The sequence below is a fragment of the Phasianus colchicus genome, chromosome Z (genome assembly GCF_987193195.1).
Source record: "Phasianus colchicus chromosome Z, bPhaCol1.hap1.1, whole genome shotgun sequence".
Taxonomy (NCBI): Eukaryota; Metazoa; Chordata; class Aves; order Galliformes; family Phasianidae; genus Phasianus; species Phasianus colchicus.
The window spans coordinates 44782881-45064476 of record NC_143476.1 but is presented as its reverse complement, the minus strand read 5'-3'; the positions used below and the strand labels follow the sequence as shown (position 1 = coordinate 45064476).

At 47.1% G+C, this 281596-nt stretch overlaps 8 protein-coding genes, 1 long non-coding RNA gene and 1 other non-coding gene across 25 annotated transcripts; 8 read left to right on the top strand and 2 right to left on the bottom strand.

Annotated features, from left to right (window-relative positions):
- Positions 1-32432: 32432 nt before the first annotated feature.
- Positions 32433-32614, bottom strand: LOC116226077 (U2 spliceosomal RNA). Its single transcript, XR_004166229.1, has one exon. It is a non-coding gene; the product is annotated as a U2 spliceosomal RNA (small nuclear RNA).
- Positions 32615-61570: 28956 nt separating this feature from the next.
- Positions 61571-74133, top strand: CCDC112 (coiled-coil domain containing 112). Its single transcript, XM_031588762.2, is given in 8 exon segments — positions 61571-64592; positions 65325-65440; positions 67527-67648; positions 69431-69520; positions 70827-70902; positions 71479-71869; positions 72704-72930; positions 72932-74133. Coding segments are annotated over 8 exon segments (1230 nt in total). The 5' UTR covers positions 61571-64541; the 3' UTR covers positions 73089-74133.
- A 63-nt stretch (positions 74134-74196) lies between these two features.
- On the top strand, positions 74197-103587 carry PGGT1B (protein geranylgeranyltransferase type I subunit beta). Its single transcript, XM_031588763.2, is given in 10 exon segments — positions 74197-74361; positions 79405-79523; positions 86343-86410; positions 90866-91017; positions 93447-93579; positions 95702-95747; positions 97266-97450; positions 98025-98133; positions 101680-101811; positions 101814-103587. Coding segments are annotated over 10 exon segments (1122 nt in total). The 5' UTR covers positions 74197-74239; the 3' UTR covers positions 101870-103587.
- Positions 103588-109602: 6015 nt separating this feature from the next.
- On the top strand, positions 109603-137720 carry TRIM36 (tripartite motif containing 36). 4 transcript variants are annotated; one of them, XM_031588761.2, is made up of 11 exons: positions 114792-114969; positions 115453-115781; positions 115897-116131; positions 124306-124631; positions 127782-127928; positions 130078-130173; positions 131715-131968; positions 132581-132705; positions 133254-133547; positions 133817-134114; positions 135266-137720. In XM_031588761.2, exons 2-11 carry the CDS (start codon positions 115617-115619, stop codon positions 135636-135638), a joined length of 2313 nt encoding a protein of 770 aa, XP_031444621.2. In that variant the 5' UTR covers positions 114792-114969; positions 115453-115616; the 3' UTR covers positions 135639-137720. The 4 variants fall into 4 exon arrangements, with proteins under 4 accessions (XP_089987336.1, XP_031444621.2, XP_089987334.1 ...); XM_090131210.1 differs by lacking the exons at positions 114792-114969; positions 115453-115781 and adding an exon at positions 109603-110088; XM_090131208.1 differs by lacking the exon at positions 115453-115781.
- A 16463-nt stretch (positions 137721-154183) lies between these two features.
- On the bottom strand, positions 154184-258876 carry LOC149912930 (uncharacterized). The gene is made up of 5 exons (XR_016462284.1): positions 258177-258876; positions 231828-234069; positions 205480-207719; positions 179112-181354; positions 154184-154403 (listed from the first exon to the last, which is right to left on the bottom strand). It is a non-coding gene; the product is annotated as an uncharacterized LOC149912930 (long non-coding RNA).
- LOC149912934 (adenylate cyclase type 10-like) lies at positions 154402-167849 on the top strand. 3 transcript variants are annotated; one of them, XM_090132519.1, is made up of 23 exons: positions 154402-155333; positions 155585-155689; positions 155782-155820; positions 156296-156439; positions 157028-157233; positions 157488-157581; positions 157739-157827; positions 158335-158526; positions 158732-158853; positions 159455-159531; positions 159789-159975; positions 160916-160968; positions 161175-161328; positions 161939-162131; positions 162409-162495; positions 162832-163115; positions 163521-163654; positions 164316-164438; positions 165053-165307; positions 165553-166088; positions 166310-166417; positions 166584-166762; positions 167187-167849. In XM_090132519.1, the coding sequence occupies exons 1-23, from the start codon at positions 155183-155185 to the stop codon at positions 167371-167373; spliced, it is 3699 nt and encodes a 1232-aa protein (XP_089988645.1). In that variant the 5' UTR covers positions 154402-155182; the 3' UTR covers positions 167374-167849. The 3 variants fall into 3 exon arrangements, with proteins under 3 accessions (XP_089988645.1, XP_089988644.1, XP_089988646.1); XM_090132518.1 differs by having other exon boundaries at positions 166310-166762; XM_090132520.1 differs by lacking the exons at positions 154402-155333; positions 155585-155689; positions 155782-155820; positions 156296-156439; positions 157488-157581 and having other exon boundaries at positions 157146-157233; positions 166310-166762.
- On the top strand, positions 181353-194795 carry LOC149912933 (adenylate cyclase type 10-like). 3 transcript variants are annotated; one of them, XM_090132516.1, is made up of 23 exons: positions 181353-182284; positions 182536-182640; positions 182733-182771; positions 183246-183389; positions 183978-184183; positions 184438-184531; positions 184689-184777; positions 185285-185476; positions 185682-185803; positions 186405-186481; positions 186739-186925; positions 187866-187918; positions 188125-188278; positions 188889-189081; positions 189355-189441; positions 189778-190061; positions 190467-190600; positions 191262-191384; positions 191999-192253; positions 192499-193034; positions 193256-193363; positions 193530-193708; positions 194133-194795. In XM_090132516.1, the coding sequence occupies exons 1-23, from the start codon at positions 182134-182136 to the stop codon at positions 194317-194319; spliced, it is 3699 nt and encodes a 1232-aa protein (XP_089988642.1). In that variant the 5' UTR covers positions 181353-182133; the 3' UTR covers positions 194320-194795. The 3 variants fall into 3 exon arrangements, with proteins under 3 accessions (XP_089988642.1, XP_089988641.1, XP_089988643.1); XM_090132515.1 differs by having other exon boundaries at positions 193256-193708; XM_090132517.1 differs by lacking the exons at positions 181353-182284; positions 182536-182640; positions 182733-182771; positions 183246-183389; positions 184438-184531 and having other exon boundaries at positions 184096-184183; positions 193256-193708.
- Positions 197519-221117, top strand: LOC149912932 (adenylate cyclase type 10-like). 4 transcript variants are annotated; one of them, XM_090132522.1, is made up of 23 exons: positions 207718-208649; positions 208900-209004; positions 209097-209135; positions 209611-209754; positions 210343-210548; positions 210803-210896; positions 211054-211142; positions 211650-211841; positions 212047-212168; positions 212770-212846; positions 213104-213290; positions 214231-214283; positions 214490-214643; positions 215254-215446; positions 215677-215763; positions 216100-216383; positions 216789-216922; positions 217584-217706; positions 218321-218575; positions 218821-219356; positions 219578-219685; positions 219852-220030; positions 220455-221117. In XM_090132522.1, the coding sequence occupies exons 1-23, from the start codon at positions 208499-208501 to the stop codon at positions 220639-220641; spliced, it is 3699 nt and encodes a 1232-aa protein (XP_089988648.1). In that variant the 5' UTR covers positions 207718-208498; the 3' UTR covers positions 220642-221117. The 4 variants fall into 4 exon arrangements, with proteins under 4 accessions (XP_089988649.1, XP_089988648.1, XP_089988647.1 ...); XM_090132521.1 differs by having other exon boundaries at positions 219578-220030; XM_090132523.1 differs by lacking the exon at positions 207718-208649 and adding an exon at positions 197519-197652 and having other exon boundaries at positions 208900-209754; positions 219578-220030.
- Positions 223804-247468, top strand: LOC149912931 (adenylate cyclase type 10-like). Of its 4 annotated transcripts, XM_090132512.1 has the most exons (23): positions 234068-234999; positions 235251-235355; positions 235448-235486; positions 235962-236105; positions 236694-236899; positions 237154-237247; positions 237405-237493; positions 238001-238192; positions 238398-238519; positions 239121-239197; positions 239455-239641; positions 240582-240634; positions 240841-240994; positions 241605-241797; positions 242028-242114; positions 242451-242734; positions 243140-243273; positions 243935-244057; positions 244672-244926; positions 245172-245707; positions 245929-246036; positions 246203-246381; positions 246806-247468. In XM_090132512.1, exons 1-23 carry the CDS (start codon positions 234849-234851, stop codon positions 246990-246992), a joined length of 3699 nt encoding a protein of 1232 aa, XP_089988638.1. In that variant the 5' UTR covers positions 234068-234848; the 3' UTR covers positions 246993-247468. The 4 variants fall into 4 exon arrangements, with proteins under 4 accessions (XP_089988639.1, XP_089988638.1, XP_089988637.1 ...); XM_090132511.1 differs by having other exon boundaries at positions 234429-234999; positions 245929-246381; XM_090132513.1 differs by lacking the exon at positions 234068-234999 and adding an exon at positions 223804-223995 and having other exon boundaries at positions 235251-236105; positions 245929-246381.
- Positions 258877-259028: 152 nt separating the features above from the next.
- LOC149912929 (adenylate cyclase type 10-like) lies at positions 259029-273929 on the top strand. Of its 3 annotated transcripts, XM_090132533.1 has the most exons (23): positions 259029-261348; positions 261600-261704; positions 261797-261835; positions 262311-262454; positions 263043-263248; positions 263503-263596; positions 263754-263842; positions 264350-264541; positions 264747-264868; positions 265470-265546; positions 265804-265990; positions 266931-266983; positions 267190-267343; positions 268019-268211; positions 268489-268575; positions 268912-269195; positions 269601-269734; positions 270396-270518; positions 271133-271387; positions 271633-272168; positions 272390-272497; positions 272664-272842; positions 273267-273929. In XM_090132533.1, the coding sequence occupies exons 1-23, from the start codon at positions 261198-261200 to the stop codon at positions 273451-273453; spliced, it is 3699 nt and encodes a 1232-aa protein (XP_089988659.1). In that variant the 5' UTR covers positions 259029-261197; the 3' UTR covers positions 273454-273929. The 3 variants fall into 3 exon arrangements, with proteins under 3 accessions (XP_089988659.1, XP_089988658.1, XP_089988660.1); XM_090132532.1 differs by having other exon boundaries at positions 272390-272842; XM_090132534.1 differs by lacking the exons at positions 259029-261348; positions 261600-261704; positions 261797-261835; positions 262311-262454; positions 263503-263596 and having other exon boundaries at positions 263161-263248; positions 272390-272842.
- The last annotated feature ends 7667 nt before the right edge of the window (positions 273930-281596 follow it).

Sequence of the window (281596 nt, the reverse complement as noted above, 5' to 3'; positions counted from 1 at the left end):
TATGTTCTCTGGAAGATGATTTATGGTGCTTCTTCCAGGATTCCAGTACTTCTCACGTCCCTGTGCCTTGCATCCCTAAACCTCTAGGTGGGGACCGGGGTGGTAAATCCCCCTCCACTGTGAGGACAGAGCAGGTCCGAGACCGCCTCATGAGACTGAATGTGTACAAGTCTATGGAGCCACATGATGTGCATTCAGGGTTCTGAAGGAGCTGGCTGAGGCGGTTGCCGAGCCGCTCTCCATCATATTTGGAAAAGTCATGGCTGTCAGGTGAGGTCCCAGATGACTGGAGGAAGGGTCACGTCACTGCCATTTACAAGAAAGGGAGCAAGGAGGATGCTGGGAACTACAGGCCGGTGAGTCTCACCTCTGTGCCTGGGAAGATCATGGAACAGATCTTCCTGGATGACATGCTTGATCACATGAGGAAAGGTGTGTGATCTGTGACAGCCAGCATGGCTTCACCAGAGGAAGGTCATGCTTGACCAATCTGGTGGCTTCTATGATGGAGTGACGGCATCAGTGGACAAGGGAAAGGCAACTGATGTCATTTACCTGGACTTGAGCAAGGCCTTTGACACAGTTCCCCACCACATTCTTATCTCCAAATTGGAATGGTGTGGATTTGATGAGTTGACCACTCGTTGGATAAGAAACTGGTTGAAAGGCCGCAGACAGAGGGTGGTCATCGATGGCTCTATGTCCAGGTGGAGGCCGGTAAGGAGCGGCATCCCCAGGGGTCTGTCTTGGGACCGGTGCTCTTTAACATCTTTATCAATGACATCGATGATGGAATTGAGTGCACCCTCAGCAAGTTTGCTGACGACACCAAGCTGAGTGGTGCGGTCAGCACCACAGGTAGAAGGTAGAAGGAAAGGATGCCATTCAGAGGGACCTCGAGCAGCTAGAAAGGTGGGCCCGGGTGAACCTGATGAGGTTCAACACGGCAAAGTGCAGAGTTTTGCACTTGGGCCAGAGGAATCCCAGGCATCCATACTGACTGGAAGGAGCGGTCCTTGAGAGCAGCCCTGCAGAGAAGGACCTGGGGGTCTGGATAGATGAAAAACTTAATATGAGCCAGCAGTGTGCTCTTGCAGCTTGGAAAGCAAATGGTATCCTGGGCTCCATCAGAAGAGGGGTGGCCAGAGAGACAGGGAGGTGATTGTCCCTCTCTACTCTGCTCTTGTGAGGCCCCATCTGGAGTACTGTGTCCAGGTCTGAAGCCCACAGTACAAGAAAGACAGGGAGCTGTTGGAGAGGGTCCAGAGGAGGGCCATGAAGATGATCAGGGGACTGGAGCACCTCCCCTACGGAGACAGGCTAAGGGAGCTGGGCTTGTTCAGCCTGGAGGAAAGAAGACTGTGGAGTGACCTCATTGCAGCCTTTCAGTACCTAAAGGGAGCCTACAAACAGGAGGGGAGTCAACTCTTTGAAAGGGTAGATAACAGCAGGACAAGAGGAAATGGTTTGAAGTTGAGGGAGGGGAGATTTAGGTTGGAATTGTCCTAATGCAAGTGCAGGATCCTGCACCTGGCCGTGCTGAACTTCATGAGGTTGGCATGGTCCCACCTCTCAAGCCTGTCAAGGTCCCTCTGCATGCTATCCCTTCCCTCTAGCATGTCAGCTGCTCCACTCAGCTTGGTGTCATCTGCAAAGATGCTGAGGGTACACTCGATTCCACTGTCTGTGCATCTGCAGCAAAGCATCTAATAGAAACTAATGAAAACAAATGGAGCTCAGTGTAAAGTCCACTCTCACATCTTAACTCATGCAGCTGTTTTCAAAATCATGACTTTTTCTCTGTAAGTACTCTTACTCTTAGATTATGAGCTAAGATAAGCTTTCCTAAAAAAAAACCAAACTCCTGGCACTGATGTTCCATATTGAAGAAAAGTCTAGAAGTTGTAGAATCGCAGGTTTGGTTCTGTTTTCCACTGGTTCAGGTACAGCCAACTTTTTCAGTGCCTCTGTTTCTTGAACCTTGCTCTCTGTCCTACTGCCTTAGGGAATGTCTTTTACAACACTGTCTCCTCACAAGCTTTACTTTCTCTTCCACACTTTGGTATCTAGAGCGCAGTAATTCCCCACTGTGCTTAATGAAAAGTGGTAGCAGAGAGAGAGAGTGGTTTAGTTAGGACTCACCTCAGTACACAATTACTGTTATTCAGATATGTTCCTAGCTGTCTTTTATGCTGCAGAACTTGTGCTGGTAAGAGACACCTCTGAAACAAGGCAAATTAAACGTGGGAGTTAGCAGTGGGAAGCTTTCAGAACAAACATCTCTCTCTCATGCCTGATCCCTAATTTTAGACTTTTGTTTTATAAAATTGGATAAAGATATTAATGTTTATGACTGTGACACTTGCATTCAGAAGTGAACCAGCACTACACTACAGATCTCGTGTTTGCAGACAGTCTAGAGCTTCAGCATTCGGAATTGAGTTGTTTTTCAGCCATCCCTCAAGTGTGACAATTGTGAAAGCTCACAGCAATATTATATTTACCTAGTTTTCATGTTAAATGCTAGCAGTTATAAAAGGCAAAGAAACATCAGGATTATTAATACTCTTGGCTTCCAGCAGTAAGTCAAGATTAGCAGAGCACTATCATCGTTCTTATCTTGCCTAATTCCTGCTGTCCTGATGCTGTGGACATGTTCCAAAGGGGGTCTCCCAAAAGTCTCATTTGGGTGACGTGCATTCCCTGGAGGCTTGTTTCTGCTTGCTCTGAGAGGGTAACATCCCTTGGAAAGACATATGTGCTGTGTGCTACTTTCCAACACAGACATCACTGATTGCTTGCTGACAATGTGCAGTGCTCTCTAAAGTCACTTCTTCACTGTCATCTGAGGTCAAGGCTGTTGTAAAAGAACATCTACATTGTGTAAGGGCTTGCCAGCAAAGGGAAGTTAGTGCCATCAAAACACTCAGTACTTCAGCAGCAGGCTGCAGGCACATTCCCTGTCCTCAAGGAGTTCTGGTTATTTCTTACTGCTTCAGAATATTCTGGAGACAAATTACAGAATCGTAGATTGGCCTGGGTTGAAAAGGATCACAATGACCACCTAGTTTCAAACTCCCTGCTACATGCAGGGTCACCAACCACAGACCAGGCTGCCCAGAGCCACATCCAGCCTGGCCTTGAATGCCTCCAGGGATGGGGCATCCACAACCTCCTTGGGCAACCTGTTCCAGTGTGTCACCAGCCTCTGGGTGAAAAACTTCCTCCTAATATCTAACCCGAACCTCCCCTGTCTCAACTTAAAACAATTCCCCTTTGTCCTATCACTACCTTGTAACCACCCTTGTAAACAGTTTTTCCCCCTTCTGTTTATATACTCCCTTCAAGTATTGGAAGGCCACAATGAGGTCTCCCTGAAGCCTTCACATTCCCAAGCCAAACAATCCCAGTTCCCTCAACCTTTCCTCATAGGAGAGGTGCACCAGCCCTCTGAATATCTTAGCGGCCTTCCTCTGAACCTGCTCTAAGAGCTCCATGTCCTTCCCGTGCTCCAGATGGTGCCTCACAAGAGCTGAGTAGAGCAGGACAATCACCGCTCTATCCCTGCTGGGCACTAGATTTTGCCAAGGAGAGTAAACACACAAGACAATAACAACACAGTGAAGTTGGTGAAGGAATAGGATGTGGCAGCTCTGCAGCAGTGTCCCTCTCTTCCACTGGTGGGTTTAAGGCTTCATAAACCATGGGGGAACCCTTGTGCTTAGCAGTTTGGCACAGCTCCCTTGCAAGGTTAATAAGTCAAAAAGGCCAGAAGAGGCTGAATTGCTTTTTTCTGATTACATTCCTGTACTTGATGTGGGAGAGAGCAGATGCACAGCAAAATGGGGAGTCTGGAACAGCATGCCAGATGTCATGGGGGAGACGTTTCTGAGGAGGATGCTTCCTATAACGGCTCACGTGATCCCTCCAAGGCGCCTGTAAGATAGGCAGGGGAAAGGCCAAGGGATCACCTTGCTCTCCTCTCACCCCTGCAGCTGCAACGGGTGAGGCAGCTGTTGGTGTGCACAATCCTTATCAGGGCACTCATCAATCCTTCAAAACAGGATTAAACTGTTCATACAGAGATAGGAATACACTGAGTAAAGCACTGTACAAAGCTGAATTTTTCCAGGCACTGGCATGATCAGCCTTTTAATAGCATAAAATCTGTGTTGTCAAAGAGGACGTGGAATGTCTAATAAAGCTAATGGTAGTTGTGTTTTCAAGCACACAAAAACCTTTCAAAATGTGTTTGCAGAATAAACATTCTTATCTTTCCTTGGCAGATTCCTGTCTTTGATGGCCTCGTTGATAACTTTCATCCTTGTAATACTGTTGGAAGCTTAGAGATTGGAGTAGCCTGGGGATAGTGTTTTTTACATTACTACAGCCCATCCAGTCCTGTCTGTACCAGGCTGACAGCTGAGTGTGATTCTGCTCAGCTTTTTCCTGTGAGTAGCCCCACTGCTGCCAAGGAGACTGGAGATGTACGTTATGTTTGACTCTCATCCAGATGCTAAATTCATCAGACACTGCATGTTTTCCAGCTGCTGGTTCCATTCGGAGTCTTTTCTGGGATAGCCCAGCTTGGAAGGGAGCTTGAGATCTTTCTTGTTCAACCTCTAACTGAAAGCATGGTCGGCTATCAAGTCAGGCCAGGTTGCCTCAGGCTGCACCCAGTTGGGTCCTGAAAATTTGGGTGGTATGTGATTCTTACATCTTAACCCTCTGCTGAGTGTTTGGTGAAAAAAAAAACCTCCTCAGCTCTGATCTTAGTGTAGTCATGTATGTGTTTCACCAAAGTCAGGATGTGGTATGTGGAATTCTGCTTTGTCTTGGCTGGCTCAGTGCAGTGGCCTCTGCAGAATAAGCTCCAAGAATGCACAAAATGGGAGCTGTGTACATTATCTGAGCTGAATTTGTCCCCTTGGATTTGTGCATTGAGCAGGATGTGATTCTGAATATGAGTCAGGGTAGAGTATTGAAAAATGTGACTGCTGTTATGTGTGGGAACTGTTGGTGCTGTAGTACCCTCAATGCTTGCCTCCAGGGTCAGTCTTCCTTTCTGCCCTTCTGCTTCTCACTTTCCATGTCTAAACCAGAGGAATCATTTTCGTAGCCCCAGTCTTTCAGCAGAAGTGGTCATCACCTGTGTTTCCATCAAGTGCATAATCAGAAGAGCTGAAGTAAGGTTTCCTGTGAGGCTTTTGATTTTGGAATTGGAATCTTCTGCTTCTGGAGTTTGCATTGGCTGCCCCATACCTTCAGGATCCCAGTTCATCCCTTTGATCTGTCACTTAATTTCCATCTACAGTACATGAGATGAGGCCTTTATGGGGCAGAGAGCACACAGAGCAGGTTGGGGAATTCAGCTGTCAGCTCTATCACTAGTATTTGGAGTGATTTGATGCTGCAGTACAATTTCTGCCCATTTTGGTAGAAAATGTTCTCCCTCAGATACTGCAAACAGGACAAACATTTTTCCTGCTACTGAACAGTGCATTTTGATAGGAAGCATGCAGCTCACTTTCAGTTTCCATCAAGCACTGAGAAATACAAACAGGTGCATAAACTGCCATGCATTTGGGAAGTGACAGACTGCTCCTGCAACCCATTTGGTAATGTGCACATTGAGATCTGACTTAAGTAACAGCGGTGTATTACAGGTCAGGGTGGACTGTACACATCTTGCACGATCTCCTTATAAAAAGCACTAACTAGCTAGAGCGTGATATTGAGCCTGTCAGTTCAGGGCAGAAATTTCAAGCATGCAAGTAACAGGTGTCTCAGCAAAACCACGGGTCTCTGAGAAGGGGCTGTGCTTTAAATACCCAAGTGACTGCATCTGTTTGGTGACAAGTCACCCAGCAACCCATGCTGCCACTGGGCTGCGATATGGTGTAGCCTCTGCAGTGCTTTGCAGTATGGTCAGCACTGCATGCGTGGTCCTCACAGTGCTTACTGGGCAACCTAGCTGCCCGAAAAACTGTTGGAGGGAAAAAAACAAACAATATCTTCTAGAATTTTGAGTGTATGTAAAATATAAAGGTGCAAAACTATGTGACTGAAAACCAAATAAAGTTATGTCCTTGGCCACTTTTCCCTCTGGGAGCAATGCTCCAGCGTATGTCAGACTTAACTTTAGCAGTCGGTCACACAAAATTTAGCTTAGTGAAGCAAACTAGTGGGTCGTTTGTCACAAGGAACATAAATTCTCTCCTAAAATCTCTGAGACTCTGACAGCAAGACCTCTGCTCAGGACACCAGTAGAGCCTGCTGCAGGTGGGGGCTTAGGATGTAGTTATGACTTTGCCTGTGTCCTACAAACACCTTTGTGATCAGCAGGATGTGTTGCTGGTGAACCTGCAGTGGAGCTTGGTTCCAGACTGCTGGAGGGTGTACAGGAGCTCAATTCTGCCCTTTGCAGAGGAGTTGCAACTTTGGGAAGCCAGTGGTCTTAAGGTGCTTTAAAGTGACCCAGAGCGTGTTTTTTGTTGCTACAGGGCTACACAAATACTAGGAGTGAAGTAGCTGAGCAAAAACAGCTTTTCACCCCTCCTTTGCTGATAGGAGTGAGCTACCCTGGAGAATGAGTGGCCACAAGTTGTATGAATAGCTGGAAGGAATAAACAGTAATGCTGAAATTTATCCTAGGAACACTAGTGAAAAAGCATTGTGGAGCCACTTAAGAGCACTTACACAGTAAAATGCATTGGCACTAGCAGTAAAGCTGGATGCTGGGCTGCATGGTCATGGCATTGTGATTTTTGTAACAAATGAAGCAAGGTGTGTAATTCTTCAGTGATGTCACAACCTCAGTGTTGCCATAGTGTGTTTTAGCATATCTGCATTTTATAAAACAGAAGTTACTTGAGTGTAGAGATGTTTGAAAGTGAAAAATTTCTTTGTTGCTCCCCACTCCTCCTCAATAAGAGCAGGATGTGTGCCCCAATACACTGCATGTGTGATGTGAAACCAGTGTGATACAAGGGAGGAAGAAACTCTGAGTTCAAAAGATTACTATCAGGCATTAACTGGAATGGACACGGCAGTTTTACAAGACTGCTGCAGAAAGATGAATTTGTTAGATAGATGATGGCACATCTTGCATTTACACTTTCACTTTTAAGATCACTTCCTAATGCCTTTTGTAAGCACCAGCACAGTCAGTGCTTGGTGCCATAGTGGGAGAGTATAAAGGAGCAAAGATAAATCTAAACTTCTGATGGAACAGCTGCTTGGTTGTGCCTCCTGACTCTCCCACCTACCAGGATGATGCTTCCAGCAGCTCTCTGGTTTACAGATGCATCCATGTGTTAATACTAAATTCACGCTGCTAGCAGCCCACTCACCTTTGATCTCTGCAGGTCCTGTTGCCATTTGTCTGACTCGCCACAAACAAACTGATGCTAACACAATCCTCACAAAGAAAGTAGCGTAATGAACTGCAGTGGTCATATAGATGTTCTTCCTTTCCTCTTCTCTCCCATTCTATTTTCAAACTCCATTCATTTTACAAGCCTTGGGGAGCAAGAACATGCTGTGTCTAGAAAGCAATGGGATCGCCACCAGCTGTCGATGGCATGAAAGCCTTCAAACGCAGTGTGTACCTGTGCATAGTTAACATTTACCCAAGGCTGAGGGAACCCTTGGCAGCCCCACTCTGTCTCCAGGCCCACAGGCTGCACTACAGGCTGTGGTGGGCTGCTCACATACCTCCCTCACTGCAGCAGGGCAGTGGGAGGCCTGGGACTCTGCTGTCCAGGGCTGGTCATCTTGCACCAGAATCTGCTGACTTATAGTCAGTTAGACAAGTCAATTAATATCAAAAACATCTCCCTATTTGTCTGCCTCAGTTCATGCACCCCTAATTTGGAAAAGTGAAACACTCAAAAAATGTCAGTGGGAAGCAAGATTGGGCAAGCAGAGCCCTAGGAAACTGCAGGCTGGGCAGAGGGGATGAAGGACATTTCTGGGAGTGATGAACAGAGGGGCCCTGCAAAAACTTGAAGATATTAGTGATTAAAAAAACCCACCTTGCTTCCTCTTGATGTGTTTCCTTATTAATAGTGCTGAGGGCTTAATAATCCTTGGGATCAGCATTCCCCAGACTTTTTAAATGAACATAGTTCAGTGCGAGTTGCAGCAGAGATCACAACAGTGCTAAACGTGTATTTTCAATTTTAGTGTGATCCTTTCTTTACTATTCCTGCATGTCTGCTTTTATTTCTACAGTACAAGTGCTTGTTAGATGGTGCTGACGGGAATAATGCAGTGGAGAAAACATGATTTGTTTATCTTGCAAAAGCTTTCCTTGAAAGGGAAAATCCTGCAGTCAGTACACGTATGATGTTCTGCAAAGTGTGGCAAAGGAGCAGGGTCTGGTATTTGTAATGCTACAGAGGCTCAGGAGCATGTTGCTATTCTTGCAGCTTTCATAGCTTCCATCGCCTGCTTGTTCCATCTGTCTGCTCCCCACTCTGTAAGGGCACAGAACTCAGGCAGGCTTGGGCACCTGGACAGACATGTGTAAGCTTTTATGGATATAGAGAATATTATCATATGTATCACCACATATATCATGTATTATATATTATTATGTAAATTATTAACAATTCTGACTGCTGTAAGCTGGTTGTTCATACATGCAGTGTTGTGGGGAGTGAATCTTGTTGCTGATCTTGTGCAATGTATTTATAAGGATCCTTCAGAAATAGAACATAAAAATAAAATAGAAAGAAACTCACACATCTTTGGGATCAGTCCTCCATTGCTGGTTCTGTTTTCTCAGTAACTATGACACAGAGTTATAGCAAAGCACATTCACTACTCAGGATGCTAGGAAATAGATTAGTATATGCCTCAATTGCATTGTGGCACCTTTTCCCAAGCATTTCTTAAACTTTTAACAAGATTTGACCTGATAGAAAGTACAAGATTTGCTTTTTAGGTTGAAATTTTCCAATCTGTCCTCAGATAGAAAGGGGTGGTATGAACCTAGAGCCTTAGTAACAGCAGTGTTGGTGTTATCAGGCACAAAAATCAAGTGATCTAGAAAAAGAGTTGAAATACCTCTAGAGCATGTTCCTAGATTTCCATGAACAAAGCTTCTGAGTGTGATTCCTGCTGTAATGTAAAATGACAAGAACAGCCCAGCATGTAGTCTCTGGGGAGATTTCATTGTGGACTTCCAATACTTGAAGGAAGCATATAAATATGAGGGGGAACAGCTGTTTACAAGGGTGGATAATGATAGGACAAGGGGGAATGGGGAGCTTTAGGTTAGACATTAGGACAAAGTTTTTCACTCAGAGGGTGGTGACGCACTGGAACAGGTTGCCCAAGGAGGCTGTGGATGCCCCATCCCTGGAGGCATTCAAGGCCAGGCTGGATGTGGCTCTGAGCAACCTGGTCTGGTGGTTGGAGACCCTGCACATAGCAGAGGGTTGGAACTATTTGATCATTGTGGTCCTTTTCAACCCAGGCCATTCCATGATTCTATGATAGTACTGGGAAGTATGGCACTTCATTTCTACCTTCTGGAAATTAATTTGTTAACACCTTGATTAAATGGAGCAATAATAAATAAATAAATAAATTCTATATACCAGCTGGAATTAATGTTTTGCCCTATTTAATACCAACTAGCAGTCAGATGAGAGTATTACTTACTAAGTTAAGCAATTCATGAGCTTCAGAACGAACAAACTAATCTGAAGGTTATACTGTTGAAAGATGTTTCTATGAGTATAAATACCCCAGTTCAGTGTGAGAAACCTATTCTCTATTCCAGAAGTCTTGGGATTTGGAAGCTTTCCAGGAAAAGGTATGCTTCTCCTGAATAATTTAAGAGCAGTATTTCCTTGCTGGCACTCAGATGAAGGCAACTGAAGCTCCAGACAAGAGAAGGGGACTCTGAAGCTGTTAGTGAAGCTGCATCATTGCTGGAGATGATCCAGACAGAGGTAAACATCAGCAGCACCAGTGATCATTGGTGCATTGGATCAATGCTACCTGTGCTACTGTACCACAGTGCTGAGAGACTAAAAGTACAACTGGGTCCAGAATGGGATTAGATGCATTAAACTGATTGTTCAGGGCCTCATCTGTGTCAGCACTGTGCAGCACTGGCTCTGTGCCTGAGAAAGGGCTTTCTCTTCTATGTTATTTATATCAAATCAGGGCCTGGAATGCCCTGCTCATGCTCCTCACACCTAGACCATTCCCTCCTGCTACAACTAATGTCTGAAAGGTGTGAAAGGTGGACAGCAAGCCCCAAAATGAGCAATTAATGAAGTTCTTATTCCAGCAATTGTGTTCATTTCTTCTCATCTCTACAATAGTCAGTCATGTAGTACCTGAGCTTGATATCCACTGTAGGGTGCTGTTTCTGACCCTTTCACCTTCCCAACAGATTTCAAGAGCTCACTGCCTGGATCCTTCCCCTGCAATGGTCAGGCAGCCTAAGACAGGGGTCTCCAGAGCAAAGAGAGTGCACAGAAAGAGCAAGTACATTTTGTGTCACTGGAGAGCTGGCTGGAAAATCAAAACCTGTATTAGAAAATCATGATAGAAAGTGCTACAGTACCAGAACAGGTCTGGTGAATGCTCCCACTCTGCCATGGGCTTGGGCATCCCTTATTGCTTCACTTTCCCAATGGTAAAATGAAGACCACCTCTCATTCTTGTGCTGTTTATTTAGATATTAAGGCCTCTGTGGCAATGGCCTCGGCTTCCCACAAGGTTTGTGATTCTGTGATTCTGTTTGTACAGAACACACAGTGATATGGGATGGAAGGTCAGGGTCCCACAGCTGTGTCTCATGGTGAACACCGCATGGTGTAACTGCAGGAATATAAAGAGGTTGGGTCTGTACAAAAAGAGGGCAGTGACTAAATTTGGAATGACCTACTTTGGCCATGCAAATTGAGTTACTAGGTACTAATGAAATCCCATGTAAAGAGTTGCGAGGCAGTGAGCAGAGGGAGTTGCAGTGACCTGTTGAAGGTCACTTTCAGACATTCCCCTCTATAGTACGCATGCAAATAAGGAAAAGGGCTTGGAAATAGAAGTAACTGAAGCAGTAAATAAGCCTCCTGCACAGAATTTCAAAACAGCACATGGAAGTCTTATGACTGCCTTTAAAAATCTGTCAGTAAAAATGCTGAATAAAGGGCAAGGGAGAATCATCCAAGCTTTGCTTGTTAGAAGAGCCTTCCCACATCCCACTTCATGGTGACCAGCTCTGCCAGTGTAACACACAGCAATCTGTGAGAAAAGGGAGAGATTTGTAATGTGGTGTTCCCCTCTTACGTAATATTATGTAATATGTAATAATATGTACGTGGATCTGTACATGGATTTTATTGAGTATCATTTGGCCTTATGGGACATGTGATGCACTTTTAGGCAGTGATAACAACATTGGAGCACAAAAGAAGAAAGTCCAAAGGTTGGATTCTGTTCTTGGAAGAGTTTTTATCCAGATATTCGAGGCCTAAAACTTGGATCTTGCTTAGTACTTGAACTGCAGATGGCAAGGGCTGCAGTGACAAGGTGTGCTGGGCTTCGAGTAAACTGTTAAGTCACTGAGATCTTTGCTGATGAAGACCTTGGCTCAGTAGATGAAGTGAAGGTGTAGGTGGTGGGATGCCTCACAGCAGAAGTGTTTTGTAGTGATCTCCACATGTTAAACCTGGAACGTGCATGGTCCTAAAGGTAAAATGTCCTTACTGCACAGTGGAAGTATAAAAGCTGAGCAGACTCAGGGTGACATGAGCTGTCAGGGCTTCTGGGGTTTCTAAGTAGCAGGTCTGTTGAACTCATTGTTGCTCCAAATTATTTAACTTAAGAGTGGAGGGGGAAAAAAAGAGAGATTGGTACTTATAACTTTGTTTCGAAATTTGAAATCAATAGATTATGAAGTGGATAGACCCTATCTCTCCAAAAGAAAGCTCCTTGTCTTGCACACACCGTTGCATTCTCAGACCAGCAGGACACATGGACTCTTCAGAATCTTTGCCCTGTGGAAACTACGTAGGAATTTCCAAAGGTAGCCAAGAGCCTCACCAAAATAAATTAAACTATCATTAATAGGCTGGAATTTATAATGAAAGGTTTGCGTGTACCCTAGCAATCTAATTCCAGCCTCCTGGTTCTTATCCATAACATGTAAGCCAGCTAGAAAGACCTCCCAAAGTGAAACATGATCATTTCCTGGCTATGTGCTTCTCTTTCAAGCCAATCTTTGCTGAGAAAATAACCACCTGTTCTTTTTATGCAAGGCAGCATTTTGTAGGGTTCTCTCTGATGTATGGGGATTTTGCCATTCCTTCCTAACTTCATGACTTGTCACCTGCAAAGGAAATACACAGGGAGAACAGTGTATAGGCAGCCCTGGACAGCTGCTGTGAGAGCTGCTAGCTGCATAACCTCTGCACCAGGGCTGGGGAAGCGAATTCCAGCCTTGACATTGCTTTGCTTGACTTTTGGTGGTGAACCCAAGGGCCAGAAGCAGACCACCTCAAACCCCAGGCAGCACAGGGGGTACATGCTTTGCATTCACCCTGTGCTGAGACCTTCACTGCCCAGCATTACAACTTTCTGGGCTGTAATGCTTCAGCAGCTCGTGGAAGCAGCATACATGGAAGAAAAGATCATCAAGCACACTGCTATTCACAGTGTTTATTTAACTTCTTCCAATGTGGATGCATGCTCTCACTTCCATTCCTGTGACACACACTTCTCTCCATGATTAGGTTGCATTTTCAAGGAAAGTGTGTAAACACGCCCTCCCACCTGATCTGGGCTGAATCACAAATGGTGATATTTTTCCCAGGCTAAACATCAGCAGATATTTTCTTGGTGCCAATACCTACTGTAGAGGACTACAGATCTGCAGAGAACTATTACAGAGCTGGCAGTGCTCTGGTCAAGATTTCTTTCCAATGATGAATGCAAGAAGAATCTCCCCAGCACAAAATCATGCTAAGTTATTGATAGGAAGATTTTGGAAAGAGTGCAGAGGACATCTGACAGCTTCTGGTTTACATTTCCTCTTTCCATGAATAATTGGAATGCTTTAATTGAATTGCAGTCTTGGCTGTATTATTTATTGCCAGACTTTTTGGAGCCTTTCATCCGAGGGCCTCAAAGCAAATTATTTAAGTCACAAAACATCCTTAGGAGAAATACTGTCATTTTACTGATAGACGAACAATCCAGGATCACAGAGATAGTCAGTTGGCCAGAAGACACAGAAAACTTTAAGGAGTGGGAAGGAAGCCAGGGTCTCTCGAAGTTTCTGAGCAGTGTGCAGCTGCAGCTTCTTTATGGAAACCAAGGTTGACTACAACATGATATGTCTCTGTTACTTCAAGATACTTGTACTGGAAAATATGATTTCTAATATTTGCCCTTCCAAGGGCAAAAATACTTTCCTAATCTTCTGAAAATGCAATGCTGAGGGCAAGGTTAGGTCACTGCACTGTTCCTTCTGCTGTGTTTAAAAATATCTCATCACTATAGCCAAAGTAAACAGGTTGCCAGCTGCCATGATGGGCCTCCAAAGTGTTCAACTTGGCATCACTAAGGAAGCTGCCTTTGAGTAAACAACAGAGTAAATAAAAGCATGTTGATGGTCCTGCGTACTGAAATTGTACATTTTTTCTGTCTCCTTCCATGGGAGTCCTGAACACTTTATTTCAGCAGTTTCCAGAGGGCTGTGGTCTGTGCAAACCTCCTCTAACATGGCCACCAGCTAAGCGACCTGCATTACAAACTGCAGTAATCCAAGCAAAAGTCATTCCTGGCACTTCCATGAAATGTTGCCTGTACCACACTCCCCACCAAGCTCTCTTGTTGCTGCTTTTCATGACAAGCTTTCTCTTGCATCTTTATTTCATCACTTTCCATAAGTATACTGCTATGCTTCAAGCAAAATTATTTTTCCATTGCTTTGTGAACTGTACATCCCTGTTTGCTCAAATTTGGAATGGAATTTAATAAAGCAACTAAAGCAGACTTACTCCTACCAAAGTGAAGCTTTCTAAAAATAAGGTTGTCAGATCTTTTGCCAACATTGTTTCATTGCAGAAAGGGAAAAAATAAGTCCCACTCCTACCTAGAATTTAATTACAACACAGTTTGAAAAAGGAAAAACATTCCTCACCTGCATGCTCAATGAAGTCTGCTGGGTGTAGTAGCCCATCTAGCATGCAGAACACTCCTGAGCATGGATATGCAGCTGTTATTAAACATAACGTATCATTCCATAACTGTGGGTATACTTGCAGATGGGTGTCAAGTATATCTAATATACCTGTCTGAAAGGGCTCTCCCTGTGGGTGATGCAATGACTTGTTACTCACTACTGACTAACCTAGCATTTCATTTCACTGTCTATCTGCTTGTCCACCTCCCAGGAGCATGAAGAAACTTAAAAACCCACCATCTTTAGCAAAGCAGAGACAGAAAAACAGCAAGACCAGCTGATGAAGTGTTATTCCTTTCTCCTTTGGAGATATGCTCTGCAGTTCATTTGCTGCAATACGCTGGCAATTGCTGAATCCTCCCATGGGATATCACTCCCAGCTATAGTTTGAGAGGTGGTGATGATGCTTTAACCTGAGATCAATTGTGATGGTGGCATTTAAGCCGCTGTGGACGGCCCCAGCCATCCACTAGATCCATTTAGGAGGAAGTTTTTCACAAAGCCGGCGGTGACACACTGGAACAGGTTGCCCAAGGAGGCTGTGGATGCACCATCCCTGGAGGCATTCAAGGCCAGGCTGGATGTGGGGTGAAACTGGATGATCATTGTGGTCCTTTTCAACCCAGGCCATTTTATGATTCTATGATCCTTGCCAAACAAAACCTTTCCCAGCTACTGTTGGTGATGTTGTCATGGCATCCTGTGACCAGAAAAGGCCTGTGCCCTTTTTAAAATCCTCTACCTCTCTCAAACTCAAGTTCGACATCAAGGAGATGTCCCTATCCCTACTCTTCACAAGAATACAGGTACATTTCTGGATGGGTCAGGATAGCTGAACCATCTGGTTTCATGTAATCTAAAGTGAACAGAGAGTTGTATGCATTTTAGTAGTTTTTCCTGGGATAGAAACTAACGCTCAGAGAACAGCTGATATGACCAAAAGCTCGGAAGATTTTTGTGTCTGTGGCTAATTGGATACACAGTGATAGGAGATGTTTTTCATCTGAAGAGAGCGATCATCTCAGATGTATGGAATGGGAAACCTGAGCTGTAGTACATTTATACTGTGTACAGATGATAGATATACATGCACATATATGTACATGCAATGCTTTATCTGAAAGAAAAGTACCTTTGGCACTATTAAAGCCACTGAATTAGCAAAAGGTGAACTTGATTTTGTGCGTAATGCCAAATGAGTTAAGAAGAGAATGCTCATAAAATTTTGAAACCATTATACAAAGCATTTAATCTCAAGTCAGAGATTTATTTCCTACCATGGGGGTCGCAGGCAATGACACAAAGAGTAACAACATCAGAGAGGTACCTGTTTTGTTTGGGAGTTTTCCATAATAGCATGACAATAGGCATTTTATGTCAAGCAATAGCAAAGGACTTCACAAAAAAGCCCAGCATGACCGATGAAGAGTAGCACTTATGTTCCCCAACTAATTCCTCACAAACAAGAGAACTATGCATGTGTCAGAGAGAGAAAAATAATTGGTTAATTGGAAGAGGGAGAAAATGTACTGATGTTGTTAACCTAACATCAAGTGCATTTCTTTTTTTTCCTCATTGATTGGCTGATGCAGCGTCAAAAATCTAGCTAACCAAATCGAGGGACAATGCCAGCAGTAGACCCTGCAGCCAACGCAGTGCAGTTTGCCCTGCAAGTAGTAGCCTTGTGTATCCCAAACAGAAAATGTTAGCCACAAAATGGCACCTCTTGTAGCTGATTAATGCGCTGGAAACAAATATGCCTTACAAGACTCTGAAAAACAGGCAGCTGGGAGGAGCTGAGCACCCCAGGCAGTGCTTGGGTACTGTGTCCATGCTGCTATTCTCAGCCTGGTGTTCCCAGGAGAGATTAGGGCTGCCTGCCTTTCTGCGAACCCTTAAGTGAGATCATCTGCAGCTTTAGTGTCTGCACTTCTGCAAGTGCTGAGTCCTGTGTCACAGATAGGCCTTGTTATCATTGCAGCCATCTACACCAAAGTAGCCCACAGCTAGGACCCTGGTGGCCAAAACACAGTACTTCTCCACAGCAGACATTTGCTATGTCAGTAGAACCCAGGAAAGATGTTAAAACTCCTGTCCGAATAAAAAACATAGAATGACAGCATTGACAAATGAATGTTTTCCACTTAAAAAGTGCCTGTTCTGACATTTTTATTAAGTAGTATCTCAGTCTGTAGAAGGGAAAGCTCCAGGAGGACCTCATAGCAGCCTTCCAGTACATGAAGGGAGCCTACAGGAAAGCTGGGGATGGACTTTTTTAAGGGTATTTAGTGACAGGATAAGGGGAAATTATTTTAAACTGGAAGAGGATAGATTTAGAGGACATTAGGAAGAAAATCGTTACTGTGAGGGTGGTGAGACACTGGAACAGATTGTCCAGAGAGGTCGTGGATGCCCCCTTCAAGGAAGCACTCAAGGCCAGGCTGCATGGGGCTGTGAGCAACCTGGTCTAGAGGGAGGTGTCCCTGCCTATAGCAGGAGATTGAAACCAGGTGATCTTAACGGTCCCCTCCGATCCAAACCATTCTATGATTCTATGATACCTGTGTTGCTTGTATTTCTCAATCTCTTTTTGCTTAGAATCTACTACAGAGTTTTAGTAAACTGTAGTCATTGGGTCCAAATGTACTCCTGTCCAAAGCTGATAAGTGACACCATTGGTATTGCTTATGCCTATTCAACTTTTATTATCCTGGAGCTTTGTTTTCACATTTCCAAGATTTGGTCAGCAGTTTCAGATTTTGAGAAGACAGACAAGGAGTGTGAAGAGCTTTTTGAAAAGGAAAGGCACCCGTTGCTGTTTCACAATTATTACATCTGAGATCATTCTACATACACCATGCGAGAGAAGTATTTGCCAGGAATTACTGATCCATTTGCTTCAGTGTAGAAAAATAATGCCTAGCTGAATTTTTCTGGTATGTACCGCATTCAAGCCTGCAGCTGATATGTTTAAAAACAGTTCTCCCCAGACTCGTATATGAAGAGCCCTCCTTGTGAATTGTGTAACTGAAGGTGGATAAAAGCCAGAAAAAGTAAATATCACTGAGAAAGCAGAGAGCATGAAAGGGAAACAATAGGTGTTTTTCTCTCCTCTTATAGCCATCAGTAACGTACTGAGAAGATACATCACACAGGTCTGGTCACCCCAGGGAAGGGCTGCAAATTCAATTCCTTGCACTGTTACTGTCTCCAAGATAGATGTCTCTTCTTGCCAGTAGCTCAGCATGAGGTGAAACTGGTGCAGGAGAATGGGAAAAGCAGCAGCAACACCTGGTAAGAATGGAAGTGTTTGCTGCCTGCATATCTGAGCAATGGAGAAAACTTGAAGGGGAAGGAAAGCTAGGAGAGAAAACAAGAAACAGCAAGAGCAAGGAAACAATAGCAAAGAAGGAAGAGACAGGGAGTATGGCACCCAGTAAGGGGTGAAGCTCTTCATTTCTCAGTGATGTGGGAAAGTGGGTTGAGTTGGTTCCTTAACTGAGAAGAGTTCTTTTTGCATGTGTGTGTATTCAACTAGTTTCAGACATCACAGAAAAAAAGTATATATATTTTTTTCTGCCTTACTATGACCCAAATTCTTTCCTTTCTCTAGAGGCAGTGACTCAGAATATGAATGTATTGACAATTCATAGCATTATTACTACATGTTCCACAATACTACTACATTTAATAGTGCCTTAGTCATTTGGGTGCCTTTTCACTATAGCAGAGCTACCACCTGGTAAGCAAAAAACCCAAGAGGCTGCTGTAGAAGTCCTTCACTCTTGGTGGGGGACCCTCACCAGAAAGACTGGGCTGGGCTTCCCCCTGCTGCAGCTCTGGGGCAGATATCTCCCTCCACTTCCTGGCAAGACATGAGATGAAGCAAGCCCACTGTCCCTTAGAAAGGCAGAACCACCACCTAAGCAATCTGTGTGGGCAGGATGGCTGCAGGTTGGGTATCAATCTGTAACCCCAGTTTGCAGAGGGCTTAAACTTTGCCAGCACCGTATGGAGACGCCGTCTGCCTTCTCGTTACATCCTCACAGTTGTATGTCACATGCTGTACCACCCAGCACACCTGTATGTGGGTACTACCACAAATAGCTTAGTGTGCTCTGCAGGTGCCTGACCCTGTCTCACACAGAGCTGAGGCAGTGATTTTCCTCTTACAAACTGTGTGCTGGATTCCAGTGAGCAGGTGTCTCCTTGCTGCCTGTGGACCTCCCTCCTGTAAGCGTGTCCTCTACATAATGCAGTGATTTTGACCTAAATAAAACACAGTGAGAGAAATAACCCGGTTCTGTTCATCCTACTTCTATTCACTTTGTTGTTTTTTGTTGTTTTTTTTTTATTATTATTATTTTTTCCATGCACAGCCATTTCCTGTGTGCTTGTTCCTATCTTGCTCAAACCTTCATGCTCAGAGCATAGTTGCAAGGAGATTTCTTTCCTTACATTATCCATGTTTCTTCACATTCCTGCCACCTAACTACAAAGATGAGCTTGTTATGGGACATTACAAGTAATGAGAAGTCTACATGTTGATAGTCCCCATGCTGACTGTCAACTGACTTTTATTTCTGAGCCACATTACCAGAATCATCCTGTTTATAGGTCAGCATAGGCAAAGTCATGCTTTGTACTGAACTGTTAAGTTAGGCTGTGGTAAGGAGAGGCATGCAGTTCTTTTTGCCAGTGGCACATTCTAGTTTCCTCTGGAAAGCCTTGTTAAATAAATCAGTAACTATTCTCTCCACTATGCCCTGCACTGATTCACAAATGCTTAAGGACCTTTTCTTCTCTCACTTCTTATACATCTTCATGGGGAGTGCTTTGTGTACATCAAAGACTTGTACTGCAGCCCAGCATATAGGCATCTCTAAAATGTCAAGGCTTAATCCTATCAAAGATGAACTGGTTCACAGAGATAGGTGAAACAGAAAGGGAAAGAGACAGCATCATGCAGATGTTCATGGAATAAAGGTATACAGTCAGCAGACATCTCCTTCTGAATGTCACAGTGAATAAGGAAGAAAGATTTCATCATGCTCTGTGTGTAGCTCAGGCAAATAAGAAAAAGAATACAGGGAAGATATTAGTACTCTGGTGACTTTTAAGAATTGACTTTTTCAGTGTCAATGAAAATCCCTTGTCTATGTGCCCAGGTTTCAAAAAACTTTCCTTGTGCTGAGAGCAGTAGACTGGGAATTTGCAGATACAGCACAGAACAAGCTATTTTTCTGTAGGAGTGCAAAGATGCAGAACATGAATCAGTGTTTTTTCATGGAGTCAGCATACTTAGTTGACACCCTCTGAAGATGACAGACTCTTAGTGTTACCTTTCTGTTCTTCCTTACCCTATTCTCGCATTCTTTGACATTTCACTGGAACACAATAATCCCCCACAATTACTAAAAAGGAGTCAGCAACCTCTGCCATAGCTTGCCAGTCTGCAGCAAGCCTCTTGGATTTCATCAAATCTGCAGTGAAGGATAGCACTGTGTGTCCCAAAAATGAGCACTGTCTTTGTCAGAAATATCCTACGTGACAAAAAGAACTCATTTTCATGGAGTCTGCCACTAACTTTTGATTTTCTTCCAGAAGGCTATTCTGAATTCTCCTTTTCAGCCCTGCTCCAAATTAAAACAAACACCTGTGCAAAATTATCCATCACAGGCTGAGTGTGCAGCCTAGCCTAGGTGAGGCAGCAAAGGTAAGTCAGAGAGTGGAACATTAGCAGCATGCTTCTCCAGTTAAACTGTGGTTCCCTGCAGTACTGGGAGCAGTTTTGTTCTGATCGACCTCTCCATGGCTCTGCCTGCTAACTGCTGAGGAAGCAATAGCAGTTCCATGGAACCGCAGTGCACAGTGCAAGTTCAGCCAGTCAGATCACTTCTAGCTGCTGTGGGGCAAGGTATTTCTGCAGCTGGCAGGGACAGCCTTGTCACAGTGCCTCTGGTATGCTTCTGGTGGTTGCCCTGCTGCTTTCACACTGGAAGTTGCATTGCCAGCCAAGTTAGGAAGGCAGCTGCGGAGACGAAACTTCATTGTTTGGGACACTGAACTCTTTTATACAGGACTTACTGTCAGATTTCCTACACAGGAAAAACTAGTGGGTGAGGGGAAGTGCTGTCTCAGATCATTGTTTTGCCTCAATCCTTCCATAATTTCAGAAAATCTTCTAATTTAAAATATGCCTCATAATCCAAGCTCTGACACCTTGCCTCCCAAAACACAGTGCAGGTGTGACAGGCTGTGTATCACAGGCTGCTTTGTTGCCATGAAATCTCATATCAAATACCCAATCCCAAGTCAAATCACCCCACTCAGCCTTGCCTGAGGCTGGCATACCTGAGTTACATCTCCTACTTCTCAGCACTTGTGTACAGGACCCTGTGTTTTGTCTGAATTCATTTGAATCCCATAAAAAAAACATCCTCTTATAATATTTTGACTTACTGCTGGGCTACAGAAATCTATTCTTAGCAGCAAATGGTGCTATGGCAACTGTCCCTGCAAAATGACACATTAGCAAGAATTCTATCTTCTTTTAATCCATAACTCCCAAAATACCTTCTGCACATCCCAAGCCACCTGGCTTTTCCCATCCTCCTCAATTCAGGAAATCAGCTCCTTCCCAATTTATTTTTCTAGTTCATTTTGAGGCAAAGTTATCTTGATACATAGATCTGACATAATATACTCAGTCCCAGCTGTCATAACCTATATTGCAGGATGTTCTCTTGCTTTCCTGTAACACTTCCCCAGTTGCTCATGTGATCTCTTACTGAATAATTCTTTGACATGGGCTCTATCTTACACTATATTCCTCTTTGTATATCCTACCAAAGACTATTTGTCAGCTTGAAATGTTCTTCTTGAACATCTGTGGTAGTAATCAATAAATTATTTACTCGGGGTTCAATACAGCTGTTCAAAGCCTCCTATGACGAGACAGGCTTGGGTTCTATGCACTGGTTTATCTCCTTTAAAATAGCTGGAATTTTGTTAGCTGATGCACATCTAGAGCTTGCTTTGGTTGGGAGCTAGGAAAGCACACACTGAGAGTTGGGCTTTGCTTCAGAGTTGCAAACCAGGCATTATAAACATACTCCAAACTAGCTGATCATTCAGCTCCTGATGTGCTCTAGGTAATAGACCTATAAAACAATCTGAAATGTTTCAGCTCTCCCTGCCTGCACTAATCATCGACAAAATTTTCAAGTGTGCAGTGGGCTTGTACACAGCATCCTGCTAATAATTGGGCACTGAAAATGCTGTTTGCTTGAATACTGAGCCACCTACAAGTTTCACAGCATTTGGTGAGTAATTGAAGGATTTTTGTGTTTCAGTACATCCCATATGCCATGAATGCTTCAAGTAGCAACACAGGGATAGCAACAACAATGCTACTGAAAAGTTCTACAGATAATAGGCTAAATTCATCTCTGGTGTAACCCCAGTGGCTAGAGCTCACTGATAACTGCCCTAGAGCTGGAAAGAGGTGTGTGATATAAAGTGATTGTTTCCACTTTCCTGCTCAGGTCCCTTTCTACCCCTGCCCTCCTAACATGCCAATTATACTGATTTGCTGAGGCATGGATTATAACATCATTTACAGATCTTCAGTAGGGTCCCAGAGGCTTAAGAGTCATAAAATGTCAGTGCCACAATGTAAGCCTGAATAAAAATAATTGCCCTGATTTCTTTACTGCAACAATCAAAATTTCTAGTATAAATTTTGTTAATCTCCTTCCTCTCAGAAAAGGTTTTTTAACACTTCAGTGTGAAATAGGTCACAGACTATAATGCACGGTGTTTTAAAATTAACCTCCTTCTCTCATATTTCATTTTACTGATTCTGAGGAACTTTTAGTGACCAGCTCCCTATCATGAAACACAAACTTTTGTTCCTCATGTGGGTTTTCCATGTTTGAAATATTCGCTACTCCCATTCTGTGTACTTCTTCCATCTTTCCACAGCATGAAAACCACTGAACTCTGCAGAAAGAAGGCATAAAAGTGGGAGAAGGCCCATGTGACAGGTCCTCCTCTGCCCAGCTGCCAGACAATGGACCCGAGCTCTGTGCTTGGCCCTGGAGCAGTGGAGCATTGCATTGCACTGTGTCAGCAGCACCCAGGCCTGGCTTTGTCTCCTGTGCCTCAAGAGAATGCCCTGAGCCATAAGCCCAGCCTAAGAGTTCCTCTGCCTGTCCAGTGGTTACTGAGTTACCTTGATTCTCCAGAAGGAAAGAAAGTGAGAGCTGTCAGAGGAGTTTGGGCCCAGAGCCCCCCAGGATGGTGGTCTGTCTGCTAAGCACCAGGGCAAGCCTCTTCACCTGGATGGCTTTGGGGTCAACCAAGCTGTTTATGTTATTCATTCACTTAGTTTTATAAATAGCCATTTTTCTGTCAGCAGATGCCCTGTTGCTGCAAATGCTGCAAGGAGTTTTTGACAGCCCCAGGGAGAAACTGTAGCCTGCCAATGTGGTGCTTACATTGCCAGCAAAACACTGCCAGGCAGTGATCCCCTCTGCTCTGCCTGTGCTCCCCATGCAGGATGAAGCTCCCCATGCAGTGTTCAGCCACACTGCCTTGCATCCTCCTGATCTTCCTCTGAGGGCAGCTGCACCATTGCCTGGCAGGACCTGAGTTCAGGCAGCCTCCTCTGTTTTACATTAGGCTTGTTGGCTGCTAGCACCCAGCATGCACTGAGGACACATTTCTAATGAGGCAGTTTTTCCTTACGCTGAGCAAATAGTCAAGCACCATGTATTCAGCCCATACCAATTTGTTTGCTGCCTTTGGACACTATCGCAGTTGCCTTGTGGCTGCCTCAGTTTGATGGAATCCAGGCATCCTTCTCATCAGTGCATTATCCACTTGTTTACCAGTTACGTTCTCAATCACAATATTATATTTATTACAATGTCCCAGCAGTTAGATTTCCTGTTTTTCAGGCTTGTCTTTCAGCCTGCTCAGGATACTATTTTTCCTGCAACCACACATGAGGAACGAGTGTTGCCGATTTGCAATGCATTCTGACTGAAGGCAGGCTGCAAGTACACTGGGTGTTGCAGAGCTGCAAAGGCTCACAACATCACCCCTCCTGCACAGACATCTCAACTGAATGATACAATAAGCCCTGCCCCTTCCAGGTCTTTGAATAACTGATAAAACATGTATATTTTCACACAACCTCTACATCTCATTAGCAGTTTGACTGTAGAAGTACTTAAAATCAGCACACAAAGGAACAGAAGCAAAGTGAGAACTGTAGGAACTGAGATCTCCCAGCCAATTAGCCAACTACACCACAACTAGCAGCGCTAGTACTTCAATCACATCTCCAACACCTTCAGGATTTATTTTCCAAATACAAGAAAATACTTTGTCTTTCTCGTGCGATATCTTCTTTCCATCTCAGTTTTTCCATTTCCTACAGTAATTTGTGTCACTCATAAGCAGTTTCTGTATTTATCCATTCCCATATGAATAATTTGCAATAGCATTGTATTAACATGGAAATGCATATATTTCCTGTAGTGATTATTTGTAATTAACACATTTGATTCCACTCTGTCACATTGAAAGGCTTATTTCAGGCTTGGGTATTTTCCTGTTCTTTTATGAAAGCATGATTTTGTTCTGTTTCTGAAAATATTGTAGGATCTACTCAATGGTAAATTATCCCCAGCCTCACCCCCTCCATTATCAGGTTTCCTACACCTTGATTGCTTATGCCAGTGAAGCTGGTGGAAAAATCATTTCTGCTGCATGAAATCTTACTCATTAATCAGCAATGTCTTATATTTAGCAGCGGTTTCCTCAGCAAGTATGCTTTGCAGTGTGTCACAGAAGGTACTGTGGTTTCTGTTGGAACTTCACTTTGGTGGCTCAAATGTAATTCCAACCTTTGTGAAGCCTGCTGTGCATCCTTTCCACTGAGTTGTGGAAAGGAGCATAGTCATTTCCAGTGAAGCTTTTGGGTTAGCTGGAATTGAAATTATTAGAACTCTGGCCAACAAATAGCAGCATGGTAAGCCACTCACGAACCCCAACATAGCTGACATGGGAAAACACTACCCCTAACAGGCAAGGACGCTACTATGGGGCAGGTGCTGGAGAATATGGATCACTTATGAGTATCTCCAGGGATAAAAACATTCAATTAACTTTGGACTGCAAGTGCCAAAGAGATGTCAGGGATCATACAAATGCTGGCAGCTCAGCTGGGGCTGATCTTCAGCCTGTCCCAAAAAAACCGTGATCCGGCCAGGTCCATTATGGCATCTGATTGAGATGCTGTGATTTGGCATAATGTGTGGGTGGGTCACAGGTCTGGGGATGGTGCTGAGTAGGGGTGGGCAAAGAAAAGGTGGAAGGGGCTGTGCCTGCACACTGAAGTCATTCCTCATTGGACATCCCAGTTCTGTAGCTACAGCACAGCCTTTAGAAACACATATTTATTCAGTGCTGAAAAGTGTCAAAAAGCCATTAACATAACAGTGTTGCTTTACTTCTGGCTCAGTAAATACGAAAGAGTTGGTGCAGTTTTGGCATGAGCGTGTTCTTGTTCTTACCAGCTGTGCAGCGTGTTTCCTACTCCCCATATCTTCTATAGCATTTTTGAGTCCTTTTTAAAATGCACCTCTTGACCAGTTGTGCCATGGTAGCTTTCCTCAGAGGTTGCACAAGTTGCTGTTCTCCTTTCCCAGTTTAAGTAAGTGCCATTTATTTCTATGCACTGCTAGATCCAAGGCATAAGTACAAATGGGGGCCCAGCTAGGTCCTAATGAAATTTTTGCAGTACTTTGAGAAATGAGGAACGCTGTTTCTGAACTGTTCCACAACACCATGAATGGTGCAGTCTTTTCTCTTCCGGGAGACTACTGACCAGAAACCACTTCTTGGTGCCTGCAGTATGAATCATGCTCAAAGGGAGATTCTTTTTGGCTATAGAAACATGACAAAGAAAATCTTCCTAGGTCAACAGAAAATCCCATACATTTTCACTCTTATTAACCAGAGCAGGTATCTATCTTTATCCTTTGGTGCAGCTTGGATGTGAAGTACCCGTACTGTTCAGAGAAAATTTAACTGGTAGGAAAAGAGGAAGATCAAAACAGAAAATGACCACAGCTCCATGGGAACCAATTACTAAATACATCTGCACTGGGAACAGAACTATCCCTTAATTCAGAAGGGAATTAACAGAGTACAAGAATAAACATTTGACTACTGCATTGATTTTAAGCTCAACAATTATACAGCTTAAATGCACTTCAGAAGCAATTATTGCTTGTAATTTGAGTTCTGGTTAAAATGGAGTCAGAATAAAAGTCATTAGTGACACATAAAAACTTTTGTATCAAAAGGTCGTTGCTTGCAATTCCCTTTGCACACAGTCATGTCAGTGAGGCTAACATGTTTGTGTTCGCATAGTCTGCAGCAGCATGCATTTGTGATGTGGATGCTGGCAGAAATCTGCTGATAGCTTTGCCCCAGCAGTGCTCTCAACCACAGAAACTCTGAAATCAAGCACCATTGCTGCCTTTTGAGAGGAGCAAGAGTAGCAAAAGTACATTGTGAAAATTCTCTTGATATTGAAACCTCATCCAACAGAGCTCTAAAGCTGCCGTGTAATTGCATATTATATCCTAACTGCCAAGCAACTATATCCTTTACCTACGTTTTCCTCTGGGAAAGTGTCCTGGTCCTTGCAAGGATGGAGGCGTGTGGGTGCCAGGCCCCATGCCTGCCTGCAGGTGTGCTGTGTGCCAGCATGCTGACTTGTGTCTGCCTTGTGAGCCCAGGCAAAGCAACCAGGAAACCTGGGCCCTGGATGGCCAGCAAGCCTGCTACCATAGTCTTTTAAAATACTGTGGTTCCAAATTTGCTAAAAGGACTTACTCACCATTCCAACATGCTAACATACTAACTGATTTTTTCTCTCTGCAGACCAGACAAGGCACATGAGCTTAGCTTGGGTGACGTGGGCAGGGTTCTGATTTGCTGTACACCACTGACATGGTTGTACATGCCAGTTTGGAAACACTGGTCATGTTTTTTTGCCCTGCTCACAGGCCCCTTGCATCTAAAAGCCAGAACACCTTTGAAGTGGTCCCACCAACCCCTGGGGAACCAGGAGCTCCAACCTTCCATCCTTGTGCCGAGTTCAGCATTTCTGGTCTGCAGAGCACACAGCTAACACCAATAGCTGGGGTGAACCTGGGGCAGAGTCCAGAGCAAGGCTGCCACATGCTGCTTAGCTGATAGCCACACAGGGGCATGTTGTCACAAAAGCGTGCTGATTTTCAGTAGTGCACATTTTCTTTTCAAAGGGTACAGATGGAGCTTATTAAAGTCAGTGTGAAAACTGGTAAGTTATTTTCCACAAAACAACACATCAAGCCACTAGTTTTGCAAATGCACAATGCCATGTCAAGCAGTGACTGAGCATTTGTTGTTAGCCAAATTAGTGGTTGCGAGGGCAAGGCAGGAACTCAGTGGGCCTCTGGAGTTCAAACAACCTGTTGTCATCTATTGCATTCCTGCAGGGAAGCAGTAGGAATCACTGACTCAGAGCTACTTGCAGAGGTAAATACTGGGTCACCAACGCTCAGCAATGAGAGCATGAACAGCAGAAAAATGCAGGATGAATACAACAGAAATGACAGAAAAATACAGAGTTTCTTTAGATAGTGAAATAGAAAAGGGGTTGCTGTGTTGTGACGTCTGTGCTCAGGAGCACTGCTCAGAAAGATCTGTAATTGTTTTTTACAGTCTTCCCTCTACAGCATGAGCTGAAAAACAGCTGTAGCAGTTCTACTGTGAAATTGGACTCAAAGGTGAGAAAAAAAGCCCTGTGTGTGCTCTGTCTTATTCTTTCACTTGATGCGTGGAATAGAACTGTGGCTCACAGGTATGTTCAGAAGCTTGGCACCTTGTAACTAGATCAGTTGGGCATTTACCACACATGAGGTGGGATCAGAACAGATTCCTCCTGAAAGTTTCCTAAGGTCTTCTTTGATCCATACTCAAAGATTTCCTTTTAGTCACAGAGAGAAGGAGGCAGAGGCATATCTGGAAGACAGATAAACCACTCCAACTGCTAAAATTCCCACTAATCGAATTCCTTTATCAAATGGAAAGCATAGCTGCATGTTTGTCACAGTTCACAGGACTGTGTTTAGCCAACATATCAAAATGTATACAATTATTTGCCATAACTTGAACTGGCTGTAATTTAAGTTTAATTTTGAATACTGGTGTGGCTTGAAACGTAGCACAGAGAAGTTATTTTCCACTTTGAACATGCATGTTTTACTGATTTAAATGAGTGGCCAAATCCATCAAAAATGCCAGATCTGTGAACTGTCACAAAACCAACCAAAATCACTTTTTGTGAGCTTTTTGAGATCGAATATTTCATAATTTGTCAGCACCATATAAGTATTCTGGATGTTTCTTCCACAGTGAGCATGCTAAACTATTACTAAACTATTTTATGAAATAACACCAGCCCAAGTTTAATAATTAAACAAGGAAACTTATGTCTGCTTAATGACAAAAACACGTCTTCAGAGACACACATGTGTAGGTAGGTTAAAATATTCTTATCAGTAATCACCGATCAAGGGGAAGAAGTGTATGCCAGGTGTTACACAAATGGGTTTTGATTAAGCTGAGTGTGTAGCAGCATGAAAAGGAGCCTATAAACAGGAGGGATTCCTTGAAAGGATAGATAATAGCAGGAAAAGGGGAAATGGTTTTAAGCTCAAGGAGGAAAGGTTTAGATTGGATGTCAAGAGGAAGTCTATGAGAGTGGTGAGGTGCTGGAACAGGCTGCCCAGAGAGGCTGTGGATGTCCCATCCGTAGAGGAGTTCCCAGGTTGGATGGGACCCTGGGCAGCCTGGTCTAGTATTTAATGGGGAGGTTGGTGGTCCTGCCTGTGGCAGGCGGGTTGGAGCTTCGTGATCCTTGACATCCCTTCCAACCCAGACAATTCTGTGAGAAGTGGAGCTAGCACTGCATTGTGCCCTTCCTTCCACAGCGTTCCATTGCCACACAGTCTGTACTCAAGCTGCATACAAAATGAAAAACATCACTAACATTCACATCATAGGTTCATCTGGCATAGCTGTCTCACTGCCTTTCTGTTCCTCCCCTCCCCATGGGTTTCAAGCAACCAGTCCAGGAGCACAATGACATTCAGCCTACCTTTAGCTGTATTTCCTCAATTTGGGAAGTTTTTATTCCTTGTCACACAATAAAGAGCAACTTTCTAACTTAGTGCACTATAGCCCAGAACGATATATGTGAAATCCAAGGGAAAAGTCTTTGTGCAAAGAGAAAAGTGGTTTATTGTGACTTCAGTGACAAGCTTTGCTCCAAGCTAAACTGGAAAGCTTTAGAGCCAGCACTCATTGATTCCTTTTGCTAAACTAATATATTGGTCCTTAAATTAGTATCCTGATTCCTATTGCTAAACAAGCCTACATCGATGCTAAACTAGCCTATATTAAACTCATGGGTTAAATCAGCCTTAATGAAAGATTCCAGATAAAATTATAATTAATTCCTTAACCTTTAATCTGAATAACATCTCAATTCATTAGGCATAAACAAGGAAGGCACTCAAATAAGATATAGCTATTGAGTAGGCATAGTTAGAGAGAAATCTCCAACGTTATTTTTGTGATAGAGTTTGCCACAGATTGTCTTGCTGGAAACTGTTCTTAGCTGCTCCAAGATCTGCAGTTTTTATACTTACTGACATTTTGGCATCCTTTTCTGCACTAAGATTATTCATCCCCTGAATTTTTTGTGGTATTTTTTCTTCACTGACTCCTAAAAATAAGTATGATATTTAAGTAAGAATCTTAATATTTGAGTACCACCTATTGAACTAATTGCGGCTCTGCAATATTTTTCATTTTGTGGACAAAATCCTCGTGTCTGGACTCTTTGCAGATGTTGCTTGGTTCATACCTACACTGATACCAAACTGCCCTCAAGAAAGAGCTTCATTCAGATCGTTCACTTAAAACACTTTCTGAATCCCAATTGCATAGAAAAGTCAAACTAATTGAACTAATTGAACTAATTGAACACAGCCATGTGGCTGTGAGGCTTGGGATCTTGCCTGCCTGGCTGCAGGGCCTCATGCACAGGCAAAGACTGGTCAGTGAGAGATACAGAGATCATCTCCGCAGTGCCTGCTGTGTAGCATCTGTGAAACATGCTCCTCCTCTTAGTCATGTCTGCTGTGCTTTGCCTAGCTAGAGTTGGATTTTTCTAGCAACACCTTAGCAGGCTAACTGGGCATCAAAGCTGAAGAACAATTGAAAGCTTTGAAGTGCAATTTAGAAAACAAAAAATGTATCAAACATGTCTTACTGCTGCTTTAGAAGAGCTCTGGGAGCACATTAGCCTGGGTGAAGCATGAAAGAGCAAGGAATAAAGGTGAAAAGCAAGTTGATGAACGTAGGTGGTTAAATGGAATTAAACGTGTGATTATGTGACAGGCGGGTATGGGTATGAATCACACACCATGCTGCCATTTTAAAATTAATGCTGCACAGAAATAGACCACACTATCATTTTAAATGACACAAATGGGGCTTAACCTTGTTTCTTTTTATCAATCTCGATTGATTATAAGTTTTTAAAGAAGTAGTTAATTGCTAGGAATGCATTTAGCTGTTTTTCAGAGCAAGCTGCTGTTGAAGAATATGATGAGTCACCTAACTGAATAGAGATGTGTGTCATTATATAAGGAGAAAAACAGATTAAAATACCACCCTAATGCCAATGTGCATTCTGATTTTGATTACAGTAAATAGGCTTGGAATGATTTTATTTCATTGCTGCAGAACTTAAAACAGGTTGAAAATTGGGTTAGGCTGGAAGATTTGGAACATCAGCTTAAAAACAAGTTTAAAAAATATTCTTGCTTCTACTGACCCATTGAAAATCTGAATATTTTCTGGTATGAGAAAGAAGAAAGTTCTAAAATGGTGGGTTGTTTAAAAAATGTGGACCATAGCCCTAAGGTGAACACAGAAGCAAACAACTGCTTGTGTTATACGGCTGGCTGTACACACTTTAGCACTGGGATCTGTGCTAAAGGCAGCAGCAAACAACTGTCCATTATCCTTCCAGTGAATTTCTGCCTGGTAATAACATCAGAGCCATTACAATTAATGAGGAGCTCCTATCTCATGAAATGCATTGGGTGAACATCTCTGATGCAGCACTCCTTGAAGAGGAAGAAATGCTCTCCCCACACACTGAGATGGTGAGCTTGCTGGAAGCATGCTTCTTCAACTCAGTGCTCAGCATGTCGGAATTGGGTATATGTATATAATATTATAATATATGTATTGGATATATATGTATAGAGCAGGGTCATGCCAGTGTGAAGGCACCCACACCTTTTAAATTAGCCAGGCTTCATCTCCATATATTGGCATCTAACTTTTTTGTTGATGATGAATAGCTGCTTGTTTTAGAATGTCCAGTTTGATCATTTAATTGAAAATAATATTTTAAATAAATAATAGTAATGATAATAAATAACAATGATAATAATAGTTTGACAGCTGTTAATTAGGAAAATAATTAGTCATGTGGCAAAGTGTCAGTTCTCCACATGAAGGAGCTGACTAGTAGTCATCTTGGAAGAGTCTGGTGTCCTACCAGAGCCAGTGAGTACTGCCATACAATAAACAGGCATTGGTTATTGGTGAGTACTTTTCCTTTGAATCACAGGAGATCTGTGCTCTCAAGAAAATAATCAAACAACAGGCTCTACCCTCTCCTTATGCACGAAAGTGCCACTGTGAGCTTCTACTGATCAACACCAAAAAATAAATGTGTGAGAATAAAATTATTTAGAATAAAGAAAGCTAGTCCTTTGTTGGTTTGATGTCTTAGTTCAGGAATGGCCAACCTTTTGGCTTGCCTGGGCCACACTGAGTGAGAGGAATTGTCTTGCTCTGCAGATAAGATGCTCCAAAAGTAATACCTTTTATTTATTTCCGTGGAAACTCCAAGAGACAAAGAGCACAACAACACTATTTGATAGGGCAAATTCTCAAGTCATCATTAATAAATAAGTAACAAACCATTTTAATTTTTAATATTTTTCCTAAAACGTTTAAAAAAAGAGGGGAACAAAAAGATAAAAGTAGTGGGATATTTGATCTTCCTTTTGTGAAACTAACACATCAGCCTGGTTCAATGGCAGTGGCTGCAGCTCTTCATGAGGTCTTGAGGTGTTCATCAGAGATTTTTGACAAAATTTTATTCTCTGTGTGCTTCATCCTTGACAACTGATTGCAAATGTGCATACTGTCAAAACATGGTGACATGAATGAGGCATCACTGTGAAGTGAAGGATATTCTTCCTGTTAAAACAGGGATTACAAAAGTCTGGTAAAGAGACATGATCAGATTTTTATCAGAGTTGAATATTTGATTCATTGCCCTGATGTCCCTTCTGATAGTCCTCAGGCTTCCCTTAGTTACTGACTCAGCCTGAACTATCTGTAATGGATAATAACCAGAGAGGTGAACCAGACTAGGGAGACTCCTAGTAATGTCCCTGATCCAGACTCCAGAGAGGCAGATCGCTTCCCTTCATGTAAGGTCTGAGCAACATGTGGGGCCTTCCATCCCTCTCAGAAGGGAGTTGCCTTTACCTTCTTTCCTTCTTGGCTGAGGAGGTTTTGAAGCATGGAGTCAATTGCTTTGCCCTAGGCAACCTCATGGGTGCCACCACATCTTCACTTACCTCTCCTTGAGTTCCATAGCCTCAAACATATCACCTAGGGGCACCTGAAGAATCGAAGTAGGTAGGGATGTGGTTTGCCTCTGACACTGAACTGAGAACTGCTTCCACTCCTCCTCCTCTTCTAAATCCCCACCCTCTGCCCAATGGTGGCAGGGCAGAAGGTTCACTACTATTTATGGGGTTTCACACAGGTATTGCAGGGAGTTGTTTCACCAGTCCATTGCCTGCTTGCACTTCCTGGTACTCCTTAATCTCTCCACCTCCTCCTTGAGCTCCACCATCATACGGAGCAGATCATCCACCTGGTCACACTTCACACAAATTATATCCCTGCTGCCCTTCACTGGCAGCAACAGGCTTAGGAACTCCCTGTAGCCAGAGACCTGAACCACCACATTTTTGAGCAGGCAAAATAACAAGTTTGTACCATGCCTGGAGGTACTTCCTTACTGGGATGATGCAAGGAGTGGTGGAAGCAAGCTCTGGGTCCAACTGTTGACCCCAAAAATTCATTTAATATATAGTCCTCTTATTGAGGATGTATCAGATATTAAACTGATATGAACACCTGCTCTTAGCCAAAAGGCCAAGAAGTGATCTGTTGCCATCTACTTGCATCACATCAACAGAAAGCTGCATTAATAAAAATCTAATTAAAAAATACTCTTAAAGATCCCCTCTAGAAGACTTTGTTATTCTCGAGGTTTCAAAAAGCACACTCTTGGTTGCATAATGGGGAAAGCAACCACTGTTGTGGTTAAGTCAGAACCATGCTAAGAGCCAAGGCAGTCTCACAAGAAGCCACATCACCTTAAAGCCATGCAGCATGATGTGCAAGCTGCCAAGTATAAATTGTGTGTTAATACTACACTGTGAATCTATTTAAAGTTTCACAAACCTGAAAGCCCTGTAGAAAATTGCTGCAGTGATTCTAGCCATTATTAATAAAATGTTGTATGCTTTTTTTTCCAAATGCTAGTACATAAATCAATCTGTGAAAAGTTATGAAAAACCTCAGTATCCTACTGAAAATCAAAACCTCCAGCAATCAGGTAACAAAATCTTGATTTTACCAGCAGTTTGTCCTTGGTATCAATGTATTATTGTGCTTTGAGGATGCAAGCACACACTGTGAAAGAGCTGGCCAACACTACTTATCCATTTCCAATGCAAGGCATAATCTTGACGGAGTTGCAAGGGATTACTAAATATTTAGTCAGTAGAAAAATAAAATAAATTTATACAACATTTTACTTCAAATGAGGAGAGGAAATGTCCTGTAATTTTAACAAAAGAAAACAGACACTAATATAAATAAACAAATCAAGCAAAATAAAATAAATTCAATTATGCTTCACATTGTATATTATGTAAGTGTATTGGGTCTATGTGGCAAGGCTTTGTTAGTGGCAGGGACTGCAGGAATGGCATCTGTGAGGCAAGATCTGTAACTGTCTTAGTTCCAGCTGGGATGGAATTGTTTTCTTCAGAGCACCTGGTATGATGCTATGTTTTGGTTCTAGGAGAAAAACAACATTGATAGTACACAAATGTTTATAGTTGCTGCTAAGCAGCATTGTACAGAGCCAAGGCTATTCTCTGTGAAGGGCTGGGAGGGAACAGAACTGGGACAACTGACTTACTCTGGCCAACGGGGTATTTTATGCCATGTGACATCATGCAGAAGGAGTTTTGAAGGGGGTGGGAGTGCATCTCACTCTCTTCTTCTGGTCAGGGGCTAGCTGGTCATTGGTCGGGGGGTGGTGAGCAGTTATTGTACATCAGTTGTTAAATACATTTATATACAGAGAGAAAGTCAAAACTATTTTCCTTTTCTTTTTTTTCTATCTTAGCAAATAATTTTATTTCAACCCACCAGCTCTACTTAGTTGCTCTTTTATTCTCTTTCATCTCACTTGGAAGGGGGGCAGTGAGAGAATGCTTTGCAGTACTGAGCTACCTGCCAGGTTAAACCACAACAGTATTCCACAGAAAGGACCTGCCTCGGAACAATCCTGAATAATGGTACCACATGGGAGAGATTCCATGCTCAAACAGGGGAATTGCATGAGGAGGAAGGAGCAGCAGAGAGGAGCTGACTGGACTGAGCACAGACACCATTCCCTTTCCCCATGTACCAGGCAGGGGGAGGAACTGGGAGCAAAGCTGAGAAAGCAAGGAGCTTTTAGTTTTGTTCCTCTGCTTTGCTTTTACTTTACAATAAATTAATCTACCCTAAGCTGAGTCTGTTTTGCCTGTGATGGCAATGAGCAAGCAATCTGCCTGTTCTGAGCTCAACTCATGATCATTTCACCTTATTTTCTGGAGACCGTGAGGAGAAAGCACCTGGGTAGGTAACTGGCAGACAGCCCAGGTCAGTCTGGGACAGTGACGTAGTTGCTGGGGTCAAAAATGTTCTCACACACATTATTGTAGGTGAAAGGAAATGTTTCATTTCCAAGCTGTTACCCAGTGTTGACACCTGTTTCTTAGAAGACAAGCTGATCCCATGCCCTTTATTTGAGACATACCTTGTTTGATCCTCTAGTAGAAGAGCAACAGAACCTGTATAAAAAGTAACAGATCAAATTTCCAGCTATCACCAGCCAGAAGTGGCAGTGATTGATTCATGAAGAGGAGCAGAGACAACACTGCAACAGGTGTGTGTTTGCACCAGCTTGACATGTTCTTGCCTTGCAAGGCATGTTGCTCTTGCAGCAGTAGGCAGAGCAGCTTGCTGTAAGCTGATTGCTTGAGATGAGCAGTTCTCTGTCCCCGCTGTGATAAAATCTCAGGTGGCTATGCCTATCAAATGGATGGCAATGGGTGCTTGCTGTGCCAGTCAGACAGACAGTAAATTAAGCCTTCAGGGTGTCTGAGTAGCAGCACCGAACACTTTATGACAGTTCTGCACTGGACTGATGTAGTAATAAGGTGATAAGTGGCAATATGTTTGAAGGTTGGTAGTGGAAGATCAAAGTGAGGAAATGTAATAGAGTAGTTCCAAGGCTGAGAAGATTAAAGCTTAATATTGTAATTATTTTTTCATTCTCTAGTTAATAAAAATAAAATTGTTCTTTTCCTACAACCTGTGACAAGCTTAAAAGAAACAGAACAATGTTGTCCACTTATGCTTATGGGACTTGGTACTTCCCATCTTTGAAGGAAAGCCTGTCTGCTCAATGCACTGTGAATGAGTTCTGAGACACTGCAGAACAGAGCTCAGGAGGTTTGTTGTTTTTTTTAAATGAATGGATCTCCTATTTTTTTGGAATAGCATTGTGTCCTCACAAGTATATATGAGTTCTTAATGGTATGGCAACTTCAGATATATAAAATTCATGCTGAGGAACTGCTATAAGCCTTCCTGAGGTAGAGAGAGAAGTTGAGTTGGCCTGACCAATTCTATTAGACTCCTTTGGCACCTTATATAATAAACATTTGTTTTGTAATCTATCCTGCATGAATTCCAGGTAAAGCTGTCACTGAAGCATCATGATTCTATGGCAAATTATATTCCTGTGAGTTTTGTGACTAGTACCAAGAGGAAAAGTAAAGGGGCTGCGTAGGCTGTGGTGAAGTAACACAAGGTCTCTTCTTCCCTTATGGTAGATCAGAATTGTTCAAATCTTCCATGTCCACTTTTTGTGGGCTAGTATTGGAACACATGGTCATACAGACATCACTCACAATTAACTCTGAATAAAGCTGGAGGTAGCACACACACAGATGTCATCCTCCCCTGTACTACACAGGAGTGAGGCCATGCTGAAGCCTTTTGCAGCTGCAGCCACATAACATACAGAATTTCAAAACCTGAGAGAATAAAGACTCTTTAAGAGGGATTGAGTTCTTTTCCACTGTGGGCTGGGATGTTCTGCAGGGCTATCGGAAGCTGCCCAGCTATATTTCTCACTGAAGATAGGATCATAAAGTATTTCTGAACAGACAGTGCCTGAACCACTGAATAACTCAGGTTGGAAGGTTTAATGAAAGGTCATCAAGTTCCAACCTCCCTGCCATAGGTAGGGTTGCCAGCCATAAGATGAGGCTGCCAGGGCCCCTCCAACCCAGCCTTGAATGTCTCCAGGGGTAGAGGCAGCTTCTCTGAACAACCTGTTCCACACCAGGGCCTCACCACACTCAGAGTAAAGAATTTCTTAACATTTAACCTAGGTTTGCCCTCTCTTAGTTTAAAGCCATCCCACCTCGACATGTCATTTATCAGACTGTGGAAAAAGTTGCTTCCCCTCCTGCGTATAAGCTCCCTTCAAGTACTGCAAAACCACAATGAGGTCTTGTAACTCTCTTCATAATAAAGAAATCATAGCAGAAGGCAAGACCATCTCATGCATATTAAGAAAATAAAAATGCAAATCTATCTCACTCATTGAAAGAGAGATAGGATCTTCTCAGACATGCAACAGTTTCAAAAGCCTTAATTCCCAGCTGCAGTGGAGATGCAGACAGCATCTGTACCTAGTAAAATGGTAAATGTAGCACCTGGGAAATGCGAAGAATGGACACTGATGACTTTTGGAAAGAACATTCATGTTCCACCTAAAGGCCCATAGCTATCAAATTTGGTGAAGAGGAGCAAGGTTTGCTCTCAAGCCAGGCATCACAGCAGACCATTAGGAGCGCAGCAGAAAGAAGCAAGTGATAGTAGTGGGCAACTCCCTCCTTCCAGGGACAGACACCCCTCCACCAACCCGACCTACTGTCTGCAGAAGTCCGCTCCTTGCTGGGTCCCAAACAGGTTTGGGTTGTAGTAAAAAGAGTGCTGAGGCTTGTCCAACCCTCTAACTGCTATCATAGAATGGCTTGGGTTGGAAGTGATTCTGCCAAGGACAATGTGAACAGTATCGAAAATGGTTACCAAGCCCTGAAGGAGGTAGTAAGGGGCAGGGGGGTCTATTAGCACCTGTTAACAACTGCTTGCAGAGCTACTGTCAGCTTGCAGCCTGGAAAGCCAACTGTGTTCTGGGCTGCATTCCAAAAGGGGAGGCCAGCAGCGAGAGGGAGGTGATTGTCCCCCTCTGCTCAGCTCTTGTGAGGCCCCATTTGCAATACTGTGTCCAGGCCTGGGGCCCTGGAAGGACGTCGAGCTCCTGGAGCAGGTCCAGAGGAGAGCCACTAAGATGATCAGAGGGCTGGAGCACCTCTCCTGTGAGGAAAGGTTGAGGGAACTGGGCTTGTTTAGCTTGGAGAAGAAAAGGCTCCGGAGAGACCTCACTGTGGCCTTCCAATACTTGAAGGGAGCGTATAAACAGGAGGGCAAATGGCTGTTTACAAGGGTGGATAGTGATAGGACAAGGGGGGAATGGGGAGGTTTAGGTTAGACATTAGGAGAAAGTTTTTCACTCAGAGAGTGGTGACACACTGGAACAGGTTGCCCAAGGAGGTTGTGAATGCCCCATCTCTGAAGGCATGCAAGGCCAGGCTGGATGTGGCTCTGGGCAGCCTGGTCTTGTGGTTGGTGACCCTGCACGTAGCAGGGGGATTGAAATTAGATGAGCATTGATGTCCTTTTCAACCCATGCCACTATGATTCTATGATTTGGTTTCTATGAACAAGAGAACTTGTCTGATGTCAACATCTGCCTGGGGAAGATGAAATCCTCCTCATGAAATCAGGCAAAGACATCTTTGCCAGGGGGATGGCCAACTGGTAAGGAGGGCTTTTAACAAAGAATGATGGGGGAGGGAGACACCAGCATCCCGGTGAGGCAGTGAAGGTCAACAAGCAGAAGACGTGGGGAAAAGTGACAAGAAGGGATTACAAAATCGTCAAAACAAGGCTTAACCAGGGTTGTATAGAGATAAGTGTGCAGCTGCAGGGTTGTGACCTCAGTGGGTGGGATCATGGAGACACTGTGGGACGTGTACTATGACCAGAGAGTGCAATGAAAGGATCTAGTTGCTTAGAAAGGACAGAAAAGGAAAGCATATTTTGTGTTCTTCAGGGATTTCCTTGGAAGTGTCCTATGGGATAAGGTCCTGAGGAAAAGAGGGGCCCAACTCCTTCACTCTCAAGAACAGTCCATCCCCATGAATTGAACTTCAGGCAAACATATCAGGACATATCACATACCAAACATACCACATAGATGAACAGGATGTGGACAAAAGTCAAACACAAAAAAGACCCAATAACCTTCAGAAATCTCTGCTACTCTCAGTCTTTCACTGATGCTGCAAATAAAGTCAAGGTAAATAGCCTATTATGTTATCTTTCTTCCATATACGGTATTGGAACAGCATAGAGGCTATGCTAGTTGCCCCTGACCAGTTTTCAGATGACCTAACAAAGGCATTAGTCTCAAGCCAATGATAACAAAGGAGTAAGCTTATCCTGTTTTGAAGATAAGGGCTTGCTGGAAAACTCCCAGAAGGAAGCAGTCTCCAAGTAGAGAAGTTTCCCTCTTGGCAGCCAGTTCTTAAATGAGGTTATGGAGAAATGGACCCAGGGTAGGGTAGATGAATTGCTTGAATGTGTGCATACAGGGCTGCTTATGCCTCTTTACCAGGTGCACCATCACTGATTAGGGCCATGATCTAACAGTTCTCATACAATACCCAGTAGATATTTTCTCAAATATGTCTTCAGTTCTCACAGGGAGTAAAACATTTTAAAAGGTTCCAAATAGTCAAGAATAAAACAAAAAGGAGGGAGCTGTCATCTCCTAAGCTATCAGAACTGTAGAGTGATGCTAACCACACTCATCTAACGTAGGCGGATGAGGACATTAAGACAGCATAGCTGGAGTTAATGGAAAATTCCAGCTGTGATAAAATGTATGCACATGAAGAGACAGGTTATTTTTGACCTAATATGTCTTTGGTGAGTATTATACGATTTCTCTGTAAATATTCTTCCATTTAAGTTTGCCTCTAATTCCACAGTACTGCTGAATTTATTATTTCTCCTATGACTTTCTCTAACTTTTAGAAAACTCTAAACTTTAGGAAGATTCTCAAGTTCCTTTAAAATAAAAACAGCAGTAAGATAAAAATACAAATCAAATATTTGGTCAAAGGCATGAATATCTGTTTAATAAACATTATACAAATATTATTTCCAAGAAAAGAAAAATTTTCTTTCTTTTTTTTTTTTCTGAACAAAGGGCTAATTATTAAACTAAACATGATGACAACTGAAACACACTTTTAGTAGGTTTGTAGGAAGCTTCACATGTACCAGATAGCGCTGGCATATTGGTATGACCAATATGATCTGGCATTTTGAAGGTGGGTTGTCAGGGTCAGAGGATCAGAGGAAATATCTTGAAACAACTGCTTGTTGTATGTGCTGCTTTTATTTGACAGTCAGTGCTGAACAACTGTGCAAATTAAACACATCTGAGAAAACTCCATCCACTGTGGTCACTGTTCTTGTGATACTGAAGGGTTCTCATTTCACACCTCAATACTTGCCAGGATTCATTCTAACAGGGGCGCACTTATACCTTTACATAACAAAGGTAAAATTAACCTTTAAAAAAATAATTAAGTGTTACATTGTTGTCTGGTGAAATTCTGGTTTAGTGGTAAAAAAAAAGACTCTCACAATCGATATCTGGGTTTTTTGTGTAATGTTAATAACAGCATAATCCAAGTAATGTTACTGCCACTATCAAGTGTGACTAATTAGAGACATGAAAATAGCTTTCCTCATCTCTAGAAAGCATTTATCTTCTTAAAATAGCCCTTTTATTCAAGATTTTAATTTTCGAGTACCGAACGTGTGAGGCAGAGTTTGGCAACTAAGAGGATCACTTGTCAGAGAAGACTGGGTAATTTTTGCAGAGCAGTGGGTATGAAAGAGAAGGTATTCTGCAGCTTGTCTCTCTGTCCGTGTTTGTACAGTGCCACAGGAACTGAACTCTCCTGGCTTAAGGTTTGCTCCTGCTGCCAAAACACAAACGTGAAATCATTAAGCTGCATCAGCCCCTGAGGACCCACAGCTCCAGGGTCTTCTAGCATGAGGATACATCACTAGCTGGCACAGACAACAGCATCAGCACTCCAAAGATGATGCCCATGGCAGTGTGTGATTAACATGGGAGCAGCCTCTCCCACATTTCTCTGCTTTCAGACCTGCCAAGACAGGCCAGAAAACACCTGGTCTGCTTTCATGAACTGAATTCAGAAGGGGCTTTGAGATGAGTTGAAGTAGAGAGAGAATTCTAGAAGGAGCAAAGGTACTGCAGATGCGAACTGAGGTGGCTCCCTTGATTTCAGAAGGACTATTTACACACTTTTTACAGCAGACTATCTCTCTCTGCCTTAACCTACTCTGCCTGGTAGTGCCAACATCATTAACAGAGTTGCTGAGATGTCTGATAACAAGTAGAAAAAAGTGTGTGATTAAAAGATGTGCATAATTTTAAATAAGTGCATTCCTCATGATGTGATGTCAAGGAAAAAAAAATCAAAAGAAACCTAACCAAAAAAATGCCAGACTTCAATTTCCCTTGACTTTTTCACTGACTGTTACTGACAGTCTTTTTCTTCTCCCATCTTATTTTTGTAAGTGACAGTGAATTTATTATGGCTGTCACCACAGCAGGTGTATATACTGGGTAATAAGAAAGCAGTGGGTGACAAAATTGTACTACTGTGCATAATTGTGGACTGAAGAAGAGCACATTGCCAGAAAACTGCAGCAGATCTGAATAACCACCTCCTCCCTCTTCTCCAGCTTTCTTCTAGTTCTTCTCTTATTCTGGGGGTGCTTCAGGATTGCCTCATGCTCATTAAAGCTCTGCCTAAAATGTAATTTTCATATCCTTCATGGTATAAAAATGAAAAACCTAACCCATGCTAACAGAGGCAATAATTTCCTTGGTGTGCAGTGCTCATTATTAATGACTTAAACCCACTTACCACTCAGGGTAACAATTTATGTTCCTTTCTACAGTGGACGTGAACACTTCCCCATGGAGTCTGCTGGTTTTATGCAGCAGAGTTATTCACATGCCGTGGCAGAGTGATAAATGAATAAGGGCTTTTTTTTTCTTCTCCCTTCTTGATATTCGTTAGTAACTGCAGGTTAAAGTTACCCCCCTCCTCCTCCTGCAAAAAAACAACCAAACACTGCTGCTGGCTGACTCAGCCCTTAATGGTATCAGAAGCTGTAAGAAGGTTTGATTTGGTTTTAAGCCATAAGATTTGTGGATTTTTTTTCAGTTTTTGTCAAAGGCATGCAGTATAGTGAATTACTGCAATTTAGTATAAGCAGGAATCTGTTTTGTATATTTCATGACTGCTCAGTACCACCTCTAATCTTCCACTCTTTGTAATGTATGAAAAATATTTTATAGAGTAGGAGGTAGCAAATGCTACCTTGCATTCAACCTTATCCATCAACCTCCTCTTGTATGAGGTGAAAGTTTGTTCCCATGAGAAGTCATGCTGGCTCCACTACAGTTTATTTGCCTGGGCAAAATGCATCTTGTTCAGCAAGGTGATCAGCACTGCATAGCCACTGCATCTTTGGCTACTTGTTTTTCCAAAGAGGATGATGTTTTTGAGCATCTGAAGTGTATGTTGGAGGATCAAGGGATATCTGTTCAATTATTACTCTTAATTTTCCCACATTCCTGTGCAAAGTAATAGAACGTATTTTCACTTGGCATAAGGAAAAAATGAGCCACCTGGGGCTAACCTATACAAACCATTTCCCATTTGCTGCACTGTACTAGAGCTTTCAGCACAGTGTGCCATCAGGCAAGCAAAGGCCATACACATTTTTCTTGTGTCCAGAAGCATCTCTGGCAGAATCAGTTATGCAAGTTTTCAATGTCAGTAAAGCCAACAGTTGTGTCTCAAGGAGAAGTATGTCATGTCAGTGCTGCCTCTGCTGCCCTGTGCTGCTGGGAATGGTCCAAATTCCACAGAGTGATTCAAAAGTTTATAAGAAGATAGATTTTAGTAAAATCTTACAGGATTCCCCTAATCATACTATTTCTCTTGCACTTGAATTTGTATCTGTCTGGCCCTCGAGCTTGGTGATAGATAACATCATACTGTGGAATACATGGCAGATTTATTTTTGGCGGCTCTAATCAGTGGTGCTTTAAATGTACTGCACAGATGAAGGATGATGTGCTCATAAGCAAATACAGTCCTCCAAGTGTGAGAATACATCTGCCTCACTACATATTCTAACCGAGCATCCCTTAATGGTAGTGAAGCTCTGGTGGAAAAGATCAGTGAGTAATTACACAGCTCGGAACATCTGCACAAAATCTATTCTATCAGTTTCACAGACCTGGAACTGTTCAGCCTGAAAAAGAGAAGAATGAGAGGTGATCTTATCAGTGCTCATAAATATCTACAAGTCAAGTGGATGGACCAGGATCTTTTCCGTTGTGCCAACCAACAAGATAAGAGGCAATAGGTACAAACAGGGACGCAGGAAGTTCCATGTGACATTAGAAAAAACTTCATTACTTTGAGAGTGACTGAACATTGGAACAAGCAACCCAAAAAGGCTGGGGAGAGTCCTCTTCTGAAGACACTCGAGACCCACCTGGATGCTTTCCTGTGCAGCCTAATCTAGGGAACCTGATTTAGAAGAGTGGTTTGACTGGATCATTTCCAGAGGTCCTATCCAACCCTTACAACTCTGTAATTCTGTGATCAGATGTTTGGAGGAAATTCTTTACTCAGACAGTGATGAGGCACTGAAACTGGTTGCACAGAGAAGCTGTGGAAGCCCCATACTTGGAAGTGGCCCTGGGCAACCTGATCTGCTGGATGACAACCTTGCTCACAGAAGGGGATGGAACTCGATCGCCTTTAAAGTCTCTTCCAACCTAAGTTATACTGTGATTATAAGATTCTGTGCTTTCAAGCATCCCACAGATCTTGAATGTGTGTGCCTGCAGTACTTCATGTGCAAATTCATGCTATGGGAAAACACTAAAGCATAGTATTTTAAAGCAAAGAAGACATCTATTTCTTAAGTTGATTAGCATTAAGATGTTGAATTTGTTATTATTTTTCTACAAAAATAAGCCATGGTGAGTAGCAGCTTCAGGGCCACATTTTGTCTCCTTTCCTAAGGGTCTGTCCTAAGGATATTTATTGAAATATTAACTCCAGATAATGATGCTATCTTTATATATTAAGCCAGCAAGGAAACAAACAAACAAAAAAAAACATTGCCAGGCCTTGTTTGGCTACACAAAACAAAAGAAATTAGCTAGTTGCCCACATCTTTTGACTAAAAGTTTCTTCCTATTTTTACACATAACACAAGCATCCTTCTGCAAAGGAAAGCTCTTGACTTAAATATTCTTCCTGGCATTTTGGCAGTTCTCATTTCTAACTGGCAACAGGTAAACTACAGTGAAAATGTGAGGAAAAATTGTCCTTCTGTGGTTTTTTTAAATTTACTGGATGCTGTTTAAGTATTTTCAGCTCTGTACTTCTCAACCAACCTAATTACCAACCTAATTACGATTTGCTTCTTATTACCGGCAGCCTTGAACTAGAAACTGGCACAAAAACATGCCCAGTCTCAAGCTGTTTGCAATCAATATCTCATCTTAAGAAATGATACAGCTTTTTGGAGACAAATTATCAGTCTGTGATTCATTGTTGAGATTTTAATTGGCCAAAATTACAGCTGCAGATGAAAATCCTACTAAGAAAAAAGGTGCTTGACACCAGGATCTACATTTTGAAGCATGGGTTCCATTGTGACATTTTTCATATTCTTACTTTGGCTTATCTGAGATGATAATTCCCTTGGACAAGCAAATTGGGATTAGCTTTTTAGAAGATGAGTTGCCTGTGTATGTTCTCTGTTTCCCTGGATACCAGAAATTTCAAATCACAGCTCAACCACATTTACACTTTCTCTTCCATTACAAATCGGAATGTGAATGAAAATTCCTCTGAAATTCTTACACAAGAACAACACTCCAGGTGAAACATCAATCAGAAGACAGGGGATCAGGCAGGGGTGAACAGGTAAAGCAGGAAGTTCAAAGCTGCATACATTTCTCAGTTGTGCTTTCTCTTTATTTTCTAAGCAGAGAAGTATTATATAGGAATATTCTCTTTCCTTCACTGCTCTGTCACTGCAGATTTTTTTTGGCATCCATTTGAGTGACAGATCAAAATATAATGACTAATAGTATGTAAGTAGTTTGGACTAAAGGTCACACCAGCACAATTTTCTTCTGTTTTTGATTTATTTTGGTTGATGTCCCTAAGCTCTTGTCAGAAGGGACCATGATAATGGTCACTTCTCTCAAGTATCTCAAGATTTTACAGTCCCTTGTATCTGTTCCTTGCCAGGCAAGTTGTTTGAATTTCTATTGTTGAAAAGTTGCACTCTAGCTTCAAAAACCTTGTCCTAACTTTTCAATTCTTTAACCATATTTTTGAGACTTTTCAACCAGATGTACCGTTAAGCATGCAGATGTATCATAGATACATGTACAATAGTATAATGACATTCTCTTTTAGCTCTTTATTTTTGTATGAATACTTAATACCTTTGCTTTTGTATGAATACTTAATACCTTTGCTTTTCTGACCATTGCTGAGACCAAGCTGATATTTCTTCAGGATGTGCCTCAATCTCTACTAGGCCTTTCCTTTTCCTGTCTTCAAAAAGAGGAGACATAGTTCCTCAGGCATAATTCCTCTGGTTCCTTAGGCACAGGGAGGAATGGGCTGTACAGGGAGGTGGTGGAGTCACTAACCCTGGAGGTGTTCAAGGAGCATTTGAACATTGTGTTGAGGGACATGGTTTAGTGAGAACTATTGGTGATAAGTGGATGGTTGGACTGGATGATCCTGTGGGTCTGTTGCAACCTTGGTGATTCTATGATTCTATGATTCTCATTTAACCACTCCATTCAGTCTCTAAAGTAACATTATTAATTAGATCTTTGAACCTTGTCGGATACTGCAAAGAGAATTTTAAGCAGAATCAAGCAAACTGTCATTATTTATGATCAAATCTTGGCAAAGATATATATATATATATATACGTATGTATTCTCTCTTCCAACTGCAAGTTCAAGCTCACAAAAATCTCTCTTCATCTCTTTGCATTCCCAGTTTCCTTCAGAGGGAGGGAAAGATGCTGAAGCCAGGGATGCTGAAGTTCTGCCCTGGTTACTGAATACTAAAGGTGAAATATCACTACAGGTGACATAGGGTTTCATTTAAAAGTTGTGTTATATCTTACCATTTTTTTCACATCAGTGATTGCTGCTGCTTAGTGTTAAATGCTTTCACTGATCTTCTGCCTCAGCTTCTCTTCACCAGCAGTACGCCCATGTCCCTTAAGACACGCAAGGATTTCCCTCGGCTTGAAGATCCTCATTGGAACACAACCTAGATTTGCAGCAGCTTTACCATGTCAGCACCTGCCTAAATGAGGCAAAAGCCAGCATGAATCAAGACACTGTAGAGAAAAACTCTAACCAATCTTCCTAGCTGGATTCTCAATGTGTTCTTGTTCATGGAGAAGGAGAAACCTTGGTGGTCAGCCTCCAGATCGTAGCAGGACTGCCGCCAGTGCTAGGACAGGACTCTTTTTACCAAAAGGCCTGGGAATGAATCATGGAGTAGTAATATCCTGGAAAATGCACTAGAAATAATTTTATATCTAGACCTGCATATCTGATTTTTGTCATTTCTTTCACAGAAGTCTTTGCAAGGATGATGGCTCCCATCTCTTTAGAAGAACAAAGACCAGTGGTTAGAGACAGTTCTTGCTTTAGCATATATATTTCTTGGCATATATGATATTTCTTATATATAAACCATGCAAAAGCTTTTTGACATCATATTCTGCTATTGCCTTCTGTAATATTGATGCTACTTATGAGACAGAGACACTTTGTGCAAAGAACTGAGGCCTTGGTTTTATGCCAGACACAAGCTCAATGCATTTTTGATGACTTGGCATGTGTCCTTTGGAACAATGACATTTTCATTTTCACAAGTAGTTTTTTACATAAATAAGGTTGTTTCAGAGGCAGGCAGTGAGGTAAATGCATGCAGAGAGAAGTAAAGCCCTGCCATGCCAGGATGTTCACCAGTTAGTATATTTATTCAGGATACTTCATTTTGCCCTCTCTGGAACTGCTACTGTGATATATTCTCCAGACTCTCATGAATAAGTTCCAGAACAATCTTCACAAGTCATCAATTCCCACTTGTACAAAGACGATGTTAAATTCTGGCTACACGTACAGACTGGAGGACAAGGGGCTAGAGAGCAGCCCCACAGACAGGGAACTGGGAGTTCTGGTTAAAACAAATTGAATATGAGTCAGCAGTGTGCCCTGGCAGCCAAAATGGCCAAATGTGCCCTGGGGTGCACCACGACTGGCACTTCCAGTGTGTGAGGGTAAGGATTGTCCTGCTCTGATCTGTGCCGGTGTATCCTCACCTGGAGCACTGTGTGTACGTTTGAGCATCACAGTACAAGAAGGACATAAAACTATTAGAGAGTTTCATGAGTTTTTACAGAGTATTAGAGAGTTTACACTGAAATAATGATCAAAGGTATGATGGAACCATAATTGATCTTCTTTTAAAAGCTGTAAGTCTGCTTTATCAAGAGACTTTTCCCCACAGTCTGCAGCTGCATAAGCAGCTGTAACAGGTGAAATTGTGTCTGCAGCATTATAGGCTTGGTTGTATGTAATTTGAAAGGCATACCATGAAAAGACCTTGCTAGAGATGCCAACATTCAGCCCTTAGAAATGTTATAAGACTTAAATCCCAATGCGGTGATACTCTTAGCATTTTCAGATTTATTGACAAGCTTACCTATATTCATTTTTAAGTGTCTTCCCACAAGGAATAGAAGGATGGAACCAAGTATGTTGGTTTGCATTTAGGTCTAGATTTAGGAAGGAATACTTTATTTATTTTCATATCTTCTTTTATCCTAAACAACAGGGTATCTGAGAAGCAATGGAATTCTCTAATGAGAAGTCAAATGGAAACTCAGGAAGGTCATTGCCATAACAAATATGCTTTGGCATTTGCAAGTATCTTTGAACTGCTTTATAACTACTGGCTTTTGCTTGAGCTTAGTCTTTGAATAAGCAAGCCTAGATCTCATACATATAGTTCTGGCAAGCTCTCTTGAATTTATTTTCTTAGGAGATTCAAAATCACATGTATTTTTACTTGGTACTTATTTCAAAACTGTTTAAGGAGAAGTCTGCAGTGAATATGCAGAGCTTATTATTTTTTGTCAAAGGAATGTTTCCCAAAGACTTTTCAGCCACTACTTGTGACTAAGGAGCTGTTGCAGTAAAGCCATGAAGAGAACATTACTGAATCCAGAGTTTTGTATCAGGACCTCCTGGTACATTCGCACATTGCTTAATATTTAAGGCAGCACTTGAATAGACTTGTCTGTAATTGACCAGAGGGAAATTAGTTAATGTGACACCTCAGGCTTTAGTAACTAGGATTTCTGGTAGATCTGTGCTTGTCAGATACATCCTACAGGATCTGCACTGCTGTTGGTACCCAAGGGCTTAGTGCTAGCATGTGCTAGCACCAGACCAGCTGTGGATTTCAGAAAGATCACACTAGCTAAAAAAAGATATTGACTAAATTGGAGTAAGTACGCTATGTGCCCAGGAAACTCATGCTGTGAGAATTAAGAAGTATTCTACATAACCAAAAGTTAAAACTCTGATGTTCACTCTTTGGTCAAGCTAGAGGAAGATACTCAGCACATTTGTACCTTTCAAAGCAAGTATAAACCATTATACGTGGGCCATGAATTGCACTCACTTCTGAGGAAATAAAAATAATCCATGCTAAGGTATTTGTTCTGAGTAAATTTTTTTTTTATGACGTAAATCTAGGTTTGGCTTCCAGATTTTTCTCTGCTGACATTCAGGCTCTGAGCTTATATATGGCTAGAGTTATTCTCTGTGACAGTAAACGGAACTTCTCTGTAGAAATTTCCCTTGATACAAAAATCCATTTTCCTTGCCTTTGCTCTTCAGAAATCAATTTGTTTCTTCATTTAAATTCTTTTCCGTTTCTGAGAAACAAGTCAGGATAATTGCCCTCTCTTTTCTTTTTGTTCTAACTATTTGAAAATCTTAGGGACAAATTCAGGCTTTCAGTGTTCTTTTGGAAATTACTGAAGTTGCATAGGAACAAGAGAAATATGAATTCTTGTTGTCTGCATTACAATAATTTGAAATGCAGCAGACATTTTTGCTGTTGTGGTGGTGCAACAAGTCACCTATTAGGCAGTTCATTAAGCCCTATAGAAAATAAGAGCAAAAAATTATTTGCCATATTGACTGGAGTCAAAATGATATCTTTTTTTTTATTATTTTTTAATTGTTTTCCACAGAAGCACTGGCAAGAGAAAGATTCTTCTGAGGGCTTATTCTGGGAAACTCTGCTCTTTTTGAAGTCTCAGAGCATGGAGAACTTTTGCAGATTAACCAACACATTGGTAAAGGACCAGCATACTTTATCTACAAGCTCAATTCAACCCTTCTCAGACTAAATGGATTTACTACAGATATTAGAATATGTGGAATGGAGTCTGTAAGGCTACCTTTCATCACATACAGGACTCCAGACAGTGCTGCAGGACACAGGTGCCTTCCCTGAAGTCAGTGATAGCTGCCTGAATATCTCCCAGGCTTCCCCTTGTGTTTCTTCAGAGGCCTTGGCCAGGTGCTTGTGCCCATTTCAGATCTAATATTGGAAAGTCCAGGAAGAAAACTCTAACTCTAACATGGTATTAGAAAGCAAACATTTTTTTAATTCACAATATGTACCAGGCGACTTGGCTAGCCAAGCATTCCCTCTCAGAGTTCAGGTTCTACATACAGACAGTTAAGACATACATAAGACCCCAGAACAGCTTAAATATTTATTCTTTTTCCAAGAACTCATTAATATATGCTAATATGCTTTAAGCATGCATGATGCAGCCCTTTGGTGGTTGTACAGCCCCTTACTTCATCCCCATTTTGTTTTGAGCTACTTCACAGTGATCCTCAGATGACTTTCAGCTATTTTCCCCTTTCTGGCAAATTTCTATTGTTTTTTATGTCATAATGAACAACTTTTTGTCTTGGCACACTATGACTCAAACAATTTATACGAAACCCAAGATGAGTCTTCACTGCTGGTAGATACAAAGCTCCCAGTACATACTACATAGATAAGCAGTGCTCTGTTGTGGCATCAGTGATTTGCTTGGAGAAAACAAGACTGCTACGCCTTTGCATTCCAAGCAGAGCTAACTAGAAGATTTCAATGAACTAGCATACATCAATTTCTTTTGCTGAACTAGTATATTGGTCCTTAAACTAATATGTATTTATCCCTGTTGCTAAACAAGCCTATATCAATATTTAGGTTATTTCATGTTTGATCTACATTCTGAAATGTGCCTTCACTTGACCAGTACCTGTACTTTGTCTCTCCAGGGAAACTGCATAGTACAAATGTTTGCTATCCTACAAGACCAACCCACAAAAAATATAGTTTTGCTGGTGATACTTTCACTGTAAGCCAGCTCTACCAAACAGAGTCCTAATATTTGACAGGTCCTCTGCTCATGGCTGCAGAGCTGAATTAAAATGGCTGACACTTGTCTTTGTCCTCATTTGCCCAGATGAAGGGAGCTGACACCTCATCAGTAAAAATCGTCTGAACAATTGAGGGTAATTTGAATAGGGTCAGGTTTCAAGAACTCTTATAATAAATACACACCTGACTACTTTTGTGAAATACAGAAAGGATAGAAGTGCACTGACAAGTGTACCCACTTGAAAAAAAAATCTTGTGGAAGAAAAAAAAGTTTAAGGAGTTCCACATGGTAAAATAAAAGCTAAATGCTTTATACGTTAAAGAAATCAATGAGCTAAATTAACAGACACTATTCACAGCAGAAGGTACGGGATGGAGAGGACCACAGTGGAGCCTTTTTCTGCTAACATCTGATCAGCTGCATAGGCATGTCAAGAGATACCTGGCAAGTGCACATTTCTGGCACAAACCAGCCTGTTTGCAGTCCATTGCTCAGCTTCAGCAGCTATTTTGGACCCTGTGTAGGAGCTGCCACGTCTCTAGGCATTCATTGTGCCAGGCAGCAGTTTCCACATTGCAGGAACAGATTTCTGGGTTTGTGAGTTTTCAGTTCTCTGGCAGGTTCTTTTGTTTATGGTGGGCATCTTCCTGTGAGCTCTGATTGTTATGTCTCTCCAGTTTTTCCCTTCCATATTTCCCTCTTTGTTTTTCCTCTCAGAAGGTCACTTATTACCACTAAGTGATCTGCAATACAGGGAGAGGGCAAAACTTGTCTCCCATACACTTCCTGATGTGACAAATATTATTGTCTGGCTGGGACAATAACTTCTGTCACTGACTAGTTTAAGCCATAAAATGTATTAGTGTATACTTAGATTTATTGTAGTGTATTTTTAAAATGCAAAAGTAAAAACAAATCAAAGCCAGAAAGCAAAAGTTATTCTACTTGTTTCAACATTGTTGCTCCACATTGGTTTTGTTTAGATACCATGGAAGAAAAACTAAGTATATTAATACTCTTCTGCAACAAAAGTTTCTGAAAGATGTTTAATGCACTGACAAGAGCCAAGAAAATGATGATGCCCTCAAAACTAATGAAACAGATGCCTTGGACAGAAGAGCCATATTTTTCTTTTTCTGAAACACATCAACACTAATTTTATGCCCTAGTCTGCTGATAATATAGGCAGTTATGAATAGCAATTATACTGTTAAGCTCCTTCATTCACTGTGCACTGAAAGTACTTGTGGTCTGGTTTATTTAGAGTACCTGGAATATGGCTATGTCATTAATATTTTTGGAGTACACAGTGTTCTAGAGCAGTTCTGCAAGCAATGCATAAAATCTGTAATATTGATATGTTCCTGGACTGTAGACAACTGGCTTTTACTCAGTCATTTCAAATGAAAATACCACACTAACTGCTTTAAATCAACTTTTCAACAGACACAGATGTAAGGAAATAAAAAAATTATTGTGTATATAGGCAGAGAACAATTGCATTTGGGGCAAAAAGCCCAAGCTGGCTGTACCCTCCACAGCACAGATTTGTGTGCTGAAATGCATTGGTTATAAAATGCATGTGGATTTTTAATGAAAGATGCTACTTCCATTGCATAGGTGCAAGCATAGGTATTCTGAGGAAGGGCATTTTTAAACCTCCAGGTAAATACTGAGAGTTTGGTGCAAACACAAGCCAAAAAAGGCTAATTTAAAATTCTGTACATTTTTGGTGCTTCATGCCTTCAACCCAGTGTAGGCAGTACAGCTGAGTACTCAGAACATTCATAGCTTGGCAAACAGGTGCCATTTACTGTAAGTTGTGTATGAGGTTTACCTAAGCCAGAACAACGTTGGGGATCTGCATGCAGAGTGCTTGTGCCTCCTAGAAGACCAGCAGCATGGCAGGACTGGTTGCAGAGCACAGACAGGACAGTTGCAGCCCAAACCACACTGGCTGCAGGGTGGTTCTCCTGTGCATCTCCTGGCAGGTTCAAGAACTGCAGTGAAATGGAGACTCTCTGTCATTTTCCAAGACCCAGACTCTTTGAGAGCTAACTGGCCCAGGGAGTGTGGGTTTCAACTGGCATGTAGGTAGGTCCAGACAGGTCTGCATCCTGGATATGAGGGAGATAGACAGTTCTCAACATATGGGATACACGTGTGCAGATTCTAATTGTTGACTGTGACCCACATAAATAGCTTTTTTTTTTTTTTTTTTTTTTTTTTTTTACCTTGTTCCTTTGGAATCTTTATAGAGAGGATTGCTTATAGAAAGCTTGCCTTCCTTAGGAAAGGTAAATCTACGTCTGTAAGAAGACGAAATGCATATCTGAACTTCTAATTCATATTTCTGAAATACAAAAATACAACTGAAATAGTTCCTGTTTAAAAATAGATTTTCAAGTGAAACTGTCAGTTTTGGCTGGACTTGCAAAGTCTAGTAGCAGGCTTAGTGCATGAAAAGAAAGGAAAGAGGCCAGGACTTTCCTGCAGTTACTCTTGCACGCTAGAAATACAAGATAACAACTTGATATTGCACAATACAGGGAGATAACACAGAGCTATTAGATAAGATATGATAGCTAAGCTTATTTTCAAGAGTGACTGCCACAAGAACATATACAAGTAAGCTTTGAAAGTAATGCTTCCTGTTTTATTATGTCGGACCAGAGTGTCAGTGGCGGATGGTGATGTTAAGACGGTAGAGGTGGAACATTCCCACCAATATTCCATTACATTTTATTGCAATGCGACAGACAGCAGCAGAGGGGAAGCCTGACAACATATCATCTGAAATGGAAGTGTGATGAATGCAAAGCTATGTAATTGAATACCTCCATATGGAAAAAATGATTCCAAGTTACATCCATTGGTGTTTGTTGAACATTTATGGAGACCAAACAGCGGATCTGAGCACAGTGAGCCAGTGGGTAGTGTCTTTCAGCAATGGTGACAAGCAACATGAAATACATGCTGCCTTCTGAACAGCTAGGCAGATCTTATGAGCGTGGTATGCAGGCTCTTGTTCATCACTTGTGAAAATGGCCGATTATAGCAACTATGTTGAAAAATACTGTTTTGTAGCTGAGAATTTACTCCATCAAATAATGTATTGTGTTCTTTGTACTTTGCAGTGCCTTTAAGAAGGCATTATTTTTGAAGTGACCCAGCTATAAGCATCATTAGGCTCCTGCAAGGATATGTCTTGAGGCTAGTTTTCATCCTGGGATGGGGACTGTATAACATACTCCTTAATATGTTGGAATCTGAGCCTACAGATATTTGTTTTATGGGGGAACCTACCGAACCATTTATCATTTATGCATGTATTTGGTTATGGGTTTTGGCACTTGGACTAGAATTTACCTTTGAGAGAAACTGCACGTGACATGATACAGCTGACAGATCAGGCTCAATCTGAACAGGTGTCTCCATTGCCATGAAGCAGCTCTGCTTTCACACCAATGGTCCAGCAGCAGTGGCAGGGCATCATTAGCACCTGCTGCCTTATTTACCTAAGTGGAATCTCATCCAGTAAAAGCAAAGCTTTGTAAAAGCTGTATAAAATTAAAGGCTTAAAATACATTTTGCTCTTTTCTCATTTGGATCTTCTTGAGACTAATTTCTGGGATGACGCTTAGAGACAGATTTGAAAGCCTGAGCATTACCTTTCAAATTCTTGGCTGTGCCTGCCCCTTTACTTTTGCAGAGACATGCATTAGAGCAAATATGATAAAAGCATGTGTAACATAAAAAATAATCAGATGTTTTGACACATCACATTCACTGCAGCCAAAGAGAGACTGAGGGCAAAATGGAAAACAAGAGATGCTGAGCTGTAGGTAAATCAAGCCCCCCAAGAGGATAACTCATTGAACTCATCATTCCTATCAAACTCAGCTCTTCCCAGGTGCATGGATTCCCATACAAGCACATTTTATGAATAGACATGTGGCTGAGCTCACAGCTCTTTGCCAGCTGGGAAACTGCTGCACAGCAAAAATCTTCAGAGTCATTTTAACTGACTTTAAGAGGAAACAAGGTGACCCTTTTGCATAGCAAGATCTGATGCTGCAGGCATTAAAAAAAAAGAAAGAAAAAAAAAAGTAGTGTTACAAGAATTGCTTTTGTACTGAAGGAGGGACTGAAATGCTAATATGTACATGCAGCTGTGTTAATATGTGCCTCCAACATAAAATCAGCCAATCAACCACAAGTATAAAACAATGGGACTTCCTCTCCCACTCTGTATCTGAGTGGTCCTCTGAGCCACTCAAGCTACATCAGGATCATGGGGAAGCCATGCATCTCTGTGCAGTAGAGTTCTTCATGAGGGGGAAAGTAATTGAAAAGAATATGAGAAGAATTATCTTATAATAGCATTGTCAGGGAGGCCATACATCTAATCACGTGCTCATCTGTCATATGAGCTATCTCTGGATCCTAACAAATGGTCACTCATTTGAGCGTTCACTGTATTACTGTCACAGAAAACCAACTGCAAGCGAAAAAGTAAATTAAAAAAAAAAAGTTTATAGAGAACATCTAACCTAAAAAAACAAACCCCAAAAGTATTACAAAATACTAGTTCTAGTGCTCTATCATAAACCTTAATTATGATCAACACTTCAGATTACAATCGGGATACTAAAGAGGAGACTCTTTAGGGGGAAAGGCAGCACACCCTAATAAATCTTATCATTGCTCTGACTTGCAGAATGGTCAGAATCCATATTTTCTCTTCCTAAAAAAATATAGAATTAACAGAAAGAGCTCTTCACAGACATCAGAAGGGAAATGATGGAGAAGGGGGAGCATATCAGTCCTGCTGGAATTCTCCGATAAAACCATATAATGACACTGGGGGTGGAGGAAAGGGTAAAGGGAACAACTTAGCTTGGGAATGGAGAAAATTGGCCATGAAGCTCTTCAGAGCATTTAATAGCATATTTAATGGTGTGGTTATGCAATAAAATTGTTTCCAAGAAAAATGATGAGCTTGAGGGATGTTTTCCAGACTTATTCTATGCCAACTGAGAACAAGTTACCAAATAGATTTCTATATACTCTGTGGTTCAACACCTCTCTATCACAGAGTCATCTAAACATCTGTAAAGGGTGCCATGCCGTTATGTGTTTATTTTTACCGTTTTTTTATTTATTTATAGAACACAGTTATGTCCATTGCCTTACAGACACATGCCTTTTGCCAAGAGCAAAGCCCTAAAATCCCACAGTTTGTTGTGGGTTCTCTACCCACTGAGCACTGAATTGAAAAGCTGAGAAGTAAGGAGAGTAGCAGGGGAAAAAGTGGCTTTAAACAATCTTTGATATTCCCTCAGCTCTGAGGATTACTGATATGAATGGTGTTTGGAAATGTCCTGTTAACACGTGTGAAGTGGATGCTGCTTGTGACTAGTACCCATGGGAAATAAATGGAAAAGTGGAAATCTGTGGATGCTATTAGCAGCAGCTCTACAATAAACAAACAAACAAACAAACAAACAAGCAAACATCCACTCTTCACTGTCACATATCTTGTTTGGCCACAGTTTGGCAGCTGGCTGGCTTTGTAAGCATATTACTCTCACCACATTTAAACCACTTGTAATCTGGCCTTGGCCTTTAGATTTCAGTGCTTACCCAAACATAGCTAAAAATATCTAATTATCCTGGGCTGCTTCCTAAAGAAATGTCCCTGTAAATTCCCCTACTAACAAATATACCTGGTTTTACTATTCTGAAACTTTACAGCTTACTACACTGCATATTTTTCCCCCACAATGCCAGAGAGCTCTGTAACATATGGACAGTTTCCTCCCCTTCCTCATTTTCCAAGAGTACATATGGCAGGGATTTTCTGTCATAGGTATCAACAGAGCTACCTTTATGTGCATATTTCACACACTGGGGGGAAAAAAAGCACATTTTATGGCTTTCTTCATTTCCTCATCAGCTGCCTGAACTATGGCTCAGCCTGGTACAAGAGGTCGTGAAGCAAACAATACCTCACTCTCTCTGTTTTGCTCCACAATGTTTGTTTGTTTGTTTCTCAGCCAAGCATATTTCTGCTAATTATCTATCTATCTATCCTGCAGTCTTTGTTAACTAGTAAGGATAGGATATGATACTGAGACTCTACATCTGTTTGTTTTTTTTTCTAAATCACATTCTCTGCAGGTGTGGTTAACAGCAGCTCAAGTACAAATTCAGATGTGCCTGCTTATTTAATTTCACATACAGCAAAGTGAATTGTTAACAGAATGCTGGTAAGAAATTCTCAATGCTGTTTCTCCTGTAGTGCTCAGCAGTGCCACAGTGCTACCAACCAAGTCCTCACAGCACTGTGCACAGGAGTGTCTGTTCCCGGGACAGGGAAAGTTGATGACTTTGAGCCTTGCCTCCTGGTTCCTAGCAAATCAGTGGCTGTGCTGGAGGTAGGCATCTTCTGAATCCCTGTTGCAGCCTCAGATCTGCTCCCTTGCTATGCCTCCACCATGAGCTTTTCCACTATAGCTTCCTCCAATGCCTTGCATATTTGGTATCACACTATGCATGTCAAAACATTCGGCACTTACATGTAAAAGACTACATTTCATACATCTTGATAGCCCATTCTTTTCACTGAAAATTTTGCTGCTCTGCCAACATGCAGGGACTGATCAAAAGTGTGCCGCATTTCCTACTTTGAAAGGGACAAGACTCTGATATCTAAGAAAAGCAAACGAAGAAACAAAAGACACATAAACACACCAAAAAATATATTAGAATGCCATCTAATTACTAAACCCAGTTTGACCCTGGGATACTTGCTGATGCAGTATTTTCAGCTCATATTAGCACATTTGCCTCAGAACAAAGGTTTCCAACAGAAGAGTACTACTAATGTTCCTTGGATTCAGTTTCACTTTCTGGCTTATTTCAAATCTTTTCTACTTTCTACCTACAGCATATAGAAAATTGATACTATCTATGTTCATCCTTCTAAGGCAGTTATTTAATAGTAGTAATCCAAGGAAAAAAAACACCTGTGGCACACTGTGCTCTCTTGACCAGCTACACAAGTAGTATTCAGTTTCTTCAAACAGGTCTGCAGATCGTCTACACAGAGTGTTTTTAAGGTTCCCATCACAGCCTCAGCTTCCCACAGCGGTGCCGGGAATGGCAAGTCTGATGTCCTGGAGTTCAAAAGGTTCAGCTTCAGGAACAGCTTTGTGGATATGCTAATGAAGGAGGCTATGAGATCAGGCCCTGGGTACATAAAAGGTAGTGTAGGAACTAAATGTTGTTTCTGCATTAGATATTGAAAAGGGAGAATTGATCTGAAGAGGTAGAGCATAATGTATTTGTATTTTGTAACTTGCCCTTAGAAATAGCTGATGGGAAAAAGTAGAAATACCATATATGTTAGTAACATATTTTAGAAATATGGTTGCTGAATTATGTGATTAATTCTTGCTTGCAAAACTGCAATAGTTTTTGAATGTTCCAAACAGTATAGGTATAGTATTATGGACTAGAAAACATACTGTAGGGCTATTCTGTTTGGATGAGACATCCTCAGCAAAAGAAAAACAGACTTATCAAACATCAAAGAAGCCAGGGCCTCTACACAAGGCTGGATTGCTTCGCTCTGTGGGTAGGTTGGGATGAAACAGACAGATATCAAGATACTCCCCTCTATCCTCCTTCCAAGCTTATCTCTATGCAAGGACGAGCAGATGTCCAGAAACAATGACTGAGTGTTGAATGAGCAGGTGTGAGAAGTTAACTAATTAGCAACATATGCTTAACTAGCAAAAATTGATGTTTAGCCAGTATCAGTATGTTTAGTGAAGCGCTGAGAAGTTTGTGAACCTGCAGTACTCAGTCAATGAGGAGCCAGGGGAGAAGGAGACAGGAGTTGGGCAACAGGGCACAGAAGATGTAACGCTGTTGTCTGGGTGCTCTGCTGCTTGCAGGAGGCCCGCCATTGCAGCTGTGAATAAAATCTGCTTGATCAGAGATACTGTCCTGATAAATTATCTGGGTATTTTCAACAGGTAGTATTTCCTTCTCCTATGTCTTATCTGCTTCTGCTTGTAAGTTTTACCACTGAAGCTCTTCTGGGTCTAGGTATTATTTTAAAATTCAGGAAAAGTAAAAGTGAAGACAATACTGTAAATGAAATCTCTCTTCTCACACTACTTGCGAATGTTGCTTCTGCAGTATTTGTGATTGATACCTGATCACAAGCAGTCTTAAAACCTGGAGGCAGTGTTATAGGCCTGAAAACCTGCCCAGAACCTAAGCAAGATGAAGTAACGTTATTGTTGCTATGTCATGACTGACTGAGTTATTCTCTCTATTGGAGAAAAACCATTCTGCTTTTGTTCATTTTGTTCGCTCCTTGCATAGCTCAGCTCTGATGGCCAGCCATTTTACTTATGCATTTAGGAAACTTTCTGCAGGGCATACTTCCCCAGAAAATGTCGATTACGATGTTATCACATTCTCATTTATCTGTTTTTAAGTTATTTGAAGTTTTTGGACTGCTGAAAATGACCTGAGTTAGTGGATGAATGGCTTTAATTGGGACGGTTGGAATAAAAGTTCGTGACAGCCCAAAGTGGGAAGCAGCTAGAGAAAAGGCCAGTGAAAGGGAGAACATAAGAAAATGCATGACACTTGACTGCAATAGTAAGCAGTTACAGAAAAGTAATGCAGAAGGTGATAAATTAAAAGCCCACCATGCAAAAGAATTGGCAGAGGCAGCTGCTGAGTAAGGTCTTGAAGCCCCACAGTGACTGATGCTATCAGTACTGTGATCTATGTAGTGTGCCAGTTTCAAATGCAAGCAGCTGCTAAGATTGTTGACCAAATACAAAAATGTTTACCAGGGAGAGTATCCTATCTACTGCTGTGTTGAGATCTGGCCGAGCCTAAAGCTGTCTGTAATTCAGCAGAGCACATTTCTATCTTCTGCTTGCCAGATCTAAGATGGAAGATGCAGTTGAACTTTCAGCTATCTATCACCTTCATATTCAGAATGATTTTAAGAAAACCTTGAGGTATAAGAAAAGTTTATCTTACTAGCATACCTGCAATCACTTTTTGTTTATTTTCTTTCACATTGAGTTGTAGGAAATATTTTTGTCTGCCTTTTGTAACAGGTGAGGGAGACAAATAATGAACAAATTACTGAAGAATGACGTGTCCTCACTATCCCATCTGTCTCCTCCCAGCCTTCAATATTACAGTATCTTAGAATAAGCATACACAGATATGTATGTTCAATGTATCTGCAACAGAACCATTTTTCTCTCTCTTTTTTTTAGAAAACATTTACATCTTCTTTCATATTCTACCATTAGTTTATTCTTAGGTTATTTCTGACATGAGTAGGAAGCTACGCTATTAGATTACGCTTGAATGGAAACACTGTTTTCAGAAATCAAAATACAAGGAAAGCTCATACTGTAACCAGGAAGTGTGTGCTTTCATACTTCAGGGTACCCAGATAACTTTACAAATTCTCTGACATGTATATATTTGTACTAACAGACTTCAGCCTCTTCTAATCACAAATGTATTCCTTTTTTCAATTACTTCCACTTTGTTTCTCTAGAAAAGTCTGTCCTTTTTACTTGATATTTTACAGTTGTTCTTGGTGTTCTTGAGTTCACCTGAAAAGAAACACTTATTCTGAAAAGTCTTTTATTCTGGAAGTTCATCTCCACTGAGAGGATGTGGATGCCTCGTGGTAAGGCAAGCCATTCTCTTCAGGATCTCATGGATGAGAATCTAATGCTTCACTTTTCTTCATTTGGCTTGAAGGATTTCAGTAAAGTGAAAGAAATCAAATGAATACTAGGAGAGATGAAGCCTCTTCCATAAAGCAATGTGGCTGTGACTGTGACAAATACCCTTATTGCTGGCATTGCATCTTCCAAGATGACAGGGTGCTTTTTTTTTGCAATTATTTGGAAGGTTTTTTTATTTGCTTGCTGTTTTTTTGGTTTTTTTTTGGGGGGGGGATTTGGGAGGGAAGCAGGAGGGAGGGGATTGGTTCTATGTGTAGACCGTTTCCATACATCTTACTGGTTTTATTTTTTTCTGTGTATATCCATGTCCTGCCTCACCACACCTAATGGCTCCTCTTGGAGCTTCAGATAGCAAAGTGAAAAGTCCCCTCAAATGCTCTCAGATCTCATGACATCAAAGAGCTCTTGTAGCCAGAGACATCACAGCTGTCACCATAGCCAGAGATAACTGCAGGTGAAGTGGGGACTGGTAGAGCAGATTGCAACCTTTCTCATATCAAATCCAGGCCAGAATACCTCTATCTTTTTAAGTGATTATTTTCTCAACCCTCTCCTGTCAAGACAGCACACGATGTTAGTTAGCACTTTTTCTTCTCAGAGCAAGCATGCCTGCCAAGCTCACAGAGGAAATAAGTGGTAATGACAGGAACTGAGCCCAATTATCTGAAATCCTGATCTTAGTTCAGATGCCTTGTGCTTACAATAGTGTCACAACACAGGTTCTTCCTGCAGGCTTTTCTATACACAAGAGTGAGGACTGTCACTGCCATCCTCAGCTGTCAGAGCACTGCAAACATTTTCAGTAAACATGTTACTATATGTCTAAATTCTGAAATACTTATGTGGTTTTCAATCAGATTTTCAATCTTTTTTTTCAAAGAGAGTATGTGAAAAGATTACAGCATGTGGCCTATTCTGAGATGCAAAGTGCTACAACATTGAGTACACTGAGAGAAACCACAATACAACACTGGCATCCCTCTCCATACTCGCATTTCATCTCTACAACAGCTGCAGCAGTGTCAGAAACTCTACACTGTACAGATTAACCACAGCAGGTAATTTCATGAGAATTTTTGTAGGCTGAACATAATGCATCATTTGATAGAAAATACGGTTTTCAGTATTGTTTAGCTCCTATGTATTTACGAGGAGGATTATCTAGCTTTATTTTCTATTCATTTTTACTAGATTTGTGCATTAATTACCCTCCTTATGACCTCTCCACAAGATTTCACCATCTGGTTGACCTGGGCGCAGCCACTGTTTGGAAGAAGTAGAGATAGTGCACAGTTTGCTTCGGATTCCCTAAACCCAACCACTGCCGTGCCCAGAGCTGACTTATCTGATGCAAGTAGGCCAGCCAAAATTTCTTTGAAAGTGTTGAGCATGTACAGCTTCAACAAGAGTGCAGGAAACACTCTCAATATAGCAGTTAATGACTAACTGGGGGGCTGAAAGAACTGATAACAGACATCTGGTTCAGACAGTGAATGCCAGTTGAGTATGTGCTTAAAGAAAAAATATATGATCATGAGTCAATTATCTTACTCTGTAAATAACAAGAAGCACAAAAGCCCCTTAAGCTCTTCTGCAGGGCAGCAGGCTGCATAGCAGGATCTCCCCTTGAGAAGGATGCCTCTTGTGGTTTTGACTGCGCAGAGATCCCTTATGCTTTGGCATCAAGACATGTTGCTGATGCACATCTTTAGTAAGTGACTAACTGTACTGAGCTTCAATAGTTTCACTGAGATTATACCTCAGATTGATGGTAAGCTTTCTTACCTTCACTAAGATTACATCTTAATTGCTTGTGCACAGAGGATCCCTTAGACATAAACCACTGACCAAGCTTGGAACTAAGAGTGGATCTAGCCATGCCTAGATTCCTTATCTCTGTGGTTCAATGAGTTTAAGGTCCTCTCTGAACCTCTTGACTCAGTGGGAGGAGCTCCTCCTATTATGGTTTAACCTGGCAGACAGCAGAACACGGCACAGCCATTTGCTCAGTCACCCCTTCAGTGGGATGAGGAGGAGAAATGGAAACAAAATAGAATTCATGAGTTAAAAAAAAATTTCTAAGTAAAAAAAAAAATAGGATATAGAAAGAAATATCTGATTATAACTATATATATATATATATTCACAATGCAATTACTCACAACCCATTGACCAACACTCAACTAACAGGGCAACTGTTTGCCAGCTCACACTTCTCTAGCAACACAATGTCTCACTACCCACCAATCAATGTCCAGCTAGACCATGAGCAACATCCAGTCCCCAGCTAACTTCCCACAGCTTTATGGCCTTCAGTATGACGTCATGTGGTATGGAATTATCCCCTCCCAAATCGAGGCCATCTGCCCTGACTCTGCCTCACACCCTCTTGCAGTGCCACAAAAACAGCAACTCTTCCCCACTGAGGAGCTGAGCCCGGCGCAGACCCCATCATTCAGCAGTAACCAAACACTGGTGTGCTATTAACAATGACTCAGCTGAAACCAGGATAATATCCAACCCTTTTTCCATATAATTTATATCATGCTCCCACATTTTCCCAGACATCCTGATTAATGACACCAATATCATTTCCATAGTCTGTGGGCCAACCCTGTAAAATGTCCATGGAACTCATTTAGTCTGACTTGTGCTCCATCTATCACAACAGCCCTTCAGGGCAGAAGAGATAATGCACGATGCTGGATTGTTGCATGCTGGAGCCAGTTCCGGTTTGAAGAAAAAGGTCAAAATTCATTAATATGGGTGACTCTTACTGTAGTACTGTTGATAAGGCATATAGCAACCTTAACAGTGATTACATGCAGTATTACATAACTCAAATTATTGGCTCTTCTCACCAACATCAAAACTCCTTAAGGTACACACCAGAATTCACCATTCTCCTGCATTACTCACCAAGTGCAAAAGCTATTCCTCTAATAGCCTTGCTGTTGCCCAAAGCACTCGTAACACTGGATGTCTTGTCCAGCATGTTTTTCAGAACAGCAGGGACTCTGTCTCCTTCTACAGTACATAAGAGCTTTGACTAAGCAAGGCCAGCTCAATTGGTAGTTGAGTTCTTTCTCATGTTCGTATGGAACCTTGTACCTTCCAGTTTGTGTCCTGTTGCTGGGCACCACTAAAAAGAACCTAGTCCCATCCACTTGACTTCAAACCTTCTGATATTTATAAGCATTATTAAGATCACCTCAGCCTCTCTTCTCTTGGCTGCACAGTCTCAAATCTCATGAGGCCTTTTCTCATGAGGAAGATGCCCATGGCATTGATCATCCTTGTAGCCCTCTACTACACTCTCTCCAATAATTCCCTGTCTTTCTTGTACTGAGGAGCCCACAACTGGACACAGTATTCAAGACGTGCCTTCCCAGGGCAAATAGGGGCAGAAGATAAACTTCCTTGCCCTACTAGGCCACGCTCTTTGAATGGAATCCCAGGGTACCTTTGGCCTTCCTGGCCACAAGGGCACACTGCTGGCTCATGGCCAACCTGAAATCCATTAGGACACCTACGTCCTTCTCTGCAGGGTTCCTGCCCAGCAAGTCAGCCCCTAACCTATACTGATGTGTGCAGTTATTCTTCCCCAGATGTAGCACTCTACACTTGCCCTTGTCCAGCCTCACTAGTTTCCTCTGCCCAACTTTCCAGCCTGTTTCTGGCTTGTTTCTCCTTCTACACTGCTTTAACTTGAAGATGATGAGAAGCTGGCCCTTGGTTTTTTGGGTGTGAGAAAGCTGCAGACACCATCCTAGCTGCATCTCCTCTGACTATGCTGCAGTCTCAGCTGCACCCTGGCAGTGCAGTGCCTTTCCTTTGCACTCACAGCCCTGGGTGAGATGGGAGCAGCCACACACCAACTGGTCAGATGTGCTGTTATGTCAATCTTTCGAGCCTCATGTTGGGTGCTGAAAGGAGTGCTGTGTTTTAATCCAGCAGGCAACTGCACACATAAGAACCATTCGCTCACTCACCCTCAGATGGACAAGGGAGAGAACCGAAAATAAAATAGAACTCATTGGTTGAGGTAAGAGCTATTTAATAAGACAGAAAAGAAAAACAGAAACAAAAATGAAGTGGGAACTATCTATATGTATACTATATCCACAATTATTCACCACTTGCTGACTGACACCTGGCATATCCTTGAGCATCAGCATGCCCTTAGCCAACTCCCCACAGCTTTACAGCCTTCCACATGATGTCACATTGTTTGGAATAACTTCATGCCTAATTCAGGCCGGCTGTCCTGGCTCCGTCCCATCCCCTGCTGTTGTGCCATCCTGGCAGCAGCTCTTCTCTGCTGAAAGGCCTGGGCAGGTATCTATTACTCTCTAATAATGAAAACATCTGCGTGCTTTTTACACTGCCTCAGCTGAAACCAGAACCCCGATATGTGTTGTGTTTAACCCTGCCCTCCACGCAGTAAATAATCTAGTGTCTCTAGTCATCTTGAATCTTGTTGACACACTGTTAAATCACTGCATTATATCTGTATTATATGAGTAAATATATTTCTGCTTCTCTCTTACAAGTGAAGTGTACAGCGTAGTTGCTTCCACATGCAATATCATAAAAACAGAAAAAATTGAATGGCAACTCCTTGGAAGTTTTCTGAGTACTTGTGAGTGAAAAACAAGATTCTGATACGCACTCAAGGCCAGGCTGGATGTGGCTCTGGGCAGCCTGGTCTGGTGGTTGGCGACCCTGCCATAGCAGGGGGGTGAAACTCGATGATCACTGCGCCTTTTCGACCCAGGCCATTCTGTGATTCTGTGATGATAGCTCGAGTGTACTGAATAACAAAAAACTCTCTATTTCTCGCCAGAACCACGCCCAGGGCAGTCACCTCCCGCCGGTGCGGGATGAAGGTCCTGCAGACTATCCCCAGCGCAGGAATTCGGGACTTCTTTCCCCAGATCAGGTTTTCCCTTCAGAGCACCAGAAGCTTCGAGTGAACGTCACTCCCTACAATGACAGCGCCCTGCCTGAAGCACTAAACGCTCCGGAACGTTACACCGCCGTCCCACCAGGCGGCAAGCAGCTCCCGCTCCGCACGAGCCCCGCGGACGGACCCACGGCCACGCCCGGCGCGGGGCGGGGCGGGGCGGCAGCGGCTGCCGGCGGCCAACATGGCTGCGTTGGCAACGGTTTGCGTGGCGGCCTCGGGGCAGCAGCAGCAGGTAAAAGCCCGAGCGGAAAGCCCGCCTCGCCGGCTGCCCTTGGAGAGCAGAGCGCGCAGCCAGGGCGCGGGCGGCTCGTCCAGCCGAGAGGCGGGAACGCCCGGCGCGTGGCGGGAGAGCTGCGTTCGCTCCCTGTGCCGGGAGCAGCTGTGAGCCGGCCTCGCTCCCCGCCCGGGGCGGCCGTCCTCTGCGGAGCCCCGCAGCGCCGCTGGTGTGCCGGGCTGGCTGCGAAATAGGAGGCTCGCAAGTTGAACGTGCGGTTTGACAGTCCTGAGCGATAGAGCTGCAAAATTGCTGTGAATTAAGTGTTAACAGTTTGCGAGGAATATTAAGCAGGTTTTAGAAGTCAGGCCAGCGTGCTTTCCTTGGACGAGATGGCACAGTCTGCCTAACGCTGGTTGTGTGCTTACCACCAAGCGGTGAGTTACCTCTGAATCTTCAGGTAAAAGCAGCCATGAAGGCGAGGCTGCAGGTGCGGTTCAGTGAGATCAGCTGTCTCTGCTAAAGTGAGCTGCTGTTCGTTCCATTTCTCTGCGGAAGGATGCCTTCTTATATACACACCTCGGTTTTCCATCCCATCACTTTTGCACCAACGTGACTTGAAGTTATTTGAAGTACAGCAGCGTAAAACTGAAGTCGTGTTGTGCACGATCTCAGCATTGTCTGCTTGAAAACAACCAGTATTTAAAAATAAAATACTGTTTTTGAATAACGTTTTGTCTTGTTTTACAGAATGACAGTTTTTTCAGTGCTGCAGGTGCTGCTCGACAAATTCAGAACTGCAAGATGAAAGCTGAACAAGCTAAGAAAACAGAATTTGTAAGAATAGCAGAAAATTTAAGAACTCAGTAAGCAAAAAATAAAATAAAATCTTAAGTGTATTTTCATGCTGTTCTGAAGGTAGTATCTCCAGTATGAGGAAAGCCTGAGACGTGGGGCTCTTTGGTGTAAAGAGGAGGCTGAGAGGGGATCTCACCACTCTTTACAAATATCTTAAGTATGAGAGTCAGGTTGTTGGGTGTGGACTCTGTGAAAAAGAGTGATGGGCAGAAACTGGAACACAGGAAGTTCCATACAAACACAAGGAGGAGCTTATTTATCCTGAGAGTAACAGAGTGCTGGAACAGGCTGCCCAGAGAGGTGATGGAATCTCCTCTGGAGATATTTGAGACCTGTACACTTTCCTGTGCAACCTAGTGTAGGGAACCTGCTTCTGTGGGGGTGCTGGACTCTACAGTATCCAGAGGTTCCTTCCAATCTCTGTAATTCTGTGACTCTATAATATAAACTATGCTTCAAGGTAATAATTCATGGTAATTAAGTATTGAGGCTACAGTTTCATTTGCAGAATTCCAGGTAGATTATTATGATTGTTACAGTAATTTAGGATAAGCTTCTGAGCTCTGACGTTGCCCCTTGTTCTAATTACCACCTGGACTTTGATCAGTTGTCTCCTTCAGTTTGCTAATGCTCCAGTTGATTCACAAAAATGGAAGTGCCTGTGGCATTACTTGGTTCCCTGTTTTTCTACTTGGGTGTGCTGTGCATGCAGCATTATTGAGTTCTTACTTTTCCTACTTAACTGTGCTTACCTTCCTAAGGAATTAAAGCCTTTAAAACATCTCAACAAGGCAGAAGTTGTGGCAGCATTAAAGGAGCTTCCTCACAGGAAATTGAGAGCACTTCTAGAATATTGATGCTTTAGAAAATGGGAATTTTGGACAGCTCAAGCAGAGAAGTTATTTAAATGTGTTTCCCTATGCCTTGAGTAAGGGCTGTAATAACTGTTCAGGCGGTTGAAAGAACAGTATCCTTCTTGAACAGGTGAGCTTTATGAGGAAGATGTGGATTAGCCAGCCAATTCCAGCTGGCAGAAGTTTGTAATTAGAAATCTTGAATGAACTGTGTTGTCATATGGAGGCACCTTGCCATTTGATTAGATCAGCTCCTCTAGTGATCCTGGATAATGGCTCAGAAGTTGACTGCTGAGTTATGTAGGGATTCTCAAGCAGCTTTAAACAAAGTGATTTGGGTGCCATTAACTATGGCACATTTCAGTCATTCTGTAGTTGTGCTCTTAAGGCTTCCTGTGTGCTGTGTGAGATTTTATCGCTCAGGTTTGGTCCGTGAACTCCAGTGGGCAGCAAAGCATTTAAACTATGAAGGCATCTCTGTGTTGTGTAGAGGATTGAACTACACAGCAGCTATAGCCTACTGTAGAACCAAACTCATTCTGAGAGACAGGGTTTTTTGGGTTGTCATTAGTTCTTGACACTGCTAACTCTGTTGCATCTCTGTTCAGCATGGCATCAGCATGTACTGCTCTGATTTCTTAATGGTAGCACCAAATTACACAGATGTGCTATGGACTACAGTTTCTGTGGTGCTTTTGCATCTGTGCTTCTCTGGGTCAAATTTTAGCAAACTGCCTAGCTGCAGTAGAAAAAAGCAGAAAATAGTTTGAATTGTATTTGAAAATTTCTTACTCTGGTAAAGGAAACAAATGTACAGGACTGAATCTGTATGTGACAAACGGTAGCAGCTTTACTATTTTGAGTTATTCTAATGCTAATGAACTTGAATTTGAATATTAAGTTGCAGTAGTACTATTGCCAGTGGAAATAACCCTGAGGGAACACACTTGTTTTGTCTTTGCTGGGGCTCCATCTATGTGTGCAACTGCAGTAATACAGCCTGTGTCCCATCAGTGCTTTCTTCTCATAAGGCTCCCTAATAAGTATTCATCATACAGATAAGGCTTCACACTGTTTTACTGGGAGACTTTCACTTGAGAACAGTTGTAGGACCAAACCAGTAAATAGTATAAAATATAAGATGCTTCTGCTGATATGGTATCATCTATATACTAATGTTGGAAAATTCTACTGTTTTGCAAAGTGTTGCTTGCTTAGTGTGCCAATATTATTTTTTCAGGCTTGCAAATGTACAGAAGGACAAAACTGGATGTCTTTATAATAGGAAGAGTGATTCCAGAGCAGAATACAGCATTCTAGAAGAAATGGAACGTAAAATGTCTGTCAATAGGAAAACTGAAAGTAAGATAATTTTTTGGGGGGTGTTGCTTTTATTTGTTTTTTTTTCTTCTGTTTACTTGCTGACTTTTACAGTTGTTTGCTTAATTTGTTGATTCTCAGTATTAGAAAGATTAGTGTGGTTGAGAGGTAGATTCTGATTAAAGTGTGGCATCTTACTGATGCTTGTAAGGAACAATTTTTTGATTCGCTTTCAAAATTCAGTAGCATAAACATCTTGAGCCTTCTCTATTATTGTTTTCTTTTAGTGTTAAATGCAGCAGACACCACTCACAAAAATTTAGGTGAAATTTAAATTTTAGAAAAAAAATTAGAAGCAATATTGTTTAGAAACTTAGAAGCAATATCGTATGTTTAATTTAGATTTCCTATGTCAATCATTTCTCAGTCTATCTCAATCACTCTGTACTCTTGCTGAGATACATAAAAGAAGGTTTCTCTAAACTGATTACTGCCTACAGACAGGCTTTTGAATTCTTCAGTTCTGTGGCTGCATTTTTTTCTTTCTTGGATAATAAATATTTCTAGTGCAGATAGTTCTGTGAGATGATAAACATAATGTGTCCTATATAATCTTATTCCACTGCCATACTAATTAAATGGTGAAAGACAAAAAGTGACAACCTGGATGAAGTACCTAAATTCTTTCAAAAGTAATCAAATCATGCTATGCCTTTTGATACAGAATATCAAAACTATATAAGTTGAATAAGGGGAAGATTTCCAGGAGACAACTGGAAATGCACTTCCCTCACAAATCTGTATGCATTTCAATATGGATGTCTTAACTGGCAGATCTTGTCCTGTTTCTTATATTTTACAATAAGAAATGTAAATATTTCCAAGGAATGGCTAAGCTAAAAAGATCAGAAAATGGTTCAAGTGTAAGGAGAAGTATGAAAGTATGGGTATATATACTGTTGTAAGATAAAAAGATAAAAACAGAGTTTTTAAGTTTTAACTAGATGTGAGATGTGAAAGTGTTAGAGTGGAATCTTCTGGGCATATATTATAACTCCCAGACTTCTCATTTACTGTGCTAAGGTCTTTCAGCAAAACCTATGCGTTTCTACTTGTTCTGTAGTTTTACTGTGAATTAGTAGGATCACGTATTAGCTGTGTTTCATTACATTTAGATTTTGGACTCTATTATTTCTCTTCCTTTAAACCAATCCTTTTAGGATAGAGGACTCTTTAGTACCTTAACATGGCCCAGAGCTTCATGCTAATTAATAGTGTCTACAAACTCATAAAGATCTAAATGGTAACAAAGTAAATAAGCACATGCATGCTTGAAGTTCCTGCAAACATTAATTCTACTTCAGTTAACACCGCAAATACCATATGATTTATAACTAGATTTATGTAATTTGTTTCCTTTATTACTTCAAGTTTGTTCTGAGGCCTAGGAGAGGGTCTGACTCACAACTGTGATGGAGTTGCTTTCTTTACAGGCAGTATTGTTCTCCTAACTCCAGTTACATGATAAAAGATTAGAGAAAATTGCATTAATCTGTATGTGACTACACCGTTGACACCTTTGCCAATAGAAGCTACTAATTTTAAAGCCTGATGAGGAGATGTGTAGTATGCACACTCAGCTACATGTAGTTACAGTTATGTTAAAATGGGTGGTATAAACAGCAGTTTCATGTGATTAAACAAAACTTACTGCTTGAACGAATTTACTAGTTTGTTTTGGATGCTTCACTGCTTTTAATCTTGCATGGAATTTATTAGACAAAGAAGCCATTAGAACTACCAGCACTTTATTTTGTTTAACAGAAACTAAAATCCTGCAGCAGCTAACAAAAATACGTAATAATGTGAAGAGACTTCAGCGACAATTAGAAGATGTGAAACCTACGTCAGAATGTAAGTCATGCAGACAGATTTTAAAACCTTTTCCTTCATAGACAGGTTCCTTTGGATATTGCTTATGATTCTCTTACAGTCTTTGGATATACTTCTGTGGTTTGTTTGCTCTTCTAGAAATCTGGGAAGGGAGAGATAAGGAAGGAGAAGTGTCAGAAATAGTAAAACCTCTTGCAGTTCTCAGCAGGAACTGAGAAATACATGTTGTCCCAGAAGTTACATGGGTTTGTTTTTTCAGGATGTTGAAAGTCAGGTATTTTCTATGTGCTTTTTTTTTTTATGTACAGTAGTTTTGCAGTGCAGTTTATCATCTGATAGACAGTCACGGAGTATCTTCATGGAACTCATTTCAAGCTATTCACAGACCATCTAGCTTGAAGCGCAAGCAGAAATATTCTGTATGAAATGCTGAGGCAACTTGTTTGGTTTGATTTGAACATCTTGGGAAATAAGCACTAAAAGAAACATTCTCTTCTAAATCTACTGCAGTGTAATTGAACTCAAGCTGAAGCTTCTGTAGCAGCTGAGGATGCTAGATGAAATGCATGTCATTTCATTTACTGAGTGTCTATACTGTAAAAAAAAAAAAAAAAAGTATTCTTCCTTAAGCCATTAGCAAAGATGCCAGAACAAGATGTAAGTCGAACTAAAAGTTACAGATGATATGTTATCAATTAATTAGGTCCAAATTAAGTTAAACTGTGTTCACTGCATGTGTAGGGTTGTTCTGCAGATTTAAAACACACACATTCTAAAACATCTGTCTACCATCGCACAAAAGATTTTCTCTAGACAGCAGGCTTACCCTCTCTCTGCAGGTGAGGTTTACAGCATACCGACAGAATATAAAGTCTTACTTTCTGAAGTTACTTTGTAAGCCCAGCTTTGAATAAAGCAGTGAGCTGTAGGTTAAATATAGTTGGTACAGTCTGGTGTGAAAAAAAGATTAGAATGTGCTTTCTAAGTCACTAACTGCATTGTTATAAAAGACAAAAGTGGAAACTCTTTACTTTAGGATAAGGCTGTCTCATTCTCTGAATCAAAGATTACCCAGAATAAGAATCTTGTTCAACTGAAGTAAACATTTATAGCAAGATTTGTATTTAGTTGACTAAGTCGCTGTGAAATCATGCCTTCTGAATCAATGAAAGTCTTGTAAGACAGAGGTAGAATTGTGGCTTTTTTTGTATTCTGAAATAAAAAAACATTTCAGAATCCTTTATATTCTTTACAATGATGGATAATGGAAAATTATTACTAAATGTTTTAAACTTCTCAGGTGATATGTTCTTATTTTCCTTTTTAGTTGTTGACAAGCTCAAGGATATGTTGGAAGAAATTGAAAATGCAGTCAATACTTTTAAAGATGAACAGAGACAAATGTATGTTTATGCCTGCTTCAGTTACAAAAATGCTTTCCTCACACACAATGAAAGCTTTGTATCTATTAAGTAAACTATTGTTTTTTCTCTTAAGTAAACTATTTATTGTTCTCTTTTGCTAGTGACTTCTGTGGTATGTCAATCAAAACTCAAACAGTTAACATTTTTATTTTAATCAACAGCCTTTCAAAGTGGCTGTTAATATAGCTGTTGCATGGTTCAACATAACAATCATTTGCTTATGAAAAGGCTATTCAGAGAAAAGCAGCAGGACAGATTAGATTGTTTGTTTGTTTGTTTAAGTGAGTGAATTTTTCTCTTTTCTCTCTTGTGTCAGGAGAGGATTGAGTGAATTGTTTGCTTTCCATATGTGTACATTTCCAGTAAAAGGATAACTTAATTCAAATTGTATTGTGCTTCACTTGGAATCACAACAACTATGTTCTCTTCTGTGTTACCATGTCAGTTCTTAATCTTTCAAGAATATTTTTTTTTGTGGCATTGAGCAGTTCCAAAATTCATTTATAGTGAGCACTGATCGCTAGATTCTTACACTCCAGTGTTTTTTTCTCTTAGATATGAACAGCTTTTGAAGGATGAAAAAACTGCAGTTAATGAGCTCAGCATATTTGAGAAAAAAGTGGAACTGTGGGCAACAAGCAGCTCAACAACAGAAAAAGTTTTGAAGTTACCATCAGCTAGGATCTCGGTTAATAAAACGCTGGGAAATCATTTACCTGAAGAAGTTGTAGAGTTTGAAAGATTTCTGCAGCAAACAGGGGGTAGGCAAAGAGGTTGGGATTATGGTGATCATCAGAATTTTCTTAAAGTATGGACTAAACACAGAGGAAGGCTGTCCTACATGGATGAAGCCCTCGAGTATCTTTGTGGAAGAACAAAAGAAGATGTTGAACAACATGGCTTATGGTATCAAGAATTTCTCAGTTTACAAGACAGAAAAAAAGAGGTAAAATGACTATTCTGTGGCCTTTGTAGCTTTAAGGAAAGTATGTTTATTTTTAAAATACATGCATTTGTTATTTTTGTATTTGCTTGTCTAGGGGTAGTTCTCAGTGGATTTCTGTTGCAGTTGGTGATAAGCAATTGAAACTTTTTTTAGCATCCTCAACTTAACAAAATATTTGTCTTAAAGAATCACAAGTGTAGACCTAACAGCATACTGATACGGACTGAGTATCGCAAGAGTGTATTATAAATATTTAAATGGAAATTGTCCAGCATGTTAGATGCCAGTCTCGGAGCAGTAAGCTATCCCATTTGAAGCTGCAGTTCTTGTTACGTGTCCTTTAGAATGGCTGTCTCACTATATAAGCAGTATACTAGTCAAATTCTGATGCAGATAATTACAATTCCTTCAAGAACTATATTTAATTTATTTGAAAAATAAAAAATATACAGACATAAAATAAATTAAAAAAGCAGGAAGTAGAATTGTTATTCTGAAGAAAGAAAAAATAAAAATAAAAACATAAAAGAAATGTGCACTGAGGAAAAAAGACAACAGCAGTCATAATTATTGCAAGATAATATGAATTCCATAACTTATTTCAGCTGGCAAGTCTTAAGCCTGTCTGTATGGTGCCTAAAATAGAGGAAAAATAAATTAAATGTAAGAAGGCAGAGAGGTTCTGCACTTTTGTCTTTTTACCTTAAAGAGATTTGTTATGCCTGTCTTTAGTTTGTATCCTTGTAGCATATATTTTTATCAGACTTAATCAACAGGAACATGTCAGATTTTTTTTAATGAAGATATTTTTTATTTCCTGCTATTCTACTGCAGTCAATTAAGAAATGGAAAGAAAAACAGCAGAGAGAAAAAGAAGAAAATCTGAAGGAGAAAGAGAAATCAGAAATTGTTCAAAGGCTTCAGTATGAAGATCAGATGCAAAAAGCAGAAGAAAGAAGACGACAACAGGCAGCAATTTCAGCATGGAAAAAACAGAAAGCAATATCATCTGTGATGGAACAAGCATCACAAGTAAAACTAGAGGAAGGGAAGGAGAAAAAAACTAAAAGAATGCCAGCACCATTGCCACATGATGTTACTGGTGGAAAGGAATACCTTGCAAATGAAAGAGAAGCTTGAAAAGGAGAAGACAGAGCTGAAAAAGAGGAGAACTGCTGCAGGAGAAATTACTGAATTTCAAGAGCAAGTTTGTAATTAGCTCTCCATTCATGCATACAATTACGTTAAATTTACCAATTTCCCTGTATAATTCAATCTGCTAAACATTTTCATATTTTTTTTTTAAATCCCTGACGCTCTAGTTCTACTCACTTATATCTGTTTTTAATTTGGTAGGAATAACAGTGTCTGTCAACACCTAGTATAGAAACTTTGTTCAGGACAAAGATATTCTTTTCCTCAATATTTAAGTTCTGTCTGTAGGATTATTGAAGTCTGTGCTTCTAAATATAGAGATGATTTTGTTGAATTGAATCTGTTTGGGAAAAATGGCTGAGTTGACTTTTTTTTCGTGGAAAGCAAGAGACCCAATTGTTATATACAGACATAATAATAAATATTTGAAGATCCTACTGCTTTCAGTAGCTGTAATATCTAGTTATGTCCCATCTCATTGTGAATTTACTTGAGAACTGGTATTACTGTCCGTATTCACACTAAGTTTCATTCAGACTGAACTGCTGTGATTTTTCAATACTGTGTAATTTTTTGTAAGTTTGAACAAGAAGTTACATCAAGTACCTGTCTAAATGTGAATTTATTCTGCACCAGGACAAAAGAAGGTTAAAGCAAAAGCTGACAAATTGCTGCACGTGTACATGTTTTGGTACCATTTGTTTTCATTCAAAATGTATAAGGAATATATTAGCTTAACCTCCTTCATCTGTTTCAGGATCTACATAAACTTAAGCTACAAACTCTGTAAAAGCAAGGTAAAGGAGCAGAGAAGCAAGAAAAAAAAAAGAAAAGGAGATTGGCCAAATTGAGAGAGAAGGTGACATACCATCCTCTTGTTTTAATGTGAGGTGTGTGTCAGTTTGGTCACTTGAACAACTTACTCTTTTTTGCTCTAAAAAGCAACTTTTAACCTTTCTAATGGATTGACGAAGGAAAAAAAACCCTGAAATGGTAAGCCACGGCTTTACCAGAAAACAACAATCCAGCAGACACGCCCGTTCCTGCGTTTAAAAACAAAAAGCAGGAGGCTTTGTCCCTTTAGCAGCGCTTGCTGTAAGCTGTAACCCCGCACCACAGCCCATTCCTATCCCCTCCTCTCCCATCCCCGCCGTGACGTCACTCCCGGGCCGCCCGTGACGCATCCGCAGCGCGCCGGCAGTGCGTGTCGGCAAGATGGCGGCGCCGAGCTGGGCGGAGGCGGAACGGCTGGAGTTCCTGAAGGAGCGGCACGTGCGCTTCTTCCAGCGCTGCCTGCAGGTTCTGCCCGAGCGGTACTCGTCTCTGGAGACCAGCAGGTAGTCCTGCTTGCGCGCGGGGGCACGGGCGGGGCTGTCCGCCTCTGCGGCCGGGCGGAGGACCCGGCGAGGTGTGCGGCTGGAGGAGCCGGCTGCGGCTCCGCACCCTGCGTGGGGGGGCGGGCGCGGCGAGGTGAGGTGAGGTGAGGTGAGGTGAGGAAGGCTTGCGCGGCACGCTGAGCCCGAGAGGCGGACAAGGTTCGGTCGGTGCTGGGCTGAGCGCCCCGGCGTCCGTGAGGGAAGACTTGTTGATCCTTTGTAATCTGTTCCCAGGCATGTGCCTCGTTCTTCTCATCCGCCCTGAAAGCGGATTTAAGAATAAATCACTTCAGGCTCTTGTCAGCGCCAAGACTCGTTAGTGTGACAGAAATCATTTAAGTCTTCATTCACTATTGTAAAACGTTCAACCAGAAATGAAATATGTTAGTGCAAAGCATTTGCCTGTTCACGGTCTCCGAATACATTCACTTCAAATTGAGCTCTTTGCATAAAGTAGTGCATTATTTCTGAGGCAGAGGGAAATAAATAATTTCACTGTCAGAACTTGGTAAAAAAAAAAAAAAACAACTTTACACGTAAAGGATTTGGTGTCTTATTTGACCAACAAAATCAAAGACTTCACACTTCATAATCTCCAGAAATCATTCTGTGAGGAGTCAAAGGACTTTGGCCAAACCTTCCTGTTAAATCAAGCCTTCCTTCAATTCAGAGTACGCTTGACACAAACGCATTTTTTTTTCAACTGTAAAAGAATTCCTGTGGGCTGTTGTGCGTAATAACATGGAACTTTATATTCAAGAAGAGCATTATGAATTTTAATCTCAAAGAAGCGATGCTCTAATATGTTAAGTGTCAGCTTATGTTTCTGTGTACTTTATCATTTTAATTTAAATAGCAGCAAGATGCCTGAGTGATTTTTTTTAAAGCTCTGCCTAGGCATGAAAGCCATTGTGTAATGTTTGTTGGAATCATAGCATCAAGGGCTGCCATTAACCACATTAGCATGCATAGAAATGCTGAAGATATGAAATTTCAGGCTAGAAAAGAGGGAGCTCAAGAAGGATCACTGCCTTCCATTATCTAGGAAACAGTTTCAGAGAAAGGTGGAGGTGCAGCCTTCAGAAGGAGCACAGTGACATGTCAAGGGGCTATGAGACTAAGCTGCTTCAGGGAGAATCCTGCCTGCAGAGGAGAAGGCTCTGGGGAGACTTCATCATAGCCTTTCAGTATTTAAAGGGAGCTTAGAAAAAAGATGAAAGCTGACTTTTTATACAGTCTGGTAGTGGCAGTGCAAAGGGGAATGGCTTTAAACTAAAAGTGGGTACATTATCATAGATAGATGTTAGGAGGAAATTCTTTGCTGAGAGTGTGGTGACACACAGGTTGTCCAGAGAAATTGTGGATGTCCCATCCCTGGTGTCCTTCAGGACCAAGTTGAATGGTAGGCTGCTTGAACCAGGCAGGCATGTTGAAACAGGATGATTTTTACAGTCCCTTCTACCCCAAGCCGTTCTGTGGATGTAAGAAAAATGTTCTTCCCACTTAGAGTAGTGGATAGTTGCTTGGGGAAAGTGGTGGGATCTCTCTTAAGTACTTGGCCCTTTGGAGCACTGGGCAATCTAATGTAAGCCCCTGCTTCAGCAGAAGGTGAGACAGATGATCTCCAGAGGTCATTGCCAGCCTAGGCATTTCTGTTCCACAATTTATTCTGCCAAGATGATGCAGTTTGCCACATAGTTGAAACAGGCTCTAGATTACATGACATATTCCCCAGTTGTAACAAATAATGCTAATGATTGTGAGAACTCTTTAGGAATTAACAGTTTGACTGAACTTAAATGTGTAGCCTCTAAATACCCGGTGTCAGTGTACTGTATATAGAGAGCACACAGTACTGAAAAAACCCTGTTTTCCGAAAATTGGAGTTGTCAGTTTGAAACTCTTTCAGAGCACCATCGTTTTTGACTGATGAACATAGTCAAATTCAATCCTTTAATGAGAATAAAAATCACAATAATCTCACCTCATTCTGACTTGTTTTTTTTTTTAACTCATAATCTCAGCCAGAAATTTTTCAGTTCTTAGATGCTAACTTATGTTAATATTCTGGAGAAATGTGTGCATCTGTGACGGAATTTTAGATGAGTGTTTGAACCATCTATGAGTATGTCATCCCAGATTTGACCTTGAGGGTCACAGATACCTTTTTGACAGGTACAGTGTCACTGAGTTCAGCAGACTTGCTGAACTAGTGCTGCAGCTGGAAGAGTGTTACTTTTCTTATCTCTTTCATTCTGCGTTTGTGTGGTTCCATGGCAGGTGAGTTTGAGAAATACAGCTAAAGCAAAGATTGTGAAAAGCTTTGTGAGATTGGCTTTGGTTCACTGCACTATAAACTGGTGTATATAAAGCTTTTAGATTTCATACTGAATGTCAGGTGAGGTGTGCTAGCAGTTTCTCTTAGCTCTGGAGCGTGTGTCTGTTAATTCTGTGTGAGGTGGGACAGCACATGGAGTAAGGTATGGTATCCCTGTGGTTGTATGGGGAGCACTCTGTGCTCAGTAGTGCAGGATGTTCTTGCCCATGTTGTGTGGATTCCAGCACACTGTATAGACCACTCTTTAGCAATACTGGTACTGTTAACACAGCCCACCCTAATGAAGTCAAACTTAACTTTTTATGTTCATTTATCCAATATATTCGGGTTTTTTAGTCCAAATAGGGCTTAATGTCATATCTTCTGCATCTACAGCCCTTCTGTACTTGAGCCTGCAGTTGCTTAGCCCTGGAGCTGACATGTTTGTGCTTCTCTAGAAGTAGCTTAGCTTACCTCAGTTAGGCAACATAGAGTGAAAAGGCCATTAAATGTTTTCAGTAAAAGATTATTGAACTTAACATTTATGAAAATCAGAAAATATCGTATACAGGGTTTTCTAAAAAAACAAACAAACAAACAAAAAAAAGCAACAAAGTACTATGCCTAAACATTTATCTTTAGAATTGTTGTTTAAATAGTGGCTTTGATTGAAGTAACAGGTTGTTGTCCAGAATCAGACTTTGGGTTACACGGATCTGATTAATCGCAAAAGTTTATATAATTTTTAAAGTGTTAATCTTGCACTTTGAAAGACTGTTTGTTAGCAAACAGATATCAGATGACTGGAGTAATAATTCTGTTCCAGACTGAAGTATCTTGGTGTGCAAAGACCACAGTTTTTATGCTTTCTGTAATCAAAAACATTATTAGTAGTTACACTAGTAAAGAAACATGTTTTAGAACCCAGGGATTGCAAAGCAGGCTTATACTTTCTTTCTGAAATGAATACTTGCAGTATTGTTCAGTAGTGGATCTGTATGCTATTCTGTGTTCGATATTTTTTACTAAGACTTGGAGGTGCATGAGGGAATTTTTTGAATAGGATATGTTAGTGCTTAGTAGCAAGCAAATGACAGGTTAAATAAAGCTTTTTGTGTGTAAGGCTGGTATGAAAGGCAATAGGTAAGCTCAGGGTCAAACTAAAATATATTGTAGAATGATGTAACATTAGCTAACTGGTCACTGTTTTTCAGATAAGTTCTGTCTAACGCTTGTGAAATGTATTTCTAAGTGATACCAGTTCTGAAGGAGAACTAATTTGCTTAAAAAGTACTTGTGAATGACATGACTGTAGCAGCAGGTGAGTACACAGGCAGGAAAGTCAACCTTTGAGGTTGTGCCACAGTCTTGAAAGGAATGTCTGCAGCATCATCATTTGGCTGCTTTAATTATATACTCCTTTAATTATAAGGGTTCTTTTTGAGCTGTGTCTTGGGCTGACTCACTTCACCATGTATTATTTTTTTTGCCTTACTCTTTGTGGTTCTGATGCAGAACCACAGGCAAAGATTGAATAGCTTAGAGACTTCTGTCCGCATCTGTCCTCAGAGATGCCAACTTCTAGTGGCCAAGGTGGATCAGCAGCCTGGGAGGTAACTGCAAATTATCACTTAGTCTCCTAAGGAAAGCTGGTGTTAACTTGTTTGTTTTCCTGACCATGCTGAGCAATATTTTTTGCCTGTTTAGCAGCTGCTTCATAGTCCATCATCGTATCTGGTAAAAGAAGAGTAAGAATTTCTAGAAGATGCAGATCTTACTGTGAATGGCAAAATAGATATCCAGCTAATTTTAATCTGAGATAGAACTTCCAAGGTACTATTACATTAATATTTTCTCTGTCTAAAGATATAAGCTATCTCAGGTTCATTCCCCAGTGCGGTTCCCATGGTCTCTGTCAGTGCCATTCATGCAACCATTTTGAGGGATGTTGCTAGGTCACTGAAATTGAAACCCACAATAAGGTGATGCTTAAAAATGTAGCATTATTAACATCTGTGGTAGCACACATTTATGGAAGGAAATGAGTTTTGGGCAAAAAGGAACTGCAACATGCTAGCTTCTATGGAGTTCACTGCTGTGTTGGATATTTGCATTTAACCTTCTCAATTTTAGATGCTTAATTTAATCAGTCATCTAAGCTCCTCTGTACCAAAAGACAAGAACTAAGTACCTACAGAAGGTAATTATTCTGTGCACCTATTTATATATTGATTGGTTACAAAACAACCCTTGCTGTTTAATAGCTAGCTTCTAAGCATATGAAGTTGGGTGTGAAAGACATTAACAGGCAGCTTATATCCTTTCAAGATTATCTTCTATTTACTGCATACTTGTAGTATAGTTCATATAAGAATTCGTTGAAGAGAACTCTCTCTCCGTGTGTTATCAACCTTTTTCAGTTAACATCTGAATCATCATCATTACGTTGTATCGTTATACTAAGAGGGGTGGCTTACATGAAAAGTCTTGATGAGACAATGAAACTGTTACAATACAAACAGCATTATTTTGTTCAGCAGATAAATTTCATACTGTCTGGGCTAGGCTGTATGTGTTGCACCACTCTCAGAGGCTGAGAATTGTAGATAATTCTATTTCTGCTACCATTTGTTAATCTCCCCATTATATTTATGGTGGGAAGTGTAAGCCTTATCTTTTTCTTTTAGGTTGACAATTGCATTTTTCGCGCTCTCTGGTCTGGATATGTTGGATTCCTTAGATGTGGTGAACAAAGATGATATAATAGAATGGATTTATTCCCTTCAGGTCCTTCCCACAGAAGACAGTGAGTGAGTTTTTAGTTTTTATTTATTGATAATAACTTCTTTACTTTTGCTTTTCACCTGCGTAAATAGTGATATGACTTTAAAAGAAATAAAGTGACAAAAACGCATGAAGCTGACCTTCATAATTTCAAAGAGCAATATCTAGTAATTCTTAGAAACAGATGACATCCTTTTATTAAATAAAAGTAGAAGTGTTTAGTTTTAACTTCTTTATGTATTTAAAGTGAAGCTATGAAATGAATTTCAAGGTAAGACAGTAAAAAATAATAATAAAGCTGCACCTTTAAGCGTCTCAGAGAAATGTTTCACTTTTTCCTAAAAGAAGTGCATTTTGAATAAGGTGTATGGATCTAGTAGTGGTTATATTGACTTTCCCCAGTTGTAGCCATGCCAGAAGCAATGAGTGCAGGTATGGTTATTTAGAACAGCTGTTGGAAAAAAAGGAGATGTAATATTAAGATGCAGAAAGGATAAATACAGTTCCAGTTTTGAAATGAAAAATCTGTTCTCTAGCATTGTGATTTTAATTTTCCTCATGTTTTGAGTAGTAATGTTGAGTTTTGAGTAGTATTGTTTTGAGTAGTAATGTTTGAGTAGTAATTGCTGGTGTGTTCCAGCTGTTCCCAAACTGGAAGGTGCACAACAGCTCCAAGCTGGGGAGTGAGCTTATGGGAAGTGGCCCTCTTCGGGTGACTTGATAGAAGTTGAGAGAGAGGATATTTCTGGCATTTTTTCAGTGGTGGTGAAAGTAAGTGGCTAATAGCAGTAGAGGAAATGGAATGAAGGGAGCTGTGAGTGAGACACTGCTATTTTATGATGTCAGGTACTGGCATGTTCAGCACTAAAAAGGGATCACTCCAGGCTGGTCTTAGAGCAGAGATAATTCCAGGTGCTCTTCTGTGAAAGAGAAGAACTTTTATGAAGTGAGCATATGGAAGTCAAGGTTGCTTACAGATATTTACAGCTATAAAGAGATCCTCTTTCTTGTTGTGGCAACTTAGAAACTACGAGATCCACTTTGGACATTAGTTCTAATATATTCTCTTCTTGTGCTGTATTCTGAGACAAATTACAGAAAATTGTTCCCACATGAGAAGGCTCCAGTCCTGTAGAGTTAATTTTTTTTTTTCCAGGGTGAACGTGCCGTATTTGTAGGAGTTGAATGCTGTCTGTTGTGTCCCAGTCTTCAAGACTGTATTCTGACAGAACAGTGAAGCTTCAAGAAAAGAGATTAGAGTAGTTAATTTTTTTAATTTGTCTTTGATAGAGTTTGAGATATTTTTTTTTCTACCTAGCCAATATCTAGGGTAGTCCCATAGTCAAAAATCTTCTAGGAGGGTCAGTATAACTGCCAGAGACAAACACAGAGTCTAACAATCCAGGAAAGATGTCTTTTTTTTTTCTTTTTTTTTTTTTCCCCCTTAGCATTTAACAAAATATGAAGTTACAGGGCAGTCGCTTTGGGGAAGATGCCACTGGTGCAACATTCTGTGCTTTTAAATGTCTCTTTTTTTTTCTACAAAAGACCAAACTTCCCTCCAGTCCTCTATCTATCAGTTTATAAGAAATCTAATCTTAGGCTTTCTTGCTTTTGCTGATTACAGTGCTCTGTGCGGTTACTTCACTGCTAAAGTTTCCACATTATTCCATTTCTGTGTTACCTGATGGATAAATACATTATGTAAGATATAAGTAATATTAACAACAACAAACTGGATATTGGATGACCAAATGTTCAGAATGGGAATGTATACTCTCTTGAAACATGTGCCTTCAATAACATGTATTGATTTTAGTATTTGTTATTGGGCATCCTCCCAGCATTCCTTCTTCTGGCCTCTTTGGGAAAAAAAAAAAAAAAAAAAGCTAAACTTCAGTAGGCTGCAGCACCAAAGCTTTTGATCTCAAAGTTTTTGTCCATCTCTAGTTAATGACAGCTAGTTTGCTGCATCAGAATCTTTCCAAGTAACAACAAAAAAAAAAGTTTGCTTTTAAAGAGGTACTCTTGCAGTTTCTTTGACATGCATGCTGATACATCCGTCTTTCTGGGAAAATTTGATTTTTAAACATTTTCATTATAACATTGTTTAATTATGTCATTTATGGAGTTACAAACTCCAGTAATCTTAAGTTTATTGGCAAACATCTGCCTGCTAATGGGAAGTAGTGAATAAATTCCTTCTGTGCTTTCCTTAATACACACAGCTTTTTCTTCACCTCATTGATTGTCTCTGCCTTGATCTGCCTGTCCTCTTGTACAAAAGGAGTACGTAAGAGAGTTGCTGAGTGGATGTTTAGGAATATTACAGAACTTGGTAGAAAATTCAGAATTTGGTTCATAAGAAGACTGAGTTAAAATCTCACCACATACTATGATATTTTTAGTGTGTTTTTATTCATTGGTATATGATTTGTCTGATGGCTAAGGAAAGCTTCAGTTCTTAGCCTTTAAAATCTTTACATGAAACTAAAGCTCATTAATGCAAAATGATAAGATCTTGATCTTGCTGACTAAGAAATTGAATGTATTCTTTGTGAATCTAACTGAAATGTACTACATAAAGCTAAAGTTCTGTCTGGATAAGCTATGTTCTTCTGTGGCTTTACTTGAGGAACGGTTCCTGTGGCTTTTGTGAAATAAGAGATGCATCCAAGTGATGTCCTTCAAGTACTGTAAATGATTTCAGCTCATATGTTTTAGAAACTCCAGTTAGGAGAAGGCAGTTAGGAGAAGAGAGTGGTGCATCACACATTGTAACTGATCGTCACAGAGAAACTTACTGTTACTAGATGATTGCTTGAATTTATTGCTGTCTTCTATAACTATCAAAATATATAGAGAGATGTTTTCTTTGTAGATTCTGTGATTTTACTTTTCCTTCACATGTAGCAAATGTTCTGCTTAGGTGCATGACTAATTCATGGTGTTTGTTTTGTTTGTGTGTTTACTGCATTCACATTAAGACTTCACTGTTTTCTTTTAGAAAGAAGTGGAAATCTTGAAAATGCTTTTTTATCTTTCTTTATTTCCTTTTCAAGGTGGATGGGGAAGGGTCTCTTACAAGCCTTTTCAGAAATTATGTATTTGGACTAAAACATAGTTCTTGAAGTTCTAGTGAAATTTTCAAAGGATTCATCAGATATTTGTTCTGTCAGAGCTTATTTTCTTTCTCCTAAAGCAGGATCTGTGCAGAATTTCAAATTTCAAACTTCTCAACGTAAGAAGTTGTAACCTGCTTTAGCTAGGTACGCTGGCTGTATTTGACTATCTAAAACTGTAGTTTCTTGGTTTGCATTTTAAGATTTTAAAAATGTCTAAGATGGGTAATGTGAATGGGAAGAACTAATAGTAAAATGTGCCACTCTTTTCACCTAAGGCTGATCATAGAAGATCAATAACAGAAATGTCCCTTCTGTAAAAAGAAAGCTCCTAGCTCTTAGAATAAGTTACCTCTGCTTATCAGTTGGAGTTCTGATGCCATAAGGACTTTCTGGTCTACAAATACTTAAATGGTGTGGTATTCCTCAAGGTAAAATCTCAGCTCCTTATATAAATATGGAGTCTTTTGGTTTGAGAAAATGATTAAATTTATTTGTGTTCTCACATGTGAAGCCTTCTTCCATGTGGTTGGTTTTTTTTTGCTTAGCTTGTAACACATGCATTAACTGATGTTAAGTTTATTAAGCTGTTTATCTTTGGCTATTTCAAAAAGTATTAAAGTATGCTTAACTCTGAAAGTGAACATTAGGTGGTACCATTTCTTAACAGCAGATAGGCTCAGTACTTCACCTGATGGTTGGGAGCTTGAACTGATGGATCCATCAATTTTTTACAAGGCACATAAATTGTGATTCATTTTTATTAATTAGAGTATGTTTCTTTTATAATTCTGTTACTGACTGGCTATTTGCAGATCAGAAAAGTAATGCTAATCAAATTCTAACCTATTTCATAAGATCAGAAATGTGCAAGTAGTTTTTATTAAAGTTGTAAAACCAACTTTGCAGAAAGTGAGATGACCAACTTAAATTTAAACTGAAAGACAGTGTTTTTTCCATAATTTCCCTTTGATTTCCACTTGGTTCAGAAATTGTGTGTGCAAAAGGAAGCTAAAAAAATTGAGACATGAGGTCAGTGTGGCAGTTACTGGTTAGAAATGATCTGTTTTCACTTTCCATTTAACAGTTCCTTTTATCAGCTGAGCACTGGATTTTTTTAGTTCAAGAATAGCTACTATAAATTAAGCATTCATTTGTTGTCTTGAAGCTCTGAGATTAATCTGTTGTGTCCACATTCATGACAATATATATATATATATTTTTTTTTATTTGGAAGAGGAGATACAGTTTCACTTTTGAGATTACATGGTAGTAAGGGTGCTGAAAATCAAACAAACCACTGTATTTCTAGGAGCCAGTGTGTAAAGCCTGGGATTGGAGACCAAAAGCAACTGGTCAAACAAAATTTTAGATCACTGACAGCATTTGAGTATTACCCATGGTGGTTTTCAGTTGTTAGCAGTTTGGTGGTGCGATATAAGTTTTAAAACATTGCAGAGAAGCTGAATAGCTAAGGGCTTCTGATTTCCTTCAAGTAGTTCATTTTTGGTTATGCCTTGTAACTGTCTCTAACTGTCATGTAAAAAGCCAGTCAGTGTAACTCACCAACAGTAACTATGCCTGAGTTTCATATTGCCATTCTATATTCATAGTATAATATCATTCATTATAAAGATCAGCCTTTCCAGGCTGAGTTCTTCCACCTACTAGAATCTGAGTTCTATTTGACTGCAAAGCTGACCTAATTGTACTATGACTTTCTTTGCAGCAGGCCAGACTAGTTATATGTCAGCAGGGTAAAAACTGCCTTCTGGGTTAAGGTTTTCCATATTTGTGCTAATTCAAAGTGTATTTTATAGTTTACTTAAGCATATTTGACATGGGTTAGATTTACTGAAAAGGGGACATGTGAATGACAATTTCTTCCACTATGCCTAGGAAGTCTCTTAATTAAGAAATAGGAATTCTAGTTGTCCCCTTCCAGAGTTATTCATGTTGTGTTATTTTCCAAACTGATGCTTTTTGAGCACCAGGCTTTGGGACCTTAGATTACTCCTTCAGATTACTATTTATTGCGTGCTTCAGAATCTTTTGCAACATGGAATGAATTGAGTGCACCCTCAGCAAGTTTGGTGATGACACCAAGCTGAGCAGTGCAGCTGACACAATAGAAGGAAGGAATAGCGTACAGAGGGACATGGGTAGGCTTGAGAAGTGGATTCATGGGAACCTAATGAAATTCAGTAAAGCCAAGTGCAAGTTGTTGTACTAGGGTTGGGTAGATCACATTACATACTGAAATCTTTTAGGACTTTCAGCTCTGTGTCTGTTGTTGTCCAGTTATGTAGGTCACTCTGAAAGTAACGCTTCCTATTTATTTCTGTGGAAATGACAGCAGATGAAAAGAACACTGAGAGCAAATTCTCGACTACTAAACACTACTTTTCAACATAGTCACCACCATTAGCTATACATTTTCACCAGTGACGGACAAGAGCCTGCATGCCACACTTATAAAAATGTGCGCCAGCATAGTTGACCTACTGTTGCCATCCGCGCTGCTGAAGAGCACTACTCACTACTTCACCATGCTGACAAACACTGTTTGATCTCCACAAATATTCAGCGTCAGTGCATGATGCTTTTTCCCCATGTAGGAAGTCGTTTAGACATCTTTGCTTTATATGTGCTTCCATGTCAGATGGCATTTGGTAACGCTGTTTCTTCACTGCTGCCTGTCACAGCAACAAAATGTAGCAGTATGAGTGGGAAAGTTCAACCACCAATATCCACTTCCGAAGCTGTGGGCCAACAGAAATAGAAGGTATTACTTTTTGAGCAGCCGTTATAGCAGAGTGCAAATTTCCCTAATCTCCATGAGGGTTTTTGGATCCAAGGAAAAAAAAACAACCAGGAGAGATAACTTAAGAACACTTGAGTACTGTGGAACTACAGTAGTTACTAGACTTCTTTCAGATTCTGAGGAGTAAAGAAATAGAGTATTTGCTGCAGAAGCTGTATAGTAATTGGCTCTAAAAAGTACTTTTCACGTACTTCTGTGTAACACATGCCTAGATATTCTGACATGTTTGAAACATCATAACGGAATCACTAGTAGGGATGTTTGGCGTGAAAATATTCTTCAACTGTGTTTTGAATGAGGGGGAAGAATGGCTCAAATTAAAAAAAAAATTGCTGATCACCTTGTTTTAATTTTCTCTCTCAAATGGTAAAGTCAGCGCCAGCTTGAAACAGCAGATGTATATTTGTCCTTGTACATTTGCAAAGTATTATAAAAACAACTCCACTTGGGAACAGAGGGTATTGACAGTCAGGAAATCAGAGAAGAAAAGATTATATTAACATGGGGCATTCTTTCAGGGAAGTAATGTTTTTGTTTTTCTTTAACTACTGGGAGGCTGGTGGAAAATTCTCTGCTGATGTGAACAGCTTCTCCACCAAACTGGGAAAAAAAAAAAGAAAAATCTGTTGTTTTCTTACAACAAAAGAATTGATTTAGCTTTTGGGTTTTTTTTGTGTGTTTGGTTGGTATGTTGTTTCCTGTTTGTTACTATCTGTACTAATCAGAATGATAATAGACTGAAGTTGGGAACATACTGTAGGACACGTGCAAATTCTGATAGTACTGTGAATGATGTTGCACTAACAGATCTTGATTTTGAATAGAGAATTATGGTTAATAGAGAATGTTTCAACAAAGCAAACTGGTTGAATCTTTATTTTTTTATCTTTTCCAGAATCAAACTTGAATCGCTGTGGATTCAGAGGCTCTTCATATTTAGGGATGCCATTCAATCCCTCCAAGGTCAGTTATGTGTGTTTGGAAAGGTGTTTTATCAACTAGGCTGTAAGTTATCTTGTGTTTTTTTTATAACAATGACTGAAAAATTGTGCAATATCTTGAAAGTGGGGGGTTAACTACTGTTAATACATTGAAATATTTGCAGTGCTTTTAAGAATCATGTAGTACTTCTAAAATGGTGGTGTTTGTATTTCAGAGGCAGTGAAGAATCTAAAGTAAAAGTTGTGGTTTGGTCAGAAGAGCAGAGAATGCTTTTTTGCATTTTCTGCTTTTCTGACCTGTAATGCATAGAAAACTTCTCTAGATATTAGCTATCAGGTAGAGAAGGGCAGAAAAAGTCAACATTACAAGGTGCAGGATGTGCTGTTCTTCAGTCTTCTTCTTTTTATGCATGGATATTTAATTGCCCCTGGGATCCAGTCAAACATAAGGAAGCCTCTGCTCATCTCAGCTTGTCAGTGACTCTAAGGGAATTATCCTTTGTTGCCCATGGAAGTGAAGTTCAAGCACTTAAGTGCTTGAAGTGCACTGAAGTTTGTATATAAAACAAAAGTGCCTTTGCTGCAGGGAAGAGAAGAGGCAAGCAGAGGCTGCTAACAGTAATACAGAAGGTCTGATCTGGTTGGAAGAGGGTTGTATGTGCCATTGTGCAGGAACGACTTGGAAGAACTGGGCTATTTTTTTTAGTGTGCTTGAGAATGAAGAATCAAACTCCTCTAAGAAAAGCCTGAAAGAGCACTAAATTATAAATATTTTATTTTACTGCTATTTAAGATGGTCACATTTAAAATCCCACTGAATTTATCCTGCAGCATGAAATTGAGAGCAAAGGCAGATGCACTCATACTTACGACTATTGTTGTGTAAAAACGCTTGAATTGGCTTAAGTGTGAGGTGTGTTCTGGCCTCATTTTTACTCACTCTTAGCAGCATAACTTTATGTTTCTGAGTAGCCTGTTGGAGTGTTCATCTATTCTAGCCCACCAATTGCTTATATCTCTTATTTTGCATTGTAAGTCCATCAGATACATATAGCAGCAATTTTTGTAAGTTATGCTTTCTAACAAGGGAAAAATAATTGTGAAGAGAGTTTTTACATCTCAACACCCAGGTAATACAGCAGCACATGATAGGCAAGGTTTTCTGTCTCTTGATTTGCTGTGATATTTATTTATTTTTATACTACAGATGGTGTCTGCAGTGAGCTCTATAGTAAAATGAATTAATCCTCTGTTTTAATTGGAATTAATCTCAGTAGCAATCCTACAATACACTGAGTTGAAGGGAAGGAAGCAAAACTTCTGTTTACGTCCTAAATATTGTAGGATTTCTACTGATAATTGAAGTTTAAAGAGAAAATAGTAGACAGTCATGTCAGTATATTTGTATATTAAAAAATGACTGATTCAGTCAGAATAAAACCAGTCACAGATTGTTTTTTTTTAATCATTCACCTAAATAAATCCGCACAGTCACAGAATATCCCAAGTCAGGATATGGACCCTCAGGAGGATCACTGAGCTCCACTACTGCCTTCACCCACAGTTCAAACCCTGTATCTTAGAGTATTGTCCAGATGCTTCTTGAATTCCATCAGCTTGGGGCCATGGCCATTACCTTGTACTCTTTTGGACTCTCTGTCATTTCCATTGACTTTTATTAATTACATTTCAAAATATCTACCAGTATCACAATTTATTGTGTAAAGAATTGACTTACTTGCCAGAAAATAATCCTGTTCTGAAGGAGAACTATTAGTTGTATGGGTAGCTCTGTAACCTAATAGCATCTGTTCTTGAGAGCTCTTCCCTGATTCCCTATATAATGACACTTGGAAACTATGCACCTCAACAATCTTTTCTGTCTTACCTGTACCTGAGTGTTTATGTGGATGCTTGAGGATAAAGAGAGGTGGCAGTACTAATTTAGGTATTAATTTCATGAAGTATAGCCAAAAGATACTACTGTTTGCTTTATATGCGTCACACAAGTACGTATTGTGTTCCTTATTAAAACTACCTCACTTGCAGTTTTTTGCTAAAATGCTATTTGGAAAAACACTGTGCTACTGCTACATGTTGAAATGTTTGTATAGAAAAGTATGTGAATGTAGAATTTGAACTTTGTGCAGATGCTGAAGTGATTGATCCAATTTGGAGGAGAGAATGATATAATTCAGTTTCAAGATCATAGTATATATCTTATATATATGTTTATAACACTTTTTCAGCAGCCCATTTTTACTGTAGTGAGTGAAACAAAGGACCCAATTATGTAAACATGTCTGTTGGCCACCAAAGCTCTACAGCTTCTATGGAACTGATGCAGATATAGAAAAGTACAATAAAGAAAACCTGGTGAACAAAGAGTTTTAAGTTATTTTCTGTTGATGTTATGTGAAAAATTGCTATTTAAAGGAGAATATTGAAAACTACAGATGCCTTAAAAAATTTCCCAAATATCCCAGCACATTTGCATTAGAAGTTTTTGATAGAATTTTCATAAGTGTTGTTGTAGAAAGTCAAGTCAAAATATCTTCAGAGTAAAGCTAACTTGCTTAATAAATATAGTCTTTCTGTGAAAATAATATTTTTAAAAGTTAAGTTGAACTGTTTCACAATATCTGTTGCTGTTCAGTTACTCCTGATGTCAGCACAGCTGTCAAGATGGACTAGCTGAACAAACATAAGCAGAGCAGTGGTACACAGTTAATACTGATTTGCAGGCTCTGTACCCTACATTGTGTGAAATGGACAGATGGATCTTCTGTTCATCCACTACTCCAGGTTATTCTAAGTAAGGCAAAATTAATTGTTCTTGTCATTACAATTTGACTTCAATTATATGGATATTTGGAAGCTTAGTTTTCTTCGTAGCTACCAACTGGGCTTGCAGTCAGTCCTAACGGCAGAGAACCTTTCAGAATATTTCTCATCTGCTGCTGCATATCTCATATTTTATTTGTTAAAATTTGAGCAGTTTTAACTACAGAACTGGAATATTGAGAATTCTTTCTGTTTTAGAACTGGTCCAGGTTTGGGTTTTTGGATTAGACACCTCTTTTGCTTAGAAGTAAATTTATCAGCTGCTTTAAACTGAAAACTTGTAAACCCTGTATACCTGGATTTTTGATGCAGGTTTTTGTAGTTGAAATAAGCTAATGCATCACAAATATTGGGCTCCTAACAATGCACATCTTATTGGGAAGATATTTTGAAAAGAAGATTTCGGGTACTGTTAGAATTAGAATGCCTATATTGGTATGGTTGGCCAACTTGTTCCTCCTGGGTACAAAAGAGGGCAGAACCAGACTCTTCTCAGTGGTGTCCAATGCCATAAGAGGCAGTGGTAACAAACTGGAAGAGGAGGTTTTTTTCTGACCATCAGGAAGCACTTCTGTGCTGGGCAGGTGACAGAGCCCTGGAACAGTTTGCTCAGAGAGGCTGTGCAGCCTCCTCCTTGCAGATCTCCAAAAGCCAGCTAGACATGTTCCTGGACACCGTTTTATGTGTCCTTGCTTGAGCAGTGCTTGGATCAGATACATACAGAAGACCCTGCAAACATCAGTTGTGCTGTGTTTTTGTGACTGTGGGATGTGAGGGTCATTAGAGAGTGATGGGAGCACTGGTACCTCAGGGGCAGAAATGGGCTCTGTTGAGAAAACTGTAATTTCAAAATTTGCTTGTTGTGGCTGCTCAGTATAGAAATAGCTTTTATCACATTTAAAAACAACAACAAAAAAAATATTGCAGAATGAAAAAGCCTAAGTACCCAAAACCATCTTGTTATTTGTGGTTTGTGTTGTCATCCCGTAGTGCAATCCAGGATGTGCTTACGTCACAGGCAAAAATAAAAACCCAGGTGTGTTACTGTTTTCTGTCCCTCATTTTGTGATTTATGTTGTCATTATTTAACTTTCATTTAAGCTTCTCAATTGACTTTATTTGCTCTTTAAATACTTTGCTTAAGCTCTGATTATTGTTTTAAAGTAGAGATGAAAATAAGTGAGGTGCTGATCTTTTATTGCTTTAGATGACAGAGACTGATAGTAATCCCCTGCACTGCTTTCTTCTTGTAGATTAGAGTCTAAAATGTATGTGGGGAGGATCTCCAGGTGTTTGGCTCTTTAATAGTCAGCTTACCTAACTGCAAGGAACAGTGGTGTGCCAAGATAAACTTTGATATAGTTTATATGCTTAACTGTTGCATATATATCAGCCTTCACAAAAGAACTTTTCTGAACTTTCACACTGACCTACAAAGGTAGAAGAACTGTGAAGTAGCTTGATTTGATTCAGAAAAGTTGAATAGAATGTCTTCAGTTTAAGCCTAATCAATGAAGAGAAATTAACTGTTTACCTCTTTTTCCTTTTTTTTTTTTTTTATTTCAGTTGGATGCCTGACAGAAGATGTGGCAATGTTTCAGTCTTTTATTTCTTGCTTTTTTTTTTCTTCTAGGGCTCAGATGTATCTCATCCTTATGATAGTGGGCACATAGCAATGACTTACACAGGTCTGTCGTGTCTGCTCATTCTTGGAGATGATTTAAGTCGAGTAAATAAAGATGCCTTAATGGTAGGACTGAGAGCTCTCCAGCTAGAGGATGGAAGGTAAAAGACATATTTTATAATTCTTTGTAAGGTGAATATAAAAGCATGTTGTAGGGTGAGGCATGAAAAACATGATTCTTGGAAAATTACAATATTTTCTCTCCATTAGTAGGCATTTTGGTGAAGGTCAGTAAGATATTTTGTGTTTAGATTCACTTTTTGTACTTAACGTTGTGAGGCTTGCTTACAACCAGGCATATTTATTATTGAAAAGTTAATTGATCTTAGGAATAGGGTATTTTATGCTGTTCCTTTCATGTAGGTGAGGTTTTCAGTATTCATATTCTCTGACTGAGGTTTTTTTTGCAATAACATGGAGCAGTGTTAAGATGATGATTGCTCTGCTTTCAGAAGTGGTGAACTTGATTCAGTTTTGAGCGTTTCAGGATAACAATATATAGGATGAATTAGCCTAAACTTTAATTATAAATGCGAGTATAATATTACTAAATTTTAATTTGAGATACATCCTTTTTACATGCATATTTTTAATAGACCAGATATACTGCTTTATCTACATCTGGTTGCTTTTATATTTTGAACAGTGGCAGCTGTTAATGCAGACTAAAATAGATAGTAGATAGAAAACTTCTGCTTGGAGACATGATCTGTTCCTCTTGAGAAATTTTACAGAATATCATTTTTGAAAGAATATTTTAAAAGTGCAGAATTATACAAATGTTGTTTGTGATGGAACTGTTTTACTTCACAATGAAACCATTACTTCCAGAGCAGCTCTCATTTATTTACAGATACAGCTATATAGTTGTATGTGTATACACATCTCTGGTCTGTCTTAGCCAGCAATTTCTTCAAGCATCTGGAGGTGCCTGTTCCATTGCTCTGAGCATTCCTGTTATAGATATTGGATCATTGTTGTTGTTGAAGTATGTCCAAAAGACAGAGTGATGGATGAGGTGCTCCCAACACACTAGTGTCTTGAAGCAATTGCTTGTAATCTTGCCTGATTACAATAATAAGCCTCATGCAATTAACTCCTAAATATTTGTGACATATACAGTTTTAATGTGCAGACTGATAACTCTTACATTTGATGCCATTTTTCATTCTCCTTGCTAAAGAGGGCCAACTTGACCCCAGAAGAAACAAGAGTTCTTTGCTATTTCTGGTGTAGAATTGTTGGGTAGGCATCAACTTCTAGTGTAATGCACATTTTGATACCTATGAAAAGCACTTTTAAAGTACCAAAGAGAAAGGATGTGCAAAGGCAATGGTTATGTTGCCCAAATAGAAATATCAAGTAAGCTGAATGAAGGAAAGAATTGTTCTGGATATTAGGCTACTGTAAATATTCTAGGGTCAGGTTTAATTTCTTTTCTTTTATTAAGAAAAGAATGTGGTCTTCACTGAATGTGATTTGAAGTATTTGGATAACCTTCAGTGCCCTTGTTACCAAAATATGGGATGAAGTTATGCCACAACACTTGTACATCTTAAGTGTCCTAGTTTCCCAGAACCATATCCAAATCTTGGCCATATCCAGAGAGCAACAGCATTCATCCACATCTGAGCTGCAGAGAAGATGGCTTGGTGCCACTGGGGTTGGTAGAGGAAAATGATCTCCTAATATTGGAGGCTTCTGTATGCAACAGGATGATAGACTACAGAATTGAATCCTGGGGCCAAAGGAGGAGTGTCCTAGAGGTCCTTGAAGGACTGTCTCCAGAGCCAGAAGTACCTTTATTATTATTTTCCGAGATCAGACAGTGGACTTATTAAAATATGGATTTGTTGTTCTGGCTTCTTGCTGTGGTTTAACTTTTAAAATATCTGAACTGGTTCTTTGAGCAAAACAGACTCTTGGCAGGTAGCAAATCACAGCACCCGCCTTTAAGAATCTTAGGAAGCAGAGATTATGCAGTAGATTGCGCAGGGTGGTGTTATATGAAACAAAACTTTTCTCAGAGATGGAAAGAACATAGCCATAAGAAATTGAAAAGTGTATTGCGTGTAGCTTTAAGTATTTCTGATAGAAATGGTGATGGAGTTACATTTATACATGCAAGGAAAGCTGATCCTGAAGTTAAGGTCAAAAAAGCCATGTAGGCTATGAAGATTTCAAAGCAAAGAATTCTGCCAAGGACAGTTACACATCAGTATGTGGTGTAATAGGTGAAAGAATGTTAAGTGTTGACATCTCTGATTAAATAAAGAGCAGTGTCACTGCTAGAAGTAGAATTATGCAAGCCTCTAAATGTTAGTAGTTCTCTTCCTTTTGTTTGGTTTAGCTAAAAATTCATCTTCTGGAAAGAAAATCAGGTGTATTTTTTTATTATAGTTGTGTGTATGCTGTAAGCAGACGTAGGTAACTACGTTTGAAAGGAAAAACTATTCAATTCCAAAATGCTTTTTGTAATCTATGATGTAAAAAGCTACACAGCACTAATGAGATAAACCTTTCTTTACAGTTTCTGTGCAGTGCTAGAAGGAAGTGAGAATGATATGAGGTTTGTGTACTGTGCTTCCTGCATCTGCTACATGCTTGATAACTGGTCAGGCATGGATATGAAAAAAGCTATAGACTATATTAGAAGAAGTATGGTAAGTATTCTCAGAAGTGATCTGTCATACAGAATTCAGAAGTCATTAGCTCTGTTTCAGTAAGTTGCTAGAAGTGTGGTTTTGTTTTACTGCCATATGTCATGACTGGCAAATAGATGGAGCAAGCGTAGTTCACAGACTTTTTCCAATTCACACATACGTGTGAAGCGCAGCTTATTTGGATGAAGAATAACATGGCTGTTCAGACAAGGTAATCTTCATAAAAAGTTTTTTTAATTTCTTAGCTTATTTTTTTCGCTAATTTATTCTCCTTAGTGGTACAGTGTCAAAACTCTGAGATATAGTTCAGTATAGCTGAAGGTCACAGCAATTTCAGAGGGTTGTGATCAGTAGCACAGAGTCTGTTTGGAAGCCTGTGGCTAGTGGAGTTCTCCAGGGGTCAGAACTGGGCCCAGTCTTGTTTAAGATTTTCTGTGTTAATGCAGTTCTGATTACAGAGAAGAGAAAAAAAAAATCTGTTTTTATTTCATTGGAATTGTCAGATTTTAATTACATAATCTTTATCAGTTTGCTTCATAATATTCAAAAGTCAGCTGTATCACCAGTTCAAAAAGAATGGATACTCAGATGCTGAAACTTTGAATGACTTCAGCAAAAATGGACTCTAAAATGCTCCAGTTCTTAAACTTTCTTGTTTTATCTCAAATTTGGTAGAGATATTGAAATAATTTTTAAGTGTAGCATTTGGTCTTCTTTTTCTTATATAATAGCGTAATCTGAAAATGCATGTATATAAATCTGTAGATATTTAATTATGATGTAATAGCTATTTGTGTAGCTGTTAGAATAACAGTTTAGAGTTTGGAGTAAGAAAGAACTGTTCTTAACTGGGTTTATGCATTTTCTGAGGGCAGTATTTTATTATGCAGCTTTCGTGTTACAGTAACCTACAGCCATTGTCTTTTTTTTTTTTCTCCAGAGCTAATTACTTTGGTTTGCATTAAGCAAATGGCCTCCTCTTACAGTTACTGTTTGTAGTATTAATTAGCTTTAGCAGTACAGTTTTGCTATTCAGGTTGCCTTTGTTCAGCAAGTAGTGAGCTGCTGGGGTAAGAAAGCATATTTGGATTGCCATTGCAACAGATACTGCAAAGAGTTTGAAGTAACTTTATGCTGTGTTTTAACATTCAGATGTTGGTGGTTATTATTTAAAATTGAGTAGTTCATACTCTGGAAGGTCAAGTTGCAGCTTGAGGTTGTCTGTTATGTTTTAGTCTTTCTAGCTCATTAAACTGATAACAGTTACTCAAAAACTAAGAAATATGTTTAAATGTGTGCAGCTTCTACATCTACTTCTGTTTCTTCTTTCCCCCCCAAAGGGATCTTTGACAACAGATCTGTAGAATGATTTTAGATTAAACCTAAAGAGTGCTAAATGTTCTTCAGCTATGACTATAGGAGTCATAGCTCCTATATGTATCTCTTAGCCTCTACTAAATATTTTGAAGAAAACATGAGAAATTTGTACTTGGAGTTTGGCAAAAAAAAAAAAGTTATCTGTTTAATCAGAACATGGACCAATCGTTAGTCGGCCAGTAGGAGCAGTCTAATTTAACTTTGAAAGTTAAACATAAAATGTTCAATAATTTGTGTTTCCTCTAAAAAGTTTAGTATTTGTCCAGTGACAGTTTGTTGGCTATTAAATATTGTATGAACACTTGTAAAATAAAAAGGCTTTAAAAGCTTTTCAGTTAAAGACAGATTTCATTTATGCATTTAATTTTGATTGGAAACACCTCTCCATTTTCCCGTTTTATAAAGACAAAAAAGGTGTTTGTTTGTTTTTTATTTAATGACATGCTTTACCTCTTTTGACAAAGAAATATTTGTTCATTTCAGACCTTTAGTGTACATTGTAACTAAAATGAGCTCAATTAAAGTCTTAAAAGCTGTCTTTACTGAACTGAAACATTTGTTAACTGTCTTGTGCTAAGAAGGTTTTGATGCATAGGCTCAGAATTTAACTATGGCAACTATAGTTAGTAGCTATAGTCTGGTGGCTATAGTCTGATGATGATTTTGCTATTAAACTGAGAAATTGCAATGTCCTTAAAAGTAATTCATCTCTAAAGTAACTGGTTCATTATAATTTTTTCTTCAGTCTTATGATAATGGCCTGGCACAAGGAGCAGGACTCGAATCTCATGGTAAGCATGTCAGAATGTTATGCACCTTTTTTTAAAACTGTAATTGAGAAATGCTGTAAGAAATTCAGGTTATGTCATGCCTTTATTTCTTTTCTGCTTTTGAAGAAGTGGGATGAAGAGGAGCAAATCAAAAACATGCCTTGGAATACTGTTCTTCTTCTCTTAGTTTCTGCTTAGTATCAGACCAGATGGGCTCTTCCTATATCAGCTCCATTATTTTTCACCTGAAGAACCTTGAAAGATGTTGCCTGTAGTTCTCTGTCTTCCTGACAGAGCAAACCTTTTCTGCATGTGCTGTTGTGACTCTCTGGATTTATCAGCAAGAGATTTTATGCATTGCACCTGATAATCTCCAATTTCAGCAGCTATTAGTAAAACCCAGAAACATTTCCGTTGACAGACTGTGGCCCCAAATCTTGAAGTGGCATTTAAGTTTTGTAAACAGATGGTAGCTGTGAAGATAGGAATTTCCAAGATATTTCTAAGCAAAGTAGCTTTGCGTGTGATGAAATAGTTATTTCTTCCTCATAAAAAAGCTTTTTACTTTTATGTGATGTTAAGTTTATCCAATGTTTTTAGATCTGTCCTTGGAACTGAACTTTTGTAGTATTCAAACTGTGTTCTTCATTCAGAGAGGATAAAGTTGAAAAACTGAATTATTCCCCTAGTTGTTGAACTGAATTCCAGTCTGTGTTTCAGCATCAGAATGAAAGGAACTGTAGAGTGGCTGGTATTTTCTAACACCAAAGCAGTGTAAGCAGCATTGGGCCCCAAATCTTATATCAACAGTTTGTGTATGTTACTTCCCGGGCTGTAATTTTATCATTACAGACAACAGACTCAGAGGACAGTGATACACAAACAGCATGAGTTCCTTTTCTAATTTCTTGCAGGTTTTTTTTTTTTTACAAAAAAAAAAAAAAAAATCCTTAGAAACGTAACTTGTATTGGTTGCTACCAATTGTACTAACAGTTTACTAACAGTGCTTTTTTTTTTTTTTTTTTTTTTCAATATATATATGGGACTTTCTGCTCATCATCAGACAGTTCTGTTTTTCTTCTCTTAGGGATTGTATCTGACACTGCTTTTGACATCTCTGCTTCAGTCTGATTGCTAACTTCCCAATAGCTTTTCTTCTGTAAGTTTAATATGAAAAAAATGTTTTCTATTGCATTACCATTTATTTGTTCTTGAACTGCTGTGTAATCTAAATTGCACAGCACTGAGAGTCCCTCCAGCTTTAAGAAAATTGATTCAGGCTTATGTGAGCAGTATTTTTTTTCTCTGGTGTTTCTTTTTCCTTCAATATGTATGATGAAGTAAAGTGCTTTTATTTGTTAGGTTTTAGACTTTCATACTCTTTTAGACTTTCATACTTTTAGAATCCATTGATTTAATTTTTACTACTGATTGTAGTTCTACAAGTTCTACTAAATACTACTTAGTTCTGATTGAGATTATACAGGCGTCAGTGAAAATTTGTACATCTAAACATTGCAACAACTGTTTCTTCACAGGTGGATCTACATTTTGTGGTATTGCATCGCTGTGCTTGATGGGTAAACTGGAGGAAGTTTTTTCAGAAAAAGAACTAAGTAGAATAGGAAGGTGGTGTGTAATGAGACAACAAAATGGCTACCATGGACGACCCAACAAACCTGTAGACACTTGCTATTCCTTTTGGGTGGGAGCAACATTGAAGGTAGTGTACAAAACAAATAAAGGATCATTATGAAATTGTTTTGATTTCATAGAAGTCTTTTCCAACCTTAATGATTCTGAGATCATGAAGTCCAACTATCAACCCAAAATGCAAAATACGTCCATAAGTGCCACATCTACAAGTTTTTTGAGCACCTCAAGGAATGGTAACTCCACTCTTTCCATGAAGAGCTTGTTCTAATACTATTTCTTTCTGCTAGACTGTGTAGGGAGGGGGTCAGGAAGGCCAAGGCCCAGCTATAACTGGACTTGGCAAGGAGTGCAACGAAGAACAGAACAGAAACAAGAGGTTTCTATAGGCACGTCAAGCAAAAAAGTCCAAGAAGGCATCTCCAGTTCCTTATCCTTAAACACGATATTATTTCTTTGCAAGGAGGAGTTTCATCTTTAGCATGTGTACATAAATGTGCATAGATCTGTAAAGATTTTTCATCTTGCAAACAGGCTTACCAAGTTAATGCTAAATTGCCCTATATATATCCTTAAATAGGCACTGTATTTTAATGTTAATAATACACTAAGATTTGTTATCTTACTGTCTTACTTCTTTTTAGCTCTTGAACTTATTCCAATACACAAATTTTGAGAAAAACAGAAACTACATCCTCTCAACTCAAGATCGCCTTGTTGGTGGATTTGCCAAGTGGCCAGATAGCCATCCAGGTAAAATTATTTTTCAAAATCATTATGAGCATTAAAGCTGAAAGTACGTTCCAGCAGTCAGACATCTGAGGGATGTAAGGAAAGATTTTTTCTCCAGTCTACTTCAAAAATTATATTGAAAAAAAAAGAAAATAAGAACTATAATGAGATTTTCATGATTTAAAGGGAAAGCTGGTGGTTGTTTTCTAATTTCTAAAGGAGTGCCACTATCTGCTTAGAGCTGGAGAAGCCTTTCTATATGTATTTAACTGTTCCAATTAAAGAACATGTTATTCAGCGGATAAATTCATGAATGGTTTAAGCAAAATATTTCAGACCATTTATTTCCTTGATAACGTAATCCTTTTGAAGTTTATTCAGAAGCTGTAGCTATATTTTAAAATAATCTACTCAAAGTATGACCTGTTGTAGGGAACCTGCTTTACATGGGGTAAATGGATGGATAGATACCCTCTGTTCCCTTGAATGCCGTCTTGGGTTTCCTGAGGTCTAGCTATTTTTAAAGCTCTGTAGTGTGTAGACCAGTCAGTATCACTTGGAGAAAATAATTCTATTTGTCATTCATTAATGTGACATTCCTGCCTGAATACTTGTTGTTTCCCATACAACAAGCTTTTACTGTCTCTTACCTTTACTAATCAGAGTCATCTGCTTTTGAACTTGAATGTCCTGACTGCCTAACAGAAAGGGAACAGGAGGGTTGAACTAGGGTACTAAGAATTTACCAGGTTGTTCTATGAATGTACAGAAGTTTTGCTGGCATTCCAATTTTTTTGTAGCTATGACAATCTATACAATGTGTGTCTTAGAAAAATTGTGCATCTTTAGGAATTTTTTGTTATTTATCAGTGATATGTTTGGTACTACTGAATTTAAATACTCCAGGATTTTTTCCAAGAAATGAAAAGAAGTGTGTTTATTGCTAGATTCCTTCATCGGGCAGATGGTGTCATAAGTCTGTGTGCATGTTTTGAAAGAAAGAATAGTGCATCTCTAATCTGAGTATATGAGTATAAATGCAACATTACAAAATTTGTTTCTATGTATCTGTAATTTCAATGTCATGTACACAACTGATTCAACTGATTTTCTTACAGTAACTGAAAGGCAAGCTGTCTGTTTCAGTGTTTGAATGTTTTCCACAACCAAGATTTCAGACTTTACTAAAGCAAGCATTTGTGTTGTGCAGCATCGCTGTTGTCCAAAGCTCTGTTGTCAGAAAAAAACAATGTGAATCAGAACATAACTGTTTTCTTTATAATGATCTCTACGTTTGTCAAACATAGGAATGGTTTCTGTCTCATAAACCTTTGGAATATCACAGTGGTAGTATTATTGCTGTTTTGTAGACGTGGCATGGGTGTTGGCTTTGTCATTCATGCTTCAAAACAGAACTGAGCACTTAACAGTGTTTTATTAAGTTCTTTATTTACTGATAAACATAGCTGAACATGTCTGTGTGGGACAGTGTACCATGCAGTACAATATCAAGTTCAGCCATAAAAGAGGAAGGGGAAACTGAGTTACACAGTTTTGTCTTCCATGTAACCTTTATGTGTGATGACCCCTGCTCTCAGGGGAGAGTCTGGGCACCTACCTACTAATGGGAAGTAGTGAATGAATGCCATGTTTTGCTTTGCTGGCACATTCTGCTTTTGCTTTGCTTGTTGATATCTTTATCTCAGTTGAGTAGTTTTCTCACTTCTGCTCTTCCTTTTCTCATCCACCATCACACCAGCAGTGTGGAGGAAAAGAGAGAAAGCAACTGTGTGGTGCTTAGCTGCTTACCCAGATCAAACATAGCTAAAACATTTGATTTTATTTTTACTATTTCAGACTTAGGTGTAAATCATGACTAGATTTAATAAACTTTTATGTTAATACAAATACTGCTGCATGACCCCGGGCAGTGGTGCAGCAACTCTTGTGCATCTCATTTGTTTTCTGTAAATGATAAACAGTAAAGAGTACTGGAAGCCTGCATGAATTAGAATTGTTGCAGGAGAAGGATAAAATGATTTAACAATTACCAAAGTAATGAAGTAAAGCACTGAAGTGAGGTTTGCTCTGTAGAAGTATTGATTTGCATAACCCCTTGCTTTGGTGTTACACAGTGTTGTAACTGCAGCTGAGCAGCTGCAGAGTTTCATGATGTTTCCGTTGCTTGTGAGTTGCTAATGAAACAGAACACTTAGACTGAATGTATTTCAGCCTTGATCTTTTATAGCTTGTGTCCAGGTCTGGAGCCCCCAGTACAAGAAAGACAGTCAGCTGTTGGAGAGGGTCCAGAGGAGAGCCATGAAGATGATACAGGGGGCTGGAGCACCTCCCCTATGAAGACAGGCTGAGGGAGCTGGGCTTGTTCAGCCTGGAGGAAAGAAGGCTGTGGGGTGACCTCATTGCAGCCTTTCAGTACCTAAAGGGAGCCTACAAACAGGGAGGGGAATCAGCTCTTTGAAAGGGTTGGATGCAGTACTGCAGGACAAGGGTTTGAAGTTGAGGGAGGGAAGATTTAGGTTGGATGTCAGGGGGAAGTTCTTTACTGTGAGAGTGGTGAAGTGCTGGAACAGGCTGCCCAGAGATGTTGTGGATGCCACGTCCCTAGAGATGTTCAAGGCCAGATTGGATGGGGCCCTGGGTAGCCTGGTCTAGTATTGAATGGGGAAGTTGGTAGCCCTGCGAGTGGCAGGGGGATTGGAGCTTCATGATCCTGGAAGTCTCTTCCAACCCGGGCTATTCTGTGATTCTGTGAAACAGATGAGTACACAGACTTCTAATGGTGTTTTTGGTAAGATTAACAAGTATTAAGTTGTTATGGATTTGCACATCTGTTGAACTTTTGATTAAACCCACCAAACAGCCATATACAACTGTTAGCTTTGTACATGGTTTTTAGTGCATATCAACAGCAGTTGTCTGCAGGGGTTAATATACTTGCACCTCCTGAAGCCAAGTTCTCCCTGTCTAACATATTCAATTGCATGGTCAGTTATCAAGCCACTTCATTAATTTCTGTTTTACGGGTATTTGCTCATGAAGAGGAAAAGATAGGTAAAATGATGGTATATATATTCAAGATATTTATAGATGTATATATAATGTATTCTGTATTTTATATTTCTGAGTCTTGCTGTTTGACAGCTTTTGCTGCTTTTGATTTTTTATTTTTTTTTTTTAGTCAACAGTCCACTACATAGTCAGTCAAAAAGCTCTGCTGTGTTTGGGGGAAAAAACATTTGCTCTGTTGAAGGAAATTGTTTCTAGCTCTTCAAATTCTTTTGTTTTTTGGTTTGAGCAATAGGAAGAAATTAAGTAGTGGACAAAAATTGCTCTAACATAAAACATCTCTATCTTAAAGATTGTATAGTATGAGTTCATGCTGGAGGTTTTGAGCAGAAATTGTTTATGTCAAATCTCGCATGTCAAACATAGCACGTATGTTTTCCTTGTCTGTGATTGTTCAGGGGTGCTGGATTCCAGGAGCACTTGTCTGCTACAACCAAAAAGGCACATGATTTTATATTTCATTTTCTGTCCTGCTTTCAGATGCTTTGCACGCCTACTTTGGGATCTGTGGCTTGTCGCTAATTGGAGAAGCTGGTATCTGTAAAGTTCATCCTGCCCTGAATGTAAGCACAAGAACCTCCGAGCGCCTTCACCACCTTCACCAGATGTGGAAAACAAGGACTCTAAGCAGTGTTCAGACAACATGCACATCGCTACGCGACTGATTTAGACTCAAATTTAGTTCTGGTAGCATAATTGTAGCCCAAGGTTAAAAGCCATGTATAACCAATGTGCTCTTTTAAGTGCTGGAGTCATGCAATCAGATCTGTGTTGCTGGCATTGCTTTGATAGGGGATTGCCTTCAGCGGGTTATTCTGCATTGTGGGAAAAAAAGGAGATATTTTGATTATATAGGAGTTTGTCACTGCAGACTGTAAATGGCTCTTCAAATGGCTTTATGTCTAAGAAATTCCTTGAGGCAATTAAAATTCATTTTTATTTTATTTTTTAAAACTTGTGCATACTGTGTCAAAGTATATAATAGGAGAGTATTTTCAAAATCTGTTTACATATCATACAGTATAGCACAAAACCTTGGGGATCTTTTTGATTTTAATGTCTTACATATTTTTGGGTAGAGAATCTCCCATATTAAATCTCAGTTAAAAGTTACCTTTTACTGTCTACTTTCAGATTCCATAAACTTTGTTAAAAAAAAAAAATCAAATAAATACAAATAAAATTATTTTATTCAATATTCTGCACTTCTGAAGTTGTGTGGCCTTACTAAATGAGTTTTACAAGTCTCCTGAGTGCCTGCTGCATGGATGCGATGGATTGTTAGCTCAGATGTCTTTATTTGAAATTCTGTCTTCATGGGATATTAGTAAGAACGTGTTGTATTGATACAGGACATGAGCTATAGTTGCTGAGTTTTTGTTTTCCTGGTCTCTGTCTAATTCATTTCTGAATTTATTAAATGGCAAGGGCCTGTTGCCTTGTGAAGCAACACATCTTTTCTACTGAGCTGCAGATCTCAACATTAGTGTCTTTTTTTTGTTGTTTTTTTTGCAAGCCAATCACATGTCCTGGCTGAAGAACTGTCCACACAGCAACAGCATCAAAGAGCACAGAGCATGAAAACCTCCAGTTGCATTCCCCAAATGCAACAAAAATCCCACACTACTGCTTGATTTCTGAAGCAGTGGTGAAATGCCTTCTTTGGTAACTGCAGTGTTAGACCAGCCTTTAGAAATTCATCTGTAGGTACCAACTCTATACTTCAGAAGACACAAAGTGGTAATTGTAGGTAACTGAAGAATGAGTATGATCCCAAAGAATTAAAAGGCATGTCTTAATAAGCAGGAAATTTTTCAAGGAAGAGAAAATCTGTACAAGAGCAGTCTTCAGCCTCCAATTTTTGAGAATTCCAAAAGCATGGGAGGGGTTTGTGGCAAAGAAAGAGCACTCCATTTGCTAAACCAGGCTGTTCAAATGCACAAGCAGAAGAAAGGAGCAGTATGCAGAGTCTTGTTTTTATCAGTTGTGGTTGTATGTATGTGTGTGAAGGTGGCTTCCTTGTGAACTCTTATCAGCAGTGAACTAGAGGCTCGGTGTTGAGACCAGGAGGCTATTCTCTGTTTGGTTAAAACAGCAGTGAGCTAGCAGTGCCAGGGTTGAAATACCCTCGTAAGATAGTCTGGAGGCCTTCGTGCAGGTATTTCTGTAAGAGCCATCGCTGAGTTTCCATCCAACAGCATGGGTTACACAGACTCTGCCCTGTGAGGGAGTATCCTTATCATTTTACAAGGAATCCACAAAAACACAACTTGAAAATGCCTTGAAGGCAAGGCACATCTTTTATGTTTGTTACCTCAATGCTAAGTGGGAATGGTAGTTACACTGCCTGGGAAGCTAAATATGCTAAATATGCTGTTGAAATTTCCTACTTTGGGGTAATTTGGAGATCTTCTTAAGCAAAGAGCTATATTTGTTTGGTGTTATACTTCCATGAGTCTTCATTTAGCAACTTTATTTGAATTATGACCATACCTTACAAAAATAGGCTCCTTTAACAAAATTACATTTTAATTTTGAACCCAGCCTTTGTGCTGCTTATTATACCATTATTATAAAGCTTCCTTCAGCCTCATCATGGAGGAGCATCACACTGATAGGCATCTGTATAAACCTCCTGCCCAAGGAAGGTATATGGTTTTTACCAGGGGTGTTGTTTCATGTTGGATTGGACTTGCAGCCAAGAACAGCGTACAGACACACGGTTTATGCTGCCTTGGGGCAGTTTGGCAGATTCTACAGAACCCTTTTAGCCTGTATTTTTACCAATAAAAGTTCTTTCATTCCACCTAATTGTTCTTTGTTTCTTCCCTTCTGTCTTTAAGCTCACGTGAAGGATGGTTTTGCTGGTAGGACTGTTCAGCTGCAAGGCTTTCCAGTACAGCCACTAGGCTTTCCCGTGCTTTTGCATGTGGTTGGCTGAAGGAAATTCCTGACATAGCCTTATCTGGAGCAGGCAGAAAAAATAGTAAAGGAAGCCTTTTATTTTGTGTCTGTAAAATGTGCTGTGATGTCAGCTGCTCTGCAGAAGATCTTTGTGCTGCAAATGCTGGCTACAGAAGGCCTTAGTCATGAGCTGATTAATGTCCTCTTTTTTTCACAGTTTTTTTCATCCATCCCAGCTCTAGATTAAAATAGTAGAAAGGCAGAAAATAATGCAATATTTCTAACAGGTGGGAGAAGCGTTTGTCTCGAGGAAGCCTCTGGAAGCATCCTCTCCCTGCAGAGCAACATGCATGTGCCTTGTTGGACTTTCCTTCCCAGCAAAGTAAAACAGCTGTGACTTGGTGGGAGCAGTGCACTGCAGCTGCATCAGAGGGGAAACATCCCCCTGCCAGGCTGCTGCACCACAGAGACAGATGTCAGTAAGGCTCATCTTTCCTTGTCTTCACCCAATTCCCTTGTCTCTGATTTAATTAGATGAATTATCTAAACCAATAGGACCAGTAATTAAAACTCAAGTGTTTTAATTTTTGTTAAAATTGTAGATACCTGAAATTCTGTTTATGTTGTCAAACATGATTAAATGTTGTAGCAGAAATGCCAATTATTTATTCATAGTATGCATCATTACTGATTCTGTATAAATATGTAATGGCATACTCAATACATTAAATATTTATAGTAGTCTGGATACTTGACCTATATTCCTTAAAGAGCTTCTTAGGAGCGTGTGGGGTTGTACCAGTGTCATATGGGACAGTAGAGAAGAAAGCATCAGACAATTTTTCATGTAACACAGATGCAGTTTTAGCTCTGTAACTATATCAAGGTATCTATATAGGCAGATATAGGGATATTTATAGATTATATAGATACCTGCGGATACTTGAAAATAACAAAAGGGCTGAACACAAGTCAGACCTGCCCTTTGCTGAACACAGGAGAACAAAAAGTCTTCCTCCAAAATACTGTGAACTTGAAATTCTCTTTTAATATTGCTGCATTTGCCTTAGAGCAGCTGCAGCCAAAAGTAAAAGGAAATGTGAAGTAAAGTCTAAGGATGTGCAAAAATACAGACCGCAGCCTGTACAGGCAGCTATCCCATGAGGAGAGACTTGTGTTACCCTGAAAAAATAAGCAAACTGCCTCTAACATCTGCATGTAGCTGGAAGAAACTCATTTGTGAGAAAGTGCTCTGCAGCTCTAACCAAGTACCCTTATTCTCCGTGAATGATCTTGCTTATCTTGATAGATGATGCTTTATTGCTTCCTTCTGTTATGTATATGGCCACAGCACCAAGGAGCTGTGCAGGCACTCTGCTGGCTGGCTGCCACTGGCAGTGAACACTTGGCAGAGACTCTACCAGCGTGCCATCTCCTGTAATGTGAGTACCTCTCTATTAAACTGATTAATATTAACTTGCCTTTCTTCGGGATCAATAAACCTTATGCAGAAGCCCTGATGCTTTTGCACTGCAGGGTGAGACTGAAGTAGCCTTGGAGATGCCTCAGTATGTGGTGTGGCTTGTTGCTATTCATAAGCTATATTCAGTGTTACATGTTTAATGATCTTTTTGGTTTTGCCAGTATCCATCGGAACAAGGAATGCAGAAGTCAGTCAAAAATCATTCCAACCGTCAGAAGGTGTCGTGCATGGCAGTTTTTCTTCTGCTGGTGACAATTCCCATCATTATCATTCCGTGAAAGAAAGCTATTTTCATACAATTCACAAACTGTTCACACAGAATCTGTTTGTTGTTGCCTAATTTGTGTGTAGGCCTCTGAACACTTCCAGGAGAATTAAAGTGGACTACAATCCTTACCCAGAGCATTCATGCTTGGAAATGTGTATTTTATGGTGGATTTTTTTTGTTGTTTTATTTGTGATTTCCAAACATACAGTGAAGTAGTTGATAAAAAACGCTGGCACCCTTTTCTACTATTTATGATATCTCCTTTCCTGCTCTCTCTGCTGCTCTGGTTTGTGACAACTGTCTGTGACAGTTGAGCCCTGTGAGATGGCAGTGCATCTGCACAGCTCCATTTCGCCAATGAATTCATTACTTGGGGACATTACCAGGAGACTCCCTAGTCTGGTTCAGCCCTCTAGTTATTACCTCTTACAGACAGTTCAGGCTGGCAGCAATGAAATTGCTGAGAGAAGCCTGAGAACTGTCAAAAGGGACATCAGGGCATTGGGACAGCCAGCTCATGGGGCAGCTTAATTCAGCGCTTGGCCTGATGTCTGTGGATGGGTTTCACCTGCCTTAAAGGGGGAAATAGATCCTAGCCCAGGAGCTTGTAAGGCTCACTGAAAGGGCTTTAAACTAGGTACGAAGGGGGAAGGTGTTAAAACAAGGCCTAATAGAGATGATCATCCCTCTGTACTCAGCTTTGGTGGAGCTGCGCCTCAAGTATTGTGTTCGGTTTTGGGCTACTCAATACAAGAAAGACATCAAGGCCCTGGAGCATGTACAGAGAAAGGCAATGAAACTGTGAGGGGTTTGGAGCACAAGTCTTATGGGGAGTGGCTGAAGGAGCTGGGATTGTTTAGTCTGGAAAAGAGGAGGCTCAGGGGTGACCTTATGGCTCTCTATAACTACCTGAGGGGAGGTTGTGGTCGGGTGGGGGTTGGCCTCTTCTCCTGCATAACTACTGATAGAATGAGAGAGAATGGCCTCAAGCTGCACCTGGCGAGCTTCAGGTTGGATATTAGGAAAAATTTTCTCTCCAGAAGTGTCATCAAGTACTGGAATGGGCTGCCCAGGTGTAGGAGATATTTTTAGATGTGGTACTAAGGGGCATGGTTTAATGGGAAATACTAGTGGTAGGTGGATGGTTGGACTAGATGACCTCAGCGATTTTTTCCAATCTTGGTGGTCCTATGGCTCTACTATAGAAGAAATGCCCCTTCTCTGCTCAGCACTGAACTGCTGGTATCAGTTCTTTCTACATGGCAATCTATGGTAGTGCCCATGTTGGGCAGATTTTCCTCAAGGCACGGTGACCAATAAACTGGTGTAGTGTGCATGTGTATGGTGGGAAAAGACCCTTCTGAGGACTGCTACTGAAGATGCATGTTTGAGTGGATTATTTGTATTATGAAAATAGGAAAATACTTCAAAATCCCAGGGGAGGGAAAAAAAAAAAAAAAAAAAAAAAAAACCATCAGGCTTTACTGCACAGATGAATTCAGAAGAAAAAAACTAGATGGAAGAGATCATCCAGAAAATCTAGAGCTGTCACTGCTGTCCTGGGAGAATCAGTGCAACTCACAAGCCAAGATACATTCATTTCCTTTATAATTTGCTTTCCATATCAATGTGTCAAGGTAAGTGTTGTGCTGCATGACATTGTATAAAACCATACAAATTCATTTATTTCTGTGGATAATAGGGCCCAGGATCCTTGCTTTTTTGGAGATGCTCCCTGTCTAAATGATACGAAGGAAATTAAATCTCTTTACTGTTTCAGTTCAGAAAAACATGTTGTGTTCTGAGTTTGATAATTTCCTGATTACCAAAGTTTTGAATTAATTTTCATATATCTAGGTTCCATGGAAAAGAACCAACGTGAGAGATGAAACCAAGGAACAGAAGAATAAAAAGCACATTCCTATCTGTGATTTATATGGAAGTGGTGAGGGGTTTCCAGCTGTTTCTGCCCCTGAGCACCATGTCACAAAGGTTGCATGAAAGGTAGCTGCAGCTGCCAGAAGGGATCACGGCCCACAGGCTGCCAGCTGTGACACAGAGGTGCCCATCTCTCTCTGGGCCTCCAGGTGCACCTTCCCCTCTCAGCGTGCTGCTGGGTGGTGAGGGGAAGGTGAGCACAGGCTTTCCTTCATCCCAGGGCGGGCAGACCATTACCTCTGACTCTCTCTGTGGTCTCATTGTGCTGGTTGACTTTGTGACCAGGGTTGCATTTGCATCTCCCTGCAATGACAGAGGGGATGGATAGGACTCCAGCATGCTTCTACTCTAAGAAGAGTTTGGTGGCGGCTGTGACATTGGGCCAGTCTGTCAGAACAAGGCATGGGCAGGTGGAAGGAGGGAAAACAGAATTTCCCCTTCTGTCCAAAGCCCCTGCAGTTCAGCCTAGTCTAGCCATCAATCACATTGTAGCAGAAAAACAGAAACCAGTGCGGTATGGCAGAAAACCTTGAGTGAGCAGCAGACATCCAGGGCAGGAAGCTCACCATGCTGGTGCAATTCATGGCCTGAAAGAAGCACATGACAGCCTGCTGGAGTACTGGTGCTGCTTATCTCAAACTGCAGCCCTGTCTCTGGCCAAGCAGGCTTTAGTGCAGAGGGCCACTGAATGAAAGGCTGCAGTGGTGAGCAGGAAGGGCTGTAAATTTCTCAGCTTTTTGCATAGCCTCTCATCATTGATCAGAACAATCCAGGTTTATTTGTTGCTGAGTTATGGTTATTATCAGGAAGTTCACATCAATACCTCCGTACAGCCATTGTACAGTAGCTGCCTGGGTCATAGCTGATGCTACACCCTGCAAGCCTCCCTGCCTCTGATTACACTTCTAACTCTCAAAATTACAGTGTCCTGTACAAATGCCATTTACTGGGCTAGAATTAGAGCAACAAAATACCTTGCATGGAGTTAAACTATGAATTATGGGCTAGGAAGTGAGTGATGGTCCCCTGTGTGTCTGACTCTTTACTCCTAATCCATTTGCAGAAAAGCAGTGTGGGAAATGCTGAAAGCCTGCCTCTGTCCCAATAACAAGCTATGTGATTAATGAGCCATCTGATATATGTAATTCTACAGTATCTAGTAGCAGAAAGATCTGGTAGCTATTCATGAGTCCGATTTCTTGAGAAAGAAAGGGTGTATTGTTTCAGTGAGCAACCTGCAGAGAGAATCTGGTGTAACATTACTACCATATCCATAAGCTCAGGAAATTCAGTCTCAAAGGGATATGCTATACTGTTATAAAACACCCTTTGACATGTTTTCACTGTCCAGGGGTGATGTGCTCCATGGGCCACCTGATACCAGAAGTGAAGCACAGCGTGCCCCTTACCCGCTCATTCTTGGAGACCAGTGGGTAGTGGTGGTAGGGTGTTCTGTCCTTCACCACCAGACCTCAAGCAGCTGCTGCTGGGGCAACCTAAGACAAGACAAGAGGAAGAAACAAGTCATGACACGCTGAAATGGCATCGTGCAGGCAGCTGCAGTGGAGGGAGGTGTAGAGCAGGGATGGGACATCTGCCGTGTCTCCAGCATCGTTCACCAGTCATCCTGCAGGGTCTTTGGCCATCATGTCTGGATGGAGCATCCCAGTGTTTCCCAGCAGCTCCCTGAGGGCTGCTCTCCTCCGGCAGCAGGTACTGAGCTGCCTCAGCAGTACGCAGGCATACTGTGCACATCCCATCTCTAGTGGCAGCACCAAGCCTAGGACACAGAAACAGACGGTGGAAGTTTTCTTCCTGCCTAACTGCCCCACAGATACGCCGCCAGCCAGGGAGACTGCACACACAGCTCCATGCCTTTCATTAGCAGAGGTTCTCATGTGCAAATATATGCCCACATGCATTTTCAAAACAAAACCTGGAATTTCATCAGACCAGGTGGTGCCTCAGGACAAGCACACTGCCGTGCACCACTGTGCACCACAGCATGCGCCGTGCTCTGGAATGCACATCTGAGCCGTCCCTCTGCCCAGCAGCATGCCCACCGCTGGTCCTGAGCTGTGGGCTGCAGACAGCACCGAGCCCACCTGCACAACAGCACCCAGCTGCCATGGCAGCGCCCAGCCACCCACCGAGCCCACCCTCAGCCCAGACCAGGCTGCGGGTGCCAGAGATGCCTGCCAGACCCCCGCTGCTCCTGGCCGAGAGCTGTGCCATGCTGGAAATGGCTGGACATGGCCACTTCGAGTACCTTGTGGAGCTGTTGGAGTGGGGCAAGGTAGGGAAAGGGTCGGACGGTGCATGGGGGTTTCCTTCTCACTGCAGTCTTTTCCCCATTCCCTCTGCTGTTCCATTCCATTTCATTCCATTCCATTCCATTCTATTTTTGAGTACTTGCATTTTGTTGGCTCACTTAACCTTTGCAGAACTCTTGTGAGGCTGTCAGCTAAACCCCAGCAGAGCTAATGGTGCTGAGTTGGCACCAGGCATTTCAGCAGCCCTCTGCTCTGGCAGTTTATCCCCATGCTAGCCAGTGGGTGCCACTGACAACGCTGACCACAATGGTACTGGGTGCTTTTCCTGTCAGACACAACTGGGGTGTAGGCAGTGCTGGAGAGGAGAATTCACCAGCAGGAAATGATTTGGAATTTGAAAACATTTTGAGGGAAACTGGCATGTATATTTCTTACAGAAAGGGGGAAGAAAAAAACAGCTTCTTGTATCTGCTGCTGCATGTAAAAAAAATAAAAGAGAAAAGAAAGAAAGAAAGAAAAAAACAAAAACAAGGAAACACTTCTCTGCTCATTCAAAGATTCTGTTGTGATGGGTTTAAAAAATATGAAGCCGGCACTGCATTTTTTAGCATGTGAGATAAACAAAGGTGTTGGGAAGATTCTGTTTGTTCTGGATGCATCCCAGAGGCACATTGGGTCACCTCCAAACATGTCTTTGCATGCAGTTCTTTGTGCCCACCCTGCCCATCTTCCAAGCACTGTGTGTGTGCATCCTTGGAGTTAGATGAGAGAGGGGTTTCCTCTACAATTCTCTGCTTCTCCTTGCCTGGGAGCAGTTCTGCCTGGGGGTCCAGGGTCAGTTTGGACAGCCAGGTCTTGCTCCCATCTCATCTACTTTATGGGTGGATTTTTTAGGGTGACAACGTAAGGGACTGGCCTTCAATCTGAGCAGCCTGATTCACACGCTTGTTGTTCTGATGTTCTTTGCTGGCCCAGTTCTTGGGTAAATGTGCACCTATGTGATGTATTTCTACCACTGTATTCTTTGCATGGGCAGCAATGTCTTTGCTCAGTGACATATGGTATAGAATATCCCAGTTGGGGTATGGCCAGTTAAGGGCAGCTGCACTGGTTCTGTCCTCTCCAGCTCCTTGTGCCTTCTCAGCGCCCTCAGAGGAAGGCCAGTGTGCGCAGCTGAAACATCCTTGGCTCTGTGCGGCACTGCTCAGTAGCAACTACAACCTCAGTGTGCCATCAGCATTAGTTTTCTCCTAAAACCAAAACATAGCATCATACCAGACACTGTGATGGTTATCAGTTTTGTCCCAGCTGAAATCAGGGCAACAACACACAAATTTATAAAGGGTTTCAGGCAAGAAACACTTTTTTCCCCTGATTTCCCTGTGGCATGCCTGCCCTGTCTCTTGCAGCTGTGCAGCCTGTACTGGCAGCTTGAGTCAGGCTTCCCTCCATAAGAGCATATGCTGCGATAGACAGCCAAGTTAGCACATCAGAGTGAAGTGTGTGTTTATTGAAAACAGCTCTGTTCTTTGCACACAGAGCATCGCCCTGCCAAGCCTCATCCCCCGAGATTCTTGACATTTGTGAAGGAAAGAGGAATCGCAGCAGCTGCTTGGCCTTAGCAGACTTTCCATAGCAACGGTGCTGTATGTGAGGCCCTGCGCAGAGGCCTCTCACCTGCTGCATTTCCTTTTGCATGTTGTTATCTTCAGACTGGGGTTTTATATTACAGATCCTTTCAAGTTTATTGATGTTACCAGGAGCTCAGAGATACTCTACTGGGACAGTGAGGCTTCTTTCTCAGGTGACATAAATCATGCCAGCAAAAGGACCCTTTTGCATGGTAAACCATATGTGCACAGGGACAGGGTATTATTGCTTAGAGACAATGTTGCTCCAGTTTTCCCCTTCCCAACTTCTCAAGTTGTTGAAACACAGCTTTAGAAGATTAATGTGCCGTGCATTAACTGCTAAACAGCTAGTTTTCATGCAAGGTATTCCTGCTGAAGAAAGAGGATGTGCTGGCAGCACCTTGCAGCCACACTCTGCTCTGTGCAGTGATGCCCCAGGGGTCTGGTTCCCCATATGTCAGATCCTGGAGGCTGGAAACATGATCTCTTCTGGCAGTCATACTGTTTTTCCACTTGGCTTGTCAGCCTCCAAACCAGGGCAAATCATTGCATAGTGCTGTTCCCCAGGGGAATGCCGCTTCACAAACTTGTTGTCTTTTTGTCTTTTGCTATTTCCTCATTCATTCACACTGCTCTGCCATCTCTTCCTACTCTCATCGTGGTTTGATATTTCTCAAAAAAAAAAAAAAAAAAATACATCTAGAAAAATGGATGCTACCAGAAACAAGCCCCAAACTCCACATGATATGGACACAAGAACCTCCTGAAAATAATTTTAGGAGCATTTGAAATTCTGCATGTTTTCTTCACTCTTACCCAGCTGAAGGCTGCTGGTGTGTCCTGCTGCCTTCCCTCCTTTCTTTCTGGTCCCATCACTGTCACCACGGGGAGCCCAACTTTGCCTGTCCCCTATCCTTGTCAGAAACTCTGAGAGCCCCTGCATCTTCCAGGTCTGTACTGCTCATAATTTTAACACCATGTGTCCTCTGGTGTCAAAAAATGAGTCCATGCATGATCTGCCTGTAATTTGAACTTTTAAAACACATCTACTTTCTAAATTTCAAACCCTGTAAAAATAACTATTACATTTCATTTCTGCTAAACAGTAATATTTGTTAGGAGATACCATACTCTTCTGCGCAGAACTGGAGGGCATTTTGGTCTGAATTGCATACAATTCTGAGAGACCTTTTCATGACATTTCTTTCATTTGCTCAGCAAGTGATTGCAAAGGATGGAGGGGCACAGCAGTGTCTGTTCTGTAGACTATTGCCTGTAGCTGCTCCTTGTATGCCTGATGCTGTTGCCTGCCAGGTGTCCTACACATGAAACAGAATGCAGTATACACAGCACAAGGTGAAAAAGCAAAGATACACTAGCCAAAGGCAAATACTTTCCAAAGCTGAGCATTATCTTACTATTGTGGCAGTTTGATGAGCACAGTCTTTATTGGTTGAGCGCTCTGTGTGCAGCAGCAATGTGACCTTCCAAAATTGTTCTGTCCAGCTGATCAGGTTATGGGATTCAATAGGAAACTCAGTGAACCATGAAGATCATGGGCCTGTAGCACATCCCTGCAGGGCAGATAAACAACCCAAACCAGAGCAGTAGGGCTTGATAGCTTTATATTTAATGCCAGAAATCCTTACACCATCCTTACTCTCATTTTGATACACTCATGTCAGCGAGGTACAGCTAAAGGACAATCACGAAGAAGGCAACGGTGAGCTGGCCTTTGCAAGCCAAAGCAGGCACATTTCTCTCAGGCAGCATCAAATCCAGTCTTACTGCTGAGCTGTGTGTCATTCAGCCTACATGACTGAGAAAACCCTAGGGAAAACAGTGATCTTCAAGACTGGGCTCCTCAGGGCTGAGAAGATCCCGCTGCAGACAACTTACAGTTAGATGAATGTGTGCTACAACCCCATCGCATCCATACCAACATAACCTACTTCCATCGCTCAGAAGGAAAAGGGTCTCTCTGGTGGCTCAGTTCCCAGGACAATGCCTGTTCTATCCAATAGGTCAGGAACAAACCTCACAGGCATCCCCTATTCCTGCTGTGTACAAACTGGTTCTGCTGCCAGCCAGCATGCAGCTTAGGAGAGGAACACTGGGTGGAAAAGCAGCATGAAAGAAAATCAGCCTTGGAAAATTTGGATTTAAGAGCTTGATAGCGGCCTCAAATGTGGATGCTGAACGCAATGGAGGTGTTGCCAGGATGTCCTGAGCTATTTAGGACAGCACTGTGCTGCCTCATACAGCAGGATCCTGGTCCGTGACCAAGTACAAGTGTAGGAATCTTGCAGCAAATTGAAAACCAGTATCTCATCCTTGTTTGGACTGCATTGGTAATTAATACAGATGAGCACTTAGGGGACTGCTCTGTACTACTGCTGGAATTAATGAGTGCCATCCAACCTTAGGGAGGAGAGCAAATGCTGACAGGCCCCGCTCTCTCAGGCTCAGAGGTGTGCTGGTCTCACGGGTGCCTGGTGTGACTCCAATCCGAGCCAGACCCCACTGACGCAAGCAGGAATGGACTGCACGGCGTGGCTGAACCACCTCGACTCCTCCCAGGGATTTGCTGATGTAAAAGATTAGCAGAAGAGGTGATACATTTGTGCACCTGGAAATAGCTGACAACAGCTTGCTGCAGCCACCTGCTCATACCAACTCCTCCTGGTGCCAACAGGAGGGGCGGCAGGAGGCCGTGGCTCCTGCTGTTACTTCTCTAACGTGGCAGAGAATCCTAACTGTTCTATTCTCTCTGTAACCTGGAGCTAACACGGATTTTGGCACGGTGGCTGCGGTAGTTCGAGGCGAGGGCGGACCAGGGTAAAAAGGTATGAATGCAGGAAGGCAGCTCAGACCCTTGCGGGGCTTCAAAAGCCTTTTCATCCCTGTCACATCTTGATGTACAGGAGATGGTCGTTAACGTCCCGTCGAAAGCCGGCGCGTGCCGCTGCCTTCAGGCCCCATCTCAGCCGGCGGGACACTGACGGCGGCCGCCGCCGGCCCCGCAGCAGCCCGACTCCGCGGCGCCCCCTGCCGGCCGGCCGTTGCCCCGCAGTCTCTGGGCGTGGCCGCCCCCCGCGGCGCGCAGCGGCTGCCAGGTACCGCGTCCCTCCGCCCGCCATTGTGGGCTGCCGCGGCTCCGGCCGGCGCGACGCGTGGAGCGGTCCGGTCCGTCCCGTCCCTGCGGTCTCCGCCGCCGCCGAGTCCGCGGCAGGAGGAGGGGCCGGCATGGAGGGCGACGGGCCAGAGCCGGAGGTGAGCGCGGGGCTCGGGGGAGCGGCTTTGTCCGGGGCTGTCGGCTGAGGCTTGGGATATTTGTATTTTTCTGTCATTTTTTTCTGTTTTCTTTCCTTTACTTGTTTGACGGCTCGGAAGTTATTTGCGAATAGATCTGAGAACGGGGCGGCGGTGGGCAGCGCCGTGCTGGCGGTGATGGGTGGCCGGGATCGGCTCGCCTGTCGCGCTGCGCTGCCGCCCGCACGGTCCGGACGTGTTCGGCTCCAGCTGCTGCACTGGGCAAACCGCGGCAGCTCCGGCGCCCGTCAGAGAGCTGCACGGAGAGGAGACCGGCTGTCTGGCCGATTGGACACTTGTTTGTTCATTTTTCCCTTCCCGAAAAGCAAGCAAGCCGATTTAAATGTGTGGCTTGCTATTGTTAAGAAGCATGGTTGCTTTCGATCCTCTGTGTCCCTAGGTGCAATTAATCCTATATGTCTTCTTTCCTTCCCTGCAATGCAGACGTAACCTAAAGATGAACCAAGTTCGTGTAGAAGCCGTGTGCTTTTCAGCTGCAAGGAGCACTCTCATAAATGTTAATAAAGATTTGTTTGCACTGCTAAGCGGAGCACCGCCTCGGGACAGCTAAAACCAACCGTCATTCTGCGGAGCTGGGGTTTGGTGACATGAGCAGGGACAACATCACTCAGAGGGTGGTGATGCACTGGAACAGGTTGCCCAAGGAGGCTGTGGATGCCTCATCCCTGGAGGCATTCAAGGCCAGGCTGGATGTGGCTCTGGGCAGCCTGGTCTGCTGGTTGGCAACCCTGCACATAGCAGGAGGTTTGAAAGTAGGTGATCACTGTGGTCCCTTTCAACCAGGCCATTCTATGATTCTATCACTATGAACATGCAGTGTTTTACAGCTTGTGCTTTCTGCTTGGTTTTCTCCTCTTTCTGTCAAAGGTTGCTACCAAAAGTATTGAAAGAGAACTCATCTGCCCAGCATGCAAGGAGTTGTTCACCCACCCGCTGATCCTTCCTTGTCAACACAACTTGTGTCACAAATGTGTGAAAGATATACTGTTCACAGTTGAAGACTCGTTGGCTGATGCAGGTTCTGAATCCTCAAATCAGAGCAGCCCGCGGTTCCGAATCTCTTCTGCTAGCTTGGACAAGATTGACAGAATTAGTAGATCAGGTATGTGTCAGAGCTTTACATGTTTTTCTAATGTTATATATTAAGTTGACTTGAGCTGAATGGTATCTGCATGGATAAAATGTCTTCTCAGTTCTCCTGATGTGGTTAATTAGATGCCTTAGGATAGCACCAATCTCATTCATTTTGTGATAAGAACAGTGGGAAGGTTTTTATTTTAAAGACAAGGCATTTCACACAGAATACACAGAATTTGTCTTTGTGGCATCCTGTCAATGTCTGTAGCCACTGCCTGTTTATTTCAAATACTGTTGGGCACCAAGGTATAGATGTCAACAGTTTTGTTGTCCTCCCAGATTTCAACCAGCCTGAATTCTGTAGTTTGGAATTCCTTCTAAGTCTTTAAGGACTTCTCAAATAATAGTTGCCCATTTCATGATGTTTGCAGTAAATTGTTTTCTGTAGATGGTGACTATTGGGTGATTGTAGAACTGGAGGATGTGGCTATTTAGGAGATTGTGCTAGCAGTCTCTTTCAGTGTTTTGCTCAAGGCTTTAAGGTGCACTTAGCTTGAGGACTCGTAACACTTTGTGGTATTATGCTATACAGATTCTTACTCTGACTGTACTCAGCTGCCTCTGTAATTCAGGGATGAGGTGATCAGATTTTACGCAGATACACTGGAGGTATTTTATGCATGCCATGCATCTTAAAAGAAATCTCATCTCGGCTTTTAGACTTCATGCTGGAAAAATTGCCCACTATAAAACCACATTCCACAATGCTCCAGAAGAGTCATGTGCAAAGACACACCCTAAATCTATTTGCATTTCATGTTCACAGTTGTCCCCTTGCCAGTTTTCAAAGTTCAGATGCCACTGCTTTCACTTACGTGACACTTTGCTTTATTCAGCTGTTCCCTGAAATGAGTTTGATAAGTAAATGCTGTGCTTGCCATAGCTTGGCTGACTTTGCTTGAAGGAATCAAACTGCTAGTTATCTTCATTCCAGCCCTGTTCAAGGATGTGGTGTGGACAGCCTTGAGGTGACTGATCTCTGTACACAGTCCATTGCCTTCCTCAGCTGCAGTTTCACAGGAGCTCACTGGTAACTGTGTTTTTCCAAGTGGAAGTCTGTTCACTTTTCCCCTCCCCAGTAAACCTGGTGTTCTGGCATTGCTTCGCATGCATGGACTAAGAGCCTCCCTGGCTTTGCAGCTCTCATTTTTGACAAGGTAGGTATCGTAGCCCCGGGCTGAGTGCCTAGAAGGTGGTGAATGCACCGTGGGTGACCTCCTTGTGAGAGACAGCATAGGAAGTGTGAAGATGCTGTGCCTTGGGAGCAGCATTCTTGTGCTGCACTTCTTCTCTGTCCTGTTAACCCACCTTCATCTTGCTCTCCATCACTAGTAGAAGCAAGGACCTGATGTGATGTAGCCCATCTTAGTGTGCAGCACAATCCACCCTGCATGTTGAAGGAGGCAGAGGTTCCTCTGAGGAGCTAGCACTGGATGACTATAAGAAACCAAATGCTCTCCCATCCCCCTGTGTGACTGTTTTGGAGGGGAGGAGAATTTCAGAGATTCAGTAGCCAGTGTTTCTAGGGTTCAGTTTCCAGTTTTGCAGTAGTAGCTGCCTGTTTTTTTTTCACAGGGTTACATGTACTGTTTTGTTAACACCCCTGACAGCAGGACAGGAAAGACCCATTTGTGATGTTCCTGCACCATTGAGATCTATGCCATCTGCTTATTGCAGGTGTTGTCATCTTCACAGTCTTCTGCCACCCTTCCAGCAGATAGAGTGTCATGTGTGTTATCTCCTGATCTGACTTGTTAGCTGGAGGAGATAAATGCTTTGCTAATGTCTTTATACCCTTTCCATGAACTGCAGGAGAGTGTGAGGCTGGGAAAGAATTCTTTTTCCTCCATTCTCCCTAATGAGTGTTGGGCAGAGGCATATCATAGGCAAATTGTCTTCCCAGACATTTTGGATTTGCAAAATGAAAATCATATGGAAATGAGAGCTTTAAAGAACATATTTGAATGTTCAGGTCATGCTGTCTTTGCTTTCTTTGCTTCTGATGTCACAGATATCATGCTCACCTTGCTCACTGAGGTGTGAGCTTTTGTCTGTCAGAAGTTTGGTACTGCTAGTTTTCAGCGTGCATCACGGTTCTGCAGGTGAATGAACTGTACAGGGCATTCCCTGACTTAATTTATTCTGTGACCTTCAGTGGAATTTGTAATAAAACAACAGTAAGAGTGAAAAGACACAAGATAGCAACCTAAGTGAAGCTTCACTTACCTAAGAAAGAAACATGGGTATTTCATGTAGGTGTGTGCACAACATATCAGCTTTCAAATCACTGTATGTGAAAATGTATGAGGGCTGCTCTGAAAGTGCCTCCTATTTTATCATGTTGGCCCACAACATCAGAGGTTGATGGTATGGCAGGAGAGGTTGACCCTTCCCACCAGTACATGTCACACTTTGTTGCTGTGTGACAGGTGGCAGGAGAGGGGCAGTCTGACATGGAAGTGCATAAGAAGCAAAGCTCTGTAATTGAATTCCACCATGTGGAAAAAAATGCTCCCATTGGCATTCATTGATGCTTGCTGAATGTTAATGGAGATCAAACAGCGGATGCTAGCACAGTGAAAGTTTGACTGCATGGGCAACATTTTCCTAGCAACAACTCCATCGTAGCAGCTGTGAAGCAGAGTATCACCTCTGCTGGTGCAGATTTCAGTGAGTGCAGCGTGCAGGCTCCTGTTTATCGCTGATGAAAATGCATGGGTAATGCTGATGACTATGTTGAAAAATTGTGTTTTGTCGCAGAGAATGTGTTCCATCAAGTAATGTTATTCTGTTCTTTGCATCTCTGCTGTTTCTGCGGAAGTAAATGGGAGGCATTACTTATGGAGCAACTTAGATATACGACTTCTTCCTCCTGCTGTGATTCAGTTTTTCTTTATTTTTTCGCTTATGGAATCCTTACTGTCTTCACAAGGAGTGCTGTGTTCTTGAAAAGTTTGGGGCATTTAGATGTTTGAGATGCTGGAAAGAATGTGTCTGAATTTGTTATTCATTGTGCATACACATTTTGCATTTATAAATATAATTTGCTTTAATGTGAAAAGGCCAGAACCAGTAGAACTCTTTACTGGGAGCACTAAATGGGAATGTATGTTCTTGTTAAAATCCAACACAGTGTTTTTAAAAAAACTTAATTGTATTTTATAAAGTATTGCTTGCATAAATTGTTGCATATTGAATGGGAATAAAATCTGTTTGTTATTCTAATGCATATTCTGTAATATTAGAGTAATTAGCATGTTGGTGTAATTAGGAGGAAGAATGTAGTGTGGCTGTGTTACTGTTTGTGTAGCATTCCTGGATGATGCAGAACTTGAGTATTTAAAATATTTTTTTTCTCCCTTTGTGTTTCTGTTCAAATATTACGGTTGTGTCACCATGTGCCAGGAATTAAATATTCTTTCATTTCAGTCCTGCAGTATTTTAGCAGATCCAGGAGAGACAACAGCCAACACTCTTCATTTGAACCATTGTAAACCAATGGTATATCTCACTTTTTGATTTCTAAACAACTTTCTGTTCATTGTTTGCAGCCTCACAGAGGAGGTCTTTTGGTTGGAGAGGTAGAAATGCTTCACATCTTGTTTTGACTCTAGATAGTGAGGTCTTCAGATCTCAAATATTGCTGGCTAGCATATAGATTTGTCAGTGGTCAAGTCCACAAAGTGGCTTTTGCAGCAAGCAAAGGTACAGCAAAGATCTTAAGAAAGCTTTTCATTCTGACTTAAAGGTCAACTGGACTGGCACTGGGTTTAAGGTGAGAGCTATTTTTTTTGTGTCTGTGCACTGCTGGACATACTTGATAGGTACAAATAATGTAAATTCACTCTTCTGCTTAAAACAAACAAACAAAAAAAACAAGAGTCTATATTCAAGCTTTTTAATTTTCAGGAGTTCACACACTCCATTTTTAGTAAAGCTGCTTTTTTACTAGAAGTGAAGAGTAGTTATTACACTGATCTTTTTAACAATTATAGGTCACCTTTTCATATCACTTTTAAAGTTCCTCATTTTCTCTGAGCCCTCTTAGTTACGTCTGATAAAGAAGCAGATTGAAATTTACACCTTGTTAACTGAATAGGTGTTTCTGGATCTGGCAATTTAGTACGTTGTTTTTATTGTTGTGCAATGCTTTGTCAAAATAAAATAATGTAAAATATTGCTGTGGTATTGATAGGCACTCGAGCAGCCATTACAGATAATGTTCCTTACAAGAAAGGAATGAGCTGAAGCAAACATTAACCTGCATTTCACACTCAGTGTGAGGAACGCAGCAGTTAGGAGAATGTGGGCATTCATTTGCAGCAGGTAAAGACTGAAGGTGTCAGAAAAGAAAGAAACAGCACAGGACTCCACCTGAGTTCTCAGAAAGTCTGTCCTTATCTGCTCTTTTTGCAGAAAACAGTCTTCTTTGGGTAAGATTAAAGTATTGTTTTGTAGCCACTTCTCTCAACTTTTTCTTTCTTCTTAAGCATCCGTCCAAAAGCTGAGTTTGGGGCTGGCAGTAGACATTTACATTTTTTAAAACTTCTAGGAGAATCCAGTTGACTTTTAAAATATTTTTTTCTTTTTTCTTTTTTTTTTTTTAACTCACACATTTAATTTTCGTGTTGTCCATAATCACAGAGTGCTGGTGATAGTTTACTTGGAAAACAATTTTTATCTTTAAGATATCTTATCCCTTTACAAACCCACAGCTGTAGGTTGGGCTCTTCTACATTTGAAGTGCTGGCATCTCTTCTTGGGAAGAGAAGTCTAAGCAGTGTCTGTATAAGACATACCCAAGGTTGCTCTTCGACTTGAGTCATCACGGTCTCCATTCTGATATTTGTGAGTTTGGAGACCGAGTATGAGCATGTGCTATGCCTATTCTTTAGTTATTGGTAGAGTTTTCATTACAGGTGAAGTGATCCTATTTATTCCTTGAGGTGATTCCTAGTACTTCACAGAATATAGAGAGAGTATATACTTGTTTTTTGGAAACTGGATTGGCAAACTGTAGAAGACAATATGGAATGGATCTAGGTTCCTCTTGGCCACACATCTAATGTGACTACACAATCTGTGGGTTTTTGTTTTTTTGTGGGTTGATTTGTTTGTTTGTTTGTTTGTTTTTGCTGCATGGAATGCTTGCAGTTCTGTTTTAGCAAACTGCAAGACAGCTAGGAATGACAGTGCTCCAAGTAATTTATCACTTCATGAGTGCTTTCTTTTTAAAATGCAAGCATATAAACCTTATAAGCAGGAATCAGGAAATCGAGGTAGTTCCTGTTGCATATTAGTATATTAACATTGCTTTAAAAGAGGCAAAAAGAGAATGTTTCTTCCTCTAAATATTGATGTGCCATAGCATGCAGTGCTGCTAAGGATGTACTCTTCCAGGTTTTAAAACTGGAAAAAGACAGACCAGGCTCTTGGAGTACAGTCAGGGAAAAGGGATGAGACATCTTAAGAAATGCAGGGCTTGCCTGATGCTGAATGGCTTTCTACCAGCAGTGTCACCAGTCACTGCCAAGCATGGCCTGTGATGGCAGTAATTTTGTCCCATGATGGGCAGAATGAAAGGCCTCAATTGGACTGCAGCAGAGCTCACCTCTGTGTTACCAGTCCCACCTGTGAGCTGCTTTGCCCAGACTTCAAAAGCATGCTCCTGGATGAGAATTTCAAATTGTATTTTTAAACTTGACCACTGCACCATGTTGTCTTTTTTTTCCTTCTTCCATGTTTTGTCATTGCTTGCTCTCTGCTGTAGTGAATTACTTGTAGGTATACATGCAAAGCTGTGCTGTTATTCTTTTAGTTTAATAAATACTCCAAATCCCTTTCTATAGCTGTTGACTGCATGGTGCTGTATGCAAAATCCTCTTTTTCTTCTAGGCCATTGCAGGTGTCTGTGTGAAAGGTGTCTGTGTGGAATGTTGTAAGCTTGGAGCTTACATTTGAGATAAAGTTTGTGTCTCGCTGCTGTTCCTGTGCCTTGCATGTGTGTGTTGCTGTGTATGCCAAGTTACAGATATTGCAGCACACGCAGTTTGGGTAATTAATTTGCTTCAAGTACATACTAGGAAAATTTAAAATATTAAAAACAAAGAAACCAACCAATCAAAAGTAAAAAAAAAAACAAAAAACAAAAAACAAAACAACAACAACAAAAAAAAAAACCAAACGTCACACGCACAAAATCCACACCAAACCTCTGCTTCCTTTAGCCATAAAGCTGTGTATGGTGACTTGAGTCAGCTGTACTGTGATTGATATGTACAGGAGGGCATCAGACTAACCGAGATTGAGAAACTGAGGCTGCCAGCTTGCACAAACTTACTTACCTTTTGGTTTTTGCTTCTTAGCTGATGGTCATACATGACTATCATGGGACACATTTCAAAGGTTTGTAAAACAACCACTTTCCTATGCTAGTGTTGTTTAGGTTGCTTCTTTGAGAGAGATGGTGAGAGGCTGGAAGAGGCATGACAGGAAGGTGAGCTGTGAAGTGTTGGGTGAAGCAGCCACAGAAGAGCAGTGCAAGCCTAGCATTTTGGGCCGGTGTAAAAGGAGTGCTCAAAAATAAATGAAAGATCAGTACCTTTGAAAGGAAGAAAATGACTAAATACACCTAAGAACAAACTTCTCTTGCTGGAGGATTCATTTATTTCAGGACTAAGAATTTGGGTTCAAGTTATACCTCCTTTATGAACTTCTTAGCTACAGCAGAATGAAATCCTCTCTAAGGGATTTTAAAACCATGGTCTAGCTGCAGAGGGTGTTGGATTTGTTTCTTTGTAGAGGGAATATGCATTAGGCTGAAATGCTGGCTCTGCCTGCTGCAGAGATACACGAACTACTTTGTGATCATTGTTCTTCCTTGTTGTTCAGGAGTGAGATAGGGATGCAATCCTGCTTCCTAGCTTTAAGAACACTGTGCTGTTCATAGTTTTTGGGTCTGTTTGAGCAGTGTTTGCACATGCTCCAGAGGCTCTTCTAGCTTGCAGTTTTATTAGAGCTTTCAAGCTTCTTATTTTAGAGAGGAGGAGAAAATTGTGTGCAGCTATTTGGAGCTTCTCCACAGTCCCCTTTCAAAATAAAATGAGCTAGACATAAGAGATAGTTACACACTATCTGTGGTTCCCTGATTCAGATTGGAGGAAGCTCTCAAACTTGATCGTCATAGTACGAGCCTTTATGTTTGGGGTTTCTAAGCATTCTTCCTTTATCAGGGCTGTTCAGCTAGAGGAAAACTTTGTCATCCTCTGCATATTTTGCCTAACAGTTCTGGCTGATAGTTCATACTGAAAATAGCTAGCTGTCGTTTTCCTCTTTTAATGGCTTCTCTTGGGATAACCCAGATAAGTGTGTCTCAGCTGAAGAAAACTTCAGGGAGCTCCGAACTGGAATCAGCCATTCTCAGTGGGAATAAGTGTCTTTCACTGGAATGTGTTACAAGCTGTTAAGTCTCTCTTTAGGCAGCCAGTTAGCCTAATGCTGGCTGGTTCCTAAGAGGTACGAAGTGTAGTGTTTCAAAAGGCAACATTTGAATGCATCCCAAACTAGACTGCAAACTACTGCATCATGTTTTAAAGGAGTGCCTTTTTGAAGTTCCCCATGGTATGTAAATAACACAGACTTTATTAGGTTTAGGAAGGTATACATTTGTTCCTGAGTGAACCCTCAGTCTCACTGAAGTAGGTGGCCACACGCTGGGGCAGCTAGCCTCCTGTGCTTTGTGCAGGGATGCTGAGGAGCTCTGAGCAGTAGAGAAATTGTTTTTATTTATGCCTGGCAGTGCAGGACATGCTCTGAGGAAAAACAGTATTGTTGGCAAAGTTGATACAAGAAGCAAAGCTGTAGGAAGCAGAAGGTAGAATTGGAACAGTTAACTTCATATTGACACAGTTAAGTTTTGGACTAGTTTGTAATATTCTCTGGTCTCAAACATTACAGTACTTTGTCATGGCAAATCTATTCTCTTTGGCTTGGCAGAGTGTTTATAAATTAGTATTGTATTAGTTTGGATGACATCCCATGATAATCTGGGATTTGTTCATAAATTCTTGCACTTCTCTTTTTATGATCTGAAACTCTTCTGTTTATGCTCCTGCTAATCAAGATTTGCTGTCTACACAGGCAGAAAACGCAACTCTCTGACTCCTAGAACAACTATGTTTCCTTGTCCTGGCTGCCTGCATGATATTGATCTTGGGGAACGTGGTGTCAATGGCTTATTTCGAAATTTTACTTTGGAAACAATTGTGGAACGACACCGACAGGCAGCCAGGGCAGCCATAGCTATTATGTGTGACTTCTGCAAACCTCCACCTCAAGAATCCACAAAAAGCTGCATGGACTGCAGTGCAAGCTATTGCAATGAATGTTTCAAGGTACACCATCCCTGGGGAACTGTAAAAGCTCAGCATGAGTATGTTGGACCAACCACCAACATCAGACTTAAAGTAAGTACACCGGATCTTAGGGAATTTTGATTGCTGTGTTCATGTATAGCTTCAGACATGTTTGTGCTGTGGCAGTTGATTTTTAGAACCACTGTTGTTTTATTTACTTCTGCTGTCATTTGAATAAATGATAAGCTTTTGTTTGTTGATGCCAGAGTGGCTTGAACATATTTGAAGGGGATTCTAAGCATTTTGTTTTATTTCAGTTAATGGATTGTTTTTATACATTTATTCATTTACGTTAAGACATAATGATTTTGAGCACCTATAATTGTCCTAAGGGAGTTTACAAGGAAACACATCCTTGTAGATTTGTTGCTTGTAAGCAGAGAGGGTTTTCTGAGTGAATTGGCAGCTGGGGGCTGTCTTTCCACAGTGACCATGAAGTATTGAGTTAAAAATCTTTGGTGAAAGGAGGAAAACTGCCACCAAAACTTCAACCCTGGATGTGGGGAGAATAGACTTCAGGCTTCTCAGGGAATTAGTTGGCAAAGTCTCCTGGGAAACTGTTTTAGAAGGCATTATGGTCCGTAGGTACTGGAGTGAACAACACTAAATTAGGAGATGTTGATTCCCTTGAGAGCCTTGCAGAGGGACCTTGACATATTGGAGGTCTGGGCAATCATGCTGCCAACTGCATGAAGTTTAACAAGAGCAAGTGCTGGATTCTGCATGTGGAACAGGATGAGCCTGGTTCTGTGTACAGAGTAAGGAATAAGAGGCTGGAGAGAAGCCCCAGAGAAAGGGATCCAGTGGTTCTGGCTGATGGCTAGTTGAATGCGAGCAGGTGCTGATCTGTGCTCTCTGGTGACAGCAACAGAAGCCTAGGTAACAGCATGGAGCTGCATCAGCGGAGGGTCAGGCTGGGTTTTAGGAAAAGGTTCTTCACCAGAGGGTGGTGGCATGGAACAGGCTCCCCAGGGCAGTGGACGTGGCCCTGAGCTGCCGGAGTTCAAGGGGCATTTGAGTAAATCTCTCACATACAGGGTTTGATTTTTAGGTGGTGCTGTGTGGAGGCAGGAGTTAATCTTGATGATCCTTGTGGGTTCCTTCCAACTCAGAATAGGCAGTGATTCTAAATGTCATGTCAAGGAGGATGCCTGTGTATGACAAACAGAAAAACAAACAAACAGAACACAACCAAACAAAACCCTATGCATGAGGATAGTTCCCTTTGCATGTTTTGAGCCTGAGCTTAATCCTACCCAAAGCATCTTTTTTGTCTTATTCCTCCTTGCACTGAATAATAGCTGGAGGTGAGACATCAGGTCTCCGCTGCTATTAGGTACGCCCTTCTAATTCTTCTTTCTAGCTAAAGACAACAATGCAATTGCAAATTTTTTACTTTACACACTACTGCTATATTCAGACAAAACACAGTACCTGCAAGCTGCTGCCACTTTTGTTTCTCTTGCTAAGTGTGATGCAGGACGTGAGTGTACCTAATTAAATTCAAGTTACACAGGAGGAATTGTCACAACTGCCCTCTCTCTAGCAAAAAAACCACAGTAAGTCTCAATAAGCAAAAAAACACAGTAAGTGTCCCAGCATTAGCTACATGCGTGTGTTTAGTGACAAGAATTGTGCTGTGGGCTGACTTGTGAATTTCCTAGTAGCAGCAGTGGTCACTTGATGAAGCACTCCAGAAGTGCTTGGATGTTGCTAGGTTTTGATCCCATGCAGGTGGTATCACAGTGAATCACTCCATGTATTTGGGGCCAGAGTGTGGGAGAAAACTTGATTAAAAGTAGCCCTAGTGTGTTGCTTCTGTCTCTTGTACAGAAGCATGGGGGAAGACTTTTAAGTGTTATCAATAGTAAATCTCTCATTATTTCTTTCAAGACTAGGGAAAGAAAAGTGCATTTTTAAATTACGGTACATTGTTAAGACCAGAACTGAATGAAAGAGTATTTGTGAGTCTTCTAAATAATGTTCCTGGTTGTATCATTAATTTAAAACTAGACTGCAGAGCACTTTGTAACATGTGGTGGGGATGTGAGAAGTACACAGTAGACTGATCTTGAATTTTTAGAGAGCTAGACAAGATAATCTGCTTTTTCTGTCTCTAATTTGCAGGCTACACTTGATTTATGCAAGAGGTAAATAAAAGTATTTGGGTTCTGTTAAGTGTGGCCAGACAGTGCTGTGGAAAAATGACTTCCATGGGATAGGAGATGATTACAGTTCTTTGGAGATACCTTTTTCCACAGCTGATTTTGCTGAAAGTTTTTTCTTCCTTTTTTTTTTTCTTTTTTTTAATTAAATCAACGAGACAGTGACAAATGGGTAGCTTATCATGTGTTCTGCTTAATGATAATACTGTATACCAAGGTGCTAGTGAGACTAGTGTCTTTTGCCTTCTCACTATAGCCCAAGATAAAATATGGTCTTGAGAGCTGTTTTCAGGGATGGTCAGCAGTTTTCATTTAGTGTGTCCATATTTATGCTACTGGATTTTTTTCTTTATTTTGGCTCTTCTGTTTTTCTCTTCACCCCCTTTTTTGGTGTGTTTGTCTGCTGTTCGAACTTGGAGTTGGACATTTTTCTCCCTCATTTAGCAGTTACTCCAACATCTACATTCAGTTTTTGAGAGATGATTGTTAGTGAGTGCCAGACTTTTCAGAATATTGAGGCTGATACTTGAGTGAACAATTGTAATTGGAATCAGATGGGAAACAATAAATGAAACAGAGCCTTTTATTTTAAACAGACTGTGAGTGATGTTAAAGGCTGTATTTCACTCCAAGAGCTATAGCTGTGTAGCCATTCTGAGCCTAGTTTATATTTAAATCACTCCTGTATTATGCCAACTCTTGCTTTAAGAAACAAATCGTAGCTCTTTTGAGAGAGAACTGAGGTGCTGACCTGGAGCCAGTAGAATTTGAGAGGGTGTTGTATATATTGCATTTACAGTTCTGAACATGGCTAGAGGTATTTTACAGCATGCAAAGAACTTCAGAGATTAGCAAGCAATATGGAGGCTACTTCATGTGTACATAGATAGAATATTGTGGACAAATATAAAAATATGGCATGTAAGTTGAATATATCAAAAATCCATTGTATGAATCAGGTGCTGCCTTGGGATGGCTGTCTGTTTTAATGGTTTCTTTTTGGAAATACTCTTTCATTCTTTGCTCTCTTTTTTAGATTCTGATGTGTCCAGAACATGAAATGGAGAAAGTGAACATGTACTGTGAAATCTGCCGAAGGCCTGTCTGTCATCTTTGTAAACTGGGTGGATCTCATGCAAACCACAGGATAACAGCAATGAGCACTGCCTATAAAACTCTGAAGGTAAAAGTAAACGTTGTTTGACCTGAACTTAAGAAGAGAAAGTACACTGAGCTTCTGTTGTAAGGGCAAACTGCGGCAGGAAGCCTGCACGTGTCGTTGGAGGACATTGGTCATGAGGCATGCTGTTGTGCAAGCTCTATTAGTGTACATATTAATGTGACTTAGCACATCGGAGAAAATAATTTTTCTGTGACCATTTCACAGTGCTTCCCCTTAATTTAGCCATTTGTGCAGCAGTACTGACCTTTTAGATAGTTTAACCCATTAACAGTTTGCAGTCCAGCTAGTGCCACTGGATAATTTTAGGCTGGTTCCCTTGTGTCTTTAGTGAACTGACACTTCAAAAGCACGTCAAAACAATTTGAAACTGAAGTGTCTCATGTGACCTTGCATGTTGCTGAAGCTGCGTAGCTGTTAATTAACGAAGTATAGTACAATAAAGAAGACTTGCAAACATTGTTTTGTTACTACAAAATGATTGCTGCTATCTTTTCCCCTTTCTTCTTCTCTAGCTCTTATCCACAAAAAACTGGGGAAGAGGAGAAGAATGGGGAAAAAAAAAAGAGAAAAGGGGGAAAAAAAAAAAAGAGACAAACATTTTTTCTTTCTACTTTTTGACCTCCTTGCTTATTTGCAAAGCTGTTCCTGTACTGATGTTAACTTTTGAAAATAGGGAAGTGCAGAGACGCAGATATGAGTGGTTTGAAGCAGAGCTTTTCTCTAATAAATCTTACTAGAAATGAATTGATAACTGGCAGGGCTTTTCTGTAAGTTGTAATAATGTTCCTAAGCCTCTGGTTCCTCAGCCAAAGAGAAGATGACTTCTCTGGGAAGAAATGAGTCTTCTTAAGTTGCTTTGTGTTGCTTGCTCAAAAGAATCTGTCAGTGTGGTCATTTAGAGAAACTCAGCAGTTCTTTACAGTGTTGACTCACAAAGACTTTGACACTGTCTCCTGCAGTATTCCCCTGGGGAAGCTGGTAGCCCATGGCTTGGACAGATACACTCTTTGCTGGGTAAAGAACTGGCTGGATGGCCAGGCCCAGAGATTGGTGGTGTTAAATCCAGCTGGTGACCGGTCATGAGTTGGTGTTCCCCAGGGGTCAGTATTGGGGCCTGTCCTCATCAATATCTTTACTGATGACCTCGATGAGGGGATTGAGTGCACCCTCTGTAAGTTTGCAGATGACACCAAGTTCTGAGAAAGTGTTGATCTGCCTGGGGATAGGAGGCCTGTCAGGGGGATCTGGACAAGCAGGATTGCTGGGCTGAGGCCAGTGGGATGAAGTTCAACAAGACCAAGTGCTGGGTCCTGTGTTTTGACCACAGGCAATGCTGCAGGCATGGGGCAGAGTGGCTGGAAGACTTCATAGAAGAAACAAACCTGGGGGTGTTGATCAATGCTTGGGTAAACATGAGTCAGCAGTGTGCTATATGCCTGAGAAGGCCACTGGCAGCCTGGCTTGTATCAGAAACACTGCTGACAACAGGAACATGGAAGTGATCATTCCTCTGTACTCAGCATTGGTGAGGCTGCTCCTTTAGTACTGTGTTCGGTTTGGGCCTCCCATACAAGAAAGACACTGAGGCCCTGGAGCGTGTTCAGAGAAGGGCAATGAAGCTGGTGAGGGGTCTGAAGCACAAATCTTCTGAGGAGCAACTGAGGGAGCTGGGATTGTTCCGTCTGGGTAAGAGGAGGCTCATGGGTGACATTATTGCTCTCCACAACTACCTGAAAGGAGGTTATGGTGAGGTGGGGGTTGGCCTCTTCTTCCATATAACTAGCAATAGGATGAGAGAGAATGGCCTCAAGTTGTGCCAGGGGAGATTCAAGTTGGATATTAGGAAATACTTGTTCTCTAAGAGTGTGGTCAGGCACTGGCTCAGGCTGTCCAGGGAGGTGTTGAAAAAATGTTCAGATGCTGTACTGAGGGACATGCTTTAGTGGGAAATTTCGGTGGCAGGTGTACAGCTGGACTAGATAAGGTCTTTCCAGCCTTGGTGATTCCCTGATTCTATGACTTTGACTGATAGTAGGCTGCCAGCCTTGCTACAAGGTAAACAGAATATTTACTGAGTGACTTATTCCTGCTGTTGACATGTTTGGTTTGTAAATCCTTGATCTGATTGTTTGCTATTCTGTTTTAATAGGAAAAGCTTTCAAAAGATATAGAGTATCTCATCAGTAAGGAAAGCCAAGTAAAAGCTCACATCTCACAGCTGGGTCTGCTGCTGAAAGAAACAGAGGTAATAATGATTTGCTGTATATGAAGGGGTAGTCCTTGAAGGGACACAGCAAGGGCTGGAGCTGTTTCCAGCACAGTTTTTCACTGGCTATATTGAGGGCCAGAGGGTTAATTTGAAACAGTTTCTGTAAAAGTTGTGTTAGTCTTCTCACTTTAAAGCCATTCTGTCAGTGTGGGAAATTTAGGCAGTGTACAGGGGAAGGGGAAGTTTTGGTTTCCAGTGTAAATTTGAAATAAGGCTTATTTGATACTTCAATCAAAGATAGATGAGTTGGACTTAATGCTCTCTGTATTAAAGGAAATGCACTGCTTATGTTTTTTAATTATTTTGAGGATGTTGCAGTGAAGTCAGTTAAGATAAAAAATTCTGCATAGAAGACAAAGCATTCTTTGCATGCAAAATGCAAAACTGACAGAAATTGTAGGAGCTCCTGGCCCTGCCCTTTCCTGGGTGCAGATCATATCTGTGCATCAATCTGAGGTACTATTCAAGAGTGGTTCTGTTGCTCCAAGGGAGTTGGGTGTTGCGACATGACAATGGGCTACCCTGGGAAACATACAGAAGTCACAAGGTTTGAGATCCCCTTTGGTAAATTAAGATGAAACAACACCAAACAATCAGTTAAATATTTGCTTGGATCTCACTATAATACTTAGATTTATGTCTGTGTCTTATTGGCTATGAGCTATGACGATATGCCTTGCATTACAGCCCTTGGATTCAGCAGTGTCACAGCAGTCAGGGTTGTTTATCTGGTGCTGAACACACACATGCCTGAACTAGCAGTCTTTTGACTTCTGTGTGCTCACAGTCCCCACCACTAAAGTGGAGCTCAAGTTACAATTTGTGCAGTTCCACTGAGCATGTACAGTCCTTCTTCAGAATGTACCAGAAATGAGCTGGAGTCTCAAGTGGTTGTGAGACTGAGGTACTACACTACAGCTGCTTAAGCTCAGTTTGAGATTTAGAATATGCTGGAAATTGGTCAGTGGGTTTGAGGGTCTTCTTCCCACTACCCAAAGGACTTTGTTGAGCATCTTTCCCTCCCCCAGTATGTTCTCCTGATGTTGCTGAACAGGTCTTCACAGTCTCAGAAGATAAGGAAATCCATCTGGAGAAGTAGTCTCCTCCTCCAGCATCTCCTTATCACCTACCAAGTGTTTAGGACTTTAAGACATTTGCTTCTTAAAGTGAGAAGTATCTTGGGCAGGAAGGCTTCAGACCCACCTGCTTTTATAGTGCTTTTCTATGAGCAAGTTAGGCAGAGAGATGTCCTATATAATAAAGGGCATAATCTGAGAAATAATTTCTTGCTCTTCATTCTCAGTGTTAAGATAGTAAATATATACTAGCATGGGTGCTATGTTGCTTGTCTTTTCAGTTCTTTAACAGTATAACAAAGCTGTAAGTCTTTAAACAGATGATTAAATTGCTGTTATAGTTTGTAAAAAAAAAAAAAAACAAAAAAAAAAACCTGTGTGTTTCCTTACACAGACACAGAGCTATGAGATTGGTTTAAAATGCATTTTGTTCTTTCCTAGTGCAATGGGGAAAGAGCTAAAGAAGAGGCATCTCAGAGTTTTGAGAAATTAATTAATATCCTGGAGGAGAAGAAGTCTGCAGCTCTTAGGGCAATTGAAGTGTCTAAGAATTTAAGGCTGGACAAATTGCGAACCCAAGCAGAAGAATATCAAGGTCTCCTGGAAAATAATGGCCTTGTAGGATATGCTCAAGAAGTGCTTAAAGAAACTGATCAGTCCTGTTTTGTTCAAACAGCAAAACAACTTCACGTCAGGTATCTTGGTTATCGTCTGGGTTAGATACAGGTTCTGCTGCTGCAGGATGTCTGGTCAAGTAGGTTATCATCTTAACACTTGCTAGCAGAGTTCTGGGTGTAGTATGTTTTATAGCAGAACCTCATAACCAGTCCTGGTGCAGTTCAGAAGAGATTACTTCAGAAGAAGTGTGTGTTTAGAAGTGGCACGCCAAAGGGATTCTGTCCTTCTAAAGCATCTAGCTCTGCTTACTAGAACTGCAGTGGAAGGGCAGTCTGTTCAGCTCACTGACACATTCTTTTGCGCAGTGATTATATCAGCTATTTGCAAGTTAATCTAGCAGGTCTCTTCTGACTTTACACTTCCGATCTTAATAGTTAGTCACAGTTAGCACTTCACATCTGTTTTGTTCATCAAACAGAATGCAAAAAACTTTATCTGCTATTTTAACTTCTACTTGTTCACTATCCTTACCTTCATGTGCATAAGGATTTTAATCTTTGCATTTAAATTCTGCCTAGTAAAGAAAGTGAGACTTCAGTAAGTAAAACCTAGCATTTTTGTTTTTAGAAATGTACACTTATACATTCCCTTCTCTTTTGTCTGCCATCCCTCCACTCCTGTGTTTTCAGAATCCAAAAAGCTACCGAATCTCTGAAGAGCTTCCGGCCAGCAGCTGAAAGTTCTTTTGAAGATTTTGTGGTGGACACAACCAAGCAAGAAGTGATCCTTGATGACTTATCCTTCTATTCCAATGGTAAGTTGTGAGAACATCAAGCCTTTGTTGAGTTACAGCTTTAAGAGCTTCTCTAGAAAGGGCGAGAATTTATGCATGGCTGCAGTTGCAGATCTCAGTGAGGTACCCTGACTTGCACTGATCCTTCTGCCTTCTTGATTCACACAGCATTACCTATCAGCATTACCTAATTGCTCTGACAGGCAAGCTGGGATGTCATCAACTTCAGTACCAGTTTACATTGGTTTCTAAAATATTGTAGTTAAGTAATACTTAATTAAGTCTTAGTGGAAGCTTGTTGTTGTGTGTGCAGAAAAAAATGCGCATTTTTAATGCTGTTAGTTTTTTTTTTCAACAGCTTGCACAAATTAATAGCTCAACTTTCAAATTAAAAGCAGAAACTAAAGAATTCATTTGAGTGCAGAAACACAGGCAGTGTCACCTTTAACTGTGCAAATCAAATTATTTTCTACTCTGCTAAGCTCCTGAGCAAAGAATGGTATAGATCACTCTAAAACAATGTATATCTAAACTTCTGGATTTTTTCTCCTGAATTTATGGCCTTCCAGGTCTGGAAATACCAGAAATCAATGAGGAGCAATGCAGAATGTATAACAAAGCTGTGATCAGTTGGGAGTCCTCCAGGAAGACAGACTCTGCTGATATGTATGTTCTTCAGTATCGCAAGCATAGTAGAGAAGAGGAGAGTGTGATGTGGCAGGAGGTTGAAGTTTACAGCAAAAGCAAAGTCATATCTGATCTTGATGATGACAGTAGCTACGCCTTTAGAGTTCGAGGATACAGAGGGTCCATGTGTAGCTCGTGGAGCAAAGAAGTTATTTTGCGTACACCTCCTGCTCCAGGTACTGTGTTTTCTTATGTCCACCTGCACTGGAAACCATCTATCGTTCCTAGACTTCTATCCCATTATCTGTTGTATACATATATATGTATAGAAGCACTATAATAAACAGGTTAATTATCATATTGCAATTATTAGCGTGCATGACAATCCTAATAGCTTTTCATAGTGAGAATTTCTAATGCCAATGTATGTTAAGATGCAGTTTATAAGTACAGAAAGCCAAAAAATATTTAACTAACAGGAAATTCTTGGAATACTATTTTTCAGTTCTTAGCTTTCTTTTTGATGACAAATGTGGGTACAACAGTGAACATCTCCTGCTGAACCCAGAAAGAACCTCTGTGGAAAGCATGGCTGGATTTCCTTTACTGCTAAGAGCTGAATGCATGCATTTTGGATGCTACACAACCCTGAATTACATCATTGGTGACACTGGTATTGCGAAAGGGAAGCACTTCTGGGCTTTTCATGTGGAAGCCTATTCTTACTTGGTAAAAGTGGGAGTTGTTTCTAGCACCAAGATACAGAAATTTTTCCACAATACACATGATGTGACAAGCCCAAGGTAAATTCCAGGCATGTGCATGAAACATGTTTTGTACAAGAAGATGGTTGCGTTTATTTTGTTTTATTTTGTTTTATTTTATTTTATTTTAATAATTTAAATGTAGTCTCAATGAACAAACTTGAACCTAACCAGTGGAAAGTAGCTTGAAGCAATATGATAAATGCAGGTTGTCCTATTCCTTTTCTTGTTCCTTGCTGTCAGTAGAGAGCTTGAATTACTCAGGATCCCATCATTTTTCTTTTATGGAAAGAAGTCAGGTTTGTACAAACATTGAGATCCATCAGTTAAAGCAAGAAGGTGAAAAGAAATCCATTAGCTGTGAGACTGAAGCAATTCCTGGTTACCGTTAGGCAGACCATTAGCATGGTAGATTGTCAGCTGTTCAGAGGTACAAAGTTCACAGAGCTGTCTTGTCTGTGTAGTAGCTTGCATCATGGTGGATTCCAAGTTGCTTGCATATCGTTTTTGGATTGCTGCTGAGCAGAAGTCAGAATACTTTGAAGAAACTAGCACAAGGGTTTCCAGTTCTCAATTACAGCTACAGTAAACCCAAATATATCTAGAAATGGAAGGCTGGGAAGGTATTGTCTGAAGACTGTAGCTTTATAAACAGGTGTATTGGCTTCTTCCTATACAACGTAAAAAATGCTCATATCTTAAGTTGCTTAGTGTAGTGATGTCAGTGTAATATGGCAGTTGCATGGAAACCTCTTAGATCAAGAGTAATGTTAGATGTATTTATTGGTGTTATTTAATGTTATGTAAATAAAGTTAAACATATCCTGCCTGTAATGATAAATCATATTTGCAGAACTATCTGTCAAGTTACCTAATTTACTGTACCTGGCAGTTCATTAATCATTACCTAGCGTAAGTAGATTTAGATAAACTTGGAACTTAATGGCTCCTTAGCAAAACCTTCTGTTGTCTCACCCTCATTAGTTCAGCTCCTGTCAGCTGTTTCAAGCAGCCCAAGTAGCTGTTCACTTACGAAATGTATCTTTCCTTCCAGCAATGTTATATTTTTACCCTACAAGCTTTTGGTTTTTGTATTGTGTTACCCGTCTTACAGAAATGTTTTCTCTAGCTCACATTGCAGACAGTATTTGTGAATCTCAGAAGAGCAAATGGTTGTTTTTCTGTTCTAGATCTGAACATGACAGTGGTCATGACAGTGAGAGTGAAGATGCCTGTTTGGATTCATCACACCCTTTCACACTGGTCACTTTGGGCATGAAGAAGTTTTTCATCCCCAAGGCAGCTGCTGACCCAAGGGAAGCTGCTGACCCCAAGGATTCAGCAAGTAGAATCCTTCCCCTGCCCTCCTGCATGGGGATCTGCCTTGACTGTGACAATGGCAAGGTGGGCTTTTATGATGCCAACCACATGAAATGCCTGTATGAGTGTGAGGTAGAATGCTCAGGCATAATGTACCCAACATTTGCCTTAATGGGTGGTGCAGCAGTTCATCTCCAGGAAGCCATCCCAGCAAAGTACTTGGAATACCAAGATGACCTGTAGGCTAGTGATCTCCTGATGCTGTTCTGAAATTAAAAATAAGAGCAGAAGCATTTTACCTTAGTTTTCAGTCCTGATTCAAATACAGTATACCTAAGTGCTGTACACGAGCCTTTGGTTCACACTTCTGTGTTGCTTTGTTTGTTTGTTTGTTTGAATAGTCCAGACACTTCCAACACAAGGAACTGTTCTTCCAGGAACTCTCCTGCCTTTCTTGTGATCTGTGTGATGGTGATCTCCACAAACTTTCCTCCTAGGGAAGGTGGGGAGGAAGTTTGACTAACAACCAAAATTACTTTTCAGGGATAGAAATCTGCCTTTTATGTAACATAGATTCTCATATAGTCAGTTTTGAGTTTAACAGACCAAACTGACAGTATATGATTGCCATTATTCTTTGAGATACCTGTCTTAATGCATCTGCAGGATCAAAATTGCACTAATAGAATAAAAAGCAGTGAGAAATGAAAACTGCAGATGAACATTTAGGCTGTATTTGGAAGGAGGAAGTTAAACTAGAAACTTTTATTTCATGTAAGTGTAATGTAACTGTAAGCTGAAACTAGTTCTAACGCCTGATGTAGAGTTGATGGTATAATTGTAAGTTCCTGTACTGTTCAAGGCTTTTAGTGTAGACATAAAATATATGAAGTACAATTTGACCCTAAGTTTCAGATTTCCAAGTCTGATATCAGAAGTTTTTGCATGTATGAGTGGTAGTACCTGGTTTTAGGCAAAAGTAAATAAGTACTTGACACAACTAATAACATGCAAACTTTAAAGAATTCATGTATTTCTGTTAATACATGTTTTTCTAAGTTAATTTTTTAATCTAATATTGGCTTTTTAGTAAGAATGATAAGATGCACTGATTCAGTTTTGAGACTCAATTTCTGCCTTAAAAGGTGTCTCTGTTTCTGTTCCGCTCATGTTAAAAACTGTATCATGTTGTAGTGCTTGCATCTGTTTGGAAGAAATTTACAGAAACAGAAATCAAATGTTTGAGTACTTCTACTGTTAATTTTAATTGTGGAAAAATAAGCTTCTGAAGTGAAGGACGTTTCTAAAATACACTCAATTTTTTATGAATTTGGGGATATAATGTTGCATCTTGATGAATGTGTATCCCAGTGTGCAATTTTCCTTTTTCCTTTTATCTACCAAATATAATACCGGTTTAAAGCTACAGATTGTAGGGTTAGATTTCCCAATCTCTTATTCCCAGATCAAATCTCTTTCTACAGGTAAATATCTCATTTTTAATTCTTCTGTTTTAGAAGTTGTTCTAAATTACAGGTTTTGTGTCTCAGTTAGCACTCCACACTTACATCCTTAGAAGCATCTGGACCAATATGACCAGACTTTAGCATTTCATTACTTTATGAAAATAGTCATAAAATAGCCACACCATCTTAAATGTGAAGATAAGCCAGTCTGAGGGACTATCTTTTAAAAGAAGGAGGAAAAAAAAGGTTGTGATTTAAGAAAACAGAAGTAAAAGAAGAAAAATTCAGTTTTTTTCTTACTATATCTTTGCCTGATGTTCCTTTAAGATGTGCTCTGCTATGCAATTATTTATTCTACTGTACACAGACTGATATTACTTAAAACATTTACCTGCCTTTTGATATGTCAGTTTGTAAGTATTTCATTGATCATTTTAAAATTGCTATGGCTTTTGGTGTAGAATACCTTGAATGTAAGGGTTTTCATCTCACTACTGTATGGCGCTTGCTCCAGTTTATTAAATAGAAGCTCACTGTCAGAGGCAAATGATTTTTTCCGCCTGTCAGACATACAGTTCAGTAGTACATGCCTACACTGGCACTTACTTTTCCAAAACAATTTTCTTCCTACAAAACAGCACCTTACAATGTGGACTAAGCTAAGAATGGTGTGATATTGTGTGGATCTCTGTGCAATATAGCTGTCTGGTGACTACTGTGTGATTTGCATAGCTCCATTCAGGTGTGAATCATGTAGACCCTTCTTAAGTATCTAAAGCTTTAATAAAAAGGCCTTATTTAAAAATACTCTGAAATGTAAATGTGATGTTAGGCTGGTTTTTTTTTCTAAATAAAAGCTGAGAATACTGTAGCTTTGTTGTTTGCATTATTACATCCCATCTCTGAAGTATGCCAGTTGAAGTAATGTTTTTTGTCATAGATGGAAAATGGTGAATTGAGGGAAAAAAAGCACTGCTTGTGTGTTTGTGTGTGTGTGTGTCTGTGAAAGGCTCATATTACACTGCTGAGGTAGCAGGAGTATTGAAAACACAGTGTGGCATTCTACTGACTCTTCCCAGCTTTCTGGTATGACAGTCATCGTCAGTTATGTTTTTCTAAGGCATAAGTGACAGGTTGGTTCATTGCTTTAAGCTGAGCAAAACTGATACAGTGAAGACAAGAAGGGTGGATAAGGAAACTTGAAAAAAGACAAATATTCTAGGAGTCACATCACTATGAATGCACAATTTACCAGTATTTCCTGAAATGCTGAGTGGTAGATTAAGATGGTGCAAGGTCTGTGGCTTAGCACTTACTCAGCAACAGCTTTCTGAAAGCTTATTTTTAAAGTTCACAAAAACAAACTACATAACTACTGCATAAGAGAAAACTCCACTTTGCACTGGAGTCTCAAATTAGAAAGAAGGGGCTTTGACTTCGCCTGAAGGACATTTTTAGCTTGTTGGCAAAATAATAAGGCTTTTTGTGTATTTATTGCCCAACTATAAATATTGCACTGGTGATATTCAACTTAGTATGAAAGGGTTTGTTTGTTTCAGTTAGCCTGCTTGGTTTTACAGGCCTAGTTCTTGTTCTTAACCCTTTTATTTCTCCTGTCCCCTGTTTCCCATATGACTGTTGTAAGGAAGAAATGGGTGGCTGACACAGTTTAAGGGAATGTTTTTCTCTGTTTTTTATTTTCCTGCCTGTTCATTAGATTTTGACCCTCATTTTTCCCACTCAGTTGCAGTCATACTGTCTTACGTTGGATTCATTTACTAGGTTTCACACTCTCAAAGTCAGAAGCAGCTACAGCAGCAGTCTCTGCTCCTCCATGCAGTGTAACTGATGAGGAAAGTAGAAAAATAAAGTAAAATACAGAGCTATCCTTAGACTTTGCAGAAGGAGATGGAGAGAAACTGCCCTATGTAGACAGAAAACTTTCATACAGTTAAAGATTTCTGAACAGATGAAAAATGAGTATTTTCTTCCTCAGGGGCTGTGACTGACCATTTTACAGAATCACAGAATGGCCAGGGTTGGAAGGGACCTCAAGGATCATGAAGTTCCAGTCCCCCTGCCACACACAGGGCCACCAACCTCCTCATTTAATACTAGACCAGGCTGCCCAGGGCCCCATCCAATCTGGCCTTGAACAGCTCCAGGGATGGGACATCCACAGCCTCCCTGGGCAGCCTGTTCCAGCACCTTACCACTAAGGAACTTCGGCCTGACATCCAACTTAATCTTCCCTCCCTCAACTTCAAACCATTTCCCCTTGTCCTGCAGTTATCAACCCTTTCAAAGAGTTGACTCCCCTCCTGTTTGTAGGCTCCCTTTAGGTACTGAAAGGCTGCAATGAGGTCACCCCGCAGCCTTCTTTCCTCCAGGCTGAACAAGCCCAGCTCCCTCAGCCTGTCTTCATAGGGGAGGTGCTCCAGTCCCCTGATCATCTCTGTGGCTCTCCTCTGAACCCTCTCCAACAGCTCTCTGTCTTTCTTGTACTGGGGGCTCCAGACCTGGACACAGTACTGCGGATGGGGCCTCACAAGAGCAGAGTAGAGAGGGACAATCACCTCCCTGTCTCTCTGGCCACCCCTCTTCTGATGGAGCCCAGGATCCCATTTGCTTTCCAAGCTGCAAGAGCACACTGCTGACTCATTTAAGTTTTTCATCCATCAGGACCCCCAGGTCCTTCTCTGCAGGGCTGCTCTCAAGGACCAGTCCTTCCAGTCTGTATGTATGCCTGGGATTCCTCCGGCCCAAGTGCAAAACTTTGCACTTTGCTGTGTTGAACCTCATTAGATTCACCCGGGTCCACCAGGTCTCAAGTCTGTTGAGGTCCCTCTGAATGGCATCCTTTCCTTTTACCTTGTCAACCACACCACTCAGCTTGGTGTCATCAGCAAACTTGCTGAGGGTGCACTCAATTCCATCATCGATGTCATTGATGAAGATGTTAAAGAGCACCAGTCCCAAGACAGACCCCTGGGGGATGCCGCTCGTTACCAGCCTCCACCTGGACATAGAGCCATTGATGACCACCCTCTGTCTGCGGCCTTTCAACCAGTTTCTTATCCATCGAGTGGTCCACCCATCAAATCCACACCATTCCAATTTGGAGATAAGGATGTGGTGGGGGACCATGTCAAAAGCCTTGCTCAAGTCCAGGTAAATGACATCAGTTGCCTTTCCCTTGTCCACCGATGCCGTCACTCCATCATAAAAGGCCACCAGATTGGTCAAGCATGACCTTCCTCTGGTGAAGCTGTGCTGGCTGTCATGGATCACACGCCCTTTCCTCATGTGATCAAGCATGTCATCCAGGATGATCTGCTCCATGATCTTCCCAGGCACAGAGGTGAGACTCACCGGCCTGTAGTTCCCGGGGTCCTCCTTGCTCCCTTTCTTGTAAATGGCAGTGATGTGACCCTTCCTCCAGTCATCCGGGACCTCACCTGACAGCCACGACTTTCCAAATACAATGGAGAGCGGCTCAGCAACCACCTCAGCCAGCTCCTTCAGAATCCTGGGATGATGCCATCTAGCCCCATAGACTTGTATACATTCAGTCTCATGAGGCAGTCTCAGACGTGCTCTGCCCTTACAGTGGGGGGGGATTTACTGCCCCAGTCCCCACCTACAAGTTTAGGGATGCAGGGCTCAGGGGCATGAGATGAATTTCCCATTAGTGCTGATAAAAATGTACATCCCACAGCATGAGTGGGCATATTCTTCAGAAATGGGTATTTCTGGGGTTAGTAACCCACTGTGACATGCTTCCACACAGTTTTCTTTGTGTATGGAATAACATAGGAAGACTATATGGCCTGCTGATTTAAATGACAGAATGACAGAATCATAGAATGGCTTGGGTTGCAAGAGACATAAAGACCCCATCAACTCCCCTGCTATGGGCAGTATCACCTTCTTCTACTCTAAGTTGACCCTATTCAACATGACATTTCCAAGGATGAGGCATTCACAGCTTCTCTAAGTGATACGTGATGCCTATCACAAATGAAAAAGTGTTGTGTGAATCATAGCACCAATCCTTCTTAAAAACAGAATTTCACTATAACTGTAATTTAATTGATAAATATATTCATGTGTCTATTTATACTGTAATTTATGTCATAACTTAGTGGGAGTACAGATGATGTTTCCTTGTATCTCTTCAGTGACAGTGAGGGATACTGAGAGGAGCAGGTAAACCCATCTGCTAAATATACTGATGGGAGGCCAGCAGAACCACAGGAATTTGGGCTTTTTTAACCATGGGGGACCTCGCCTGATTGCTGATGATGCGGTCCACCTAGAATCATAGAATCATAGAATTACTCAGGTTGGAAGGGACCTCAAGGATCATCAAGTCCGACTGCAGCCTAACCACGGTACAGTAACAACCCTCTGCTAATATTCCAATGTTTAAACACCCTTTCTGTAAAGAAGTGTTTCCTAATGTCCAACCTAAACTTACCTTGGTGCAACTTGAAGTCATTTCCCCTCGTCTTGTCACCTGTCACCAGTGAGAAGAGACCTACCCTGCTCTCACTGTAAGCACCTTTCAGGTACTGGAAGAGGGTAATAAGGTCTCCCCTCAGCCGCCTCGTCCCCATACTAAACAGCCCCAGCTCCCTCAGCCTCTCCTCATAGGGCTGATTTTCCAAGCCCTTCACTAGCCTCATTGCCCTTCTCTGGACCTGCTCCAGTACCTCCACGTCCTTTTTATACTGAGGTGCCCAAAACTGAACACAGTACTCAAGGTGAGGCCTCACCAATGCCGAGTACAGGGGCAGAATGACTTCCCTAGTCCTGTTCACCACACCATTCCCGATACAAACCAGGATGCCATTGGCCTTCTTGGCCACCAGGGCACACTGCTGGCTCACGTTCAGCCGACTGTCCATCAGCACACCAAGGTCCCTTTCCATCAGGCAGCTTTCCAGCCACACCTCCCCAAGCCTGTAGGATTGTCTGGGGTTGTTGTGACCAAAATGCAGGACCCGACGCTTGGCCCTGTTGAAACTCATACTGTTAACCTTGGCCCATCGATCCAGTCTGTCCAGGTTCCTCTGGCAGTTCAACACTCCCTCCCAGCTTGGTGTCATCTGCAAACATAGTGAGGGTACACTCAATCCCCTCATCAAGATCATCAATGAAGATGTTAAACAGAAGCGGCCCCAGTACTGAGCCTTGGGGGACACTGCTCATGACCAGCCGCCAACTAGATTCAACTCCACTGACCACGACTCTTTGGGCCCGGCCATCCAGCCAGAGCTTCACCCAGCGGAGCGTACACCCATCCAGACCACGTGCAGTCAGCTTCTCCACCAGAATGTTATGGGGGACAGGGTCAAAGGCCTTACTGAAGTCCAGGTAGACCACATCGACAGCCGGACCCTCATCCACTAAGCGGGTCACCTTGTCATAGAATGAAATCAGGTTTGTCAGACAGGATCTACCACTCGTAAACCCAAGCTGACAGGGCCTGATTCCCTGGTTGACCTTTAATTGGACCATGATGGTTCCCGAGATTATTCGTTCCATGACCTTCCCGGGCACCGAGGTGAGACTGATAGGCCTGTAGCTACCAGGATCATCTTTCCAGCCCTTTTTGAAGATGGGTATCACATTTGCCAGTTTCCAATCCACCGGGACATCCCCAGTTAGCCAGGACTGCTGAAAAATGATGGACAGTGGCTTGGCAATCACATCCACCAACTCCCTCAGCACTCTAGGGTGCAATCCATCTAGTCCCATGGACTTGTAAGCATCCAGCTTTCACAGCAGGTCCAAAACTATCTTGTCATGGATCATGAAGGGCTTATTCTGTTCCCCATCTCTATCTACCAGCGCAGGGGGCTCTGTTCTGAGGGAGTAACAAGTCTTACTATTAAAGACTGAGGCAAAGAAGGCATTAAGTACCTCAGCCTTATCCCTGTTTTTGGTGACCAGGTTGCCCTCGGCATCCAACAAGGGATGGAGATTCTCCCTAGCCTTCCTTTTGCTATTAATGAGCTTTTAAAAGCATTTACTGTTTTCCTTTACCTCAGTGGCCAAGCTCAGTTCTAACTGCGCTTTGGCTTTTCTAATTTTCTCCCTGCACAGCTTCATTACATACTTGTAATCCTCATAAATAACTTGCCCACTCTTCCAGAGACCATAAACTTTCCTTTTGTTCTTTAGTTCCAGCCAAAGGTCTCTGTTCAGCCAGCCCAGCCTCCTTGCCCATCAGCTTGTCTTCTGTGACATGGGGATGGTCAGGTCCTGCACCTTAAAAACAATTTCCTTAAAATATTCCCAGCCTTCCTGGGAGACTCCCATGCTCTCCAAAACTACCTCCCAAGGGACCCTCTCAACCATGGTCCTAAAGAGATTGAAATCTGCCCTCCGGAAGTCCAAGGTGGCAGTTCTGCCAACTCCTCTCTGTGGTTCAACAAGGATAGAAAAATCTAGCATCTCATGATCACTTTGGCCCAGACAGCCTCCAACCTTTACATCTCCCACCAGACCTTTTCTGTTAACAAACAGCAGGTCCAGGATATTGCTTCCACTTGTCAGCTCCCTCACCAGCTGTGTCAGGAAGTTATCTCCCACACACTTTAGGAACCTCCGGGACTGTTCCCTGTCGGCTGTATTATAGTTCCAGAAGATGTCTGGGAAGTTGAAGTCCCCCACCAGAACAAGGGGGAGTGACCTAGAGACCTCACTCAACTGTTTATAAAGCATCTCGTCCACCTCTTCATCCTGGGTGGGTGGCCTGTAGCAGATTCCCACAATAACATCAGTCTTGTTGACCTTCGCTTTTATCCTGATCCATATGCTCTCAACCCTATCATCAACATTATTAATTTCCACACATTCACAGTCTTTTTTAACATAGAGAGCTACACCACTGTCTTTCCTATCCAGCCTGTCTCTTTTGAAAAGCCGGTAGCCCTCCATCACTGCACTTCAGCTGTGGGAGTCATTCCACCACGTTTCTGTGATGGCAACTATATCATAACTTTCCAAACACACAGTGGCCTCCATCTCCTCTTGTTTATTACCCATGCTACGTGCATTAGTATAAAGACACCTGAGCTTGGTCTCCTTGCAAGTGGCAGTAACCCTAGTACCCTCATGACCACACTCTGGTGTTTCCACAGCTGCCAACCTCACACCTGCCCTCGTGTTCTTCCTACAAAGGGGTGAGTCAACCTCCTCTTCCACCAAGGCACAAGACCATGGGGTATTACAAGCACATCCCTCTCCTGCAAGCACAGGGACGTTACATTCAGGCTCCGTATTAATGACCCCAGTTACACCTCCACCCCCCTCTGTACCTAGTTTAAAGCCCTCTGAATGAACCTAGCCAACTCCCGTCCTAAGACCCCTCTCAACTGGTGGGAGAAGTCACTCCTATCAGCCGCTAGCCGGTCCAGTCTCATGTAAACAGAACCAAGGTCAAAAAACCCAAACCCCTGCTGGGCACACCAAGTTCTGAGCCAGGTATTAATCCACTGGCCCATTATATCGAGTCCCTCATTATTCCCTATAGCTGGAGGAATAGAGGTCATATGGGGAAAAGAATTCTGGCCAAGGAGCTGTCTGGTTTCATTGACAGGGCTTTAAATTAGGTTTGAAGGCGCGGTAGCAAGCCTGCCCATGACAAAGCGTGGGATAGCATATCTAAGTTAGACAGACAAGGTGATAGTAGGGGCCCTCAACCTGCTGTATATGATGAATGTACTGAGCAGCAAGCTGGTGTGGCTCATTACCAGGGCTTTAAGCTAGATTTGATGAAGGGAGGGTATGTACTGCTGAGGAACAGAGAAGAGTCAGGGAACACAATCACTTTAGGAAGCAGCAGGAGAAAGCCTCAGATTTTTCTCAGAGATTTTTGGGAGGGCTCCTTCAAGAGGGCAATTTGACCAAAATTCCAAGTTAAGTCCCTCTGTATGCATGCAGCATGGGAAATGAGCAGGAGGAATTGAAAACCATGGTGCAGTTTGAAAACTGATCTTATTGCTATCACAGAAACATGGTGGGATGACTTAACTGGAATACCATGATTGAGGGCAGTGAGGTTTTTAGAAGAGACAGGTGAGGTAGGAGAGGTGGGGGAGCAGCCTTCTATGTTAAGAAGTGGATAGACTGCACAGCTGCCCCTGAGAAACATGAATAAGTTGATAGCTTGTGGGTTAAAATCAGGGACTGGACCAATAAAGGGCATTTGCTAGCCAAGGTCTACTATAGGCTACCTGATCAAGGGGAGCCTGTTGACAAGGCCTTCCTGATTCAGCTGCAAGAGGCATCACATTCATAGGTTCATTCTCATTCTGATGGGGGATTTTGACCACACAGATATCCTCTGAGAAAAGAAGATAAGGCTGCAAAGAAGTCCAGGAGATTCCTGGAGTCCATTGACAACTTTCTGGTTCAGATACTGGACAGACCCATCAGACGTGTAGTGTTGCTGGTCATGGTGCACACCAACATGGAAGAGATCATAAAAACTGTTAAAATCAGAGGCAGCCTCACCTGCAGTGACCATGCACTGGTTGACTTCATGTTCTCAAGGAAATTTTAGAACAGAGAACGTCAGGCTGTTGTAGTCATCTCTTCCTTTCTGACACATGCATGCTCATTTCTCTGGAGTGTCTGTGTAATTTAATGACTATGCTGTCAGCACTGTGATATGAATAAGCAAAAAAGGGATCTGTTTTAGGTCAAGGCTGCTAAGTCATATTTATTATAGAGAATAACAGTGTAGTTCCTGTTGTGATTTTTCAACCACAGAGCTGGTGGGAGATGTTTCTGACTACACTGTCTCCAGCAACTGGCTGTTACTCACACCCCCCAGTACGTTTACTGCTAGAAGAATATAGTGATATCTTCTTTCTCATTTCTTCATACTTGCATGATTTATTTAAACCTCAGCATCTTCTTGTTGGCACTGACTATAAGCAGTGTGGCCAGATCTGTGGGATTCTGTCTGTCACTGTGCTGCAACTTTACAAGCTATTTTCTGATAGCCATGCTAAAGTGCTTATTGGGAATCTGAGCACTAGTGATCATTATCGACCTCCAGAACTGTCTGTCTCCTGTCTCCTCCAGACAGATGGATGCCCAAATCTTATTAACAACATGTATTTATATATTGCATAATAGAATGAGAGTTGATTATACTTTCCAACTTGGTCTTATAGAAGGGTTTTTAAAGGCTACTCTGGCAGTGATTTTTAGCACTGTATTGATTACACTTTTGCTATAGCCTGTGCCTGCTTCTTAATTGGGTTGCAGCAGAGGACTTTCTCCACAGAGAACTGAATTATTCTATGTTGGTTCATATAATTAAAGTAATGTGTTGAGAGGGTGCACAAACCCTGGTAGATTCCTTCCCAAGCAGCCCCACCTGTATTCAAGTGTATTCATTGTCCCTAAGTGGGTCAGACTCATCTACTGTATGGTTAAATAAGAAAATCCTAATAAATATAGCCTGTAACATCCCAGATTCTGCATAGAAACATTTTTCAGAACAGTTCTGAAAACATGCATGAGTGGGACCTAAGGGTCACAACAAAATATTTGCCTGTTACCAAATGTGCCTACACAATTGCAGAGATAATTACATCTAAATATGTGTGTTTTACTTGGTGTATGATTTTATGTGAGAGTAAGAGGATAGTGCTTAGGAAAAGTATTCTCTGTGAATTGTTGTTGCAATGCTTTTCAGTCACTGATTATCAATAAATTATTGGTTTTCTCAGGCCACAGCAAGGTCTCTGCTGGGGCCTCTTTAGCAAGATTAATAATTTTTGGATTGAGCAAGATGTTTTGGTAGTCCATGGCTTGGACAGATATCCTCTTTGCTGGATAAGGAGCTGGCTGGAAGGCTGGGCCCAGAAGTGGTGGTAAATGGAGTGACAACCTGTTGCTAGGGGTGGTAGCAGGGCCCATCCTGTTCAATATCTTTATTGACGACCTAGATGAGGGGATTGAGTGCACCCTCTGTAAGTTTGCAGATGACACCAAGTTTGCAGTCTTGATGTGCTTAACGGTAGGAAGGCCATACAGAGGAATCTGGACAGGCTGGATTGCTGGGCTGAGGCCAGTGGGATGAAGTTCAACAAGACCAAGTGCTGGGTTGTGCACTTTGGCCACAACAACCCCAAATGCCCAGTGCTACAGGCATGGGGCAGAGTGGCTGGAAGACTTCATAGAAGAAACAAACCTGGGGGTGTTGATCAATGCTTGGGTAAACATGAGTCAGCAGTGTGCTATATGCCTGAGAAGGCCACTGGCAGCCTGGCTTGTATCAGAAACACTGCTGACAACAGGAACATGGAAGTGATCATTCCTCTGTACTCAGCATTGGTGAGGCTGCTCCTTTAGTACTGTGTTCGGTTTGGGCCTCCCATACAAGAAAGACACTGAGGCCCTGGAGCGTGTTCAGAGAAGGGCAATGAAACTGGTGAGGGGTCTGAAGCACAAATCTTCTGAGGAGCAACTGAGGGAGCTGGGATTGTTCCGTCTGGGTAAGAGGAGGCTCATGGGTGACATTATTGCTCTCCACAGCTACCTGAAAGGAGGTTGTGGTGAGGTGGGGGTTGGCCTCTTCTTCCATATAACTAGCGATAGGATGAGAGAGAATGGCCTCAAGTTGTGCCAGGGGAGATTCAAGTTGGATATTAGGAAATACTTGTTCTCTAAGAGTGTGGTCAGGCACTGCCTCAGGCTGTCCAGGGAGGTGTTGAAAAAATGTTCAGATGCTGTACTGAGGGACATGCTTTAGTGGGAAATTTTGGTGGTAGGTGGATGGTTGGACGGGATGACTGTGGAGGTCTTTTCCAACACTGGTGATTCTAATGATTCTATATGTATGGGATGGTGATAACTGCTTTGCTAAAATGCCTCTCAAGGTCTTAATCTTCTCTGTTGATTTTTCTTGTTTATAAAAAATTACTCTGGAAGATAAAGTTGTTTTCTATCATTTTATATATTCAACTCAGATGATGAGTTCCTTGTTGGTCATCTTGCCCATAACTAACACATGAGGAATGATGGAATGTTGTGCTTTCATATTTATGTTTGTGCCTCAGTTCTCGACCTTTGGGGGTCCTGTGACATCATTCCCTGGGCAATGAAGGTGATGTAAACTCACCTTTCTTTTGTATTAATATCTACTTTACACTATAATGCAGCATGTACTTGTGTCTTACATGCAGCTATTCTGACACTTCCCTCAGTCTTTAGGCTTATCTAGATTTCTATGAAGATCAGAACATGCTTTTGAGGTTTGGATTCAGTACCTCCAGTCATAAGGACAAAAAAAAAACCTGAACTAGGAAAAAAAAAAAGCTGCCTTGTCTGGTTTCTTTCTGATGCTCTTTATTTCTTCTTTCTTTTCTTTTTTTTTTTTTGTTTTTCTTTGTTAGTAAGTTGAAATTTTCACAAAGAAGTGACAAGTAGTGTAGTGAGGACAGGGAGCACATTCTTTTGCTCTCAACTTAGCAACAGAGTCCCAGCAAGCTCAGAGCTAACTGCTCCAGTTCTAGACCAATTGGCAAGAAGTTAGACAAGGCAGTCATACCAAAGGATTGGGGTTAACACTCCTGCTAGAGGAGGCAGACCTCTTTAGACACACTGATGTGTGACAGCATTCTTGTGTGAGGAGAAGTCTGGTTTTGTAACTTTGATTATGTTCTGAAAATTAACAACACATGAGTTCTGGAGGGAATGGTGATTTTATGAGCTATTTGTCCATAATGCTGAGAATGTGCTGCATTAGAAGGTTTATACTCACTTTGGTGCTACAGCTCTGGCCATGTTCAAATGGACTTGCACATCCAACCTTACAAAATTTGACTGCTCCCAATGAGAACTCTGACATTCATGGATTCACCCATAATGCAGAGCACCTTCATCTAGCTGTATTCCGATGGACTTGTACTACCGTCCTTAAGGGGACTGACTGCACCCTGACCTGTGTTAAAATTTCGAGCAGACGATGGCTACGAAGGGTGTATAATAAGGATTAATGGCATTAAATCCAGCTGGATCAGCCAATTGGATAAGGAAATATGCAGGTTGGAGGCCAAATTTGCTCCAATCTCTTCCATGCTTTCAACTCCAATGGTGGTACAAGCTGACTTGAAGAGTCTTACTCATAGTAGATATCTCTGAGACATGTCTACAATCTCCTGTAAACACAACATTTGGTGCATTCCAAGACACATGTCAGTGTCAGAGTCACAGAATCACAGAATCAATCACAGAATCACAGAACTGTAGCACTTGGAAAGGACCTCTAGAGATCATTTAGTCCAAGCCTCCTGTAAAACAGGCTCCCTACAGCAGGCTGCACAGGTAGGCAACTGGGTGGGTCTTGAATATATCCAGAGAAGGAGAACCCACAGCCTCCCTGGGCAATCTGTTCCAGTGCTCCATCACCTTCACTATGAAGTATTACAGAATTTAGGGGCTGGAAGGGACATCTGGAGAACATCTAGTCCAAACCTCCTGCCAAAGCAGGCTCCTAGGTGAGGTTGCACAGGTAGGCATCCAGGTGGATCTTGAACATCTCCATAGGAGACTCCACAACCTCTCTGGGCAGCCTGTCCCAGTGCTCTACAACCCTTACTGTGAAGAAGTTTTTACGCATATTTGTGCAGAACTTTCTATACTTCAGTTTGTAAGCATTCCCCCTTGTCCTATCACCACACATCACTGAAAAGAGTCTGGCCTCATTCCTTTGACTCCCACACTTAAGATATTTATAAGTATTAATAAGATCCCCTCTCAGTCTTCTTTTCTCAAGGCTGAACAGACTTCAGTCACTTAGCCTTTCCTCAATAAAGAGGTGCTCCAGACCCTCTATCATCTTTGTGGCCCTCCGCTGGATACTCTCCAGGAGACCCCTGTCCAGGGAGTCCAGAACAGGACACAGAATTCCAGGGAGGCCTGATCGGACCAGAGTAGAGGGGAAGGATCACCTCCTTTGACCTGCTGGCCACACTCATTTTAATGTACCCCAGTATCCCATTGGCCTTCTTGGCCACCACTGCACACTACAGGCTCACTGCCAGCCTGTTGTCCACCAGGACACTCAGATCCCTCTCCACAGAGCTCCTTTCCAGCAAGTCATCCTCCAATCTGTACTGATACATGTGGTTATTCTTTCCCAGGAGCAAAGCTGGATCTCTCCAGCCTGCCCAGGACCTGCTGAATAGCAGCACAGACTTCAGGTGTGTCAGCGACTCCTCCCAGCTTTGTATCATCAGCATACTTATTGAGGGTGGACACTATCCCCTCATCAAGGTTGTTGATGAAGATACTGAACAAAACCAGACCCAGCATCAATACTTGGGGAACACTCTGGTCACAGGTCTCTAACCAGACTCTGTGCTGCTGATCACCACCCTCTGAGCTCAGCCAGTCAGCCAGCTTTCAATCCACCTCACCATCCACTCATCTATCCCACACTTTCTCAGTTTCATTATCAGGATGTCTCATGGGAGACTGTATTGAAAGCCCTGCTGAAGTCAAGGTAGATGAAATCCACTGCTCTCCTCCCATCTTCCCACCCAGACAGTGATGCCATCATAGAAGGGTACAAGGTTGATCGATCATGGTGATCCGTGCTGACTACACCTGATAATCTTCTTCTTGTCCAGTTGCGTAGAGACAGTATCCAGAAGAAGCTGTTCCATCACCTTTACAGGAAGAGAGGTGAGACTCACTGGCCTGTAGTCTCCCAGATCCTCCTCCTTGCCCATTTTGAAGACTGCAGTGACGTGACTATCCTCCAGTCTTCAGGCACCTCTCCTGTTCTCCAAGAGCTCTCAAAGATGATAGACAGTGGTTCAGCAATAACGTCTGCCAGCTCCCTCAGCACATATGGATGCATCCAATCAGGGCCCGTGGATTTGTGCACTCTGATCCCACCCAGACATTTCTGGACAATCCCCTCCTCACCCAGAGGGAAACTCTCCATTTCCTAAACTCCTGCCAGGAGCACAGGCCCTTTTCCACATTTCATAGACCTTCTTCTTCCCTTAGATCTTATTCATGAGCTCCTTGCTTATCCACACAGATCTCCTACCTCCTTTCCCAGATTTTCTACTGCATTCATCCTGAGGTTGGAAGAAGTGCTGTTTAAATGTTGCCCAGCTCTCACAGGCTCCCTTACCTTCTAGCACTGTAGCCCATGAGATACCTCCAAGTAGATCCCAAAAAAGATCTAAGCTGTCTATCGAAAAGTCCAGGGTAACAATCCTGCTTTTTGCCTTACTTCTTCCACTCAAGATCTTGAACTCAAGCATCACAAGATCACTGCATCCCGAGCTACCCCTAGCCTTCACATCCCTAACAAGTCCATTCCTGTTGTTAAGAACAAGGTCCAGAAGTATCCCCTGCCTTGTTGGCTTCTCTACCACCTGTGTCAGAAAATTATCTTCAACACACTGTAGAAACAACCTAGACTGCATGTACCTGGCCATGTTGCTTCCCCAACAGATGCCTGGATGATTAAAGTTTCCCATGAGAATCAGTGCCCAGGGTTCAGAGGTTACTTCCAGCTGCTCGTAGAGGCCTCATCAACTTCATTTTCCTGATCTGGTGAGCTGTAGTACACCCCCCCACAACAGTATCACCCATACCAGCCTGCCACTTAATTCTCACCCACAAGCTCTCCACATGTTCTTCACCCTTCCCCAGGTGGAGCTAGATACACTCTAGTTGCTCTCTCACATAAAGAGCAACTCCTCCACCTTGCTTCCCCAGCCTGTGTCTCCAAACATGGCCTTCCATGACAGCATTCTAGTCATGCAAGCTGTCCCACCATGTCTCCATGACTGCAATGAAATCATGGCCCTGTGACTGTACACAGAACTCCAGCTCTTCCAGTTTATTTCCTATGCTGCACGTATTGGTATACAGGCACTTTAGGGAAGCAGAAGGTGCAAGATGCAAGATTTTGGATGGGATATTGGCAAACCTTCCCTGAGGAGCCCTCCCACGATCCTATGGGAGAACACAGAGATTTTTCCCTGCTATCTCTAACAGTGACAACATCCCCTAGCCCTTCTCTGTCACATCCTACTCCCCTCCGCCCATCAAAACTAGTCTAAAGCCCTGGTAATCAATCCAGACAGCATGCTTGTTCGCATGTGCCCCACTTGCTCAGTCAGAGGGGCAGGACTGCATAAGCCTGCATAATCCTCATAAGCCCACACACCCAGTATCTCAAAGGCCTGCCTAAGATCAAAATTCCCAAAGCCTTGATACAGACATTATCCCTCAGCTGGTCATTTACCTGTCATGTTTTCCTCCTTCTTTCTGGGTCCCAGCTACACGCTGGGAGGACAGAGGAGAATACTGCCTGCATCCCTGATCACTTCAACATCTTTCCAAGGGATGCAAAGTCCCTTTTAGCATTCCTCAATTCCCCCATCACAGCATCCTAGGACCCATCCTGAATGACGACGAAAGGATAGTAGTTTTCCAGTTTAATGAGCTGTGGTCAAGCCTCTCTAATGTCTATAACACAAGCCCCTGGAAGACAACACACCTCTGTGGAGAGGTAATCTGGGTGGCAAATAAGAGCTTATTGTTGAGGTTTTGTGATTTTTTGTTGTCAGTATTCCACATCAGAACATCATGTGGACCAATGGGAGTTAAAGAGTTAATATTCTGGTCCCCTTTACTGCCTTTTATGGGCACTTTGAGTATCCTAATAGGACGGGAGGGGAGGGGAGGGGAGGGGGCGGCATCCCCAGAGGACCTGGCAGGAGGAGAAAGTGGGGTGGAGCTCCGGACAGGACTCAGCATCTCCCTCTCCCTCTGCCTCTGGATCGGCCATGTCGGCTCACCGCGGAGAAAAGCACGTGCTTCTCACACTATCGTGGTTTGACTCGTACTTTGGCTACTCTTGTCTCTCCTCTCTCATTTTGTTTGATTTGGTTAATTTAGTAAATTACTTCCTCCTCAGATCGTTGCCATCGTGTTTTCTCTTTGTTAAAACTATCTGCCAGCTCTATGCCCTTCCCCCTCTACCGGAGCGCACATGGCCCGGAGCCGGCCGGGTCCCGTGGCAAACCGTACCTTTTCCTTTTCCTTTTTTTTTTTTTTTTCTTTTTTTGCCTTTTTCCCAGGGCCTGTGTCCCTCTGTCACGGACTTGTGTCCAGAGATAACCCTGTGACCTTTATAAAAAAGTGGAGCAGAACTTTGCTTATAAACGTGATACTAGAGGAGGAGAAAACATAAACAAAACAAAACAAATAGGAAGAGAATTGTCATAAGAATCCAAGCTATCAGAAAACTTACCATCATGGCAGAAGGGATAGGAGGGGTTCTTATTTTTTGGAGACTGCCCATATAGGTAGCTGCAGAGCGCAGAGTCATGAGATAAAGTAAAAGTACCCCCTGAGAAAGGCCAAGGAAATGCATCCTTGTTGTCTCCGTGCGTGTGGGGAACAGTAAGTAAGAGGCTAAATTAGACTGCCTAAAACATTTCTGTGAAAAATGGTACAAGAAAGACAAGAAGCAGTGGTACATAGTGCTACACAGGCTGCCCCATTCTGCACACAAGTAGAGTACTGCATGCTGGCAGATCCAAAAAAATAGAAAGCAGTAGACCCTCCCTCCTCTGAGAAATCATAGCAAAGCGCAGCAGCGTTTCAGGACCTGAACCCTCAAGTCTTCCTTTCTTCAGCAGGGCAATTCTTTCACACGAGAGTAATGCCATTCAGCTGACAAAACAAGGACGATACCTGCATGCAAAATGCTCATGCTAACTACTTCTTCAGGTTTTTCTTTGAACATAAAACCTTGCTTTATAGCTGTTTTCACAGTTACTGCTTCAGAAAATGGACCAAATGCTTCAGAAAATGTGAAAAGTGGGAGTTCTCCACCTGTTTAGATTTGTTGCTCTCTTCTGCTGATGTTCTCTTGCCTTATAGTCCAAGTGAGATACAAAAGTAGGAGTGCTGAGTGGTACAATGAAGGACAAGTGACCAACAAACCCTACAACTACTTGAACACCTTGTTTTGCAGTGCAAAATGTGATAGCGGCATACAAGCCTGCTTCCTGAACATATTTTCAGAACATCTCTGTGTTCTTTCTGATTCCAACTGTTGATATTTGTGTGCGTGCTTAGACTTAAGAATACAGTGTTAACACTCTGTGTGCCATGAGAAATTTCTTAAGCGTTTTTAAAGACTCTCGTAGCAGACGGAAAGGAAACACAGGAGGGCACTTTTGTACATCTGTTTATTCAAACTGATGTCTAGGAGAATCCTCTCCAGTACTCTGACCGCCCTGAAGAGTTAAGCAGTAAGAAGGGTTTTTTTTTTTAACACCTTTCTTCATGCCCAACAGAATGAAACCACAGGTCCTTTGTGAAGGCACCAGAGGTAGTGAGAAAGCAAGGGAAAAACAGCAGGCAGAACTGAGGAGAAAATGCATACTGCGTCTTGGGAATGGAAGTTACCTCGTAGTAAACAACTAAGGCTGCCTGAGTTGTGGTTGGAAGCACAAACAGGTGTAGGCAACGTCTAAGAAAAGCAAACGTGGAAAATGTTTTAGAAAATGATTATTTAGAAAATTAAGTGACTTTCTCCCCACTAGGTTAAAATCAACCTGTAAGCAATAGATTTCTGAAAACGCGAGCACATGAAGTATGAAATCAAAACCTTTTTTAAAACCTTTATTCTGGAAGTTTCCTTAGGCACAGGGTTGATGCTGGAGGTCCAGCAGCAGTCATTCTGTAAGGGGAGCTCTCCTTATCTTTCGAGTTGAGCAGCGACTACAAAAATGATGTTGTTCAGCCTCGGATGAGGAGTACAGCTGCAGAATGCCTACTTCATCCGATGCATAAGGTTAAAAGAACTACATAGGAAAGCGTGCAAGGATAATGGCAATCAGCTATCGCCTCGAGCTCCAGAGTTTTCCTTTTCCTGCCTGTAATTGTGCAGTGTCTGCATCACTACACAACCAGAGAAATTCTTGAATCCTCAAGCGATTCGAGTAAGGGAGGCCTGGGAGGCCGTGGCTCGGCGTCAAGGGGGAAGCCTGGGTCACGGCGGAGGCTGCTCCGCGGGCTACGGAGCACAGTGCTGGCAGCCCACTGCGCTGCCGGAGGGCAGCTCTTTGTGAGGTTGGCGATGACATCACTGCCCGGCGATTGTGGTGTCACCGCAGCAGAGGGCCAGCCGACCGTCCGCGGCCCTGGGCTCACTTTGCCGCCTGAGCGGTGGGCGTCGCGTCCTCCTCCCTTGCAGCGGGACAGGGTCGTCTTGTTCTGAGGTACCCCGGGTACCACAGGGCGCTGACAATGGCTTCTGCTTGGGAGAGGAAGTGCTACTACTCAGATCTGGGGAAGAAGGCGGTGTTCCTTCCCAATCTCCTTCTCCGTAAGGAGTTCATGGAGGACATTGGTTACCCCAAGATGCTTGAGGGAGTGCTGCTCCTGGCGGATGTCTCAGGTGGGCTGGGCACGGCGGAGCCCCCGCAGACACGAGCCCTTGGGACGCTCCAGGCCCTCGGGAGCCCTGCCCCAAGACAGGCTGGCCATCTTGTCGTCACTGCGCAGGCCTCCTGCCGTGCTGCCCAAAGAGCGGGCGGCTTCTCCCGGGCCGTCAGCCATGGCTGTGACGAGCGCTGAGCCGGGGCTGGGGAAGGGGGGAGCTGCAGGTGCATGCAGACGCGTCCTGATCTGTGGGTGTCCTTCCGGCAGGTTTCACTGCCTTGGCAGAGAAGTGTATCCAGCAGAGTGGACCAGAGAGAGGAGCTGAGGAGCTGGCGCATGTCCTCAACGCCTACATGGGTGACATTCTGGAGGGTAAGAGCCGTGCTGCTGGGCTGTCGGGCATCCCCAAGGCTCCTGGAAGAAGGCGTCCCATTAACTCTGCTTTTCCCTCTATCTGTCTGCAGAGGTGCTGGCTTTTGGAGGAGACATCCTGAAGTTTGCAGGTGTGTCCTTAGGAGGAGGCAGAGTCAGCGTCCTGCTGATGCGCAGCATCTCCCGTGGGAGCCTCCTGGATTCCACCCTGCTATTTGTGGAGAGCAAAGGGGAACTGCTTTGTCTCCAGCTTTGAGCAGGGCTTCTACAGGAGCGCTGAGACATGGGAGAAGCGGTGGGGGGGAGGGAGCCCTGTCTTTGAGTGCTGAGGGGCACTGGCGGGGCGGTGGGGGGTGGCGGCCTCACTGCTGCCCCCCACCACCCACCCTCTTGCTCTGCTGCCCTGGAGGTCGCTGTAGCTGGCCCGGCAGATGGGAGGGGTCCCTGAGGCCAGGCTGCCCCGGAGGTCCTTCAGGATGATGCCCTCCCACGGTCCCATCTTCCTCGGCACACTGGCCAGCTGTTTGCTGCTGTCCCTGCGGCTGGGCGCAACTCGGGGAGAGTCAGCCCTCGGGAGAGCCTTCACCTTCCCTTGCCTTTCCCCAGGGGATGCTGTGCTGGTGCTGTGGAGAGCAGCACAGCCTCACCTGCCTACGGCCATCAACTTGGCACTGCAGTGCTCCAGGAAAATCCAGGAGAAGTACGGCACTCATGACACACACATGGGTCTCAAGCTCCACCTGAAGATAGGTACGGGCACAGATGGGTCAGCCCCGGTACTCTCCAGAGCCGAGGGATAGCCTCCCCTGCCAGCATTTGCAGGGCAAGCAGGAGGTAGCGAGGGCAGGGGATGTCAGGGCTCCTTCCCTGCCTGCCTCGCGTCAGCTGTAGCACAGGCCCGTCGCTCCCAGTGAGGGTCCCAGAGCACAGCCCGCTCCGTCTGTGGGGGCCCCAGCGTCTGACCCCACTGGGAGGTAGATCCCACACCCGGTCCCTAGACGTGCCCCTGTCTCGCCTGCCCCTTGGATAAGGCAACCTGCCTTCACGTAAACAGAGCAGACGCTGCTCAAAGCTGCTGCTCTGCTGGGCTAGCCTGTAGGCTGCTGGCTCAGACGCCCGGCAGTGCCAACGCACTGTCAGTGTTGACTTTGTTTGCCCCTCTTTAGACGCCCGTTTCTGGGACCTGTGTCGGTATGGCCCTGAGAAGGATGCACGAGGCCCTTCCCCTCCCTGGTGCCTGTCTCCAGGCTGGGCGTCCGCTGAGCTTCTGTGCAGCTGGAGGCCACCGAGTTCCAAAGGTTCCCTGTGTTAACGCTGCTGGTCTCTCTCTCCCCCCAGGGATCTCCGCCGGGATTCTCTCCTTCATATCCGTCAGAGGCGGGGATCGTCACTACTTCTTCATCTGCAGCCAGGCCCTGGATGAAGTTATCGAGGCCCAAAACCTTTCGGCTGCCTATGAAATTGTGCTGTCACAGACCTGCTGGGAGCTGTGTGAGCAGCAAAGAATCAGGGTCAAGTCTATTGCTGGCAGTCGGGCCATGAAGGTGGGTGAATGGTGTGGCCTCGAGCCCTTTGGAAGACCCGCACCTGGGTGGGGAGGCGGCTGAGAGGCTGAACGTGACTACTGCCCTAACCATAAGCGTAGGCAGAGAGCTGAAGCTGTTGGCCTTGCACCTCAGCTGAAAGTCCAGGGAGGTGGGCTTGCCCTTCTCTGGGAAGAGAGAGTGGAGGGGCAGGCCGAGTGCCCTGGGGCTTCCAGGGAGGCCAGTGGCATTCCTTTCCTCCTGTGTGTCTTCAGGTTGTGGGAATGAGTCACTTAGCTCACGAAGACTACCAATATGCTGTAGACCAGCTGAACTTATACAGAGGGGACTGGCATTTGGAAGGGATGGGTGAGTTGCTTGTCCTGTGACTGGCTGGAAAGGTGGCTCCTGCCTGCTTCAGACAGGAGCGGGAGCAAGTGCAGGAGAACCTTTCCTTTGCTGTGTGCAGCTTCCCAAGCCCCTGCATCCTACCGTGCCAGTGACGGCCTGCGTTTCCTTTCCCTAGGCCTCCGAAGACCGGTTCTTATGAGCTCTGGTAATCCTGAAGTGGAAGCGAGGCTGGAGAAGCACATATCAACAGCTGTTCTCCAGAAGGTACGGCCACTACTGCTGGCGGCTGCGTGTAGGGAGGGCAGGAGATGGTGTGGAGCTCTCGGGAGAACAGGCAGCCAAAAGAAAGTGCAGTCTGAGGCGGGAGCCTGAGGAAAAGAGATGCCAGGGCTGCTGGGGCCAGACGTGCCCGGAAGCTGTCCGTTTGTGCTGCTCCTCTGAGAGACAGGGGTGGTGGGAGGCGGCCTTGCCTGTCTTCTGCATGGCTGTTGTTTTGGAGGTTGCACAGGCATGGGGGAGGGAGCAAGGGGGACAAGATCCCGCTCAGGTGCCTAAGGATGGCAAAGAGCCTCCCCTTGTGCCCGCACGTGTCACAGGACAGAGTGTTGCCAGAGTAGCTTTGTGCCAGGACTCGGTACCTGGGAGGACTTTGCCATCCTCCAGTAGTACCTGGCGTTGCCAGCACGCCTGCTGTCCCTTGGTGTCTGTTGTGGGCCCAGAGAAGCCCCCGGGAGAGCAGGCTGGCAAAGCTGTTGTGCTCTTCTCTTGCAGCTTTATCAGGACGTGCCACTGGAGCTGTGCTCTGAGCTACGGCCGGTCACCAGCCTTTTTGTCCAGCTGCAGTTTGCTGACAAGATCAGCACAGTGGAGCTCAGCAGCAGCCTCAGTGATAGCAGCAGTATGATTTCAGAAATCATCAACCCTCACAAGGGTGAAATCAACAAAACTCTTCTGTTTGACAAAGTGAGTGCATGATAGCCATCCTATCCCCGGGATGCCTCTGTCTGTTTGGCAGCAGGGGAATGAGAAGCAGCTCTGCCTGCTGCTGGGATCTGTGGCTGTGGGCTGACCTGAAGCTCCACTGGTCTCCCTGGTGCCTGTGGCAGAATGCATCAGCTGCTGGCCACCAGTATTGTAAAGCAAGGCGTACTGCACCTCTTCTTTGCAGGGCTGCACCTTCCTCTGCGTGTTTGGATTTCCTGGAGAAAAGTTGGCCTGTGAGAGCACCCACGCCTTGGAATGTGCTATGCAGATCCTCCACAAGGCCTCCACGGAGCTGAGAAAACTCCAGTGAGTGCATGTGATGGGGTGTGTGTGCTGCCTGGGATGGCACGAGGGGACTGATGAGCAAGAGACATGCCCCCTGGCTTGTCCTGCTTTGCCCCTGGCTGGAAGGAGGCAGCATCTCAGAGGTGGCAGGTTAGACCACGGCAGCCAGGCACAGCCCCCAGGTGCTGCCTGCCAGTCACTGTGCTGGAGCGAGCCCTCACCAGGGCACAGAGCTCCTCAGTGCCAGAGGCAGGCTCTTCTGGGCAATGGGGCCAGGAACAAGGCCTGAGCCCAGTCCCTCCAGTGACCTCCAGTCACTGCCACTGTGGGTGGTGTGCAGGCAGCACTTGCTTGCCTCCTTGCTAAGGAGAAGAGTCTGTGACCTGACGCAGGTTGCAGCCATCAGGCCTCGGGGGAAGGGTCCAAATGGTTTTGCATGTGCCCTACCTACATCCCTTGCCACCGGGGCGTTTTGCACCCCAAGCTCTCTAAGTCCTCACGACCCATGCTGGATTGTGTGATCCCGGTGCCGGGGAGGGGAGAGGTGGGAAGGGATGGAACAGGGCGAGTGGGACTGCAGCAGGGCTGCTGCTGAATGCACGTCACTCTTTCTGTGTGCCAGGCGAGCTTCTGTCGGGGTCAGCAGCGGGACGGCGTTCTGCGGCCTCACTGGCCATCCCGAGAGGTTTGAACACACAGGTAAGGCTCCTTTGTCTTAGGAACGTGAGGCTGGCATGGGTCTGCTTCAGCACGTTGGTCTGGACAAGGCGGATGGGCTGAGGCAAGGACACACTGCAGCCCGTTGGGGCCTTGAGGCAGGAGGATGGGCTCAGAGACGTGCGGTTCCCTTTGGGTTCGCTTACCCGGCAGTTGGGTTGGCTTGTGCCTGGGAGGGGAGGTTGCCCTTGGCCTTGAAGGTTTCCCAACTGCGCTGACGTATGCTTTCTCTGTGGCAGTCCTTGGCTTTAAGGTGAATTTAGCCGCCCGCATGATGATGGCCTACCCAGGGATGGTGTCCTGTGACGCAGAGACGTATGCAGCCTCTCGCCTGCCCAGCTACTGCTTCAAAGAGTTGCCAAAGAGAGACATGAAAGGTGTTACCGATCCCGTCACCATCTATCAATACCTGGGGATCACTGAGCAGTAAGTGTTCTCTGAGCTGTGCAAGTGAGGGGAGAGGGGCTTCAAGGGTACAACCTTGGCCAACAGAGAGGAGTTCTGCAGCGAGACCAGGCTGGTCTCCCACAGACCTCCCTTGCCTGTGGCTGAGAAGATCGGAGACTCTAGTGTGGGTCTGCTTTCTGCCTCTCTGCCCTTGTGCCTCTTGCTGCTAAGAGAGTGGAAGTGATGGCACTGGGATGGGGAAGGCTAGCCTGTTTTTGGAGGCACAGGCTAGCCTTGTGGGCTTTGTCCGAGCAGCTTTCCTCTGGGCTTGCACTGTTGTGCTTTGTTCCACCACGTGTAAGACTAAGCCAGCGGTCATTCTGCTGCATGGGGTGGGGTTTTTTCCCCATCTGCTTCCCAGCAGGAAGCTTTGGGTCAGTCGTGTTCCACTGGGAAAGGTGGGCTGCTGGCATGCTCTGCCTCCTCCTGCCTTCCTGCTCAGTCCTCTGCTGTTCCTCTGGGCCCAGCTTTGACCTCCTCATTGGAGGGCCTTTTGAACACGAATGCTACTGTCTCTTGGAAACCACTACAAGACTTGAGCCAAAGGTGCCAGCAGCTTGGGCATCCCAAGCCACTAAGAGACACAGGTCCTCCTTTCCAAGAGGCTTGTTTTGCTTGTCCAGGCTAGCAAAGCAGTCAGCCAGCCAGCCAGCATCGTAGCCTGGCTTCTTTCCTCATCTTGGATTTCTTTGGTTGTTGCCTCCGGCAAGGGACTTTTGTTAGCTTCGGCTGTCCTGCCGTGGCTGCTGGGTTTCTTTATGCTTGAGACTTGTCCTAGTGTGTCACCTGGAGCGTTGGCCAGGGGAACATGCTCTGGGTAACATGCTGCTCGAGAGGGGGGTCTCCACCCCTCCACAGCAGGCTCTGCGTGCAGCGGTTTCTGACTAAGTAAGTGACTTTTGTTTTCTCCCCCTTCTAGCCAATATGACATGGGCCTTGCCAAGGAGAGGTCACGCTACGGTCCCTTGCTGGGTAGGTGAAGAACTCATCTGAAGCCCAATTGCTTCCCTTTGCCCAGTGCCAGGGGCTGTGCTGTGTGCTGCCCTGACACGCAGCTGAGCCCCACGCAGCCGCTTCCTCGCTCCCTCCCTGTCTGCTGCGGGGTAGGGGAGAGAACTGGAGGGGCTCCCCGCTTTTCAGCACGCTGCAGCAGCTGATTCTCTTGTGGGTCTGCACAGGTCGGGAGGAGGAGATCGAAATCTTTGACTGCTGCTTGGAGGCCTATGATGTTTTGGAAGAACCACACACCGTGGCATTCGTGGGCATTCCAGGCTCTGGAAAGAGCCACTTACTTGCCAAGCTGGCCGTTTTAGACCGGGCTGCTAAGCACAGGTAAGCACTTTGGAGCTGTCGCTTTGGCACCCCTCCCCTGCCCATCCGCTGGTGTTTGTGGAACACTGCAGTTCGGGTGCCAGCCCTTGCGCTGCAGCCTCCCAAAAAAGCCTACTGCAAACCTTCCCAAGCAGCACCCGCTTTCTCGGAGAGTCCAAGCTGGCTTTGAGAGCCAGTGCTTTTCTCCTTTGTCCCTGGGCCAAGCACAAAGAGACGGAAAGAGCTTCAGCTGTGGAGCTGAGAGGAAGCAAGGTGGCCCGTCTCAGAAGCACTGCTTGCCCTCTGTTTTCCAGAAGGAGCACTGGGGCAGAAGAGCCCTGCTGCAGGCCGGGCGGCAGACGTAGACCTGCCGCCTGCTGAGGCCTTCCTTCTTCACCCAATGAGGGCCTCTGCAGGGCATGCAGTGTGTGACCTGGGCTGGGACTTTCTTGTACGATGAGGGGAAAGCTTGGTCCTCTCCAGGAAGCACTTGGAGATGTGTGGCTGAAGAGTCCCACTTTCCTCTGCAGAAAGAACAAGGCGGCTCAACCACTGAGCACTGCTGTCTGGGCAAGCTTGCGCTACCACGAGGCAATTCTGGATCTCAGTGTCTTCTGCTTTTGCACCGCAGGGTCATCACTGTGGAACTGACAGAGGACAACGTGAAGCAGCCCTTCTCTGGCATCTGTCTGCTCGTGGCCAGGGCGCTGGGTCTCCAGGACGCTAAAACTTCCAGTGAGAGGCAGCGCGCTCTGCAGACCATATTCCGAGACACAATAGAAGAGAGCAGCTATTGCCTGCTAAACAGTGTTTTCTCAGTTAAGGTGAGAGTGAGAGGCCGTCTTGCTTGGATGCTCTGCTGGGAGTGGCTCAGCTCAGTGCTGTCTGATTCCTGTGCCCCTGTGCATGGGGTGCTCCTGTGCCATGCACTTCCCCCCCCCCCTCCCCCCCCGTGTTTTGTTCAGCACCCTGCAAATGCCATTGAAGGGGGGCTGGTGCTGGCCACATGCAAAAGCAGAGGCATTTTGCTCTGCAGTCTTGCTCTGGGAGATAGGTGTGCCCAGACCTGCAGCAATGTTCCTCTCTGTCTTTCCTGGACAGTTTCCCATCACGGACAAAGTTTCCAAGATGTGTTCCACTGAACGGGCCAGTGCGTTCCACCTGACTTGTACGCAAATGCTACAGAAGGTGAGCAGGTCTCCTTCCTCCGGCCTCACAGGAGGCAAACAATCGTGCCGGGTGCAGGCTCCACTGCAGGCTGGAGGCTGCCTGAGGGGACGATTCGCCTGGGTCACAGCCCTCCAGAAACTCTGCCCGGCAAATTTCTCTCCTTCTGCTGCGAAACTGATGTTAGAGACGACTTTACAGTCTCGCACAACAAAGTTGGTAAACTCCTGGAGAGGGAGGTGGCTGAGGAGAGGCTTCTGAATATCCCCTTGTCGTGAGAGCGAGAAAGGCTATGTGTCCTCCCTGGAAGACGCTCAAGAATCCACTGGATTCCACTCAGAACCACCTGTTTTTTAGGTGCTTGGAGGGAAATTTGGCATATTTTTCATCGACAACGCCCACTTCCTCGACCCTGTGTCCTGGTCTATCATGTGGCCAATGCTCCAAAGTGTCATGGTCTTCATGGTCATGAGCTTAGCTCCAGTCAAGGACAGAACAGAGAGCATTTTCAAAGCTGCCGCTGACAGAACAACATCCGAGAGAACCACTTGCGTTCGTCTGGAAGGGCTGAAAGCTTCAGCTGTGGTGCAGAAAGCCTGCCAGGACCTTGGAGTGAGCAGCATCTCCAGGGAGCTAGCAAGGTAAGCCCAAGTCTGGGGAGCTCTTCCGTAGGGGTTGCACTTATGCTGACCACAGCTGGGAATCACCCTGTTGAAAAGGAGTTGATGGGTCTTTCCTTAAGCCTGGCCATAGCAGGTGTGAGCTAAGAATGGGCAACTGCCACGAGCAGCAGAGTCTGGATGGTGTCAGCCCTTCGCTGTTGCCGTGGTTTGCTGTTCTGTGCTTTGGGCATTGTCCATCAGCCTTTCCTGATGGACTCCCAGGAACGCTGTACGTCTGGGAGGGGCCAGACACACAAGCCCCTTCCAGAAGCCAGGTTTCTCCATGTTGAAGAGGCTGGTCAGCCTGCGAGGTCTGAGTGACTCACCACCCATCCAAACTGTGCTGCACCTTACTTCCTTGGTGTTGCTTGTGCTCCTGCCCAGGTTCCTGATCCAGAGAAGCTCTGGCATCCCATCTTACTGTGAGGAACTGCTGCGCTACCTGCAATGCAACAACATGCTCTTGTTGCACACCAGGAGGCCAGATGAAGGGCAGGACAACTGGCAGAACTTGATTGGTAAGCACCCTTTGTTGCCAATCCGCTGTTCGCTGTGGCACATCCTCTCCTGCACAGCCGTGCCCTGTGTCTCCCCAGTAACTCTGGGCAGAGGCTGACCCTGCAGCAGGGCAGAATTTGCCATGGCAGAGGTGTGGGCTGCTGCACACCTTGCTGCTCCCGTGACAACCATCAGCTCAGCTCCTGTGAGAGCAAAGCCAATCTGGGGGAGTGGGAAACTGCTTCAAAACCTCAAGTCCTCACAAGGGCCTTGGGAACTGAAGAGCACGGTGGGAATGCCACTGCAAGAGCAATGCCAAGCAGAGCACCATTGCTTAGGGGCAGCCTGCACGGGCTTTGCCTTCTGGAGCATCAGTGGCAACTTCCCTGACTCTGGAGGTAGTGCTGTTGAAGGCAGCATCACCACCGCATTCTGTCGCGCAACATTCATTCTCCATCTGAGAAGCCCAGAAGTTTTGACTGAAGGGCATTTGGTCTGAAGCTGGTGTGAAGACAGAAGAGAGCTGGGGGGGCAGTGCAAATGCAAGCTTGCAGTGGGAATCAACTGGCATGCCCTGCTTGCTGGCCCTGTTCAGTGCAGGCCAGGCAATGCGCCTGACCATGACAGGTACGACTTGTAGCACCTTATTCATGTTTCCCCTGCTCTTCCCATCTTCTGCAGCCAAGGCATCACCCGCTGTCACAGCTGCCTCGAGCTCGGGTACCGGGAATGACAGCGAAAGGATCTGTACCCTCAGACCAGACGTGAGCCTGGAGAACCCCATGCTGCCAGTGGCCTTGAAAGGTGAGGAGCGGAGCGGCTCCTGTCCGGTTTGTGGCTGTGCCCCAGCTTCCTTTCCTGGGGTGCAGGTAAGGGAGAGGCTGGGCACCTGCGTGCTGCAGGGCTGCCCTCTCAGCCTCGGGGCTCTGCCAGGAAGGTGACTCCAGCCCAAGCAAGAAGAGTCCTGCGCTCTTACGGGCTGTGGTTTTCCCCTGTGGGCAGTAGACCAGCTTTGAGCCGAACAGTGAGCTGCACATCATGGGTGGGGGAACTCTGAGACCAGCTCTGGGCTGGCGGGAATGTTCTGTGCTCCTGTGTGCACTGCTGGGCATAAACCCAGTGCAGATCGAGTAGGTCGCACGGTGGGACACACATACCTGCTGGGTTGTGCCCTCTGCATCATTGATTGGAAACTGATTGTCTGAGTGTCTCTGCTTTCCCTGACTCCCATGGCCTGTGACTGTGAGAGGAGCAGAGCCATCTTGACGATACTGACCCTGGGCTCTAGTTGCCCAGCAGGTTCCATCCTGCAGAAAGGAGGCCAAAGCCTTTCCCATTTCCTCTGGAGAAACTGTCCGGCTTCTCCAACCTCAGCTCAGGGACAGGCAAGACAGAGACGTGTTGCTTCTTCTTGACAGACATTATGCTGGCTGAGCTGGATCGGATCAGTCTGAAGAAGCAGATGATTCTGAAGTTTGCAGCCATCATAGGGCCGGTGTTTACCACCCAGCAGCTGGCTCACATTGTTCCCAGTAGTAAAATGCATGAGATTAATTCACTGCTGGACATGCTGGTGGAGGACAACATCCTGAAGCGACTGGAGAACATCGAGAAGCCAGAAGACAAGCGAGGTGCTACCAAGAGGCTGCCCACCTCTGGGCAGTCAGGAAGCGGTAAGTGATGGCTGCAGCATGGGCCCAGGAGCACTGTGACTCCACAGGGCCTTGCTCACCTAGCTTCATGCAGAGGGAAGTTCTCACTGGCTGTTGCAAGAGCCTCTGCCACTGTGCTTGCGGGCAGAGCACAGGCCGGGCTCAGGCAGCAGCAGCACATGCCAAAGTGTTGCCTTTGTCCCAGCTGGGGCAGCCTTGAGGTCTGGCCCCAGCTTTGTCTGAGGCCAGCACTCCTTGCCTTGCAGGGGTGGAGAGGTCCTCTGTGAGCAGGGAGACCATGCAGCAGCAGTCTGACATCCTGGCCTTCTGCAACCCACTGCTGTGGGAGGCAACGTATGAGCTGTGGCCCACGAGGCAGAAGATAAACATTCACCGTGAGTGTGCCGCCTTCCTGGAGAGGCACGCACACAAATGCCAGAGGTGCCACGGAGGGGACTTTGTGGCCTTCCACCGCTTCGGCATCTCCAGCCCCCAGGAGCAGGGGAGCTGCCAGGGCTCTGCTGAGAAGGACAACTGGAGCAGCTGGGAGGCCTTGGTAGTTGCTGGAGAACACCTGCGGAGGGCTAGGACCGTCCCTGCAGAGGGGATTCTGGCAGAGGGCAAGCAGACAACACTGCAGGCCAAGGACAGTGGCCAGTGGTCCTGCCAGTGTGAAGCCATCGCCGAAGCGGTGCTTGTGCCCCTGGCTCGCCACTACGCGGCAGTGAGCAGTGATTCCCAAGCCTTCTACTACCTGCTGGAATCTGCAGCTGCCTACCTGCACGTCTCCAACAGCTCCATGGTGAGTTACCCTGCTTGCCAGCACGAGCTGCATTAGCATGGAGGAGGGCTGAGGGCTCCCTCTCCCTTGCTCTGAGCCCACAGGATTGTGTTAGGGCAGGCATGACCGAGAGGAACACGGGCCCTGCTACAGCAGATGCTGCAGGAGGCAACAGGGAAGGATGGGGCTGGCCAGGGGCTCTGCACCAATGCTCACCTGCTGTTTGTGTTGCTTGTTTGAAGGCCATCATGAAGCTGAACGAAGCAGAGGTCCTGAGGAGCTCCCTAGAGAAAAAAGGGTATGCCATCGACCGCTTTGAGGAGGCCACCTTCTTCAGCCTCAAAGGAGAGGTAAAGAAGCAGGAAAAAGCGGAAGGGTGTCCGGAGGCATGCAGCCAGATGCTTTCCCTGCTGGCAGGGAATATTCCTGCCACAGCCTGTCCCCTGTCCATTTCTGCAGAGTCTGCAGGACTTGGGCAAGTCCTCTACATCTGCATGCCTCCCTCTTCCTGTGCAGGTCTGCAGCAACATGGGATGTGTGAAGCTGGCCAGGAAAATGAGCAGGCAGGCGCTAAGCCTGCTGGAAAAGCAGTTCCCACAGACCCGTGCCGGGGCCTTTGTCAAGTCTCTGTGGGAAAGGTTGCAGCGGGCTCCTCAGGCCACAGGCAGAGCGTCCTCCCTTCCACAGGAGGCTTGGTAAGCAGCAGAAGGGACAACACGGGAGAGGAAGAGCCATTTTGTACCTGATCCCACGCATCCAGGCCCAGGCCTGCCCAGCTTTCAGCCCATTGCCAAGCCTTAACAGGACTGAGGCGTTCAGGCGTGATGTGTGGGTAGAGCCACGGATGGTGCAGCCTCACGCTGTCTCCTGTGCGCAGCATGGGAGAAGAATGCACACCTTTGGGTAAAAAGCAGCTTGTGCTGAGGGATGCACCTCTAGAGCCACAGTGCCAGCAGCACTTCTTCCTTTGCCCCCTTCATCCCAGCTGCCCTCCTGGCATCAGCTCCCTTCCTCCAGCAGTGTAGCCGTCCAGCCCTGCCACCCTGCTTTCCCTTGCCCTGTCTGACTCAGTGCTCCACAGCCATGCCTCTGGGCCCAACGGTTTCTCTTGTGTGGCAGGAGGAAGAAGCAAGCCAGGCTGCTTCAGCAGAGCAGGTGCCTCTCCTTGCTCGAGGACCTCTACAGCCAGGAGAGCACATCTGCTGGACGGAGGTTCTCCCGCCTGGCAGCACTCATGAAGGCTAACACGAACAGGAAGATGCACTCCTACCTGGCAGCAGACTGGACAACATTGGACAACCCTTGAATTAAGGAAAACAAGTGAAGTTAAAAGCTGTGTGCCTTCATGGGGTGCTGGATCGGCAGCTACAGATCTGACCTTGCCAATCCAGCTTTTGGCTGCCGATAACAGATGCTTTACTACAGACTTGGACAGTTAGTGCACATAGCGGGCCTCCTGTTTCTCCAAGTAACATCTACCAAGTAACAACTACCCGATGTCTGCAACGGAGTGCAAGACAGCTGGCTAGGGCAGAACACCACACATTAACAAGGAAGCAACAGATTGGAGGAAGAAGTCGTAGCCAGTAAGACAACCAGCCAAAGCCAGCCAAGTGTCCTCCGACCGGACCGACGTCAAAGAGCACACAGCGAGGAAGACATCAGCCTTCATCAAAAAAACCACCAAACAACCACCAAGAGCTACGACGCATCTGCAAACTCTCACACTGGACAACAACTCTCCTTTACCTACTCTATCTTAATAAAATGTTTGCTTCCTTATGTTCGTTATGTCCATTCTTGAGATCTGGAAAATGTAAAAACATCTAATTTTCATGTGCTTTCTAGAAAAAATATGTCTTTCTAAACACAGGTTTTGTCACTCAGGAAAAGCCAAGCTATGAGTGGGTTTGCCTTTCAGAATAGAAAAGCATCCTCTGGAATTCATTTAAATACATCTCTGGGATTTTGCCAGTGAGATAGCATTTGAGCTCGCACTACAGAGAAGCAAGAGTGATGAAGAGTAGCCACGCTTATACCTGGGGTCTGTCTTTGATCAGTGGAATTGCCCTCTATGTTAGGAAGTGGATAGATTGTGAAGAGCTGTGTCCGAGTAACAGCCATGACCAGGTTGAGAGCTTATGGGTGAAAATCAGGGATCAATCCAGTAAGGGGCATCTGCATCTAGTGGTTGGGGTCTGCTACAGGCCACCTGATCAGGGGGAGCCTGTTGACGAGGCCTTCTTGCTTCAGCTGCAGGAGGTGTCATGCTCGTGGGCTCCTGTCCTGATTGGGGATTTCAACTACCTGGATATCTTCTGGCATAGCGGCATGGAGGGTGGCAGACAATGCAGGAGATTCCTGGAGTCTGTCGAGGACGACTTCCTTGTCCAGGTACTAGACAGACCGAGCCGAGGTGAAGCCTTACTGGACCTGGTGCTCGCCAGAGTAGAGGAGAGCATTAGAGAGGTTAAGACTGCAGGCAGCCTGAACTGTAATGACCATGCTGTGGTGGAGTTTGTGATCTGGAGGAATGCAGGCCTGGCAAAAAGTAGAATCAGGGCCCTGAGCTTCAGGAGGGCAAACTTCTGGCTGATCAAGGAACTGCTGGGCGGGATCTCCTGGGAAAGCATCCTTGAGGGCATGGGCACAGAACAGAGCTGGCCGCTCTGTCAGGACACCTTTCTGAGAGCACAAGAGCTCTCAATCCCCGAACAGAAGAAACGGAGCAGAGGAGGTGGCTGACCGACATGGCTGAGCAAGTACCTGCAGCTTAAGCTGAGGGAAAAGAGGGAAACGTACAGAAAGTGGAAGCAGGGTTGTGTAGCCTGGAAAGAATATAGGGACGTTGTCCGCATGTGTAGAAATGAGATTAGGAAAGCCAAGGCACAGGTAGAGCTGAACTCGGCTCTATGGGATGTGAAAACTAAGAAGAAGGGGTACATAACGCAGGAAGAGACAGGTCAAGGAGAACTGGCTTCCTCAGACATGGAAAAAGCTAAGCTGCTCAAAGAGCTGCTCAAAGTGAAAAAGACGACCTTCATCAGAAAGACCACCAAACAACCCCTAAAATACCACGCATGCATAAAAGAAGTGAGACTCGGCGTGGGGGAGGAATGTCAGTCATCCTTATCGTAATAACCCAGCCTTTTCATGGATACACCCCGTAGGAATAAAAGGGCTTCAGGGTCTCATTAGATAACACTATATGAATATATATATACATTCAACTGGAGTGCCTAGAGGTGTCCCTGATGAACTTAAGGTGAGAAATCAAATTGCTGCAGAGTTCGAGTCACTGTTCTGGTGGGTAACAGCTAACTTCTTTGACTGTAGTAGCAGGAGTCCTGCTACTACAGAGGGATACTGTACTGATGGTACAGGGGGAGGGGGGAATTGTGGGAATGGAGTGTAATTTCTGCATTAGATATTAAAAAGGGCAGTTGGTTTGAAGAAGTAGAACACAGTGTGTTTGTATTCTGTAACTTATCCTTAGAAATAGTTGGTCTAAAAAGTAGAAATACTGTATGAAATACCGTATGCGTTGGCAACATGTTTTAGAAACATAGTTGCTGAATTATGTGATTAATTCTTTCTTGCAAAACTGCAACAGTTGTGAAAGGTTCCAAACAACGTGGGTATAGCGTTAGAGATATGAAAACATACTGTAGGGTTGTTCTGTTAGGACAAGAAGCCCCCAGCAAAAGAAAAACAGATTTAACAAACGTCAAAGAAGCCAGGGCCCCTACGCAAGGCCGGACTGTCTCACTCTGTGAGAAGGTTGGGATGCGACAGGCAGGCACAAGATCCTCCCTGTCCTCCTTCTGAGCTCCTCTCTATGCAAGGCAGGACAAGCAGATATCCAGAAACAATGACCGAGTGTGGAGTGAGGGCCGGAAGTTAGCTAATTAATTAGAGATTTACGCTTAGCCAGCGGAGATTTATGTTTGTGCAGTGTTTGCACGTGTAGTGAAGCGTCGGGAAGATTGGGAACCTGCAGTACGCAGCCAGTGAGGAACCGGGGGAGGAGACAGGCGTCGGGCAACGGGGCACAGAAGATGTAACGCTGTTTTCTGGGTGCTCTGCTGCTTGCAGGAGGCCCGCCATTGCAGCTGCGAATAAAATCCGCTTGATCAGAGGTACCGTCCTGATAAACTACGCGGTATTTCCAACGCTTGGGGCCGCGCAGGGCTCCTCTCCCTGTCCCGGTCCCGTTCTCCCGCACACCTCCGGCGGAGCTGCCCTCAGCACTCGCTCCCGTTGTGCCGCGGCTTCCCTCTGGGTGCTGCCCGGACAGCACCGGCTGCCGCCGCGGTCTCCTGAGGGGCGGCCCGGGCTCCGGGCTCCGGGCTCCGGGCTCCGGGCTCCGGGCTCCGGGCTCCGGGCTCCGGGAGCGGCGATCCGTGAGGAGAGCCGCGGCTCCAACGGCCGGCTCCCGGCGGCCGCTCCCGCGCGCTGCGGCTCAGCCAATCGGAGCCCGCGACGGGGAGGAAGCGGCGCTCGTTGCCGGCCGTCGGTGTCAGTGAGCGTCTGTGCGCGGCAGGCGGCGGACGCAGCGCGGCGAGGGGCGGATGGTGTGTTTAGCAGTGTGTCAGTGACGGTCGGGGACCTCCGCCGGGGCAGATGTTTACAAGCACAGCGTGCAGGCTCTTGGTCAGTGCTGGTGACAGTGCCTGGCTGATGGTGTTAACTGTTGAAAGACGGTGTTTGCTCTGTCAGCCAGCGTTGCTGTGCTCTGTGTGGCTCTTGCAGTCTCCAGGAAATAATCAGGAGGCAGCGCTTTCAGCACAGCCTTCGTAGACGAGGCTGAAGGCAGCTCGTCTTTGCTCAGTGCAGCCTGTCCTCGTAGAGGAGGAGCTGCAGCCCTCTGATCGCCTTCGTGGCCCTCCTCTGGGCCTGCTCAGACAGCTGCATGTCCCTCCTGTGCTGAGGCCCCGGAGCTGGATGCGGTACTCTGGATGGGGCCCCACGAGAGCAGAGCAGAGGGGCAGCCTTACGGGCTCGGCGGCCTTTAAGGTCCCCTCCAGCCCAAGCCGTTCTGTGGTTCTCTAATGCTGTGATAAAGCGTGGGTGTGAACAAGAGGGGAAGGGCGAGTGCCCTCCCCGCGGGTGACTGTTAGGCCCATGAAAGACTGTCAGCACGTGAAGAGCGCACCCGTCAGTACGGCAGCAAGATGGTAAGGAGGCAGCTCCTTCCTGCCCCGGATCTAAATTCGGGCCTAACTTCAGCATGCCCCTCCAAGCTGTCATGGAGCACGAGCGTCCAACCTTTTGGCTCACCTGAGTTGCATGGAGGGAAGAGGAATTGGCTTGGGCCGCATATAAAATACGTAAAAGTGTTGAATTACATCACTAAAGAAAAGCTTGCTCTTAAAAAATATTTCTTATTAAAACATAAATAGAAGAGAGCAACCAAAACGGAAAACCAGTGGGATACGCGATCGTGTTTTTAGGAAACGACGGCATCAGTCTGGTTTGATGGCAGTGGTTGCACTTCTGGGTGAGTTCTCAGAGAGGGTTCCTCGGAGACGTTGGATGCAGTTGTAGTCCCGCTGCACTTGGTCCTTTGAAACTGGTTGTTCTCAAACGTGTGTACTGGTGAAAAGCGACGGCGTGAATATGGCGTGATTGGGAAGCGAGGGCTATTTCCCTCTGGTAAGAGAGGTCTTGTAAGTCTGGCAAAGAGGCGTGATCCATTTTTTGAGTTGAATATCCAGTGGCAGCTCTATCCATTCTGTTTGAAAATGCGCAGGTAATGCATTAGTGTTGACTGAGAATGGAGTCGCCAATATACTAAAGAAAGGGTGGCTCTTATTTTTTGAGACTGCCCATATAGGTAGCTGCAGAGCGCAGAGTCGTGAGATAAAGTCAAAGTACCCCTTGAGAGAGGCCAAGGAAATGCATCCTTGTTGTCTCAGTGCGTGTGGGGAACAGTAAGTAGGAGCCTAAATTAGGCTGCCCAGAACGTTTCTGTGATAAATGGTACAAGAACCCTGGGAAAGACAAGAGCAGTGCTACACAGGCTGCCCCATTCTGCACACAAGTCGAGTTCTGCATGCTGGTAGATCCAAAAAATAGAAAGCAGTAGACCCTCCCACTTCTGAGAAATCATAGCCTGCCCCCGCCTGCCTAGCCCGCTCCCCCAGCTCCCTCTAAGCAACAGGTTCCAGTTGCTGGAGGTAGAAGGAGAGGTGAGAGGAGAGGCGAAGGAGGGTCTGCCTAGGAGAGAGCCTAGGGCGAGGCGGTCACCCCCACGCCTTGAGACTGCCTCCGACAGGAAAGAAAGAAGGGTGGTCGTGGTGGGTGACTCCCTCCTCAGAGGAACGGAGGGCCCCATATGCAGACCTGACCCAGTCCATTGGGAAGTGTGCTGCCTTCCTGGGGCTCAGGTCAGGGACATAACCGGGAAACTCCCTAAGCTGGTTAGGTCATCAGACTACTTCCCATTGCTCGTAGTTCAGGTGGGCAGTGATGAAATCGCTCAGACAAATCTATGAACTATGAAAAAAGATTTCAGGGGTTTAGGGCGTTTAGTTCAAGGAGCGGGAGCTGAAGTGATCTTCTGCTCTACACCTTCAGGGGGGGCAGTAAGGGACACCGAGCGGGACTGGAAAATACGAGCAATGAATAATTGGCTCGGAGGCTGGTGTCGAGCCAGAAACTTTGGATTCTTTGATGATGGGGCCGTTTACTCGGCCCCTGGCCTGTTGTCTGTCCGTGGAACCCGCCTATCTCTAGGGGGGCAACGAATACTAGCGCAAGAGCTAGCGGGGCTTATAGAAAGAGCTTTCAACTAGCTATGAAGGGGGAACGGGACCCGCAAGAGATGAGCCTAAGGGAACGATGAGTAAGCTGGGGGGGAGGCAGACGACTGGACTGAAGGGTATCTATACCAATGCACGCAGCATGAGCAACAAGAAGGATGAGTTGGAAGTGACTGTGAGTCAGGCGAATTGTGACCTTGTTGCTATTACTGAAACATGGTGGGACCACTCCCATGACTGGAGTGCTGTGATAGATGGTTACAAGCTCTTCAGAAGGGATAGATGAGGAAAGAAGGGTGGTGGTGTGGCCCTTTATATCAAAGACTGTTTTGATGTTGAAGAGCTTGGGCTTCGTAAGGACAGAGTTGAGTGTCTATGGGTAAGGATCAGGGGGAAGGCCTGTAGTGGCGACATCTTGGTGGGGGTCTGCTATAGACCGCCTAACCAGGATGAAGAGTTGGATGAAGCTTTCTATGAGCAGCTCGCGGAAGTCACGCGATCGCCAGCACTTGTTCTCACGGGAGACTTCAACTTCCCTGACATATGTTGGAAGTATAATACAGCACAGAGGAAGCAGTCCAGGAGGTTTTTAGAGTGCGTGGAGGATAGCTTCCTTATGCAACTGGTAGGAGAGCCTACCGGGGGTGGGGCCCTGCTAGACCTGATCTTCGCTAACAGAGAAGGACTGGTGGGAGAAGTGAAGGCTGGGGACCGTCTTGGGCAGCGCGACCATAGAACTGTAGAATTCTCTATTCTTGGAGGCGTCAAGAGAGTGACCAGCAAAACTACTTTCTTGAACTTCCAGAGGGCAGACTTTGATCTGTTCAGGGCGCTTGTAGCACGGGAGTCACTTCTTAAGGGCAAAGAGGTCCAGGAAGCCTGGACGCTCCTCAAGACGGAGATCTTAAAGGCGCAAGAACAGGTTGTCCCTGAGTGCCATAAGGCGAGCCGCAGCGGTAGACGACCGGTGTGGATGAGCCGGGAACTACTGTTGAGACTCAGGGAGAAAAAGAGAGTCTGTGTCCTCTGGAAGAAGGGACAGGCTAGTTGGGAAGATTACAAGGAAGTAGCTAAGGTATGCAGGGAGGAAGTTAGGAAGGCAAAAGCCCAACTTGAACTCAGATTGGCCACTGCAGTAAAAGACAACAAAAAATCCTTTTATAAATATATCAATGGCAAAAGAAGAACCAAGGATAATTCTCATCCTTTACGTGATGCAGCAGGGAATGTGGCCACTGAGGACAAGGAGAAGGCTGAGGTCCTCAATGCCTTCTTTACATCTGCCTTTAATAGCCAGACCAGTTATCCTCTGGGCATTTTACGCCCTGATCTGGAAGTCTGGGATGCTACTCAGAAAGCACCCCCAGCGATTCAGGTGGAGACAGTCAGAGACCTCCTCCTCCATCTGGACTGTCACAAGTCCATGGGACCGGATGGCCTACACCGTCGGGTGCTGAGGGAGCTGGCGGGGGTGATTGCTGAGCCGCTCTCGACCATCTGTCAGCGCTCCTGGTTAACTGGAGAGGTCCCAGAGGATCGGAGGCTTGCTGATGTGACTCCCATCTTCAAGAAGGGCCGTAAGGAGGATCCGGGGATCTATAGGCCTGTCAGCCTGACCTCGGTACCGGGGAAAGTAATGGAGCAGATCATCTTGGGAGAGATTGCACGGCATGTGCGTGGTGTCCAGGGGATCAGGCCCAGCCAGCACGGGTTCATGAAAGGCAGGTCGTGCTTGACCAACCTCATCTCCTTCTACGACTGGGTGACCAGACTGGTAGATGAGGGAAAGGCTACCTAGACTTCAGCAAAGCCTTTGACACAGTCTCTCACAGGCTTCTTCTGGGGAAACTGGCTGCCCGTGGCCTGGACAGGTACACCCTCCTTTGGGTAAGAAACTGGCTGGAGAGCCGTGCTCAACGGGTGGTGGTTAATGGAGTGAAGTCCAGCTGGCGACCTGTTTCAAGTGGTGTCCCCCAGGGGTCGGTACTGGGGCCTATCTTGTTTAATATCTTTATTGATGACCTAGACGAGGGGATTGAGTGTACCCTCAGTAAGTTTGCAGATGACACCAAGCTGGGAGGTGGTGTGGATCTGCCTGAGGGTAGGGAGGCCCTTCAAAGGGACTTAGATAAGCTGGGTCGCTGGGCTGAACTGAATGGAATGAGGTTCAACAAGGCCAAGTGCCGGGTCCTGCATTTTGGCCGCAACAACCCCATGCAGGCTTGGGGATGAGTGGCTGGATGATTGGGAAGAGGAAAGGGTCCTGGGGGTGTTGGTTGATGCTCGGCTGAACATGCACCGACAGTGTGCCCAGGTGGCCAAAAGGGCCTGCGCCATCCTGGCCTGCATTAGAAATAGTGTGGCCAGCAGGAGCAGGGAGGTGATCATCTCCCTGTACTCAGCACTGGTGAGGCCGCACCTTGAATATTGTGTTCAGTTTTGGGCCCCTCACTACAGGAAAGACATTGAGGCCCTGGAGCGTGTCCAGAGAAGGGCAACTAAACTGGTGAGGGGTCTGGAGCACAAGTCTTTTGAGGAGTGGCTGAGGGAGCTGGGATTGTTTAGTTTGGAGAAGAGGAGGCTCAGGGGAGACCTCATTGCACTCTACAACTTCCTGAAGGGAGGTTGTGGTGTAGAGGGGTTTGGCATCTTCTCCCAGGCAACGAACAGGACCCGAGGAAATGGCTGCAAGTTGTACCAGAAGAGGTTTAGGTTGGACTTAAGATAGAACTTCTTCTCTCAGAGAGTGGTCAGGCACTGGAATAGCCTGCCAAGGGAGGTGGTGGAGTCGCCATCTCTGGCAGTGTTCAAGAGGCGAGGAGCTGCGAGATATGGTTTAGTAGCTTGTGGTAGCAGTGGCAGTGTGAAGATGGTTGGACTAGATGATCTTATAGGTCGTTTCCAACCTTGTGATTCTACGAAAAAAAAAAAAAAAAAAACCCTGACCTGTGTTAAAATTTCGAGCAGACGATGGCTACGAAGGGTGTATAATAAGGATTAATGGCATTAAATCCAGCTGGATCAGCCAATTGGATAAGGAAATATGCAGGTTGGAGGCCAAATTTGCTCCAATCTCTTCCATGCTTTCAACTCCAATGGTGGTACAAGCTGACTTGAAGAGTCTTACTCATAGTAGATATCTCTGAGACATGTCTACAATCTCCTGTAAACACAACATTTGGTGCATTCCAAGACACATGTCAGTGTCAGAGTCACAGAATCACAGAATCACAGAATCACAGAATCACAGAACTGTAGCACTTGGAAAGGACCTCTAGAGATCATTTAGTCCAAGCCTCCTGTAAAACAGGCTCCCTACAGCAGGCTGCACAGGTAGGCAACTGGGTGGGTCTTGAATATATCCAGAGAAGGAGAACCCACAGCCTCCCTGGGCAATCTGTTCCAGTGCTCCATCACCTTCACTATGAAGTATTACAGAATTTAGGGGCTGGAAGGGACATCTGGAGAACATCTAGTCCAAACCTCCTGCCAAAGCAGGCTCCTAGGTGAGGTTGCACAGGTAGGCATCCAGGTGGATCTTGAACATCTCCATAGGAGACTCCACAACCTCTCTGGGCAGCCTGTCCCAGTGCTCTACAACCCTTACTGTGAAGAAGTTTTTACGCATATTTGTGCAGAACTTTCTATACTTCAGTTTGTAAGCATTCCCCCTTGTCCTATCACCACACATCACTGAAAAGAGTCTGGCCTCATTCCTTTGACTCCCACACTTAAGATATTTATAAGTATTAATAAGATCCCCTCTCAGTCTTCTTTTCTCAAGGCTGAACAGACTTCAGTCACTTAGCCTTTCCTCAATAAAGAGGTGCTCCAGACCCTCTATCATCTTTGTGGCCCTCCGCTGGATACTCTCCAGGAGACCCCTGTCCAGGGAGTCCAGAACAGGACACAGAATTCCAGGGAGGCCTGATCGGACCAGAGTAGAGGGGAAGGATCACCTCCTTTGACCTGCTGGCCACACTCATTTTAATGTACCCCAGTATCCCATTGGCCTTCTTGGCCACCACTGCACACTACAGGCTCACTGCCAGCCTGTTGTCCACCAGGACACTCAGATCCCTCTCCACAGAGCTCCTTTCCAGCAAGTCATCCTCCAGTCTGTACTGATACATGTGGTTATTCTTTCCCAGGAGCAAAGCTGGATCTCTCCAGCCTGCCCAGGACCTGCTGAATAGCAGCACAGACTTCAGGTGTGTCAGCGACTCCTCCCAGCTTTGTATCATCAGCATACTTATTGAGGGTGGACACTATCCCCTCATCAAGGTTGTTGATGAAGATACTGAACAAAACCAGACCCAGCATCAATACTTGGGGAACACTCTGGTCACAGGTCTCTAACCAGACTCTGTGCTGCTGATCACCACCCTCTGAGCTCAGCCAGTCAGCCAGCTTTCAATCCACCTCACCATCCACTCATCTATCCCACACTTTCTCAGTTTCATTATCAGGATGTCTCATGGGAGACTGTATTGAAAGCCCTGCTGAAGTCAAGGTAGATGAAATCCACTGCTCTCCTCCCATCTTCCCACCCAGACAGTGATGCCATCATAGAAGGGTACAAGGTTGATCGATCATGGTGATCCGTGCTGACTACACCTGATAATCTTCTTCTTGTCCAGTTGCGTAGAGACAGTATCCAGAAGAAGCTGTTCCATCACCTTTACAGGAAGAGAGGTGAGACTCACTGGCCTGTAGTCTCCCAGATCCTCCTCCTTGCCCATTTTGAAGACTGCAGTGACGTGACTATCCTCCAGTCTTCAGGCACCTCTCCTGTTCTCCAAGAGCTCTCAAAGATGATAGACAGTGGTTCAGCAATAACGTCTGCCAGCTCCCTCAGCACATATGGATGCATCCAATCAGGGCCCGTGGATTTGTGCACTCTGATCCCACCCAGACATTTCTGGACAATCCCCTCCTCACCCAGAGGGAAACTCTCCATTTCCTAAACTCCTGCCAGGAGCACAGGCCCTTTTCCACATTTCATAGACCTTCTTCTTCCCTTAGATCTTATTCATGAGCTCCTTGCTTATCCACACAGATCTCCTACCTCCTTTCCCAGATTTTCTACTGCATTCATCCTGAGGTTGGAAGAAGTGCTGTTTAAATGTTGCCCAGCTCTCACAGGCTCCCTTACCTTCTAGCACTGTAGCCCATGAGATACCTCCAAGTAGATCCCAAAAAAGATCTAAGCTGTCTATCGAAAAGTCCAGGGTAACAATCCTGCTTTTTGCCTTACTTCTTCCACTCAAGATCTTGAACTCAAGCATCACAAGATCACTGCATCCCGAGCTACCCCTAGCCTTCACATCCCTAACAAGTCCATTCCTGTTGTTAAGAACAAGGTCCAGAAGTATCCCCTGCCTTGTTGGCTTCTCTACCACCTGTGTCAGAAAATTATCTTCAACACACTGTAGAAACAACCTAGACTGCATGTACCTGGCCATGTTGCTTCCCCAACAGATGCCTGGATGATTAAAGTTTCCCATGAGAATCAGTGCCCAGGGTTCAGAGGTTACTTCCAGCTGCTCGTAGAGGCCTCATCAACTTCATTTTCCTGATCTGGTGAGCTGTAGTACACCCCCCCACAACAGTATCACCCATACCAGCCTGCCACTTAATTCTCACCCACAAGCTCTCCACATGTTCTTCACCCTTCCCCAGGTGGAGCTAGATACACTCTAGTTGCTCTCTCACATAAAGAGCAACTCCTCCACCTTGCTTCCCCAGCCTGTGTCTCCAAACATGGCCTTCCATGACAGCATTCTAGTCATGCAAGCTGTCCCACCATGTCTCCATGACTGCAATGAAATCATGGCCCTGTGACTGTACACAGAACTCCAGCTCTTCCAGTTTATTTCCTATGCTGCACGTATTGGTATACAGGCACTTTAGGGAAGCAGAAGGTGCAAGATGCAAGATTTTGGATGGGATATTGGCAAACCTTCCCTGAGGAGCCCTCCCACGATCCTATGGGAGAACACAGAGATTTTTCCCTGCTATCTCTAACAGTGACAACATCCCCTAGCCCTTCTCTGTCACATCCTACTCCCCTCCGCCCATCAAAACTAGTCTAAAGCCCTGGTAATCAATCCAGACAGCATGCTTGTTCGCATGTGCCCCACTTGCTCAGTCAGAGGGGCAGGACTGCATAAGCCTGCATAATCCTCATAAGCCCACACACCCAGTATCTCAAAGGCCTGCCTAAGATCAAAATTCCCAAAGCCTTGATACAGACATTATCCCTCAGCTGGTCATTTACCTGTCATGTTTTCCTCCTTCTTTCTGGGTCCCAGCTACACGCTGGGAGGACAGAGGAGAATACTGCCTGCATCCCTGATCACTTCAACATCTTTCCAAGGGATGCAAAGTCCCTTTTAGCATTCCTCAATTCCCCCATCACAGCATCCTAGGACCCATCCTGAATGACGACGAAAGGATAGTAGTTTTCCAGTTTAATGAGCTGTGGTCAAGCCTCTCTAATGTCTATAACACAAGCCCCTGGAAGACAACACACCTCTGTGGAGAGGTAATCTGGGTGGCAAATAAGAGCTTATTGTTGAGGTTTTGTGATTTTTTGTTGTCAGTATTCCACATCAGAACATCATGTGGACCAATGGGAGTTAAAGAGTTAATATTCTGGTCCCCTTTACTGCCTTTTATGGGCACTTTGAGTATCCTAATAGGACGGGAGGGGAGGGGAGGGGAGGGGGCGGCATCCCCAGAGGACCTGGCAGGAGGAGAAAGTGGGGTGGAGCTCCGGACAGGACTCAGCATCTCCCTCTCCCTCTGCCTCTGGATCGGCCATGTCGGCTCACCGCGGAGAAAAGCACGTGCTTCTCACACTATCGTGGTTTGACTCGTACTTTGGCTACTCTTGTCTCTCCTCTCTCATTTTGTTTGATTTGGTTAATTTAGTAAATTACTTCCTCCTCAGATCGTTGCCATCGTGTTTTCTCTTTGTTAAAACTATCTGCCAGCTCTATGCCCTTCCCCCTCTACCGGAGCGCACATGGCCCGGAGCCGGCCGGGTCCCGTGGCAAACCGTACCTTTTCCTTTTCCTTTTTTTTTTTTTTTTTTCTTTTTTTGCCTTTTTCCCAGGGCCTGTGTCCCTCTGTCACGGACTTGTGTCCAGAGATAACCCTGTGACCTTTATAAAAAAGTGGAGCAGAACTTTGCTTATAAACGTGATACTAGAGGAGGAGAAAACATAAACAAAACAAAACAAATAGGAAGAGAATTGTCATAAGAATCCAAGCTATCAGAAAACTTACCATCATGGCAGAAGGGATAGGAGGGGTTCTTATTTTTTGGAGACTGCCCATATAGGTAGCTGCAGAGCGCAGAGTCATGAGATAAAGTAAAAGTACCCCCTGAGAAAGGCCAAGGAAATGCATCCTTGTTGTCTCCGTGCGTGTGGGGAACAGTAAGTAAGAGGCTAAATTAGACTGCCTAAAACATTTCTGTGAAAAATGGTACAAGAAAGACAAGAAGCAGTGGTACATAGTGCTACACAGGCTGCCCCATTCTGCACACAAGTAGAGTACTGCATGCTGGCAGATCCAAAAAAATAGAAAGCAGTAGACCCTCCCTCCTCTGAGAAATCATAGCAAAGCGCAGCAGCGTTTCAGGACCTGAACCCTCAAGTCTTCCTTTCTTCAGCAGGGCAATTCTTTCACACGAGAGTAATGCCATTCAGCTGACAAAACAAGGACGATACCTGCATGCAAAATGCTCATGCTAACTACTTCTTCAGGTTTTTCTTTGAACATAAAACCTTGCTTTATAGCTGTTTTCACAGTTACTGCTTCAGAAAATGGACCAAATGCTTCAGAAAATGTGAAAAGTGGGAGTTCTCCACCTGTTTAGATTTGTTGCTCTCTTCTGCTGATGTTCTCTTGCCTTATAGTCCAAGTGAGATACAAAAGTAGGAGTGCTGAGTGGTACAATGAAGGACAAGTGACCAACAAACCCTACAACTACTTGAACACCTTGTTTTGCAGTGCAAAATGTGATAGCGGCATACAAGCCTGCTTCCTGAACATATTTTCAGAACATCTCTGTGTTCTTTCTGATTCCAACTGTTGATATTTGTGTGCGTGCTTAGACTTAAGAATACAGTGTTAACACTCTGTGTGCCATGAGAAATTTCTTAAGCGTTTTTAAAGACTCTCGTAGCAGACGGAAAGGAAACACAGGAGGGCACTTTTGTACATCTGTTTATTCAAACTGATGTCTAGGAGAATCCTCTCCAGTACTCTGACCGCCCTGAAGAGTTAAGCAGTAAGAAGGGTTTTTTTTTTTAACACCTTTCTTCATGCCCAACAGAATGAAACCACAGGTCCTTTGTGAAGGCACCAGAGGTAGTGAGAAAGCAAGGGAAAAACAGCAGGCAGAACTGAGGAGAAAATGCATACTGCGTCTTGGGAATGGAAGTTACCTCGTAGTAAACAACTAAGGCTGCCTGAGTTGTGGTTGGAAGCACAAACAGGTGTAGGCAACGTCTAAGAAAAGCAAACGTGGAAAATGTTTTAGAAAATGATTATTTAGAAAATTAAGTGACTTTCTCCCCACTAGGTTAAAATCAACCTGTAAGCAATAGATTTCTGAAAACGCGAGCACATGAAGTATGAAATCAAAACCTTTTTTAAAACCTTTATTCTGGAAGTTTCCTTAGGCACAGGGTTGATGCTGGAGGTCCAGCAGCAGTCATTCTGTAAGGGGAGCTCTCCTTATCTTTCGAGTTGAGCAGCGACTACAAAAATGATGTTGTTCAGCCTCGGATGAGGAGTACAGCTGCAGAATGCCTACTTCATCCGATGCATAAGGTTAAAAGAACTACATAGGAAAGCGTGCAAGGATAATGGCAATCAGCTATCGCCTCGAGCTCCAGAGTTTTCCTTTTCCTGCCTGTAATTGTGCAGTGTCTGCATCACTACACAACCAGAGAAATTCTTGAATCCTCAAGCGATTCGAGTGAGGGAGGCCTGGGAGGCCGTGGCTCGGCGTCAAGGGGGAAGCCTGGGTCACGGCGGAGGCTGCTCCGCGGGCTACGGAGCACAGTGCTGGCAGCCCACTGCGCTGCCGGAGGGCAGCTCTTTGTGAGGTTGGCGATGACATCACTGCCCGGCGATTGTGGTGTCACCGCAGCAGAGGGCCAGCCGACCGTCCGCGGCCCTGGGCTCACTTTGCCGCCTGAGCGGTGGGCGTCGCGTCCTCCTCCCTTGCAGCGGGACAGGGTCGTCTTGTTCTGAGGTACCCCGGGTACCACAGGGCGCTGACAATGGCTTCTGCTTGGGAGAGGAAGTGCTACTACTCAGATCTGGGGAAGAAGGCGGTGTTCCTTCCCAATCTCCTTCTCCGTAAGGAGTTCATGGAGGACATTGGTTACCCCAAGATGCTTGAGGGAGTGCTGCTCCTGGCGGATGTCTCAGGTGGGCTGGGCACGGCGGAGCCCCCGCAGACACGAGCCCTTGGGACGCTCCAGGCCCTCGGGAGCCCTGCCCCAAGACAGGCTGGCCATCTTGTCGTCACTGCGCAGGCCTCCTGCCGTGCTGCCCAAAGAGCGGGCGGCTTCTCCCGGGCCGTCAGCCATGGCTGTGACGAGCGCTGAGCCGGGGCTGGGGAAGGGGGGAGCTGCAGGTGCATGCAGACGCGTCCTGATCTGTGGGTGTCCTTCCGGCAGGTTTCACTGCCTTGGCAGAGAAGTGTATCCAGCAGAGTGGACCAGAGAGAGGAGCTGAGGAGCTGGCGCATGTCCTCAACGCCTACATGGGTGACATTCTGGAGGGTAAGAGCCGTGCTGCTGGGCTGTCGGGCATCCCCAAGGCTCCTGGAAGAAGGCGTCCCATTAACTCTGCTTTTCCCTCTATCTGTCTGCAGAGGTGCTGGCTTTTGGAGGAGACATCCTGAAGTTTGCAGGTGTGTCCTTAGGAGGAGGCAGAGTCAGCGTCCTGCTGATGCGCAGCATCTCCCGTGGGAGCCTCCTGGATTCCACCCTGCTATTTGTGGAGAGCAAAGGGGAACTGCTTTGTCTCCAGCTTTGAGCAGGGCTTCTACAGGAGCGCTGAGACATGGGAGAAGCGGTGGGGGGAGGGAGCCCTGTCTTTGAGTGCTGAGGGGCACTGGCGGGGCGGTGGGGGGTGGCGGCCTCACTGCTGCCCCCCACCACCCACCCTCTTGCTCTGCTGCCCTGGAGGTCGCTGTAGCTGGCCCGGCAGATGGGAGGGGTCCCTGAGGCCAGGCTGCCCCAGAGGTCCTTCAGGATGATGCCCTCCCACGGTCCCATCTTCCTCGGCACACTGGCCAGCTGTTTGCTGCTGTCCCTGCGGCTGGGCGCAACTCGGGGAGAGTCAGCCCTCGGGAGAGCCTTCACCTTCCCTTGCCTTTCCCCAGGGGATGCTGTGCTGGTGCTGTGGAGAGCAGCACAGCCTCACCTGCCTACGGCCATCAACTTGGCACTGCAGTGCTCCAGGAAAATCCAGGAGAAGTACGGCACTCATGACACACACATGGGTCTCAAGCTCCACCTGAAGATAGGTACGGGCACAGATGGGTCAGCCCCGGTACTCTCCAGAGCCGAGGGATAGCCTCCCCTGCCAGCATTTGCAGGGCAAGCAGGAGGTAGCGAGGGCAGGGGATGTCAGGGCTCCTTCCCTGCCTGCCTCGCGTCAGCTGTAGCACAGGCCCGTCGCTCCCAGTGAGGGTCCCAGAGCACAGCCCGCTCCGTCTGTGGGGGCCCCAGCGTCTGACCCCACTGGGAGGTAGATCCCACACCCGGTCCCTAGACGTGCCCCTGTCTCGCCTGCCCCTTGGATAAGGCAACCTGCCTTCACGTAAACAGAGCAGACGCTGCTCAAAGCTGCTGCTCTGCTGGGCTTGCCTGTAGGCTGCTGGCTCAGACGCCCGGCAGTGCCAACGCACTGTCAGTGTTGACTTTGTTTGCCCCTCTTTAGACGCCCGTTTCTGGGACCTGTGTCGGTATGGCCCTGAGAAGGATGCACGAGGCCCTTCCCCTCCCTGGTGCCTGTCTCCAGGCTGGGCGTCCGCTGAGCTTCTGTGCAGCTGGAGGCCACCGAGTTCCAAAGGTTCCCTGTGTTAACGCTGCTGGTCTCTCTCTCCCCCCAGGGATCTCCGCCGGGATTCTCTCCTTCATATCCGTCAGAGGCGGGGATCGTCACTACTTCTTCATCTGCAGCCAGGCCCTGGATGAAGTTATCGAGGCCCAAAACCTTTCGGCTGCCTATGAAATTGTGCTGTCACAGACCTGCTGGGAGCTGTGTGAGCAGCAAAGAATCAGGGTCAAGTCTATTGCTGGCAGTCGGGCCATGAAGGTGGGTGAATGGTGTGGCCTCGAGCCCTTTGGAAGACCCGCACCTGGGTGGGGAGGCGGCTGAGAGGCTGAACGTGACTACTGCCCTAACCATAAGCGTAGGCAGAGAGCTGAAGCTGTTGGCCTTGCACCTCAGCTGAAAGTCCAGGGAGGTGGGCTTGCCCTTCTCTGGGAAGAGAGAGTGGAGGGGCAGGCCGAGTGCCCTGGGGCTTCCAGGGAGGCCAGTGGCATTCCTTTCCTCCTGTGTGTCTTCAGGTTGTGGGAATGAGTCACTTAGCTCACGAAGACTACCAATATGCTGTAGACCAGCTGAACTTATACAGAGGGGACTGGCATTTGGAAGGGATGGGTGAGTTGCTTGTCCTGTGACTGGCTGGAAAGGTGGCTCCTGCCTGCTTCAGACAGGAGCGGGAGCAAGTGCAGGAGAACCTTTCCTTTGCTGTGTGCAGCTTCCCAAGCCCCTGCATCCTACCGTGCCAGTGACGGCCTGCGTTTCCTTTCCCTAGGCCTCCGAAGACCGGTTCTTATGAGCTCTGGTAATCCTGAAGTGGAAGCGAGGCTGGAGAAGCACATATCAACAGCTGTTCTCCAGAAGGTACGGCCACTACTGCTGGCGGCTGCGTGTAGGGAGGGCAGGAGATGGTGTGGAGCTCTCGGGAGAACAGGCAGCCAAAAGAAAGTGCAGTCTGAGGCGGGAGCCTGAGGAAAAGAGATGCCAGGGCTGCTGGGGCCAGACGTGCCCGGAAGCTGTCCGTTTGTGCTGCTCCTCTGAGAGACAGGGGTGGTGGGAGGCGGCCTTGCCTGTCTTCTGCATGGCTGTTGTTTTGGAGGTTGCACAGGCATGGGGGAGGGAGCAAGGGGGACAAGATCCCGCTCAGGTGCCTAAGGATGGCAAAGAGCCTCCCCTTGTGCCCGCACGTGTCACAGGACAGAGTGTTGCCAGAGTAGCTTTGTGCCAGGACTCGGTACCTGGGAGGACTTTGCCATCCTCCAGTAGTACCTGGCGTTGCCAGCACGCCTGCTGTCCCTTGGTGTCTGTTGTGGGCCCAGAGAAGCCCCCGGGAGAGCAGGCTGGCAAAGCTGTTGTGCTCTTCTCTTGCAGCTTTATCAGGACGTGCCACTGGAGCTGTGCTCTGAGCTACGGCCGGTCACCAGCCTTTTTGTCCAGCTGCAGTTTGCTGACAAGATCAGCACAGTGGAGCTCAGCAGCAGCCTCAGTGATAGCAGCAGTATGATTTCAGAAATCATCAACCCTCACAAGGGTGAAATCAACAAAACTCTTCTGTTTGACAAAGTGAGTGCATGATAGCCATCCTATCCCCGGGATGCCTCTGTCTGTTTGGCAGCAGGGGAATGAGAAGCAGCTCTGCCTGCTGCTGGGATCTGTGGCTGTGGGCTGACCTGAAGCTCCACTGGTCTCCCTGGTGCCTGTGGCAGAATGCATCAGCTGCTGGCCACCAGTATTGTAAAGCAAGGCGTACTGCACCTCTTCTTTGCAGGGCTGCACCTTCCTCTGCGTGTTTGGATTTCCTGGAGAAAAGTTGGCCTGTGAGAGCACCCACGCCTTGGAATGTGCTATGCAGATCCTCCACAAGGCCTCCACGGAGCTGAGAAAACTCCAGTGAGTGCATGTGATGGGGTGTGTGTGCTGCCTGGGATGGCACGAGGGGACTGATGAGCAAGAGACATGCCCCCTGGCTTGTCCTGCTTTGCCCCTGGCTGGAAGGAGGCAGCATCTCAGAGGTGGCAGGTTAGACCACGGCAGCCAGGCACAGCCCCCAGGTGCTGCCTGCCAGTCACTGTGCTGGAGCGAGCCCTCACCAGGGCACAGAGCTCCTCAGTGCCAGAGGCAGGCTCTTCTGGGCAATGGGGCCAGGAACAAGGCCTGAGCCCAGTCCCTCCAGTGACCTCCAGTCACTGCCACTGTGGGTGGTGTGCAGGCAGCACTTGCTTGCCTCCTTGCTAAGGAGAAGAGTCTGTGACCTGACGCAGGTTGCAGCCATCAGGCCTCGGGGGAAGGGTCCAAATGGTTTTGCATGTGCCCTACCTACATCCCTTGCCACCGGGGCGTTTTGCACCCCAAGCTCTCTAAGTCCTCACGACCCATGCTGGATTGTGTGATCCCGGTGCCGGGGAGGGGAGAGGTGGGAAGGGATGGAACAGGGCGAGTGGGACTGCAGCAGGGCTGCTGCTGAATGCACGTCACTCTTTCTGTGTGCCAGGCGAGCTTCTGTCGGGGTCAGCAGCGGGACGGCGTTCTGCGGCCTCACTGGCCATCCCGAGAGGTTTGAACACACAGGTAAGGCTCCTTTGTCTTAGGAACGTGAGGCTGGCATGGGTCTGCTTCAGCACGTTGGTCTGGACAAGGCGGATGGGCTGAGGCAAGGACACACTGCAGCCCGTTGGGGCCTTGAGGCAGGAGGATGGGCTCAGAGACGTGCGGTTCCCTTTGGGTTCGCTTTCCCGGCAGTTGGGTTGGCTTGTGCCTGGGAGGGGAGGTTGCCCTTGGCCTTGAAGGTTTCCCAACTGCGCTGACGTATGCTTTCTCTGTGGCAGTCCTTGGCTTTAAGGTGAATTTAGCCGCCCGCATGATGATGGCCTACCCAGGGATGGTGTCCTGTGACGCAGAGACGTATGCAGCCTCTCGCCTGCCCAGCTACTGCTTCAAAGAGTTGCCAAAGAGAGACATGAAAGGTGTTACCGATCCCGTCACCATCTATCAATACCTGGGGATCACTGAGCAGTAAGTGTTCTCTGAGCTGTGCAAGTGAGGGGAGAGGGGCTTCAAGGGTACAACCTTGGCCAACAGAGAGGAGTTCTGCAGCGAGACCAGGCTGGTCTCCCACAGACCTCCCTTGCCTGTGGCTGAGAAGATCGGAGACTCTAGTGTGGGTCTGCTTTCTGCCTCTCTGCCCTTGTGCCTCTTGCTGCTAAGAGAGTGGAAGTGATGGCACTGGGATGGGGAAGGCTAGCCTGTTTTTGGAGGCACAGGCTAGCCTTGTGGGCTTTGTCCGAGCAGCTTTCCTCTGGGCTTGCACTGTTGTGCTTTGTTCCACCACGTGTAAGACTAAGCCAGCGGTCATTCTGCTGCATGGGGTGGGGTTTTTTCCCCATCTGCTTCCCAGCAGGAAGCTTTGGGTCAGTCGTGTTCCACTGGGAAAGGTGGGCTGCTGGCATGCTCTGCCTCCTCCTGCCTTCCTGCTCAGTCCTCTGCTGTTCCTCTGGGCCCAGCTTTGACCTCCTCATTGGAGGGCCTTTTGAACACGAATGCTACTGTCTCTTGGAAACCACTACAAGACTTGAGCCAAAGGTGCCAGCAGCTTGGGCATCCCAAGCCACTAAGAGACACAGGTCCTCCTTTCCAAGAGGCTTGTTTTGCTTGTCCAGGCTAGCAAAGCAGTCAGCCAGCCAGCCAGCATCGTAGCCTGGCTTCTTTCCTCATCTTGGATTTCTTTGGTTGTTGCCTCCGGCAAGGGACTTTTGTTAGCTTCGGCTGTCCTGCCGTGGCTGCTGGGTTTCTTTATGCTTGAGACTTGTCCTAGTGTGTCACCTGGAGCGTTGGCCAGGGGAACATGCTCTGGGTAACATGCTGCTCGAGAGGGGGGTCTCCACCCCTCCACAGCAGGCTCTGCGTGCAGCGGTTTCTGACTAAGTAAGTGACTTTTGTTTTCTCCCCCTTCTAGCCAATATGACATGGGCCTTGCCAAGGAGAGGTCACGCTACGGTCCCTTGCTGGGTAGGTGAAGAACTCATCTGAAGCCCAATTGCTTCCCTTTGCCCAGTGCCAGGGGCTGTGCTGTGTGCTGCCCTGACACGCAGCTGAGCCCCACGCAGCCGCTTCCTCGCTCCCTCCCTGTCTGCTGCGGGGTAGGGGAGAGAACTGGAGGGGCTCCCCGCTTTTCAGCACGCTGCAGCAGCTGATTCTCTTGTGGGTCTGCACAGGTCGGGAGGAGGAGATCGAAATCTTTGACTGCTGCTTGGAGGCCTATGATGTTTTGGAAGAACCACACACCGTGGCATTCGTGGGCATTCCAGGCTCTGGAAAGAGCCACTTACTTGCCAAGCTGGCCGTTTTAGACCGGGCTGCTAAGCACAGGTAAGCACTTTGGAGCTGTCGCTTTGGCACCCCTCCCCTGCCCATCCGCTGGTGTTTGTGGAACACTGCAGTTCGGGTGCCAGCCCTTGCGCTGCAGCCTCCCAAAAAAGCCTACTGCAAACCTTCCCAAGCAGCACCCGCTTTCTCGGAGAGTCCAAGCTGGCTTTGAGAGCCAGTGCTTTTCTCCTTTGTCCCTGGGCCAAGCACAAAGAGACGGAAAGAGCTTCAGCTGTGGAGCTGAGAGGAAGCAAGGTGGCCCGTCTCAGAAGCACTGCTTGCCCTCTGTTTTCCAGAAGGAGCACTGGGGCAGAAGAGCCCTGCTGCAGGCCGGGCGGCAGACGTAGACCTGCCGCCTGCTGAGGCCTTCCTTCTTCACCCAATGAGGGCCTCTGCAGGGCATGCAGTGTGTGACCTGGGCTGGGACTTTCTTGTACGATGAGGGGAAAGCTTGGTCCTCTCCAGGAAGCACTTGGAGATGTGTGGCTGAAGAGTCCCACTTTCCTCTGCAGAAAGAACAAGGCGGCTCAACCACTGAGCACTGCTGTCTGGGCAAGCTTGCGCTACCAGGAGGCAATTCTGGATCTCAGTGTCTTCTGCTTTTGCACCGCAGGGTCATCACTGTGGAACTGACAGAGGACAACGTGAAGCAGCCCTTCTCTGGCATCTGTCTGCTCGTGGCCAGGGCGCTGGGTCTCCAGGACGCTAAAACTTCCAGTGAGAGGCAGCGCGCTCTGCAGACCATATTCCAAGACACAATAGAAGAGAGCAGCTATTGCCTGCTAAACAGTGTTTTCTCAGTTAAGGTGAGAGTGAGAGGCCGTCTTGCTTGGATGCTCTGCTGGGAGTGGCTCAGCTCAGTGCTGTCTGATTCCTGTGCCCCTGTGCATGGGGTGCTCCTGTGCCATGCACTTCCCCCCCCCTCCCCCCCCGTGTTTTGTTCAGCACCCTGCAAATGCCATTGAAGGGGGGCTGGTGCTGGCCACATGCAAAAGCAGAGGCATTTTGCTCTGCAGTCTTGCTCTGGGAGATAGGTGTGCCCAGACCTGCAGCAATGTTCCTCTGTCTTTCCTGGACAGTTTCCCATCACGGACAAAGTTTCCAAGATGTGTTCCACTGAACGGGCCAGTGCGTTCCACCTGACTTGTACGCAAATGCTACAGAAGGTGAGCAGGTCTCCTTCCTCCGGCCTCACAGGAGGCAAACAATCGTGCCGGGTGCAGGCTCCACTGCAGGCTGGAGGCTGCCTGAGGGGACGATTCGCCTGGGTCACAGCCCTCCAGAAACTCTGCCCGGCAAATTTCTCTCCTTCTGCCGCGAAACTGATGTTAGAGACGACTTTACAGTCTCGCACAACAAAGTTGGTAAACTCCTGGAGAGGGAGGTGGCTGAGGAGAGGCTTCTGAATATCCCCTTGTCGTGAGAGCGAGAAAGGCTATGTGTCCTCCCTGGAAGACGCTCAAGAATCCACTGGATTCCACTCAGAACCACCTGTTTTTTAGGTGCTTGGAGGGAAATTTGGCATATTTTTCATCGACAACGCCCACTTCCTCGACCCTGTGTCCTGGTCTATCATGTGGCCAATGCTCCAAAGTGTCATGGTCTTCATGGTCATGAGCTTAGCTCCAGTCAAGGACAGAACAGAGAGCATTTTCAAAGCTGCCGCTGACAGAACAACATCCGAGAGAACCACTTGCGTTCGTCTGGAAGGGCTGAAAGCTTCAGCTGTGGTGCAGAAAGCCTGCCAGGACCTTGGAGTGAGCAGCATCTCCAGGGAGCTAGCAAGGTAAGCCCAAGTCTGGGGAGCTCTTCCGTAGGGGTTGCACTTATGCTGACCACAGCTGGGAATCACCCTGTTGAAAAGGAGTTGATGGGTCTTTCCTTAAGCCTGGCCATAGCAGGTGTGAGCTAAGAATGGGCAACTGCCACGAGCAGCAGAGTCTGGATGGTGTCAGCCCTTCGCTGTTGCCGTGGTTTGCTGTTCTGTGCTTTGGGCATTGTCCATCAGCCTTTCCTGATGGACTCCCAGGAACGCTGTACGTCTGGGAGGGGCCAGACACACAAGCCCCTTCCAGAAGCCAGGTTTCTCCATGTTGAAGAGGCTGGTCAGCCTGCGAGGTCTGAGTGACTCACCACCCATCCAAACTGTGCTGCACCTTACTTCCTTGGTGTTGCTTGTGCTCCTGCCCAGGTTCCTGATCCAGAGAAGCTCTGGCATCCCATCTTACTGTGAGGAACTGCTGCGCTACCTGCAATGCAACAACATGCTCTTGTTGCACACCAGGAGGCCAGATGAAGGGCAGGACAACTGGCAGAACTTGATTGGTAAGCACCCTTTGTTGCCAATCCGCTGTTCGCTGTGGCGCATCCTCTCCTGCACAGCCGTGCCCTGTGTCTCCCCAGTAACTCTGGGCAGAGGCTGACCCTGCAGCAGGGCAGAATTTGCCATGGCAGAGGTGTGGGCTGCTGCACACCTTGCTGCTCCCGTGACAACCATCAGCTCAGCTCCTGTGAGAGCAAAGCCAATCTGGGGGAGTGGGAAACTGCTTCAAAACCTCAAGTCCTCACAAGGGCCTTGGGAACTGAAGAGCACGGTGGGAATGCCACTGCAAGAGCAATGCCAAGCAGAGCACCATTGCTTAGGGGCAGCCTGCACGGGCTTTGCCTTCTGGAGCATCAGTGGCAACTTCCCTGACTCTGGAGGTAGTGCTGTTGAAGGCAGCATCACCACCGCATTCTGTCGCGCAACATTCATTCTCCATCTGAGAAGCCCAGAAGTTTTGACTGAAGGGCATTTGGTCTGAAGCTGGTGTGAAGACAGAAGAGAGCTGGGGGGGCAGTGCAAATGCAAGCTTGCAGTGGGAATCAACTGGCATGCCCTGCTTGCTGGCCCTGTTCAGTGCAGGCCAGGCAATGCGCCTGACCATGACAGGTACGACTTGTAGCACCTTATTCATGTTTCCCCTGCTCTTCCCATCTTCTGCAGCCAAGGCATCACCCGCTGTCACAGCTGCCTCGAGCTCGGGTACCGGGAATGACAGCGAAAGGATCTGTACCCTCAGACCAGACGTGAGCCTGGAGAACCCCATGCTGCCAGTGGCCTTGAAAGGTGAGGAGCGGAGCGGCTCCTGTCCGGTTTGTGGCTGTGCCCCAGCTTCCTTTCCTGGGGTGCAGGTAAGGGAGAGGCTGGGCACCTGCGTGCTGCAGGGCTGCCCTCTCAGCCTCGGGGCTCTGCCAGGAAGGTGACTCCAGCCCAAGCAAGAAGAGTCCTGCGCTCTTACGGGCTGTGGTTTTCCCCTGTGGGCAGTAGACCAGCTTTGAGCCGAACAGTGAGCTGCACATCATGGGTGGGGGAACTCTGAGACCAGCTCTGGGCTGGCGGGAATGTTCTGTGCTCCTGTGTGCACTGCTGGGCATAAACCCAGTGCAGATCGAGTAGGTCGCACGGTGGGACACACATACCTGCTGGGTTGTGCCCTCTGCATCATTGATTGGAAACTGATTGTCTGAGTGTCTCTGCTTTCCCTGACTCCCATGGCCTGTGACTGTGAGAGGAGCAGAGCCATCTTGACGATACTGACCCTGGGCTCTAGTTGCCCAGCAGGTTCCATCCTGCAGAAAGGAGGCCAAAGCCTTTCCCATTTCCTCTGGAGAAACTGTCCGGCTTCTCCAACCTCAGCTCAGGGACAGGCAAGACAGAGACGTGTTGCTTCTTCTTGACAGACATTATGCTGGCTGAGCTGGATCGGATCAGTCTGAAGAAGCAGATGATTCTGAAGTTTGCAGCCATCATAGGGCCGGTGTTTACCACCCAGCAGCTGGCTCACATTGTTCCCAGTAGTAAAATGCATGAGATTAATTCACTGCTGGACATGCTGGTGGAGGACAACATCCTGAAGCGACTGGAGAACATCGAGAAGCCAGAAGACAAGCGAGGTGCTACCAAGAGGCTGCCCACCTCTGGGCAGTCAGGAAGCGGTAAGTGATGGCTGCAGCATGGGCCCAGGAGCACTGTGACTCCACAGGGCCTTGCTCACCTAGCTTCATGCAGAGGGAAGTTCTCACTGGCTGTTGCAAGAGCCTCTGCCACTGTGCTTGCGGGCAGAGCACAGGCCGGGCTCAGGCAGCAGCAGCACATGCCAAAGTGTTGCCTTTGTCCCAGCTGGGGCAGCCTTGAGGTCTGGCCCCAGCTTTGTCTGAGGCCAGCACTCCTTGCCTTGCAGGGGTGGAGAGGTCCTCTGTGAGCAGGGAGACCATGCAGCAGCAGTCTGACATCCTGGCCTTCTGCAACCCACTGCTGTGGGAGGCAACGTATGAGCTGTGGCCCACGAGGCAGAAGATAAACATTCACCGTGAGTGTGCCGCCTTCCTGGAGAGGCACGCACACAAATGCCAGAGGTGCCACGGAGGGGACTTTGTGGCCTTCCACCGCTTCGGCATCTCCAGCCCCCAGGAGCAGGGGAGCTGCCAGGGCTCTGCTGAGAAGGACAACTGGAGCAGCTGGGAGGCCTTGGTAGTTGCTGGAGAACACCTGCGGAGGGCTAGGACCGTCCCTGCAGAGGGGATTCTGGCAGAGGGCAAGCAGACAACACTGCAGGCCAAGGACAGTGGCCAGTGGTCCTGCCAGTGTGAAGCCATCGCCGAAGCGGTGCTTGTGCCCCTGGCTCGCCACTACGCGGCAGTGAGCAGTGATTCCCAAGCCTTCTACTACCTGCTGGAATCTGCAGCTGCCTACCTGCACGTCTCCAACAGCTCCATGGTGAGTTACCCTGCTTGCCAGCACGAGCTGCATTAGCATGGAGGAGGGCTGAGGGCTCCCTCTCCCTTGCTCTGAGCCCACAGGATTGTGTTAGGGCAGGCATGACCGAGAGGAACACGGGCCCTGCTACAGCAGATGCTGCAGGAGGCAACAGGGAAGGATGGGGCTGGCCAGGGGCTCTGCACCAATGCTCACCTGCTGTTTGTGTTGCTTGTTTGAAGGCCATCATGAAGCTGAACGAAGCAGAGGTCCTGAGGAGCTCCCTAGAGAAAAAAGGGTATGCCATCGACCGCTTTGAGGAGGCCACCTTCTTCAGCCTCAAAGGAGAGGTAAAGAAGCAGGAAAAAGCGGAAGGGTGTCCGGAGGCATGCAGCCAGATGCTTTCCCTGCTGGCAGGGAATATTCCTGCCACAGCCTGTCCCCTGTCCATTTCTGCAGAGTCTGCAGGACTTGGGCAAGTCCTCTACATCTGCATGCCTCCCTCTTCCTGTGCAGGTCTGCAGCAACATGGGATGTGTGAAGCTGGCCAGGAAAATGAGCAGGCAGGCGCTAAGCCTGCTGGAAAAGCAGTTCCCACAGACCCGTGCCGGGGCCTTTGTCAAGTCTCTGTGGGAAAGGTTGCAGCGGGCTCCTCAGGCCACAGGCAGAGCGTCCTCCCTTCCACAGGAGGCTTGGTAAGCAGCAGAAGGGACAACACGGGAGAGGAAGAGCCATTTTGTACCTGATCCCACGCATCCAGGCCCAGGCCTGCCCAGCTTTCAGCCCATTGCCAAGCCTTAACAGGACTGAGGCGTTCAGGCGTGATGTGTGGGTAGAGCCACGGATGGTGCAGCCTCACGCTGTCTCCTGTGCGCAGCATGGGAGAAGAATGCACACCTTTGGGTAAAAAGCAGCTTGTGCTGAGGGATGCACCTCTAGAGCCACAGTGCCAGCAGCACTTCTTCCTTTGCCCCCTTCATCCCAGCTGCCCTCCTGGCATCAGCTCCCTTCCTCCAGCAGTGTAGCCGTCCAGCCCTGCCACCCTGCTTTCCCTTGCCCTGTCTGACTCAGTGCTCCACAGCCATGCCTCTGGGCCCAACGGTTTCTCTTGTGTGGCAGGAGGAAGAAGCAAGCCAGGCTGCTTCAGCAGAGCAGGTGCCTCTCCTTGCTCGAGGACCTCTACAGCCAGGAGAGCACATCTGCTGGACGGAGGTTCTCCCGCCTGGCAGCACTCATGAAGGCTAACACGAACAGGAAGATGCACTCCTACCTGGCAGCAGACTGGACAACATTGGACAACCCTTGAATTAAGGAAAACAAGTGAAGTTAAAAGCTGTGTGCCTTCATGGGGTGCTGGATCGGCAGCTACAGATCTGACCTTGCCAATCCAGCTTTTGGCTGCCGATAACAGATGCTTTACTACAGACTTGGACAGTTAGTGCACATAGCGGGCCTCCTGTTTCTCCAAGTAACATCTACCAAGTAACAACTACCCGATGTCTGCAACGGAGTGCAAGACAGCTGGCTAGGGCAGAACACCACACATTAACAAGGAAGCAACAGATTGGAGGAAGAAGTCGTAGCCAGTAAGACAACCAGCCAAAGCCAGCCAAGTGTCCTCCGACCGGACCGACGTCAAAGAGCACACAGCGAGGAAGACATCAGCCTTCATCAAAAAGACCACCAAACAACCACCGAGAGCTACGACGCATCTGCAAACTCTCACACTGGACAACAACTCTCCTTTACCTACTCTATCTTAATAAAATGTTTGCTTCCTTATGTTCGTTATGTCCATTCTTGAGATCTGGAAAATGTAAAAACATCTAATTTTCATGTGCTTTCTAGAAAAAATATGTCTTTCTAAACACAGGTTTTGTCACTCAGGAAAAGCCAAGCTATGAGTGGGTTTGCCTTTCAGAATAGAAAAGCATCCTCTGGAATTCATTTAAATACATCTCTGGGATTTTGCCAGTGAGATAGCATTTGAGCTCGCACTACAGAGAAGCAAGAGTGATGAAGAGTAGCCACGCTTATACCTGGGGTCTGTCTTTGATCAGTGGAATTGCCCTCTATGTTAGGAAGTGGATAGATTGTGAAGAGCTGTGTCCGAGTAACAGCCATGACCAGGTTGAGAGCTTATGGGTGAAAATCAGGGATCAATCCAGTAAGGGGCATCTGCATCTAGTGGTTGGGGTCTGCTACAGGCCACCTGATCAGGGGGAGCCTGTTGACGAGGCCTTCTTGCTTCAGCTGCAGGAGGTGTCATGCTCGTGGGCTCCTGTCCTGATTGGGGATTTCAACTACCTGGATATCTTCTGGCATAGCGGCATGGAGGGTGGCAGACAATGCAGGAGATTCCTGGAGTCTGTCGAGGACGACTTCCTTGTCCAGGTACTAGACAGACCGAGCCGAGGTGAAGCCTTACTGGACCTGGTGCTCGCCAGAGTAGAGGAGAGCATTAGAGAGGTTAAGACTGCAGGCAGCCTGAACTGTAATGACCATGCTGTGGTGGAGTTTGTGATCTGGAGGAATGCAGGCCTGGCAAAAAGTAGAATCAGGGCCCTGAGCTTCAGGAGGGCAAACTTCTGGCTGATCAAGGAACTGCTGGGCGGGATCTCCTGGGAAAGCATCCTTGAGGGCATGGGCACAGAACAGAGCTGGCCGCTCTGTCAGGACACCTTTCTGAGAGCACAAGAGCTCTCAATCCCCGAACAGAAGAAACGGAGCAGAGGAGGTGGCTGACCGACATGGCTGAGCAAGTACCTGCAGCTTAAGCTGAGGGAAAAGAGGGAAACGTACAGAAAGTGGAAGCAGGGTTGTGTAGCCTGGAAAGAATATAGGGACGTTGTCCGCATGTGTAGAAATGAGATTAGGAAAGCCAAGGCACAGGTAGAGCTGAACTCGGCTCTATGGGATGTGAAAACTAAGAAGAAGGGGTACATAACGCAGGAAGAGACAGGTCAAGGAGAACTGGCTTCCTCAGACATGGAAAAAGCTAAGCTGCTCAAAGAGCTGCTCAAAGTGAAAAAGACGACCTTCATCAGAAAGACCACCAAACAACCCCTAAAATACCACGCATGCATAAAAGAAGTGAGACTCGGCGTGGGGGAGGAATGTCAGTCATCCTTATCGTAATAACCCAGCCTTTTCATGGATACACCCCGTAGGAATAAAAGGGCTTCAGGGTCTCATTAGATAACACTATATGAATATATATATACATTCAACTGGAGTGCCTAGAGGTGTCCCTGATGAACTTAAGGTGAGAAATCAAATTGCTGCAGAGTTCGAGTCACTGTTCTGGTGGGTAACAGCTAACTTCTTTGACTGTAGTAGCAGGAGTCCTGCTACTACAGAGGGATACTGTACTGATGGTACAGGGGGAGGGGGGAATTGTGGGAATGGAGTGTAATTTCTGCATTAGATATTAAAAAGGGCAGTTGGTTTGAAGAAGTAGAACACAGTGTGTTTGTATTCTGTAACTTATCCTTAGAAATAGTTGGTCTAAAAAGTAGAAATACTGTATGAAATACCGTATGCGTTGGCAACATGTTTTAGAAACATAGTTGCTGAATTATGTGATTAATTCTTTCTTGCAAAACTGCAACAGTTGTGAAAGGTTCCAAACAACGTGGGTATAGCGTTAGAGATATGAAAACATACTGTAGGGTTGTTCTGTTAGGACAAGAAGCCCCCAGCAAAAGAAAAACAGATTTAACAAACGTCAAAGAAGCCAGGGCCCCTACGCAAGGCCGGACTGTCTCACTCTGTGAGAAGGTTGGGATGCGACAGGCAGGCACAAGATCCTCCCTGTCCTCCTTCTGAGCTCCTCTCTATGCAAGGCAGGACAAGCAGATATCCAGAAACAATGACCGAGTGTGGAGTGAGGGCCGGAAGTTAGCTAATTAATTAGAGATTTACGCTTAGCCAGCGGAGATTTATGTTTGTGCAGTGTTTGCACGTGTAGTGAAGCGTCGGGAAGATTGGGAACCTGCAGTACGCAGCCAGTGAGGAACCGGGGGAGGAGACAGGCGTCGGGCAACGGGGCACAGAAGATGTAACGCTGTTTTCTGGGTGCTCTGCTGCTTGCAGGAGGCCCGCCATTGCAGCTGCGAATAAAATCCGCTTGATCAGAGGTACCGTCCTGATAAACTACGCGGTATTTCCAACGCTTGGGGCCGCGCAGGGCTCCTCTCCCTGTCCCGGTCCCGTTCTCCCGCACACCTCCGGCGGAGCTGCCCTCAGCACTCGCTCCCGTTGTGCCGCGGCTTCCCTCTGGGTGCTGCCCGGACAGCACCGGCTGCCGCCGCGGTCTCCTGAGGGGCGGCCCGGGCTCCGGGCTCCGGGCTCCGGGCTCCGGGCTCCGGGCTCCGGGAGCGGCGATCCGTGAGGAGAGCCGCGGCTCCAACGGCCGGCTCCCGGCGGCCGCTCCCGCGCGCTGCGGCTCAGCCAATCGGAGCCCGCGACGGGGAGGAAGCGGCGCTCGTTGCCGGCCGTCGGTGTCAGTGAGCGTCTGTGCGCGGCAGGCGGCGGACGCAGCGCGGCGAGGGGCGGATGGTGTGTTTAGCAGTGTGTCAGTGACGGTCGGGGACCTCCGCCGGGGCAGATGTTTACAAGCACAGCGTGCAGGCTCTTGGTCAGTGCTGGTGACAGTGCCTGGCTGATGGTGTTAACTGTTGAAAGACGGTGTTTGCTCTGTCAGCCAGCGTTGCTGTGCTCTGTGTGGCTCTTGCAGTCTCCAGGAAATAATCAGGAGGCAGCGCTTTCAGCACAGCCTTCGTAGACGAGGCTGAAGGCAGCTCGTCTTTGCTCAGTGCAGCCTGTCCTCGTAGAGGAGGAGCTGCAGCCCTCTGATCGCCTTCGTGGCCCTCCTCTGGGCCTGCTCAGACAGCTGCATGTCCCTCCTGTGCTGAGGCCCCGGAGCTGGATGCGGTACTCTGGATGGGGCCCCACGAGAGCAGAGCAGAGGGGCAGCCTTACGGGCTCGGCGGCCTTTAAGGTCCCCTCCAGCCCAAGCCGTTCTGTGGTTCTCTAATGCTGTGATAAAGCGTGGGTGTGAACAAGAGGGGAAGGGCGAGGGTGGCTCCCTCCTCAGAGGAACGGAGGGCCCCATATGCAGACCTGACCCAGTCCGTTGGGAAGTGTGCTGCCTTCCTGGGGCTCAGGTCAGGGACATAACCGGGAAACTCCCTAAGCTGGTTAGGTCATCAGACTACTTCCCATTGCTCGTAGTTCAGGTGGGCAGTGATGAAATCGCTCAGACAAATCTATGAACTATGAAAAAAGATTTCAGGGGTTTAGGGCGTTTAGTTCAAGGAGCGGGAGCTGAAGTGATCTTCTGCTCTACACCTTCAGGGGGGGCAGTAAGGGACACCGAGCGGGACTGGAAAATACGAGCAATGAATAATTGGCTCGGAGGCTGGTGTCGAGCCAGAAACTTTGGATTCTTTGATGATGGGGCCGTTTACTCGGCCCCTGGCCTGTTGTCTGTCCGTGGAACCCGCCTATCTCTAGGGGGGCAACGAATACTAGCGCAAGAGCTAGCGGGGCTTATAGAAAGAGCTTTCAACTAGCTATGAAGGGGGAACGGGACCCGCAAGAGATGAGCCTAAGGGAACGATGAGTAAGCTGGGGGGGAGGCAGACGACTGGACTGAAGGGTATCTATACCAATGCACGCAGCATGAGCAACAAGAAGGATGAGTTGGAAGTGATTGTGAGTCAGGCGAATTGTGACCTTGTTGCTATTACTGAAACATGGTGGGACCACTCCCATGACTGGAGTGCTGTGATAGATGGTTACAAGCTCTTCAGAAGGGATAGATGAGGAAAGAAGGGTGGTGGTGTGGCCCTTTATATCAAAGACTGTTTTGATGTTGAAGAGCTTGGGCTTCGTAAGGACAGAGTTGAGTGTCTATGGGTAAGGATCAGGGGGAAGGCCTGTAGTGGCGACATCTTGGTGGGGGTCTGCTATAGACCGCCTAACCAGGATGAAGAGTTGGATGAAGCTTTCTATGAGCAGCTCGCGGAAGTCACGCGATCGCCAGCACTTGTTCTCACGGGAGACTTCAACTTCCCTGACATATGTTGGAAGTATAATACAGCACAGAGGAAGCAGTCCAGGAGGTTTTTAGAGTGCGTGGAGGATAGCTTCCTTATGCAACTGGTAGGAGAGCCTACCGGGGGTGGGGCCCTGCTAGACCTGATCTTCGCTAACAGAGAAGGACTGGTGGAAGAAGTGAAGGCTGGGGACCGTCTTGGGCAGCGCGACCATAGAACTGTAGAATTCTCTATTCTTGGAGGCGTCAAGAGAGTGACCAGCAAAACTACTTTCTTGAACTTCCAGAGGGCAGACTTTGATCTGTTCAGGGCGCTTGTAGCACGGGAGTCACTTCTTAAGGGCAAAGAGGTCCAGGAAGCCTGGACGCTTCTCAAGACGGAGATCTTAAAGGCGCAAGAACAGGTTGTCCCTGAGTGCCATAAGGCGAGCCGCAGCGGTAGACGACCGGTGTGGATGAGCCGGGAACTACTGTTGAGACTCAGGGAGAAAAAGAGAGTCTGTGTCCTCTGGAAGAAGGGACAGGCTAGTTGGGAAGATTACAAGGAAGTAGCTAAGGTATGCAGGGAGGAAGTTAGGAAGGCAAAAGCCCAACTTGAACTCAGATTGGCCACTGCAGTAAAAGACAACAAAAAATCCTTTTATAAATATATCAATGGCAAAAGAAGAACCAAGGATAATTCTCATCCTTTACGTGATGCAGCAGGGAATGTGGCCACTGAGGACAAGGAGAAGGCTGAGGTCCTCAATGCCTTCTTTACATCTGCCTTTAATAGCCAGACCAGTTATCCTCTGGGCATTTTACGCCCTGATCTGGAAGTCTGGGATGCTACTCAGAAAGCACCCCCAGCGATTCAGGTGGAGACAGTCAGAGACCTCCTCCTCCATCTGGACTGTCACAAGTCCATGGGACCGGATGGCCTACACCCCAGGGTGCTGAGGGAGCTGGCGGGGGTGATTGCTGAGCCACTCTCGACCATCTGTCAGCGCTCCTGGTTAACTGGAGAGGTCCCAGAGGATTGGAGGCTTGCTGATGTGACTCCCATCTTCAAGAAGGGCCGTAAGGAGGATCCGGGGATCTATAGGCCTGTCAGCCTGACCTCGGTACCGGGGAAAGTAATGGAGCAGATCATCTTGGGAGAGATTGCACGGCATGTGCGTGGTGTCCAGGGGATCAGGCCCAGCCAGCACGGGTTCATGAAAGGCAGGTCGTGCTTGACCAACCTCATCTCCTTCTACGACTGGGTGACCAGACTGGTAGATGAGGGAAAGGCTACCTAGACTTCAGCAAAGCCTTTGACACGGTCTCTCACAGGCTTCTTCTGGGGAAACTGGCTGCCCGTGGCCTGGACAGGTACACCCTCCTTTGGGTAAGAAACTGGCTGGAGAGCCGTGCTCAACGGGTGGTGGTTAATGGAGTGAAGTCCAGCTGGCGACCTGTTTCAAGTGGTGTCCCCCAGGGGTCGGTACTGGGGCCTATCTTGTTTAATATCTTTATTGATGACCTAGACGAGGGGATTGAGTGTACCCTCAGTAAGTTTGCAGATGACACCAAGCTGGGAGGTGGTGTGGATCTGCCTGAGGGTAGGGAGGCCCTTCAAAGGGACTTAGATAAGCTGGGTCGCTGGGCTGAACTGAATGGAATGAGGTTCAACAAGGCCAAGTGCCGGGTCCTGCATTTTGGCCGCAACAACCCCATGCAGGCTTGGGGATGAGTGGCTGGATGATTGGGAAGAGGAAAGGGTCCTGGGGGTGTTGGTTGATGCTCGGCTGAACATGCACCGACAGTGTGCCCAGGTGGCCAAAAGGGCCTGCGCCATCCTGGCCTGCATTAGAAATAGTGTGGCCAGCAGGAGCAGGGAGGTGATCATCTCCCTGTACTCAGCACTGGTGAGGCCGCACCTTGAATATTGTGTTCAGTTTTGGGCCCCTCACTACAGGAAAGACATTGAGGCCCTGGAGCGTGTCCAGAGAAGGGCAACTAAATTGGTGAGGGGTCTGGAGCACAAGTCTTTTGAGGAGTGGCTGAGGGAGCTGGGATTGTTTAGTTTGGAGAAGAGGAGGCTCAGGGGAGACCTCATTGCACTCTACAACTTCCTGAAGGGAGGTTGTGGTGTAGAGGGGTTTGGCATCTTCTCCCAGGCAACGAACAGGACCCGAGGAAATGGCTGCAAGTTGTACCAGGAGAGGTTTAGGTTGGACTTAAGATAGAACTTCTTCTCTCAGAGAGTGGTCAGGCACTGGAATAGCCTGCCAAGGGAGGTGGTGGAGTCGCCATCTCTGGCAGTGTTCAAGAGGCGAGGAGCTGCGAGATATGGTTTAGTAGCTTGTGGTAGCAGTGGCAGTGTGAAGATGGTTGGACTAGATGATCTTATAGGTCGTTTCCAACCTTGTGATTCTACGAAAAAAAAAAAAAAAAAAAACCCGAAAACGCAGCAGCGTTTCAGGACCTGAACCCTCAAGTCTTCCTTTCTTCAGCGGGGCAATTCTTTCACATGAGAGTAATGCCATTCAGCTGACAAAACAAGGACGATACCTGCATGCAAAATGCTCATGCTAACTACTTCTTCAGGTTTTTCTTTGAACATAAAACCTTGCTTTATAGCTGTTTTCACAGTTACTGCTTCAGAAAATGGACCAAATGCTTCAGAAAATGTGAAAAGTGGGAATTCTACACCTGTTTAGATTTGTTGCTCTCTTCTGCTGATGTTCTCTTGCCTTATAGTCCAAGTGAGATACAAAAGTAGGAGTGCTGAGTGGTACAATGAAGGACAAGTGACCAACAAACCCTACAACTACTTGAACACCTTGTTTTGCAGTGCAAAATGTGATAGCGGCATACAAGCCTGCTATTTGTCCATAATGCTGAGAATGTGCTGCATTAAAAGGTTTATATTCACTTTGGTGCTACAGCTCTGGCCATGTTCAAATGGACTTGCACATCCAACCTTACAAAATTTGACTGCTCCCAATGAGAACTCTGACATTCATGGATTCACCCATAATGCAGAGCACCTTCATCTAGCTGTATTCCGATGGACTTGTACTACCGTCCTTAAGGGGACTGACTGCACCCTGACCTGTGTTAAAATTTCGAGCAGACGATGGCTACGAAGGGTGTATAATAAGGATTAATGGCATTAAATCCAGCTGGATCAGCCAATTGGATAAGGAAATATGCAGGTTGGAGGCCAAATTTGCTCCAATCTCTTCCATGCTTTCAACTCCAATGGTGGTACAAGCTGACTTGAAGAGTCTTACTCATAGTAGATATCTCTGAGACATGTCTACAATCTCCTGTAAACACAACATTTGGTGCATTCCAAGACACATGTCAGTGTCAGAGTCACAGAATCACAGAATCACAGAATCACAGAACTGTAGCACTTGGAAAGGACCTCTAGAGATCATTTAGTCCAAGCCTCCTGTAAAACAGGCTCCCTACAGCAGGCTGCACAGGTAGGCAACTGGGTGGGTCTTGAATATATCCAGAGAAGGAGAACCCACAGCCTCCCTGGGCAATCTGTTCCAGTGCTCCATCACCTTCACTATGAAGTATTACAGAATTTAGGGGCTGGAAGGGACATCTGGAGAACATCTAGTCCAAACCTCCTGCCAAAGCAGGCTCCTAGGTGAGGTTGCACAGGTAGGCATCCAGGTGGATCTTGAACATCTCCATAGGAGACTCCACAACCTCTCTGGGCAGCCTGTCCCAGTGCTCTACAACCCTTACTGTGAAGAAGTTTTTACGCATATTTGTGCAGAACTTTCTATACTTCAGTTTGTAAGCATTCCCCCTTGTCCTATCACCACACATCACTGAAAAGAGTCTGGCCTCATTCCTTTGACTCCCACACTTAAGATATTTATAAGTATTAATAAGATCCCCTCTCAGTCTTCTTTTCTCAAGGCTGAACAGACTTCAGTCACTTAGCCTTTCCTCAATAAAGAGGTGCTCCAGACCCTCTATCATCTTTGTGGCCCTCCGCTGGATACTCTCCAGGAGACCCCTGTCCAGGGAGTCCAGAACAGGACACAGAATTCCAGGGAGGCCTGATCGGACCAGAGTAGAGGGGAAGGATCACCTCCTTTGACCTGCTGGCCACACTCATTTTAATGTACCCCAGTATCCCATTGGCCTTCTTGGCCACCACTGCACACTACAGGCTCACTGCCAGCCTGTTGTCCACCAGGACACTCAGATCCCTCTCCACAGAGCTCCTTTCCAGCAAGTCATCCTCCAATCTGTACTGATACATGTGGTTATTCTTTCCCAGGAGCAAAGCTGGATCTCTCCAGCCTGCCCAGGACCTGCTGAATAGCAGCACAGACTTCAGGTGTGTCAGCGACTCCTCCCAGCTTTGTATCATCAGCATACTTATTGAGGGTGGACACTATCCCCTCATCAAGGTTGTTGATGAAGATACTGAACAAAACCAGACCCAGCATCAATACTTGGGGAACACTCTGGTCACAGGTCTCTAACCAGACTCTGTGCTGCTGATCACCACCCTCTGAGCTCAGCCAGTCAGCCAGCTTTCAATCCACCTCACCATCCACTCATCTATCCCACACTTTCTCAGTTTCATTATCAGGATGTCTCATGGGAGACTGTATTGAAAGCCCTGCTGAAGTCAAGGTAGATGAAATCCACTGCTCTCCTCCCATCTTCCCACCCAGACAGTGATGCCATCATAGAAGGGTACAAGGTTGATCGATCATGGTGATCCGTGCTGACTACACCTGATAATCTTCTTCTTGTCCAGTTGCGTAGAGACAGTATCCAGAAGAAGCTGTTCCATCACCTTTACAGGAAGAGAGGTGAGACTCACTGGCCTGTAGTCTCCCAGATCCTCCTCCTTGCCCATTTTGAAGACTGCAGTGACGTGACTATCCTCCAGTCTTCAGGCACCTCTCCTGTTCTCCAAGAGCTCTCAAAGATGATAGACAGTGGTTCAGCAATAACGTCTGCCAGCTCCCTCAGCACATATGGATGCATCCAATCAGGGCCCGTGGATTTGTGCACTCTGATCCCACCCAGACATTTCTGGACAATCCCCTCCTCACCCAGAGGGAAACTCTCCATTTCCTAAACTCCTGCCAGGAGCACAGGCCCTTTTCCACATTTCATAGACCTTCTTCTTCCCTTAGATCTTATTCATGAGCTCCTTGCTTATCCACACAGATCTCCTACCTCCTTTCCCAGATTTTCTACTGCATTCATCCTGAGGTTGGAAGAAGTGCTGTTTAAATGTTGCCCAGCTCTCACAGGCTCCCTTACCTTCTAGCACTGTAGCCCATGAGATACCTCCAAGTAGATCCCAAAAAAGATCTAAGCTGTCTATCGAAAAGTCCAGGGTAACAATCCTGCTTTTTGCCTTACTTCTTCCACTCAAGATCTTGAACTCAAGCATCACAAGATCACTGCATCCCGAGCTACCCCTAGCCTTCACATCCCTAACAAGTCCATTCCTGTTGTTAAGAACAAGGTCCAGAAGTATCCCCTGCCTTGTTGGCTTCTCTACCACCTGTGTCAGAAAATTATCTTCAACACACTGTAGAAACAACCTAGACTGCATGTACCTGGCCATGTTGCTTCCCCAACAGATGCCTGGATGATTAAAGTTTCCCATGAGAATCAGTGCCCAGGGTTCAGAGGTTACTTCCAGCTGCTCGTAGAGGCCTCATCAACTTCATTTTCCTGATCTGGTGAGCTGTAGTACACCCCCCCACAACAGTATCACCCATACCAGCCTGCCACTTAATTCTCACCCACAAGCTCTCCACATGTTCTTCACCCTTCCCCAGGTGGAGCTAGATACACTCTAGTTGCTCTCTCACATAAAGAGCAACTCCTCCACCTTGCTTCCCCAGCCTGTGTCTCCAAACATGGCCTTCCATGACAGCATTCTAGTCATGCAAGCTGTCCCACCATGTCTCCATGACTGCAATGAAATCATGGCCCTGTGACTGTACACAGAACTCCAGCTCTTCCAGTTTATTTCCTATGCTGCACGTATTGGTATACAGGCACTTTAGGGAAGCAGAAGGTGCAAGATGCAAGATTTTGGATGGGATATTGGCAAACCTTCCCTGAGGAGCCCTCCCACGATCCTATGGGAGAACACAGAGATTTTTCCCTGCTATCTCTAACAGTGACAACATCCCCTAGCCCTTCTCTGTCACATCCTACTCCCCTCCGCCCATCAAAACTAGTCTAAAGCCCTGGTAATCAATCCAGACAGCATGCTTGTTCGCATGTGCCCCACTTGCTCAGTCAGAGGGGCAGGACTGCATAAGCCTGCATAATCCTCATAAGCCCACACACCCAGTATCTCAAAGGCCTGCCTAAGATCAAAATTCCCAAAGCCTTGATACAGACATTATCCCTCAGCTGGTCATTTACCTGTCATGTTTTCCTCCTTCTTTCTGGGTCCCAGCTACACGCTGGGAGGACAGAGGAGAATACTGCCTGCATCCCTGATCACTTCAACATCTTTCCAAGGGATGCAAAGTCCCTTTTAGCATTCCTCAATTCCCCCATCACAGCATCCTAGGACCCATCCTGAATGACGACGAAAGGATAGTAGTTTTCCAGTTTAATGAGCTGTGGTCAAGCCTCTCTAATGTCTATAACACAAGCCCCTGGAAGACAACACACCTCTGTGGAGAGGTAATCTGGGTGGCAAATAAGAGCTTATTGTTGAGGTTTTGTGATTTTTTGTTGTCAGTATTCCACATCAGAACATCATGTGGACCAATGGGAGTTAAAGAGTTAATATTCTGGTCCCCTTTACTGCCTTTTATGGGCACTTTGAGTATCCTAATAGGACGGGAGGGGAGGGGAGGGGAGGGGGCGGCATCCCCAGAGGACCTGGCAGGAGGAGAAAGTGGGGTGGAGCTCCGGACAGGACTCAGCATCTCCCTCTCCCTCTGCCTCTGGATCGGCCATGTCGGCTCACCGCGGAGAAAAGCACGTGCTTCTCACACTATCGTGGTTTGACTCGTACTTTGGCTACTCTTGTCTCTCCTCTCTCATTTTGTTTGATTTGGTTAATTTAGTAAATTACTTCCTCCTCAGATCGTTGCCATCGTGTTTTCTCTTTGTTAAAACTATCTGCCAGCTCTATGCCCTTCCCCCTCTACCGGAGCGCACATGGCCCGGAGCCGGCCGGGTCCCGTGGCAAACCGTACCTTTTCCTTTTCCTTTTTTTTTTTTTTTCTTTTTTTGCCTTTTTCCCAGGGCCTGTGTCCCTCTGTCACGGACTTGTGTCCAGAGATAACCCTGTGACCTTTATAAAAAAGTGGAGCAGAACTTTGCTTATAAACGTGATACTAGAGGAGGAGAAAACATAAACAAAACAAAACAAATAGGAAGAGAATTGTCATAAGAATCCAAGCTATCAGAAAACTTACCATCATGGCAGAAGGGATAGGAGGGGTTCTTATTTTTTGGAGACTGCCCATATAGGTAGCTGCAGAGCGCAGAGTCATGAGATAAAGTAAAAGTACCCCCTGAGAAAGGCCAAGGAAATGCATCCTTGTTGTCTCCGTGCGTGTGGGGAACAGTAAGTAAGAGGCTAAATTAGACTGCCTAAAACATTTCTGTGAAAAATGGTACAAGAAAGACAAGAAGCAGTGGTACATAGTGCTACACAGGCTGCCCCATTCTGCACACAAGTAGAGTACTGCATGCTGGCAGATCCAAAAAAATAGAAAGCAGTAGACCCTCCCTCCTCTGAGAAATCATAGCAAAGCGCAGCAGCGTTTCAGGACCTGAACCCTCAAGTCTTCCTTTCTTCAGCAGGGCAATTCTTTCACACGAGAGTAATGCCATTCAGCTGACAAAACAAGGACGATACCTGCATGCAAAATGCTCATGCTAACTACTTCTTCAGGTTTTTCTTTGAACATAAAACCTTGCTTTATAGCTGTTTTCACAGTTACTGCTTCAGAAAATGGACCAAATGCTTCAGAAAATGTGAAAAGTGGGAGTTCTCCACCTGTTTAGATTTGTTGCTCTCTTCTGCTGATGTTCTCTTGCCTTATAGTCCAAGTGAGATACAAAAGTAGGAGTGCTGAGTGGTACAATGAAGGACAAGTGACCAACAAACCCTACAACTACTTGAACACCTTGTTTTGCAGTGCAAAATGTGATAGCGGCATACAAGCCTGCTTCCTGAACATATTTTCAGAACATCTCTGTGTTCTTTCTGATTCCAACTGTTGATATTTGTGTGCGTGCTTAGACTTAAGAATACAGTGTTAACACTCTGTGTGCCATGAGAAATTTCTTAAGCGTTTTTAAAGACTCTCGTAGCAGACGGAAAGGAAACACAGGAGGGCACTTTTGTACATCTGTTTATTCAAACTGATGTCTAGGAGAATCCTCTCCAGTACTCTGACCGCCCTGAAGAGTTAAGCAGTAAGAAGGGTTTTTTTTTTTAACACCTTTCTTCATGCCCAACAGAATGAAACCACAGGTCCTTTGTGAAGGCACCAGAGGTAGTGAGAAAGCAAGGGAAAAACAGCAGGCAGAACTGAGGAGAAAATGCATACTGCGTCTTGGGAATGGAAGTTACCTCGTAGTAAACAACTAAGGCTGCCTGAGTTGTGGTTGGAAGCACAAACAGGTGTAGGCAACGTCTAAGAAAAGCAAACGTGGAAAATGTTTTAGAAAATGATTATTTAGAAAATTAAGTGACTTTCTCCCCACTAGGTTAAAATCAACCTGTAAGCAATAGATTTCTGAAAACGCGAGCACATGAAGTATGAAATCAAAACCTTTTTTAAAACCTTTATTCTGGAAGTTTCCTTAGGCACAGGGTTGATGCTGGAGGTCCAGCAGCAGTCATTCTGTAAGGGGAGCTCTCCTTATCTTTCGAGTTGAGCAGCGACTACAAAAATGATGTTGTTCAGCCTCGGATGAGGAGTACAGCTGCAGAATGCCTACTTCATCCGATGCATAAGGTTAAAAGAACTACATAGGAAAGCGTGCAAGGATAATGGCAATCAGCTATCGCCTCGAGCTCCAGAGTTTTCCTTTTCCTGCCTGTAATTGTGCAGTGTCTGCATCACTACACAACCAGAGAAATTCTTGAATCCTCAAGCGATTCGAGTGAGGGAGGCCTGGGAGGCCGTGGCTCGGCGTCAAGGGGGAAGCCTGGGTCACGGCGGAGGCTGCTCCGCGGGCTACGGAGCACAGTGCTGGCAGCCCACTGCGCTGCCGGAGGGCAGCTCTTTGTGAGGTTGGCGATGACATCACTGCCCGGCGATTGTGGTGTCACCGCAGCAGAGGGCCAGCCGACCGTCCGCGGCCCTGGGCTCACTTTGCCGCCTGAGCGGTGGGCGTCGCGTCCTCCTCCCTTGCAGCGGGACAGGGTCGTCTTGTTCTGAGGTACCCCGGGTACCACAGGGCGCTGACAATGGCTTCTGCTTGGGAGAGGAAGTGCTACTACTCAGATCTGGGGAAGAAGGCGGTGTTCCTTCCCAATCTCCTTCTCCGTAAGGAGTTCATGGAGGACATTGGTTACCCCAAGATGCTTGAGGGAGTGCTGCTCCTGGCGGATGTCTCAGGTGGGCTGGGCACGGCGGAGCCCCCGCAGACACGAGCCCTTGGGACGCTCCAGGCCCTCGGGAGCCCTGCCCCAAGACAGGCTGGCCATCTTGTCGTCACTGCGCAGGCCTCCTGCCGTGCTGCCCAAAGAGCGGGCGGCTTCTCCCGGGCCGTCAGCCATGGCTGTGACGAGCGCTGAGCCGGGGCTGGGGAAGGGGGAGCTGCAGGTGCATGCAGACGCGTCCTGATCTGTGGGTGTCCTTCCGGCAGGTTTCACTGCCTTGGCAGAGAAGTGTATCCAGCAGAGTGGACCAGAGAGAGGAGCTGAGGAGCTGGCGCATGTCCTCAACGCCTACATGGGTGACATTCTGGAGGGTAAGAGCCGTGCTGCTGGGCTGTCGGGCATCCCCAAGGCTCCTGGAAGAAGGCGTCCCATTAACTCTGCTTTTCCCTCTATCTGTCTGCAGAGGTGCTGGCTTTTGGAGGAGACATCCTGAAGTTTGCAGGTGTGTCCTTAGGAGGAGGCAGAGTCAGCGTCCTGCTGATGCGCAGCATCTCCCGTGGGAGCCTCCTGGATTCCACCCTGCTATTTGTGGAGAGCAAAGGGGAACTGCTTTGTCTCCAGCTTTGAGCAGGGCTTCTACAGGAGCGCTGAGACATGGGAGAAGCGGTGGGGGGGAGGGAGCCCTGTCTTTGAGTGCTGAGGGGCACTGGCGGGGCGGTGGGGGGTGGCGGCCTCACTGCTGCCCCCCACCACCCACCCTCTTGCTCTGCTGCCCTGGAGGTCGCTGTAGCTGGCCCGGCAGATGGGAGGGGTCCCTGAGGCCAGGCTGCCCCGGAGGTCCTTCAGGATGATGCCCTCCCACGGTCCCATCTTCCTCGGCACACTGGCCAGCTGTTTGCTGCTGTCCCTGCGGCTGGGCGCAACTCGGGGAGAGTCAGCCCTCGGGAGAGCCTTCACCTTCCCTTGCCTTTCCCCAGGGGATGCTGTGCTGGTGCTGTGGAGAGCAGCACAGCCTCACCTGCCTACGGCCATCAACCTGGCACTGCAGTGCTCCAGGAAGATCCAGGAGAAGTACGGCACTCATGACACACACATGGGTCTCAAGCTCCACCTGAAGATAGGTACGGGCACAGATGGGTCAGCCCCGGTACTCTCCAGAGCCGAGGGATAGCCTCCCCTGCCAGCATTTGCAGGGCAAGCAGGAGGTAGCGAGGGCAGGGGATGTCAGGGCTCCTTCCCTGCCTGCCTCGCGTCAGCTGTAGCACAGGCCCGTCGCTCCCAGTGAGGGTCCCAGAGCACAGCCCGCTCCGTCTGTGGGGGCCCCAGCGTCTGACCCCACTGGGAGGTAGATCCCACACCCGGTCCCTAGACGTGCCCCTGTCTCGCCTGCCCCTTGGATAAGGCAACCTGCCTTCACGTAAACAGAGCAGACGCTGCTCAAAGCTGCTGCTCTGCTGGGCTTGCCTGTAGGCTGCTGGCTCAGACGCCCGGCAGTGCCAACGCACTGTCAGTGTTGACTTTGTTTGCCCCTCTTTAGACGCCCGTTTCTGGGACCTGTGTCGGTATGGCCCTGAGAAGGATGCACGAGGCCCTTCCCCTCCCTGGTGCCTGTCTCCAGGCTGGGCGTCCGCTGAGCTTCTGTGCAGCTGGAGGCCACCGAGTTCCAAAGGTTCCCTGTGTTAACGCTGCTGGTCTCTCTCTCCCCCCAGGGATCTCCGCCGGGATTCTCTCCTTCATATCCGTCAGAGGCGGGGATCGTCACTACTTCTTCATCTGCAGCCAGGCCCTGGATGAAGTTATCGAGGCCCAAAACCTTTCGGCTGCCTATGAAATTGTGCTGTCACAGACCTGCTGGGAGCTGTGTGAGCAGCAAAGAATCAGGGTCAAGTCTATTGCTGGCAGTCGGGCCATGAAGGTGGGTGAATGGTGTGGCCTCGAGCCCTTTGGAAGACCCGCACCTGGGTGGGGAGGCGGCTGAGAGGCTGAACGTGACTACTGCCCTAACCATAAGCGTAGGCAGAGAGCTGAAGCTGTTGGCCTTGCACCTCAGCTGAAAGTCCAGGGAGGTGGGCTTGCCCTTCTCTGGGAAGAGAGAGTGGAGGGGCAGGCCGAGTGCCCTGGGGCTTCCAGGGAGGCCAGTGGCATTCCTTTCCTCCTGTGTGTCTTCAGGTTGTGGGAATGAGTCACTTAGCTCACGAAGACTACCAATATGCTGTAGACCAGCTGAACTTATACAGAGGGGACTGGCATTTGGAAGGGATGGGTGAGTTGCTTGTCCTGTGACTGGCTGGAAAGGTGGCTCCTGCCTGCTTCAGACAGGAGCGGGAGCAAGTGCAGGAGAACCTTTCCTTTGCTGTGTGCAGCTTCCCAAGCCCCTGCATCCTACCGTGCCAGTGACGGCCTGCGTTTCCTTTCCCTAGGCCTCCGAAGACCGGTTCTTATGAGCTCTGGTAATCCTGAAGTGGAAGCGAGGCTGGAGAAGCACATATCAACAGCTGTTCTCCAGAAGGTACGGCCACTACTGCTGGCGGCTGCGTGTAGGGAGGGCAGGAGATGGTGTGGAGCTCTCGGGAGAACAGGCAGCCAAAAGAAAGTGCAGTCTGAGGCGGGAGCCTGAGGAAAAGAGATGCCAGGGCTGCTGGGGCCAGACGTGCCCGGAAGCTGTCCGTTTGTGCTGCTCCTCTGAGAGACAGGGGTGGTGGGAGGCGGCCTTGCCTGTCTTCTGCATGGCTGTTGTTTTGGAGGTTGCACAGGCATGGGGGAGGGAGCAAGGGGGACAAGATCCCGCTCAGGTGCCTAAGGATGGCAAAGAGCCTCCCCTTGTGCCCGCACGTGTCACAGGACAGAGTGTTGCCAGAGTAGCTTTGTGCCAGGACTCGGTACCTGGGAGGACTTTGCCATCCTCCAGTAGTACCTGGCGTTGCCAGCACGCCTGCTGTCCCTTGGTGTCTGTTGTGGGCCCAGAGAAGCCCCCGGGAGAGCAGGCTGGCAAAGCTGTTGTGCTCTTCTCTTGCAGCTTTATCAGGACGTGCCACTGGAGCTGTGCTCTGAGCTACGGCCGGTCACCAGCCTTTTTGTCCAGCTGCAGTTTGCTGACAAGATCAGCACAGTGGAGCTCAGCAGCAGCCTCAGTGATAGCAGCAGTATGATTTCAGAAATCATCAACCCTCACAAGGGTGAAATCAACAAAACTCTTCTGTTTGACAAAGTGAGTGCATGATAGCCATCCTATCCCCGGGATGCCTCTGTCTGTTTGGCAGCAGGGGAATGAGAAGCAGCTCTGCCTGCTGCTGGGATCTGTGGCTGTGGGCTGACCTGAAGCTCCACTGGTCTCCCTGGTGCCTGTGGCAGAATGCATCAGCTGCTGGCCACCAGTATTGTAAAGCAAGGCGTACTGCACCTCTTCTTTGCAGGGCTGCACCTTCCTCTGCGTGTTTGGATTTCCTGGAGAAAAGTTGGCCTGTGAGAGCACCCACGCCTTGGAATGTGCTATGCAGATCCTCCACAAGGCCTCCACGGAGCTGAGAAAACTCCAGTGAGTGCATGTGATGGGGTGTGTGTGCTGCCTGGGATGGCACGAGGGGACTGATGAGCAAGAGACATGCCCCCTGGCTTGTCCTGCTTTGCCCCTGGCTGGAAGGAGGCAGCATCTCAGAGGTGGCAGGTTAGACCACGGCAGCCAGGCACAGCCCCCAGGTGCTGCCTGCCAGTCACTGTGCTGGAGCGAGCCCTCACCAGGGCACAGAGCTCCTCAGTGCCAGAGGCAGGCTCTTCTGGGCAATGGGGCCAGGAACAAGGCCTGAGCCCAGTCCCTCCAGTGACCTCCAGTCACTGCCACTGTGGGTGGTGTGCAGGCAGCACTTGCTTGCCTCCTTGCTAAGGAGAAGAGTCTGTGACCTGACGCAGGTTGCAGCCATCAGGCCTCGGGGGAAGGGTCCAAATGGTTTTGCATGTGCCCTACCTACATCCCTTGCCACCGGGGCGTTTTGCACCCCAAGCTCTCTAAGTCCTCACGACCCATGCTGGATTGTGTGATCCCGGTGCCGGGGAGGGGAGAGGTGGGAAGGGATGGAACAGGGCGAGTGGGACTGCAGCAGGGCTGCTGCTGAATGCACGTCACTCTTTCTGTGTGCCAGGCGAGCTTCTGTCGGGGTCAGCAGCGGGACGGCGTTCTGCGGCCTCACTGGCCATCCCGAGAGGTTTGAACACACAGGTAAGGCTCCTTTGTCTTAGGAACGTGAGGCTGGCATGGGTCTGCTTCAGCACATTGGTCTGGACAAGGCGGATGGGCTGAGGCAAGGACACACTGCAGCCCGTTGGGGCCTTGAGGCAGGAGGATGGGCTCAGAGACGTGCGGTTCCCTTTGGGTTCGCTTACCCGGCAGTTGGGTTGGCTTGTGCCTGGGAGGGGAGGTTGCCCTTGGCCTTGAAGGTTTCCCAACTGCGCTGACGTATGCTTTCTCTGTGGCAGTCCTTGGCTTTAAGGTGAATTTAGCCGCCCGCATGATGATGGCCTACCCAGGGATGGTGTCCTGTGACGCAGAGACGTATGCAGCCTCTCGCCTGCCCAGCTACTGCTTCAAAGAGTTGCCAAAGAGAGACATGAAAGGTGTTACCGATCCCGTCACCATCTATCAATACCTGGGGATCACTGAGCAGTAAGTGTTCTCTGAGCTGTGCAAGTGAGGGGAGAGGGGCTTCAAGGGTACAACCTTGGCCAACAGAGAGGAGTTCTGCAGCGAGACCAGGCTGGTCTCCCACAGACCTCCCTTGCCTGTGGCTGAGAAGATCGGAGACTCTAGTGTGGGTCTGCTTTCTGCCTCTCTGCCCTTGTGCCTCTTGCTGCTAAGAGAGTGGAAGTGATGGCACTGGGATGGGGAAGGCTAGCCTGTTTTTGGAGGCACAGGCTAGCCTTGTGGGCTTTGTCCGAGCAGCTTTCCTCTGGGCTTGCACTGTTGTGCTTTGTTCCACCACGTGTAAGACTAAGCCAGCGGTCATTCTGCTGCATGGGGTGGGGTTTTTTCCCCATCTGCTTCCCAGCAGGAAGCTTTGGGTCAGTCGTGTTCCACTGGGAAAGGTGGGCTGCTGGCATGCTCTGCCTCCTCCTGCCTTCCTGCTCAGTCCTCTGCTGTTCCTCTGGGCCCAGCTTTGACCTCCTCATTGGAGGGCCTTTTGAACACGAATGCTACTGTCTCTTGGAAACCACTACAAGACTTGAGCCAAAGGTGCCAGCAGCTTGGGCATCCCAAGCCACTAAGAGACACAGGTCCTCCTTTCCAAGAGGCTTGTTTTGCTTGTCCAGGCTAGCAAAGCAGTCAGCCAGCCAGCCAGCATCGTAGCCTGGCTTCTTTCCTCATCTTGGATTTCTTTGGTTGTTGCCTCCGGCAAGGGACTTTTGTTAGCTTCGGCTGTCCTGCCGTGGCTGCTGGGTTTCTTTATGCTTGAGACTTGTCCTAGTGTGTCACCTGGAGCGTTGGCCAGGGGAACATGCTCTGGGTAACATGCTGCTCGAGAGGGGGGTCTCCACCCCTCCACAGCAGGCTCTGCGTGCAGCGGTTTCTGACTAAGTAAGTGACTTTTGTTTTCTCCCCCTTCTAGCCAATATGACATGGGCCTTGCCAAGGAGAGGTCACGCTACGGTCCCTTGCTGGGTAGGTGAAGAACTCATGTGAAGCCCAATTGCTTCCCTTTGCCCAGTGCCAGGGGCTGTGCTGTGTGCTGCCCTGACACGCAGCTGAGCCCCACGCAGCCGCTTCCTCGCTCCCTCCCTGTCTGCTGCGGGGTAGGGGAGAGAACTGGAGGGGCTCCCCGCTTTTCAGCACGCTGCAGCAGCTGATTCTCTTGTGGGTCTGCACAGGTCGGGAGGAGGAGATCGAAATCTTTGACTGCTGCTTGGAGGCCTATGATGTTTTGGAAGAACCACACACCGTGGCATTCGTGGGCATTCCAGGCTCTGGAAAGAGCCACTTACTTGCCAAGCTGGCCGTTTTAGACCGGGCTGCTAAGCACAGGTAAGCACTTTGGAGCTGTCGCTTTGGCACCCCTCCCCTGCCCATCCGCTGGTGTTTGTGGAACACTGCAGTTCGGGTGCCAGCCCTTGCGCTGCAGCCTCCCAAAAAAGCCTACTGCAAACCTTCCCAAGCAGCACCCGCTTTCTCGGAGAGTCCAAGCTGGCTTTGAGAGCCAGTGCTTTTCTCCTTTGTCCCTGGGCCAAGCACAAAGAGACGGAAAGAGCTTCAGCTGTGGAGCTGAGAGGAAGCAAGGTGGCCCGTCTCAGAAGCACTGCTTGCCCTCTGTTTTCCAGAAGGAGCACTGGGGCAGAAGAGCCCTGCTGCAGGCCGGGCGGCAGACGTAGACCTGCCGCCTGCTGAGGCCTTCCTTCTTCACCCAATGAGGGCCTCTGCAGGGCATGCAGTGTGTGACCTGGGCTGGGACTTTCTTGTACGATGAGGGGAAAGCTTGGTCCTCTCCAGGAAGCACTTGGAGATGTGTGGCTGAAGAGTCCCACTTTCCTCTGCAGAAAGAACAAGGCGGCTCAACCACTGAGCACTGCTGTCTGGGCAAGCTTGCGCTACCAGGAGGCAATTCTGGATCTCAGTGTCTTCTGCTTTTGCACCGCAGGGTCATCACTGTGGAACTGACAGAGGACAACGTGAAGCAGCCCTTCTCTGGCATCTGTCTGCTCGTGGCCAGGGCGCTGGGTCTCCAGGACGCTAAAACTTCCAGTGAGAGGCAGCGCGCTCTGCAGACCATATTCCGAGACACAATAGAAGAGAGCAGCTATTGCCTGCTAAACAGTGTTTTCTCAGTTAAGGTGAGAGTGAGAGGCCGTCTTGCTTGGATGCTCTGCTGGGAGTGGCTCAGCTCAGTGCTGTCTGATTCCTGCCCCCCCCCCGTGTTTTGTTCAGCACCCTGCAAATGCCATTGAAGGGGGGCTGGTGCTGGCCACATGCAAAAGCAGAGGCATTTTGCTCTGCAGTCTTGCTCTGGGAGATAGGTGTGCCCAGACCTGCAGCAATGTTCCTCTCTGTCTTTCCTGGACAGTTTCCCATCACGGACAAAGTTTCCAAGATGTGTTCCACTGAACGGGCCAGTGCGTTCCACCTGACTTGTACGCAAATGCTACAGAAGGTGAGCAGGTCTCCTTCCTCCGGCCTCACAGGAGGCAAACAATCGTGCCGGGTGCAGGCTCCACTGCAGGCTGGAGGCTGCCTGAGGGGACGATTCGCCTGGGTCACAGCCCTCCAGAAACTCTGCCCGGCAAATTTCTCTCCTTCTGCTGCGAAACTGATGTTAGAGACGACTTTACAGTCTCGCACAACAAAGTTGGTAAACTCCTGGAGAGGGAGGTGGCTGAGGAGAGGCTTCTGAATATCCCCTTGTCGTGAGAGCGAGAAAGGCTATGTGTCCTCCCTGGAAGACGCTCAAGAATCCACTGGATTCCACTCAGAACCACCTGTTTTTTAGGTGCTTGGAGGGAAATTTGGCATATTTTTCATCGACAACGCCCACTTCCTCGACCCTGTGTCCTGGTCTATCATGTGGCCAATGCTCCAAAGTGTCATGGTCTTCATGGTCATGAGCTTAGCTCCAGTCAAGGACAGAACAGAGAGCATTTTCAAAGCTGCCGCTGACAGAACAACATCCGAGAGAACCACTTGCGTTCGTCTGGAAGGGCTGAAAGCTTCAGCTGTGGTGCAGAAAGCCTGCCAGGACCTTGGAGTGAGCAGCATCTCCAGGGAGCTAGCAAGGTAAGCCCAAGTCTGGGGAGCTCTTCCGTAGGGGTTGCACTTATGCTGACCACAGCTGGGAATCACCCTGTTGAAAAGGAGTTGATGGGTCTTTCCTTAAGCCTGGCCATAGCAGGTGTGAGCTAAGAATGGGCAACTGCCACGAGCAGCAGAGTCTGGATGGTGTCAGCCCTTCGCTGTTGCCGTGGTTTGCTGTTCTGTGCTTTGGGCATTGTCCATCAGCCTTTCCTGATGGACTCCCAGGAACGCTGTACGTCTGGGAGGGGCCAGACACACAAGCCCCTTCCAGAAGCCAGGTTTCTCCATGTTGAAGAGGCTGGTCAGCCTGCGAGGTCTGAGTGACTCACCACCCATCCAAACTGTGCTGCACCTTACTTCCTTGGTGTTGCTTGTGCTCCTGCCCAGGTTCCTGATCCAGAGAAGCTCTGGCATCCCATCTTACTGTGAGGAACTGCTGCGCTACCTGCAATGCAACAACATGCTCTTGTTGCACACCAGGAGGCCAGATGAAGGGCAGGACAACTGGCAGAACTTGATTGGTAAGCACCCTTTGTTGCCAATCCGCTGTTCGCTGTGGCGCATCCTCTCCTGCACAGCCGTGCCCTGTGTCTCCCCAGTAACTCTGGGCAGAGGCTGACCCTGCAGCAGGGCAGAATTTGCCATGGCAGAGGTGTGGGCTGCTGCACACCTTGCTGCTCCCGTGACAACCATCAGCTCAGCTCCTGTGAGAGCAAAGCCAATCTGGGGGAGTGGGAAACTGCTTCAAAACCTCAAGTCCTCACAAGGGCCTTGGGAACTGAAGAGCACGGTGGGAATGCCACTGCAAGAGCAATGCCAAGCAGAGCACCATTGCTTAGGGGCAGCCTGCACGGGCTTTGCCTTCTGGAGCATCAGTGGCAACTTCCCTGACTCTGGAGGTAGTGCTGTTGAAGGCAGCATCACCACCGCATTCTGTCGCGCAACATTCATTCTCCATCTGAGAAGCCCAGAAGTTTTGACTGAAGGGCATTTGGTCTGAAGCTGGTGTGAAGACAGAAGAGAGCTGGGGGGGCAGTGCAAATGCAAGCTTGCAGTGGGAATCAACTGGCATGCCCTGCTTGCTGGCCCTGTTCAGTGCAGGCCAGGCAATGCGCCTGACCATGACAGGTACGACTTGTAGCACCTTATTCATGTTTCCCCTGCTCTTCCCATCTTCTGCAGCCAAGGCATCACCCGCTGTCACAGCTGCCTCGAGCTCGGGTACCGGGAATGACAGCGAAAGGATCTGTACCCTCAGACCAGACGTGAGCCTGGAGAACCCCATGCTGCCAGTGGCCTTGAAAGGTGAGGAGCGGAGCGGCTCCTGTCCGGTTTGTGGCTGTGCCCCAGCTTCCTTTCCTGGGGTGCAGGTAAGGGAGAGGCTGGGCACCTGCGTGCTGCAGGGCTGCCCTCTCAGCCTCGGGGCTCTGCCAGGAAGGTGACTCCAGCCCAAGCAAGAAGAGTCCTGCGCTCTTACGGGCTGTGGTTTTCCCCTGTGGGCAGTAGACCAGCTTTGAGCCGAACAGTGAGCTGCACATCATGGGTGGGGGAACTCTGAGTCCAGCTCTGGGCTGGCGGGAATGTTCTGTGCTCCTGTGTGCACTGCTGGGCATAAACCCAGTGCAGATCGAGTAGGTCGCACGGTGGGACACACATACCTGCTGGGTCGTGCCCTCTGCATCATTGATTGGAAACTGATTGTCTGAGTGTCTCTGCTTTCCCTGACTCCCATGGCCTGTGACTGTGAGAGGAGCAGAGCCATCTTGACGATACTGACCCTGGGCTCTAGTTGCCCAGCAGGTTCCATCCTGCAGAAAGGAGGCCAAAGCCTTTCCCATTTCCTCTGGAGAAACTGTCCGGCTTCTCCAACCTCAGCTCAGGGACAGGCAAGACAGAGACGTGTTGCTTCTTCTTGACAGACATTATGCTGGCTGAGCTGGATCGGATCAGTCTGAAGAAGCAGATGATTCTGAAGTTTGCAGCCATCATAGGGCCGGTGTTTACCACCCAGCAGCTGGCTCACATTGTTCCCAGTAGTAAAATGCATGAGATTAATTCACTGCTGGACATGCTGGTGGAGGACAACATCCTGAAGCGACTGGAGAACATCGAGAAGCCAGAAGACAAGCGAGGTGCTACCAAGAGGCTGCCCACCTCTGGGCAGTCAGGAAGCGGTAAGTGATGGCTGCAGCATGGGCCCAGGAGCACTGTGACTCCACAGGGCCTTGCTCACCTAGCTTCATGCAGAGGGAAGTTCTCACTGGCTGTTGCAAGAGCCTCTGCCACTGTGCTTGCGGGCAGAGCACAGGCCGGGCTCAGGCAGCAGCAGCACATGCCAAAGTGTTGCCTTTGTCCCAGCTGGGGCAGCCTTGAGGTCTGGCCCCAGCTTTGTCTGAGGCCAGCACTCCTTGTCTTGCAGGGGTGGAGAGGTCCTCTGTGAGCAGGGAGACCATGCAGCAGCAGTCTGACATCCTGGCCTTCTGCAACCCACTGCTGTGGGAGGCAACGTATGAGCTGTGGCCCACGAGGCAGAAGATAAACATTCACCGTGAGTGTGCCGCCTTCCTGGAGAGGCACGCACACAAATGCCAGAGGTGCCACGGAGGGGACTTTGTGGCCTTCCACCGCTTCGGCATCTCCAGCCCCCAGGAGCAGGGGAGCTGCCAGGGCTCTGCTGAGAAGGACAACTGGAGCAGCTGGGAGGCCTTGGTAGTTGCTGGAGAACACCTGCGGAGGGCTAGGACCGTCCCTGCAGAGGGGATTCTGGCAGAGGGCAAGCAGACAACACTGCAGGCCAAGGACAGTGGCCAGTGGTCCTGCCAGTGTGAAGCCATCGCCGAAGCGGTGCTTGTGCCCCTGGCTCGCCACTACGCGGCAGTGAGCAGTGATTCCCAAGCCTTCTACTACCTGCTGGAATCTGCAGCTGCCTACCTGCACGTCTCCAACAGCTCCATGGTGAGTTACCCTGCTTGCCAGCACGAGCTGCATTAGCATGGAGGAGGGCTGAGGGCTCCCTCTCCCTTGCTCTGAGCCCACAGGATTGTGTTAGGGCAGGCATGACCGAGAGGAACACGGGCCCTGCTACAGCAGATGCTGCAGGAGGCAACAGGGAAGGATGGGGCTGGCCAGGGGCTCTGCACCAATGCTCACCTGCTGTTTGTGTTGCTTGTTTGAAGGCCATCATGAAGCTGAACGAAGCAGAGGTCCTGAGGAGCTCCCTAGAGAAAAAAGGGTATGCCATCGACCGCTTTGAGGAGGCCACCTTCTTCAGCCTCAAAGGAGAGGTAAAGAAGCAGGAAAAAGCGGAAGGGTGTCCGGAGGCATGCAGCCAGATGCTTTCCCTGCTGGCAGGGAATATTCCTGCCACAGCCTGTCCCCTGTCCATTTCTGCAGAGTCTGCAGGACTTGGGCAAGTCCTCTACATCTGCATGCCTCCCTCTTCCTGTGCAGGTCTGCAGCAACATGGGATGTGTGAAGCTGGCCAGGAAAATGAGCAGGCAGGCGCTAAGCCTGCTGGAAAAGCAGTTCCCACAGACCCGTGCCGGGGCCTTTGTCAAGTCTCTGTGGGAAAGGTTGCAGCGGGCTCCTCAGGCCACAGGCAGAGCGTCCTCCCTTCCACAGGAGGCTTGGTAAGCAGCAGAAGGGACAACACGGGAGAGGAAGAGCCATTTTGTACCTGATCCCACGCATCCAGGCCCAGGCCTGCCCAGCTTTCAGCCCATTGCCAAGCCTTAACAGGACTGAGGCGTTCAGGCGTGATGTGTGGGTAGAGCCACGGATGGTGCAGCCTCACGCTGTCTCCTGTGCGCAGCATGGGAGAAGAATGCACACCTTTGGGTAAAAAGCAGCTTGTGCTGAGGGATGCACCTCTAGAGCCACAGTGCCAGCAGCACTTCTTCCTTTGCCCCCTTCATCCCGGCTGCCCTCCTGGCATCAGCTCCCTTCCTCCAGCAGTGTAGCCGTCCAGCCCTGCCACCCTGCTTTCCCTTGCCCTGTCTGACTCAGTGCTCCACAGCCATGCCTCTGGGCCCAACGGTTTCTCTTGTGTGGCAGGAGGAAGAAGCAAGCCAGGCTGCTTCAGCAGAGCAGGTGCCTCTCCTTGCTCGAGGACCTCTACAGCCAGGAGAGCACATCTGCTGGACGGAGGTTCTCCCGCCTGGCAGCACTCATGAAGGCTAACACGAACAGGAAGATGCACTCCTACCTGGCAGCAGACTGGACAACATTGGACAACCCTTGAATTAAGGAAAACAAGTGAAGTTAAAAGCTGTGTGCCTTCATGGGGTGCTGGATCGGCAGCTACAGATCTGACCTTGCCAATCCAGCTTTTGGCTGCCGATAACAGATGCTTTACTACAGACTTGGACAGTTAGTGCACATAGCGGGCCTCCTGTTTCTCCAAGTAACATCTACCAAGTAACAACTACCCGATGTATGCAACGGAGTGCAAGACAGCTGGCTAGGGCAGAACACCACACATTAACAAGGAAGCAACAGATTGGAGGAAGAAGTCGTAGCCAGTAAGACAACCAGCCAAAGCCAGCCAAGTGTCCTCCGACCGGACCGACGTCAAAGAGCACACAGCGAGGAAGACATCAGCCTTCATCAAAAAGACCACCAAACAACCACCGAGAGCTACGACGCATCTGCAAACTCTCACACTGGACAACAACTCTCCTTTACCTACTCTATCTTAATAAAATGTTTGCTTCCTTATGTTCGTTATGTCCATTCTTGAGATCTGGAAAATGTAAAAACATCTAATTTTCATGTGCTTTCTAGAAAAAATATGTCTTTCTAAACACAGGTTTTGTCACTCAGGAAAAGCCAAGCTATGAGTGGGTTTGCCTTTCAGAATAGAAAAGCATCCTCTGGAATTCATTTAAATACATCTCTGGGATTTTGCCAGTGAGATAGCATTTGAGCTCGCACTACAGAGAAGCAAGAGTGATGAAGAGTAGCCACGCTTATACCTGGGGTCTGTCTTTGATCAGTGGAATTGCCCTCTATGTTAGGAAGTGGATAGATTGTGAAGAGCTGTGTCCGAGTAACAGCCATGACCAGGTTGAGAGCTTATGGGTGAAAATCAGGGATCAATCCAGTAAGGGGCATCTGCATCTAGTGGTTGGGGTCTGCTACAGGCCACCTGATCAGGGGGAGCCTGTTGACGAGGCCTTCTTGCTTCAGCTGCAGGAGGTGTCATGCTCGTGGGCTCCTGTCCTGATTGGGGATTTCAACTACCTGGATATCTTCTGGCATAGCGGCATGGAGGGTGGCAGACAATGCAGGAGATTCCTGGAGTCTGTCGAGGACGACTTCCTTGTCCAGGTACTAGACAGACCGAGCCGAGGTGAAGCCTTACTGGACCTGGTGCTCGCCAGAGTAGAGGAGAGCATTAGAGAGGTTAAGACTGCAGGCAGCCTGAACTGTAATGACCATGCTGTGGTGGAGTTTGTGATCTGGAGGAATGCAGGCCTGGCAAAAAGTAGAATCAGGGCCCTGAGCTTCAGGAGGGCAAACTTCTGGCTGATCAAGGAACTGCTGGGCGGGATCTCCTGGGAAAGCATCCTTGAGGGCATGGGCACAGAACAGAGCTGGCCGCTCTGTCAGGACACCTTTCTGAGAGCACAAGAGCTCTCAATCCCCGAACAGAAGAAACGGAGCAGAGGAGGTGGCTGACCGACATGGCTGAGCAAGTACCTGCAGCTTAAGCTGAGGGAAAAGAGGGAAACGTACAGAAAGTGGAAGCAGGGTTGTGTAGCCTGGAAAGAATATAGGGACGTTGTCCGCATGTGTAGAAATGAGATTAGGAAAGCCAAGGCACAGGTAGAGCTGAACTCGGCTCTATGGGATGTGAAAACTAAGAAGAAGGGGTACATAACGCAGGAAGAGACAGGTCAAGGAGAACTGGCTTCCTCAGACATGGAAAAAGCTAAGCTGCTCAAAGAGCTGCTCAAAGTGAAAAAGACGACCTTCATCAGAAAGACCACCAAACAACCCCTAAAATACCACGCATGCATAAAAGAAGTGAGACTCGGCGTGGGGGAGGAATGTCAGTCATCCTTATCGTAATAACCCAGCCTTTTCATGGATACACCCCGTAGGAATAAAAGGGCTTCAGGGTCTCATTAGATAACACTATATGAATATATATATACATTCAACTGGAGTGCCTAGAGGTGTCCCTGATGAACTTAAGGTGAGAAATCAAATTGCTGCAGAGTTCGAGTCACTGTTCTGGTGGGTAACAGCTAACTTCTTTGACTGTAGTAGCAGGAGTCCTGCTACTACAGAGGGATACTGTACTGATGGTACAGGGGGAGGGGGGAATTGTGGGAATGGAGTGTAATTTCTGCATTAGATATTAAAAAGGGCAGTTGGTTTGAAGAAGTAGAACACAGTGTGTTTGTATTCTGTAACTTATCCTTAGAAATAGTTGGTCTAAAAAGTAGAAATACTGTATGAAATACCGTATGCGTTGGCAACATGTTTTAGAAACATAGTTGCTGAATTATGTGATTAATTCTTTCTTGCAAAACTGCAACAGTTGTGAAAGGTTCCAAACAACGTGGGTATAGCGTTAGAGATATGAAAACATACTGTAGGGTTGTTCTGTTAGGACAAGAAGCCCCCAGCAAAAGAAAAACAGATTTAACAAACGTCAAAGAAGCCAGGGCCCCTACGCAAGGCCGGACTGTCTCACTCTGTGAGAAGGTTGGGATGCGACAGGCAGGCACAAGATCCTCCCTGTCCTCCTTCTGAGCTCCTCTCTATGCAAGGCAGGACAAGCAGATATCCAGAAACAATGACCGAGTGTGGAGTGAGGGCCGGAAGTTAGCTAATTAATTAGAGATTTACGCTTAGCCAGCGGAGATTTATGTTTGTGCAGTGTTTGCACGTTTAGTGAAGCGTCGGGAAGATTGGGAACCTGCAGTACGCAGCCAGTGAGGAACCGGGGGAGGAGACAGGCGTCGGGCAACGGGGCACAGAAGATGTAACGCTGTTTTCTGGGTGCTCTGCTGCTTGCAGGAGGCCCGCCATTGCAGCTGCGAATAAAATCCGCTTGATCAGAGGTACCGTCCTGATAAACTACGCGGTATTTCCAACGCTTGGGGCCGCGCAGGGCTCCTCTCCCTGTCCCGGTCCCGTTCTCCCGCACACCTCCGGCGGAGCTGCCCTCAGCACTCGCTCCCGTTGTGCCGCGGCTTCCCTCTGGGTGCTGCCCGGACAGCACCGGCTGCCGCCGCGGTCTCCTGAGGGGCGGCCCGGGCTCCGGGCTCCGGGCTCCGGGCTCCGGGCTCCGGGCTCCGGGCTCCGGGCTCCGGGCTCCGGGAGCGGCGATCCGTGAGGAGAGCCGCGGCTCCAACGGCCGGCTCCCGGCGGCCGCTCCCGCGCGCTGCGGCTCAGCCAATCGGAGCCCGCGACGGGGAGGAAGCGGCGCTCGTTGCCGGCCGTCGGTGTCAGTGAGCGTCTGTGCGCGGCAGGCGGCGGACGCAGCGCGGCGAGGGGCGGATGGTGTGTTTAGCAGTGTGTCAGTGACGGTCGGGGACCTCCGCCGGGGCAGATGTTTACAAGCACAGCGTGCAGGCTCTTGGTCAGTGCTGGTGACAGTGCCTGGCTGATGGTGTTAACTGTTGAAAGACGGTGTTTGCTCTGTCAGCCAGCGTTGCTGTGCTCTGTGTGGCTCTTGCAGTCTCCAGGAAATAATCAGGAGGCAGCGCTTTCAGCACAGCCTTCGTAGACGAGGCTGAAGGCAGCTCGTCTTTGCTCAGTGCAGCCTGTCCTCGTAGAGGAGGAGCTGCAGCCCTCTGATCGCCTTCGTGGCCCTCCTCTGGGCCTGCTCAGACAGCTGCATGTCCCTCCTGTGCTGAGGCCCCGGAGCTGGATGCGGTACTCTGGATGGGGCCCCACGAGAGCAGAGCAGAGGGGCAGCCTTACGGGCTCGGCGGCCTTTAAGGTCCCCTCCAGCCCAAGCCGTTCTGTGGTTCTCTAATGCTGTGATAAAGCGTGGGTGTGAACAAGAGGGGAAGGGCGAGGGTGGCTCCCTCCTCAGAGGAACGGAGGGCCCCATATGCAGACCTGACCCAGTCCGTTGGGAAGTGTGCTGCCTTCCTGGGGCTCAGGTCAGGGACATAACCGGGAAACTCCCTAAGCTGGTTAGGTCATCAGACTACTTCCCATTGCTCGTAGTTCAGGTGGGCAGTGATGAAATCGCTCAGACAAATCTATGAACTATGAAAAAAGATTTCAGGGGTTTAGGGCGTTTAGTTCAAGGAGCGGGAGCTGAAGTGATCTTCTGCTCTACACCTTCAGGGGGGGCAGTAAGGGACACCGAGCGGGACTGGAAAATACGAGCAATGAATAATTGGCTCGGAGGCTGGTGTCGAGCCAGAAACTTTGGATTCTTTGATGATGGGGCCGTTTACTCGGCCCCTGGCCTGTTGTCTGTCCGTGGAACCCGCCTATCTCTAGGGGGGCAACGAATACTAGCGCAAGAGCTAGCGGGGCTTATAGAAAGAGCTTTCAACTAGCTATGAAGGGGGAACGGGACCCGCAAGAGATGAGCCTAAGGGAACGATGAGTAAGCTGGGGGGGAGGCAGACGACTTGACTGAAGGGTATCTATACCAATGCACGCAGCATGAGCAACAAGAAGGATGAGTTGGAAGTGATTGTGAGTCAGGCGAATTGTGACCTTGTTGCTATTACTGAAACATGGTGGGACCACTCCCATGACTGGAGTGCTGTGATAGATGGTTACAAGCTCTTCAGAAGGGATAGATGAGGAAAGAAGGGTGGTGGTGTGGCCCTTTATATCAAAGACTGTTTTGATGTTGAAGAGCTTGGGCTTCGTAAGGACAGAGTTGAGTGTCTATGGGTAAGGATCAGGGGGAAGGCCTGTAGTGGCGACATCTTGGTGGGGGTCTGCTATAGACCGCCTAACCAGGATGAAGAGTTGGATGAAGCTTTCTATGAGCAGCTCGCGGAAGTCACGCGATCGCCAGCACTTGTTCTCACGGGAGACTTCAACTTCCCTGACATATGTTGGAAGTATAATACAGCACAGAGGAAGCAGTCCAGGAGGTTTTTAGAGTGCGTGGAGGATAGCTTCCTTATGCAACTGGTAGGAGAGCCTACCGGGGGTGGGGCCCTGCTAGACCTGATCTTCGCTAACAGAGAAGGACTGGTGGGAGAAGTGAAGGCTGGGGACCGTCTTGGGCAGCGCGACCATAGAACTGTAGAATTCTCTATTCTTGGAGGCGTCAAGAGAGTGACCAGCAAAACTACTTTCTTGAACTTCCAGAGGGCAGACTTTGATCTGTTCAGGGCGCTTGTAGCACGGGAGTCACTTCTTAAGGGCAAAGAGGTCCAGGAAGCCTGGACGCTTCTCAAGACGGAGATCTTAAAGGCGCAAGAACAGGTTGTCCCTGAGTGCCGTAAGGCGAGCCGCAGCGGTAGACGACCGGTGTGGATGAGCCGGGAACTACTGTTGAGACTCAGGGAGAAAAAGAGAGTCTGTGTCCTCTGGAAGAAGGGACAGGCTAGTTGGGAAGATTACAAGGAAGTAGCTAAGGTATGCAGGGAGGAAGTTAGGAAGGCAAAAGCCCAACTTGAACTCAGATTGGCCACTGCAGTAAAAGACAACAAAAAATCCTTTTATAAATATATCAATGGCAAAAGAAGAACCAAGGATAATTCTCATCCTTTACGTGATGCAGCAGGGAATGTGGCCACTGAGGACAAGGAGAAGGCTGAGGTCCTCAATGCCTTCTTTACATCTGCCTTTAATAGCCAGACCAGTTATCCTCTGGGCATTTTACGCCCTGATCTGGAAGTCTGGGATGCTACTCAGAAAGCACCCCCAGCGATTCAGGTGGAGACAGTCAGAGACCTCCTCCTCCATCTGGACTGTCACAAGTCCATGGGACCGGATGGCCTACACTGTCGGGTGCTGAGGGAGCTGGCGGGGGTGATTGCTGAGCCACTCTCGACCATCTGTCAGCGCTCCTGGTTAACTGGAGAGGTCCCAGAGGATTGGAGGCTTGCTGATGTGACTCCCATCTTCAAGAAGGGCCGTAAGGAGGATCCGGGGATCTATAGGCCTGTCAGCCTGACCTCGGTACCGGGGAAAGTAATGGAGCAGATCATCTTGGGAGAGCTTGCACGGCATGTGCGTGGTGTCCAGGGGATCAGGCCCAGCCAGCACGGGTTCATGAAAGGCAGGTCGTGCTTGACCAACCTCATCTCCTTCTACGACTGGGTGACCAGACTGGTAGATGAGGGAAAGGCTACCTAGACTTCAGCAAAGCCTTTGACACGGTCTCTCACAGGCTTCTTCTGGGGAAACTGGCTGCCCGTGGCCTGGACAGGTACACCCTCCTTTGGGTAAGAAACTGGCTGGAGAGCCGTGCTCAACGGGTGGTGGTTAATGGAGTGAAGTCCAGCTGGCGACCTGTTTCAAGTGGTGTCCCCCAGGGGTCGGTACTGGGGCCTATCTTGTTTAATATCGTTATTGATGACCTAGACGAGGGGATTGAGTGTACCCTCAGTAAGTTTGCAGATGACACCAAGCTGGGAGGTGGTGTGGATCTGCCTGAGGGTAGGGAGGCCCTTCAAAGGGACTTAGATAAGCTGGGTCGCTGGGCTGAACTGAATGGAATGAGGTTCAACAAGGCCAAGTGCCGGGTCCTGCATTTTGGCCGCAACAACCCCATGCAGGCTTGGGGATGAGTGGCTGGATGATTGGGAAGAGGAAAGGGTCCTGGGGGTGTTGGTTGATGCTCGGCTGAACATGCACCGACAGTGTGCCCAGGTGGCCAAAAGGGCCTGCGCCATCCTGGCCTGCATTAGAAATAGTGTGGCCAGCAGGAGCAGGGAGGTGATCATCTCCCTGTACTCAGCACTGGTGAGGCCGCACCTTGAATATTGTGTTCAGTTTTGGGCCCCTCACTACAGGAAAGACATTGAGGCCCTGGAGCGTGTCCAGAGAAGGGCAACTAAACTGGTGAGGGGTCTGGAGCACAAGTCTTTTGAGGAGTGGCTGAGGGAGCTGGGATTGTTTAGTTTGGAGAAGAGGAGGCTCAGGGGAGACCTCATTGCACTCTACAACTTCCTGAAGGGAGGTTGTGGTGTAGAGGGGTTTGGCATCTTCTCCCAGGCAACGAACAGGACCCGAGGAAATGGCTGCAAGTTGTACCAGGAGAGGTTTAGGTTAGACTTAAGATAGAACTTCTTCTCTCAGAGAGTGGTCAGGCACTGGAATAGCCTGCCAAGGGAGGTGGTGGAGTCGCCATCTCTGGCAGTGTTCAAGAGGCGAGGAGCTGCGAGATATGGTTTAGTAGCTTGTGGTAGCAGTGGCAGTGTGAAGATGGTTGGACTAGATGATCTTATAGGTCGTTTCCAACCTTGTGATTCTACGAAAAAAAAAAAAAAAAAAAAACCCGAAAACGCAGCAGCGTTTCAGGACCTGAACCCTCAAGTCTTCCTTTCTTCAGCGGGGCAATTCTTTCACATGAGAGTAATGCCATTCAGCTGACAAAACAAGGACGATACCTGCATGCAAAATGCTCATGCTAACTACTTCTTCAGGTTTTTCTTTGAACATAAAACCTTGCTTTATAGCTGTTTTCACAGTTACTGCTTCAGAAAATGGACCAAATGCTTCAGAAAATGTGAAAAGTGGGAGTTCTACACCTGTTTAGATTTGTTGCTCTCTTCTGCTGATGTTCTCTTGCCTTATAGTCCAAGTGAGATACAAAAGTAGGAGTGCTGAGTGGTACAATGAAGGACAAGTGACCAACAAACCCTACAACTACTTGAACACCTTGTTTTGCAGTGCAAAATGTGATAGCGGCATACAAGCCTGCTATTTGTCCATAATGCTGAGAATGTGCTGCATTAAAAGGTTTATACTCACTTTGGTGCTACAGCTCTGGCCATGTTCAAATGGACTTGCACATCCAACCTTACAAAATTTGACTGCTCCCAATGAGAACTCTGACATTCATGGATTCACCCATAATGCAGAGCACCTTCATCTAGCTGTATTCCGATGGACTTGTACTACCGTCCTTAAGGGGACTGACTGCACCCTGACCTGTGTTAAAATTTCGAGCAGACGATGGCTACGAAGGGTGTATAATAAGGATTAATGGCATTAAATCCAGCTGGATCAGCCAATTGGATAAGGAAATATGCAGGTTGGAGGCCAAATTTGCTCCAATCTCTTCCATGCTTTCAACTCCAATGGTGGTACAAGCTGACTTGAAGAGTCTTACTCATAGTAGATATCTCTGAGACATGTCTACAATCTCCTGTAAACACAACATTTGGTGCATTCCAAGACACATGTCAGTGTCAGAGTCACAGAATCACAGAATCAATCACAGAATCACAGAACTGTAGCACTTGGAAAGGACCTCTAGAGATCATTTAGTCCAAGCCTCCTGTAAAACAGGCTCCCTACAGCAGGCTGCACAGGTAGGCAACTGGGTGGGTCTTGAATATATCCAGAGAAGGAGAACCCACAGCCTCCCTGGGCAATCTGTTCCAGTGCTCCATCACCTTCACTATGAAGTATTACAGAATTTAGGGGCTGGAAGGGACATCTGGAGAACATCTAGTCCAAACCTCCTGCCAAAGCAGGCTCCTAGGTGAGGTTGCACAGGTAGGCATCCAGGTGGATCTTGAACATCTCCATAGGAGACTCCACAACCTCTCTGGGCAGCCTGTCCCAGTGCTCTACAACCCTTACTGTGAAGAAGTTTTTACGCATATTTGTGCAGAACTTTCTATACTTCAGTTTGTAAGCATTCCCCCTTGTCCTATCACCACACATCACTGAAAAGAGTCTGGCCTCATTCCTTTGACTCCCACACTTAAGATATTTATAAGTATTAATAAGATCCCCTCTCAGTCTTCTTTTCTCAAGGCTGAACAGACTTCAGTCACTTAGCCTTTCCTCAATAAAGAGGTGCTCCAGACCCTCTATCATCTTTGTGGCCCTCCGCTGGATACTCTCCAGGAGACCCCTGTCCAGGGAGTCCAGAACAGGACACAGAATTCCAGGGAGGCCTGATCGGACCAGAGTAGAGGGGAAGGATCACCTCCTTTGACCTGCTGGCCACACTCATTTTAATGTACCCCAGTATCCCATTGGCCTTCTTGGCCACCACTGCACACTACAGGCTCACTGCCAGCCTGTTGTCCACCAGGACACTCAGATCCCTCTCCACAGAGCTCCTTTCCAGCAAGTCATCCTCCAATCTGTACTGATACATGTGGTTATTCTTTCCCAGGAGCAAAGCTGGATCTCTCCAGCCTGCCCAGGACCTGCTGAATAGCAGCACAGACTTCAGGTGTGTCAGCGACTCCTCCCAGCTTTGTATCATCAGCATACTTATTGAGGGTGGACACTATCCCCTCATCAAGGTTGTTGATGAAGATACTGAACAAAACCAGACCCAGCATCAATACTTGGGGAACACTCTGGTCACAGGTCTCTAACCAGACTCTGTGCTGCTGATCACCACCCTCTGAGCTCAGCCAGTCAGCCAGCTTTCAATCCACCTCACCATCCACTCATCTATCCCACACTTTCTCAGTTTCATTATCAGGATGTCTCATGGGAGACTGTATTGAAAGCCCTGCTGAAGTCAAGGTAGATGAAATCCACTGCTCTCCTCCCATCTTCCCACCCAGACAGTGATGCCATCATAGAAGGGTACAAGGTTGATCGATCATGGTGATCCGTGCTGACTACACCTGATAATCTTCTTCTTGTCCAGTTGCGTAGAGACAGTATCCAGAAGAAGCTGTTCCATCACCTTTACAGGAAGAGAGGTGAGACTCACTGGCCTGTAGTCTCCCAGATCCTCCTCCTTGCCCATTTTGAAGACTGCAGTGACGTGACTATCCTCCAGTCTTCAGGCACCTCTCCTGTTCTCCAAGAGCTCTCAAAGATGATAGACAGTGGTTCAGCAATAACGTCTGCCAGCTCCCTCAGCACATATGGATGCATCCAATCAGGGCCCGTGGATTTGTGCACTCTGATCCCACCCAGACATTTCTGGACAATCCCCTCCTCACCCAGAGGGAAACTCTCCATTTCCTAAACTCCTGCCAGGAGCACAGGCCCTTTTCCACATTTCATAGACCTTCTTCTTCCCTTAGATCTTATTCATGAGCTCCTTGCTTATCCACACAGATCTCCTACCTCCTTTCCCAGATTTTCTACTGCATTCATCCTGAGGTTGGAAGAAGTGCTGTTTAAATGTTGCCCAGCTCTCACAGGCTCCCTTACCTTCTAGCACTGTAGCCCATGAGATACCTCCAAGTAGATCCCAAAAAAGATCTAAGCTGTCTATCGAAAAGTCCAGGGTAACAATCCTGCTTTTTGCCTTACTTCTTCCACTCAAGATCTTGAACTCAAGCATCACAAGATCACTGCATCCCGAGCTACCCCTAGCCTTCACATCCCTAACAAGTCCATTCCTGTTGTTAAGAACAAGGTCCAGAAGTATCCCCTGCCTTGTTGGCTTCTCTACCACCTGTGTCAGAAAATTATCTTCAACACACTGTAGAAACAACCTAGACTGCATGTACCTGGCCATGTTGCTTCCCCAACAGATGCCTGGATGATTAAAGTTTCCCATGAGAATCAGTGCCCAGGGTTCAGAGGTTACTTCCAGCTGCTCGTAGAGGCCTCATCAACTTCATTTTCCTGATCTGGTGAGCTGTAGTACACCCCCCCACAACAGTATCACCCATACCAGCCTGCCACTTAATTCTCACCCACAAGCTCTCCACATGTTCTTCACCCTTCCCCAGGTGGAGCTAGATACACTCTAGTTGCTCTCTCACATAAAGAGCAACTCCTCCACCTTGCTTCCCCAGCCTGTGTCTCCAAACATGGCCTTCCATGACAGCATTCTAGTCATGCAAGCTGTCCCACCATGTCTCCATGACTGCAATGAAATCATGGCCCTGTGACTGTACACAGAACTCCAGCTCTTCCAGTTTATTTCCTATGCTGCACGTATTGGTATACAGGCACTTTAGGGAAGCAGAAGGTGCAAGATGCAAGATTTTGGATGGGATATTGGCAAACCTTCCCTGAGGAGCCCTCCCACGATCCTATGGGAGAACACAGAGATTTTTCCCTGCTATCTCTAACAGTGACAACATCCCCTAGCCCTTCTCTGTCACATCCTACTCCCCTCCGCCCATCAAAACTAGTCTAAAGCCCTGGTAATCAATCCAGACAGCATGCTTGTTCGCATGTGCCCCACTTGCTCAGTCAGAGGGGCAGGACTGCATAAGCCTGCATAATCCTCATAAGCCCACACACCCAGTATCTCAAAGGCCTGCCTAAGATCAAAATTCCCAAAGCCTTGATACAGACATTATCCCTCAGCTGGTCATTTACCTGTCATGTTTTCCTCCTTCTTTCTGGGTCCCAGCTACACGCTGGGAGGACAGAGGAGAATACTGCCTGCATCCCTGATCACTTCAACATCTTTCCAAGGGATGCAAAGTCCCTTTTAGCATTCCTCAATTCCCCCATCACAGCATCCTAGGACCCATCCTGAATGACGACGAAAGGATAGTAGTTTTCCAGTTTAATGAGCTGTGGTCAAGCCTCTCTAATGTCTATAACACAAGCCCCTGGAAGACAACACACCTCTGTGGAGAGGTAATCTGGGTGGCAAATAAGAGCTTATTGTTGAGGTTTTGTGATTTTTTGTTGTCAGTATTCCACATCAGAACATCATGTGGACCAATGGGAGTTAAAGAGTTAATATTCTGGTCCCCTTTACTGCCTTTTATGGGCACTTTGAGTATCCTAATAGGACGGGAGGGGAGGGGAGGGGAGGGGGCGGCATCCCCAGAGGACCTGGCAGGAGGAGAAAGTGGGGTGGAGCTCCGGACAGGACTCAGCATCTCCCTCTCCCTCTGCCTCTGGATCGGCCATGTCGGCTCACCGCGGAGAAAAGCACGTGCTTCTCACACTATCGTGGTTTGACTCGTACTTTGGCTACTCTTGTCTCTCCTCTCTCATTTTGTTTGATTTGGTTAATTTAGTAAATTACTTCCTCCTCAGATCGTTGCCATCGTGTTTTCTCTTTGTTAAAACTATCTGCCAGCTCTATGCCCTTCCCCCTCTACCGGAGCGCACATGGCCCGGAGCCGGCCGGGTCCCGTGGCAAACCGTACCTTTTCCTTTTCCTTTTTTTTTTTTTTTTTCTTTTTTTGCCTTTTTCCCAGGGCCTGTGTCCCTCTGTCACGGACTTGTGTCCAGAGATAACCCTGTGACCTTTATAAAAAAGTGGAGCAGAACTTTGCTTATAAACGTGATACTAGAGGAGGAGAAAACATAAACAAAACAAAACAAATAGGAAGAGAATTGTCATAAGAATCCAAGCTATCAGAAAACTTACCATCATGGCAGAAGGGATAGGAGGGGTTCTTATTTTTTGGAGACTGCCCATATAGGTAGCTGCAGAGCGCAGAGTCATGAGATAAAGTAAAAGTACCCCCTGAGAAAGGCCAAGGAAATGCATCCTTGTTGTCTCCGTGCGTGTGGGGAACAGTAAGTAAGAGGCTAAATTAGACTGCCTAAAACATTTCTGTGAAAAATGGTACAAGAAAGACAAGAAGCAGTGGTACATAGTGCTACACAGGCTGCCCCATTCTGCACACAAGTAGAGTACTGCATGCTGGCAGATCCAAAAAAATAGAAAGCAGTAGACCCTCCCTCCTCTGAGAAATCATAGCAAAGCGCAGCAGCGTTTCAGGACCTGAACCCTCAAGTCTTCCTTTCTTCAGCAGGGCAATTCTTTCACACGAGAGTAATGCCATTCAGCTGACAAAACAAGGACGATACCTGCATGCAAAATGCTCATGCTAACTACTTCTTCAGGTTTTTCTTTGAACATAAAACCTTGCTTTATAGCTGTTTTCACAGTTACTGCTTCAGAAAATGGACCAAATGCTTCAGAAAATGTGAAAAGTGGGAGTTCTACACCTGTTTAGATTTGTTGCTCTCTTCTGCTGATGTTCTCTTGCCTTATAGTCCAAGTGAGATACAAAAGTAGGAGTGCTGAGTGGTACAATGAAGGACAAGTGACCAACAAACCCTACAACTACTTGAACACCTTGTTTTGCAGTGCAAAATGTGATAGCGGCATACAAGCCTGCTTCCTGAACATATTTTCAGAACATCTCTGTGTTCTTTCTGATTCCAACTGTTGATATTTGTGTGCGTGCTTAGACTTAAGAATACAGTGTTAACACTCTGTGTGCCATGAGAAATTTCTTAAGCGTTTTTAAAGACTCTCGTAGCAGACGGAAAGGAAACACAGGAGGGCACTTTTGTACATCTGTTTATTCAAACTGATGTCTAGGAGAATCCTCTCCAGTACTCTGACCGCCCTGAAGAGTTAAGCAGTAAGAAGGGTTTTTTTTTTTAACACCTTTCTTCATGCCCAACAGAATGAAACCACAGGTCCTTTGTGAAGGCACCAGAGGTAGTGAGAAAGCAAGGGAAAAACAGCAGGCAGAACTGAGGAGAAAATGCATACTGCGTCTTGGGAATGGAAGTTACCTCGTAGTAAACAACTAAGGCTGCCTGAGTTGTGGTTGGAAGCACAAACAGGTGTAGGCAACGTCTAAGAAAAGCAAACGTGGAAAATGTTTTAGAAAATGATTATTTAGAAAATTAAGTGACTTTCTCCCCACTAGGTTAAAATCAACCTGTAAGCAATAGATTTCTGAAAACGCGAGCACATGAAGTATGAAATCAAAACCTTTTTTAAAACCTTTATTCTGGAAGTTTCCTTAGGCACAGGGTTGATGCTGGAGGTCCAGCAGCAGTCATTCTGTAAGGGGAGCTCTCCTTATCTTTCGAGTTGAGCAGCGACTACAAAAATGATGTTGTTCAGCCTCGGATGAGGAGTACAGCTGCAGAATGCCTACTTCATCCGATGCATAAGGTTAAAAGAACTACATAGGAAAGCGTGCAAGGATAATGGCAATCAGCTATCGCCTCGAGCTCCAGAGTTTTCCTTTTCCTGCCTGTAATTGTGCAGTGTCTGCATCACTACACAACCAGAGAAATTCTTGAATCCTCAAGCGATTCGAGTGAGGGAGGCCTGGGAGGCCGTGGCTCGGCGTCAAGGGGGAAGCCTGGGTCACGGCGGAGGCTGCTCCGCGGGCTACGGAGCACAGTGCTGGCAGCCCACTGCGCTGCCGGAGGGCAGCTCTTTGTGAGGTTGGCGATGACATCACTGCCCGGCGATTGTGGTGTCACCGCAGCAGAGGGCCAGCCGACCGTCCGCGGCCCTGGGCTCACTTTGCCGCCTGAGCGGTGGGCGTCGCGTCCTCCTCCCTTGCAGCGGGACAGGGTCGTCTTGTTCTGAGGTACCCCGGGTACCACAGGGCGCTGACAATGGCTTCTGCTTGGGAGAGGAAGTGCTACTACTCAGATCTGGGGAAGAAGGCGGTGTTCCTTCCCAATCTCCTTCTCCGTAAGGAGTTCATGGAGGACATTGGTTACCCCAAGATGCTTGAGGGAGTGCTGCTCCTGGCGGATGTCTCAGGTGGGCTGGGCACGGCGGAGCCCCCGCAGACACGAGCCCTTGGGACGCTCCAGGCCCTCGGGAGCCCTGCCCCAAGACAGGCTGGCCATCTTGTCGTCACTGCGCAGGCCTCCTGCCGTGCTGCCCAAAGAGCGGGCGGCTTCTCCCGGGCCGTCAGCCATGGCTGTGACGAGCGCTGAGCCGGGGCTGGGGAAGGGGGGAGCTGCAGGTGCATGCAGACGCGTCCTGATCTGTGGGTGTCCTTCCGGCAGGTTTCACTGCCTTGGCAGAGAAGTGTATCCAGCAGAGTGGACCAGAGAGAGGAGCTGAGGAGCTGGCGCATGTCCTCAACGCCTACATGGGTGACATTCTGGAGGGTAAGAGCCGTGCTGCTGGGCTGTCGGGCATCCCCAAGGCTCCTGGAAGAAGGCGTCCCATTAACTCTGCTTTTCCCTCTATCTGTCTGCAGAGGTGCTGGCTTTTGGAGGAGACATCCTGAAGTTTGCAGGTGTGTCCTTAGGAGGAGGCAGAGTCAGCGTCCTGCTGATGCGCAGCATCTCCCGTGGGAGCCTCCTGGATTCCACCCTGCTATTTGTGGAGAGCAAAGGGGAACTGCTTTGTCTCCAGCTTTGAGCAGGGCTTCTACAGGAGCGCTGAGACATGGGAGAAGCGGTGGGGGGGAGGGAGCCCTGTCTTTGAGTGCTGAGGGGCACTGGCGGGGCGGTGGGGGGTGGCGGCCTCACTGCTGCCCCCCACCACCCACCCTCTTGCTCTGCTGCCCTGGAGGTCGCTGTAGCTGGCCCGGCAGATGGGAGGGGTCCCTGAGGCCAGGCTGCCCCGGAGGTCCTTCAGGATGATGCCCTCCCACGGTCCCATCTTCCTCGGCACACTGGCCAGCTGTTTGCTGCTGTCCCTGCGGCTGGGCGCAACTCGGGGAGAGTCAGCCCTCGGGAGAGCCTTCACCTTCCCTTGCCTTTCCCCAGGGGATGCTGTGCTGGTGCTGTGGAGAGCAGCACAGCCTCACCTGCCTACGGCCATCAACCTGGCACTGCAGTGCTCCAGGAAGATCCAGGAGAAGTACGGCACTCATGACACACACATGGGTCTCAAGCTCCACCTGAAGATAGGTACGGGCACAGATGGGTCAGCCCCGGTACTCTCCAGAGCCGAGGGATAGCCTCCCCTGCCAGCATTTGCAGGGCAAGCAGGAGGTAGCGAGGGCAGGGGATGTCAGGGCTCCTTCCCTGCCTGCCTCGCGTCAGCTGTAGCACAGGCCCGTCGCTCCCAGTGAGGGTCCCAGAGCACAGCCCGCTCCGTCTGTGGGGGCCCCAGCGTCTGACCCCACTGGGAGGTAGATCCCACACCCGGTCCCTAGACGTGCCCCTGTCTCGCCTGCCCCTTGGATAAGGCAACCTGCCTTCACGTAAACAGAGCAGACGCTGCTCAAAGCTGCTGCTCTGCTGGGCTAGCCTGTAGGCTGCTGGCTCAGACGCCCGGCAGTGCCAACGCACTGTCAGTGTTGACTTTGTTTGCCCCTCTTTAGACGCCCGTTTCTGGGACCTGTGTCGGTATGGCCCTGAGAAGGATGCACGAGGCCCTTCCCCTCCCTGGTGCCTGTCTCCAGGCTGGGCGTCCGCTGAGCTTCTGTGCAGCTGGAGGCCACCGAGTTCCAAAGGTTCCCTGTGTTAACGCTGCTGGTCTCTCTCTCCCCCCAGGGATCTCCGCCGGGATTCTCTCCTTCATATCCGTCAGAGGCGGGGATCGTCACTACTTCTTCATCTGCAGCCAGGCCCTGGATGAAGTTATCGAGGCCCAAAACCTTTCGGCTGCCTATGAAATTGTGCTGTCACAGACCTGCTGGGAGCTGTGTGAGCAGCAAAGAATCAGGGTCAAGTCTATTGCTGGCAGTCGGGCCATGAAGGTGGGTGAATGGTGTGGCCTCGAGCCCTTTGGAAGACCCGCACCTGGGTGGGGAGGCGGCTGAGAGGCTGAACGTGACTACTGCCCTAACCATAAGCGTAGGCAGAGAGCTGAAGCTGTTGGCCTTGCACCTCAGCTGAAAGTCCAGGGAGGTGGGCTTGCCCTTCTCTGGGAAGAGAGAGTGGAGGGGCAGGCCGAGTGCCCTGGGGCTTCCAGGGAGGCCAGTGGCATTCCTTTCCTCCTGTGTGTCTTCAGGTTGTGGGAATGAGTCACTTAGCTCACGAAGACTACCAATATGCTGTAGACCAGCTGAACTTATACAGAGGGGACTGGCATTTGGAAGGGATGGGTGAGTTGCTTGTCCTGTGACTGGCTGGAAAGGTGGCTCCTGCCTGCTTCAGACAGGAGCGGGAGCAAGTGCAGGAGAACCTTTCCTTTGCTGTGTGCAGCTTCCCAAGCCCCTGCATCCTACCGTGCCAGTGACGGCCTGCGTTTCCTTTCCCTAGGCCTCCGAAGACCGGTTCTTATGAGCTCTGGTAATCCTGAAGTGGAAGCGAGGCTGGAGAAGCACATATCAACAGCTGTTCTCCAGAAGGTACGGCCACTACTGCTGGCGGCTGCGTGTAGGGAGGGCAGGAGATGGTGTGGAGCTCTCGGGAGAACAGGCAGCCAAAAGAAAGTGCAGTCTGAGGCGGGAGCCTGAGGAAAAGAGATGCCAGGGCTGCTGGGGCCAGACGTGCCCGGAAGCTGTCCGTTTGTGCTGCTCCTCTGAGAGACAGGGGTGGTGGGAGGCGGCCTTGCCTGTCTTCTGCATGGCTGTTGTTTTGGAGGTTGCACAGGCATGGGGGAGGGAGCAAGGGGGACAAGATCCCGCTCAGGTGCCTAAGGATGGCAAAGAGCCTCCCCTTGTGCCCGCACGTGTCACAGGACAGAGTGTTGCCAGAGTAGCTTTGTGCCAGGACTCGGTACCTGGGAGGACTTTGCCATCCTCCAGTAGTACCTGGCGTTGCCAGCACGCCTGCTGTCCCTTGGTGTCTGTTGTGGGCCCAGAGAAGCCCCCGGGAGAGCAGGCTGGCAAAGCTGTTGTGCTCTTCTCTTGCAGCTTTATCAGGACGTGCCACTGGAGCTGTGCTCTGAGCTACGGCCGGTCACCAGCCTTTTTGTCCAGCTGCAGTTTGCTGACAAGATCAGCACAGTGGAGCTCAGCAGCAGCCTCAGTGATAGCAGCAGTATGATTTCAGAAATCATCAACCCTCACAAGGGTGAAATCAACAAAACTCTTCTGTTTGACAAAGTGAGTGCATGATAGCCATCCTATCCCCGGGATGCCTCTGTCTGTTTGGCAGCAGGGGAATGAGAAGCAGCTCTGCCTGCTGCTGGGATCTGTGGCTGTGGGCTGACCTGAAGCTCCACTGGTCTCCCTGGTGCCTGTGGCAGAATGCATCAGCTGCTGGCCACCAGTATTGTAAAGCAAGGCGTACTGCACCTCTTCTTTGCAGGGCTGCACCTTCCTCTGCGTGTTTGGATTTCCTGGAGAAAAGTTGGCCTGTGAGAGCACCCACGCCTTGGAATGTGCTATGCAGATCCTCCACAAGGCCTCCACGGAGCTGAGAAAACTCCAGTGAGTGCATGTGATGGGGTGTGTGTGCTGCCTGGGATGGCACGAGGGGACTGATGAGCAAGAGACATGCCCCCTGGCTTGTCCTGCTTTGCCCCTGGCTGGAAGGAGGCAGCATCTCAGAGGTGGCAGGTTAGACCACGGCAGCCAGGCACAGCCCCCAGGTGCTGCCTGCCAGTCACTGTGCTGGAGCGAGCCCTCACCAGGGCACAGAGCTCCTCAGTGCCAGAGGCAGGCTCTTCTGGGCAATGGGGCCAGGAACAAGGCCTGAGCCCAGTCCCTCCAGTGACCTCCAGTCACTGCCACTGTGGGTGGTGTGCAGGCAGCACTTGCTTGCCTCCTTGCTAAGGAGAAGAGTCTGTGACCTGACGCAGGTTGCAGCCATCAGGCCTCGGGGGAAGGGTCCAAATGGTTTTGCATGTGCCCTACCTACATCCCTTGCCACCGGGGCGTTTTGCACCCCAAGCTCTCTAAGTCCTCACGACCCATGCTGGATTGTGTGATCCCGGTGCCGGGGAGGGGAGAGGTGGGAAGGGATGGAACAGGGCGAGTGGGACTGCAGCAGGGCTGCTGCTGAATGCACGTCACTCTTTCTGTGTGCCAGGCGAGCTTCTGTCGGGGTCAGCAGCGGGACGGCGTTCTGCGGCCTCACTGGCCATCCCGAGAGGTTTGAACACACAGGTAAGGCTCCTTTGTCTTAGGAACGTGAGGCTGGCATGGGTCTGCTTCAGCACGTTGGTCTGGACAAGGCGGATGGGCTGAGGCAAGGACACACTGCAGCCCGTTGGGGCCTTGAGGCAGGAGGATGGGCTCAGAGACGTGCGGTTCCCTTTGGGTTCGCTTACCCGGCAGTTGGGTTGGCTTGTGCCTGGGAGGGGAGGTTGCCCTTGGCCTTGAAGGTTTCCCAACTGCGCTGACGTATGCTTTCTCTGTGGCAGTCCTTGGCTTTAAGGTGAATTTAGCCGCCCGCATGATGATGGCCTACCCAGGGATGGTGTCCTGTGACGCAGAGACGTATGCAGCCTCTCGCCTGCCCAGCTACTGCTTCAAAGAGTTGCCAAAGAGAGACATGAAAGGTGTTACCGATCCCGTCACCATCTATCAATACCTGGGGATCACTGAGCAGTAAGTGTTCTCTGAGCTGTGCAAGTGAGGGGAGAGGGGCTTCAAGGGTACAACCTTGGCCAACAGAGAGGAGTTCTGCAGCGAGACCAGGCTGGTCTCCCACAGACCTCCCTTGCCTGTGGCTGAGAAGATCGGAGACTCTAGTGTGGGTCTGCTTTCTGCCTCTCTGCCCTTGTGCCTCTTGCTGCTAAGAGAGTGGAAGTGATGGCACTGGGATGGGGAAGGCTAGCCTGTTTTTGGAGGCACAGGCTAGCCTTGTGGGCTTTGTCCGAGCAGCTTTCCTCTGGGCTTGCACTGTTGTGCTTTGTTCCACCACGTGTAAGACTAAGCCAGCGGTCATTCTGCTGCATGGGGTGGGGTTTTTTCCCCATCTGCTTCCCAGCAGGAAGCTTTGGGTCAGTCGTGTTCCACTGGGAAAGGTGGGCTGCTGGCATGCTCTGCCTCCTCCTGCCTTCCTGCTCAGTCCTCTGCTGTTCCTCTGGGCCCAGCTTTGACCTCCTCATTGGAGGGCCTTTTGAACACGAATGCTACTGTCTCTTGGAAACCACTACAAGACTTGAGCCAAAGGTGCCAGCAGCTTGGGCATCCCAAGCCACTAAGAGACACAGGTCCTCCTTTCCAAGAGGCTTGTTTTGCTTGTCCAGGCTAGCAAAGCAGTCAGCCAGCCAGCCAGCATCGTAGCCTGGCTTCTTTCCTCATCTTGGATTTCTTTGGTTGTTGCCTCCGGCAAGGGACTTTTGTTAGCTTCGGCTGTCCTGCCGTGGCTGCTGGGTTTCTTTATGCTTGAGACTTGTCCTAGTGTGTCACCTGGAGCGTTGGCCAGGGGAACATGCTCTGGGTAACATGCTGCTCGAGAGGGGGGTCTCCACCCCTCCACAGCAGGCTCTGCGTGCAGCGGTTTCTGACTAAGTAAGTGACTTTTGTTTTCTCCCCCTTCTAGCCAATATGACATGGGCCTTGCCAAGGAGAGGTCACGCTACGGTCCCTTGCTGGGTAGGTGAAGAACTCATGTGAAGCCCAATTGCTTCCCTTTGCCCAGTGCCAGGGGCTGTGCTGTGTGCTGCCCTGACACGCAGCTGAGCCCCACGCAGCCGCTTCCTCGCTCCCTCCCTGTCTGCTGCGGGGTAGGGGAGAGAACTGGAGGGGCTCCCCGCTTTTCAGCACGCTGCAGCAGCTGATTCTCTTGTGGGTCTGCACAGGTCGGGAGGAGGAGATCGAAATCTTTGACTGCTGCTTGGAGGCCTATGATGTTTTGGAAGAACCACACACCGTGGCATTCGTGGGCATTCCAGGCTCTGGAAAGAGCCACTTACTTGCCAAGCTGGCCGTTTTAGACCGGGCTGCTAAGCACAGGTAAGCACTTTGGAGCTGTCGCTTTGGCACCCCTCCCCTGCCCATCCGCTGGTGTTTGTGGAACACTGCAGTTCGGGTGCCAGCCCTTGCGCTGCAGCCTCCCAAAAAAGCCTACTGCAAACCTTCCCAAGCAGCACCCGCTTTCTCGGAGAGTCCAAGCTGGCTTTGAGAGCCAGTGCTTTTCTCCTTTGTCCCTGGGCCAAGCACAAAGAGACGGAAAGAGCTTCAGCTGTGGAGCTGAGAGGAAGCAAGGTGGCCCGTCTCAGAAGCACTGCTTGCCCTCTGTTTTCCAGAAGGAGCACTGGGGCAGAAGAGCCCTGCTGCAGGCCGGGCGGCAGACGTAGACCTGCCGCCTGCTGAGGCCTTCCTTCTTCACCCAATGAGGGCCTCTGCAGGGCATGCAGTGTGTGACCTGGGCTGGGACTTTCTTGTACGATGAGGGGAAAGCTTGGTCCTCTCCAGGAAGCACTTGGAGATGTGTGGCTGAAGAGTCCCACTTTCCTCTGCAGAAAGAACAAGGCGGCTCAACCACTGAGCACTGCTGTCTGGGCAAGCTTGCGCTACCAGGAGGCAATTCTGGATCTCAGTGTCTTCTGCTTTTGCACCGCAGGGTCATCACTGTGGAACTGACAGAGGACAACGTGAAGCAGCCCTTCTCTGGCATCTGTCTGCTCGTGGCCAGGGCGCTGGGTCTCCAGGACGCTAAAACTTCCAGTGAGAGGCAGCGCGCTCTGCAGACCATATTCCGAGACACAATAGAAGAGAGCAGCTATTGCCTGCTAAACAGTGTTTTCTCAGTTAAGGTGAGAGTGAGAGGCCGTCTTGCTTGGATGCTCTGCTGGGAGTGGCTCAGCTCAGTGCTGTCTGATTCCTGCCCCCCCCCCGTGTTTTGTTCAGCACCCTGCAAATGCCATTGAAGGGGGGCTGGTGCTGGCCACATGCAAAAGCAGAGGCATTTTGCTCTGCAGTCTTGCTCTGGGAGATAGGTGTGCCCAGACCTGCAGCAATGTTCCTCTCTGTCTTTCCTGGACAGTTTCCCATCACGGACAAAGTTTCCAAGATGTGTTCCACTGAACGGGCCAGTGCGTTCCACCTGACTTGTACGCAAATGCTACAGAAGGTGAGCAGGTCTCCTTCCTCCGGCCTCACAGGAGGCAAACAATCGTGCCGGGTGCAGGCTCCACTGCAGGCTGGAGGCTGCCTGAGGGGACGATTCGCCTGGGTCACAGCCCTCCAGAAACTCTGCCCGGCAAATTTCTCTCCTTCTGCTGCGAAACTGATGTTAGAGACGACTTTACAGTCTCGCACAACAAAGTTGGTAAACTCCTGGAGAGGGAGGTGGCTGAGGAGAGGCTTCTGAATATCCCCTTGTCGTGAGAGCGAGAAAGGCTATGTGTCCTCCCTGGAAGACGCTCAAGAATCCACTGGATTCCACTCAGAACCACCTGTTTTTTAGGTGCTTGGAGGGAAATTTGGCATATTTTTCATCGACAACGCCCACTTCCTCGACCCTGTGTCCTGGTCTATCATGTGGCCAATGCTCCAAAGTGTCATGGTCTTCATGGTCATGAGCTTAGCTCCAGTCAAGGACAGAACAGAGAGCATTTTCAAAGCTGCCGCTGACAGAACAACATCCGAGAGAACCACTTGCGTTCGTCTGGAAGGGCTGAAAGCTTCAGCTGTGGTGCAGAAAGCCTGCCAGGACCTTGGAGTGAGCAGCATCTCCAGGGAGCTAGCAAGGTAAGCCCAAGTCTGGGGAGCTCTTCCGTAGGGGTTGCACTTATGCTGACCACAGCTGGGAATCACCCTGTTGAAAAGGAGTTGATGGGTCTTTCCTTAAGCCTGGCCATAGCAGGTGTGAGCTAAGAATGGGCAACTGCCACGAGCAGCAGAGTCTGGATGGTGTCAGCCCTTCGCTGTTGCCGTGGTTTGCTGTTCTGTGCTTTGGGCATTGTCCATCAGCCTTTCCTGATGGACTCCCAGGAACGCTGTACGTCTGGGAGGGGCCAGACACACAAGCCCCTTCCAGAAGCCAGGTTTCTCCATGTTGAAGAGGCTGGTCAGCCTGCGAGGTCTGAGTGACTCACCACCCATCCAAACTGTGCTGCACCTTACTTCCTTGGTGTTGCTTGTGCTCCTGCCCAGGTTCCTGATCCAGAGAAGCTCTGGCATCCCATCTTACTGTGAGGAACTGCTGCGCTACCTGCAATGCAACAACATGCTCTTGTTGCACACCAGGAGGCCAGATGAAGGGCAGGACAACTGGCAGAACTTGATTGGTAAGCACCCTTTGTTGCCAATCCGCTGTTCGCTGTGGCGCATCCTCTCCTGCACAGCCGTGCCCTGTGTCTCCCCAGTAACTCTGGGCAGAGGCTGACCCTGCAGCAGGGCAGAATTTGCCATGGCAGAGGTGTGGGCTGCTGCACACCTTGCTGCTCCCGTGACAACCATCAGCTCAGCTCCTGTGAGAGCAAAGCCAATCTGGGGGAGTGGGAAACTGCTTCAAAACCTCAAGTCCTCACAAGGGCCTTGGGAACTGAAGAGCACGGTGGGAATGCCACTGCAAGAGCAATGCCAAGCAGAGCACCATTGCTTAGGGGCAGCCTGCACGGGCTTTGCCTTCTGGAGCATCAGTGGCAACTTCCCTGACTCTGGAGGTAGTGCTGTTGAAGGCAGCATCACCACCGCATTCTGTCGCGCAACATTCATTCTCCATCTGAGAAGCCCAGAAGTTTTGACTGAAGGGCATTTGGTCTGAAGCTGGTGTGAAGACAGAAGAGAGCTGGGGGGGCAGTGCAAATGCAAGCTTGCAGTGGGAATCAACTGGCATGCCCTGCTTGCTGGCCCTGTTCAGTGCAGGCCAGGCAATGCGCCTGACCATGACAGGTACGACTTGTAGCACCTTATTCATGTTTCCCCTGCTCTTCCCATCTTCTGCAGCCAAGGCATCACCCGCTGTCACAGCTGCCTCGAGCTCGGGTACCGGGAATGACAGCGAAAGGATCTGTACCCTCAGACCAGACGTGAGCCTGGAGAACCCCATGCTGCCAGTGGCCTTGAAAGGTGAGGAGCGGAGCGGCTCCTGTCCGGTTTGTGGCTGTGCCCCAGCTTCCTTTCCTGGGGTGCAGGTAAGGGAGAGGCTGGGCACCTGCGTGCTGCAGGGCTGCCCTCTCAGCCTCGGGGCTCTGCCAGGAAGGTGACTCCAGCCCAAGCAAGAAGAGTCCTGCGCTCTTACGGGCTGTGGTTTTCCCCTGTGGGCAGTAGACCAGCTTTGAGCCGAACAGTGAGCTGCACATCATGGGTGGGGGAACTCTGAGACCAGCTCTGGGCTGGCGGGAATGTTCTGTGCTCCTGTGTGCACTGCTGGGCATAAACCCAGTGCAGATCGAGTAGGTCGCACGGTGGGACACACATACCTGCTGGGTCGTGCCCTCTGCATCATTGATTGGAAACTGATTGTCTGAGTGTCTCTGCTTTCCCTGACTCCCATGGCCTGTGACTGTGAGAGGAGCAGAGCCATCTTGACGATACTGACCCTGGGCTCTAGTTGCCCAGCAGGTTCCATCCTGCAGAAAGGAGGCCAAAGCCTTTCCCATTTCCTCTGGAGAAACTGTCCGGCTTCTCCAACCTCAGCTCAGGGACAGGCAAGACAGAGACGTGTTGCTTCTTCTTGACAGACATTATGCTGGCTGAGCTGGATCGGATCAGTCTGAAGAAGCAGATGATTCTGAAGTTTGCAGCCATCATAGGGCCGGTGTTTACCACCCAGCAGCTGGCTCACATTGTTCCCAGTAGTAAAATGCATGAGATTAATTCACTGCTGGACATGCTGGTGGAGGACAACATCCTGAAGCGACTGGAGAACATCGAGAAGCCAGAAGACAAGCGAGGTGCTACCAAGAGGCTGCCCACCTCTGGGCAGTCAGGAAGCGGTAAGTGATGGCTGCAGCATGGGCCCAGGAGCACTGTGACTCCACAGGGCCTTGCTCACCTAGCTTCATGCAGAGGGAAGTTCTCACTGGCTGTTGCAAGAGCCTCTGCCACTGTGCTTGCGGGCAGAGCACAGGCCGGGCTCAGGCAGCAGCAGCACATGCCAAAGTGTTGCCTTTGTCCCAGCTGGGGCAGCCTTGAGGTCTGGCCCCAGCTTTGTCTGAGGCCAGCACTCCTTGCCTTGCAGGGGTGGAGAGGTCCTCTGTGAGCAGGGAGACCATGCAGCAGCAGTCTGACATCCTGGCCTTCTGCAACCCACTGCTGTGGGAGGCAACGTATGAGCTGTGGCCCACGAGGCAGAAGATAAACATTCACCGTGAGTGTGCCGCCTTCCTGGAGAGGCACGCACACAAATGCCAGAGGTGCCACGGAGGGGACTTTGTGGCCTTCCACCGCTTCGGCATCTCCAGCCCCCAGGAGCAGGGGAGCTGCCAGGGCTCTGCTGAGAAGGACAACTGGAGCAGCTGGGAGGCCTTGGTAGTTGCTGGAGAACACCTGCGGAGGGCTAGGACCGTCCCTGCAGAGGGGATTCTGGCAGAGGGCAAGCAGACAACACTGCAGGCCAAGGACAGTGGCCAGTGGTCCTGCCAGTGTGAAGCCATCGCCGAAGCGGTGCTTGTGCCCCTGGCTCGCCACTACGCGGCAGTGAGCAGTGATTCCCAAGCCTTCTACTACCTGCTGGAATCTGCAGCTGCCTACCTGCACGTCTCCAACAGCTCCATGGTGAGTTACCCTGCTTGCCAGCACGAGCTGCATTAGCATGGAGGAGGGCTGAGGGCTCCCTCTCCCTTGCTCTGAGCCCACAGGATTGTGTTAGGGCAGGCATGACCGAGAGGAACACGGGCCCTGCTACAGCAGATGCTGCAGGAGGCAACAGGGAAGGATGGGGCTGGCCAGGGGCTCTGCACCAATGCTCACCTGCTGTTTGTGTTGCTTGTTTGAAGGCCATCATGAAGCTGAACGAAGCAGAGGTCCTGAGGAGCTCCCTAGAGAAAAAAGGGTATGCCATCGACCGCTTTGAGGAGGCCACCTTCTTCAGCCTCAAAGGAGAGGTAAAGAAGCAGGAAAAAGCGGAAGGGTGTCCGGAGGCATGCAGCCAGATGCTTTCCCTGCTGGCAGGGAATATTCCTGCCACAGCCTGTCCCCTGTCCATTTCTGCAGAGTCTGCAGGACTTGGGCAAGTCCTCTACATCTGCATGCCTCCCTCTTCCTGTGCAGGTCTGCAGCAACATGGGATGTGTGAAGCTGGCCAGGAAAATGAGCAGGCAGGCGCTAAGCCTGCTGGAAAAGCAGTTCCCACAGACCCGTGCCGGGGCCTTTGTCAAGTCTCTGTGGGAAAGGTTGCAGCGGGCTCCTCAGGCCACAGGCAGAGCGTCCTCCCTTCCACAGGAGGCTTGGTAAGCAGCAGAAGGGACAACACGGGAGAGGAAGAGCCATTTTGTACCTGATCCCACGCATCCAGGCCCAGGCCTGCCCAGCTTTCAGCCCATTGCCAAGCCTTAACAGGACTGAGGCGTTCAGGCGTGATGTGTGGGTAGAGCCACGGATGGTGCAGCCTCACGCTGTCTCCTGTGCGCAGCATGGGAGAAGAATGCACACCTTTGGGTAAAAAGCAGCTTGTGCTGAGGGATGCACCTCTAGAGCCACAGTGCCAGCAGCACTTCTTCCTTTGCCCCCTTCATCCCGGCTGCCCTCCTGGCATCAGCTCCCTTCCTCCAGCAGTGTAGCCGTCCAGCCCTGCCACCCTGCTTTCCCTTGCCCTGTCTGACTCAGTGCTCCACAGCCATGCCTCTGGGCCCAACGGTTTCTCTTGTGTGGCAGGAGGAAGAAGCAAGCCAGGCTGCTTCAGCAGAGCAGGTGCCTCTCCTTGCTCGAGGACCTCTACAGCCAGGAGAGCACATCTGCTGGACGGAGGTTCTCCCGCCTGGCAGCACTCATGAAGGCTAACACGAACAGGAAGATGCACTCCTACCTGGCAGCAGACTGGACAACATTGGACAACCCTTGAATTAAGGAAAACAAGTGAAGTTAAAAGCTGTGTGCCTTCATGGGGTGCTGGATCGGCAGCTACAGATCTGACCTTGCCAATCCAGCTTTTGGCTGCCGATAACAGATGCTTTACTACAGACTTGGACAGTTAGTGCACATAGCGGGCCTCCTGTTTCTCCAAGTAACATCTACCAAGTAACAACTACCCGATGTATGCAACGGAGTGCAAGACAGCTGGCTAGGGCAGAACACCACACATTAACAAGGAAGCAACAGATTGGAGGAAGAAGTCGTAGCCAGTAAGACAACCAGCCAAAGCCAGCCAAGTGTCCTCCGACCGGACCGACGTCAAAGAGCACACAGCGAGGAAGACATCAGCCTTCATCAAAAAGACCACCAAACAACCACCGAGAGCTACGACGCATCTGCAAACTCTCACACTGGACAACAACTCTCCTTTACCTACTCTATCTTAATAAAATGTTTGCTTCCTTATGTTCGTTATGTCCATTCTTGAGATCTGGAAAATGTAAAAACATCTAATTTTCATGTGCTTTCTAGAAAAAATATGTCTTTCTAAACACAGGTTTTGTCACTCAGGAAAAGCCAAGCTATGAGTGGGTTTGCCTTTCAGAATAGAAAAGCATCCTCTGGAATTCATTTAAATACATCTCTGGGATTTTGCCAGTGAGATAGCATTTGAGCTCGCACTACAGAGAAGCAAGAGTGATGAAGAGTAGCCACGCTTATACCTGGGGTCTGTCTTTGATCAGTGGAATTGCCCTCTATGTTAGGAAGTGGATAGATTGTGAAGAGCTGTGTCCGAGTAACAGCCATGACCAGGTTGAGAGCTTATGGGTGAAAATCAGGGATCAATCCAGTAAGGGGCATCTGCATCTAGTGGTTGGGGTCTGCTACAGGCCACCTGATCAGGGGGAGCCTGTTGACGAGGCCTTCTTGCTTCAGCTGCAGGAGGTGTCATGCTCGTGGGCTCCTGTCCTGATTGGGGATTTCAACTACCTGGATATCTTCTGGCATAGCGGCATGGAGGGTGGCAGACAATGCAGGAGATTCCTGGAGTCTGTCGAGGACGACTTCCTTGTCCAGGTACTAGACAGACCGAGCCGAGGTGAAGCCTTACTGGACCTGGTGCTCGCCAGAGTAGAGGAGAGCATTAGAGAGGTTAAGACTGCAGGCAGCCTGAACTGTAATGACCATGCTGTGGTGGAGTTTGTGATCTGGAGGAATGCAGGCCTGGCAAAAAGTAGAATCAGGGCCCTGAGCTTCAGGAGGGCAAACTTCTGGCTGATCAAGGAACTGCTGGGCGGGATCTCCTGGGAAAGCATCCTTGAGGGCATGGGCACAGAACAGAGCTGGCCGCTCTGTCAGGACACCTTTCTGAGAGCACAAGAGCTCTCAATCCCCGAACAGAAGAAACGGAGCAGAGGAGGTGGCTGACCGACATGGCTGAGCAAGTACCTGCAGCTTAAGCTGAGGGAAAAGAGGGAAACGTACAGAAAGTGGAAGCAGGGTTGTGTAGCCTGGAAAGAATATAGGGACGTTGTCCGCATGTGTAGAAATGAGATTAGGAAAGCCAAGGCACAGGTAGAGCTGAACTCGGCTCTATGGGATGTGAAAACTAAGAAGAAGGGGTACATAACGCAGGAAGAGACAGGTCAAGGAGAACTGGCTTCCTCAGACATGGAAAAAGCTAAGCTGCTCAAAGAGCTGCTCAAAGTGAAAAAGACGACCTTCATCAGAAAGACCACCAAACAACCCCTAAAATACCACGCATGCATAAAAGAAGTGAGACTCGGCGTGGGGGAGGAATGTCAGTCATCCTTATCGTAATAACCCAGCCTTTTCATGGATACACCCCGTAGGAATAAAAGGGCTTCAGGGTCTCATTAGATAACACTATATGAATATATATATACATTCAACTGGAGTGCCTAGAGGTGTCCCTGATGAACTTAAGGTGAGAAATCAAATTGCTGCAGAGTTCGAGTCACTGTTCTGGTGGGTAACAGCTAACTTCTTTGACTGTAGTAGCAGGAGTCCTGCTACTACAGAGGGATACTGTACTGATGGTACAGGGGGAGGGGGGAATTGTGGGAATGGAGTGTAATTTCTGCATTAGATATTAAAAAGGGCAGTTGGTTTGAAGAAGTAGAACACAGTGTGTTTGTATTCTGTAACTTATCCTTAGAAATAGTTGGTCTAAAAAGTAGAAATACTGTATGAAATACCGTATGCGTTGGCAACATGTTTTAGAAACATAGTTGCTGAATTATGTGATTAATTCTTTCTTGCAAAACTGCAACAGTTGTGAAAGGTTCCAAACAACGTGGGTATAGCGTTAGAGATATGAAAACATACTGTAGGGTTGTTCTGTTAGGACAAGAAGCCCCCAGCAAAAGAAAAACAGATTTAACAAACGTCAAAGAAGCCAGGGCCCCTACGCAAGGCCGGACTGTCTCACTCTGTGAGAAGGTTGGGATGCGACAGGCAGGCACAAGATCCTCCCTGTCCTCCTTCTGAGCTCCTCTCTATGCAAGGCAGGACAAGCAGATATCCAGAAACAATGACCGAGTGTGGAGTGAGGGCCGGAAGTTAGCTAATTAATTAGAGATTTACGCTTAGCCAGCGGAGATTTATGTTTGTGCAGTGTTTGCACGTTTAGTGAAGCGTCGGGAAGATTGGGAACCTGCAGTACGCAGCCAGTGAGGAACCGGGGGAGGAGACAGGCGTCGGGCAACGGGGCACAGAAGATGTAACGCTGTTTTCTGGGTGCTCTGCTGCTTGCAGGAGGCCCGCCATTGCAGCTGCGAATAAAATCCGCTTGATCAGAGGTACCGTCCTGATAAACTACGCGGTATTTCCAACGCTTGGGGCCGCGCAGGGCTCCTCTCCCTGTCCCGGTCCCGTTCTCCCGCACACCTCCGGCGGAGCTGCCCTCAGCACTCGCTCCCGTTGTGCCGCGGCTTCCCTCTGGGTGCTGCCCGGACAGCACCGGCTGCCGCCGCGGTCTCCTGAGGGGCGGCCCGGGCTCCGGGCTCCGGGCTCCGGGCTCCGGGCTCCGGGCTCCGGGCTCCGGGCTCCGGGAGCGGCGATCCGTGAGGAGAGCCGCGGCTCCAACGGCCGGCTCCCGGCGGCCGCTCCCGCGCGCTGCGGCTCAGCCAATCGGAGCCCGCGACGGGGAGGAAGCGGCGCTCGTTGCCGGCCGTCGGTGTCAGTGAGCGTCTGTGCGCGGCAGGCGGCGGACGCAGCGCGGCGAGGGGCGGATGGTGTGTTTAGCAGTGTGTCAGTGACGGTCGGGGACCTCCGCCGGGGCAGATGTTTACAAGCACAGCGTGCAGGCTCTTGGTCAGTGCTGGTGACAGTGCCTGGCTGATGGTGTTAACTGTTGAAAGACGGTGTTTGCTCTGTCAGCCAGCGTTGCTGTGCTCTGTGTGGCTCTTGCAGTCTCCAGGAAATAATCAGGAGGCAGCGCTTTCAGCACAGCCTTCGTAGACGAGGCTGAAGGCAGCTCGTCTTTGCTCAGTGCAGCCTGTCCTCGTAGAGGAGGAGCTGCAGCCCTCTGATCGCCTTCGTGGCCCTCCTCTGGGCCTGCTCAGACAGCTGCATGTCCCTCCTGTGCTGAGGCCCCGGAGCTGGATGCGGTACTCTGGATGGGGCCCCACGAGAGCAGAGCAGAGGGGCAGCCTTACGGGCTCGGCGGCCTTTAAGGTCCCCTCCAGCCCAAGCCGTTCTGTGGTTCTCTAATGCTGTGATAAAGCGTGGGTGTGAACAAGAGGGGAAGGGCGAGGGTGGCTCCCTCCTCAGAGGAACGGAGGGCCCCATATGCAGACCTGACCCAGTCCGTTGGGAAGTGTGCTGCCTTCCTGGGGCTCAGGTCAGGGACATAACCGGGAAACTCCCTAAGCTGGTTAGGTCATCAGACTACTTCCCATTGCTCGTAGTTCAGGTGGGCAGTGATGAAATCGCTCAGACAAATCTATGAACTATGAAAAAAGATTTCAGGGGTTTAGGGCGTTTAGTTCAAGGAGCGGGAGCTGAAGTGATCTTCTGCTCTACACCTTCAGGGGGGGCAGTAAGGGACACCGAGCGGGACTGGAAAATACGAGCAATGAATAATTGGCTCGGAGGCTGGTGTCGAGCCAGAAACTTTGGATTCTTTGATGATGGGGCCGTTTACTCGGCCCCTGGCCTGTTGTCTGTCCGTGGAACCCGCCTATCTCTAGGGGGGCAACGAATACTAGCGCAAGAGCTAGCGGGGCTTATAGAAAGAGCTTTCAACTAGCTATGAAGGGGGAACGGGACCCGCAAGAGATGAGCCTAAGGGAACGATGAGTAAGCTGGGGGGGAGGCAGACGACTTGACTGAAGGGTATCTATACCAATGCACGCAGCATGAGCAACAAGAAGGATGAGTTGGAAGTGATTGTGAGTCAGGCGAATTGTGACCTTGTTGCTATTACTGAAACATGGTGGGACCACTCCCATGACTGGAGTGCTGTGATAGATGGTTACAAGCTCTTCAGAAGGGATAGATGAGGAAAGAAGGGTGGTGGTGTGGCCCTTTATATCAAAGACTGTTTTGATGTTGAAGAGCTTGGGCTTCGTAAGGACAGAGTTGAGTGTCTATGGGTAAGGATCAGGGGGAAGGCCTGTAGTGGCGACATCTTGGTGGGGGTCTGCTATAGACCGCCTAACCAGGATGAAGAGTTGGATGAAGCTTTCTATGAGCAGCTCGCGGAAGTCACGCGATCGCCAGCACTTGTTCTCACGGGAGACTTCAACTTCCCTGACATATGTTGGAAGTATAATACAGCACAGAGGAAGCAGTCCAGGAGGTTTTTAGAGTGCGTGGAGGATAGCTTCCTTATGCAACTGGTAGGAGAGCCTACCGGGGGTGGGGCCCTGCTAGACCTGATCTTCGCTAACAGAGAAGGACTGGTGGGAGAAGTGAAGGCTGGGGACCGTCTTGGGCAGCGCGACCATAGAACTGTAGAATTCTCTATTCTTGGAGGCGTCAAGAGAGTGACCAGCAAAACTACTTTCTTGAACTTCCAGAGGGCAGACTTTGATCTGTTCAGGGCGCTTGTAGCACGGGAGTCACTTCTTAAGGGCAAAGAGGTCCAGGAAGCCTGGACGCTTCTCAAGACGGAGATCTTAAAGGCGCAAGAACAGGTTGTCCCTGAGTGCCGTAAGGCGAGCCGCAGCGGTAGACGACCGGTGTGGATGAGCCGGGAACTACTGTTGAGACTCAGGGAGAAAAAGAGAGTCTGTGTCCTCTGGAAGAAGGGACAGGCTAGTTGGGAAGATTACAAGGAAGTAGCTAAGGTATGCAGGGAGGAAGTTAGGAAGGCAAAAGCCCAACTTGAACTCAGATTGGCCACTGCAGTAAAAGACAACAAAAAATCCTTTTATAAATATATCAATGGCAAAAGAAGAACCAAGGATAATTCTCATCCTTTACGTGATGCAGCAGGGAATGTGGCCACTGAGGACAAGGAGAAGGCTGAGGTCCTCAATGCCTTCTTTACATCTGCCTTTAATAGCCAGACCAGTTATCCTCTGGGCATTTTACGCCCTGATCTGGAAGTCTGGGATGCTACTCAGAAAGCACCCCCAGCGATTCAGGTGGAGACAGTCAGAGACCTCCTCCTCCATCTGGACTGTCACAAGTCCATGGGACCGGATGGCCTACACCCCAGGGTGCTGAGGGAGCTGGCGGGGGTGATTGCTGAGCCACTCTCGACCATCTGTCAGCGCTCCTGGTTAACTGGAGAGGTCCCAGAGGATTGGAGGCTTGCTGATGTGACTCCCATCTTCAAGAAGGGCCGTAAGGAGGATCCGGGGATCTATAGGCCTGTCAGCCTGACCTCGGTACCGGGGAAAGTAATGGAGCAGATCATCTTGGGAGAGATTGCACGGCATGTGCGTGGTGTCCAGGGGATCAGGCCCAGCCAGCACGGGTTCATGAAAGGCAGGTCGTGCTTGACCAACCTCATCTCCTTCTACGACTGGGTGACCAGACTGGTAGATGAGGGAAAGGCTACCTAGACTTCAGCAAAGCCTTTGACACGGTCTCTCACAGGCTTCTTCTGGGGAAACTGGCTGCCCGTGGCCTGGACAGGTACACCCTCCTTTGGGTAAGAAACTGGCTGGAGAGCTGTGCTCAACAGGTGGTGGTTAATGGAGTGAAGTCCAGCTGGCGACCTGTTTCAAGTGGTGTCCCCCAGGGGTCGGTACTGGGGCCTATCTTGTTTAATATCGTTATTGATGACCTAGACAAGGGGATTGAGTGTACCCTCAGTAAGTTTGCAGATGACACCAAGCTGGGAGGTGGTGTGGATCTGCCTGAGGGTAGGGAGGCCCTTCAAAGGGACTTAGATAAGCTGGGTCGCTGGGCTGAACTGAATGGAATGAGGTTCAACAAGGCCAAGTGCCGGGTCCTGCATTTTGGCCGCAACAACCCCATGCAGGCTTGGGGATGAGTGGCTGGATGATTGGGAAGAGGAAAGGGTCCTGGGGGTGTTGGTTGATGCTCGGCTGAACATGCACCGACAGTGTGCCCAGGTGGCCAAAAGGGCCTGCGCCATCCTGGCCTGCATTAGAAATAGTGTGGCCAGCAGGAGCAGGGAGGTGATCATCTCCCTGTACTCAGCACTGGTGAGGCCGCACCTTGAATATTGTGTTCAGTTTTGGGCCCCTCACTACAGGAAAGACATTGAGGCCCTGGAGCGTGTCCAGAGAAGGGCAACTAAACTGGTGAGGGGTCTGGAGCACAAGTCTTTTGAGGAGTGGCTGAGGGAGCTGGGATTGTTTAGTTTGGAGAAGAGGAGGCTCAGGGGAGACCTCATTGCACTCTACAACTTCCTGAAGGGAGGTTGTGGTGTAGAGGGGTTTGGCATCTTCTCCCAGGCAACGAACAGGACCCGAGGAAATGGCTGCAAGTTGTACCAGGAGAGGTTTAGGTTAGACTTAAGATAGAACTTCTTCTCTCAGAGAGTGGTCAGGCACTGGAATAGCCTGCCAAGGGAGGTGGTGGAGTCGCCATCTCTGGCAGTGTTCAAGAGGCGAGGAGCTGCGAGATATGGTTTAGTAGCTTGTGGTAGCAGTGGCAGTGTGAAGATGGTTGGACTAGATGATCTTATAGGTCGTTTCCAACCTTGTGATTCTACGAAAAAAAAAAAGAAAAAAAAAACCCGAAAACGCAGCAGCGTTTCAGGACCTGAACCCTCAAGTCTTCCTTTCTTCAGCGGGGCAATTCTTTCACATGAGAGTAATGCCATTCAGCTGACAAAACAAGGACGATACCTGCATGCAAAATGCTCATGCTAACTACTTCTTCAGGTTTTTCTTTGAACATAAAACCTTGCTTTATAGCTGTTTTCACAGTTACTGCTTCAGAAAATGGACCAAATGCTTCAGAAAATGTGAAAAGTGGGAGTTCTACACCTGTTTAGATTTGTTGCTCTCTTCTGCTGATGTTCTCTTGCCTTATAGTCCAAGTGAGATACAAAAGTAGGAGTGCTGAGTGGTACAATGAAGGACAAGTGACCAACAAACCCTACAACTACTTGAACACCTTGTTTTGCAGTGCAAAATGTGATAGCGGCATACAAGCCTGCTATTTGTCCATAATGCTGAGAATGTGCTGCATTAAAAGGTTTATACTCACTTTGGTGCTACAGCTCTGGCCATGTTCAAATGGACTTGCACATCCAACCTTACAAAATTTGACTGCTCCCAATGAGAACTCTGACATTCATGGATTCACCCATAATGCAGAGCACCTTCATCTAGCTGTATTCCGATGGACTTGTACTACCGTCCTTAAGGGGACTGACTGCACCCTGACCTGTGTTAAAATTTCGAGCAGACGATGGCTACGAAGGGTGTATAATAAGGATTAATGGCATTAAATCCAGCTGGATCAGCCAATTGGATAAGGAAATATGCAGGTTGGAGGCCAAATTTGCTCCAATCTCTTCCATGCTTTCAACTCCAATGGTGGTACAAGCTGACTTGAAGAGTCTTACTCATAGTAGATATCTCTGAGACATGTCTACAATCTCCTGTAAACACAACATTTGGTGCATTCCAAGACACATGTCAGTGTCAGAGTCACAGAATCACAGAATCACAGAATCACAGAATCACAGAACTGTAGCACTTGGAAAGGACCTCTAGAGATCATTTAGTCCAAGCCTCCTGTAAAACAGGCTCCCTACAGCAGGCTGCACAGGTAGGCAACTGGGTGGGTCTTGAATATATCCAGAGAAGGAGAACCCACAGCCTCCCTGGGCAATCTGTTCCAGTGCTCCATCACCTTCACTATGAAGTATTACAGAATTTAGGGGCTGGAAGGGACATCTGGAGAACATCTAGTCCAAACCTCCTGCCAAAGCAGGCTCCTAGGTGAGGTTGCACAGGTAGGCATCCAGGTGGATCTTGAACATCTCCATAGGAGACTCCACAACCTCTCTGGGCAGCCTGTCCCAGTGCTCTACAACCCTTACTGTGAAGAAGTTTTTACGCATATTTGTGCAGAACTTTCTATACTTCAGTTTGTAAGCATTCCCCCTTGTCCTATCACCACACATCACTGAAAAGAGTCTGGCCTCATTCCTTTGACTCCCACACTTAAGATATTTATAAGTATTAATAAGATCCCCTCTCAGTCTTCTTTTCTCAAGGCTGAACAGACTTCAGTCACTTAGCCTTTCCTCAATAAAGAGGTGCTCCAGACCCTCTATCATCTTTGTGGCCCTCCGCTGGATACTCTCCAGGAGACCCCTGTCCAGGGAGTCCAGAACAGGACACAGAATTCCAGGGAGGCCTGATCGGACCAGAGTAGAGGGGAAGGATCACCTCCTTTGACCTGCTGGCCACACTCATTTTAATGTACCCCAGTATCCCATTGGCCTTCTTGGCCACCACTGCACACTACAGGCTCACTGCCAGCCTGTTGTCCACCAGGACACTCAGATCCCTCTCCACAGAGCTCCTTTCCAGCAAGTCATCCTCCAATCTGTACTGATACATGTGGTTATTCTTTCCCAGGAGCAAAGCTGGATCTCTCCAGCCTGCCCAGGACCTGCTGAATAGCAGCACAGACTTCAGGTGTGTCAGCGACTCCTCCCAGCTTTGTATCATCAGCATACTTATTGAGGGTGGACACTATCCCCTCATCAAGGTTGTTGATGAAGATACTGAACAAAACCAGACCCAGCATCAATACTTGGGGAACACTCTGGTCACAGGTCTCTAACCAGACTCTGTGCTGCTGATCACCACCCTCTGAGCTCAGCCAGTCAGCCAGCTTTCAATCCACCTCACCATCCACTCATCTATCCCACACTTTCTCAGTTTCATTATCAGGATGTCTCATGGGAGACTGTATTGAAAGCCCTGCTGAAGTCAAGGTAGATGAAATCCACTGCTCTCCTCCCATCTTCCCACCCAGACAGTGATGCCATCATAGAAGGGTACAAGGTTGATCGATCATGGTGATCCGTGCTGACTACACCTGATAATCTTCTTCTTGTCCAGTTGCGTAGAGACAGTATCCAGAAGAAGCTGTTCCATCACCTTTACAGGAAGAGAGGTGAGACTCACTGGCCTGTAGTCTCCCAGATCCTCCTCCTTGCCCATTTTGAAGACTGCAGTGACGTGACTATCCTCCAGTCTTCAGGCACCTCTCCTGTTCTCCAAGAGCTCTCAAAGATGATAGACAGTGGTTCAGCAATAACGTCTGCCAGCTCCCTCAGCACATATGGATGCATCCAATCAGGGCCCGTGGATTTGTGCACTCTGATCCCACCCAGACATTTCTGGACAATCCCCTCCTCACCCAGAGGGAAACTCTCCATTTCCTAAACTCCTGCCAGGAGCACAGGCCCTTTTCCACATTTCATAGACCTTCTTCTTCCCTTAGATCTTATTCATGAGCTCCTTGCTTATCCACACAGATCTCCTACCTCCTTTCCCAGATTTTCTACTGCATTCATCCTGAGGTTGGAAGAAGTGCTGTTTAAATGTTGCCCAGCTCTCACAGGCTCCCTTACCTTCTAGCACTGTAGCCCATGAGATACCTCCAAGTAGATCCCAAAAAAGATCTAAGCTGTCTATCGAAAAGTCCAGGGTAACAATCCTGCTTTTTGCCTTACTTCTTCCACTCAAGATCTTGAACTCAAGCATCACAAGATCACTGCATCCCGAGCTACCCCTAGCCTTCACATCCCTAACAAGTCCATTCCTGTTGTTAAGAACAAGGTCCAGAAGTATCCCCTGCCTTGTTGGCTTCTCTACCACCTGTGTCAGAAAATTATCTTCAACACACTGTAGAAACAACCTAGACTGCATGTACCTGGCCATGTTGCTTCCCCAACAGATGCCTGGATGATTAAAGTTTCCCATGAGAATCAGTGCCCAGGGTTCAGAGGTTACTTCCAGCTGCTCGTAGAGGCCTCATCAACTTCATTTTCCTGATCTGGTGAGCTGTAGTACACCCCCCCACAACAGTATCACCCATACCAGCCTGCCACTTAATTCTCACCCACAAGCTCTCCACATGTTCTTCACCCTTCCCCAGGTGGAGCTAGATACACTCTAGTTGCTCTCTCACATAAAGAGCAACTCCTCCACCTTGCTTCCCCAGCCTGTGTCTCCAAACATGGCCTTCCATGACAGCATTCTAGTCATGCAAGCTGTCCCACCATGTCTCCATGACTGCAATGAAATCATGGCCCTGTGACTGTACACAGAACTCCAGCTCTTCCAGTTTATTTCCTATGCTGCACGTATTGGTATACAGGCACTTTAGGGAAGCAGAAGGTGCAAGATGCAAGATTTTGGATGGGATATTGGCAAACCTTCCCTGAGGAGCCCTCCCACGATCCTATGGGAGAACACAGAGATTTTTCCCTGCTATCTCTAACAGTGACAACATCCCCTAGCCCTTCTCTGTCACATCCTACTCCCCTCCGCCCATCAAAACTAGTCTAAAGCCCTGGTAATCAATCCAGACAGCATGCTTGTTCGCATGTGCCCCACTTGCTCAGTCAGAGGGGCAGGACTGCATAAGCCTGCATAATCCTCATAAGCCCACACACCCAGTATCTCAAAGGCCTGCCTAAGATCAAAATTCCCAAAGCCTTGATACAGACATTATCCCTCAGCTGGTCATTTACCTGTCATGTTTTCCTCCTTCTTTCTGGGTCCCAGCTACACGCTGGGAGGACAGAGGAGAATACTGCCTGCATCCCTGATCACTTCAACATCTTTCCAAGGGATGCAAAGTCCCTTTTAGCATTCCTCAATTCCCCCATCACAGCATCCTAGGACCCATCCTGAATGACGACGAAAGGATAGTAGTTTTCCAGTTTAATGAGCTGTGGTCAAGCCTCTCTAATGTCTATAACACAAGCCCCTGGAAGACAACACACCTCTGTGGAGAGGTAATCTGGGTGGCAAATAAGAGCTTATTGTTGAGGTTTTGTGATTTTTTGTTGTCAGTATTCCACATCAGAACATCATGTGGACCAATGGGAGTTAAAGAGTTAATATTCTGGTCCCCTTTACTGCCTTTTATGGGCACTTTGAGTATCCTAATAGGACGGGAGGGGAGGGGAGGGGAGGGGGCGGCATCCCCAGAGGACCTGGCAGGAGGAGAAAGTGGGGTGGAGCTCCGGACAGGACTCAGCATCTCCCTCTCCCTCTGCCTCTGGATCGGCCATGTCGGCTCACCGCGGAGAAAAGCACGTGCTTCTCACACTATCGTGGTTTGACTCGTACTTTGGCTACTCTTGTCTCTCCTCTCTCATTTTGTTTGATTTGGTTAATTTAGTAAATTACTTCCTCCTCAGATCGTTGCCATCGTGTTTTCTCTTTGTTAAAACTATCTGCCAGCTCTATGCCCTTCCCCCTCTACCGGAGCGCACATGGCCCGGAGCCGGCCGGGTCCCGTGGCAAACCGTACCTTTTCCTTTTCCTTTTTTTTTTTTTTTTTCTTTTTTTGCCTTTTTCCCAGGGCCTGTGTCCCTCTGTCACGGACTTGTGTCCAGAGATAACCCTGTGACCTTTATAAAAAAGTGGAGCAGAACTTTGCTTATAAACGTGATACTAGAGGAGGAGAAAACATAAACAAAACAAAACAAATAGGAAGAGAATTGTCATAAGAATCCAAGCTATCAGAAAACTTACCATCATGGCAGAAGGGATAGGAGGGGTTCTTATTTTTTGGAGACTGCCCATATAGGTAGCTGCAGAGCGCAGAGTCATGAGATAAAGTAAAAGTACCCCCTGAGAAAGGCCAAGGAAATGCATCCTTGTTGTCTCCGTGCGTGTGGGGAACAGTAAGTAAGAGGCTAAATTAGACTGCCTAAAACATTTCTGTGAAAAATGGTACAAGAAAGACAAGAAGCAGTGGTACATAGTGCTACACAGGCTGCCCCATTCTGCACACAAGTAGAGTACTGCATGCTGGCAGATCCAAAAAAATAGAAAGCAGTAGACCCTCCCTCCTCTGAGAAATCATAGCAAAGCGCAGCAGCGTTTCAGGACCTGAACCCTCAAGTCTTCCTTTCTTCAGCAGGGCAATTCTTTCACACGAGAGTAATGCCATTCAGCTGACAAAACAAGGACGATACCTGCATGCAAAATGCTCATGCTAACTACTTCTTCAGGTTTTTCTTTGAACATAAAACCTTGCTTTATAGCTGTTTTCACAGTTACTGCTTCAGAAAATGGACCAAATGCTTCAGAAAATGTGAAAAGTGGGAGTTCTCCACCTGTTTAGATTTGTTGCTCTCTTCTGCTGATGTTCTCTTGCCTTATAGTCCAAGTGAGATACAAAAGTAGGAGTGCTGAGTGGTACAATGAAGGACAAGTGACCAACAAACCCTACAACTACTTGAACACCTTGTTTTGCAGTGCAAAATGTGATAGCGGCATACAAGCCTGCTTCCTGAACATATTTTCAGAACATCTCTGTGTTCTTTCTGATTCCAACTGTTGATATTTGTGTGCGTGCTTAGACTTAAGAATACAGTGTTAACACTCTGTGTGCCATGAGAAATTTCTTAAGCGTTTTTAAAGACTCTCGTAGCAGACGGAAAGGAAACACAGGAGGGCACTTTTGTACATCTGTTTATTCAAACTGATGTCTAGGAGAATCCTCTCCAGTACTCTGACCGCCCTGAAGAGTTAAGCAGTAAGAAGGGTTTTTTTTTTTAACACCTTTCTTCATGCCCAACAGAATGAAACCACAGGTCCTTTGTGAAGGCACCAGAGGTAGTGAGAAAGCAAGGGAAAAACAGCAGGCAGAACTGAGGAGAAAATGCATACTGCGTCTTGGGAATGGAAGTTACCTCGTAGTAAACAACTAAGGCTGCCTGAGTTGTGGTTGGAAGCACAAACAGGTGTAGGCAACGTCTAAGAAAAGCAAACGTGGAAAATGTTTTAGAAAATGATTATTTAGAAAATTAAGTGACTTTCTCCCCACTAGGTTAAAATCAACCTGTAAGCAATAGATTTCTGAAAACGCGAGCACATGAAGTATGAAATCAAAACCTTTTTTAAAACCTTTATTCTGGAAGTTTCCTTAGGCACAGGGTTGATGCTGGAGGTCCAGCAGCAGTCATTCTGTAAGGGGAGCTCTCCTTATCTTTCGAGTTGAGCAGCGACTACAAAAATGATGTTGTTCAGCCTCGGATGAGGAGTACAGCTGCAGAATGCCTACTTCATCCGATGCATAAGGTTAAAAGAACTACATAGGAAAGCGTGCAAGGATAATGGCAATCAGCTATCGCCTCGAGCTCCAGAGTTTTCCTTTTCCTGCCTGTAATTGTGCAGTGTCCGCATCACTACACAACCAGAGAAATTCTTGAATCCTCAAGCGATTCGAGTAAGGGAGGCCTGGGAGGCCGTGGCTCGGCGTCAAGGGGGAAGCCTGGGTCACGGCGGAGGCTGCTCCGCGGGCTACGGAGCACAGTGCTGGCAGCCCACTGCGCTGCCGGAGGGCAGCTCTTTGTGAGGTTGGCGATGACATCACTGCCCGGCGATTGTGGTGTCACCGCAGCAGAGGGCCAGCCGACCGTCCGCGGCCCTGGGCTCACTTTGCCGCCTGAGCGGTGGGCGTCGCGTCCTCCTCCCTTGCAGCGGGACAGGGTCGTCTTGTTCTGAGGTACCCCGGGTACCACAGGGCGCTGACAATGGCTTCTGCTTGGGAGAGGAAGTGCTACTACTCAGATCTGGGGAAGAAGGCGGTGTTCCTTCCCAATCTCCTTCTCCGTAAGGAGTTCATGGAGGACATTGGTTACCCCAAGATGCTTGAGGGAGTGCTGCTCCTGGCGGATGTCTCAGGTGGGCTGGGCACGGCGGAGCCCCCGCAGACACGAGCCCTTGGGACGCTCCAGGCCCTCGGGAGCCCTGCCCCAAGACAGGCTGGCCATCTTGTCGTCACTGCGCAGGCCTCCTGCCGTGCTGCCCAAAGAGCGGGCGGCTTCTCCCGGGCCGTCAGCCATGGCTGTGACGAGTGCTGAGCCGGGGCTGGGGAAGGGGGGAGCTGCAGGTGCATGCAGACGCGTCCTGATCTGTGGGTGTCCTTCCGGCAGGTTTCACTGCCTTGGCAGAGAAGTGTATCCAGCAGAGTGGACCAGAGAGAGGAGCTGAGGAGCTGGCGCATGTCCTCAACGCCTACATGGGTGACATTCTGGAGGGTAAGAGCCGTGCTGCTGGGCTGTCGGGCATCCCCAAGGCTCCTGGAAGAAGGCGTCCCATTAACTCTGCTTTTCCCTCTATCTGTCTGCAGAGGTGCTGGCTTTTGGAGGAGACATCCTGAAGTTTGCAGGTGTGTCCTTAGGAGGAGGCAGAGTCAGCGTCCTGCTGATGCGCAGCATCTCCCGTGGGAGCCTCCTGGATTCCACCCTGCTATTTGTGGAGAGCAAAGGGGAACTGCTTTGTCTCCAGCTTTGAGCAGGGCTTCTACAGGAGCGCTGAGACATGGGAGAAGCGGTGGGGGGGAGGGAGCCCTGTCTTTGAGTGCTGAGGGGCACTGGCGGGGCGGTGGGGGGTGGCGGCCTCACTGCTGCCCCCCACCACCCACCCTCTTGCTCTGCTGCCCTGGAGGTCGCTGTAGCTGGCCCGGCAGATGGGAGGGGTCCCTGAGGCCAGGCTGCCCCGGAGGTCCTTCAGGATGATGCCCTCCCACGGTCCCATCTTCCTCGGCACACTGGCCAGCTGTTTGCTGCTGTCCCTGCGGCTGGGCACAACTCGGGGAGAGTCAGCCCTCGGGAGAGCCTTCACCTTCCCTTGCCTTTCCCCAGGGGATGCTGTGCTGGTGCTGTGGAGAGCAGCACAGCCTCACCTGCCTACGGCCATCAACTTGGCACTGCAGTGCTCCAGGAAAATCCAGGAGAAGTACGGCACTCATGACACACACATGGGTCTCAAGCTCCACCTGAAGATAGGTACGGGCACAGATGGGTCAGCCCCGGTACTCTCCAGAGCCGAGGGATAGCCTCCCCTGCCAGCATTTGCAGGGCAAGCAGGAGGTAGCGAGGGCAGGGGATGTCAGGGCTCCTTCCCTGCCTGCCTCGCGTCAGCTGTAGCACAGGCCCGTCGCTCCCAGTGAGGGTCCCAGAGCACAGCCCGCTCCGTCTGTGGGGGCCCCAGCGTCTGACCCCACTGGGAGGTAGATCCCACACCCGGTCCCTAGACGTGCCCCTGTCTTGCCTGCCCCTTGGATAAGGCAACCTGCCTTCACGTAAACAGAGCAGACGCTGCTCAAAGCTGCTGCTCTGCTGGGCTAGCCTGTAGGCTGCTGGCTCAGACGCCCGGCAGTGCCAACGCACTGTCAGTGTTGACTTTGTTTGCCCCTCTTTAGACGCCCGTTTCTGGGACCTGTGTCGGTATGGCCCTGAGAAGGATGCACGAGGCCCTTCCCCTCCCTGGTGCCTGTCTCCAGGCTGGGCGTCCGCTGAGCTTCTGTGCAGCTGGAGGCCACCGAGTTCCAAAGGTTCCCTGTGTTAACGCTGCTGGTCTCTCTCTCCCCCCAGGGATCTCCGCCGGGATTCTCTCCTTCATATCCGTCAGAGGCGGGGATCGTCACTACTTCTTCATCTGCAGCCAGGCCCTGGATGAAGTTATCGAGGCCCAAAACCTTTCGGCTGCCTATGAAATTGTGCTGTCACAGACCTGCTGGGAGCTGTGTGAGCAGCAAAGAATCAGGGTCAAGTCTATTGCTGGCAGTCGGGCCATGAAGGTGGGTGAATGGTGTGGCCTCGAGCCCTTTGGAAGACCCGCACCTGGGTGGGGAGGCGGCTGAGAGGCTGAACGTGACTACTGCCCTAACCATAAGCGTAGGCAGAGAGCTGAAGCTGTTGGCCTTGCACCTCAGCTGAAAGTCCAGGGAGGTGGGCTTGCCCTTCTCTGGGAAGAGAGAGTGGAGGGGCAGGCCGAGTGCCCTGGGGCTTCCAGGGAGGCCAGTGGCATTCCTTTCCTCCTGTGTGTCTTCAGGTTGTGGGAATGAGTCACTTAGCTCACGAAGACTACCAATATGCTGTAGACCAGCTGAACTTATACAGAGGGGACTGGCATTTGGAAGGGATGGGTGAGTTGCTTGTCCTGTGACTGGCTGGAAAGGTGGCTCCTGCCTGCTTCAGACAGGAGCGGGAGCAAGTGCAGGAGAACCTTTCCTTTGCTGTGTGCAGCTTCCCAAGCCCCTGCATCCTACCGTGCCAGTGACGGCCTGCGTTTCCTTTCCCTAGGCCTCCGAAGACCGGTTCTTATGAGCTCTGGTAATCCTGAAGTGGAAGCGAGGCTGGAGAAGCACATATCAACAGCTGTTCTCCAGAAGGTACGGCCACTACTGCTGGCGGCTGCGTGTAGGGAGGGCAGGAGATGGTGTGGAGCTCTCGGGAGAACAGGCAGCCAAAAGAAAGTGCAGTCTGAGGCGGGAGCCTGAGGAAAAGAGATGCCAGGGCTGCTGGGGCCAGACGTGCCCGGAAGCTGTCCGTTTGTGCTGCTCCTCTGAGAGACAGGGGTGGTGGGAGGCGGCCTTGCCTGTCTTCTGCATGGCTGTTGTTTTGGAGGTTGCACAGGCATGGGGGAGGGAGCAAGGGGGACAAGATCCCGCTCAGGTGCCTAAGGATGGCAAAGAGCCTCCCCTTGTGCCCGCACGTGTCACAGGACAGAGTGTTGCCAGAGTAGCTTTGTGCCAGGACTCGGTACCTGGGAGGACTTTGCCATCCTCCAGTAGTACCTGGCGTTGCCAGCACGCCTGCTGTCCCTTGGTGTCTGTTGTGGGCCCAGAGAAGCCCCCGGGAGAGCAGGCTGGCAAAGCTGTTGTGCTCTTCTCTTGCAGCTTTATCAGGACGTGCCACTGGAGCTGTGCTCTGAGCTACGGCCGGTCACCAGCCTTTTTGTCCAGCTGCAGTTTGCTGACAAGATCAGCACAGTGGAGCTCAGCAGCAGCCTCAGTGATAGCAGCAGTATGATTTCAGAAATCATCAACCCTCACAAGGGTGAAATCAACAAAACTCTTCTGTTTGACAAAGTGAGTGCATGATAGCCATCCTATCCCCGGGATGCCTCTGTCTGTTTGGCAGCAGGGGAATGAGAAGCAGCTCTGCCTGCTGCTGGGATCTGTGGCTGTGGGCTGACCTGAAGCTCCACTGGTCTCCCTGGTGCCTGTGGCAGAATGCATCAGCTGCTGGCCACCAGTATTGTAAAGCAAGGCGTACTGCACCTCTTCTTTGCAGGGCTGCACCTTCCTCTGCGTGTTTGGATTTCCTGGAGAAAAGTTGGCCTGTGAGAGCACCCACGCCTTGGAATGTGCTATGCAGATCCTCCACAAGGCCTCCACGGAGCTGAGAAAACTCCAGTGAGTGCATGTGATGGGGTGTGTGTGCTGCCTGGGATGGCACGAGGGGACTGATGAGCAAGAGACATGCCCCCTGGCTTGTCCTGCTTTGCCCCTGGCTGGAAGGAGGCAGCATCTCAGAGGTGGCAGGTTAGACCACGGCAGCCAGGCACAGCCCCCAGGTGCTGCCTGCCAGTCACTGTGCTGGAGCGAGCCCTCACCAGGGCACAGAGCTCCTCAGTGCCAGAGGCAGGCTCTTCTGGGCAATGGGGCCAGGAACAAGGCCTGAGCCCAGTCCCTCCAGTGACCTCCAGTCACTGCCACTGTGGGTGGTGTGCAGGCAGCACTTGCTTGCCTCCTTGCTAAGGAGAAGAGTCTGTGACCTGACGCAGGTTGCAGCCATCAGGCCTCGGGGGAAGGGTCCAAATGGTTTTGCATGTGCCCTACCTACATCCCTTGCCACCGGGGCGTTTTGCACCCCAAGCTCTCTAAGTCCTCACGACCCATGCTGGATTGTGTGATCCCGGTGCCGGGGAGGGGAGAGGTGGGAAGGGATGGAACAGGGCGAGTGGGACTGCAGCAGGGCTGCTGCTGAATGCACGTCACTCTTTCTGTGTGCCAGGCGAGCTTCTGTCGGGGTCAGCAGCGGGACGGCGTTCTGCGGCCTCACTGGCCATCCCGAGAGGTTTGAACACACAGGTAAGGCTCCTTTGTCTTAGGAACGTGAGGCTGGCATGGGTCTGCTTCAGCACGTTGGTCTGGACAAGGCGGATGGGCTGAGGCAAGGACACACTGCAGCCCGTTGGGGCCTTGAGGCAGGAGGATGGGCTCAGAGACGTGCGGTTCCCTTTGGGTTCGCTTACCCGGCAGTTGGGTTGGCTTGTGCCTGGGAGGGGAGGTTGCCCTTGGCCTTGAAGGTTTCCCAACTGCGCTGACGTATGCTTTCTCTGTGGCAGTCCTTGGCTTTAAGGTGAATTTAGCCGCCCGCATGATGATGGCCTACCCAGGGATGGTGTCCTGTGACGCAGAGACGTATGCAGCCTCTCGCCTGCCCAGCTACTGCTTCAAAGAGTTGCCAAAGAGAGACATGAAAGGTGTTACCGATCCCGTCACCATCTATCAATACCTGGGGATCACTGAGCAGTAAGTGTTCTCTGAGCTGTGCAAGTGAGGGGAGAGGGGCTTCAAGGGTACAACCTTGGCCAACAGAGAGGAGTTCTGCAGCGAGACCAGGCTGGTCTCCCACAGACCTCCCTTGCCTGTGGCTGAGAAGATCGGAGACTCTAGTGTGGGTCTGCTTTCTGCCTCTCTGCCCTTGTGCCTCTTGCTGCTAAGAGAGTGGAAGTGATGGCACTGGGATGGGGAAGGCTAGCCTGTTTTTGGAGGCACAGGCTAGCCTTGTGGGCTTTGTCCGAGCAGCTTTCCTCTGGGCTTGCACTGTTGTGCTTTGTTCCACCACGTGTAAGACTAAGCCAGCGGTCATTCTGCTGCATGGGGTGGGGTTTTTTCCCCATCTGCTTCCCAGCAGGAAGCTTTGGGTCAGTCGTGTTCCACTGGGAAAGGTGGGCTGCTGGCATGCTCTGCCTCCTCCTGCCTTCCTGCTCAGTCCTCTGCTGTTCCTCTGGGCCCAGCTTTGACCTCCTCATTGGAGGGCCTTTTGAACACGAATGCTACTGTCTCTTGGAAACCACTACAAGACTTGAGCCAAAGGTGCCAGCAGCTTGGGCATCCCAAGCCACTAAGAGACACAGGTCCTCCTTTCCAAGAGGCTTGTTTTGCTTGTCCAGGCTAGCAAAGCAGTCAGCCAGCCAGCCAGCATCGTAGCCTGGCTTCTTTCCTCATCTTGGATTTCTTTGGTTGTTGCCTCCGGCAAGGGACTTTTGTTAGCTTCGGCTGTCCTGCCGTGGCTGCTGGGTTTCTTTATGCTTGAGACTTGTCCTAGTGTGTCACCTGGAGCGTTGGCCAGGGGAACATGCTCTGGGTAACATGCTGCTCGAGAGGGGGGTCTCCACCCCTCCACAGCAGGCTCTGCGTGCAGCGGTTTCTGACTAAGTAAGTGACTTTTGTTTTCTCCCCCTTCTAGCCAATATGACATGGGCCTTGCCAAGGAGAGGTCACACTACGGTCCCTTGCTGGGTAGGTGAAGAACTCATCTGAAGCCCAATTGCTTCCCTTTGCCCAGTGCCAGGGGCTGTGCTGTGTGCTGCCCTGACACGCAGCTGAGCCCCACGCAGCCGCTTCCTCGCTCCCTCCCTGTCTGCTGCGGGGTAGGGGAGAGAACTGGAGGGGCTCCCCGCTTTTCAGCACGCTGCAGCAGCTGATTCTCTTGTGGGTCTGCACAGGTCGGGAGGAGGAGATCGAAATCTTTGACTGCTGCTTGGAGGCCTATGATGTTTTGGAAGAACCACACACCGTGGCATTCGTGGGCATTCCAGGCTCTGGAAAGAGCCACTTACTTGCCAAGCTGGCCGTTTTAGACCGGGCTGCTAAGCACAGGTAAGCACTTTGGAGCTGTCGCTTTGGCACCCCTCCCCTGCCCATCCGCTGGTGTTTGTGGAACACTGCAGTTCGGGTGCCAGCCCTTGCGCTGCAGCCTCCCAAAAAAGCCTACTGCAAACCTTCCCAAGCAGCACCCGCTTTCTCGGAGAGTCCAAGCTGGCTTTGAGAGCCAGTGCTTTTCTCCTTTGTCCCTGGGCCAAGCACAAAGAGACGGAAAGAGCTTCAGCTGTGGAGCTGAGAGGAAGCAAGGTGGCCCGTCTCAGAAGCACTGCTTGCCCTCTGTTTTCCAGAAGGAGCACTGGGGCAGAAGAGCCCTGCTGCAGGCCGGGCGGCAGACGTAGACCTGCCGCCTGCTGAGGCCTTCCTTCTTCACCCAATGAGGGCCCCTGCAGGGCATGCAGTGTGTGACCTGGGCTGGGGCTGTGGAGGTGCAGGGGCCGCGGTCAGCCCCCCCAGTGATTGGCCTGCAGCCGCCCCTCGGGACTCTTTCTTGTACGATGAGGGGAAAGCTTGGTCCTCTCCAGGAAGCACTTGGAGATGTGTGGCTGAAGAGTCCCACTTTCCTCTGCAGAAAGAACAAGGCGGCTCAACCACTGAGCACTGCTGTCTGGGCAAGCTTGCGCTACCAGGAGGCAATTCTGGATCTCAGTGTCTTCTGCTTTTGCACCGCAGGGTCATCACTGTGGAACTGACAGAGGACAACGTGAAGCAGCCCTTCTCTGGCATCTGTCTGCTCGTGGCCAGGGCGCTGGGTCTCCAGGACGCTAAAACTTCCAGTGAGAGGCAGCGCGCTCTGCAGACCATATTCCAAGACACAATAGAAGAGAGCAGCTATTGCCTGCTAAACAGTGTTTTCTCAGTTAAGGTGAGAGTGAGAGGCCGTCTTGCTTGGATGCTCTGCTGGGAGTGGCTCAGCTCAGTGCTGTCTGATTCCTGTGCCCCTGTGCATGGGGTGCTCCTGTGCCATGCACTTCCCCCCCCCCCCCCCCCCCCGTGTTTTGTTCAGCACCCTGCAAATGCCATTGAAGGGGGGCTGGTGCTGGCCACATGCAAAAGCAGAGGCATTTTGCTCTGCAGTCTTGCTCTGGGAGATAGGTGTGCCCAGACCTGCAGCAATGTTCCTCTCTGTCTTTCCTGGACAGTTTCCCATCACAGACAAAGTTTCCAAGATGTGTTCCACTGAACGGGCCAGTGCGTTCCACCTGACTTGTACGCAAATGCTACAGAAGGTGAGCAGGTCTCCTTCCTCCGGCCTCACAGGAGGCAAACAATCGTGCCGGGTGCAGGCTCCACTGCAGGCTGGAGGCTGCCTGAGGGGACGATTCGCCTGGGTCACAGCCCTCCAGAAACTCTGCCCGGCAAATTTCTCTCCTTCTGCTGCGAAACTGATGTTAGAGACGACTTTACAGTCTCGCACAACAAAGTTGGTAAACTCCTGGAGAGGGAGGTGGCTGAGGAGAGGCTTCTGAATATCCCCTTGTCGTGAGAGCGAGAAAGGCTATGTGTCCTCCCTGGAAGACGCTCAAGAATCCACTGGATTCCACTCAGAACCACCTGTTTTTTAGGTGCTTGGAGGGAAATTTGGCATATTTTTCATCGACAACGCCCACTTCCTCGACCCTGTGTCCTGGTCTATCATGTGGCCAATGCTCCAAAGTGTCATGGTCTTCATGGTCATGAGCTTAGCTCCAGTCAAGGACAGAACAGAGAGCATTTTCAAAGCTGCCGCTGACAGAACAACATCCGAGAGAACCACTTGCGTTCGTCTGGAAGGGCTGAAAGCTTCAGCTGTGGTGCAGAAAGCCTGCCAGGACCTTGGAGTGAGCAGCATCTCCAGGGAGCTAGCAAGGTAAGCCCAAGTCTGGGGAGCTCTTCCGTAGGGGTTGCACTTATGCTGACCACAGCTGGGAATCACCCTGTTGAAAAGGAGTTGATGGGTCTTTCCTTAAGCCTGGCCATAGCAGGTGTGAGCTAAGAATGGGCAACTGCCACGAGCAGCAGAGTCTGGATGGTGTCAGCCCTTCGCTGTTGCCGTGGTTTGCTGTTCTGTGCTTTGGGCATTGTCCATCAGCCTTTCCTGATGGACTCCCAGGAACGCTGTACGTCTGGGAGGGGCCAGACACACAAGCCCCTTCCAGAAGCCAGGTTTCTCCATGTTGAAGAGGCTGGTCAGCCTGCGAGGTCTGAGTGACTCACCACCCATCCAAACTGTGCTGCACCTTACTTCCTTGGTGTTGCTTGTGCTCCTGCCCAGGTTCCTGATCCAGAGAAGCTCTGGCATCCCATCTTACTGTGAGGAACTGCTGCGCTACCTGCAATGCAACAACATGCTCTTGTTGCACACCAGGAGGCCAGATGAAGGGCAGGACAACTGGCAGAACTTGATTGGTAAGCACCCTTTGTTGCCAATCCGCTGTTCGCTGTGGCGCATCCTCTCCTGCACAGCCGTGCCCTGTGTCTCCCCAGTAACTCTGGGCAGAGGCTGACCCTGCAGCAGGGCAGAATTTGCCATGGCAGAGGTGTGGGCTGCTGCACACCTTGCTGCTCCCGTGACAACCATCAGCTCAGCTCCTGTGAGAGCAAAGCCAATCTGGGGGAGTGGGAAACTGCTTCAAAACCTCAAGTCCTCACAAGGGCCTTGGGAACTGAAGAGCACGGTGGGAATGCCACTGCAAGAGCAATGCCAAGCAGAGCACCATTGCTTAGGGGCAGCCTGCACGGGCTTTGCCTTCTGGAGCATCAGTGGCAACTTCCCTGACTCTGGAGGTAGTGCTGTTGAAGGCAGCATCACCACCGCATTCTGTCGCGCAACATTCATTCTCCATCTGAGAAGCCCAGAAGTTTTGACTGAAGGGCATTTGGTCTGAAGCTGGTGTGAAGACAGAAGAGAGCTGGGGGGGCAGTGCAAATGCAAGCTTGCAGTGGGAATCAACTGGCATGCCCTGCTTGCTGGCCCTGTTCAGTGCAGGCCAGGCAATGCGCCTGACCATGACAGGTACGACTTGTAGCACCTTATTCATGTTTCCCCTGCTCTTCCCATCTTCTGCAGCCAAGGCATCACCCGCTGTCACAGCTGCCTCGAGCTCGGGTACCGGGAATGACAGCGAAAGGATCTGTACCCTCAGACCAGACGTGAGCCTGGAGAACCCCATGCTGCCAGTGGCCTTGAAAGGTGAGGAGCGGAGCGGCTCCTGTCCGGTTTGTGGCTGTGCCCCAGCTTCCTTTCCTGGGGTGCAGGTAAGGGAGAGGCTGGGCACCTGCGTGCTGCAGGGCTGCCCTCTCAGCCTCGGGGCTCTGCCAGGAAGGTGACTCCAGCCCAAGCAAGAAGAGTCCTGCGCTCTTACGGGCTGTGGTTTTCCCCTGTGGGCAGTAGACCAGCTTTGAGCCGAACAGTGAGCTGCACATCATGGGTGGGGGAACTCTGAGTCCAGCTCTGGGCTGGCGGGAATGTTCTGTGCTCCTGTGTGCACTGCTGGGCATAAACCCAGTGCAGATCGAGTAGGTCGCACGGTGGGACACACATACCTGCTGGGTCGTGCCCTCTGCATCATTGATTGGAAACTGATTGTCTGAGTGTCTCTGCTTTCCCTGACTCCCATGGCCTGTGACTGTGAGAGGAGCAGAGCCATCTTGACGATACTGACCCTGGGCTCTAGTTGCCCAGCAGGTTCCATCCTGCAGAAAGGAGGCCAAAGCCTTTCCCATTTCCTCTGGAGAAACTGTCCGGCTTCTCCAACCTCAGCTCAGGGACAGGCAAGACAGAGACGTGTTGCTTCTTCTTGACAGACATTATGCTGGCTGAGCTGGATCGGATCAGTCTGAAGAAGCAGATGATTCTGAAGTTTGCAGCCATCATAGGGCCGGTGTTTACCACCCAGCAGCTGGCTCACATTGTTCCCAGTAGTAAAATGCATGAGATTAATTCACTGCTGGACATGCTGGTGGAGGACAACATCCTGAAGCGACTGGAGAACATCGAGAAGCCAGAAGACAAGCGAGGTGCTACCAAGAGGCTGCCCACCTCTGGGCAGTCAGGAAGCGGTAAGTGATGGCTGCAGCATGGGCCCAGGAGCACTGTGACTCCACAGGGCCTTGCTCACCTAGCTTCATGCAGAGGGAAGTTCTCACTGGCTGTTGCAAGAGCCTCTGCCACTGTGCTTGCGGGCAGAGCACAGGCCGGGCTCAGGCAGCAGCAGCACATGCCAAAGTGTTGCCTTTGTCCCAGCTGGGGCAGCCTTGAGGTCTGGCCCCAGCTTTGTCTGAGGCCAGCACTCCTTGTCTTGCAGGGGTGGAGAGGTCCTCTGTGAGCAGGGAGACCATGCAGCAGCAGTCTGACATCCTGGCCTTCTGCAACCCACTGCTGTGGGAGGCAACGTATGAGCTGTGGCCCACGAGGCAGAAGATAAACATTCACCGTGAGTGTGCCGCCTTCCTGGAGAGGCACGCACACAAATGCCAGAGGTGCCACGGAGGGGACTTTGTGGCCTTCCACCGCTTCGGCATCTCCAGCCCCCAGGAGCAGGGGAGCTGCCAGGGCTCTGCTGAGAAGGACAACTGGAGCAGCTGGGAGGCCTTGGTAGTTGCTGGAGAACACCTGCGGAGGGCTAGGACCGTCCCTGCAGAGGGGATTCTGGCAGAGGGCAAGCAGACAACACTGCAGGCCAAGGACAGTGGCCAGTGGTCCTGCCAGTGTGAAGCCATCGCCGAAGCGGTGCTTGTGCCCCTGGCTCGCCACTACGCGGCAGTGAGCAGTGATTCCCAAGCCTTCTACTACCTGCTGGAATCTGCAGCTGCCTACCTGCACGTCTCCAACAGCTCCATGGTGAGTTACCCTGCTTGCCAGCACGAGCTGCATTAGCATGGAGGAGGGCTGAGGGCTCCCTCTCCCTTGCTCTGAGCCCACAGGATTGTGTTAGGGCAGGCATGACCGAGAGGAACACGGGCCCTGCTACAGCAGATGCTGCAGGAGGCAACAGGGAAGGATGGGGCTGGCCAGGGGCTCTGCACCAATGCTCACCTGCTGTTTGTGTTGCTTGTTTGAAGGCCATCATGAAGCTGAACGAAGCAGAGGTCCTGAGGAGCTCCCTAGAGAAAAAAGGGTATGCCATCGACCGCTTTGAGGAGGCCACCTTCTTCAGCCTCAAAGGAGAGGTAAAGAAGCAGGAAAAAGCGGAAGGGTGTCCGGAGGCATGCAGCCAGATGCTTTCCCTGCTGGCAGGGAATATTCCTGCCACAGCCTGTCCCCTGTCCATTTCTGCAGAGTCTGCAGGACTTGGGCAAGTCCTCTACATCTGCATGCCTCCCTCTTCCTGTGCAGGTCTGCAGCAACATGGGATGTGTGAAGCTGGCCAGGAAAATGAGCAGGCAGGCGCTAAGCCTGCTGGAAAAGCAGTTCCCACAGACCCGTGCCGGGGCCTTTGTCAAGTCTCTGTGGGAAAGGTTGCAGCGGGCTCCTCAGGCCACAGGCAGAGCGTCCTCCCTTCCACAGGAGGCTTGGTAAGCAGCAGAAGGGACAACACGGGAGAGGAAGAGCCATTTTGTACCTGATCCCACGCATCCAGGCCCAGGCCTGCCCAGCTTTCAGCCCATTGCCAAGCCTTAACAGGACTGAGGCGTTCAGGCGTGATGTGTGGGTAGAGCCACGGATGGTGCAGCCTCACGCTGTCTCCTGTGCGCAGCATGGGAGAAGAATGCACACCTTTGGGTAAAAAGCAGCTTGTGCTGAGGGATGCACCTCTAGAGCCACAGTGCCAGCAGCACTTCTTCCTTTGCCCCCTTCATCCCGGCTGCCCTCCTGGCATCAGCTCCCTTCCTCCAGCAGTGTAGCCGTCCAGCCCTGCCACCCTGCTTTCCCTTGCCCTGTCTGACTCAGTGCTCCACAGCCATGCCTCTGGGCCCAACGGTTTCTCTTGTGTGGCAGGAGGAAGAAGCAAGCCAGGCTGCTTCAGCAGAGCAGGTGCCTCTCCTTGCTCGAGGACCTCTACAGCCAGGAGAGCACATCTGCTGGACGGAGGTTCTCCCGCCTGGCAGCACTCATGAAGGCTAACACGAACAGGAAGATGCACTCCTACCTGGCAGCAGACTGGACAACATTGGACAACCCTTGAATTAAGGAAAACAAGTGAAGTTAAAAGCTGTGTGCCTTCATGGGGTGCTGGATCGGCAGCTACAGATCTGACCTTGCCAATCCAGCTTTTGGCTGCCGATAACAGATGCTTTACTACAGACTTGGACAGTTAGTGCACATAGCGGGCCTCCTGTTTCTCCAAGTAACATCTACCAAGTAACAACTACCCGATGTCTGCAACGGAGTGCAAGACAGCTGGCTAGGGCAGAACACCACACATTAACAAGGAAGCAACAGATTGGAGGAAGAAGTCGTAGCCAGTAAGACAACCAGCCAAAGCCAGCCAAGTGTCCTCCGACCGGACCCACATCAAAGAGCACACAGCGAGGAAGACATCAGCCTTCATCAAAAAAACCACCAAACAACCACCAAGAGCTACGACGCATCTGCAAACTCTCACACTGGACAACAACTCTCCTTTACCTACTCTATCTTAATAAAATGTTTGCTTCCTTATGTTCGTTATGTCCATTCTTGAGATCTGGAAAATGTAAAAACATCTAATTTTCATGTGCTTTCTAGAAAAAATATGTCTTTCTAAACACAGGTTTTGTCACTCAGGAAAAGCCAAGCTATGAGTGGGTTTGCCTTTCAGAATAGAAAAGCATCCTCTGGAATTCATTTAAATACATCTCTGGGATTTTGCCAGTGAGATAGCATTTGAGCTCGCACTACAGAGAAGCAAGAGTGATGAAGAGTAGCCACGCTTATACCTGGGGTCTGTCTTTGATCAGTGGAATTGCCCTCTATGTTAGGAAGTGGATAGATTGTGAAGAGCTGTGTCCGAGTAACAGCCATGACCAGGTTGAGAGCTTATGGGTGAAAATCAGGGATCAATCCAGTAAGGGGCATCTGCATCTAGTGGTTGGGGTCTGCTACAGGCCACCTGATCAGGGGGAGCCTGTTGACGAGGCCTTCTTGCTTCAGCTGCAGGAGGTGTCATGCTCGTGGGCTCCTGTCCTGATTGGGGATTTCAACTACCTGGATATCTTCTGGCATAGCGGCATGGAGGGTGGCAGACAATGCAGGAGATTCCTGGAGTCTGTCGAGGACGACTTCCTTGTCCAGGTACTAGACAGACCGAGCCGAGGTGAAGCCTTACTGGACCTGGTGCTCGCCAGAGTAGAGGAGAGCATTAGAGAGGTTAAGACTGCAGGCAGCCTGAACTGTAATGACCATGCTGTGGTGGAGTTTGTGATCTGGAGGAATGCAGGCCTGGCAAAAAGTAGAATCAGGGCCCTGAGCTTCAGGAGGGCAAACTTCTGGCTGATCAAGGAACTGCTGGGCGGGATCTCCTGGGAAAGCATCCTTGAGGGCATGGGCACAGAACAGAGCTGGCCGCTCTGTCAGGACACCTTTCTGAGAGCACAAGAGCTCTCAATCCCCGAACAGAAGAAACGGAGCAGAGGAGGTGGCTGACCGACATGGCTGAGCAAGTACCTGCAGCTTAAGCTGAGGGAAAAGAGGGAAACGTACAGAAAGTGGAAGCAGGGTTGTGTAGCCTGGAAAGAATATAGGGACGTTGTCCGCATGTGTAGAAATGAGATTAGGAAAGCCAAGGCACAGGTAGAGCTGAACTCGGCTCTATGGGATGTGAAAACTAAGAAGAAGGGGTACATAACGCAGGAAGAGACAGGTCAAGGAGAACTGGCTTCCTCAGACATGGAAAAAGCTAAGCTGCTCAAAGAGCTGCTCAAAGTGAAAAAGACGACCTTCATCAGAAAGACCACCAAACAACCCCTAAAATACCACGCATGCATAAAAGAAGTGAGACTCGGCGTGGGGGAGGAATGTCAGTCATCCTTATCGTAATAACCCAGCCTTTTCATGGATACACCCCGTAGGAATAAAAGGGCTTCAGGGTCTCATTAGATAACACTATATGAATATATATATACATTCAACTGGAGTGCCTAGAGGTGTCCCTGATGAACTTAAGGTGAGAAATCAAATTGCTGCAGAGTTCGAGTCACTGTTCTGGTGGGTAACAGCTAACTTCTTTGACTGTAGTAGCAGGAGTCCTGCTACTACAGAGGGATACTGTACTGATGGTACAGGGGGAGGGGGGAATTGTGGGAATGGAGTGTAATTTCTGCATTAGATATTAAAAAGGGCAGTTGGTTTGAAGAAGTAGAACACAGTGTGTTTGTATTCTGTAACTTATCCTTAGAAATAGTTGGTCTAAAAAGTAGAAATACTGTATGAAATACCGTATGCGTTGGCAACATGTTTTAGAAACATAGTTGCTGAATTATGTGATTAATTCTTTCTTGCAAAACTGCAACAGTTGTGAAAGGTTCCAAACAACGTGGGTATAGCGTTAGAGATATGAAAACATACTGTAGGGTTGTTCTGTTAGGACAAGAAGCCCCCAGCAAAAGAAAAACAGATTTAACAAACGTCAAAGAAGCCAGGGCCCCTACGCAAGGCCGGACTGTCTCACTCTGTGAGAAGGTTGGGATGCGACAGGCAGGCACAAGATCCTCCCTGTCCTCCTTCTGAGCTCCTCTCTATGCAAGGCAGGACAAGCAGATATCCAGAAACAATGACCGAGTGTGGAGTGAGGGCCGGAAGTTAGCTAATTAATTAGAGATTTACGCTTAGCCAGCGGAGATTTATGTTTGTGCAGTGTTTGCACGTTTAGTGAAGCGTCGGGAAGATTGGGAACCTGCAGTACGCAGCCAGTGAGGAACCGGGGGAGGAGACAGGCGTCGGGCAACGGGGCACAGAAGATGTAACGCTGTTTTCTGGGTGCTCTGCTGCTTGCAGGAGGCCCGCCATTGCAGCTGCGAATAAAATCCGCTTGATCAGAGGTACCGTCCTGATAAACTACGCGGTATTTCCAACGCTTGGGGCCGCGCAGGGCTCCTCTCCCTGTCCCGGTCCCGTTCTCCCGCACACCTCCGGCGGAGCTGCCCTCAGCACTCGCTCCCGTTGTGCCGCGGCTTCCCTCTGGGTGCTGCCCGGACAGCACCGGCTGCCGCCGCGGTCTCCTGAGGGGCGGCCCGGGCTCCGGGCTCCGGGCTCCGGGCTCCGGGCTCCGGGCTCCGGGCTCCGGGCTCCGGGAGCGGCGATCCGTGAGGAGAGCCGCGGCTCCAACGGCCGGCTCCCGGCGGCCGCTCCCGCGCGCTGCGGCTCAGCCAATCGGAGCCCGCGACGGGGAGGAAGCGGCGCTCGTTGCCGGCCGTCGGTGTCAGTGAGCGTCTGTGCGCGGCAGGCGGCGGACGCAGCGCGGCGAGGGGCGGATGGTGTGTTTAGCAGTGTGTCAGTGACGGTCGGGGACCTCCGCCGGGGCAGATGTTTACAAGCACAGCGTGCAGGCTCTTGGTCAGTGCTGGTGACAGTGCCTGGCTGATGGTGTTAACTGTTGAAAGACGGTGTTTGCTCTGTCAGCCAGCGTTGCTGTGCTCTGTGTGGCTCTTGCAGTCTCCAGGAAATAATCAGGAGGCAGCGCTTTCAGCACAGCCTTCGTAGACGAGGCTGAAGGCAGCTCGTCTTTGCTCAGTGCAGCCTGTCCTCGTAGAGGAGGAGCTGCAGCCCTCTGATCGCCTTCGTGGCCCTCCTCTGGGCCTGCTCAGACAGCTGCATGTCCCTCCTGTGCTGAGGCCCCGGAGCTGGATGCGGTACTCTGGATGGGGCCCCACGAGAGCAGAGCAGAGGGGCAGCCTTACGGGCTCGGCGGCCTTTAAGGTCCCCTCCAGCCCAAGCCGTTCTGTGGTTCTCTAATGCTGTGATAAAGCGTGGGTGTGAACAAGAGGGGAAGGGCGAGGGTGGCTCCCTCCTCAGAGGAACGGAGGGCCCCATATGCAGACCTGACCCAGTCCGTTGGGAAGTGTGCTGCCTTCCTGGGGCTCAGGTCAGGGACATAACCGGGAAACTCCCTAAGCTGGTTAGGTCATCAGACTACTTCCCATTGCTCGTAGTTCAGGTGGGCAGTGATGAAATCGCTCAGACAAATCTATGAACTATGAAAAAAGATTTCAGGGGTTTAGGGCGTTTAGTTCAAGGAGCGGGAGCTGAAGTGATCTTCTGCTCTACACCTTCAGGGGGGGCAGTAAGGGACACCGAGCGGGACTGGAAAATACGAGCAATGAATAATTGGCTCGGAGGCTGGTGTCGAGCCAGAAACTTTGGATTCTTTGATGATGGGGCCGTTTACTCGGCCCCTGGCCTGTTGTCTGTCCGTGGAACCCGCCTATCTCTAGGGGGGCAACGAATACTAGCGCAAGAGCTAGCGGGGCTTATAGAAAGAGCTTTCAACTAGCTATGAAGGGGGAACGGGACCCGCAAGAGATGAGCCTAAGGGAACGATGAGTAAGCTGGGGGGGAGGCAGACGACTCGACTGAAGGGTATCTATACCAATGCACGCAGCATGAGCAACAAGAAGGATGAGTTGGAAGTGATTGTGAGTCAGGCGAATTGTGACCTTGTTGCTATTACTGAAACATGGTGGGACCACTCCCATGACTGGAGTGCTGTGATAGATGGTTACAAGCTCTTCAGAAGGGATAGATGAGGAAAGAAGGGTGGTGGTGTGGCCCTTTATATCAAAGACTGTTTTGATGTTGAAGAGCTTGGGCTTCGTAAGGACAGAGTTGAGTGTCTATGGGTAAGGATCAGGGGGAAGGCCTGTAGTGGCGACATCTTGGTGGGGGTCTGCTATAGACCGCCTAACCAGGATGAAGAGTTGGATGAAGCTTTCTATGAGCAGCTCGCGGAAGTCACGCGATCACCAGCACTTGTTCTCACGGGAGACTTCAACTTCCCTGACATATGTTGGAAGTATAATACAGCACAGAGGAAGCAGTCCAGGAGGTTTTTAGAGTGCGTGGAGGATAGCTTCCTTATGCAACTGGTAGGAGAGCCTACCGGGGGTGGGGCCCTGCTAGACCTGATCTTCGCTAACAGAGAAGGACTGGTGGGAGAAGTGAAGGCTGGGGACCGTCTTGGGCAGCGCGACCATAGAACTGTAGAATTCTCTATTCTTGGAGGCGTCAAGAGAGTGACCAGCAAAACTACTTTCTTGAACTTCCAGAGGGCAGACTTTGATCTGTTCAGGGCGCTTGTAGCACGGGAGTCACTTCTTAAGGGCAAAGAGGTCCAGGAAGCCTGGACGCTTCTCAAGACGGAGATCTTAAAGGCGCAAGAACAGGTTGTCCCTGAGTGCCGTAAGGCGAGCCGCAGCGGTAGACGACCGGTGTGGATGAGCCGGGAACTACTGTTGAGACTCAGGGAGAAAAAGAGAGTCTGTGTCCTCTGGAAGAAGGGACAGGCTAGTTGGGAAGATTACAAGGAAGTAGCTAAGGTATGCAGGGAGGAAGTTAGGAAGGCAAAAGCCCAACTTGAACTCAGATTGGCCACTGCAGTAAAAGACAACAAAAAATCCTTTTATAAATATATCAATGGCAAAAGAAGAACCAAGGATAATTCTCATCCTTTACGTGATGCAGCAGGGAATGTGGCCACTGAGGACAAGGAGAAGGCTGAGGTCCTCAATGCCTTCTTTACATCTGCCTTTAATAGCCAGACCAGTTATCCTCTGGGCATTTTACGCCCTGATCTGGAAGTCTGGGATGCTACTCAGAAAGCACCCCCAGCGATTCAGGTGGAGACAGTCAGAGACCTCCTCCTCCATCTGGACTGTCACAAGTCCATGGGACCGGATGGCCTACACTGTCGGGTGCTGAGGGAGCTGGCGGGGGTGATTGCTGAGCCACTCTCGACCATCTGTCAGCGCTCCTGGTTAACTGGAGAGGTCCCAGAGGATTGGAGGCTTGCTGATGTGACTCCCATCTTCAAGAAGGGCCGTAAGGAGGATCCGGGGATCTATAGGCCTGTCAGCCTGACCTCGGTACCGGGGAAAGTAATGGAGCAGATCATCTTGGGAGAGCTTGCACGGCATGTGCGTGGTGTCCAGGGGATCAGGCCCAGCCAGCACGGGTTCATGAAAGGCAGGTCGTGCTTGACCAACCTCATCTCCTTCTACGACTGGGTGACCAGACTGGTAGATGAGGGAAAGGCTACCTAGACTTCAGCAAAGCCTTTGACACGGTCTCTCACAGGCTTCTTCTGGGGAAACTGGCTGCCCGTGGCCTGGACAGGTACACCCTCCTTTGGGTAAGAAACTGGCTGGAGAGCCGTGCTCAACGGGTGGTGGTTAATGGAGTGAAGTCCAGCTGGCGACCTGTTTCAAGTGGTGTCCCCCAGGGGTCGGTACTGGGGCCTATCTTGTTTAATATCGTTATTGATGACCTAGACAAGGGGATTGAGTGTACCCTCAGTAAGTTTGCAGATGACACCAAGCTGGGAGGTGGTGTGGATCTGCCTGAGGGTAGGGAGGCCCTTCAAAGGGACTTAGATAAGCTGGGTCGCTGGGCTGAACTGAATGGAATGAGGTTCAACAAGGCCAAGTGCCGGGTCCTGCATTTTGGCCGCAACAACCCCATGCAGGCTTGGGGATGAGTGGCTGGATGATTGGGAAGAGGAAAGGGTCCTGGGGGTGTTGGTTGATGCTCGGCTGAACATGCACCGACAGTGTGCCCAGGTGGCCAAAAGGGCCTGCGCCATCCTGGCCTGCATTAGAAATAGTGTGGCCAGCAGGAGCAGGGAGGTGATCATCTCCCTGTACTCAGCACTGGTGAGGCCGCACCTTGAATATTGTGTTCAGTTTTGGGCCCCTCACTACAGGAAAGACATTGAGGCCCTGGAGCGTGTCCAGAGAAGGGCAACTAAACTGGTGAGGGGTCTGGAGCACAAGTCTTTTGAGGAGTGGCTGAGGGAGCTGGGATTGTTTAGTTTGGAGAAGAGGAGGCTCAGGGGAGACCTCATTGCACTCTACAACTTCCTGAAGGGAGGTTGTGGTGTAGAGGGGTTTGGCATCTTCTCCCAGGCAACGAACAGGACCCGAGGAAATGGCTGCAAGTTGTACCAGGAGAGGTTTAGGTTAGACTTAAGATAGAACTTCTTCTCTCAGAGAGTGGTCAGGCACTGGAATAGCCTGCCAAGGGAGGTGGTGGAGTCGCCATCTCTGGCAGTGTTCAAGAGGCGAGGAGCTGCGAGATATGGTTTAGTAGCTTGTGGTAGCAGTGGCAGTGTGAAGATGGTTGGACTAGATGATCTTATAGGTCGTTTCCAACCTTGTGATTCTACGAAAAAAAAAAAAAAAAAAAACACCCGAAAACGCAGCAGCGTTTCAGGACCTGAACCCTCAAGTCTTCCTTTCTTCAGCAGGGCAATTCTTTCACACGAGAGTAATGCCATTCAGCTGACAAAACAAGGACGATACCTGCATGCAAAATGCTCATGCTAACTACTTCTTCAGGTTTTTCTTTGAACATAAAACCTTGCTTTATAGCTGTTTTCACAGTTACTGCTTCAGAAAATGGACCAAATGCTTCAGAAAATGTGAAAAGTGGGAGTTCTACACCTGTTTAGATTTGTTGCTCTCTTCTGCTGATGTTCTCTTGCCTTATAGTCCAAGTGAGATACAAAAGTAGGAGTGCTGAGTGGTACAATGAAGGACAAGTGACCAACAAACCCTACAACTACTTGAACACCTTGTTTTGCAGTGCAAAATGTGATAGCGGCACACAAGCCTGCTATTTGTCCATAATGCTGAGAATGTGCTGCATTAAAAGGTTTATACTCACTTTGGTGCTACAGCTCTGGCCATGTTCAAATGGACTTGCACATCCAACCTTACAAAATTTGACTGCTCCCAATGAGAACTCTGACATTCATGGATTCACCCATAATGCAGAGCACCTTCATCTAGCTGTATTCCGATGGACTTGTACTACCGTCCTTAAGGGGACTGACTGCACCCTGACCTGTGTTAAAATTTCGAGCAGACGATGGCTACGAAGGGTGTATAATAAGGATTAATGGCATTAAATCCAGCTGGATCAGCCAATTGGATAAGGAAATATGCAGGTTGGAGGCCAAATTTGCTCCAATCTCTTCCATGCTTTCAACTCCAATGGTGGTACAAGCTGACTTGAAGAGTCTTACTCATAGTAGATATCTCTGAGACATGTCTACAATCTCCTGTAAACACAACATTTGGTGCATTCCAAGACACATGTCAGTGTCAGAGTCACAGAATCACAGAATCAATCACAGA

Coding starts and splice junctions, on each gene's coding strand:
- TRIM36 (XM_090131210.1), top strand. CDS start 109,798: ATGCGCCGTGCTCTGGAATGCACATCTGAGCCGTCCCTCTGCCCAGCA. Junction 116,132..124,305: donor TGACAGAATTAGTAGATCAG/GTATGTGTCAGA, acceptor CTGTCTACACAG/GCAGAAAACGCAACTCTCTG. Junction 130,174..131,714: donor TGCTGCTGAAAGAAACAGAG/GTAATAATGATT, acceptor GTTCTTTCCTAG/TGCAATGGGGAAAGAGCTAA.
- LOC149912934 (XM_090132518.1), top strand. CDS start 155,183: ATGGCTTCTGCTTGGGAGAGGAAGTGCTACTACTCAGATCTGGGGAAG. Junction 157,234..157,487: donor CTGGCAGTCGGGCCATGAAG/GTGGGTGAATGG, acceptor GTGTGTCTTCAG/GTTGTGGGAATGAGTCACTT. Junction 157,582..157,738: donor CTGGCATTTGGAAGGGATGG/GTGAGTTGCTTG, acceptor TCCTTTCCCTAG/GCCTCCGAAGACCGGTTCTT.
- LOC149912933 (XM_090132515.1), top strand. CDS start 182,134: ATGGCTTCTGCTTGGGAGAGGAAGTGCTACTACTCAGATCTGGGGAAG. Junction 184,184..184,437: donor CTGGCAGTCGGGCCATGAAG/GTGGGTGAATGG, acceptor GTGTGTCTTCAG/GTTGTGGGAATGAGTCACTT. Junction 185,804..186,404: donor ACGGAGCTGAGAAAACTCCA/GTGAGTGCATGT, acceptor TCTGTGTGCCAG/GCGAGCTTCTGTCGGGGTCA.
- LOC149912932 (XM_090132521.1), top strand. CDS start 208,499: ATGGCTTCTGCTTGGGAGAGGAAGTGCTACTACTCAGATCTGGGGAAG. Junction 212,847..213,103: donor CGAGAGGTTTGAACACACAG/GTAAGGCTCCTT, acceptor TCTCTGTGGCAG/TCCTTGGCTTTAAGGTGAAT. Junction 216,923..217,583: donor CAACTGGCAGAACTTGATTG/GTAAGCACCCTT, acceptor CATCTTCTGCAG/CCAAGGCATCACCCGCTGTC.
- LOC149912931 (XM_090132511.1), top strand. CDS start 234,849: ATGGCTTCTGCTTGGGAGAGGAAGTGCTACTACTCAGATCTGGGGAAG. Junction 241,798..242,027: donor ACAGTGTTTTCTCAGTTAAG/GTGAGAGTGAGA, acceptor TTTCCTGGACAG/TTTCCCATCACGGACAAAGT. Junction 243,274..243,934: donor CAACTGGCAGAACTTGATTG/GTAAGCACCCTT, acceptor CATCTTCTGCAG/CCAAGGCATCACCCGCTGTC.
- LOC149912929 (XM_090132532.1), top strand. CDS start 261,198: ATGGCTTCTGCTTGGGAGAGGAAGTGCTACTACTCAGATCTGGGGAAG. Junction 267,344..268,018: donor GACCGGGCTGCTAAGCACAG/GTAAGCACTTTG, acceptor TTTGCACCGCAG/GGTCATCACTGTGGAACTGA. Junction 270,519..271,132: donor GCTGCCAGTGGCCTTGAAAG/GTGAGGAGCGGA, acceptor TCTTCTTGACAG/ACATTATGCTGGCTGAGCTG.